Source organism: Erinaceus europaeus, chromosome 2 (genome assembly GCF_950295315.1).
Source record: "Erinaceus europaeus chromosome 2, mEriEur2.1, whole genome shotgun sequence".
NCBI classification, from domain to species: Eukaryota; Metazoa; Chordata; class Mammalia; order Eulipotyphla; family Erinaceidae; genus Erinaceus; species Erinaceus europaeus.
Genome location: NC_080163.1, coordinates 76,197,311 through 76,485,668, shown reverse-complemented (window position 1 = coordinate 76,485,668; position 288,358 = coordinate 76,197,311). Strand labels below are relative to the sequence as shown.

At 38.9% G+C, this 288,358-nt stretch overlaps 2 protein-coding genes, 1 long non-coding RNA gene and 1 pseudogene across 3 annotated transcripts; 3 read left to right on the top strand and 1 right to left on the bottom strand.

Moving 5' to 3' along the window:
* Window positions 1-63,599: 63,599 nt before the first annotated feature.
* On the top strand, window positions 63,600-238,888 carry TNKS (tankyrase). The gene is made up of 27 exons (XM_007519959.3): window positions 63,600-64,331; window positions 83,640-83,864; window positions 111,956-112,051; window positions 148,053-148,089; window positions 148,823-148,898; window positions 170,672-170,766; window positions 172,337-172,403; window positions 173,099-173,285; window positions 179,090-179,211; window positions 181,490-181,581; window positions 181,674-181,752; window positions 194,853-195,024; window positions 201,631-201,710; window positions 204,167-204,312; window positions 205,499-205,664; window positions 208,843-209,062; window positions 209,320-209,429; window positions 210,499-210,687; window positions 212,130-212,367; window positions 213,352-213,434; window positions 221,116-221,236; window positions 223,128-223,225; window positions 224,746-224,820; window positions 225,693-225,798; window positions 226,778-226,964; window positions 231,506-231,662; window positions 233,416-238,888. The coding sequence occupies exons 1-27, from the start codon at window positions 63,656-63,658 to the stop codon at window positions 233,500-233,502; spliced, it is 3,987 nt and encodes a 1,328-aa protein (XP_007520021.2). The 5' UTR covers window positions 63,600-63,655; the 3' UTR covers window positions 233,503-238,888.
* Window positions 238,889-243,215: 4,327 nt separating this feature from the next.
* DUSP4 (dual specificity phosphatase 4) lies at window positions 243,216-262,901 on the bottom strand. Its single transcript, XM_007519960.3, has 5 exons — window positions 261,938-262,901; window positions 249,440-249,585; window positions 247,636-247,855; window positions 243,966-247,414; window positions 243,216-243,881 (listed from the first exon to the last, which is right to left on the bottom strand). Exons 1-4 carry the CDS (start codon window positions 262,344-262,346, stop codon window positions 247,029-247,031), a joined length of 1,161 nt encoding a protein of 386 aa, XP_007520022.1. The 5' UTR covers window positions 262,347-262,901; the 3' UTR covers window positions 243,216-243,881; window positions 243,966-247,028.
* Window positions 262,902-264,722: 1,821 nt separating this feature from the next.
* Window positions 264,723-269,131, top strand: LOC132536945 (uncharacterized). Its single transcript, XR_009548472.1, has 3 exons — window positions 264,723-265,333; window positions 268,089-268,221; window positions 268,815-269,131. It is a non-coding gene; the product is annotated as an uncharacterized LOC132536945 (long non-coding RNA).
* Window positions 269,132-278,350: 9,219 nt separating this feature from the next.
* Window positions 278,351-278,424, top strand: LOC132537122 (small nucleolar RNA U3; annotated as a pseudogene).
* The last annotated feature ends 9,934 nt before the right edge of the window (window positions 278,425-288,358 follow it).

The following is a 288,358-nucleotide window of genomic DNA, read 5'->3' as shown; positions in this document are numbered from 1 at the left end:
TGATCATCATGTTAGGTTCACTTGCATTGCTTAACGCTGTGATCTATTTACATTATCATTGTTTTGTTTAAGACCCACAATGGTTTAATCCCCACTGGTTTTGCGCTCTTTTTCCACTCTGCCCCCTCTCCTAGTCACATCCTGTTTTCCACCATTTAATCCCCACTAGTTCAAGTGCTTTTTCCTTCTCCCCACCCCCTATCCTATGTATTTCCTCTTCCAACCTGACACTTCCGCCTCAGGAGATATAAAGGACAGTATTTTCTAATGAATAGAGATTGACTGATTGCACTGCATCCCCACTCATCAATAAAGATGAATTGCATTCCTGCTCAGCCATGAGTTCCTGGTCGTTATTCTCCCGCCCACAAAGCTAGCCCGGCAGAAGGTCTGGCTTCTGTAATTGCTTTCCCACTGAACATGGGCTTTGTCAGGTCAATCAATACTCCCAGCCTCTCTCTCTCTTTCCCTAGTGGGGAAGGGCTCTGGAGAAGCAGAGATCCAGGACACATTGATGGGGTTGTCTGTCCAGGGAAGTCTGCTTGGCATGGAACCTGGTGGTTGACAAAAGAGTTAACATACAAAGCCAAACAAATTGTTGACTGATCATGGACCTAAAGGCTGGAATAGTGCAGATGAAGAGTTGGGGGTCCTCCATTTTGTAGATAGCTAGTAAGCATATTTTAGTTAAATTCCAAAGGGGCTGTAGCTATACTAATTTTTTTTTCCTTTTTCTTTTGCCCCTAAGCCTGAAATCTGATATGCCAGTGGATCCAAGTTATCCTCTGGGGAGATAATGTCATGGCTGGAAAAAGGACCAGAAAGCTGGATCAGGAAAGAGAGTAGATCCCCAATATGGGAAAGTAGTATAAATATTGTTGACTGTAAACACTGTCAATTTGATGTGATCTGGGGCCCAGAATTAGCTTAGGTGCCTGTGTTACCTCTATATCCCTCTAGATCTGAGCTCACATTCTGTGGTCATGAGTAGGAACATTCCATGCTGCCCCAATATCGACCCATCTTCCTCAGGTGTAGCATAGAGTATGTTGTCCATCCTGCCTTCAGAGGATGGAACATTCTCTACCATTGTTGATCTAAGTTGAAGGCAAGGTCCTATGAGGGCCCACAAAGGGGTTTATTTTGCTATTCCTGATAGAAATGACTGGTAACAATGGAGAGAGGGATTTATTCAAGGTCTAGGCCCATGAAGTCTCTTTGGGAATCTCAGGACTCCTGGATTAGTGCCCCAGCTGGTGGAATGGCCTGATAGTGACTAAAGAGTCATCATTAAAGTATGCCAGTCTCTTGCCCTTATTCAACTTTTGCAGTCCTTGTTGTGGTAAGGTTAGCTTTGGAGTGAGTGAGAGAAATGTAGTAGGAAGTAGGTGAGGAGAGTATCTAAATCTCATTAGACACTATTTCATTATGAATGTGATACTGACTCACTACAGACTATTGTGTTTTTGTGTTCCCAGGTATATATTTTGCCCTAATTTATGGATACATGTGAACATATGCTCTATCTTACGGGACCTGGTCTATATCTTGGTTTTGGGACTTTGTTAGGAACTGAACCTCTTGAAATGAAATTAGAGAATCCTATGAAAGGAAAGGTCTCACCTGAGTAATGAGGGTGAAGGGATGGCATTCCATGCCTGACATCTCTGGACACAATCTGAAGTGAAGCATGCTGAGGTGGTACTCATTGCATTGATTAGTTTGGGATTGGTGGACGCAATATCATTTGGTATGAATTGATAGAACATGCAGGAAAGTGAGCCCCACCCTAGAGGTTCCAGGACTTGGGGAAATATAGGCTCTGTAGTGGAAGTGGGAGGGTCCTGCTGTCTTAGGGTTTAAGACAATAGCTAGTTATTGCTATGATCACATTGTTTGGCAATTAGGTTAAGTTTGAAATATCCCTTTGTTAGGATTTGCTGCATCATATATACCATCACCATATTTTATGTCCTTTGATATTATTTGTATATAGCTATACCACCGATTGCTTCTGTTCTCCCTGGACTAAGCTTTTAAGAAAGTCCACATATCAAAGACTCAGCCTATATATTAAAAAGACTCTGTGCTTTAAAAAGTTTGAGTCATTCAATCAGTTTCCCCCCTCTCATATTACTTAAATAGCTATTTATATTACTGCAAATTAATAGTAGTGTACATAAACACCAGTCTCACCACCAAAAGACTGTGTCCCACCCCATCCACCTCCCCCCACCCCCACCCCATGAAGCTGAACATCCACCCTCACTCTAAACCCAGGGTTTTTACTTTTGTGCCATACTATAAATTTAGTCAGATCCTGCTTTGAGTTTCCCTTTCTGTTATTCTTTTTCAACTTCTGTTTATGAGTGGGATCATCCCTTACTCCTCTTTATCTTTCTGATTTAGCTCACTTAACACATAATTCCTTCTAGCTCCATCCAAGATGGGTCAGAGAAAGTGGGTTAATTGTTCTTAATAGCTGTGTAGTATTCCATTGTGTATATATACCACAGCTTTCTCAGCCACTCATATGTTGTTGAGAGTGTGTCTCTTTTGTTGTGTACATGACCAGGTTTAGGTCAATGGTTCCACCGAACTGAGGAACACTTTGGTACTATGGTCTCTCTCTCTCTCTCTCTCACTCTGTCTCTTTCTCTTTCTCTATCTGAAAAGGTGAGCACAGAACAAGGAAACACTGATAATGAACTTCCCTGAAAGTCACTGCATTAAACCAGGGATCTCCAAAATTTTTCCATAAATGAATCAATGAACAAATATTTTAGGCTTTACAAATTTGATGTGTTCTCAACACTTGTTAAGCATGAAACTCTCCACAAACCATATATAGATTAATGAGCATGGTTGTGTTCCATAAAACTTTCCTTAAGCAAACTGAGGATTCACCAAGTAGAGTTCACAGGCCTCTTTTTATGTTATTATCTCTTCCTAAATTATGGCCATTTAAACTTGCTAACAACACAATCTAAATGTATTTTAAAGTATATTTATTTTAATTTCAAACATATATTATCTATTTATTATTAAAGTTTATTTATTTTTGAGGGAGGGAGAGAGAGAAGTGTACCAGAGTACTGCTTAGGTTTGGCATATGACAACATCAGGGATTGAACATGGGGCTTCTGGAATCTCAGGTATGCAAGTCTAATGATCTAACCCTGTGTTATTATTGCCCCAGTCCTGTGCTTTACTTCCAAGTTCAATGCTAAGGGGCATGTGTGTTGACTAGAACCTTCTACTAACACCCCATAACGCCAAGCATTTACTTTCCTACATGACTTGTGGTAGAGCCAATCCAGAACAGTTATTTTGTAGGCATTGAGAGGTCTTTGCAAAGGGGTAAACTAGAATGTTGGTGACTCAGTCAATGGTCTCTAATGAATTGGAGTTTAAACAGTATGGAATTGAAGTTGCTTGAGCCAACAGCAGGTCCCTTGCAAAGGGGCACTGGGGTTGTGGGGAGGGGGTACCTATAATAGTCCTGCTTTTCTTTTTCTCAGATATAACATGTGTCAGGCTAAAAATAAATAGCATGCTATTTCTGTCATACTGGCTTGTAACTATAATAATCACATTGCATTCAGACTTCTTCTACTTGAAGGATCTCATCCATTTCAGTTCATGACAAAACCTGAAAGCAAAGCCCCACTTCTACCACCACCCCACTCCACTCCCCCGCACCCAATCCTGCAGCAGGCTGTGAAAGCTCCCACTGTAGAGTTCATATAAACTACCGTAGGGCTATTCAGAATTTGAAGATTTGTTCCTTCCTCTCAACAGTTCTGCATGTGCATTTCTCTAGCCTAGCATTAGACTGCGGTTCTCCTGGGCCACATCCATTACCAACTTGCCTTCTTCTGCTGGCAGAATGGCGTGCTGCTCCCTGGTGTGCTACCCCTGAGATGCTGGAGATCACTTGTTGAAAAGCATCTTTGAAACCACATTCTTTTACTATTTTTTTTTATCTTTTAAACTATATTTCAGTTTCAGATCTACTTCACACTCTATTTTCTTTCTCACCCAAGAAATATTTGTTTAATTTCATCTGTAGCCCTCTACATATTTCATTTTCAGAAGTATATATAAATATTGGGGCTAGTTAAAAATGAGAATTCAAGGTAAAGGAGATAGCATAATAGTTAAGTAAAAGACCTTTATTCCTGAGACTTTGAGGGTCTGGGTTCAATCCCCAGCATCACCATAAGCCAGAGCTAAGAAGTGCCTCTCTCTCTTTCTCTGTGTATCTTTCATTAAAAATAAATACATTCAAAAAGATGAGATCTGCTGAAATATTTAGGGGAAAATGTGCTGATATTAATAACTTACTTTGAAATAAAATTCCAAATTAAGGTGGGTTGAGAGAAGAGTAATTGAGTATGTAGTAAAATGTTTTTTTAGGATTTTTGTTTGTTTGTTTTCATTTAATTACATTTTGAATGTGCCCATTGACTCAACTTTACTTAATTTTAAATATTTTTTATTATTTTTACTTATTTGTTGGACAGAGACAGCCAGGAATCAAGAGGTCAAGGAGAGGTAGAGAAGGAGAGAAACAGAGGCACACCTGCAGCACTGCTTCAAAACTTGCAAAGCTTTCCCACTGCATGTGGGGACTGGGGGTAGAAGTCAGGTCCTTGCACATTGTAACATATGTGCTTAACCAGGTGAGCCACCACCTAGTCCCTTGTAGTAAAATGCTAATGGTAGAATTTAAATGAATTCTCACTGTGAAATTCTATATTAATCTATTTTTTAATTTATATAATAAATTTTAAAATGTTCAGATGAAAAGGAATTTTGTAGACAATCACTTTGCTGCATTCACTCATTCTTTAGAGTAGATAATAGAAATAGATACAGATCTCTACAGATATAGATACAGGAACATATATATGTATGCTCCTTATATATCTGTGTAGTCTTTTAAAATATATGTCTTTTTGTTTTGAAGTTCATAAGAGTATAGTCATTTAGTCTTTTCCATTTTTAATAGTCTATTGCAGAGATTTATCAGCAGTCTTGCTAATTGCTACAGTTTTGCTTTTTAATTACCATTCTACCATAGGCATCTACCATTTATTTGGTCTCTTCAGTCATAGATTATTTGTTTGTTTGTTTGTTTGTTTGTTTGTTTGTTTACTGGAGCATGGTTCAACTCTGTCTTACAGTGGTGCCAAGATCAAACCTGGGACTTTCAAGCCTTAGCCTTGTAAATCTGTTGTGTAAACCACTATATTATTTCCTCAATATTTATGTACACATTTCTTCCAGGCTAGTGTGGGGATGCCTCTTCCTAGGCGCATACTCTCTGAGTTGGAGAGAACTCAACCAGAGCCAGCCTGGGCTGCTATTCACTCAGCACCGCGAGGGACATGACTCAGGAACCAAGCTCATGGCAGCGAGGCAATGCAATATCTTTATTAATCAGAGAGCCAAGGCTTTTAAAGGACAGACCTGGAAGTGGCAGTCGGAAATGGAAATGGCTAGGAAGGGGGCAGAGAAAGGCAAAAGGGGACTGGAAATGTAGAAACTTCCTTAGCAACTGTTGCGAGGGTTTTAACTGGTAGGATTAACACTACCCTGCAGGCAGGGAGGCTCTTGAGGGTAGAAAGAAGATAGATCAAAGGAATGGAATGGGTGGGTATCTTTCAGGCAAAATAATGATTATGTAGATAGGCCATAGTATCAGGAATGCAGAGTGGAGTAGGGGGAGCTGGCTTAATGTTTTAAGGAATACCAGGCTCCTGGAGGCAGAAAAATGCAGGGTGCTTTGTGAGGCTCCTCACAATTTCCCGATGCATTTCTGTACATATTCTGTACACATTCTCATCTATTTTTTTTTCCTCCAGGGTTATCACTGGGGCTTGGTGCCTGCACTGTGAATCCATTGCTCCTAAAGGTCATTTTTCCCATTTTTGTTGCCTTTGTTGTGGTTGTTATTCTTACTGTTGTGATAGCTGAGTTGTTGTTGGATAGGACAGATCAATTGAGAGAGGAGAGAAAGACAGAGAGGGAGAGAAAGACACCTGAAGATCTGCTTCACTGCTTGTGAAGCGACCACCCTGCAGGTGGGGAGCTGGGGGCTCTAATGGGGATCCTTACCCCAGCCCTTTCACTTTGCTCCACGTGTGCTTAACCTGCTGCACACCGCCCAGCCCCCCACATCCCCATCTTTATGAGAATTTATCTTGACTATATGCCTAAAAATGGAATTAACAGCATATGTATATTTCCTGGTGACAAGAAGAAAATAACAAGTGGATTTGTATTGTCTCTCCAAGGATGATGACTGGGGTTACATCTAGATACATATTTATGTTTTACTCATTCTACAACTGTTTCTTTATTTTTGGAATTGTACTGTGATTATTTTAAGTTCCTCTCCATCTTAGAAGTGGAAGTGTTTTAAGCTTTCATCCATTGACAAAATCAAAACCCTTCTCTACAACAATATTTTTCTTAAAATCAGAATGAGTTTCCTCCACAACCCAAGCAAGTAATTACTTGTCCTTTTCCCCACCTCCCTGTCAGTTTTCTTTTGTCCGGTGAGTATCCTTGTGATTGGAAGACAGGTATGCTTAATTAAGTAACTGTGTTATTCAGTGAAGATCTTCCTTGGCCCTCTGGGCCTGTGAATAAATGCTTCCTTAAAGAAGTAAATTGATGTGGTTCATTTTATAGCTAATTCAAACATGGTTAAAGTCAAAAACAGACTTATTCCAAGTCTGTCTAATATCTGGATGGTCAAGCCTGAAAATGGATGTTCCTGAGTGGCACAATTTAGAAACCTGTGATTCCCCACCACTAACATGTGCGTGCGCGCGCGCACACACACACACACACACACACACACACACACACACACATTAATTCATCCCCAAAAAGGAGAAATCTGCCTCTTCGATTGTAGGTGTGAGGGTTACCTCAGGATCTCTGACAGCCCAGTATTCAGTATGCTGCTCCTGCTTGCCAGTGAGCCTCCTTCACCAAGGCAGCCTTATCAGAAAGAGAGTTTCATTATGCCCTATCCACTGGGGACTCCACAAAAAGCAATAAATTCATTTCACTGTGCTAGTCTCTGGACCACTAAAGCATTTTAGTCTTGTTTCTCCTTTAACCTCCCATGAGCCAAATATACACTCTGACAAAATGCTATTCATTACAACATTAAGATGACTTTGACTTTGTTTCACTCCCACATAATACAATGGAGACACTTTCTCATGGATCTATCAACAGGCTGATGGTGTTATGTATAAAAACATGCCAAGGCAGGCTGAGGCTTCCCCCACCCCCACCCATGGGTTGAAATTTACTTCTAGCTAGCTGTATCTTGCTTAGATAAAAGAGTAGTTTTTTAAAAAGAGTTTTTCTGTTCATTTTAAATATCTTAACCAACATATATCATTTAGGGGTGGGTGACACAAAGGGCGGAGGTATCTCAAAGTCGGGAAAATGAACTATTATTTGAATATAAGAGGATAAAATCCTTTTGACTCTTCTTTTAGCCCCAGTTATTTTCCCCTGCCCATTTGAGGACTACCGAATCAATGGGTGCATTTGGTAGAGTTAGGAAACATTTTTAAGGCTAGAAACAAGCTAGAGTTTATTGATTGATTGATATTTGATTGAAGCAGGAATTCTAACTTGCTTTGATTTATCCTCTAGGTCAGCTTCAGACCCAAATCCTGACATAAAACCATCTGGTAAATTAATTAACTCTAGGGATCTCTTTCCCCATCTATCAAGTTGAGGAAATAATACCTCAATCATAGGGCTACTGTGAGTGCTAAATGGAATAGCATATGTGAATTTCCTAGCACAGCACTTAATAAACACTAAGAAAAAATGAATATGCTATTTCCAGTTCTTTGTCCTCCCTCTCTATGTATAGAGCTAGAAAAAGGCAGGCAAGAAGAACCAGAACACAGAGTTAGACTATTGTGAGTCACAGAGAGTCAACTTTAAAAACTGTGACCTCTCCAACAATGAATTGCATCAACAATGGCAATAATAATAACCACAACGAAGCTACAACAAGGGCAACAAAAGGTGGAAAAAAATGGCCTCCAGGAGCGGTGGATTCATGGTGCAGGCACCGAGCCCAGCAATAACCCTGGAGGAGGAAAAAAAAAAAAAAAACTGTGACCTCTCTTCTGCTTCCTTGAAGGAATTAAACCCAATAAATACAGAACATCTGAACTCTGTATTTGATGTAAGTATGAGGTTGCAGATACTCAAGATAAAAACCAAGAAGAATTCCTTTGTGACGAGAAGATGGGGGATAGCTATGGAGACCTGCTATGCTCTGGTCTTAAGCAGGACCAGATTTACTGCTCTGTTGATACATCCTCCTGCTTTTGGTATCTGCTTAAATCCTACTTTCATCTTAACTCTTCATTTTATTTTCTTTCTCTTTCACCCTTATTTTTCTTGGTTTCTTTTGCCTTTTCTACATTGTAGTAGACTATGTACCTCTGAAGCCACATTTTACCTTAGTCGAATTACTTGTTTGATTAATTAAAAATTGGCTTCCCATAGCTCTGCGTAAAACTTTTCCTTTGTGTGGCTGATGGGAATGCTGGAGGCTTGTCAGCAATCAAAACTAAAGTTCTGCCTCAGGGACAAAGAGAGACTCTGTTGCTATCACAGCTCTGGCCAACCCGATCACAAAATGAGAAGAGATGAGCATTAAACTTTCCCAAATAGTGGAAAATATCCCCTCTCTATCAAGAAGATTAGAGCCCGATCATTCATTCTCTCACTTGTCTGTCTAATTAGAGATGTTGTTTCTATAAATAATTAATTTTTTTTTCTAAAACTGTTCCCATCCACTTTCTTTCAAAGAGTAACTTTGCAATACCTGATATTTTCCACCCTGCAAAATTCACTGGCATGTATGTGTGGAATTAGTCATGATACTTAAAACTGCTTTTGAATGCCTCTTACACTCTAGAATTACTTTTTAAAATGTCATTAGATGCAATGACTAGGGACAAATAGTAAGTGAATAAGGACAAATAAGGATTTTTTTCCACTTAAAGTTGTATAGTTGTGCCTCAATATGTTCAAATAGCTCATCAATTATTAACTGACCAGGATAATTTCCAAGTATTGCATCAAAACATATAATACCAGAAGGCATTCATCAAAGCAGGTTCTATTTATTAGACATTGTTTACTTTATCTAAGCAGTTTTGTCTTTTAGATACTCTTTGGAAGTTTCCCTAGTGTACACAGTGTCAAGTGAGGAGATTTGTTTGGATTTTTTCACAGAAAAGATAGGCAGAAACCCAAAGGCAATAATGCTAACCTTGGATCCTTAGAGAAATAAAAGAAAGCAGTTTCTAAGCAAACCCACCCATGTGGAGTTCCTTCAGTTTGTTGAATCAGTTCAAGGCTATGATTTTAGTGGTAAGATCTAGACCTATCACATGCTATGATAAAACTTAGAACTTTGGAAATGTTGTGTGCCTATAGTTTGACAGTGGTACACCTGGTTGAGTGCACACATTACAATGTGCAAGGACTGGGGTTCAAGCCCTTTGTCCCTAGCTGCAGGGGGGAAGCATTATGAACAATGAAATATTGTTGCAGACTTGTCTCTCTCTCTACCTCCCCCTTCCCTCTTAATTTCTCTCTGTCTCTATCCAAAATAAATAATAAATGCATTTAAAAGTATTGTATGTATGAATAGGAATATGAGTAAGAAGAGAAGAAAATTCATAATATTTAAGATGGAAGTGTGTATTGTCCATTCTTGGAAGCACTAAAATTTTCTTCTTTGTCCTAACTTGGGTGGGTAGATCCATGGGTAAGGGAAGTTGAGATAGAAATTTTCTTCTGTATGCATGTTCATTTTTGATGCTATGCAAATATGAAGACCTGGCTTAATAGCATACACAACTGAATAGCCTTTTGAGTATAAAAGTGTGAATTTAGTAGGTCTATATATTGATTTTTTACAGAAGCTTATTTATTTATTTTTTATTTAAGAAAGGAGACATTAACAAAACCATAGAATAAGAGGGGTACAGTTCCACACAATTCCCACAACCCGATCTCCATATCCCATCCCCTCCCGATAGCCTTCCCATTCTCTATCTCTCTGGGAGTATGGACCCAGGGTTGTTGTGGGCTGCAGAAGGTGGAAGGTCTGGCTTCTGTAATTGCTTCCCCGCTGAACACGGGCATTGACTGGTCAATCCATACTCCCAGCCTGCCTCTCTCTTTCCCTAGTAGGGTGGGGCTCTGGGGAAGCAGAGCTCCAGTACACATTGATGGGGTTGTCTGTCCAGGGAAGTCTGGTCAGCATCTTGCTGGCATCCAGAACTTGGTGGCTGAAAAGAGAGTTAACATACAAAGCCAAACAAATTGTTGACCAGTCATGAACCTAAAGACTGGAATAGTGCAGATGAATTGTTGGGTGGTATTCCCTGAATGTTCTTGTGTACTTCTGCTTTCAGGTATATATTTTTCCCTAGTTTATGGGCACATGTGAACCTATGCTCTATCTCAGGGTTACCTGGACTATATCTAGGTTTGGGAACTTTATTGGAGAGTGGATCACCAGGAATGGAATTAGAGAATACTATGAAAGGAAAGGGTTTTTTTTAAAAAAAAAAAAAACTTTCTTTCAAGGAAATATAGAATGAGACTTTAGAATGCCACACACACACAAAAAAATTTTTTTTTAAATGAAACTCACTAAGATCTCATGGGCATGACCTTGAATCTACAGTAGAATCTCAGAGCTGGCCACACATCTTGGTGTTTTAAAGGTAACAGTGGGCAGCAGATATTCTAAAGAGTCACAGGGGCACATGTATGGGAAGTATCATCCCAGTGCAATGGGGACTATTTTAATGAAGGCTTCCACCAAATCATCTCAGCTATCCAGATTTCTGTGCTGTATCAGTCTGGAGGCACGTGAAAGCATGTAGAGGATCCAGTGTGCACAGAAAGAACAGCCTCCTTTTTCTGGGGGTATCCACCAACATTATTTTTTTTTACATACCCTCATCACCAGATCACCTCACAATCTGGAAGAATCCCTGTGCTGAATTCTGGCACTCAGATGTCATATGGCACAGGCAACACTACTGGCCAAGAAATCAGATGGTTCTTTCTACATTAACCCTCATTTTCTAGATAGATAAATGAAAGCCCAGAGAGGTGAAAAGACTTCCCTAAATTCACCTGAAGCAAAGCAGTGCCAGGAATTTACTAAAAATTTATGATTTACAGATTTAGGGTTGAGTACTCACAAAGGCCATCCCTATTCTTACAGGGATACTTTATAGTGTGTAATCCCATAGTGTAGGAGCAACAGAATTTGAACAATTGTTAATTCTTTTTTTAATATTTATTTATTTATTTATTTATTCCCTTTGTTGCCCTTGTTGCTTTATTGCTGTAGTTATTCTTGTTGTTATTGATGTCGTCGTTGTTGGATAGGAAGAGAGAAATGGAGAAAGGAGGGGAAGATAGAGAGGAGGAAAGAAAGATAGATACCTGAAGACCTGCTTCACCACTTGTGAAGTGATTCCCCTGCAGGTGGGGAGTGGGGACTTGAACCGGTATCCTTAGGCTGGTTCATGTGTTTTGAGCCACTAGCGCTTAACCGGCTGTGCTACCGCCCGACTCCTACAACTGTTATTTCAATCTAGAGAGGGCAATGTGGAAAACATTTCCGAAGCTTTTTTTTTTTTAATTTTTTTTTTTTTCCTCCAGGGTTATTGCTGGGCTCGGTGCCTGCACCATGAATCCACCGCTCCTGGAGGCCATTTTCCCCTTTTGTTGCCCTAGTTGTTGCAGCCTCGTTGCGGTTATTATTGCCATTGTTGACGTTGCTTTGTTGTTGGATAGGACAGAGAGAAATAGAGAGAGGAGGGGAAGACAGAGAGAGAGGGAAGAGAAAGACACCTGCAGACCTGCTTCACCGCCCGTGAAGCGACTCCCCTGCAGGTGGGGAGCCGGGGCCCAAACCGGGATCCTTACGCCGGTCCCTGAGCTTTGCGCCACGTGCGCTTAACCCACTGCGCCACCGCCCGACTCCCTCGAAGCTTTTTTTTTTTAAGGATAAAAAGCACATGAAAGAATCCTCAACTATTTATAAAAAAGAATACTTCACAGATCCAGAGGGTGATTATTGTTTTGCTATATGTCGTCATTCACATAACTATTGAACCCCAATATTACTTGAAAGAAGCACAGAGCCCTGGCTCAATCCAAATCACTGGAAGAATTAAAGCTTTCTCTAATTTGGTGACAATTCAAGAAGAACTCCTGCTATTTTGACTATGTCACCTGGAGATTTAAGTTCCGAAAATATGCAATAAATGTACTTCCTTATAGCAATCACATTCTATAATAACACTCAGATGCACTTGATCTTTGCTATCTGCAGTATACAAGGATGAAGTGGAATAAATATTTGTAATATAGCTGTCACCCTGTCCCACCTAGTGCTGATTATGTTAAAGTGGTGCTATTTCCTTCTAAATAGCAGGCCTATGAACAACTTATATTTTTCTTTTATACTTCCCTTGAGGAGCAAATTTCACACACACAAAAAAATAAATAAAGTGATGTCAACCAAAAGCAACTTGTGCACCTAAAGTATTCAGAAAACCACAGACTGCAGAACCATCATTAGCATTCGATTGCACACTTTGTTCCTCCCAAGCAATCCTTGGCTGTACAAATGGTAATAATTGTAGTTCTTCTTCACTCAGTCTAAATTAATTTGTCCTGGGGGGGGGTCCACAGGACTGCCATGTTAGCAACCCTAGAATCTAACCTCATAATTGTACAAAAATATACCTTTACAAGACTCCTTTAGCAATCACTTCTTTTCTTTTTTCCTTTTCTTTCTTTCTTTCTCTTTTTTAGACATCATGATTCTATCCAAATCAGAGGTTAGAAAATAGGCAGTGAGTTACCCAGCTGACCTAGACCTAGAGGTTGATTTCTAAATTGCACAGGTAAGGAGACAGAGCAATTTGCCTGGCTTTAGCAGATATTCACAAAGCACTACTAAATGATGTTTTGTTGGGCAATTTAAATTAATGAAAATACCCTTGAGTTCGTTTATCTTGGTTGATTTTAACCCACTGTCTCTTTTTTATTGTGCACTGACTTCAAGAATGTATTTAATGATGATAATGGCATGGTGCAACCTGAAGTGACCAAGTATAAAGTTACAGAGCCCCGGGATTTCAGTTTGAAGTAGCAGTTCTAAAATTAAGAATTGATTACCATTGTCAAGCTTCTGCTCTATTTCACGCTTTGTACTAATACTTTATGTGTACTACTATTTATTTGTTTAGTTATTTATGGTAAATATGCATAGCAACCAGTTGAAACAGATTTTACTTCTCTTATAGAGTAGAATTTGAGATCCTATATGTTCAAAGCTAACTGCCTCAGACCACAAAGTTCACAGGCTGTAGGACCAGATTTTAAACCCATAGCCAAGAACACATACTTTCCAATTCTTCATGCAACTGGCAATTGTCTGTTTTCCTTTCTGGTAAAACCAGACTGTCTTGGGAATATGAAGAGGGATCCAGTTGGTAAAACAGGAGTCCACATGCTAAGATCTAAATGTATGGATGTTGGGATCCATGTACTTAATTAAATTCTTAAAGCCTTGACCTAACTGGTTAATTTCAAGAAATTGCAAAGATAAGAGCTTCTTTCTGAGTCCTTGGTAAAACCAACACAGAGACCCAGGCACTGATACACCTGGTTAAGCATACAAGTTACCATGTGCAAAGAGGGAAACTTCACAAGTGGTAAGGCAATGCTGCATGTGTCTCTTTCTCTCACATCCTCTCTCCCTTCTCAACTTATCTCTTTCTTTAATACATATATATATATATACATATATATATATATATATATATATATATTTAGAGTCAACCCTGGGAGAAATATTCATGGTTATGAACAAAGTCCATTACAGAGTCAAGGAACAATGACAGGAATTGCAGACCATGTTGAACAGAAAAAATAGCCATCCTGGATTGGGCTGTGCTGAGAGGATACAGATGTGTACTCAGCAAAGCTGAGAGGAAGCTGAATGAGTCCAAAGTCAGAAACAAAGAGATCCAAGCTGTCAGAGCCAGCAGGTGGCTGCTGTGGTAAATGGCTGGAGCAGTCACATTATGAAGCTTCATACTCTGGCCTTACCTGACCTAGTTATGAAATGCATTTCACCCTAGTTATTTAAATAAGTGTGTGGGTCCTCTCGGAGATATGACCAGTGTGGACAACTCTATTAAAAGCTGTGCAGAGAAGTCTGAGTGACATTTGAGACACTGGTGTCTTCAGGGTCAAGTGCTATGCTGAGATCAGAGGAGAGATCAGTAAGTGTGTATGGAAGACAGGAAGGAAAAGGATTGAATAAGCCAGATTCAGTTACCATTCACAAGCCATTCCACATGTGCTTAGAGTTCAGTGTGATGTATCAGAAGGGACAGAAGAGGCTAGAGAATTCCCAGCTTTAGGAAGGAAAGCATCAGAAAAGAGATGATCATCACCTGACGCCCTAGTCAGGAAATCCTTGGATTCCCACACAGACATGATGGGCCTAGACCTCTAACATATCCCTCTCTCCACTGTCACTAATCATCTCCATCAAGAACAACATGCACCCCTTCGTGGGCCCCTATAAGACCTTGCCCTCAGTGTGGATTAATAATGGTAGGGACTGTTCCATTCTCCAAAGGGACATGGGGCAACATAATCTACCACTCAAGGAAAATGGGTCCTGAAATTAGTGCAGCCTGGAATGTTCCTAGCCATGACCACAGAATAAGAGCTCAGACCTACAGGGATGCAGAGGTTACATAGGCTCCTGTGCTGAATATAAGCCTGAGATCAAATCTATGGCTTTTTAAAAATATATATATAGTACATTAACACCATTCTCTCCATCAAAGGTCTGTGTCCCGCAACCCCACCCCATCCCCCAGTCAAGCTGAACATCTACCCTTACCCTCCACCAAGAGATTTTTACTTTGGTGCCCTACTCTAATCTCAACCAGATTCTGCTTTGAGTTTCCCTTTCTGTTCTTCTTCAAATCTATGGAATTTACAGTTAGCAATATTTATATACTTTTCCAATATTTGGGAGCTACTTTCTTTCCTGATCCAGATTTCTAGTCCATCTTCCAACTATGACACCATCTCCCCAGACAATACCTTGGGTTCACCTGCATGTTAACTGTCAGACTCAGGCAAAAACTAGTAAGGTCATGAGCCCCTTGGAATATAACTAAAATTGACCCATTAACTTTTTCCAAAATGGATCCCAAAATACCCCAAATCTTTACCTGCAATATTCCATCCTTTAGGTTCATGATTAGTCAACAATTTTTTCTATCTTAATTCTTTTTCAGCCACCAGGTTCCAGATGCTACCATGATGCCAACCTGACTTCCCTGGGTAGATGACCTCACCAATGTGTCCTGGAACCCCTTCTCCCCAGAGCCCTTCCCCACTAGGGAAAGAGAGAGACAGGCTGGGAGTATGGATCGACCTGTCAATGCCTATGTTCAGCAGGGAAGCAACTAAGAAGCCAGACCTCCCACTTTCTGCACCCCATAATGATCCTGGGCTCATACTCCCAGAGGGGCTAAGAATAAGAAAGCTTTCAAGGGAGGGGATTGGATACTGAGTTCTGGTGGTGGGAATTGTGTGGAATTGTACTCCTCTTATCCTATGATCTTGTCAATATTTCCATTTTATAAATAAAAATTTTTAAAAAGACAAGAGATAATGATAGAAGAACCAGTCACACAGAGATGTTGACTAAAGGACTCTGCAGTCACAGAGAATGACTAGAGTACAACATGAGATTTATGGCCATTGGAAAATGTAGGAAGAGGGGGCCTGGGCAGTAATACACCCGATTAAACACATAGTAATACTGTGCATAAGGACCCAGGTTCAAAACCCTGCTCTCCACATGTGAGCGACACTTGACAAGTGGTGAACCAGGTCTGCAGGTGTCTATCCTTCTCTTTCCCTCTCTGTCTCCCTCTCCCCTCTCAATTTCTCTCTGTCCTATTAAGTAAAATAGGAAAAAAATGGAAAAATGCCTACCAAGAATGATGAATTCAAAATGCTGGCATCGAGCCCCAGAAATAACACTGGTAGCAAAAAAAAAAAAAGTGGGAAAAGTAAGAAATTCTGCCTCTGAGGAACTGTAAAATGAATTAGAACCTTTATCACCACAACACAGGAAGAAGGGAAGACCAGAGTAGCAGGATACACAAGCTCCAAGGAGAACAGAACTACTCAACCAAACTCTGTCTAGGAGAACCCCGTTATGAGGGCTATTGCTAGTCCCTACAATAGAGAGTCCCTACCTTCAGAGAGGATCCATATTCTTCATGGAAATGCTCCAGGATATTTAAAAGAAAGAAAGAGAGAAAGAAAGAAAGAAAGAAAGAAAGAAAGAAAGAAAGAAAGAAAGGGCGGAAGGAATGGAGGAAGGAAGGAAGGGAGAAAAAGAAGTAAAGAAAAGAATATATCAGTCTATATCTAAGATTGTGGGAGAAATATAGAGGCTATCTATAGGGATTGGAATGAGAACACAGATCTTTGGTGGTGGGAGTGATGAGGAAAAAAAAAGACTGTATATAAACCAGTATAAAAAATAAAGCTCAGTAAAGCCCTAAAATAAATAAAATGAGGGGGCGATGTGTTCCAGAACCAGCAGTCCTAGAAATCTAAATGTCTTTTCATTAAATTTAAATGTATTTATTTTTTAAACTTGATTTATTTTATTTATTTGATATGACTGACAGAATTTGAGAGAGAAGGGGGATAGAAAAGAGGAGAGAAACAGAGATACCAGCAGCACAGTTTTATTGTTCTTGAAACTCTTCCCTTGCAGGTAGGAACCAAGGGCTTGAACCCAGATCTTGGAGCATGTCACACCACTGCCCAGGCCCTCTCCTGTTCTTCTTCTTCTTTTTTTTCTTCTTCTTCTTCTTCTTTTTTTTTTCTAGAGCACTGCTCAGCTCTGGCTTATGGTGGTAAGGGGGGTTGAATCTGGTACTTCAGAGCCTCAGGCATGAGAGTCTCTTTACATTCCTGTTCAATTTTCAAAAGGGAGGAAAAGTGGACATTGGAAAAGTAAAGACATGAATCAAATTATCCAGAAGCACAGTCCTTTCAGGAAAGTGTGAGAGATGGTATCAGGATGTCCACTAAATGGAAAAACATGAGCTTCCGCCACCACAAAACTCTACTCATTGGCTTCTGCTGTGTATTTTTGCTCCTGAAAGGGGTGTTATTTGTTTCTTCCCAGTATCCTCTGATGCTGTCATCTCAGCATGTCTTACACATTTTTTGACAATTTTCAGATTATTTTACTCTTATCTCTACAAACTATACATTTCTGTAAAACAAGTAGCATATGTATCTTTTTTATTGGGGGGAGGGGAAGTGTCTTTGTGTATATCCAGAATCCAGTCAGTGCTATAATGCTCAATAAATAAAAGTTGGATGAATTACTGAATTTCTAGAATTTGGCCCCAGAGGCTGGATGGTGGTGCACCCAGTGAAAGCACACATATTACCATGCTCAAGGACCTGGATTCAAGCTTCCGATCTCCATCTTAGGGAGCAAGCTTCCCAAGTGCTGAAGGGATGCTGCAGATGTCTTTCAGTCTCTCTTCCTGTCTGTCTTCTCTTCCTCCACTTAGTCTCATCAGTTAAAAATATTAAAAAAAAAAAAAAGATATTTAGGGCTGGAAAGAAAAAGAATTTGACTCCAATCTCAAGTACAAAGAAGAAAGAAAATTTTAGAAGCAAGAGATACAGGGGTAGTGTTCCTGCTTCTTCTTCTAGCGTTTGCCAGTGTTCCTGCTAAGTACTTCATTTAAAGGTGCTTAAGGGGCTACAGGATAACAGCATGTAATGTCGCAGCTCAGAGCATGGAACTGGAAGTTCAAAAATTATAAGAATGAATGACAAGAGGTGTGCCATAACTTACCAGTAATTTCTAGGTCAGTGGCAAATAATTACCATTAATAATTGCAAACTTTTATTGGCCTGTTCTATTTTCAGAGTGCTTTACAATCATTAATTTGTTATTTTTCACAACATAGCTATAAAGTAGATCATCATTATTATCGCATTACAGATGCACTAAGGATGTCAAGTTGGATTTAATTGACCCAGGAATGTAGCTATTCTTAGTTCATTTGCCTTTTGGCTTTCTGGTCTTGAAAATCTATTGATGTTGCCTAGAAGGAGATACAACTAAAGTGCAATTTAAACAAGAAACATTGCAACAACACAAGGAATCACAGGAGCAGAGTAGATACTAAATTTCTGAAAGGCAAGAGGTATTCTAGAAAAGTAGACATTAGCTTAGCCCATTTGCCCCACGAAAAATAATGCCACCTTGAAAATATGGATTTTGTTTAACATGCATATACAGACTTGAAAGCGTACAATTTGACCCCAAAATGCTGAGGTAGATTTCCCACTGGTGATATATCTCAATCCCAGGACCAACTTAGTTTATTCAAATGGGAGTTAGATGTGCTTTCATCTTACTCCAAATGAAGATCAGTGGAGGCGATTATGTGGTGGAGACAGCATTGTCCAGGATGGTTGAACACTCTGTGAAACAGCACATCAATGCTTCCTTATTCAAGGAAAATAATTTTTTGGTATATACATCAATTTTATTTGCTTTTAAGAGGGGGCACAGAGCACAGTGTAGTCTACTGTAGTTTTCAGCATGGGCATTTTTACTGTACAGAGTTTTAGTAATCAACCCAAGTTTTCATGCAGACAAGACCAAAACAGGAGTTTGTTTACCAGAATGATTATTTCAGAAGGTCAGAAAGAAATGAAAAGTAGTCATAAACATCCTAATGATTATCCATACTATCAAGCAGGAAAGAAGGCAATGCCACAGTTCATTCTTTTTTGTTTGTTTGGATATTCATGTAGACCAGGTCCATGAGTGACACAGCTAGGTAGACCAGCAGGGAAACCAGGACCAGCAGTAGGAAGGTGAGGGGCATGAACAGTTCCTCCTGCTCTTTTGAATGCTGTAAATCAGTACCATGCAGAAAGAGCACTAGCGTGATGACACAGTCAGCACATCATGCTGGCTCTGCACCAGGACACTAGTGCCCAGGATGGTATAGTTTCAGCCCCGGCCCAGGCCAACCTGGAAGAAACCAACTCATTATACATAACTCTCTATTCCACAGAGGAAAATAAATTTTGGCCCACACAGAAATAAAGCTTCAGTGAGTGAGAAAATGTCTCATAGAATGAATGGGTGTGGGAGCTGTCACTCAAGTTGTAGAATGTCCATGTCTGGCATCACACTCCTCAGTACTGTTTCATTTCTAGTTGGAGATGTTTGATGTAGGGGGAGATAAATTCCGTTGTGGGAGAGGGGTTTACTTTTCCATTTCAGCAAAATAATCTCTTCTCATGAGATTAGGAAGTCAGGTCTCAGCATACTTCCTTCACCAGAGACTCTTCAGTTTGTTCCCACAAATGCCACATTACCATTCACTCTGGTAACCTCCAGAGATTTTTAAAAAGGCTGAGATAGTTTTAGAAGTGTTGTGCCCATAGGGTTAGCAGATAGGTCTAATTCAGTCCTCTCCCGCCCAATAATAGAGAACTCAGTGGCACAGGGAGATAGATTATTTAGATTGGTGAGGTCATCTTCCCAGGGAAGTCAGGTTGGCATCATGGTAACAACAAAAATTTGGTGGCTTGAAAACTCCAGCCTGTCTCTTACTTTCCCTAGTGGGGCAAGGCTCTGGGGAAGTGGGACTCCAGGACACAATGATGAGGTCATCTGCCCAGGCAAGTCAGGTTAGTGTCATGGTAGCATCTGCAACTTAATGGTAGCTAGCAGAGTCACACGTGCTCAGTTCCCAGGAGAAGTAGACATGGCAGATGGATGCCTGGGGCACCTCCGCTGAAAGGCATCTGACCAGGAGAAGAAGCCACAGCCAAAGAGCCCCTCAAGGAAAATAATTTATCTGACTCTGTCTGGGGTATTTTCCATTCCATTATCTGAATTTACATCTGTGTCATCTTCAACACACATTGAGATTATCCTTCCTGTGGGCTCAATTGTGTCCCTCAAAAATATGTTGGTGTTCTAGTCCCCACTACCTTAGAATATGACACTGTTAAATTAGAAGTGGGATTTTTATATATGTAATCAAGTTAAAATGAGGATATTAAGATAGTCACTAGTTCATTATGACTGGTGTTCTTTCAAATAGAGGAAATGAGAATACAAAGACAGACATGCTATGGGGGAAGATAGCCATAGTGAACAGAAGAAGGGCAGATCTACAAGCCAAGGAACACAAGCTTGCTGGCAAATGCCCAGGTGCTAGGAAAAAGCAAGGGAAGATAATTTCCCTCTAGGTCTTAGTTAACTCACTCACCCTGGGACACACACAATAGTAGTAATTTGTGAAGCACCTTAATTATATATGAAGGAGACTCATTCATTAAAATTAATGCATCTGTCAGTGGACAAAGAGCCCATTGGAACTATAGTTTCAGAGAGGGTGCAGCCCTGGCAATGACTTGATTTCAGACTTGTAAATCCCAGCCCTGTGGAAAGAATACATTTCTGTTGGGTTGGCAAAGTGATGATATTTGGTTTTGCACCATCACTGAGAGGGAAGAGATTCTGGAGAACACCTGAAGAAGTCAAGTACTGTTTTGCTTATCTGAGATGGAAGAGGCAAAAGGAAGGACAGCTATTGGCTGATTTCACTCATAAGTGGAATATAGAGAATTGAAATACATTAACTTAAAAGGAAACACACATACATATTTAACTCATTAACTATGATCTTGGGAGAATTATTGTGGTTACTTTGGGGGGGTGATCAGGGAGGCACAGAGCTTTGGTCATGGGAGTGTTGTGAAATTATACCCCCAATATCTTATAGTCTTTTAAATTAGTATTAAATCATTAATTTAAAAAAAAGAGAGATAGCACAGCACTGTTCCACTGTCCATGGAGAATTCCTCAGTACATTAGTGTTCATTGTTTGACAGTCTGAGGCCTCATGAATAGTAAAGAAACTACCAGAAAAAATAATAAATTAAATCTATAATTTGAAATGCTCTCACTACATGTGAACTAGTTAATTCATCCATACTTAATTAAGGATGCAATACAACTAGCATTAACTCTACTTTCACTGGTTTTACAGTCCTAGAACAGAGTGATATCATATATAGAAAGGAGGACAAGATTTGATCCTCAGGCCTCAGACTTGCCCCCCAACACTCTACCATGGAGCTATCAACTGGGTCAAGCTCCTGTTTAACCTCCACCCTTACAATTCTCAGAGAGCACTGTGTCCCAATCACCCCTGCCCCTGCTGCCATCCCCAGTGAAGCTGAATATCTACTCTCACCCTCCACCCACAGTTATCAGAGGTCAGGCTCAGGAAAAATCTAGTATAGTCATGGGCCCTTTGGAATATAACTAAAATAGGTCTACTAGATATCTTCAAAATGGAGACCCACCCCCACCCCCCAGTTCTTCATCTGCAATATTCTAGCCCTTAGGTTCACAATTAGTCAACAATTTGTTTGGCTTTAAGCATTAACTCTTTTTTCAGCCACCAGGTTCCAGATGCTACCATGATATCAACCGGACTTCCCTGGGCAGACGATCTCACCAATGTGTTTTGGAGCACTGCTTCCCCAAAGCCCTGTCCCACTAGGGAAAGAGAGAGAGAGGCTGGGAGTATGGATCGACCTGCCAATGCCCATGTTCAGTGGGGAAGTAACTACAGAAGCCAGACCTTCCACTTTCTGCATCCCATAATGACCGTGTGTCTATACTCCCAGAGGGTTAAAGAATAAGAAAGCTATCAGGGGAGGGGGTGGGATATGGAGATCTGGTGGTGGGAATTATGTGGAGTTGTACTCCTCTTATCCTATGGTTTTGTCAATATTTCCATTTTATAAAGAAAATTTTTTTTCTGAAAGGGAAACTAAAAGCAGGACCTGATCAAATTGTAAGTAGGGCACCAAAGTAAAAACCCAGTGGTGAGGGGTAGGCATGTAGCTTCCTGGGCCAGTGGGGGGTGGAAGTGGGCGGGAGGGATGGGTCACAGTCCTTTGGTGGTGGGAATGGTGTTTATGTACACTCCTAGCAAAATGTAGACATATAAATCAGTAGTTAATTAATATGAGAGGGGGAAATCAATTGTATGTCTCAAAGTTTCTCAAAAGACAAACTGAACCTTTTAATATATAGGCTATGTATTTGATATGCGGACTCTCTCAAAAGCCTAGACCAAGTAGATTAGAAGCTTCCAATAGCACAGCTATATACAAGATACTGGGTACTGTCCAGGAAACCATAACAAAGGGACTTTTCAAAGTTAACCCAATTAACAAATAATGTGATGATAATATTAACTATCGATTGTCTTTTTGAACCCTAAGACAGCAGGAACCTCACATCTTCACTATAGAGCCCCTACTTCCCCCAGTCCTGGAACCCTTGGATAGGGCCCACTTTCCCGTATGCATCTCCCAATCCAAACCAAACAACATTGCATCTGCCGATCACAAACTAACCAAAGCAACGATTGCTACCTCAACATGCTTCACCCCAGAATGTATCCAGAGACTTCACGTGTGGAATGACAACCCTTCAGCTTCATTACTCGGGTGAGACCTTTCCTTTAATAGTACACTCTAATTTCATCTCAGGTAGTTCACTTTCCAACAAAGTCCCATAACCTAGATATACACCAGTTTCTGTGAGAGAGAGCTTATGTGCACACGTATCCATAAACTACTGCAAAATATATACCTGAAAGCAGGACTACACTAGAGTTTGCAGTGAGTACCTCCCTAACACTTCCTCTCCACTATTCCAAGCTTGGGATCCATGATTGCTCAACAAATTGTTTGGCTTCATATGTTAACTCTCTTTTCAATCACCAGGTTCCAGATGCCACCAGGATGCTGGCTAGGCTTCCCTGGATTGAAGACCCCACCAATGTGTCCTGGAGCTCAGCTTCCCCAGAGTCACACCCTACTAGGGAAAGAGAGAGGCAGACTGGGGGTATGGACCGACCAGTCAACGCCCATGTTCAGCGGGGAAGCAATTACAGAAGCCAGACCTTCTACCTTCTGCATCCCTCAACGACCCTGAGTCCATGCTCCCAGAGGGATAGAGAATGGGAAAGCTATCAGGGGAGGGGGTGGGTTATGGGGATTGGGTGTTGGGAATTGTGTGGAGTTGTACCCCTCCTACCTTATGCTTTTGTTCACTAATCCTTTCTTAAATAAAAAATTTAAAAAAAAAAAAAAAAAAACTGAGGGAAACAAAAAAAAAAAAAAAAAATTCTCAGAGAGATGAAAGAAAGTTGTATAGCTAGCTGGTGATTCTCCTCCTTGCCTTTCAACAAAGATGGAGAGAAAGCTGCATCTAAGTCCCTCTCAAGAAATGTGTCAGTAAACTTGATCACTCATAACACGCAAGTCCACACCCTGACTATACGTTGATGCTGGTAACTGACCAGCTTGATGTTATACCTTACAAAAAACACAAATAAGAACTATTGGAAGATATTTGCAACTGTCTCTAATGCATCTGGAATTTTACTGGGGAAAATAGTCTTTCACAATCACTCTCCACTCAACAGATTGTAGAAAGTGTAGTAATATTTCAGTGGAAGATATGGGAAGATGGGTGGGGGGAATAGAATAATGGTTATGTAAAACAGACTCTAATGCTTGAGGCTCCAAGGTCCCAGTTTCAATCCTCCACACCACCAGAGGCCGGAGCTGTGCAGTGTGTGGACAAATAAATAAATAAATAAAATATGAGAAACTTGCAATGTCTTTGGTCATTGTCTTTTACATTTACAGTTATATAGACAAATAGCAAGACTATGTTTTTCATCTATGACTCTCATAGACATGTCTGTAAACAGAGTCAAGAAGGTAGAGTAAGGAACTAGTGTCACATTGTGAAAAATATCACCTAGTTAAAGTGGTTGCAAATGACACACCCAACAACAGATAATAGATTCAAGCAATTGGTGTATCTCTGAAATGGAATAACTTAAAACCATTAAAATGGAATTTAGAATACCCTTATTTGCATAATGTAATTGACAATGCAAGTTTAAAAATAGGCATGCTATGATTATGATTTTGTTGTTTAAAAATTCACTGTATAATGAATATAAAATATATATGAGTAGAAAACATTTACAGTATTAGACATTTTCCTCTTATTCTGTAAGATTTGATCCTGGAATCTCAAGCTAGTCAAGCAAAATCTCTACAATGAAGGTAGTTCCCAGCCTTCCTCCCAAGGGCTTCTCCTCTTCTCTTGACATTCTCAGAGTGAAGAGGAAAAGCTTTGAAGGTGGTGCTTCCCTACATTACCCTTAGCCAGAATCTGAGAGAAAGTTGCATCTATACCTGTCAGGACATTGTGTCCATAATTGCTACACTCATTATGCTCCATTTAATACAGCGATTATACAATAATATAATAATATTCAATACATGGCATAACACTGTCAAGAAACTTTGAAAGATACTTCCAATGCAATTTAATTACTTCTTGAATTTTGTAATAATATACTCCTCCAAATGTACTCTCAAGAGAATAAACTATAGAAAGTGCTTGAAAGTTTTAACACCAAATAAGGGGCATGGGTGAGGGCAGATAGCATAATGGTTATGCAAAGAGACTCTTATGCCTGAGGATCCAAAGACCCAGGTTCAATCCCCCACATCACCACAAACCAGAGTTGAGCAGTGCTCTGGTCAAAGTAAATAAATAAATAAGGCTGTCACAGTGAATTTAGTCATTGTGTTCACAATAGACAGCTATATAGGAAAAAAAAAATCAAGAGCATTTTTCTCATCTACATCTTTCAAGAATCTGTTCTGTAAACTGAGTCAAGTAAGCATAGTTGTGAGCTGAGGGAATAATGCAATAATAATACCCTAATGTTGATTGCAATGTTGAGTGTTGGCACACCTGGTTAAGTGCACATATTACAGTGTACAAGGACCCCAGTTCAAGCCCCTGGTCCCCACCTGCAGGGGGAAAGCTTCACAAGTGGTGAAACATGACTGTAGGTGTCTCTCTGTCTCTTTCTCCCTCTTTCTCCCCTTCTCAATTTTCTGTCTCTATCCAATAAATAAAGATAATAAAATTTTTTAAAAAGTTGATTGCAACCTATTTGTCCAACAGCAGAGAACAGACTAAAGAACTGTGATGAAATAATTCACAACCCTTAAAATAGAATTTATAAGATCCTTTAATTACATAATTAAATTGACAATGTAGGTTTTAAAAAATATGTGCATTGTGACCATAACTTTGCTTTTTTTAAAATTTTTTATTTAAGAAAGGATTAGTGAACAAAAGCATAAGGTAGGAGGGGTACAACTCCACACAATTCCCAACACCCAATCCCCATAACCCACCCCCTCCCATGGTAGCTTTCCCATTCTCTATCCCTCTGGGAGCATGGACCCAGGGTCGTTGAGGGTTGCAGAAGGTAGAAGGTCTGGCTTCTGTAATTGCTTCCCCGCTGAACATGGGCGTTGACTGGTCGGTCCATATCCCCAGTCTGCCTCTCTCTTTCCCTAGTAGGGTGTGTCTCTGGGGAAGCTGAGCTCCAGGACACATTGGTGGGGTCTTCAATCCAGGGAAGCCTAGCCAGCATCCTGGTGGCATCTGGAACCTGGTGATTGAAAAGAGAGTTAACATATGAAGCCAAACAATTTGTTGAGCAATCATGGATCCCAAGCTTGGAATAGTGGAGAGGAAGTGTTAGAGAGGTACTCACTGCAAACTCTAGTGTAATCCTGCTTTCAGGTATATATTTTGCAGTAGTTTATGGATACGTGTGCACATAAGCTCTCTCTCACAGAAACTGGTGTATATCTAGGTTATGGGACTTTGTTAGAAAGTGAACTACCTGAGATGAAATTAGAGTGTACTATTAAAGGAAAGGTCTCACCCGAGTAATGAAGCTGAAGGGTTGTCATTCCACACGTGAAGTCTCTGGATACAGTCTGAGGTGAAGCATGTTGAGATGGCAATCGTTGCTTTGGTTAGGTTGTGATCGGCGGATGCAATATTATTTGGTTTGGATTGGGAGATGCATACGGGAAAGTGGGCCCTACCCAAGGGTGCCAGGACTGGGGGAAGTAGGGGCTCTATAGTGAAGATGTGAGGTTCTTGCTGTCTTAGGGTTCAAAAAGACAATCAATAGTTAATATTATCATCACATTATTTGTTAATTGGGTTAACTTTGAAAAGTCCCTTTGTTATGGTTTGCTGTACAGTACCCAGTATCTTGTATATAGCTGTGCTATTGGAAGCTTCTAATCTACTTGGTCTAGGCTTTTGAGAGAGTCCGCATATCAAATACACAGCCTATATATTAAAAAGATTCAGTTTGTCTTTTGAGAACCTTTGAGACATACAATTGATTTCCCCCTCTCATATTAATTAACTACTGATTTATATGTCTACATTTTGCTAGGAGTGTACATAAACACCATTCTCACCACCAAAGGACTGTGACCCATCCCTCCCGCCCACTCCCACCCCCCACTGGCCCAGGAAGCTACATGTCTACCCCTCACCACTGGGTTTTTACTTTGGTGCCCTACCATAACTTTGTTTTTAATATAGCTCATTTTTTTATAGCAGGTGGCTATCTAGAAAATGTCTTTCCTTCTTACAGTATACTGTTTGCAATCTCCAGTTAAAGTATACTAGTTGTGGTCCAAGTCCTCCTTTGCTTGTAGCTTTCATTTCTTCCACAACTACCTGCTAGATCATAATCTTGAGTTCTAAAATTTACTTAGTGTACTTTTTTAAAATTCATATTCTCTTACCAAAATGTTTTCTTTTGCTTATTTAAAAATTTCATTGATCTTTCGTATTCTTTTATAATATTAAAGTGTGCTACATTCTATGGTTATGTCTGTTGCATGTCTTCATTTGTCAGGCAGGGAGCACCTTGAAGCAAAAAAATATATATTTTTTTAATATTTATTTTATTAATTTATTCCCTTTGTTGCCCTTGTTGTTTTATTGTTGTCGTTGTTGTTGGATAGGACAGAGAGAAATGGAGAGAGGAGGGGGAAGACAGAGAGGTGGAGAGAAAGATAGACACCTGCAGACCTGCTTCACCACTTGTGAAGCGACTCCCCTGCTGGTGGGGAGCCAGGGCTCGAACAGGGATCCTTATGCCGGTCCTTGTGCTTAGCACTACCTGCACTAAACCTACTGCACTACAGCCCAACTCCCAAAACAAAAATATATTTATGTCCTCATAATTCTCACACTTGGTGACTTTCAATCCATAAACTAGAACTGAGCAATGTTATGCTATTAAAAATAATAATTAAAAATAAATCCTTGAAAAAAATCAAAGTGTGAGAAAGTAAAAAATTAAAACATATTTTCCTCACTAACATCCATGCCTGACTTTTATCTAGATCTGTTGTATAAACAAGCACTGGACTCTGAAAACCCTGATCATGCCTGGAGAGTTTCCACTGCTCTGTCTAAGAAGCATCTGCATTGAGAATGGTTTGCAGGAGAGGGGTTAGTCCCTGGAGAATGATTGTCAAACTGTTTTTTATTCTGACAAATACTAGGTGCTAGTTCTTGTCATGCTTCATAACTTAGGGCACATTCAAGCATGGAATTTTGTTTGAAGCTAAAATAAAAAGTTATGTTATCTGTGGGAAAAGAATCACAGGACAAAAACTGCAAACAGCATAGACACTCAAACTGCAAAGATGAATTAACATATTTGGGCGCTATTTCTTTTCTGTTTGTTTGTTTTTGGAGGTGGCTCATCAGTAGATAGGAGCAAAGGAGTCAAAGGCTAGGAAGATAAAATAATGGTTATGTAAAACGACTCCTTGCTTACATCAATAAACCGGTAAATGACAGATGTTGGAGAGGTTGTGGAGAAAAGGGAACTCTGCTTCATTGCTGGTGGGAATACAAATGGGTACAGCCCGTTTGGAAGACTGTATGGAGAGTCCTTAAACAAATAAAAAATGGAATTATCTTATGATCTAGCAATACCACTCTTGGGTATTTATCCAGTGGGTACTCAAACATTAATTAGAAGAGACATATGCACCCCTATGTTCACATCTGCGTTATTCACAATAGCCAAAGAGTGGACGCAGCCTAAAAGTCCACCAAGGGATTACTGGATAAAGAAGTTATGGGATATATATTCCATGGAATATTATTCTGTGATCAAAAAAGATATTGAGTTCTTTGGGACAAAATGGATGGAAGTGGAGGTGATTATGCTTAGCAAAATAAGAGATGAAAGACAACTACCAGATGGTTAACTCATATGTAGATTCTAGAGATCTAATTTATGTAAACTTGCCAAAAAAATAATAATAATTCCAAACAAAACAGAAGCAAGCAAACTGTAAGACTTGTGAGAACTTTGGTGGATGTCTTTGGGAAGTTGGGGTGTGGGATAGGGAAATTTGGTGCTGGGTGTGGTGTGGAACTATACATTGTAATCTTTTAATCTTGTGACAAACTATTAATAACAAAAAATATTTTAAAAAAGACTTTCATGTCTGAGGCTCCAAGGTCCCAAGTTCAATCTCCAGCCCCACTGTAAATCAGAGATGAGCTGTGTTCTAGTAAAATGAATAGTAAATTAGTGAATGAATAAATAAATAAATCAGTGAATAATCATAAATTAATGAATAAATTCATTCTACTGATCTGTGTGTCTATCTTTGTTCCAGTACTAGGCCGTTTTGATTATGATAGCCCTATAGAATAATTTCAGGTCAGGAAGTATGATGCCTCACTCTTGGTTTTTTGTTGTGTTGTTTCCTCAGGACTGATTTGGAAATTCTGGGTATTTTATGGTTTCAGATGAACTTCTGAAGCTTTTATTCTATATTTCCTTGAAGAAATTCAGTGGAACCTTGATAGGAATTGCATTAAGTCTCTCTCTCTCTCTCTCTCTCTCCCTCTCTCTCTCTCTCTCTCTCCCTCTCTCTCTCTCTGTATCTTTGGGTAGGATGGTCATTTAACAATGTTAACTCATTCTAATTCATCAGCACAGTATATCTTTTCCTATGCTTTTCTTTTTCTGGTGAGGATTTGTTTACAGTAAATACAGTTATTGATACATGGGCAAAATTTCTCAATTCTCTGCAAAACACTCTCACTCCTAACCTAAATCCTCCTCCACCATCATGCATCAGGACCTGAAAGCTTCCCCCCACCACCCACCCAAAGTCCTTTACTTTGGTGCAATACACCAAATCCAATCCAAATTCTACTTTGTGTTTCCCCTTTCTGTTCTTCTCAATTTCTGTCCAAGAGTGAGAACACCCCATATTCGTCCTTCTCTTTCTGGCTTATCTCACTTAACATGATTCCTTCAAGCTCCATACAAGATGAGGTGAAGAAGGTGAATTCATCATTTTTAATAGCAGAGTAATTTCTTCTTCTTCTAGCGTTTGCCCTTCTTCCGTAGCCAGTCAACAGGTCAGGTTGAAAGCTGTCAGGAGCTGCTTGTTGCTGGCTTTGAAAGTTACTGGGATCCATGTGGATTCAGTCGGCTAGGAAGGATCATCAGTTTCCCCAATGAATGGGTACTCACGGGATGCACCACGAGAAGGTCGATCCAATGCATCCCATTCAACTGTGTTTATATATTACAACTTTCTTAGCCACTCATCTGTTTCTGGACACCTAGGCTGCTTCCAAATTTTGGCTATTACAAATTTCAGCACAGTATATCTTTACATTTCTTTGTATCTTTTTTTAAATTTCTTTGTATAATGACTCATAATTGTTAGTATAAGTCTTTCACTGCCTTTGTTTATTCCTAGATGTCTGTTTTTTCTGTTATTATAAATGGGATTGATATTTGGATTTTTTTCTCTTTCTGGCTTAGTGTTTGCATAGAGGAATGCCAATGATTTTTATATATTGATTTTATAGCCTGATTTATATTTTATTTATTGTATAACCTTATTTATATTTTATTGTATTGTATAACCTTGCTATATTGCTTATAGTTTTTCATGAGTTTTATACTGAATTCTTTTTTTTTATTTTCTTTCTATTTTCCTTTTCCTTCTTCACCTTCTCCTCCTCCTCCTTCTTCCTCTTCTTTTTTTAAATTTTTTAAAATAATTTTTATTTGTAAAATGGAAACACTAACAAGACCATACGACAATCCAATCTTGCACACAGTTCCCATCACCAGAATTCTGTATTCCATCCCCTCCCCTGACAGCTTTCCTATTCTTAACCCCCTGGGAATATAGACCCAGGATCATTATGGGATGCAGAAGGTTGGAAAGTCTGACTTCTGTAATTGCTTCCCTGCTGAACATGGGCATTAGCAGGTCAATACATACTCCCATCCTGTCTCTCTCTTTCCCTAGTGAAGCAGGGCTCTGGGGAAGTGGGGCTCTAGGACACACTGATGAGGTCATCTGCCCAGGGAAGTTTGGTTGGTATCACATGGAAAGTAGTGGCTGAAAAAGAGTTAAGATATAATGCAGAATAAACTGTTGACTAACCATGAACCTAAAGGCTGGAATATTGCAGATGAAGAGTTGGGGTCCCCATTTTGGAAAAAGCTAGTAGGTCTAGTTTAGGTATGTTCCAAAGGGCCCATGACCTTACTAGTTATTTCCTGATCCTGATAGCTAACCCCTCAGGTTATTGCCAGTTCCCATGAGAGTTAACATGATATTCTCCGAGTGCCTTTCCCAACCAATCTTGTCCCGACTCGTCACTCCTGGTTTTAGCCATATAAAGCCCTCCTACTTCTGCCTCTCTCTCTCTTGCCCACTTTTCACCTCGGTGATAAGACGCAGGGAAGGGTGCTGCCTGAGGCGGCCATTTTTGCTAGCTCCACGTGTCCCAAACCACTGTGCTCTCACCCAACTCTGAGGTGCCCTTGCAAATAAAGATTTGTGTTCCCTCTTCACTCCGGATCTCCTCTATCCCTCCTCCATGGCACAGCCTGACAGAAACCCAGTACACAGTGGTAAGGGAGGACTTGGATGAATGGCAGGAATGTGTGCACTTACCACAGTGAAATGGGAGATTGTACCTATGTGCCAACAGCTGTGCTGTAAAACATTATTTTCCAAGTAAAATGATTTAGAAGAAAAGAATTTGTAAATCCTTAATAAATATTTATATCAAATAGATAAAAAAAAAATGCCAGGGAGATGGCATCATAATTATGTAAAAAGGCTTTCATGCCTGAGAAGATAAGGCCCCAGTTCAATCCTCAGTGCTGAGGTACAAAGCACACACATAAACACACACACAAACACACACACACACACACATAATAGAGCAGTGTCCTGGTCTTTCTCTCATAAAGACAAGAGGTAGGGAACTGGGCAGTGGAGGAGCGGGTTAAGTACGCATGGCGTGAAGCTCAGGGCCAGCTTAAAGATCCCGGTTCAAGGTCACGGCTCCCACCTGCAGGGGGTTCGCTTCACAAGTGGTGAAGCAGGTCTGCAGGTGTCTTTCTTTCACCTCTCTGTCTTCCCCTCCTCTCTCCATTTCTCTCTGTCCTATCCAACAACAATGACAGAAATAACAATAATAACTACTACAACGGTGATAAACAACAAGGGCAACAAAAGGGGGAAAAATTTAAAAATTTTTAAAAATAGGTAGATTAGAAATACTAACTCATGGGGATAGGGCGGTAGCAGAGTGGGTTAAGCGCACATGGCAAAGCACAAGGACAGGAGTAAGGATCCCAGTTCAAGCCCCCAGCTGCCCACCTGCAGGGGAGTCGCTTCACAGGCATTGAAGCAGGTCTGCAGGTGGCTGTCTTTCTTTCTCCCCCCCCCATCTTCTCCTCCTCTCTCCATTTCTCTCTGTCCTATCCAAATAAAAATGACATCAACAATAACAATAATAACCACAACAAGGCTACAGAAACAAGGGCAACAAAGGGAGATAAAATGGTCTCCAGGAGCAGTGGATTCATGATGCAGGCACTGAGCCCCAGCACTAACCCTGGAGGCAAAAAAAAAGAAAAGAAATACTAACTAGTAACTATATAATAATAAGGAAAAAAGCATAGGAAGTACTTTATCTTGTAGGTGGTTTTAGATGTAACAAGAATATTTCTCCAACTTTCTGGACAGAATAGAGCCCTTCCTGGTCTATAAACAAGGTATAGGTGCACAGGATTCAGAAAAGTGACAAGAAGGATCCTCCCTCCACTCCTTTTTTTTTTTTTTTCAAATCTTCCAGTGTCATTAAGCCTGGGGATGTGTTTGGTACATGAGATAACAGTATACACACAAAGCAGTTGAAACAGCAGATTTGAACTGCTATCCTTAGAAATGTCTGTTGAGGGGTTGGGTGTGGCACATCTGGTTGAGTGCACATGTTACAATGCACAGGGACCCTGGTTCTAGCCCTCAGTAACCACCTGGAGGGGGAAAACCTTGCGAGTGGTGAAGCAGTGCTGCAGGTGTCTCTTTGTCTCCCTCCCTCTCTGTCTCCCCATTCCTCTCAATTTCTGGCTATTTTATCCAATAAATAAATAAAAGATAGGGGGTCAGGCGATAGTGCAGGGGGTTAAAGCACATGACGCCAAGCAGAAGGACCTGTATAAGGATCCCAGTTGGAGTTCCCAGCTCCTCACCTGCAGGGGGTTGCTTCACATGCGGTAAAGCAGGTCTGCAGGTGTCTATCTTTCCCTCCCCGTCTCTGTCTCCCCCTCCTCTCTTTCTCTATCTCTCTCTCTATATATATATTTTTTTTCCCAATCCACTGCTCCTGGAGAATAATTTTCCCTTTTGTTGCCCTTGTTTTATTTTTGTTGTGGTTATTATTAATGTTGTTGTTGTTGGATAGGACAGAGAGAAATCGAGAGAGGAGGGGAAGACAGAGAGGGAGAGGGAAAGATAGACACCTGCAGACCTGCTTCAGTGTTTGTGAAGTGACCCCACACACACACACCGCAGGTGGGGAGCTGAGCCAGGAGCTCTAACTGGGATCCCTATACCCAGTCCTTGAGCTCTATGCCATGTGCACTTAACTCACTGCTCTACCACCCAACCCCCTCCCCTCCTCTCTCGATTTCTCTCTGTCCTATGCAACAACAACAGTAATGACAACAATAATAATAATGACAACACCAAGGACAACAAAATGGGAAAAATGGCCTCCAGGAGCAGTGCATTAGTAGTGCAGGCACCAAGCCCCAGAAATAACACTGGAGACTAAATAAATAAATATATATATGATAATAATTTTTTTAAAAAAGAAATTTTAAAAAAAGAAATGTCTGTTGAGAGATTGTCTCTTGGCTGGTCCATAGGGTTATAGGGTTTCATACCATTGACTAATTTAGGCTCAGTGTGACTAAGTGCTTACATAATAATATAGTTTATATTTTTTGAGTCAAAATTAGAGAAGTAAAACCAAAATCGTGGGGGTAGAATGAGAGAGATAAGAGGAGACAGGAGACAAGAGGCAGAAAGGGGAAAGATTTATTTTAAGGGATTGTTTCACAATTAAGGAAGCTGGCTAGCCCCAAATCTATAGAGTGACTCAACACAGTGGCCAGGATGTGCAACAATGAAGTTTAAGTCTAAAGGTCACCTGCTGGATTCCTTCTCACATGAAAAAAGTTAACCTTTTGTCTTAGTCTGGTCTTCATATAACTATATAAGATCTACTCACATTATGGAGAACAATGTGCTTCACTCAAAGTCTACCAGTTTAAAACAAATTCCATCCATGAACTCTCTCAAGCAGCATTTGACCAAATATCTAGCTCAGTCAAATTGATATAAAATTATCACAGTGCTAAACACTTGCTACTGGGAGTCTGAAAATATATGGTACATGCCAGACAGATGTCTCTGTGATTTACCCCCAATAAAAAACTTGAGCTGTAAGTGTCTAGTGAACTTCCCTGGCAGACAGTATTTTCACAAGTGTTGTCACAGCTCCCTGCTGAGGGAATTAAGCACATCCTGTGGAACACAGGGAGAAAGAAGACTCTTAGAAGCTTGCCTCTGGCTTCTCCCAGACACTTTTCTCCTTTGCTGATTGTGCTTTGCACAACCTTGCTATAATAAATTATGGTTTGATGATGAGTAGTGACCAAGTTCTATGGATCCTCTTAGTGATTCATCATTCTCAGAGTTGGCCTTAACCCCCCAACACAAGGTATTGCAATAGCTCATCTTACTGCCTACTTACATAAAAATACATTGAAAGGCCTAATACAATTAAATCATATATCAAAAGGTCATTATAATGAATGGCATGTGAATTGGTTGAGTTAGTAATTACATAGTATTTTCACAGTATGAAGTGCTACATAACTACTGTTATAATAATGCAAATTATACTTTTCCATGAATTCTAAAGTGCATTTCCACTAATTTTCACAGATAAAATTTAATGATGTATGTCCAGCAAGAACAGTTATAAGCATTTAAAGACCTAGAATATTTTTAATGATAAAGATAAGTTTAAAGATTCAGTAAGCAAAGGGAAAAAATATTTGGGGACTACTGAATAAAATTTTAAGCCTAAGAGGTTTTGAAATAAGTTTATCAGCATTATTAGGAAATATTTCATGTATAATGATCTTTGAATTTTTGCTTAATAGTCATAATAATTAACTTCTCAAATTCAATAAAAGTGTAGGACATTTACCTATGTTCCGTACTTGACATGATTTACTTGACGTAAATCATGGTGGGACTTCCAGAGGAGGGGCTATGGATCAGCAACAGCTGCTGTTTCTCTCCTCTCCTCTCCCAGGTCAACTAGGAATACCAAAGGAGATCACCTGGGATCAAAACTAAGCAAGACTAGAACAACTTCAGGAATCCACCAAACCACCAGTGAGTGTAAACACATGTGGCTCATAGACAAGGAGGAGCCTAAGGAGAGATTGCATGGTTGGTAACAGTCCAGCAGTTTACCAGTTGGGGCACCACCTCCAGTCTGTTACACCAACAAAAAGACAGCTGAAAGGAGAAGAGGACTCCCCTTACACACCAAATGCAATTGCGAGTCTCCAGTGCTCCTGCTCTCAAAGGCTGGAGCAGCAGAGGGAGGTCTTGTGCTGATATCTGGGAATGGAAAATTGACCAGGAAGCTCAGGAGAAGAGCTACACTTCAGTGACCTAGCACTGAGGCTGTATAGTGGGAGCTTTTCCACATTGTTCTCCTAATGAGAACATGGTGAATAATTGCCTCAGAACCTACTGGTTATAAACAAGACTTGTTTAGAAACTTACAAGGGTCAGCAGTGCAGCTCAGCTTGGCAGAGAAGGTAAATTGAGCCTGGATCTTGGATCCTTGGGGTGTGAGAGTCTCTTTGAATAGCCACTGTGCTATCACTCCCCCACCATACTTTATATCTTGGTCAGTAGTGAGTGCTTAAGCTAAGAAGCCTATTTATAGTTTAAGAGCTCTCAGGCTCCCATAGCCTACAGGGAAGAAAAACAACAAAAGAGGCTTTTAAGCCACTGAGCACCAACTCAGGCATTAAAATAATATTGAAAAAACTGTTCATTTCCACAACAGTGAACTCCTTAAGTACCTTACTTAGACACAAGTCAGTCCAATAAGAGTGATCAGTAATTTGAAAAGTATTGAGAAAGGGACCTCACAACATACTATATAGAATGGTTAAACCAACAAGAAGAAATATTGGAGAAATGAACCAGGAAAAGAATTCAGCTAAAAGCCCCCCAAAGGGTGAAGCACAAAATAATGAGGTCAACATCCAAACACTAGTTAAGGAAATAGTCACAAGAGTGAGTAAAGGGTTTGAAAGAAATGCAGAAACAACAAATGAGACTCTGGAAGAAAACACTAGTTATTACAAGGTTATTAGAGAGATGAAAGCTGAAATAGCTGCACTAAGAACACAACTCGCTGAACAAGCTAAAACAGTATCAGAACAGGGTAACAAAAGAGATGAACTCCAGAAAACAGTACAGGGAAGAGAGAATAGAGTAAATAAGACTAAAAACAGAAATAGCAAGATCAAGGACAAATTAGAGACAACTAAAAAAGAAGTAATAAATCTCAAAAAGAGACTAAGAGGTGCTGAAAAAAATAACAGACACATATGGGATTACTTCAAATGAAATAATATATACATTATTGACTTACCAGAGGAAGAAAGAAAGAGAGGGGAAGAAAACATTCTTCAGGACATAATAACTGAGAACTTCTCTAGTTTAGACAATGTCAAAGACATAAAGGTTCAAAAAGCCCAGAGGGTCCCAAACAGAATTAACTCATACTAAAAGACACCAAGACACATCATATTTAGAATGCAAAGGAATAAGGATAAAGAAAGGATCCTGAAGGCTGCAAGAGAAAAACAAAGAGTCACTTACAGAGGAAAACCCTACAGATTAGCAGCAGACTTCTCCACACAAACACTACAGGCCAGAAGAGAATGGCAAGGTATCTATCTAGTGCTCAATGAGAAAGGCTTTCATCGAGACTACTGTGTCCTGCTAGACTGTCATTCAGACTAGATGGAGGCATAAAAACCTTCTCAGATAAGCAACAGTTTAAAGAATCAACTATCACAAAGCCTGCCCTTAAAGAAGTTCTGAAACTTCTCCTAAAAACAGTCAGATCACCATAAATATGCCATATATCAGCACACTCTAAAAATCAACAATAATGGCTGTTGGGAACATGTGTGAGCCTGATAGAGCTTAGGGAGAACCACCCCCATCTTTGGATGGAGGTCTGAGAAGATAACCTCTTGGTAAGTCTCTCTCAACCGAGGTGAGCATAACGGGGGAAACTCAGACTTGGTTCTTTCCTTCTTGACTCTCAGGCCCACAGATACCCCAGTACTTCCCTCCATTAACTGCAGGCCACATGGCCGCAGATTCACTCATTCAAAGTCACCTTCTGATCACAGAAGAACACACCTTATCACACACTTCATCACACACCTCAGACCCCAGACAAGAGAAATTCCAAACTATATGGCCTTTTGATATCCATCTTCTCTCTGTCTCACCCTACGGGTTTAACCCCTATGCTTCTCTCACATACCTTTGGATAATTAAGTTGCTTGTGTTATGGAAAATAACTGTCTTGTATCTCATCAATTCCTGTCATACCAACCCCCTACTTTAGGGGCATGCTGACTGTTAAGAAACCTGTAATTTCTGTCATATTGCAACAATAATTACCTCCATTGCTTTTCTATTTAACTCATGTCAATTTTGCTAATAAACGGACTCTAGGATTCTGGGACTCAAGGACTCAGATTCTAGATTCACGCTAAGAGTCCCCTGGTGTCTTTTACTTCATGTCACCCCTGTCGTGAGCGAGAAAGAACCAGCCCATTACCTTTCCCCTGGAGGACACCCTACCAGAGAAGGAGAGAGACACCCTGAAAAATGGCATTTAAATATCTTCAGTCTATGGTATCAATAAATGTCAGTGGCCTGAATTCACCTATTAAGAGGCACAGAGAAAGAAGATGGATTAGACAACACAATCCAACAATATGCTGTCTCCTGAAAACCCACCTAATTCAAGAAGCCAAACACACACTCAAAGTGAAAGGATGCAAAATTATCATACAAGCCAATAGCCCACAAAAAGGGGCAGAAACAACTATTCTCATAACTGACATGATAGACTTTAAAATAAATAAAATTTTAAAAGATAGGGATGGATATTATTTAATGTTCAGAGGATCAGTCAATCAAGAGGACTTAACAATTATTAACATCTATGTACCCAGTGAGAATCCATCTAAATACATCAAACATCTACTGAAAGAGCTACAGCAATATATTAACAGAAACATAGTAATAGTAAAAGACTTCAACACCCCAGTCTTTCAACTTGACAGATCAACCAGTCAGAAAATCAATAAAAAAATGAAGGAGTTAAATGAGGAGATAGGTAAACTAGAACTATTGGACATTTTCAGAGTCATTCATCCCAAGAAACTGGAATACACATTCTACTCACATGACTCCACATGGGTCATTCTCAAGGATGACCATATGTTAGTCCACAAAGACAGCATCAGCAAATTGAAGAGCACTGAAGTCATCCCAAGCATCTTCTCAAATCACAGTAGAATTAAACTAACATTTAACAATCAACAAAAGATTAGTAATAGTCCAAAATGTGGAAGCTGAACAGTACACTACATAGCAACTACTGGGTCAAAGAGGAAATAAAGGAAGAAATCAAAATGTTCTGAGAGTTCAATGAAAATAAAGACACAAGCTATCAAAATATTTGGTACACAGCTAAGGCAGTTCTGAGAGGGAAATTCATAGCCATACAAGCACACATTAGGAAACAAGAAAAACCACAAATAAACAACCTGAAGAAGGAGAACAAAGGAACCCTAAAGCAACCAGAAGGACAGAAATCACTAATGTTGGGGCAGAAATAAATAACATTGAAAATAAGGAGACCATACAAAAGAACAATAAAAGTAAATGTCTGTTCTGCGAAACAGTGAACAAAATCAACAAGCCATTAGCCAGAGTCTCAAAACAAAAATGGGAGAAGATCCAAATAAATCAGATTGTAAATGAAAGAGGAGATATCACCACAGACACTCCAAAAATTCAATGTATCATGCTAGGCTTCTATGAACATCTATATGCCACAAAGCTAGAAAGCCTGAAAGAAATGGACAATTTCCTAGATACGTACAAACTTCCAAAATCAAATAAAGAGGAACAAAATAATATGAGCAGGCTCATCATAGCCAATGAAATTGAAACAGTTAACAAAAACCTTCCCAAGTATAAAAGTCCTGGACCAGATGGTTTTACAAATGAATTTTATAAAACCTTCAAGGAAGAGTTAATACCTCACTTTTAAAAGTCTTCCAGAAGATTGAATACACAGAGATACTCCATTCCAACTTGTATGAAACCAACATCACTCTGATACCAAAAGCAGACAGTGACACAACCAAAAAATAAAATTACAGACCAATGTCTCTGATGAACATAGATGCTAAAATATTGAACAAAATTCTAGCCAACTGGATACAGCAGTATATTAAAAAGATTGTTCATCATGACCAAGTGAGGTTTGTCCCAGGGATGCAAGGTTGGTTTAATATACGTAAATCAATCAACATGATCCCCCACATCAATAAAAGACCAAAAACTGCATGGTAATATCAATAGGTGCAGAGAAAACCCCTGACAAAATACAACATCCTTTTATGATCAAAATGCTACAAAAATGGGAATAAATAGAAAATTCCTGAAGATAGTGGAGTCCATATATAGCAAACACATAGCCAACATCAAACTCAATGATAAAAAACTAGAAGCCTTTCCCCTCTGATCAGGTACTAGACAGGGCTGCCCACTATCACTATTACTATTCAACATAGTGTTGGAAGTTCTTGCCATAACAATCAGGCAGGAGCAAGGAATTAAAGGCATACAGATTGGAAGAAGAGAAGTGAAACTCTCCCTATTTGCAGATGACATGATAGTATACATAGAAAAACCTAAGGAATCCAGCAATTATCTTTTGGAAATCATCAGGCAATACAGTAAGGTGTCAGGCTACAAAATTAACATTCAAAAGTCAGTGGCATTCCTCTATGCAAACACTAAATTAGAAGAAGTTAAAATCCAGAAGTCAATCCCTTTTACTATAGCAATAAAAATAATAAAATATCTAGGAATAAACCTAACCAAAGAAGTGAAAGATTTGTATACTGAAAATTATGAGTCACTATTCAAGGAAATAGAAAAAGACACAAAGAAGTGGAAAGATATTCCATGTTCATGGGTTGGAAGAATTGACATCATCAAAATGAATATACTACCCAGAGCCATATACAAATTTAATGCTATCCCCATCAAGATCTCAACCACATCTTTTAGGAGAATAGAACAAATGCTACAGATGTCTATCTGGAACCAGAAAAGACCTAGAATTGCCAAAACAATCCTGAGAAGAAAGAACAGAACTGGAGGCATCACACTCCCAGATCTCAAATTGTATTATAGGGCCATTGTCATCAAAACTGCTTAGTACTGGAACATGAATAGACACTGAGCAGTGGAATAGAACTGAGAGCCCAGGAGTAAGCCACCACATCTATAGGCATCTAATCTTTGACAAAGGTGCCCAGACTATTCAATGGGAAAGCAGAGTCTCTTCAACAAATGGTGTTGGAAAAAAATGGGTTGAAACATGATGAAGAATGAAACTGAACCACTCTATTTCACCAAACACAAAAGTAAATTCCAGGTGGATCAAGGACTTGGATGTTAGACCAGAAACTATCAGACACTTAGAGGAAAATATTGGCAGAACTCTTTTCCTCATACATTTTAAAGACATCTTCAATTAAATGAATCCAGTTACAGAGAAGATGAAGGCAATTGTAAACTTATGGGACTACATAAAGTTAAAAGCTTCTGCACAGCAAAAGAAATCACTATCCAAACCAAGAGACCCCTCACAGAATGGGAGAAGAACTTTACATGCCATATGTCAGACAAGAGTTTAATAACCAAAATTTATAAAGAGCTTGTCAAACTCAACAGCAAGAAAACAAATAACCCCATCCAAAAATGGGGGGAGGACATGGACAGAATATTCATCACAGAAGAGATCCAAAAGGCTGAGAAACACATGAAAAAATGCTCCAAGTCTCTGATTGTCAGAGAAATGCAAATAAAGACAACAATGAGATACCACTTCACTCCTGTGAGAATGTCATGCATCAGAATAGATAACAGCAGCACATGCTGGAGAGATTGTGGTGTCAAAGTGGTTGTGGTGTCCTTCATTGCTGGTTGGAATGTCAATTGGTCCAACCTCTGTGGAGAGCAGTCTGGAGAATTCTCAGAAGGTTAGAAATGGATCTACCCTATGATCCTGCAATTCCTCTGCTGGGGTTATATCCTAAGGAACCCAACACACCCATCCAAAAAGATTTATGTATACCTACATTGTTAGCAGCACAATTTGTAGTAGCCAAAACCTGGAAGCAACCCAGGTGTCCAACAACAGATGAGTGGCTGAGGTGTGGCTGAGCAAGTTGTGGTATATATACACAATGGAATACTACTTAGCTATTAAATAGGTGACTTCACTGTTTTCAGTCAATATTAGTTGGAGCTTGAAGAAATCATGTTAATTGAAATAAGTCAGAAACAGAAGTATGAATATGGGATGACCTCACTCTCAGGCAGAAATAGAAAAACAAGATCAGAAGAGAAAACACACGTAGAACTTGGACTGGAGTTGGTGTATTGCACCAAAGTAAAAGACTATGTGGGGGTGGAGAGGGAGTAAAGGTCCAAAAAGTATGAGAGAGGACCTAGTGAGGGTTGTATTGTTATGTGGAAAACTGATAAATGTTATGTACAAACTACTGTATTTTCTGTTGAATATAAAACATAATCCCCCAGTAACAAAATTTAAAAGAATAAATAAAGCATGGTAATTACATACTCACATGGCCAATGATAATCTTATCTTATTCTAATAAGCAAAAGTTCTTTACAATAATTATTCTCTTTTTAAAAATTGTATTTAAAATGACTCTTATTGGTTGGATGTTTGGATTCCATGGTGATTATAAACAAGAGTTTTCTAACTCTCTAATCAGTGTTAAGATTCTTTTAGCTTTAGTATGTTGTATCCCTGGGCACTATAACACATTCAGACACACTTTGTGGAGTGTGGGATACCACAGTATGGGATTTTTCAACTTCAGTTAAATTTTGTTTCATTGTCACTGCATGGAGAATAAGGTAATATATCAAAATTCCTTTAAAAAGCCACAAAAGAATAATAATAAGAGGCCTGATATCTAAGAAGTGATTACAACCACACATCAAGAAGATTTAATTCACTTTTTATATCACAAAGCCAGCATTCAATCATTTAGTGTGTGTGTATGTGTGTGTGTGTGTGTGTGTGTGTGTGTGTGTGTGTGTGTGTGTGTGTGTGTGTGTGTGATGTAGTGCAGTAACTCTCAAAGTGTAATTCTCAGATCATCATCACCTGGAAACTTGTTAAAAATGGAAACGATACAACAATAACTAGACATAAAGCAAAAATCTGGGAGAAAATAGTGGGTAAATCACAAAAATGGGTGAAGGGTACAATTGGACTGTCAGTGGTGAACTAATTATATATGTACACACATATTAATTTTCAAGGATGCACACCTGAAACTTATGTGCTGTTATAATGCAATATCAGCTCAATTTAAAAATGTCACTATAAAATGAGCAAAGGAAATAGATATTTCTATAGAAATATGTACAGCTAACAAGGACATAAAAAGACATTCAATATTACAGCTACAGTTTAAATGTCTGTCATTAATATTTCTGATTGTAATGCAAGTGCTCAGGCATTTATTTCAAAACGCAACAATGTCAAATAAACATGTTTCCAGCTATATGGCAGCTACCAGAAGCAGCAATCAGATAAGGTACTAAGCCATCTCAACCAATTAGTGCCCTGTTTTAGCAAGTTGCAGGTAACCTAGATAAGGGACCACTTAAGTGAACCCCCCTTTGCTTTTATTACCCCTTCCTGCTGCCTGTTTGTATACTTTAAATTCACCAACAAAGAACATGTGAATGGAATTCTAAACATTTTATTCTTGGAGTCTGTCTATTAAAGGCAGAACATTGGGTCTATGCTCTTTTTTTTTTTTTTTGCCTTCAGGGTTATTACTGCTGGGGCTTATTGCCTGAGCTATGATTCCACCATTCTTGGAGGCCATTTTTCCCATTGTGTTGCCCTTATTGTTGTTGTTATTGTTGCCATGGCTATTGTTGTAGGATAGGACAGAGAGAAATCCAGAGAGGATGAGGAACACAGAGAGAGGGGGAGAAAGACAGACACCTGCAGACCTGCTTCACCGCTTGTGAAGTGACCCCCCCCCCTGCAGGTGGGGACTCAGGGGCTCTAACTGGGATCCTTATGCTGGTCCTTGCACTCCACGCCATGTGTGCTTATCCCATTGTGCTACCATCAGCCCTTCTTTCTCTTTTCTTTACCAACAATCTCACAGAATGACCCAGGGGCTTGGATTTACTTTCTAAGAACTGCTACAGGTAGAATTGCTCCCTCAACATTACTTGATGGCTTTTACTGAGGTCATAATAAGTACCAAAAGAGCTGACCCACCCATAAATACAGGTCCCAGTGGGGGAAATGATATGAAATGTCCTACAAAGGAGGTTCTAGGGATGAGGGTGCGAGGTAAGCATCACTGATATTCTTAGCCTAGAATACATCTATCCACAGGTTTGCTAACCACTTAGCAACCAGTAGTCCTTAGAAATATTTAAATCCGGGGCCAGGCGGTGGCGTATCTGGTTAAGCACTAACACTACAGTGTGTAAGGACCAAGGTTCAATCCCCTGGTCCCCACCTGCAGGGGGAAAGCTTCACAAATGGTGAAGCAAGGTTGCAGGTGTCTATCTGTATCTCTCTATCTCTATCTCCTCCTCCTCCTCTTAATTTCTCTTCTGTCTTTTTCCAATAAAAATTAAATAAATAGAATTTTTTAAAGAAATATTTAAATCGAACCCACAATAATAAAGCTAGAGAGATAGCTTACCTGGATGGTGAGCCTGCTTTGTCTCTGACTTTAAAAATTTTTTTTAAATATTTATTTATTCCCTTTTGTTGTTTCATTGTTGTAGTTATTGTTGTTGATGTCATCGTTGTTGGACAGGACAAAGAGAAATGGAGAGAGGAGGAGAAGACAGATAGGGGGAGAGAAAGATAGACACCTGCAGACCAGCTTCACTGCCTGTGAATCGACTCCCCTGCATGTGGGGAGCCGGAGGCTTGACAGAAAACACACACACACACACACACACAGTGTTACATCATTAAAATAGAAATTATTTTATTTGCTTGTTTACTTACTCTTGTGTTTATGTGAAGTTTTGTTTAAGGATCCTCACAGGCGGTGAAGCAGGTCTGCAGGTGTTTATCTTTCTCTCCCCCTCTCTGTCTTCCCCTCCTCTCTCCATTTCTTTCTGTTTTATCCAACAACGATGACATCAATAACAACAATAATAACTACAACAACAATAAAAAAACAAAGGCAAAAAAAGGAAAAATAAATAAATAAAATTTTAAAAAGAAAGAAAGAAAAGCTAGGGCACCAAAGTAAAAACCCAGTGGTGAGGGGTAGACATGCAGCTTCCTGGGCCAGTGGGGGGTGGGAGTGGGCGGGAGGGATGGGTCACAGTCCTTTGGTGGTGGCAATGGTGTTTATGTACACTCCTAGCAAAATGTAGACATATAAATCAGTAGTTAATTAATATGAGAGGAGGGAAATCAATTGTATGTCTCAAAGTTTCTCAAAAGACAAACTGAATCTTTTTAATATATAGGCTATGTATTTGATATGTGGACTCTCTCAAAAGCCTAGACCAAGTAGATTAGAAGCATCCAATAGCACAGCTATATACAAGATACTGGATACTGTACAGCAAACCATAACAAAGGGACTTTTCAAAGTTAACCCAATTAACAAATAATGTGATGATAATATTAACTATCGATTGTCTTTTTGAACCCTAAGACAGAAGGAACCTCACATCTCCACTATAGAGCCCCTACTTCCCCCAGTCCTGGAACCCTTGGATAGGGCCCACTTTCCCGTATGCATCTCCCAATCCAAACCAAATAATATTGCATCTGCCGATCACAACCTAACCAACGCAACGATTGCCACCTCAACATGCTTCACCTCAGACTGTATCCAGAGACTTCACGTGTGGAATGACAAAAGAGAGGTGCTGCCCTTATATATTATCCAGACCAGCAATACCCCAAACCTCTCTTTACTGAACTTCCTGATAATTCCCCTCAGTACAAAGAACTTTATGCTGTTTTCCTTGCATTAAAAGCTGTACCAGAATCCTTCAACCTTTTTTCTGACAGTGTGTATACTGGTAACTTACTTCCATGGCTTGCTCGATCTTATGTAAGAATTGATGACAACCCACTTTCTCCTCTTTTAATTCAAATTGCCTCTATGTTCTGTTCTCGAACCCATCCACTGTATGTTCAGCACCTACGTTCCCACAGCCCTCTTTCCTGGTCCCCTGTCTGAAGGGAATGCTGCAGCCGACCACCTTGCCTCCACAGGAATTCTCCTAGCCTCTGTCTCTAATCCTGCTGACTTTCATTCCCTAACCCATGTTAATCTTAAAGGTCTTTGAGCTCGATTTCCTGATATTCCTCTGCCACAGTTAAAACGTATTCTTGCTACATGTTCCTCCTGTGCAGGTCTAATCAAAACACCTGCTATTCAGACTCTGGGGGTTAATCCTCGAGGTTTAAAAGCCAACGCTCTTTGGCAAATTGATGTTACCCACATACCTAACTTTGGCAAACAAAAATATGTGTTCGTCTCAATTGATACCTTCTCTAAGTTTATGTGGGCTACAGCTCAGACTGGAGAAAACTCAAAAAAGCCTATAAGCCATATGCTCTCCTGTTTTGTTGTAATGGGTACATCTTCAACTTAAAACGGATAATGGATCTGCTTTTACCAGCAAACACTTTAAAGATTTTTGTTCCCTCTGGAACATTACTCATACTACAGGCATTCCGTATAATCCACAGGGACAAGGCATTGTTGAGAGGGCCCATCAAACTCTTAAGGATCAATTAAATAAAGAAAAAGGGGAAATGTACCCCCCTAATATCCAGCTGGCAAAAGCCTTAACTACATTAAATCTCTTTAATATTTACAAAAACTCAGACCAACCTCCTATAATTCTTCATTGGCAAACACCACCCACCCTCCCAGCTATTAAAGTCAAATGGAAAGACCCACTTGATAAAATTTGGAAAGGACCTGACCCCCTGTTGACTATGGGGAGGGGTTTTGCATGTATTTTTCCACAAAATTACTCCAAGCCTGTTTGGGTTCCTGCCCGCCATGTCCGGCAATACCCACATGATGGCGCTGATATCCCTGAAGAACAAGAAACACTGAAAGAAGACTGGCTGCAAGAGGACTGGCTACAGGATGCACCCCAGGATCCATAATACAGCATGGCAGAATCAAAAAAAAAATCTGATTCACAGAACTCCCCCCCCCCCCCTGAATGAATGTCTTATGCTATGACTGGCCAGTTGTGTTTTGTGAGTGAGTGAGTGAAAAAAAAAATGAGTGAGTTGAGTGACCAAAATTTTTGTATGACCCATTGTGCTCAGAGTACTCTGAAAGTTAACTGACTTTATATAAAACGGCTGGACACAGCCTTGGTTTCTAGAGACGTCCAGAAACAGTCCAAAAATTGTTCATTCCCCCTTTTGATTTCTTTTTTAAGTCTTGATATCAATATGAAATGTTTAGTCTTAAACTGTGTGAGTAAAGATGGTTCAAATATGACAGTAGATCTAAATTCACATTTGAAATGATATGTCTTATTTACAAGTTTTTCTTCTCCTGTGTGTTATAAACTATATGTTTAATATGCGTGTTTCAAGTTTGGTAAACATTAACTTAACAGTTAAATTGTAACTTCGAAGCTACATTTTTACGAGAAGAGGTAAAATCAATTCATTTAAGTAACTGAGTGTTTAAGGTAAAACTCTAAATATTCAATGTGACAATTCATCATCTCCTAAGTTAAAATACAAATCCTCTATACAGGACATTTTTGGAGGGCCCCCAAAAATGTCCTGTAAGCTATCTTGTGGAAATTAATCCACAACAAATTTGGCATCAATCCGATATTGTAAATGTACCAAAAAAAAAAAAAAATTGTCACTAAAATGTGTTAACTCTAGTAACCTGAGTTTGCTTAAAAACCCAATGTAAAAATAGTTAAGAATCAATATATGTGACTTAAATTCGGTATGAAAATTTTGCTATATAGAGACTGCTACATGAGGTCACATAAGATGACCTTTACACGAAATTATAAAGATACCTAAACCAATTATAATCATTGAGTTATCAATTGTAGTAAACTTCTAATTTGTTACAAAGCTTTTTCATAAGTAATTGACTATAGCTATGACAAGCCTTTGCATAAAGAAGCATCTGCTCATATAGAATCCCCAGAAATCCATCTTGGACCCCTGACCTCTGACATCACCCACAATTACAGCCATCCCCCGAAACCCATGATGTGACCTGACACGATCTGGAGAACCTGATTCACAGACTCCAAAGGACAAGACTTTCCTACTGCCTTTCTCTCAACCATCGGTGTCTGCTCTTCCTGCTTCTGTTTTGCCCACCATGTTTTGGCGGTTCCAGGTCACTCTCTACAGAGAAGAAAAGTTCCAGTGGCTGTCCTCCTCCATCAAGATAGACGTGTGGCATTTATTTCCTGGCCGTTGACATTGGACTGATGCTTCTATAGAACTTGCTGGACACTCCTTTTATACTGCTGGACTTCTTGAAGAATGACTGTAGCAGTTCATAGAACTTTCCGCCAGCTGACTCGGGATTTTGCAATGCCAGATCACCCCTCTAGCCCCTCGGCTTATCAGGCCCCCACTCCTCCACCCATCACGCTCACTCTGTCTCTTGCTACTCTTACTTATCCCTCCCTGTCTTGTGCTAGTTCTTTTTGAAGACACTTACACACTATCATTCTGCTTTCTTCCCAACAGGTTTCTGTTCACCCCTACACTGCTATTCCCCTGACAGAGATGAAGCCTTTTACAGACATTGACCCAGTTATATATGGCCATTAAGTAAGAGGAAGATGTTGGGGAATTGTGAGGATATGGTTGAGCTTGGAAGGGCTTGAGCCTGAGGGGTGTGTCAATCCTTTTAGTCTCTCTCTCCACGGAGAGGTTGAGCAAGGAGGGACAGTAGAACCCCAAAAAAGGTGTGCCTCTTCTCAGTCTCCCTGCCTCACAAAGTGCCCCGCACTCCTAATACTATGGCAAATAGTTAAAAAGAAAGGGGGAGATGTTGGGTAGTATGCCACCTCCCCCTGGCTTCTGCTTAACCATATGCCTATATAGGGATTTACTGATCCCATTCAAAGCTTTGGTCTATTTACATAAATCACTTTTACATTTACATAAAGCACTCCCTCCAGGGCATTGGTGGTTCAGTGATAGGATTCTCGCCTGTTCCGCCCCCTCCTTGTCACACTCTGATTTTCACCAGTCACTTTTCTCTCCACCCTCTCTATATCACATCCTGTTTCCTCCCTACTTGGAGAGTATAAAAACAGCTGCTCTTCTGATTAAAGACACTTGGAAATTGCTTTCCGGCTCCGAGAGTTCCAGAGTGTATCTCCTGCGGAAGTTAGTGCGGCACGAGTTCCTGATCCCTCTCCCACGCAGCAGCCTAGATCGGCTCCAGTTGAGTTCTCTCCAAGCCAGAGAGCACTAGCTCGGGAAGAAGTACCCTCAGGCTATCCCGGCAACCAATGTGTCCTGGAGCTCAGCTTCCCCAGAGACACACCTTACTAGGGAAAGAGAGAGGCAGACTGGGAGTATGGACTGACCAGTCAACGCCCATGTTCAGCGGGGAAGCAATTACAGAAGCCAGACCTTCTACCTTCTGCAACCCTCAACGACCCTGGGTCCATGCTCCCAGAGGGCTAGAGAATGGGAAAGCTATCATGGGAGGGGGTGGGTTATGGGGATTGGGTGGTGGGAATTGTGTGGAGTTGTACCCCTCCTACCTTATGTTTTTGTTCATTAATCCTTTCTTAAATAAAAAATTTTAAAAAAAAGAAAGAAAGAAAAGCTAAAGTGGAAAATATCAGAATTGGTGAAGATTCTGAGGAATTGGAACTTTTGTGTTTTGCAGGTGGGAATGTACAGTGGGGTGACCAGTGTGAAAATGATGTGACAGTTCCTCAAAAAGTTAAGTAGAATTACCATATGATTCAGCAATTCCTCTTGTAGGTATAAATATATTTGGAAGTAGGAACTCAGACATTTGTTCACTGATATTCACAACAGAATTATTCACAATCTCCAAAAGTTTTTCCTCTTTTTGTCAGTGGCCCAAACATTCATCAACAGAGGAATGAAAAAATAAAACAATGTACCATCATTCAGCTTTAAAAAGAAATAAAGTTTCCATATATGCTACAGCACAAATGAACCATGAATACATTACATTAAATGGGAGAAAACAAATAATTTCACTTATACAAGCCATCCCAAAAGGGAAAATTCATAGGGACAGAAAGTTTAATGGAAGCTAGCAGGGGCTGGGGAGATGAAAAATGGGGAACTGTTGTGTAATGGGTACAGAGTTTCTAGTTGGAATGGTTACAAAAAAAAGAAGAAGAAGAAAACGTGGCAATTAGTAGCAGTCATGGCTGCATGATATTGTGAATGTGCCGAATGTAGCTAAGTGTGCAGACAAAATAGGTTCAATTGTTATTTTGTATTATATACTCTTATCATAATAAAGGATCAATAGTTTTTAGAAAGTTGCAAATTCTTGGGAGACCCCCAGATCAACTGGGTCAGAAACTATTGGGTCTAGCCCTGCTGAGTAGTATCTAGGTCTCTAAGCTGATTCTAACACAGTCTAGAGTTTGAAAACCACTGATTCAGAGATATCTGAGGTCTGTGTCAAAGTTAGAACAATTTAGAAGTTGAAATCTCTATCATGAAGTGCAGGCTACATGTATACCTGATGGCTAAGTGCTATTTGTGATTATAGAATACACAGACATGGTTGACATGGCATGTACTTGGGGGTGGGGGTGGTAGTAAAGAAAATCTCACCTTGGTAAATTTGGTAAAATTTTGCATCACGAACAACAACAGCAAGAATGTAGAAAATGGCATTATTGAAGTCTTTTCAAGGTGTACCTAGAAAAGATATTATGCTCCTTCCCCCCAGTAAGCTGTCTTTTTTAAATAATTCAAACAAACTCACATGTTTTAGCATTAAGAATCTCCTCTGTCTTTCTGGAAGAGGGCATTTAATGTAGGAAACGAAGTCCAAAAACTTTGGAAGAGCATAGAAAACAAGCAAGATATAGTAAAACACCCCAGAGTTCATTAGGAACATCAGGAAGTCATTTACCTCTCCTGGGTCTGGAGTTAACAAAAGGTTGATATTGTCAAATTCCCAAAGCCTGGGCTATCTCTAGGAAGGTATGCCCACTAGGATCTGATTCTATAAAGCTAGGAGCTGTCTGGTATCAGTTCCATGGAAGCACTGCTCAGAAATGCCACAGGAAGCTGAGGGAAGTGGGGTATTTTTCTAGCATCTTGGTCTTCCCTTCTCCTGTCCTCCATTAAAAGGATCTCCCATTCCCTGAGCCTACCAGGCAGTCATAGAAATAGAATCTGGGGACTGCCCTTTGTGATCCTGTACAGAGCAGAAGAATCAGCTGACCTGAGATAAGAGTAGATAGCGAGTGGGCAAGTACAGTACAGACAGGAAAGATGCACTTATTTCTGCTGTAAAGAATACCAGATGCAAAACCACAGCATTCAAATTTGGGGCCAGCTGTATGATCTATAATCTATGGGAACTTGAACAAGTCAGTTTGCCTTCACTAGCTTTAGTTTCTATTTTGCATATTAAAGGGTATGACCAACCTCTCAGGGTTGTCGTAATTATTAGATGGAAACTTGCCTGTGCACATGCTTGTCAACTGTAAGTCATCATATGAACACAGTGGCATTATTGTTCAAAGTAGAGCCAATTTTCTAAAGATATTCTCGTTCACTCTAAGAAAGTGGAATTATGGCACTACTGCTAAGCTTCCAAAGAACCAGAATGTTTATACACTCCAATTTGATTCCCTTCCACTTCAAAATTCCAAAATTTGGAAAGCTAGGGTGATGTAACAATGAAGTGATAATATAAAACATCCTTCAATTCTGGATGTGATAAATGGTGCTAGCTACTGATATCCTCATTACATTATTGCAGCTTATCTCTGGGGGAAAAATATTTCTTTCAGTAAGCTCTTAATGTATGCCTGATTTGGTTTCATATGATCAATAGGTATGTTGAGTATTCTTAATAACCATCAAGAGTCAATAGGCTTTCTTTTTTTTTTCTTTTTTAATTTTTTATTTAAGAAAGGATTAATGAATAAAACCATAAGGTAGGAGGGGTACAACTCCACACAATTCCCACCACCCAATCTCCTTAACCCACCCCCTCCCATGATAGCTTTCCCATTCTCTAGCCCTCTGGGAGCATGGACCCAGGGTCATTGAGGGTTGCAGAAGGTAGAATCTTAATGCATGACTATCATTTTATAGTATCTACTTCCTCTAATGAGGGCCACTCAGTAACTGCCCATCTTTACATCTCTGAGCCTGAATAGTGTTGATTATACATTCTCCAAATCACACACCCCCCCCAAAAAAAAAACAGTAAGTCATCCAAATCAATCAAAATTTGAACATTACTTTTTGTGATTGAGAAAGTCACAGTGCTGCTCTCAGTCTTTATAAAGCATTGAGTGAAGTCTAAAGATTTTATAGTAAGTGAAAATTTCCAATGACATTTATTTCTCACAGGATCTAAAGAGAAAAAAAAAAGATAGTAAAAAAAAAAAAACTGGAGTCTGGCGTTAGCGCAGGGGGTTAAGCGCACCAGGTGGAAGGATCTGGTTTGTCCGGGTTGAGCCCCTGACTCCCTCCCAAGCAATGAGGCAGGTCTGCAGCTGTCTATCTTTCTCTCCCCCTCCACTCTTCATTTCTCTCTGTCCTAGCCAACAACAATGACATCAATAATAATAACTACAACAATAAAAACAACAGGGGCAACAAAAGGAAATAAATAAATGCTTTGGAAAAAAAATAAAATAAAAAACAACTTGAGAGCACAGTATTGGAAAGAACAGCAAAGATAATTACCCCCATTAGTCACATTTTATTCATTGTCTTTCTCTAGAAAGGTCTTTTCTAAGAAAACAAAAAAAAACCTAGAAATGAGAATTCAATAAAAAAAGTTCTGTAATAATGGATCATATCCCTTTATGAAGTGTAAGTAAACCTGAGCTATAAATCCAGATGACAATGCCATAATTGCAGGATAATGTTCCAATATTCTGCTCAAATGAGGTGCTTAGATTACACTCAGACCACCAGTGTTTTTAAAACTCACCTTTGGGTGACCTTGGCTAGGCATGGAGCTCCCCAAAGAGAGTTTATTTATTTATTTATTTTTCTTCATGTCACAGCTTTGTTCTTTTTTTTTTAAATTAATTTATTTATTTAAGAAAGGAGACATTAACAAAATCATAGGATGGGGGGTACAACTCCACACAATTCCCGCCTCCCAATCTCCATATCCCCTCCACTCCCCAATCCAATCTCCATATCCCATCCCCTCCCTAATCCAAAGAGAGTTTATGGTAGGATGCTGGTAGCCTGTTTACAGAGTATACTCAATTATGCTGTAGTCTGTCTCTAGAAGCATAGGGTCTCTGGGTACCCTGTGGGCAGCTCCACCAATGTCTGTAATGTCATTACTACCACTTACCATTTACAATGAAATTTAGTTAAGTGATTATTATACTTCATGCATACACATTGCACCTAGCGTGGTGCTTAGGATTTTTTTTTTTTTTTTGCATTTGTGATATTCTCAGTGCTATACAAAATAATAGAACTTAGTATTGAAGGTGCGAATCTGTGAAACTTTCAACACAGAATTATATGTATTTGCAACCCTATATGTGAGAATACCCAAGCAGCAATGCTGCTGAAAATATTTAACAAGCTGTGAAGCTCCAATGCTAAAAAGTCAGATAAAAGTCAGTTAGCAACAATAAATGCAGCCTTACTTCTCCTTGACGGCTGAACATCAGCCCTGCCTGTCTTGTATTCTTTAGAATTCAGCAGCATTAGAAGGGCTCTGCTATAGACTGATTACCACCTTTAGGTCCATAATTGTTCAACAATTTGTTTGGCTTTGTATGTTAACTCTCTTGTCAACCACCAGATTCCAGATGCCAGCATGATGCCGACCAGGCTTCCCTGGACAGATGACCTCACCAATATGTCCTGGAGCTCCACTTCCCCAGAGCCCCACCCTACTAGGGAAAGAGTATGGATCCACCAGTTAATGCCTATGTTCAACAGGGAAGCAATTACAGAAGCCAGACCTCCCACCTTCTGCAACCCACAGTGACCTTGGGCCCATATTCCCAGAGGGATAAAGAATAGGAAAGCTATCGGGGGAGGGGATGGGATACGGATATCTGGTGAATGGAATTGTGTGGAGTTGTACCCCTCTTGTCCTATGGTTTTGTTAATGTCTCCTTTTTAAATAAATAAATAAATAAATATAAAGAAAGAAAGAAAATAAATTAAAAGACAAAATCATCTTGAAATGTTTGACCTTAAGAATAAAAAGAACATTGAGTGGTAGATGGAGAACAAACAAATAATGAATGGAAGAAAATTGTACAATAACTCATTTTCAAGATCTCTTATGGAATGCTGAATGTTTAAAAGGATAGAGTCTCTTCTCACGAAAGAGAAACTCAGTTGTAGCAACAGAAATTCTAGTCATATGTATCTTAACTTAGTGCATATTTTAGCAGAATGACTAGAAGGATAATATAAATTCTATTGCAAGAGAAAGAACTCATTGTTCATAATGCAGACTTTTAGGCCAGCATGCTAAGTTCCAGGAGACAGGAGGACAGAGCATACTGGTCTCACATGGGACTAGATTCTAATAGCATTTGCTTTATTCTTGTGCCCTGAAACAGATTCAGGGTCTCTGTTTCAGTAGGGAAGTAGGAAAAAGCCTATGGTTCTTTTCTGTGCTTTCTGTAACAAGATAGTGTCCACTTCTTTTGTGAGAGCCATTATTATATGTGTTCCAAGTCAGCTATGTGGTACACGAAAGCTATCATGAGCAGATAAGCAACTGGACTTTTATGACATCTGTCTTGGTCACAATCAGGACACCCCATCATCTGGGGCTCTCATCAGGAAATCCTTGGATTCTCACAAAGGCATAATGGCCTAAACCTGTAATGGATCCCTCTCTCTACCATCACTGGTCACTTCCATCAGGAACATCATCATAATCCCTCATGTGGGCCTCTACAGGACCTTTCCCTCAACATAGAACAACAATGGTAGGGGCTGCTCCACTCTGAGGGAGGTTGTTTCAACCTATTATTCCACTTGAGGAAGATTGGTCCTGAAATGAGTGCAGCCTAGAATGTCTAGAACATTTCTAGCTGTGACTGTGGACTGCAAGCTCAGACTGACAGGGATGCAGAGGTTACACAGGCTCTTGTGCTGAATATGAATAGACATGGACCCTAGGTTGAGATCTATGGGGTTTATACTTAATGGTATTTATATACTCTTCTCATAGTTGGGAGCTACTCTGTGCCCTACTTCAGCTTTCTAGTCCTATTCCAAATTCTGACACCATCTTTCCAGACAGTTACTTTTAGTCCACCTGCATTCTAGCTGTCAGATTCAGGCAAAAATTAGTTAAGTCATGGGCCCCTTGGAATATACCCAAAAATAGACTTCTTAGCTTCTTCCAACATGAAGACCTCAAATGTCATCTGCTATATTCTTATCTTTAGGTTTCTGGTTATTAAACAATTTGTTCTGCTTTACATCTTAATGCTTTTCAGCCACCAAGTTACAAATGCTAGCGTGATGCCAACCTGACATCCGTGGGCAGACAATCTCATCAATGTGTCCTAGAACCCCACCTTTCCTTAGCCCTACCCCACTAAGGAAAGATGGAAACAGTCTGGGGTTATGGACTGATCTGTCAACTCCCATGCCCAGTGGAGAAGTGTCGGGTAGTGTCGCGGGGGAAAGAGAAGAGACCAAGAATTTGTGGCAGAGCAGGAACACAAATCTTTATTCACGTGAGTGCCCCAGAATTGAGTGTGGGCACAGCAGTTTGGGCTAGTGGAGCAAGCAAAATGGCCGCCTCCCACTATGCCCAACAGCCCTTCTCTAGGCCAGGTCGCGGAAGAGAAAAAAGGGAGAGAAAACGCAAACAGCAGAGGCTTTTGTGGGAGAATTCTGGAAGTGGCAAGTCGGGACAGGATTGGCTAGAAAAGGGGGTGGAGAAAACAAGGCACTCTGGAAAGGTAAAAAGCTTCTGGGTTCTCACTCAGCAATGGGCGATACCCTGAGAGGGTAATATGGTGGCGGAGAAGTCACTTTAAAACAAGGCAGAAGATTGATATGTAAATAGTAATACTCGCATGGAAATATGGTAGTTTGTGGGTCCTGCCTAACTCAACCACATTTGCACAATATTCCAACAGAGAAGCAATTACAGAAGCCAAACCTCCCCCCTTCTGTACTCCACAAATATCTTTGGTTCGTCCATACTCCCAGAAGGATAAAGAATAGGGGAACTTCCAGTGGAGGGGATGAGATATGGAACTCTGGTGGTAGAATTTGTATGGAGTTGTACCCCTCTTATTCTACAATCTTGTTAGTCACTATTAAATCACTAATAAAAAGAACTCTTATCCCCCCCAAAAAAAGTGATTTAAAGGTGGGGAGAGGGAGTGAGAGGATTGTAGTAAGCATAGTTTCTGGGTAATGAACTCATTTTATAGCAATGAAATATGTCATAGGCCCATATTTATGGAATTCACTGGTCTTGCCATATTACCCATCATACAGAAAGAGTGACCATTTGAATTGACTCAGATATAGCTTCAGCTAGGTAGAAATACATTTCCGTTTTCTGAAGGGATGTTGGACCAAAATATTCTACAACTTGAGGAAGATGGGTCTGGAAATAGGTGCAGCCTATCATGTTCCTAGATATGACCACAGAATGTGAGCTCAGACCTGCAGGGATACAGAGGTTACAAATGCTCCTCCACTGAATATAGGCCCCAGATCAAATCGATGGGGTTTACAGTTAACAGTATCACATAATTTTTCTGTATTTGGGAGTTACTCTCTGCCCTGATCCAACTTTCTAGTCTTATATCGAACTCTGGCACCATCTCCCCAGACAAGACCTTTGGTATACCTGCATGTTAGCTGTTGGGCTTAGGCAAAAATTATGTAAATCATGAGCCCCTTGGAATATACCTAAAATAGACCTACTAGCTTTTCCCAAAATGGAGACTTCTAATCTCACCTGTTATATTCCTGCCTTTAGGTTTCTGATTATTAAATAATTTTCTCTTCTTTATATCTTAATGCTTTTTTCAGAAATCAAGTTGTAAATGCTACCATGATGCCAATCTGACTTCAATGGGCCGATGACCTCACCAATGTATCCTGAAACCCTACCTCTCCAGAGTCCTGCCCCACTAGGGAAAGACAGAAGCAGGCTGGGAGTATAAATTGACCTGCCAACATCCATGTCCAGTGGAGAAGAAATTACAGAAGCCAGACTTTCCATCTTCTGTACCCCATAATGATTCTGGGTCCATACTCCCAGAGAGATATAGAACAGGAACGCTTTCAAGGGAGGAAATGGGATACAGAATTCTGGTGGTGGGAATTGTGTGGGATTGTATCCCTCTTATCCTGTGGTCTTGTTAATATTTTTAAATTTTATTTATAAATTAAAAAAAACTTTCCAGGGCTGGGGCAATGTTTTCTCCATTGGTGTATATGCTTTTATTCAGTGTCCAGAATATGTTGCTTTTTCAAAGAAAGTAATGTTTCCACCAGGAAACATTGAATTGAACTGGAAGTCAAGAGTGCAGTCTGACCACTCTGGGTCCCCCATGACTTTAAATTAATAAATGAAGAGGTCAGTTACTATACTAGCTGGCATGATTGGTCCTGACTGTCAAAGGGAGATTAGGCTGCCACCAACAAAGTGGAGATAAGGAAGAGTATAGCTGGAATGCATGAGATCCCTTATGGAACTTATTTTTTTATTTAATAATGGTTGACAAGATTGTAGGGTAAGAGAGGTACAATTCCACAAAATTCCTACCATCAGAAATTCTGTATCCCATTCCCTCTATTGGAAGCTTCCCTATTCTTTAACCCTTTGGCAGTATGAACCCAGGATCATTATGGAGTACAGAAGATGGAAGTCTTTTAAGCATTAAGATGTAAAGCAGAACATTTTTTTTAATGATCAGGAACCTAAAGATAGGAATATAGCAGAAGCTCCACTTCCCCAGAGACCCACCCTACTACGGAAAGAGAGAGGGAGACTGGGAGTATGGATCGACCAGTCAAAGCCCATGTTCAGCGGGGAAGCAATTACGGAAGCCAGACCTTCCACCTTCTGCAACCCACAACGACCCTGGGTCCATGCTCCCAGAGGGATAGAGAATGGGAAAGCTATCAGGGGATGGGATGGGATATGGAGATCGGGTGGTGGGAATTGTGTGGAACTGTACCCCTCTTATCCTAAGGTTTTGTTAATGTCTCCTTTCTTAAATAAAAAAAAAGAATATAGCAGATGAGATTTGGGGTCTCCATTTTGGAAGAAGTTAGGAAGTTTATTTTAGGTATATTCCAAGGAGGCCAAATTTACTAATACTTGCCTGAGTCCTATAGCCAATATGCAGGTGGACTAAATGTATTGTCTGGAGAGATGGTGTCAGAGTTAGAAATAGGACTAGAAAGCTGGATCAAGGAAGAGAATAGCTCCCAAATAGTATATTAAGTATATATATAAGTATATATATATAAGTATATATATAAGTACTATTAACTGTAGACTCATCAATCTGATCTGATTTCTGTTTAAGGTACCAGTGATACACTAAAATTGTGCTAATGGGTACACAGCCCTTAAATAAAAACTATTGAAATATCCTCTTTAAACAATGAAGTTTATCTCATCACAGCTATTATACAAAAGATGTTGCAAGTATGAGAATAAGCATTTGAAACTGGATAATAAAAGTCACAATACAGTGGAATATATGAACATGTTTACAATAATATTTTTAATTTTTATTTAAAAAAAAGGAATCACTGACAAAACCATAGGATAAGAGGGGTACAACTCCACACAATTCCCACCACCAGAACTCCATATCCCATCCCCTCCCCTGAAAATTTTCCTATTCTTTATCTCTCTGGGAGTATGGACCCAGGGTCATTGTGGGGTGCGAAGGTGGAAGGTCTGGCTTCTGTAATTGCTTCCCCACTGAACATGGGCATTGGCAGGTCCATCCATACTCCCAGCCTGTCTCTCTCTTTCCCTAGTGGGGCAAGGCTTTGCAGAAGTGGTGCTCCAGGACAAACTGGTGGGGTTGGCTTCCCAGAGAGGTCTGGTTGGCATCATGGTAGCATCTGGAACCTGGTGGCTGAAAGAAGAGTTAACATATAAAGCCAAACAAATTGTTGACTAATCATGAGCTTAAAGGCTGGAATATTGCAGATGAAAAGTTGGGGGGGGTCTCTGTTTTGTAGGTAGTTAGTAGGCCTATTATAGTTATATTCCAAAGGGCCCATGACTATACTAGTTTTTCCCTGAGCCTGACCTCTGATATGCAGGTGGACCAAAGTTATTGTCTGGGGAGATGATGTCATGGCTGGAAAAGGGGCTAGAACTCTGGATCAGGGAAGACAGTAGCTCCCCAAAAGGGAAAGGTGGATAAGCCTATGTAACCTCTGCATCCCTGTAGGTCTGAGCTCACATTTTGTGGTCACGAGTAGGAATGTTCTAAGCTGCCCCAATTTCGTGGTAGATAGAGTATGTTATCCAGCCTCCTGTCAGAGAATGGAACATTCTCTACCATTGTTGATCCACATTGAGGGCAAGGTCCTATAGGGATCTATGTAGGGGTCTATTGTGTTGTTTCTGATGGAGATGACCAGTGGCAATGGAGAGAAAGATCTATTTGAAGTCTAGGCCCATCATATCTGTATGGGAATCTCAGAATTCCCTGAGTAGGGCTCCAGATGATGGGGTGGCCTGATAGTGACTAAAATGTAATCATTAAAGTATGCCAGTCTCTTGCCCTTATTCAATTATTGTAGTCCTTACTTTAATAAGGTTAGCTTTGGAGTGACTGAGGGAAGTATTCTAGGAAATAGGTGAGGAGGGTATCTAGGCTTAAGTAGAAACTATTTCATTAGGAACTTTATGGTGTCTTTTTAGGTCTTTCTACTTGCTTGCTTCATTTATTGACTCATTGCAGACTACTGTACACTTTTGCTTTCAGGTGAAACCACAGCACTGGTCAGCTCTGGCTTGTGGTGGTGCAGGGAATTGAACCTGGGAACCTGGGACTGTGGCACTTCAAGCATGAGAGTCTCTTTGTAGAACCATTATGCTATCTATCCCTACCCATATTATTCCATTAAAATAATTTAAGTTGTATTTGTTTAACAATAAAGACATGACAAAGCAGAGGCTGGAGATAGTCCACTCAGTGAAGCACACACTTTATTATGTGCAAGCACTCAGGTTTGAGCCCCTGACACTACACAGGAGCACTATCCATGACACCAAGCAGAGGCTCCATGAGTGGGATAACTGAGTGGTGGTGTTTCTCTTCTTCTCTGTCCCTTTCTATATTAAATTGGAATTAAAAAAAAAAAAGCCTTTCAGGAGCTGTAAAACCATGCATGAGTCATAGCAACATAGGAAACAAACAAACAAAAAAAGATACATCCAGAAAAATTACAGCCCTCATGATCTAACTCCTCCCTCTAGTTACGAATTTATTCCTCTCCTTCCCTTTGTATCAAAAGTTGCTTTTACAGCTCTCTGTATATTTTCTTCAATCCCTCTTTCCCACACTCTGTGGAACTCCCTCCATTCATTACCCTACCATTCCAATAAAACTGCTTATCAGAGTTATCAATAATGTCCATATAGTTAAATCTAATGATCAGTTTTCAGTCCTTGACATCACTTGTCCTATTAGTCACATATGATAGTTTAATACTTCCCTGTTATCAGTTAATCATTGCCACAACAGTGTTGTTCAACAGATCACTCCAAACACAGTAAATTATGCATTCTTACTCATTGATAGGGGTAGATAAATGGCAAATATATAGATATTAAAATTACATCATGTCTAATTGTAATATGGAGACCATGGAAGCTTATGACTTCTATAATTTATTGTGAGTGTCCATATAATGCCCATGGGTTAAAAAAACAAACATTATGGGGGGGGGAGGTAGGCAGTGGTGGCTTATATTCTCACATTACACAAAGACCCAGGTTCAAGCCTCTGTTCCCCACCTGCAGGGGGAAAGCTTCATAGGTGGTGAGGCAGGGCTGCAGTTGTCTCTCTGTCTCTTTCCCTCTCTCCTTCCTCTCAAATTCTCTGCCTCTATGCAATAAACAAATATTAAACAAAACAACCATCACAATACCCTTGACTTAGTAGCTCTTTGATGTCAATGAAATGGTTTAAGAGAGTGTGATATGTCCACATTTGATTCACAGAATGAATCAAATGACAACATTTTTGAGAATTAGATATTATACAATTATAATCCTCAGTAATAATTCTTGCAGTTAGTTGGCACCTGTATAGAACCCTAAAGCTTTAGGTAAGTTAACAAGCCTGATCATTCTTTGCTTAAGATTCCTGTCACATGGGAGTTGGGCCATAGTGCAGCGGGTTAAGCGCATGTGGCGCAAAGCGCAAAGACCTCTGCAAGGATCCCGGTTGGAGACCCTGGCTCCTCACCTGTAGGGGAGTCTCTTCACAGGCGGTGAAGCAGGTCTGCAGGTGTCTATCTTTCTCTCCCCCTTTGTCCTCCCCTCCTCTCTCCATTTCTCTTTGTCCTTCCCAACAACAATGACATCAATAACAACAACAATAATAACTACAACAATAAAACAAGGGCAACAAAAGTGGAAATAAGTAAATAAATACAAGGAAAAAATATTCCTGTCACATGGAAAATCGTGGAAATCTATTCTCAATGATTTTGCATAAAGAAAGTTATAAGTAGATAGCTATCCACAGTGGCTCTGAATTCCTGCTAATATGCCACTTAGGAGAATGGTCCTATCACTCGAGGGCTTACAAAATAACTATGCGCTTTATTTTTCACATTGTAACAATAAGCATTTTAGAGTGACACACCTGAAGCATATCTTCCAAAAATTAGTCATTTGGTTGTTGTTAGAGATGTGATTCAAACACTAACTACTACTAACTCCCAACTTGCTCCTTTTATAACAGCAATGTATGTCGGGCTGCGCCGCGGAGAAGAGCAACTGTCCGGCTGCGATGTGGAGAAGAGAGAGAGGAGATCTGGAGCGAAGAGGAAACACAAATCTTTATTTGCGCTGGCACCACAGAGTTGGGTGCGACCCACAAATGTACATCTCTCATGCAGTTGAAAGATTAGGTTACAAATAACTGCCCTTCCCTTTTGAGAGCTCATTAGTTCATATGAACCCAAACTTTATAAATATTTAATGTTATGTATTTTTTTGCCAATGTCCACTAGAAGGATTAAAAGCAATTTTTATTGATTGAATGCACTTTACGACATGGCTTACCAGTAAAGGCATTTTAGGTAAACTTGTAAAACTCTATCTAAAATATATAATCTCTATATAGAACTTTTCTTGTTTATCTTGTGTAGAATTACAAGGATTATCATTACTTATTCTCATGGACCTATGAGTACTGGCCATGAGGGGATTGGATACAATATCCTGTATGCTTTCTATTCAGTGAGAAAGCCACAGTCAGCGAGAGACAAGGTACATGGTGGACTTATAATGTGTCATGTTGATTCATCCCTACTCCTCAACGCTACCAGTATTGTGCATTAATTTAAGATTCAAATCCAGAAGAGTGTATGTTATGGGATGATTTTAGTTGCACTGGTGGAGGGAGTCTTTCTATCCTGTCTTATGCCTATCAAATGTCTACTGTGAACAATGACACACATTTATAAGTTGTTGTCATTGTGAGAGTTTGAATCTGTAACCCCAAGTGCTGGGGAAGTGGCTCAGCAAGAGTGTACATCTTACTTGCATTAGATTCTGGGTCTAATCCCAGAAACTGCATAAAATGGAGAAGTGGTATTCTGGTTAGTCTCTGAGAGAGAGATTAATAAAATAAAATAACATAAAATAGTAATCTCAGTTTAGATGACAACAAACTTCATGTTTCTGATCTTGTATTTAGATGGTAGTCTTAAGTGATCTATTTAATTTGATGGAAATACTGACAACATTCATCTTTAACTCTGGGCATGTGAAACAACATCCAGTTTTATATTTTATATTTCATAATACAAAATTTCCTGAGGCTCCTAGCATGCACAGTCTCACAGCTCTCAGTGATCTCTCTGTCTCTCTTAGAAAAAGAAAAAGTGAGGAAAAGTCACCATAGCTGTATTGCTCCTGAAACTTCCCCTGTGCAGGTTCTTCTATGTATGGCCAGGACACAGACCCAGGTCTCTGAACATAGTAAAGTGTGCACTTTGCTGGGTGAGCTACCTCTTAGTCCTATTTTTCTTCTTTTAATGCTTATTTTTCCTTAAGACATAATTTCCCTCTCTTTACAGTATTGAGATAATGCTGTTTGCCTAAAATTCCACAATGTCTACTTCACTACTGAACAGGAAATTGTCATTTCCTTTTCAGGCAGGAAATGGAGACCTTAACTAAATTATCTCATGCACTGATACTTTTAACATTCAATCCCCCGCCCAAAAGCTTATAAGCAGATGAAAAAATAGTTGCTAAAGAATGGCCTCAGAAAGTGAGTGATAATATATATACATGGAGAGATGGAGAGATGGAGAGAAAGGGGGCAGAATCTGAGAGGGGAAGGGCCAGGTAGTGAGGCAGAGACACAGATACCTGCAGCACTGCTTCACCACTAAGTGAAGATCCCCCCCCCCCCCCAGTGGGTGGTGCCCAGGGGAATGAACCAGGGTCCTCCTGCATGGCAACATGTGCACTCTACAAAGCAGCCCCTTAAACTTTTTATTTGATTTTTACACAGGAAAAACATAGAAATGGTTAAACAGCATGCCCAAATTTACACGGCTAGTAAAGGGAAGAAGTTGAATTCCAATCTTAGCAATCTGGACTACAACTTAAAAGTGCAGCCTTATTTAAGTACATAAAGCAAGAACACTTGTAGCGAAGATGCATAGAGACCAAGGGGAGGGGGACTTGCATTAAATAAATATTACAGTTTAATAACAGTCAGAGCGCTTTGTCTGTATTAGTTCATGTAATCTCTGCTTCGTGAGGGAGGGGTTATTCCATTTTTTAGAGGAGGGCAATTGCTAGAATAATGATTATTTTTTCTTCCTACTGTTACTATTCAGTTGCGGGCTCTGGAGCAGGAGGAGGAAGTCTGAAATAAACTTGGCAAAACCACTGCGCAGCGCAAGGTAAGCGAGCAGAAAGTTTCCCATCCAGGAAGATGCAGGTTGCAGCTTTCAAATCTCCCCAGCTCGCCCGCCAGGGCCTCGCAAGGCCCACCCCTCCGGCTCCACGCCACGCCCTCTTCCCTGCCAGTTCTCTGAGCTCCCAATACTTCCCTCTTCTCCTTGGACACGCCCACTCCGCGTAGCATCATTTCCTGTGCGCTGGATGCTCATTGGCCCAGAGGTCGGAAATGAGGGCGGGCGGTGGGGCCGTTGCCGCAGTGACAGAGCTGGGGGACTCCGAAGATGGCGGCGTCGCGTCGCTCTCAGCATCATCACCATCATCATCAGCAACAGCTCCAGTCCGCCCCGGGGGCTTCGGGGCCACCGCCGCCACCTCCCCCGCCACTCAGTCCCAGCTTGGCCCCGGGGACCACCCCCGCTTCCCCCACGGCGGGTGGTCTGGCCCCCTTCTCCTCCCCTCGGCACGGCCTAACGCTGCCAGAGGGGGATGGCAGTCGAGATCCGCTCGACAGGCCCCAATCCCCGGACTCAGCGGACAGTACCAGCTGTTGCAGCACCACCAGCACAACCTGTACGGTGGTCGCCGCCGCTCCCGTGGTCCCAGCGGCTTCTGCTTCATCTCCCGCGGGGGTCACTCCTAACTCTGCCGGCGGCGGTGGCTGTAACAATTCCCCGTCGTCCTCCTCCTCCTCGACTTCATCCTCGTCTTCCACCCCATCGTCCCCTGGATCGAGCTTGGCGGAGAGTCCCGAGGCGGCCGGAGTTAGCACCGCGACCCTGGGGCCTGGGGCCGCGGGACCTGGGCCAGGGGTCCCGGCAGTGAGCGGGGCCTTGAGGGAACTGCTGGAGGCTTGTCGCAATGGGGACGTGTCCCGGGTCAAGAGGCTAGTGGACGCGGCAAACGTGAATGCGAAGGACATGGCCGGCCGGAAGTCTTCTCCCCTGCACTTCGCTGCAGGTCAGAGACTTTTCTGAATTGTTGATGAAGTTTGTGATGTTGGGGTCCGAGTAGGGGAAAAAGAACTAGTTATGGTGGTTGAGCGTGGGGGCGTGGTTATAGCTCTCCGACACCTCACCGGAAGGACGGGAGCCTCCTTTCTTTAGATTGAGCCAAAGTGGTGGGGGGCGTGGCAGGATAATGCGCGAATCTGTGTTCTTTAAAAACTATTTAATGTGATAGGACAGAGAGAAGTTGAGAGGGAAGGGGGATAGAGAGGGAGAGAGAAACAGACACACCTGCAGCTGTGTTTCACAATTTGTGGAGCTCTCTTCCTGCAGGTGGGGAGCGGGGGCTTGAACCCGAGTCCTTGTGCACTTAACCAGATACGCCACCGCCTGGCCACGTTCTTTTTCATGGGTGCACCGTGATAAACTTAATACTTACCCCCACCCCCCTCCCGTGATAGTCTCTGAATACAAGTATACCAGCTTAACTTGTTCAGTTCTTATGAGTAGGAGTAAAGTTAAAATTGGACAGTATTAGACTACTCCAGTGTTACAGTCCTATCTTTACTAGTTTAGTTCTTTTTTGAAGTACACTCTCTGGGCTAAAAGAAGTTTAATGTAATTCAACAAGTGTTTTAATGATATTCTTAAAATTTTTTTTCAATTTATTTACTATTGGATAGAGACAGCAATTGAAAAGGAAGAGGGAGATAGAGAAGGAAAGAGGCAAAGAGACACCTGCAGCCCTGCTTCATCACTCGTGAAGTTTTCCCCCTGAAGGTGGAAATCAGAGGTTTGAACCTGGGTTCTTGCGCGCGCTGCCTTAAATGTGAGCACTTAACCAGGTGCGCCACCGCCTGGCCCCCAACAAGTGTTCTAAAAAGATCTCTGCTGGGGAGTCGGGCGGTAGCGGGTTAAACGCAGGTGGCGCAAAGCGCAAGGTCCAGAGTAAGGATCCCGGTTCGAGTCCCCGACTCCCCACCTGCAGGGGAGTCGCTTCACAAGTGGTGAAGCAGGTCTGCAGGTGTCTATCTTTCCCTCTGTGTCTTCCCCTCCTCTCTCCATTTCTCTCTGTCCTATCCAACAACGACATCAATAACTACAACAATAAAACAAGGGCAACAAAAGGGAATAAATAAACAAATACATATTTTTTTTTAAAAAAAAGATCTCTCCTAGTCGTAGCCAACCGGAGGCGTACATTCTTTTACTTTCTCAAGGAGTTTACAGTCCAGTTGCTAGCTCAAAATATGCCTGTATGGAACGAATGGAGAAAACAATCTGGCCGCACTACGTGACGGTAGATGAGAGGAATACTTGGAGTGTTAGACCCTGCAAGTTGTCTACTAGACTTATTTTAATTGCCATAATTTTCTTTTGGACAAAGAATTACATCCTAAGTTTGTGTGAGAATTTAGTGAGAGGCATCTGAAGTATTAAGTCCTCAAAAAAGAAATTGCGGGTCTTAAAGTCTGGCCCATCTGCTTTTGCCTTTGCTTTTTGTTTGCTTATTTGTTTTGTTAACAGTTGACTTTTTTCTAAACACGGTTTGTGTTTTTCTTTTTTTGATTGGACAAATTCGACATGTAACATTGAAAAAACACCTTATATTTTGTAAGATACAGAGCAGTTTAAAACAAAGGGCTGTAATTTCTCATTCCAGATAGCTACATTATATTAAAAAGTAAAGATAGTAATGTTATTTACATTAGAAATGCATATGGTATCTGTACATTATAAGATTCAAATAGGGATTTGCTTGCTGTATTACTTGTTTTGGCAAGAACTTGGAAGATGTTGTTATGCTCATTTTACAGATGGCAAAAGTTAGGCAGTTACTATTTAAATCAGTCCAAATGTGCACAGGCAGTATAGAGCGTGGATCTGAACTCTTTGATCCTAGAGCTTATGAAATCATGTTTAGCAAACTATTATAATCTAGATCTGACTTAAGACTGCTTATTATTTTTGTAATTGCAGTGTGATATTTCTACATTCAGTGTTTTTTTTTTTAAATAACTGACATATAACCCATTTCATAGCTCATACTTAACTGAATCAAAAGTTTCAGGAAACAGTACTTACTCGTACTGCATTTGTTGTACTCTGATATTTTATATAGTTCACTTTATTTTAATGACATTTAACATTTAATTAAATACTTCATGGGATTCATTAATGGGTCATGACCAGCAAAATGAGAAATTGGGAATCAGTAGATGACCATTCTTGACATGTAAATACTACTATTAGGAATGTGGTGAACAGATCCTTATACGTGCTTTCATCTCAATAAATATTTGTTCAAGACTTGCTTATTTTGGATGAAACAGTATTTTTTGTTTTCATTTTTTTGAATTAAAGGTCTATATTTGATATTTTCTATAGTTTATTTGACCATTTTACTGCATTGTTTCACAGATCTTTTCATTCCTCACCTTGCCACATTAAAGGATACATATATATGGTAGTCACATATAAGATAGTCACACATAAATTATATAGGATATATAATATATATGGGATAGTCACACATAAAATTGTACTTGTTTGTTTCAGTAACTAGCTTTAATTTTGTTTTAGAGTTTCGTGTGCACCCAGATAAACTAGAATGTCAACTATGTAACAGTCCTGTAATTATATTGTAGTTATGTGAATCTAACATTGCTCTTTTTAATATTTATTTTCCCTTTTGTTGCCCTTGTTTTATTGTTGTAGTTATTGATGTCATTGTAGTTGGATAGAACAGAGAGAAATGGAGAGAGGAGGGAAAGACAGGGGGAGAGAAAGATAGACATCTGCAGGGGAGTTGCTTCACAAGTTGAAAGAAAGACACTTGCAGGTGAGGAGTCAGGGCTCAAACCAGGATCCTTATGCTGGTCCTTGTGCTTTGCACCACTTGTGCTTAACCCGCTGTGCTACCACTGGACTCCCACATTGGTGTTTTTAAAGAACGTTTATGTTTGTTTGTTTTTGTTTTTTCCAGTTCAGTTGTGGAAAACAAAACTATCACAATAAAATTATACATGAGAGGGTTGGGTGGTGGTGCACCAGGTTAAGCACATAGTATGAAGTGCAAGGATCTCGGTTCCAGTCCCTGGCTCCCTATCTGCAGGGGGTTCGCTTCACAAGTAGTGAAGCAGGTCTGCAGTTGTCTTTGGCTCTCCCTCTCTATCTTCCTCTTCCCTCTCAAATTTCTCTCTGTCCTATCCAAAAAAAAAAAAAAAAAAAAAAAAAAAGGACCTCTAGGAGTTGTTTGTAGTTCAGCAAGCCTCAGCCATAACCCTGGAGGCCATAAATTCATTAAAAATGAATAGAATTATGTGTGATATGAAATCATGGCACCTGGTAGTCAGTTTTGCATACTTTCATGTTTGTAGGCATAACATTAAAATGTTAAATTTAGTGAATTCTTATTTGATTACTAGTTAATACAGTGGTCATTGAATTATCATAGAATAACTAATGATAGGAAACTGGTAGAGTCTCTTGCATGGGAGAGCTTAAACATTGTAACTTATTTGTTTCACAAGTATTTTATTACTAATTGTAGATCCTTTGCTAAATGTTGGCACTTTTGAAGTGACAATATATATTTTTTAATTTATTTTTTAGGGAATTAATGGTTTACACTCAACAGTAAAATAAAATACGATTATTTGTACATGTGTAACATTTCTCAGTTTTCCACATAATGAAGTGACAGTATTTACCCTCATGGAGCTTACAATCTAGTGGGAAAAACTAAACAAAATCAACAATACAAACCTACAACATATGGAACCTACAGTGATAGGAAAATTACATTGTTATTTCTGTTGAGGCAGGTTTTTGTTGTTTTAAAGTCTTAAGGTCTTTCTTTTTAAAAATATTTTTATGATCGGGAGTCGGGTGGTGGCACAGCGGGTTAAGTGCGTGGCGCAAAATGCAAGGACCGGAGTAAGGATCCGGGTTTGAGCCAGCCCTCGACTCCCCACATTGGGAGTTGCTTCACAAGTGGTGAAGCAGGTCTGAGGTGTCTGTCTTTCTCTCACTCTCTGTCTTCCCCTCCTCTCTCCATTTCTCTCTGTCCTGTCCAACAGCAACGACATCAATAACCACAACAATGTTAAACAACAAGGGCAACAAAGGGGAAAATAAATAAAATGAAAAAAATAATTATCTTTATTTACATATTGGCTAGAGACAGCTAGAAATTGAGAGGGAAGGGGGTAATAGGGAGAGAGACACCTGTAACACTGCTTAACTACTTGAAAAGCTTTCCCCCTGCATGTAGGGGACTGGGAGCTTGGACCTGGCTCCTTGCACATTATAATATGTGTGCTCAAACAGGTGTACCACCATCTGGCCCCTGTAAGGTCTTTCTGTCTGAAGAGATTTAAAAAATTAAAACTATTTATTTGATAGAGTAGAGAGAAATTGAGGGGGGAGGTAGAAAGAGGAAGGGAGACAGAAAGACACCTGCAGCCCTACTTGGGAAGTTCTCTCTAGGTGAGTGCTGGGGGCTTGAACCCAGATCCTTGTGTATGGTAATTTGTGCACTTAACCAGGTGTGTCACTACCCAGCTCTGTAAAGAGTTTTTTATTTTATTTTATTTTTTAGCATGGATTTAAAAGATGAATTCAAGTGGCTCAAGCAAATGTTGGAGGTCATGTTAATTTATATCTTAAAATGAGCTTCCAGGAGCCAGTTGGTGGTACACTTAGTTGAGCACACATGTTACAGTGTGTAATAACCCAATTTCAAGGCCCCATCCCCACCTTCAAGGGAGAAGCTTCCCAAATGTTGAAGCAGTGCTGCAATTGTTTTCTGTCTCTGTCTTTTTCTTCCTTCTCAACTTCTCTCTGTCTTTATCCAATAAGTTTAATAAAATGGGCTTACAGTTCTGTGGCGTGAAACAAAACCATTTTAAATACTTTAGAAATAGTATGAATTCATATTTAAATACTTAAAATTAAAAAAAATTTCCATAAGAGTAATCATAATTCTTTCCAGCAGCAGAATTAAGGATACTTCCTAGCTCATTTTGGGCTATGATATTTGTTTCAAATATGATTTAGAGATTATATTAACAGTGGAGTCACCAATCTAAAATTGGAAACATAATCTTCAATTTCCATTGTTGATGAAGGTTCTCAAAATTCTATTTCTTATGCCTTCCAAAGATAGCTGTATCAAAATGATCCAGTCTTTTATTGTTGACTAGAGTTTATATAAGGCTTTCTCTTCTACAGATAAGATCCTTGACCTTGGTTTTCTATTGTTTAAAGAACAACAGTCAAATAATAGTATTATTTATAAATAGTACTAATATAAAATGATATCATCTTAGCTCAGTTCCTAGTAGTGACATACTTTTGTTAAAAGACCAGTGCATGCTTTAAGAAAATATTTTATTTCCATGGGAGAGACATACAAAGAAAGAGCAGAGCACTGCTCAGCTCTGTTGTATGGTATTATAGGGTATTGAATTCGAGACCTATGGGACCTTGGCAAGGTCTAGTGCACTACCTTTGTGCTATCTCTTTGACCCAATGTCAGTGTTGTTCTAATGAGATTTTTTTTTTTGCCTCCAGGGTTATTGCTGGGGCTCAGTACCTGCACCATGAATCCACTGCTCCTGGAGGCAATTACCCCCCCCCCTTTTGTTGCCCTTGTTATAGCCTTGTCGTGGTTATTATTGTTGTTGATGATGTCATTCATTGTTAGGACAGAGAGAAATGGAGAGAGGAGGGGAAGACAGAGAGGGGGAAAGAAAGACACCTGCAGACCTGCTTCACTGCCTGTGAAGCGACTCCCCTGCAGGTGGGGAGCCAGGGGCTTGAACTGGTATCCTTACAGAGGTCTTTGTGCTTTGCGCCACGTGCGCTTAACCTGCTGCGCTATCGCCGACCCCCCAATGAGATTTTTTTAAAGAGTTGTTTAGATGAGTGTTCTCTGTCTTCTCTCTCTCTCTGACATTATTTAAGAAAGCATCAAATTCTGGGTCAGAGAGAGAGTTCATGAGACCTGGTAACACATGGCACCAGAGGTGTGGTATTTCTCCCTCTCTCTAGTTCTCTCTGGCAATTTTGTTGACTGAAAAAGCAGCCTGGAACAGTAAAATCATACATGTGTAAGGCCTTGGCTCCACCAAAATAAATTAAATAAGTAAATATAAATAAAAGTATATTCTGAAATTTCATAATATTTAAATTGATGAGAATGGAAGTAAGGTTTTTGATAATTAATATATGACTTGAATTAAGGTATGCATTATGAAATATTCCAGCACTAAAACAAAATATAAATGAAATTTATGTGCTTTTTATAAATTTTGCATGCTATCTACAGTAATACAAATTTAATCCACTTAGAGGTTGCCCAACTCATTCCTGTCTCTTAACTTTTCAGCATGACCATTCTTGTCTTTTCCTCCTTTCACCACTGTACAAACATTGTTCCTGTGAAAACACTGTATACAATAAACTGTTGCCCACCAGTTGGCAAGAAAATGAATCAGAACACTTCTGTGTTGGAGTGGGAATCTTTTTGTGCTAATCATTCTCTGACAAACAAAAGTGCAGCCTCAGGGTTTAAGAATGTTAATATAACAGAAGAGAAGTATTTTCATATATATTTTCCTAGACTTCAAATTGTTGACTACAGACTAGATTATTATTTACCTATTGTCTTCTGAAAAGCTGTTTGCTTAAGACACATTTTTATTTTATTAAAATATATTTTAAGTCTATTTGTTTATTGGATAGAGACAACCAGAAATAGAGAGGGAAGAAGGAAGCCAGAAAGGGAGAGAGACAGAGAGACATCTGCAGTCCTGCTTCACCACATGTGAAGCTTTCCCCCTGCAAGTGGAGACCAGGGGCTCAAACCCAGGTTCTTGCACATTGTAACATGTGCACTCAACCAAGTGTGCCACCACCTAGCCCCCAAGATACATATTTTTAAAAGTACACATAGAAGTTTTAATTGCTTCACTGTTCTTGAAGCTTCCCTTTTGCGTGGAGGCTCAGGGCTTCTTGAATATGGTAAAGTGTGTGTTCTACCTGATGAGCTAGCACTCAAATCCTGGATTGCTTTTTTTTTTTTAAAGATGTAATTGTAATTATTTAGAAATAATAATTATTTCCTGAGTTTTAGATATTTGCTCTTTTTTCATATTTTATACCGTTTTCATGTCTTTTGGCTAGTGTTGGAGTAGCAGATTATAATTGCCTTTTTGTGTGCAGTTTCTTTTTGGATGCATTGTCTATAAGGATGTCATTTTGCTTAAATTCAAAGATTTTGCATGGGATTTGACCTCTTTTTTTCCATTGCTCATTTTACAGAAATTAATTGCTAACTAATTTCAAGGATAAAAATAGAGATGCAAGATGTTAAGGATAACTCCTCTTATCCTTTCTTTTGCTGGACATGCACTTCTGACCTAGGATAGAAGTCTTTCAGTGATAGTAACAGGCAGGGTTATGAATCGACCTGTCAATGCCCATGTCCAGCGGAGAAGCAATTACAGACGTCAGACCTCCCACCTTCTGCACCTTATAGAGATCTCTGGTACATACTCCCAGAGGGTAGCTTCCAATGCAAGGGATGGGATATGGAACTCTGGTGGTGAGAATTGTATGGAATTGTACCCCTCTTATACCACAATCTTGTCAATCATTATTAAATCAGTAGTAACAAAATTATTTAAAAAAAAACCTTTCAGTAAGTTTGTGGTATCATCTCTTACAGTAGTAGTATCCAAATTATGAATAGCACCATTTGAAATGTTATATAGCTTATGTTAACACTTTTTAAAATAAAAATTAAAAAATATTACTTTATTTATTGAATAGAGACAGAAATCAAGAGGAAGGGAGAGATAGAGACAGATATGAAGCTTTCTTCTTGAAGGTCCTTGTGCATTGTAACAAGCACTTAACTGGCTGCTCCATCTGGCCCCTTATATTATTAACACTTTCTAGGAATCCTTACCCAGAGACTTTCTGCTAGGATTATTTTATGAATAAGGTCTCATTCCCATAGTGTATTTACATAGGAGATTTTTTCAGAAAAGTTTAGTCTAGTTACTTGGCTTTGTTTCTTCTCCTGGGGGTGCATCCCTTTCCTTCCTAAGGAACTGAATGATCACAGGCCAGGTGTTCTTTTCCTCCAGGCGTAAAGTGATTCTTTAGTTAGATAAGAGACTAAAGAAATATATCTAAGAGGACTGAGGACATATTACCAACAATGGCCCAGTTGTGAACACCATACTTAAAAACAAATAAGCCCCTACAATCTTATTTTAAGAGCTCAGAAGAAGAAAAGTAATCAAAGAATACAAATGAAGCTAAGAAAATGTATTTTATTGTAGTGCTAGGTTTTGGAAAGGAATAAACATCATTAATCTTGTGATGAAAAACAGGTTAATACACTAGGTGACAAGGTTTTTTTTTTTTTTTTTTTTTTTTTAGTGTCTGTGCTTTCTCTCTTTATTATTTTTTATTTTATTAGTGACTTAATACTGATTTATAGAAATAACAGGTACAATTCCACACCATTCCTCCCACCAGAGTTCTGTGTCCCCATTCCCTCCTTTGGAAATTGTTGTAGTTCTTTTAAGGTCACAGACTATGGGTTGACTATTATTTCTGTAACTATCTATATGTACATATATTTGCCCATTTTTTCTGTGGTCCTGCTTTCTAAGTCACACCTACACCCATTGTTACTTCCAAATGTCCTTTTTTCCTCTTCTTTCTCCAGGTCCTGATGGAGTTAGAGCTCAGAGCCCTCTGATTGTCTTTCCCTAACATTTCTCCCCCTCTGGTAGTATGAACTAAAAGTCTTTTTGAGGTTGCAGAAGGTAGAAGGTCTGGCTCCTGTAATTGATTCTCTGCTAGACATGGATGTTATCAGGTCAATCCATACCTCTAGCCTATTTCTATCTTTCCCTAGTGAGGTAGGGCTCTGGAGAAATGAGGCTCTGGGACACATTGGTGAGGTCATCAGCCCAGGGAAGTCAGGATGAAATCATAGTAGCATCTGTAACTTGGCTGAAAGGTGGTAAGATATGTAAGGCAGGACAAAATGTTTACCAAAAAGGAACCAAAAAGTAGGAATAGAGCAGATGAGGCTATGGATCTTGGTGTGGAAAAAAAATCTAGGAAGTCTATTTTAGGTATGCTCCTAGGGACCCATGACTTTAATAGTTTTTGCTTGAGTTTGATAGCTAACATGCAGGTGGACTAAAAATATTGTCTGGGAGGATGGTGTCAAAATTGAGAATAGGGCTAGAAAGTTGGATTAGGGCAGAGAGCAGCTTCCAGCCTTGAAGAAAATCTTAATAAAATTAACTGTTTACCCATCAACCCAAGCCAGGTTTCATATATTTTCATATTTAATACAGGAGCCTGTGTAATCTCTGCATCCTTGTCAGTCTGTGCTTGTAGTTTATGGCCATAACTGGGAACATTCTAGGTGCTCTCATTTCAGGACCTGTGTTCCTCCAGTGGCAGAGTAGGATGACCCAGCCTTCATTTGGAGAATGGGGCAGTCCCTACCATTGCTGCTTAATAGTGAGGGCAAGATCCTGGAGAGGCCCTCAAGAGGGCTTCTGATGATGATGTTCCTAATGGAAGTGACCAGTGATGGTGGAGAGAGGGATCTATTAGAGGTCTAGGCCATCATATCTGTCTGGGAATCCAAGAATTCACTGACTAGGGGCCTCAGATGATGGGGTGACCTGGTATGGTGGTTAGCTCTTAAATATACTTAATAGTCTTTTGCTTCATGGACAAATCTTTTGGGTATTTGACTGTAAAATATGCAGCAGATTCAATTGAAAAAGACAAGTGCTCTTATTATTGTTTTTCTTTATGTTATGCTTCTTGAAGTTATTTTTTATTTATTTTCCCTTTTGTTCCCCTTTTTTTTTTTTATTGTTGTAGTTGCTGTTATTGATGTCGTCGTTGTTAGACAGGACAGAGAGAGGAAGGGAAGACAGAGAAGGGGAGAGAAAGACACCTGCAGACCTGCTTCACCACCTGTGAAGCAACTCCCCTGAAGGTGGGGAGCTGGGGGCTCGAATCAGGATCCTTACGCTGGTCCTTGTGCTTTGCAAAGTCATGTGTACTTTAACCCACTGCACTACTGCCCGACTCCCCCTTGAAGTTATTTTAACCTAACACAGTTTCCTTGTCATTGGAGACACTGGGTTTTCAAGAGTCACATGGAACTAGGAGAATGATAGTAATGAAGGATTTGTTCAAATATGTAGATTATTAAGAATTAGATTTCATCAGTATAATTTTGCATAGTGGCTGGGCTGTGGCACACTCCATAGAGTGCACACATTACCACACAGACCCAGGTTCAAGTCACTGCTCTTCATCTGTAGAGGGTGGAAGCACAAGAGGTGAAGCAGTGCTTTCCCTGTCTGCCCTCGATTTCTCTCTCTCAAATTTTTTATTATATTATATTATATTTATTTATTTATTTATTTATTTATTTATTTGATAGACAGCCAGAAACCAAGAGGGAATGCGGGTGATAGAGAGGAAGGGAGAAAGAGAGAGAGAGAGACCGAGAGAGAGAGAGAGAGAGAGAGAGACCAACCTGCAGTTCTACTCCACCACTCGCAAAGCTTTCTCTTTGCAAGTTGGCACTAGGGGCTTGAACCCAACCAAGTCCTTGAGCATGTAACATGCACTTAACCAGATGCACCACTGCTCACTCTCAATTTCTTTTTATAAAATATATAATATATATACATACAGTTTTGTGTTCAGTTCTGTGGTTTGACTATTAATAGAAAAAGTAAAATTTATAAAATATATACTTCTACATTAATATGTAGAAAAATATAAATATATAGACAGTCCACATACTTGAAATTAAGTTTCATGCTCACAAATTTTAATCTTCCTACTTTTTTCAATATATAAAAATGCATTTTTATTTTGATGAAAATAAGAAAAATCAAGATTATGATGGATAACAATGATCTGCAGGGATGCAGAGGTCACATAGGCTCCTAAGCTGAATATGGGCCCCAGATCAGATCAAATCGATGGGGTTTACCCAAGATAACTTGGGTCAGCCTGGGGCCCATGACTTTGCTAGTTGTTGCCTGAGCCTGGCATCTAATATGCAGGTGGACCCAGGTTATTGTCTGGGGAGATGGTGTCATAGTTGGAAGAAGGGCCAGAAGGCTAGATAGGGAAGAGAGTAGCTCCCAAATATGGGAAAGGTGTATAAATGTTGTTGACTGTAAACCCCATCAATCTATTTGATCCACCCTGAACACGCCTGATCTTGTCTGATCTCAGAAAATAAACAATTTTAAGGAGAAAAATAAGTTACTTTACCCTATCTTTGTTATTCTGATAGAAACACTCAGGAAGGTAGAACATAGCCCTGCTTTTGGGTGACCTAATACCATATATCATTAACATGGGCTCATAATGCAAATTGAATAGCGTAGGGTAGGTACTAAAGCCTAGATATTCAAGATAACGTTGAGGGCTATTTTCTAAATGTCATTTTGCTTTCAAGTAAATGAGGGAAGTTGAGTGTCTTCTGTGTGCTCACTGGGTTTTCATTTAAGACTTTACAGATAGCCAAGATTGTTTTTCCACTACAGTGAATTGCTGTGTTTTCTTTGTCAAGTGGAAACTTGCTTTGCCTGTTTGTTTAGCTACCTGTTCATAGAATTAAAGCAATATGAGCCTTTTTTGAGGCTATGTTTTGTAGTGTGTCAGCTCTCAAATGAATTCTTAAACTGTAGTAAAAGGGGCTCATTTTATTAGTGAGTCATCCTCTCCCTTTTGCCTGAGTGCCTCTGTCCCCATCCCTCCTTTCCTTCTCCCTCTCTCTCCTCCCCTCCCTCTTCCTCCCTCCGATCTCCCTCTCTCCCTCTCCCTGGCATAGCATAAGCTAAATGGCAGCTCTGCTTTTGTTTGGAGTTATGTGCTTTATATAATTTCAGTTAATTTTTTCTTTAAATTTTATTTTATTTTTAATTTATAGAAAGAAAACATTGACTAAACCATAGGATAAGAGGGTTACACTTTGCAAAATTCCCACCACCAGAATTCTGTATCCCATCCCCCCCCCCCCATAGCTTTCCTATTCTTTATCCCTTTGGGAGTATGGACCCAAGGTCATTGTGGGATGCAGAAGGTTGAAGGTCTGGCTTCTGTAATTGCTTCCCCACTGAATATGGGCATTGACTGGTCGATCCATACTCCCATCCTGTCTCTCTTTCCCTAGTGTGGAAGGGCTCCGGGGAAGCGGAGATCCAGGACACATTGGTGGGGTTGTCTGTCCAGGGAAGTCTGGTCAGCATCATGTTAGCATCTGGAACCTGGTGGTTGACAAGAAAGTTAACATACAAAGCCAAACAAATTTTTCACCAATCATGGACCTAAGATCTAGAATAGTGCAGATGAAGAGATGGGGGGGGGGGGTCTCCTCCATTTTATAGCTAGTAGGCATATTTTAGTTAAATTCCAAAGGGCCTGTGGCTATACTAGTATTTTTTTCTTTTCTTCCCTTTTTTCTTTTGCCCCTGAGCTTGAAATCTGATATGCTGGTGGATCCAAGTTATTGTCTAGGGAGATGATGTCATGACTGGAAAAAGGACCAGAAAATTGGATCAGGGAAGAGAGTAGCTCCCTAATATGGGAAAGGGGTATAAATATTGTTGACTGTAAACCCCATCAATTTGATGTCATCTGGGGCCCATAATTAGCTTAGAAGCCTATGTGACCTCTGCATCCCTCTAGATCTGAGCTTACATTCTGTGGTCATGAGTAGGGACATTCCATGCTGCTCCAATATCGACCCATCTTCCTCAGGTGTAGCATAGAGTATGTTGTCCATCCTGCCTTTGGAGGATGGAACATTCTCTACTATTGTTGATCCAAGTTGAGGGCAAGGTCCTATGTGGTCCCACAAAGGGGTCTATTGTTTTGTTCCTGATAGAAATGACCAGTAACAATGGAGAGAGGGATTTATTCGAGGTCTAGGCCCATCATGTCTGTTTGGGAATCTCAGGACTCCCTGAATAGGGCCCCAGCTGGTGGAATGGCCTGATAGTGACTAAAGAGTCATCATTAAAGTATGCCAGTCTCTTGCACTTATTCAGCATTTGCAGTCCTTGCTTTGATAAGGTCAGCTTTGGAGTGAGTGAGAGAACTGTATTAGGAAGTAGGTGAGGAGCGTATCTAAGTCTAAGTAGAAACGATTTCATTATGAACTTTATACTGACTCACTGCAGACTAATGTGTACTTTGCTTTCAGGTATATATTTTGCCCTAATTTATGGATACATGTGAACATATGCTCTATCTTACGGGACCTGGTCTATATCTTGGTTTTTGGACTTTGCTAGGAAGTGAACCTCCTGGAATAATTTCGGTTAATTTTTAAAGCAATCTTAGGTGATCTGTGTTAGCGTTTCAGAGTTGAACCAGTGACGGCAATTTTAATGTCTTCCTTTTTTTTTTTTTTTTTTTAATTGCTGCTGGGTTATTGCTGTGGCTAAACTCCTATATAACAAATCCACAGTCCTGCTGTCTTATTTACTTATTTATTTTTAGACAAATTAAGTGGTAATGGAGACTGAAGAAAGAGAAACATGTAGCACTACTTGCTTTACCACTTGTGAAGCTTCTTCCCCCCTGTAGGTCACTGGGGCCTTGAACCCAGGTACTTGCGCATGGTAACTTGTAGTCTCTTACAGTGAGTTACCACCTATCCAATAGAGGCATATGTGGCCCACTAAATTGAAATAAAAAATTTATAGTAATGAAAAATAAAATCTTTTAAGTGATTTTATAATAATTTGACATCTACTGCTTTCTCCTGTGAAAACAAAAATAATTTGCAAAATTTGTATAGTTAAAATTAGCTTATCATCTAATGCAATCATTTTTAGCATATTTTACCTTAGTTCATTTTCTAGGCATATAAAATAGCAATGTTTCACATAAATGCTCTCTTAAAACACTGTGACTAGGATTTGATTGAGACTAACCATGTTTTTGTTAAGCAGGTTGTTAGAACACTTGCACTTGAATCTGGTTATTTGATTTACTGCTTTATAAACAAAAAGTGTTGTTAGAAGTATCTTTGGCCCCCCTTCCCTCTTGATTTCTGGCTGTCTCTATCCAATAAATAAAGATAATTTTTAAAAAGTTTTAAAAAATAATAATAATAATAAAGTAATCTTTGGAAGAGCCTCATGGAAGGTGGATATTTAGCAACTCCTTTCCAAGGGTAATTAAAATTGTTAAGAGAATATTTAAGATAGGCTGCTGTATATTTTGATTGATGGATGCAGTCAAGAAAATATACTATGTTAAACAGTAAATAAAGCACGGGAACTGCAATAGTTTGAAAATACCTAATTCCTTTGAAACATAAACTTAGAACTTGTTACAGTGGTAACTTTTATGTTAAGAGATATTTTAGCTTAGTTAAAAATATCTAAATGTGGGGGTCGGGCGGTAGCACAGCGGGTTAAGCAGCGCACATGGCATGAAGCACAAAGACCTGCATAAGGATCCTGGTTTGAGCTCTGGGCTCCCCACCTGTAGGGGGTCGCTTCACAACCAGTGAAGGAAGTCTGCAGGTGTCTATCTTTCCCTCCCACTCTCTGTCTTCTGCTCCTCTCTGTCCTATCCAGTAACAATGATAAAACAAGGGCAACAAAAGGGAAAAAAATAGCCTCCAGAAGCAGTGGATTTGTGGTGCAGGCACCGAGTCCCAGTGATAACCCTGGAGGCAAAATAAATAAATAAATATTAAAACTATATTTAAATGTGAGTATCTGTCTATATGAATGGGTATTTTGGTCACAATTGTCTTAAAACTTCTTGATGTAATTTTTATAATGGAAAGTAGCGTATTCAATAGAGTGAGTCTTAGCAATACATTAAGGAGACCCTTTTCATCTCTTTTTTTTTTAACATTTCTAAACATATCTCATTCTTTGACACTGTGAAACTCAAGGAAGTGCTTATAGAAATTCAGAAGAGCTTCGTGTATCTTGCTTACTTAACAGTCATTTGGAGTATTTCATACTGTATTTTCCTTCATTGGTTTGTTTTTTTCTAGGAATGACATGAGCACTAAGATTATATATTAGTTTAGTAACAATTCAATACATTTTAAATGCCATAGAGAGAAAAGAGAAGGGAATGACATTTCTTTCCCTGAGGCATTTATAGTCAGAGTATGGTAGTTCAGATTTTTTTGGTTTCAGACTCTACACTTTTAAAATCAACTGAGTGTTTGCTTATGTGGATTATATCTATGGAAATTTAAAAATAATAATAAACTATCATGTGTTAGAGTAAATCATTCTTAATGAAATGTAATTATTCCTCAGAATAAAAATGACTGAGAAGAGAGCCATTATTTTACACTTTGCAAGCGACTTTACTGTTTGAGTTAATAAAAGATGGTTTGGTTTTCATTTGCTTCTGCATGCTATTTATTGTATATGTTAGTTTCATTGAAGTATATGAAGAAAATCATGCTTTAATGAGACATGTAGTTGGAAAAAGAATACTTTAATAGCTTTTCAGATAATCTAATTTTTTGTTGTTGTTGTTCTTTGATGCTATAGCCTAAGTTGAAAAACTGCAGTTTCCCTTAGAACTCAGTTGATTAATGCAGAATCTGAGGCTATACCAGGTTAAATATCATATATTTTTAAATACTGTGCTATGTTAAAAATATCCTGATTTATTTTACACAAGTGAACTTTATACCTACCTGAATGTTTTTGATCATTTGAAAAATAAGTTCGGGCCAGCAAAATTGCTCACTTGAACAACATACAGCTTTGTCATGTATATGATTTAGGCTCAAATGCAGCCTGCACTGAAGGAAACATCATCTGCTGTGGTCTTCTCCCCTCTCCCTTTTTTGTTTCTTATCTGCCTTTTTGAAAATTTCAGCCAGGAATGGTGACGTTTTGGAGATGACAGGAAAAAAGAAGGGGAAAAAAAAAAGCTCATTGGGTTATGCAGCTCTTCTGAACATTGACACATTTCTCTTTATAGTAAACAGTAATCACCAAACTCATCAGAACATTATTTAAATATTGGAAAAGATGTTAAGCTAACGGTGGCTGGCACAAGTTTTAGGAAATTCTCAGCTTTTCTTGAAAGCTTGACTTATTATTGGAAACAGATGCTGTCTGTGATCTTTAAAATAATAGGTTTAGTTTATTTGGGAGGAAATGTCTGTCAGATATACAGATCACACTGAACAGTTGGATACATGTTGTTTTTCAGGATAATAGCACTTTGGTGTACACACCAAGGAAGTGCTTAATGTTTATTTCTTAGTCACAGGAATATTAAAACTCAGAAATTTAGAGGTTAGGAAAAGTAATAATGTTTATATTCATATTTATGGAGGACATTCTTAAGTGAAGCTGGCAGCTCCTCCTTCCCTTCCTCCCCTCCCCTCCCCTCCCCTCCTCCCTCCCTCCCTCCCTCCCTCCTTCCCTCCTTCCTGCCTGCCTGCCTGCCTGCCTGCCTGCCTGCCTGCCTGCCTGCCTGCCTGCCTGCCTTCCTTCCTTCCTTCCTTCCTTCCTTCCTTCCTTCCTTCCTTCCTTCCTTTCTCTCTTCCTTAGTATGAGAGATTCCCTTGTTGAGGGAGGGATATAATGTAGTTAAAGATATAGTGTAGTTAGATTTCACTGTCTTGGTACATGCCAGAGTTATATTGCTTTTATGTCATCAAAAGCACTCTGGGTACATTTTTCAAATGACCAATTCATGGCATTACAAAGTCATACATGGTTATTGTCTCAACATTGAAAATAGCAAAGTTACATTAGTATCATTTTGTAAATGATTTTGACTTCTTATACTCCCCTGAAAGGTCTCAGGGACCACTATGATCGTCAAAACACTTTTTGAAAACTGCTGTGTTAATAAAGTGATTTTTAGTTATGTTAGTATTTTTTTTTTTAATCTGATGAAAGGCATAGGTTATATATCAGATACAGTATGATTTTTCAGAGGATTACTAATTTCTAGAAGCTTTATAGCTGTAATTCTCAAACAGCATCAGATTACCTGGATGGTTTGTGAAACAGGTTGTTCAACCAAGTCCCCATATTTCTGTTCCGATGGTATCCAGTAGATCACAGTATGAGATTCCACACACCCCTCCCCCAATATGGTACTTGGAATCCAACTAATCTTTGCACATAAGTGCTTTGCCACTATATCCAAGTAAAATATTTTATACTTACATGTAAAAGATAGAGGGTGGAAGTTTGGGGAGAAGTAGTTTCATTCTTTTTTTTTTTTTTTTTTAAAAAAAAACAGAGCACTGCTCAGTTCTGGTTTTAGTGGTGTGGGGGATTGAAATTTGGAGCCTCAGGCATGAGAGTCTCTTTATATAACCATTATACTATCTACCATTGCTCATTTCTTTATTTTATTTTATTAGTGGTTTAATAATGATCAACAAGATTGTGAGATAAGAGAGTATAATTCCCACCACCAGAATTCCATATCCCATTCCCTCCATTGGAAGTTTCCCTATTCTTTTTCCTTCTATGATTATGAACCAAAGATCTTTGTGGGGTGCAGAAGGTGGGAGGTAATTGCTTCTTCACTGGACATGGGTGTTGGCAGGCCAGTCCATACCCCCAGCGTATTTCTATCTTTCCTTAGTGCAGTAGGGCTCTGGGGAGGTAGAGCTCCAGGACACATTGGTGAGGTAGTCTGCCCAGGGAAGTCAGGTTGGCGTCATGGTAGCACTTGTAACTTGGTGACTGAAAAGTATTAATATAAGAAGCAGAAGAAATTGTTTAATAATCAGGAACCAAAAGGTATGAATATAGCATATGAGATTTGGGGGTCTTCATGTTGGAAGAAGCTGGGAAGTCTATTTTGGGTATATTCCAAGGGGCCCATGACTTAACTCATTTTTGCCTGAGTTTGACAGCTACCATGCAGGTGGACTCAGAGTATTGTCTGGGAAGATGGTATCAGAGTTGGGAATAGTACTAGAAAGCTGGATCAGGGCAGAGAGTAGCTCCCAAATATGGGAAAGTATATAAGTACCATTAACTATAACCCCCATCAATCAGACCTTGGACCTATGTGCATATTCGGCACGGGAGTCTGTGTAACCACTGCATCCCTGTCGGTCTGAGCAATTAGGTGTAGTTTTTTAAAAATGCTTTTATTTAGCAATGAGGCTTTTCATTTCATTTCTACACTACAATATTTTACAATCGTCGATGACAGCTTTTTTCCCTTTCTCCATTAATTTTTGCTATATTCTTATCATGCTGGACTTTATATAATATTCTCTATGGATTTCCATAAAGCTGTATAATGCTGATTTTTCTTTTCTAGGCGTTTGCTTAGTCCTTACAAATTTTATTCCATTCTGTCTTACTTTAAAAAAAAATAGTTTATTTTTTTATTTGGGTAGAAACAGAGAAATCAAGAGGAAAATGAAGAGATAGAGAGAGAGAGAGAGAGAGAGAGAGACCTGCAGCCCTGCTTTACCACTGGTGAAACTTTCCTCCTGATGGTAGGGTCTGAGAGTTTGAACCTGGGTCCTTGTGCATTGTAGCACGTGCACTCACTGAGATGCGCCACTACCTAGCCCTTTTCTTATCTTTTATAACCAAACTGTTGCCATATATTTCTGGTATATATACGTTCTTAATGGATTTCCCTAGTGTAATATTGGGTCTTTTTTTTTTTCTTTTTAAGATTCCCTTGTCAGTAGTAAGTAGCCTTTACGTCTTGAAATAGAGATGGATTTTATACCCATAAGTTTGTTTTATGAAAGATGAAGATGAATAACTGAGAAATCTTAGCTTCCTCATTTTGTATACCTAGCAAAGTTGCCCATCACAGATTGTTACTGTTTTTTTAATTATTTATTTATTTATTGGATAGAGACAGCCAGAAATCTAGAGGTTAGAGAGGGAGAGAGATACACCTGCAGCCCTGCTTCACCACTTGCAAAGCTCTCCCCCTGCAGGTGGGAACGGGGAGCTCAAACTTTCTTGCACATCTTAACATGTGCACTCAACCAGGTGCACTACCACTGGCCCCGCAGATTGTTACCATTTAAAATGAACTAACTACCCAAATTCTAAAGGCAGAATTCTTGGTTTAGATGTGAGATCTGAAAACACTTTGAATGGCAACTAGTAAAAAAACATATTTTTTCTCACTATAAAATACAGTACTTTGATTCATAATAATATCGTTAAAACAATTCTCTTGGTTCTTCCTGCAAACCTGATGGTAATGTATGCCATTTTGCTTTTCTTTTTAGGTTTTGGAAGGAAGGATGTTGTAGAACACTTGCTACAGATGGGTGCTAATGTCCATGCTCGTGACGATGGAGGTCTTATCCCACTTCACAATGCCTGTTCTTTTGGCCATGCAGAGGTTGTGAGTCTGTTACTATGTCAAGGAGCTGATCCAAATGCCAGAGATAACTGGAATTATACCCCTTTGCATGAAGCTGCTATTAAAGGGAAAATCGATGTATGTATTGGTAAGTAGTATTCAATACTTAATGATGCATACAAGACTAACTTGGCAATATAAAATTTGAAATACAGATAGATTATTCCCTTTGGGTTTCTTTTCTTTTCTTTTCTTTTCTTTTCTTTTCTTTTCTTTTCTTTTCTTTTCTTTTCTTTTCTTTTCTTTTCTTTTTTTTCCCTCCTGTGAAATATAAGTAGAGAAGGCTTTGTTGCACTTTATCCTTGAATTATTTTCTATCAGAAGAAAAGTAGATATTAATCTAAAGCTGGCCACAGCATTCATTTTCCAGTGTACTTTAACAACTTGAATGGAGATGTACTTTGATGGATCATTATGATCAAATCTACTTATTTTACAGTTTTTTAAAGTGCTACACATTTTCTATACTAGCAGCAATGAAAGTTGTTATAAAGTACAAGTTATTATAGAATTGGATGACATGTTTAGATGCTTTAGGTTGATTAAAGGAAATTTCTCAGGTAAAGACTTTTCTTTGGTTGAGTGCACATAATACAGTGCTTAAGGACCCAGGAACCCCCAGTCCCCACCTGGAGGGAGAAAGCTTTGTGAATGGTGAAGCAGGGCCACTGGTGTCTCTCTTTCTCTCTCCTCTATCTCCCCCCTTACCTCTTGATTGCTGACTGTCTCTATTAAATAAAGATTAAAAATAAATTTTAAAAAAGACTTTTTCTTTATCTTCCTTAAAATTGAATCCTTTCTTTTGGGTTGTTGGAAAAGTCATGATGTATTTTTTTCTCTGTTCTTCTATACAGAAATGTGGGTCTGATGACCCAATGTTTTATTGAGTACTAGAAAGCTTTGAGTGAATGGTTCATATACAATAGTTTAAAGTTTAGAAGTTTCAGTACAGACCACACTATAGAGTAAAAGCAGTTTCAAATAATGCTATACCTTCTAACCATTTCAAATATTGAGATTACATGAAGTTGTATTTAAATAGCATTATTTCATGTATTGCGTTGTCAGAAAAGTCATGACACATTTTTGCATAGAAACACATTGAAGCGGGGATCAGGTGGTAGGTAGTACAGCAGATTAAGCGCACATCGTGCGAAGCACATACCCTCAGCCTGTTTCTATCTTTCCTTAGTGCAGTAGGGCTCTGGGGAGGTAGAGCTCCAGGACACATTGGTGAGGTAGTCTGCCCAGGGAAGTCAGGTTGGCGTCATGGTAGCACTTGCAACTTGGTGACTGAAAAGTATTAATATAAGAAGCAGAAGAAATTGTTTAATAATCAGGAACCAAAAGGTATGAATATAGCATATGAGATTTGGGGGTCTTCATGTTGGAAGAAGCTGGGAAGTCTATTTTGGGTATATTCCAAGGGGCCCATGACTTAACTCATTTTTGCCTGAGTTTGACAGCTACCATGCAGGTGGACTCAGAGTATTGTCTGGGAAGATGGTATCAGAGTTGGGAATAGTACTAGAAAGCTGGATCAGGGCAGAGAGTAGCTCCCAAATATGGGAAAGTATATAAGTACCATTAACTATAACCCCCATCAATCAGACCTTGGACCTATGTGCATATTCGGCACGGGAGTCTGTGTAACCACTGCATCCCTGTCGGTCTGAGCAATTAGGTGTAGTTTTTTAAAAATGCTTTTATTTAACAATGAGGCTTTTCATTTCTATGCTACAGTATTTTACAATCGTCGATGACAGCTTTTTTCCCTTTCTCCATTAATTTTTGCTATATTCTTGTCATACTGGACTTTATATAATATTCTTTTTGGCCCTTATTGACATTTTAAAAACACCAATTTCAAAGTCTAAACCTATCTTTTATAGATGCTATTTAACTGCCATTAAAAAGAGAAAAAGTTTGAGGTTACAAATATATAGTGCATGAACTTTAAGTGCTTGTTAATAAAGCCAGCTATTTAGAATAAAGGTCATAGAGTTTATTAGAAAAATGTTTGTGACTTTGTTTTTAAATCTAACCTTATAAGTCAATGCTTTTTCCACTTTTAGAACTTATTTCTCCCTACTTCCAGTTTTCCAAAAAACATTAACATAATTGATATCTTCTTTACTGAGTATGTGTCATACATTATTTTGAGGCTGACAAAAAAAATCAGTGTTAAGTGCTTTGCAATTCTATTTGAAAGTAGATTATAAACATACCTTTTACTATTGACTCATATTTCTGATAGTCATACTGATTTGTAATTTGTACAAATTACATTTGTAATTTTTTCCCCTTTTTTTGACCATTTTTTATATAACTTACTTTCTGATTTTAGAGTTTTAAAACTATTGCAGTAGAAAATAAGAAAAAAAAATTAAAGTGATTGGTAGTCAGTATTAAGAGAAATATAAAAGTAGGTAGAGTCAGACCTTCCTTCTTTTTACCCTTTGATGGTTATGGATAGTCTCAGTTAAGTCAACCAGATATTGCCATCTGTAATATGGAATATTGAGTGGAAAGTCTTACAGATACTGAGGACTCCTTCATACAAGCAGTGTCTTGTTGTAGTAGTGGTAGTAGCCCTGCTATACTATTCCTACTGAAAGGCAAATGTACTACTAATACTTTACTACATTGTTTTGTATTTGCTTTCTGAGATTGCCTCATATCCTCTTATTAATTTCAGTTTAAGACACATCTGACTTTTTAAAAATTTCCAAATGAATATAACTGAAGATCTTAAAATTGTGACAGTCCTAATATGGGATCTTTAAACTAATGAAGAAGTCTCTTGAATTCTTACATAATAGTCTCCACTGACATCACACTATTTGCATGCATGTCATTCCCACCTTTTCCCATACACTGCTGTTCTGAAAGGAAAAGGGAATGTTGGCCTCCAGGGCATATGATTCTAGATCTAAAGGAGGTGTCTGGACTTGTGAGTCCTTTGGAATGCCCATTTATTTTGTAGTACTCCAGCATTTAGACCTGAAATCCATATGAAATGAAAATTTAATAACTTTTCCCAGCAAACATAGAAGATTGAACAGACTATCAGATTATGATCCAGAACTGCTAAAGTGATTGATAAACACATGAATGAAGAATAGATATTCCAGGGAAATAAAAACATTGTGGAAGAAACTACCTAGGACCAAAAATTTTAATTGTTTTTTTTAATTGTTTTATATTTATTTATTTATTTTCCCTTTTGTTGCCCTTGTTGTTTAACATTGTTGTGGTTATTGATGTCGTTGTGAGACAGAGAGAAATGGAGAGAGGAGGGGAAGACAGAGGGGGAGAGAAAGATAGACACCTGCAGACCTGAAATATGATTGGGAGCAAATTATATTTCAGAAGACTTTGAACCAGAGATGTTGATCATATTTTACTTTGAAATAACCTTGGTTGTTTGGTACATTTTAACACAGCCACTTTTTCCTTAATCTGAACCTGTGAGGAAGGGTACTTGTCCCTTTTTGAATTTGTAATGTAAACAAGGAGTGAATTTATTTTTGTTAAACCTATGAGATTATGGAGCACTTTGTTAATGCAATGTAACAGACTACTCTGACTGATGACACCTGATTAATGAACTTGAATTTTAATAAAAAAAAACAACAAAGAGATGATTAAGAAGAATGACTTGTCTGGCTGCCTTACATAGAGCAGTATCTTAGAGCTGATCCTCAAGTGAACCAGGGTTATAAAACACAGTTTAAATACCTGCTTAATTAATAATTACCATATACAATTGATACTTGCATAGTGATGAATTAAATTTAAATTGCTGTAATCAAAATAGATTTACTTTCTAATGCAGCTGTAGGACCAGGTTATATCTCTTAAACTGAATCTAGTAACGTGTTGATCTTGAGCATACTCCAGATCAGTTAGTATCTTATTCTATCAATATATTCCTCTATTATTCTGCCTAGATCCTACTGACTCTTCTTGCTGATAGTGATTGTTCTCTGTGCCACAGAGCTAATAATCTTTATTTTTTATTATTACCAGGGTTATCACTGGGGTTTGGTGTCGGCACTACGTATCCGTTGCTCCTGGAGGCCTCCCTCCCCCTTTTTTATTTGACAGGATAGAGAGAAATTGAAAGGGAAAGGGAGATAGTGAGGAAAAGAGAAAGGCTCATGAAGATCAAAGTGAATAATTGCTAGGGACTTTGTGAAGCATTCCCCTGCAGATGGGGAATGGGGCCTTGAATCCAGGCCCTTGTGTACAATGATATGTTAACCTAGTGTGCCACCGTCTAGCCCCCTTAATCATCTTTTTATTAGACAGTGTTTTAAAATTTCTTTTAAATTAGTATGTTATTTACCTTCATACCTATAAGCAAATATAAAACACATTTTATAGTCAATTTTAAATTTTTTTAGATGATCTTCCTTTGTCAAATTCTGTCCCCCTCCTTCATGTCCTTAGATTTTCTGTAGTGACCATGACTAGTCCAAGTTTCACTGTGTTTTGCTTTTCCCTTTTTGTTTATGCTTTACTTATATTCTGGAGGGATGATATCTATGTAACAGCAATTGTCTTTTAAATTATTCCCTTAGTAAAACAATTTATAAGTGGGGAAAAAGAAAAATATATTAGAGGTGCTTAAATTTGGGAGTATAAAGTCAAAAAACAAGAACAACAACAACAGAACATATAATTCTAAAGTGATGCAAGACGTTGCTCATTGTTAAGGCTATCTATTAAAATAATTATTTACATTTGCATTTAATTCTAGCTAATCGTGATAGTTCACAGCAGTTACAGTGAGATGCCTAGCTTTGTCTGGGGTTGTAGGATCATGTTACCATTCAGTTCTCACTTTACCTGGTTATCATGTCACCTGATACTCATACACATTAAAATGGCTTCTTTGAACAGTTCTGTGTTAACAGGGATTTCTGAGGCAGATCTGGACTGTAGATAAAGATTTATGAAGTCCTTATCACTCATTCTTAACTGACAAACTCAGAAGTTGGTAATTATAATTATTATAGTTTCAGGCTTTAAGAATGTCAGATCCTCTTATTTTAGCTCATGAATTATTTAAATCTGTTAATTCTGTGTTTTTTTTTAAATGGGATGCATGTTAAGCTTTTCATCTGTAAACAAACTAGAATTAAGAGTGTAAACCTTACTATGAGTTGTTTAATATCCTACCCTCAGTTGGTATAAAAAAGATATTAAGAAATCTTACTGTATTCAAATGTTTATTTTATATAAGCCTGAAAATGCCAAGTTTGCTGTGATACTAATAAGCGTGTGCTAGAGATAGAAGCTATGTATTTTATTTTGCTTGTTTGAGGTGCACTATTGAATGTTAGTTTCTTGAAAGAATGCTTTAGTGTGAGTGTTTTGGGAACAAGAATAGAAATTATGGGGTTGGAGGAGGTAGCATGGTCATACAAAAAACCGTTCTTCCCTGAGGCTCCTAAGTCCCAGGTTTAATTCCCAGCTCCACCATAAGCCAGAGCTGAGCAGTATTATTATCTCTTTGTATCTGTCTTTATATCTCTGTATCTCTTTCTTATTAAAATGAAACAAATAGTAAGATATATATATATAACAGGAATAATTCTTGTGGGCCACCTAAAATGGGATCCTCACTGTCATCATGTTATTTCAGAGTTTGGTTTTATGCTTTCATGTAGGGAGACATTTTGATGGGCTTACGAAGAGATGTTGGTCATGGGAATAGTAAATAAGATTTGTAGATTTATGTATGGATATGCCTTTCAGAATTTACACACTGAAGACTTATCTTGTAGTATTGGGACGACCCTTGGGACTCAAGATGAGGAAGACCTAGAGACACGCTACCCCAATCACCATCTCCCAGGCCTGCCTGCAGGGTACCATTCCCACCACTGCTGCAATAAACCCCTCCTTCCATTTAATGTTTTGTCTCCTTTTATAGACAAAAATTACTTGTCCATAAGTGTATGGGGCTTTCAATTTTATTCCACTGGTCTGTGTGTCTGTTTTGGTCCCAGTACCAGGCAGTTTTGATTATAGTAGTTCAGTAGTATAGTTTGAGGTCAGGGCCTGTGATACCTCCACTCTTTTTTTTTTTTTTTTTTTCCTTAAGACTGGTTTGACAATAGTAGGGATTTTTTTTTTTTTCTTTCTTTTTGGCTCCGGATAAAATTTTGTAGCTTTTAATCTATCCCTTCAAAGAAATTGGGTGGTATCTTGATGGGTTAGCATTAAACCTGTTTATGGCTCTGGGTAGAATGGTCTTTTTTGTTTGTTTGTTTTCCTTTTAAAAAAGTTTTATTAGTGATTTAATATTGATTTACAAAATACATGTCACCAGGTGTGTAATTCTACACTGATCCCACCACCAAGAGTTCTGAATCCCCAGTCCCTCCATTGCAAGCTACAGCAGTTCTCCTAAGGTTGCATACATGGGTTAACTATCATCTCTATAACTATCTGTCTATATATGTACATAATTGCCCCCTTTTCCTTCCAGGTCCAGTCCTCTCTTCCTGTTCCAGTCACCCAATTACTACATCCAAATGTCCTCTTTTTCCTCCTTTCTCTCCGGATCCTGATGGAGCTGGAGTTAAGAGCCCTCTTGTAGGATGACAGTTCTTACAATGTTAATTCTTCCCAGTCAGAAGCATGAGATATCTTTGCATTAAAAAAATTTTTTTTTTATTTTCCTTTTTGTTTCCCTTGTTTTTTATTGTTGTAGTTATTATTGTTGTTGTTATGGATGTCATCGTTGTTAGATAGGACAGAGAGAAATGGGGAGAGGAGGGGAAGAGAAAGATAGACACCTGCCGACCTGCTTCACCACCTGTGAAGCAACTCCCCAGCAACTGGGGAGCTGGGGATTGGAACTGGGATCCTTATGTCGGTCCTTTGCTTCAAACTATGTGTGCTTAACACGTTGCGCTACTGCCTGACTCCCATCTTTGCATCGTTTTTTATGTCTCTAGTTCCTTGAAGAATGACCTAGTTTTCAGTATACAGATCTTTCACTTCATTTGTTTAGTCTCTAAATATTTAATTATTTTTGCTGCTATAGTAAAAGGAAGTGATTTATGTATGTATTCTCCTAGTTTAGTGTTTGCATAGAAGAATGCCACTAACATTTGTATATTGGTTTTGTAGCCTACCACTGTATTATATTGTTCAGTACTTTTCCAGGAGTTTTCTCCTATATTCTATAGGAATCTATATCTATATCTTTATATCTATATCACCTGCAAGTAAGAGCAGAAGGGAAAGCACAAAGCAGAATTTGGACTGGATTTGGTGTATTGCACCAAAGTAAAAGTAAAAAGACTGGGGTAGGGAGGGAGTGTTCAGGTCCTGGAACATGATAGCAGAGGAGGACCTAGAGGGGGTTAGATTGTTATGTGAAAAACTGAGAAATGTTACACATGTACAGACTACTGTATTTTACTGTTGACTAAACCATTAATTCCCCCAATTAAAAATAAAAGCACAAAAATGAAGAAAGGAGAATCTCTTCAACAAGTGGTACTAGGAAAATTGGATTGAAACATGCAAACAAATGAAATTGGAGCACCAAGAACCTCCATGCACAAAAGTCAACTGCAAGTAGATTAAAGACATGGACATTAGACCAGAAATTATCAAACACATAGCACAGAAGAAAACTGGCAGAATACTAACAAAATAACCTACTCCTCAACAGACATATGAAAAGGTGCTCAGAGTTACTGATCATCAGAGAAATGCAAATAAAGACAATAATGAGATACCACTTAACATCTGTGAAAATACCATACATTAGAAAGGACAGTAACAACAAATGTTGGAGAGGATATAGGTATAGCACTGCTCATAAGAATGTAAACCCTTGTGGAAAACAATCTGGAGATTTCTCAGAATTAGAAATGGATAACCTACTCTATGACCCAGCAATTTCTCTCTTAGGTATTTACTCAAAGTAAACAAAACTACCTATCAGAAAAGATCTGTGTAAGTTCATAGCAGCACAGTTTATAATTGTCAAAGCATGGAAGCAACCCAGATGTCCTAAGGCAGATGAGTGACTGAAAACATTGTAGTATATTTACACAATTAAATACTACTTGCTTGTTAGAAATGATGAAGTCATCTCCTTTGCATCATCTTGGATGGAATTTGAAGATACCATGTTAAGTTAAAAAGTTAAGCTAAAAAGAGGGGAAGGAATGCCAAATGATCTCACTTATAAGTAGGACTTAGCAAATAGGGATAGGAGGGATAACACAAATAAAATGTTCACTGGCATGGTATATTGCATCACAGCAAAGCAATGCAGAAGAAGGAGAGGAAGGGGTGGAAGAAAACTTAAAGGCCCTGATACATAATGAAATTGTACCTATATGTCAGTGGTCAGTGACTACACAGTAAAGCATTAACTACCTCAGTAAAAAAGATAAAAAAGAAGTTATAAAAATTACAGTTGACAAAGTAGATTCACATATATAAGGTATTCTGTACATTGTACATGTTTGCCAAAGTTCAAGCAGATTCCAAGTTCTAATTTAAAATTAGGTACAATGAATAATTCAGATAGTTTCACTAGCTACATTTCAAGGACTCAGTACACATATATAACTAGTGACTGTATTGGATACTTTTTGTTCATTAGAAAATCACCGATCATCTTATTGTGTGGTTAATTAGACCAAGCAATTATCATGCAATCATTACCTCAAAACTTCTCCAGCTCTCTCTGTTCCTTATCCAGAATACCCTTTTTCTAAGTATTCATTTTTGAAAAACTTAATGAATGCCTCACATTGTTATGCATATATTAATGAGTTTTCTTGAAGGTTTCTCTGAAGGAGGTTAATTGAGATGAAAGAAGCCTACCTCACTCAATAGATGTCACAGCTGATTGAGAGAAAAGACTGCTGAGTGTCTAAAGAAATTTTAGCATATGTTATGAAAGAAACTTATTTGCATGAGTATGCTGAGAGAGAACAGAATTGATTACTCTTTTTTGCGTTCCAAATCTAATTTGTTATACTGAATGAATGTTTATTTTTTTTTGAAGGTTGGAATTTAGAGATGTTATTTGTTCATTTTTAATTTATGCAGTGTCAGGAAATGAACTCAGGACTTGCTGAATATGTAATGCTACTGAGTAGCTTCCCAAGCCCAATTTTCTGTTTAGTTTTTTTTTTTTAATTTAAGAAAGTATTAATTAACAAAACCATAGGGTAGGAGGGGTACAATTCCACACAATTCCCACCACCCATTCTCCATATCCCACCTCCTCCCCTGATAGCTTTCCCATTCTCTATCCCTCTGGGAGCATGGACCCAGGGTCATTGTGGGTTGCAGAAGGTAGAAGGTCTGGCTTCTGTAATTGCTTCCCCGCTGAACATGGGTGTTGACTGGTCGGTCCATACTCCCAGTCTGCCTCTCTCTTTCCCTAGTAGGGTGGGTCTCTGGGGAAGCGGAGCTCCAGGACACATTGGTGGGGTCTTCAGTCCAGGGAAGCCTGGCTGGCATCCTGATGACATCTGGAACCTGGTGACTGAAAAGAGAGTTAACATACGAAGCCAAACAAGTTGTTGAGCAATCATGGACCCAAAGCTTGGAATAGTGGAGAAGAAGTGTTAGGGGGATACTCACTGCAAACTCTAGTGTACTTCTGCTTTCAGGTATATATTTTGCAGTAGTTTACGGATGCATGTGAACATAAGCTCTCTCTCACAGAAACTGGTTTTGGTACTTTGTTAGAAAGTGAACCACCTGAGATGGAATTAGAGTATATGATGAAAGGAAAGGTCTCACCCGAGTAATGAAGCTGAAGGCTTGTCATTCCACACGTGAAGTCTCTGGACACAGTCTGAAGTGAAGCATGTTGAGGTGGCAATCGTTGTGTTGTGTTGGGTAGTATGCCAGCTCCCCCTGGCTTCTGCTTAACCATATGCCTATATAGGGATTGATTTGTTCCCATTCAAAGCTTTGGTCTATTTACATAAATCACTTTTACATTTACATAAAGCACCACACTCCCTCCAGGGCATTGGTGGTTTAGTGGTAGAATTCTCACCTGCTCCACCCCCTCTCCTTGTCACAGCCTGATCCTCTCCTTGTCACACCCTGATCTTCCACCAGTCACTTTTCGCTCCATCCTCTCTATGTCACATCCTGTTTCCACCCTACTTGGAGAGTATAAAAACAGCTGCTCTTCTGGTTAAAGACACTTGGAAATTGCTTTCTGGCTCCAAGAGTTCCAGAGTTCCACTAACTCCTGCGAAGTTAGTGCTGCACGAGTTCCTGATCCCTCTCCCACGCAGCAGCCTAGATCAGCTCCAGTTGAGTTCTCTCCAACCCAGAGAGCACTAGCTTGGGAAGAAGCACCCTCAGGCTATCCTGGCAGTGTTGGTTAGGTTGTGATCGGCAGATGCAATATTATTTGATATGCATTGGGAGAGGCATACGGCAAAGTGGGCCCTATCCAATGGTTCCAGGACTGGGGGAAGTAGAGGCTCTATAGTGGAGATATGAAGTTCCTGCTGTCTTAGGGTTCAAAAAGACACTCGATAGTTAATGTTATCACATTATTTGGTAATTGGGTTAACTTTGAAAAGTCCCTTTGTTAGGGTTTGCTGTACAGTACCCAGTATCTTGTATATATCTGTGCTATTGGATGCTTCTGATCTACTTGGTCTAGGCTTTTGAGAGAGTCCGCATATCAAATACACAGCCTATATATTAAAAAGATTCAGTTTGTGTCTTGAAAAACTTCGAGACATACAATCAATTTTCCCCCTCTCGTATTAACTAGTGATTTATATGACTACATTTTACTAGGAGTGCACATAAACACCATTCCCACCACCAAAAGACTGTGACCCAATCTCCCAACCACTCCCACCCCCCACTGACCCACGAAGCTGCATGTCCACCCCTCGCCACAGGGTTTTTACTTTGGTGCCCTACTTACAATTTGGTCAGGTCCTGCTTTTAGTTTCCCTTTCAGATCTTCTTAGTCAACTTCTGTTGATGAGTGGGATCATCCCATACTCATCTTTATCTTTCTGACTTAGCTCACTTAACATAATTCCTTCTAGCTCTGTCCAAGATGGGTCAGAGAAGGTGGGTTCATTGTTCTTGATAGCTGCATAGTATTCCATTGTGTATATATACCACAGCTTTCTCAGCCACTCATCTGTTGTTGCGCACCTGGGTTGCTTCCAGGTTTTAGCTCTTATGAATTGTGCTGCTATGAACATAGGAGTACACACCTCTTTTTGGTTGGGTGTTATGGAGTCCTTGGGGTATAACCCCGGGAGAGGAATTACTGGATCATATGGAAGGTCCATGTCTAGCCTTCTGAGAGTTTTCCAGACTGCTCTCCACAGAGGCTGTACCAATTTACATTCCCACCAGCAATGTAAAAGGGTTCCTCTGTCCCCATAACCTCTCCAGCATTTGTTGCTGCTGTCCTTTTTGATGTATGCCATTCTTACAGGAGTGAGGTGGTATCTTAGTGTTGTCTTAATTTGCATTTCTCTGACAATCAGTGACCTGGAGCAGTTTTTCATATGTTTGTTAGCCTTTTGGATCTCCTCTGAGGTGAATGTTCTGCTCATATCCTCTGCCCATTTTTGGATGGGGTCATTTGCTTTTTTGGTGCTAAGTTTGCTGAGCTCTTTATATATTTTGGTGATGAGTTTCTTGTCTGATGTATGGCATGTGAAGATCTTCTCCCATTCTGTGAGGGGTCTCTTTGTTTGTTTAATAGTTTCTTTGGATGTGCAGAAGCTTTTCAATTTGATGTAGTCCCATTGGTTTGTTTCTGCTTTAGTCTTCCTTGCAATTGGGTTTGATTCATCAAAGATGTCCTTGAGGTGTATGTGAGAAAGTGTTTTACCAATGTTTTCCTCTAAGTATTTGATTGTTTCTGGTCTGACATCTAGGTCTTTGATCCATTTGGAGTTGATTTTTGTTTCTGGTGAGATAAAGTGGTTCAGTTTCATTCTTCTGCATGTTACAACCCAGTTTTCCCAGCACCATTTATTGAAGACAGCCTCCTTCTTCCATTTAATCCTTTGGGCCCCCTTATCAAAGATTAGATGTCCGTAGGTGTGGGGATTTATTTCTGGGCTTTCAATTCTGTTCCACTGGTCTGTATGCCTATTTTTGTTCCAGTACCATGCTGTTTTGTTTAGTTTTTAAAAGATGGGATCTAGGGGAGGAGAGATGGACTGAGAGAGAGAAGTCAGGAGAACACTAGCATCTCTTCACCACCGCAGAGCTCCTTTGGTACCACCACACACGGTGCTCTCATGTGGCACTTGAGTCCTGGGCCTTGCACATGGGAATGTGTGAACTCTACTCAGCCTACTGTCTCTTGGTTCCTAGAATTTGAAGCATTTAGAGTTATAGTTTATTTTGAAGTGTCAGATCTCTCGTGACAAAGATTGACTTTAATAGTTGACTTTTAAAAAGAAATTGCAAAATTTTGCAAACGAAAGTATCAGCTTCTCTAATATCAGATGAGATTGGTCGATTGCTTCTCTAATATCATTAAGCATTTTTCAGATAGGGGCCAGGTGCACGTGTTACAATGCACATGGACTTGAGTTCAAACTTCTAGTTCCCTACTTGCAGGGGGAAAGCTTTGTGAACATTTTTAAAATTCATTCTGTCTCTATTCAATAAATAATAAAATATTTAAACAACAAAAATACATAATTCAAAACACATTTTAAGATATCGCACAATTTAATTTATATTAACAAAATTAATTTTATTCCACAAATAGGAATACGGTCTTTTTCAGTTACTAAACAGTTGGTATTTGCAGATATGCGCCCAAAACTGTGATTAAATGATAGCTTAATTTTTATTACATGAGGGATAATTTCATATATGAGCACAAATTGTCTAATAGCTTATTTTCCTTAATATTATTATTATTTGCCTCTAGGGTTATCGCTGGGGCTCGGGGCCTGCACCATGAATCCATTGCCCCTGGAGACCATTTTTTCCACTTTGATGCCCTTGTTATTGTTGCTGTTAATACTGTTGTTGCATAGGACAGAAAGAGGAGGGGAAGACAGAGGAGGAGAGAAAGATAGACACCTGTCGACCTGCCTCACAGCTTCTGAAGCAACTCTCCAGCAGATGGGGAGCCGGGGATTTGAACCGATATCCTTCCTCCTGTTCTTGTACTTAACTCTCTGTGCTATCGCCCTGCCCCCCAACTTTCTTTTGACATGCCAATTATTTTAGTTCATTTGTGTAAATTAATTTTAAGTCATTCAGTTTGACCTGTCTTACTTTGTGTCATATAGACTAGTATCTTATAATTTTAGTAAAAAGTCTGTCATTATATCTTTAAATACGTATTTTCATTTTTGTTTACAACTGACTACAACATAGTTCATTGTTTATAATTATCTCTTCAGCTTTTTTGGAAAATATTGCGTATTTTCCTGTTAAATAATTTTCTCTTACTGTCTTTCTACGATGTAGTTACATGTACCTATTGAGCTTTTCAACAAATCAACTTTAAACTCTTTTATTGTGCTCTTAAAAGTCAACTTTATTGAATTATATCGACATGTATTTAACAATAAAATAAAATATGGTCATTCTAAGTTTACTTATTGATGAGTGTGGGGAAATGTATGCTCGTGCAATAACCACCACCATAATCAAGATAATAGAACCTTTCCATTATTCTAAACAGTTTTTTGATGCCCGTTTGTAGTCAGTTTTGTTTTCCTTTTCACCATCTCCAGCCAAAAATTCATCTGTTTTCTGTCACTAGTTTAGTTTTCTGTTCTGCAAATGTACTCTTTGCAATCTGACTTCTGCTCAAAGTAAATTTTGGAAATTTAATTTCTTTTGTATGAGTCATTTCTTTTATTAATAGACCATATACGTTATTGCTGAGTACTAGTCTACTCTGTAGATATACCACAATTAGTTTACCTTTCATCTGCTGATGAATGTTGACATTGTTTCCACTTTTTGCTATTTTACAACAAGCATTTAAGTGCTCATATAAGTCTTTTGTTTGTTTGTTTAAAGGAATTTTTTAGCATTTTTTTTACTGTTATTTATAGGATAGATAAAGCCAGAAATGGAGGGGGAGAGGGAGACAGAGAGATACCTACATCCCTGTTTCACCACTCACAAAGCTTTCCCCCTGCAGGTGGGGACCAGGGACTTGAACCTGTGTCCCTGCACATTGTAGTATGTGTGCTCAACCAGGTGTGCCACCACCCGGCCCCTACAGGTCCTTTGTGTGAACAGTTTTTCTTCCTTTTGAATAAATACCCAGGAGTAGAATTTGTAGGGTTTATTTGCATATACTTATTATATTTATATCTATAAGAAATTGCCAGACTGCTGTCCAGATTGGTTACATTATTTTATATGCACACCAGCAGTATGCCAGAGTTCCAGTTTAGTAAATCCATATAAACACTTACTACTTAAATTTGCCTTTCTAAGTTGACTTGTGATATTGAGTGTCTTTTGATGTATTAGTAATTTGTATATTGTTAGTGAAATGTTAAAGTCTTTTTGTCTATCAAATCAGGTTGTTTTATAATTGATTTGTAGAAGTTCATTATGTAATCTGGATTGGACTTATTTATCATAAATATTTCTTTTTTTTTAAATTTATTTCTTTATTGGGGAATTAATGTTTTACATTCAACAGTAAATACAATAGTTTGTACATGCATAACATTCCCCAGTTTCCCATTTAACAATACAACCCCCACTATGTCATTTATCATCCTTCATGGACCTGTATTCTCTTCAGCCACCCACCCACCCCAGAGTCTTTTACTTTGGTGCAATACGCCATCATAAATATTTCTTTGACTGTTTTGGTTTAATCTATGACTTGCCTTTTCATGTTCTTAATGATATCTTTTGAATAGTAGAAAGTCTTAATTTCTCATTACTTTTAAGAATTAGACTCATATTTAAGAAATTTTTCCTATCTCACACCATAAGTATTTTCTTTTTTATTTTGATGTTTGTATTAAAACTTTGCTTATTTTATGGTGTTAGAGAATGGAGTAAGAGAGTCCAGAACTCCTTTTGACATATGCTGTGTTGAGCATTAGATCCAGGGCTTCACATATGCAAGTCCTATGCTGTACACCTTGGGATATCTCCCTAGCTGTGGTTTTATTGTTTTTTAACTTTTATATTTAAGTTTATGATTCAAGTATGACTGTTTAGGTAGTCAGATGTAAGAGTCAAGCTTTATGTCTGTCTTTTCTAAGTAGATAAGCAGTGTTCCAGTATGATTGATTAAAACTGTATTGTTCACCATTGAATTCTGCTACCTCATTTAATCTAGATAAAAATCTTATGTAGTGTGAGTCTCTCACTATTGAGATCTAGCATCTTCAGTTGGTTCTCAGAGTATCTTAGTATACTTGTTCAGTTAGGGCCATAATTTTCATTATTTACTTGAATTAATTTATAGTAGTTAAAGTTCATCATGAGGACTTTCTGGGAAATAGTCTCTTGATTATTCTCTTTTTTGACTATCGTTCTTGGCTGTGGATCACATTTTCCTTTTGTGGTATATGTTTCTAACTCAGTAGTAAATATTGAAGAATCTTTGCAATATTCTTTTTTATTTCTCTTTCCCTAGAATTTTGTTATTTTTGAAAAAAAAAAAACTAGTATAGCCACAGGCCCTCTGGAATATAACTAAAATATGCCTACTAGCTATCTACAAAATAGAAGTCCCCTCCCCCCTTCATCTGCACTATTCCAGCCTTTAGGTTCATGATTACTCAATAATTTGTTTGGCTTTGTATGTTAACTCTCTTTTCAGCCACCAGGTTCCAGATGCTACCATGATGCCAACCACACTTCCCTGGATAGACAACCCCATCAACATGTCCTGGAATTCTGATTCCCCAGAACTCCACCCCACTAGGGAAAGAGAGAGGTAGGCTGGGAGTATGGATCGACCTGTCAATGCCCACGTTCAGTGGGGAAGCATTTACAGAAGTCAGACCTTCCACCTTCTGCACCCCGTAATGACCTTGGGTCCATTCTCCCAGAGGCTTAAAGAATAGGGAAGTTAATCAGGGGAGGGGATGGGATATGGGGTTCTGGTGGTGTGAATTGTGTGGAGTGGTACCTCTTTTCCTCTTCTCTCTCTGGGTCCTGTTGGAGTTGGAGTTCAAGGCTCTCTGGCTATCTTCCCCCTATCATTTCTCCCCTTCTGTGAGTATGGATCAAAAAATTTTGGGGTGTGCAGAAGGTGGAAGATATGACTTCTATAATTGCTTCTATGTTGGGCATGGGTGTTGGCAGGTCAATCTATATCCCCAGTCTAATGCAAATATCTCTACTATTTGACATAAAGTCATCTACGTCTTCATATTTACCTCTGTGTGCAATCTCTTCTGAAATATTCTTTGGATTACAATACATGAAGGACAGGTAAATTTCTTGTTTGAAGAGGGAAATTTATTTAGTAACCTTTTCAAGTAATTAAGGATATTTTTAAAAATATTTATTTTGGATAGAAATGGAAATTGAGAGGAGGGGGAAAGAGAGAGGCAGACAGACAGACAGATAGATAGGGACTTTCCTGCATCACTGTTCATGAAACTTTCCCCTTGTAGTCAGGGACAAGATTTTTGAACTCTGGTCCTTGCACACTGCATTATGTATGCTGTACCAGGTGCACCACCACCAGCCCCTATTCTTGGAAAGCAGCCCACATTGCTAGAACTGAAGGATGAAGTCACTGACTCAAGCAAGGTAGTTTTCATTCCTAATGTAAGTTACCAACAATTAAGAACTCTTGCCCAAATTACTTCCTTTAAGATGGACAAATTATTTCAGTTTTTGTATTGCAAGACTACTTTATAAGACCCTCTGTGCAGTAGTGTGACAGCTTATACAACAGACTATCATGCTTGAAGTGCTGAGGTTCCAGGATCAATCCCTAGTACCATCATAAGCCAAAGTTGAGTAGCGCGTGCTCTGGTTCAGAAATAATAAAAGGCTCTCTTCATGATTGTTGGGGTATTCTTAACTGGTAGTTTATCCAGACTTGACAAGTGGTACTATCTTAATGGCTAATTACATTGTGAAAACTGAAGCTATAATAGAAAACTTTCTGTACTCTATAAAACCATAACTCAATTTTTTTTTACAAAGTTCCTTTTGAAAGGATCTTGTATTCACGCATAATTTTGTTTTCATTGATCACTTTAAAAATATTAACTCACTGGGGAGTCGGGCTGTAGCGCAGCGGGTTAAGCGCAGGTGGCGCAAAGCACAAGGACTGGCATAAGGATCCCGGTTGGAACCCCGGCTCCCCACCTGCAGGGGAGTCGCTTCACAGGTGGTGAAGCAGGTCTGCAGGTATCTATCTTTCTCTCCTCCTCTCTGTCTTCCCCTCCTCTCTCCATTTCTCTCTGTCCTATCCCACAGTGACAACAACAATAATCACTACAACAATAAAACAACAAGGGCAACAAAAGGGAATAAATAAATAAAATAAATATTTAAAAAAATATTAACTCACTGATTTATGTATCTATTGTAAAATAGTTACATTTTAGTATGATATATTAGAATATTATGCTTATTATAATTAGTATCCATGTCAGCAGAAAAGTCAGTTCATGCTCACATAAGCAAATGAAAATTATAAAAAATATGTTTCCTATTGAAAACTCCAAATATCCAAGTTTATTTATTTTTTATTTATAAAAAGGAGACATTGACAAAACCATAGGATAAGAGGGGTACAACTCCACATAATTGCCACCATCAGAACTCCATATCCTATCCCCTTCCCTGATAGCTTTCCTATTCTTTATTTTTCTGGGAGTATGGACCCAGAGTCATTATGGGGTGCAGAAGGTGGAAGATCTGGCTTCTGTAATTGCTTCCCCACTGAACATGGGAGTTGACAGTTTGATCCATACTCCCAGCCTCTCTCTTTCTTTTCCTAATGAGGCGGGGCTCTGGGGAATTGGAGCTCCAGGACACATTGGTGGGTTCATCTTCCCAGGGAAGTCCAGTTGTGATCATGGTAGCATCTGGAACCTGGTGGCCTCTCCAAAGAATCCCAGGTTGTAAGCTGTTTTTTGTTTTTTTTTTTTTTTTTTTTTAGGAGCTCACGCCAGGTGTTGTTTCCAAGTTGCCATCTTGGCTCCCCCTCCCCCAATATCCAAGTTTAAATAGCTATAGTGCCTGTCATTTTCTTTTAATTAATGATTTGTGACAAGAAGTGTCTAATTCACCCTGCAACTTCAGTAGTTATACACCTTCTCTCTTAACAGTAACTGTATGGCAGAAGATCTTTTAAATTTTTTTTTTATTTAAGTCTTTAAAAAATATTTGTGTTTATTATTGAGTAGAGAAACTGAGAGGGGAGGAGAAGGAGAGGGAAAGAGATAGTCACCTGCAGCCCTGCTTTACCACTCTCTATGCTCTCAATCTTCACCTGAAGCCTCCAACAGTCATATCTTTATACTTACATATCTCAGCCAAAATTAACCCATGTGCCTGGTTATCGTGGCTGTGTGCTTGACATTTTCCCTATGTATAGGAATAAGTCTTTGGCATTTGATTACAATACGCTCTCCTGAGAGGATGAGCATATCTGTCTGCCAGATGCCCTGGCACTACTGCCAGTCAGAAACCACCATAAATCCTTTTTTAAAATTCAGTTAATTAATTTTGAAATTTTTATTGGTTATTTAATAATGATTGGCAAGATTGTGGGATAAGAGGGTACAATTCCATATTATTTCCACCACCAGAGTACCATATTCCACCCCCTCCATTGGAAGCCTCCCTGTTCTTTATCCCTCTGGGAGTGTGAACCAAAGATCTCTATGGGGTGCAGAAGGTGAGAGTTCTGGCTTCTGTAATTGCTCCTCTGCAGGACATGGATGTTGGCAAGTCCAACTCCCCACCTGGGGTTGTGGGGTTCCAGGACACATTGGAACCACCATAAATCTAATTCAAGGCTTCCAATAGATTATACAAGGTTTCCAAACAGACCTATGATTCTGTGTTAGGACTAGTTCACATCTACTTTTTTCTTCATCTTGGGAGTATAGCCCTTTTTAAGGGATGGATGGGGAGGAATAATCTTTACTTTGGGGTGGGGGGGCTGCTTATTGATTTCTGTTCCCTTTTTCTCTTGACACTGAAAGTACAGTTTATATTTTTCCAGGTCAATAACTGCTTTCAGAACAAAGATAGTTTCCATAGATATTTACCCACCAGATTCATTTTTGTGCCTCAGTTTTTGGGGAAGGTAATTTTGTTAATTCTGATGAACTTTTTTATGATTAAAAAAATTTTTTTTGTCTTAAATATTGCTGGTCTAGAGAAGTTAGTCTGCCTATATTAAAAACAGGAAATTACATCATTTAAATTCTAGGGTGTTTTTATTATTTGTTGGGCAGTATGCCAGCTTCCTCCTGTTTAACTCTGCGGTCTGTTTACATAATCAGAGAACCACCCTGCCTGCAGGGCATTGGTTTACTGTCTTTTTGCACAGCCCCCTCTCCCAGTCACACCCTGATTCCAACACTGTTTTCACTCCACCCTCTCTACATCACATCCTGTTTCCACGCTACTTGGTGAGTATATATACAGTTGCTCTTCTGATTGAATACACTTGGAATTGCCTTCCAGCTCCGAGAGTCCCAGAGTCTCTCTCCTGTGATGCTAGCCCGGCAAGAGTTCCTGATCCCTCTCCCACGCAGCAGCCTAGGTTGGCTCCAGTCGAGTTCTCTCCAACCCAAAGTGCTCAGGAAGAAGCACCCTCAGGCTATCCCAGCAATTATTATCTATATCTATTTATTGAATAGAGGCAGCTAGAAATTGAGAAAGAAGGGGGAGATAGAGAGACACCTGCAGCACTGCTTTAGCATTCGTGAAGCTTTCCCCCTGCAGGTGGGGACTGGGGCTCAAGAACCCAGGTCCTTGCACACTGTAATACAATACATGTGCTTAACTAGGTGCACTACCACCTGGCCCCTTTAAGTTCTAGTTTTAATTCAAGAAGCCTTACTGGAATGTAAAATAGCATTGATTACTTGAATTTTAATATGTACTGCTAATAAGTTAATTCTTGATGGTGTTTTTAAAAGTAAACTCTAACATTTAGATACTTTCATCCTGTAGTATGTAGTAAATAAAGTATGTCTTGAATAAAAAAAATAAATGGCTTTTCAAAATATGTATGGGCCTGGGGAGTTCGGTTGAACACATTACTTGTATGAATGAGACCCTGGGTTTGGTTATACCATAAAATGGTACAATAGAGACTGGAAGTTAGTGTAGTGGTTATGGAAAAGACTTCCATGCCAGAGACTCTGAGGTCCGATGTTCATTTCCTTGAACTACCATAATCTGAAACTAAGCAGTGATCTATTGGGTGAAAAAAATGGGGTGGGGGGACAGTGCTCTAGCCACTCTCTCTTTGTCTCCCCCCTCCTCAGCTATATATATATCTATATGTATATATAAATGTCCCCATTGCCTTAAAAATATTCATTATATAAATACGGAGGATAGATAACATAGTAGTTACTCAAAGAGACTCTCATGCCTGAGACTCCAAAGTCCCAAGTTCAGTCACCTGCACCACCATAAGTCAGAGCTGGTTAGTGCACTGGTAAAAAAAATAATACAAAACAATAAAAACCCAATAGAAATTATAAATATGTAAATACAGATGGAATTATAATGATCCAATACTATATATTATGCCATTATAATCTCTTTGTAGAAGTAGCAGTCTGGATGTTAACTGTGGGCTCTAACATATATTTTACTTTAAAAGCATATTAACAATTATAAAAGAAATATATTTAAAAATTTTTCATGTAGCTTGGGAGGTGGCACACTGGATAACACATTGGGTTCTCAAGTTTGAATGACTGATTTTGATCTCTTGCATTGCATGTGACAGAGTGATGCTCTTACTCCTGTTCTTGCTCACTTCTCCCTTTCTCTCTCATTAATAGATTAAGTAAAAAATTGTTTCGGTACGGTCACTCCCATAAGACAACCTGGCATCACCCCAGCTTTGCCTTTTAAGTGACCCAGACTCTTAACCCCTTAGCTTCAAGGCACTGGGGGAAGAAGCTTCAGTGTTATGGTGTCTTTCTCTGTCTCTTTCGGTCTGAAGAAGTTATGCCAGAGCAGTAAAACCCTAGCAACAACAACAACAACAACAAAAAACAGAAAATTTTGATTCCATGGTTATTTTGCTTTAAAATTTTTATTTTCTTAAATAAATCTAATGTATTTGGTCCTTTGTATGATCCAATTTTTAAAAATCAGCCAAATAAAAAAATCTCTATATTCTTGAAGAGTAAGGATATTAAATACTTGAAAGAAATTACTAGTGATAGTAGTATTAGTATTGCTACCAGGATTATCATTTGGGGCTCTGGGCCTACACATTAACTTCATCTTTCTCTGCAATGTGTCCCCCCTCCCCTCCCCCTTTCCTTTTCCTTTTTTTTTTTTTTAAGTTTTTTTATCATCTTTATTTATTGATTGCATAGAGACAGAAATAGAGAGGGACGGGGTTGTTAGACATGGAAAGACACCTACAGCACTGCTTCACCACTCATGAAGCTTCCCCCCTGCAGGTGGGGACCAGGGGCTTGAACCCTGGGTCTTTGTACATTATAACACTTGCGCTTAAGCAGATGCACCATGGCCTGGCCCCTTTTTCTTTAGATAGAGGGTGAGAGAGAAATAGCAACTACAACACTCTACTGTTCACTGCTCAAAAAATCATTAGCTTCCCACCCCACCCCACCCTGCCCCTGCATATGGGGACCAGAGGCTTGAACCTATGTCCTTGCACATAGGAATGTGTGCAACACTGCCCAGCTCCTTTGATAAACATTTTAACATAATCATAACATTTTAAAATTGAGTTTTCATTGTGAGGGATAGTTCTAAAATTAATGTTGCCTTGAGACATATGTAAGTAATTTTCAGTATTTTAATGAACAGATTTTTGCCATTTAGAGTGAAGAATATATAAAACACTTCGACAGTTAACTTTGCTGCTACATTTTTAGGTTTTGAAATTTACATTTTCTTCTTCTTTTTAATCTTTATTTGATAGACAGCCAGAAATCAAGAGGGAAGGGAGTGATAGGGAGAGAGAGATAGACACCTGCAACACTGCTTCACCACTTGCAAAGCTTTCCCCCTGCAGGTGGGGACCAGGGGCTCGAACCTGGGTCCTTAAGCACTGTAATCTGCGTGCTCAACCAGGTGTGCCACCACCACCCCTTTTTTTTTTTTAACCATAGAACTGTTCAGCTCTGAATTATGGTGGTGCAGGGGATTGAACCTGGGGCTTTGGAGCTTCAGGCATGAGAGTCTCTTTGCTTAACCATTATGCTATCTATCTTCCACCCTGTTTTTCTTTTTTTCTAGTCATCACTGGGACTTCAGCAAAACAGAGAGAAAGACCACAGCACTAAAGCACTTTATATTTTCTAGGAAATAAATAACACGAGGCTTTGTATATATGTAGAAATATTTATTTGGAAGAATTAGAGTAATGCCAATATTGTAATTTCAGAGTTTTAAGGAATTAAAACAGTTTTATCTGTTGTACTGGTCACTGGCGTGCTTTCTGTGACTGGTTCACTGTAGCTGAATGTTTGTACTAGAAATAGAATGACATTTTAAATATTGTAACCCTGTAGTTTTAACTATTATTATGCCAGCTGGTTTATTTTTGGTGTCCTTTATACTTCAAAAGAAGAAAAATGGATTTGAGATACATAAATCACTGGATATAACCAAACCTTTTGGGATTTGATATTTTACCCTTAGTGGTTAAAGATATCATAAGGAGAATTTTGTTGTGGACAATAGTCATGAATATTACTGAAATTTTAGTTTCCTTGTTTTTCTTTTAAGCTTTACCTTGTATATTGCTCATGAATTTTGGGGAGACTTTGCTTACAACATTGGTGATTTTGAAGAATAATATTCTCTATTAGTGTGCTGTCAATATATATTGATTTTTATATAGTGAATTCCTAGTTGTATTATTTATTCATGGTCACATTTTCTTAATCACTTTGGAAGCTCAGAAATTTAAAAATAAAATTTTTGAAGCATGCAGAATTGAGAGTTGTATATGTCATTGCAAGGTGTGTAGACTGTCCTTGAAAACGTATATTGTTTGCCTAATGCTTGTGCTATGCTGGTATTAGAAAATAATACTGTAAACAAATTCAATTTGAGGAGTTGTCTGGGGTGTTTTAACATATAATTTATAATTGCATTGTGGTTTAAAGTTTTTTGTTTCTGTTAGGTGAAGTGTCAGGATAAACAAAGTTTTTTATTGAATTTGTTTTATTAGTGATTTAATAATGAGTGATAAGATTGTGGGATACAGTTCCCACCACCAGAGTCCTGTACCCCATCCCCTCAGTTGGAAGCTTCCCTATTCTTTATCCCTCTGGGATACAGTATGGACCAAAGGTCTTTATGGGATACAGAAGGTGGGAGATCTGGCCTCTGTAATTGCTTCTCTGCTGTACATGGCTTTGACAGGTCAGTCCATACCCCTAGCCTGTTTCTATCTTTCTCTAGTGGGGTGGGGCACTGGGGAGTTGGGGTTCCATTTTTACTCTTTACATCCCCTGTCATTAGAGTTCGGGACGCTAGTAGGCCGGGCTAGCTTCGTGGTGGTAGACAGAGACTCGCGGACACACGGCTGAGCAGAGAAGCTGTATTTCTTTATTCAGGAGCAACGATTCAAACACTAGTCTAATCTAATCACCACACCATGTCCTCCTCCATCTTTCTCCTCCCCCGGCAGAGGCAGGAACTCCAGAAGTACCTAGGATAGAGGGCTGGGAGAAGGGGAAGCGGGAAACTAGCAGGGGCTAAACCACAACCTCCCAGAGGCGGGGGGGGGTGTGTGTGTGTGTGTGACCAATGTGAAGCATACAACAATTCCCCCTTTTTAACTAATTGAGCATAGTTATCAGGAGTGTGGGGTGAACAGAAACCTATATTGTACAGGCATTTTGTAAAAAAGAAACTGGCACAAACATGGAGGAACATGTAAGCGAGCAACAAGAACCAGTGTGCTGCCAAGGGAAGGCCTGAGGGGGCCATTTTTTGTCTCTGTGGGCAAAGTTTTATCAGCTAAAGGACCTTTGTTGCCTCTGTGGACTTTTGCCTTGACGGGCATTTTTTTTTCTCTGTAGGCATTACCTAGCATGGGGGAGTGTGGCCTAGAGTCTCAAGGCAGCTGGCTGCAGTCAGTCTTTGAGAAACCCAGCAGCATAAAGGGGGGCGGGGAAGGGGAAGCGCGAAACTAGCAGGGGCTAAACCACAATCTCCCAGAGGCGGGGGGCGGGGGAGGTGAGACCAAACCAATGTGAAGCATACAACAGTCCCCCTTTCTTCATTTTGATTTTGAAGATGGGAAATAAAAAAGTTTCTACTTGTTTTTTTTTTTCCTCAAATATTTCGATCTTAGTGTTTCAGGTCTTTGATTATAGCTCTGAAATTGTAGCCAGGCATTTGGGGCCTATCTTAGATATCTAGCAGATAATTTATTTAGTTTAGCTCCTTTTGAGACCTATGGACAAAACCCAAAGAATGTTCCATGTGCTCTTGCTTATTTCTTCTAAAATTTCTTGATAGTTATTCAGATTTTTATCCTCCATTATATGTAATAGGCCAATAATTTTGCATATTATAGTAAAAATGAAGTACAAAAATAACTTTTTATTAAATATGTTTTTAAAAGATTTTATTTATTTATGAGAAAGATAGGAGGAGAGAGAAAAAACCAGACATCACTCTGGCACATGTGCTGCCGAGGATAGAACTAGGGACCTCATGCTTGAGAGTCCAAAGCTTTACCACTGCGCCACCTCCTGGACCACTACAAAAGTAATTTTAAAATAACACACATCTCTGAATTCTTTTTTCTGTTTTCTTTGCTGATTTTGTTGTGGATGTAGTAGAGTTTTGAGACTAGAATGGTCCATAGATTTTTTTTTTTCTTCTTAGAGAAAGAGAAGGTGGAGAAAGAAAGAATAAGAATGAATAGCACTGAAGCTTCCTTCAACTTGTAGTGCTATAGGGTGCCAGGCTTGACCCTGAGTCATGCACATGGCAGAGCACCATCATAGACCATTCTGTGCAAGAGCAGGCTAGGTAAAGTGAATTATTGGCCAAGCCTAGCTTGTCTCTTGTGTGTTTTTTTTTTTTTTTTTTTTTTTGGTATGTCCTACAAGCTAAGAGTTGCTTTTACATTTTTAAATGATTTGAAATAATGAGATTAGAGCTATGATTGGTAGTTAAAATGGATGCCATATGGTTCAGTACGTCTATAATATTCCCCTTCTGGACTGCTACAGGAAAAAAAAAAATTAAGATCTGAAGGTAAAGCTTTAGGATACAACATTGAATTTGTGGTTATAGACTTGAAAGTACAAACAGATTTATGTTTTAAAATCTTTTACAAATATTATCATTAAGTAATATGTACTATTGTGCTTTATGGCTCTTAGTACTTTTTTTTTTTAAGATTTTATTTATTTATTCATGAGAAATGATAGGAGGAGAGAGAAAAAAAAACATCATTCTGGTACATGTGCTGCCAGGGATTGACTTGCGACCACACGCTTGAGAGTCCAATGCTTTATCCGCTGCACCACTACCTCGACCACTCTTAGTACTTTTTTTTTTACATACTTTTTATTTCTCATTTAATCCTCTCCATGCTGCCATTTTATGAAAGTTAATTAAATTTAGATCCCTTCTGGTTTAGTTATAGATACTGTTGCTGTTCTGAGGCTATTACATAATCCACAGTGCTGTCTCCTTGACCTCTGAGTTTTGTTTTTTCTTTTCACACTCACACGCGCTGAGCTAAAAAATGGTTAAATGTTATCTAGTGTGGGTTTTGTTATTAATAACAAAACATTTGGAATATTTGGTTTGGAAGATTCTGCTTCCTCTTTTGCATTTTACTTTGTTTCAGTGGATGTACATCTAGATACAATGAAAGAGATGACTCAAACATGTATAGAAAGCAAATACTTTTAGTAAATTGTTGCTCACTTAAATAATCTAAAGCAAACACCTGCAGCTAAGTAGTGCACTTTTGTTGCAAAATAGAAAACAGAACAACAGAGATTGAACAGGTGTAGCAAGTTACAAAAAAATATAGTAGGGTCTTGAGTGTTTGGATAGTCCACATTTTCCTGTCACTCATTAATCTGCAGAAAGATAGTTCTTATATTATTTTCAAGCCCTGTTAAAATAATACAGGTATTTCTTTGCTGAGTGCTTAAAGCAAGTTCTAAAGTCTTCAAATATAGGATACAAATTCTACTTTAAAATTTTTTATTATCATTTATTTATTTATTGCGTAGAGACAGCCAGAAATTGAGAGGCAAGGGGGAAATAGAGAGGAAGAGAGACACCTATAACACTGCTTCACCACTTGCAAAGCTTTCCCCCTACAGGAAGGGACTGGGGGCTCAAACTCAGGTCGTTGTGCATTATAACATGTATGTTCAACCAGTTATGTCACTACCTGCCCCCCAAATTCTGGTTTTCATGGTAGCTGTTTATTCTTTGTTTTCCCTATCTTTTGCTTAGGACAGTCGGCAGTTAAATAAAGATAGCAATAAACATTTGATATACGAGTCTGTTTCATGATAAAAACCCTCTACTAATCAAATCTTCATACTAGAATTTTTCCTGGAATGAAAAAAAAAGGTTTCTTGAAAGTTTATTATTAGGAAAGAGTCGTTATGTTTTGATTTTGTGGTATGTACTGTTTTATTCTACTTTTAAGTGAGTTTATAGACATCTGAGAAAGAATTCTGTTGTTGTTTACATTCAAGAATAAAATAATATAGAAAGTCTTGGCAAAATCTCACCGTATCTTCTTAAACCATGAGTAGTTTTTATTATCTTACATTGGAAAGTAGCCAATATTTAATGCAAAAGATCCTGATATACTGTCCTAGTTGCATGTCCTAACTCTTTCTTGGTAATACTATTTCTTTGTACATTATAACTAAGTCAGTGACTTGATGGCTTATGCATTAAAGGATGCCTCATAAACACCAGGATTTATTAGTAGTATATAAGGATTCCCTCTCAAATACTTCTTAAGATTGTTAGTGGAAAATGGCAACAAGATCTGTTCTCTCTATGAATATACACATTTTTAGCTATTTGATCTGTTAGAATAACTTGCATTGAACTCTGCTTTTGACAATATTTAAAAAGTAATGCATGTTAAGCATTGGTGACTAGCATTACAGTAACACTCTCTCCTCATACACACACATATTACATGCTGTTGAGAAATATTTTTGATGAATAAATTGTTACATGTATAGATTTTACTTTAGTGGTGGTTCTCACTATTTGTATAACTGGCCATATCTATGAGTTCTCTATAGCTACTTTCCAATATAGCACCTGCAGCATTCATTTATAAGGTATATTACAGTGATTGAGCTTCTATTCCAATTTTATTTTATTTTATTTTATTTTATTTTATTTTATGGAAAGCATTATTGTAGAAGGCTCTCATTTTTTTGCAGCTCGACTGCAGGGGACTAGGCTTATATGCATTGCTATGTATGTTAAACTTCTTGGAAGTAAGCCAATATGTTATGATGAGGTCCCTATGTAAGCGGTAAGCCACTAAAAGACATGCACAGTATTACAACTGTTTTGAAGAGAGGAAACACTAGGAAATTCAGCACTAAAACAGCAGCAGCAACAAGCAGCCACAGTGATAGTAAAGATAGGGTAGTTCACAGCATTTTCACAGTGTGAGGCTGTGAGTGCAGTTTCCTGTCCTGCTGCCTGAAAGAGGCAAAGGAAAACTGTCAGTTGCAATATTTCTCTAGTTTCATGTTTAGGATGTTAAGTCATGTGATAATACTGTACCATAAGTTGCCAACTTCACTTTACTCTAGAGAAGATCCTTTGCTGCAGTGCTGTGTCCCCCTTTTCTGTTTCTTTCCCCTTTTTCTTTTCTTAAAAGAGCAAATTGTGCAATGTATATTTATGCCTACACCATGCCGAGGCGACACTTACCAGTAAATAATCTTTGTATCCCCGAGGTAAGATACTGTTTCTGCTTTCCCTGCACAGTGCTGCTGCAGCACGGAGCTGATCCAAACATTCGGAACACTGATGGCAAATCAGCCCTGGACCTGGCAGATCCTTCGGCAAAAGCTGTCCTTACAGGTAAGGAAACAGAGCTACCAAGTTATTTCATTGATAGAACTGCTGGTTTGATTGCATACAATTGTTACGTATTGTATTTCTTTTTTTTTTCTGTTGGTTAAGCTCAACAAATATATCTACCATTATCTTTATTATTGATGTAATATGTTAGCTATCTCATTAACTGCCATGCTGTCCTAAACATATAAGCAGTCATATTGCTGTACTTAAATTTTCTGAAATTTATCACATTAAATAATAATATACTCACTCATTTTAGACCTACTTTTATGGTTTGGATTATAATTTTACTGTATTTTACCCCTCAGTTGATTCTTTGAAGACCTTCACTATTGAGCAAGCAAGGACATAGTGTATTACTTTATAAAAGTAGTTTTGCTGGGAGGCAACCTGCTGCCTTATTAAGTTAATAGTTACACAGACAAAAAAGATGTATACTGCCTCTCCTCTCTTACTGTACTTATATTTTTATCATACCCTCTCACTTTTATATAATAGCCAAGTACTTCTTAAATAGAGGCAATGTCCTTTTCAGGTCAGATAATGAAAGAAAATGTCTTAAGTATTAGTTTTACTAAGGTAAATGTCAGGAACCAGCAAAGAGGAAATGCTAGAATAAAGACGTTTTCTCTTAAGATAGAAGTAATAGTGTATATGATGTGATATTAAGCAGCTGTTTTCATTGATCTTCATTGTCAAAATGCTGCATTGGGTCTATTTTTGTTTTGCTTCTTAGCATCTGAATTTTGCCTTTGCCTTCTTTTACTTAGCTGACCTTTGTAATTTGGATCCTCTTTGTCACTGCAGTGCAACAGTATTATTTTAGGCTGTGTGAAAATAAATCACTTTTAACATCCTTTTAAATTTGCCCGTGTTAGAAGAAAATGAATCTTTTTTTTTCCTTTTAAGTTTAGGATTCATACTCTATATCACTAAGAAAAATTCAGAGGAGAATGGAAATATTTATATACAGAAAGTTTTGGAAATACGTAGAATTTTGCTTAATTACTCTAAAGACAACTTTTAATCATGTTAAAATTAGTATAATTTATGCTATATCAGAGTAATATGACATTTCTCTTGTTGAAAGGTTAGATGATTCTGCTGATGAATCAAGATACCAATCATCAAATGAATAAAGCTATTTTTTAAACTAGTGCAGATAATAACTGAATAAAATTATAAAATTTTAAATAATAAAACTGAAATCGATAGCTTCAGACTGACTTAGATTCTGTAGCCTTTCAGTGTCTGCATTTAGCAAAGCCTTGGGCAACAATAGCAGCCTTTGCACAGTCTCTGGCCAAAGGAGAAATATCACTTATAGTATTAGAGATATATTACAAATGCTGACCAGTACTACCTCTGTGTCTTCCCTCTGACCTTTTCTTCTCTTAAACTTTCAGTGTTAAGCATTTAATATAGATACTGCTTTTAGATTCACTTGCACCTTTTTAAAAGACAAAGTTTAAGTATAAATCATTAACAAAAAGATTGCAATATTCTAATTTGAATTTAATTTTAGGGGAGACTACATTACCTATTGGTATTTTTAAGAAAGAAATTTGGTGTAATAACTCATGAAAATTTAGGTTTTGAAGGACAGATAGCAGAGGTCAAGTTAGTCTTTATAATTACTCTCTAACAATTTTCTTTAAAGCGTTTAAGTAGTAGTCAAAGCAACTGGGTTTCTTAGCTATTAAACTGTTATATTGCTGTTTTTATTTTATTTATTTATTTTAAAAAGGAGACATTAACAAAACCATAGGATAGGAGGGGTACAACTCCACACAATTCCCACTACTAGATCTCTATATCCCATCCCCTCCCCTGATAGCTTTCCTATTCTTTATCCCTCTGGGAGTATGGACCCAAGGTCATTGTGGGTTGCAGAAGGTGAAAGGTCTGGCTTCTGTAATTGCTTCCCTGCTGAACATGGGCGTTGACTGGTCGATCCATACTCCCAGTGTGCCTCTCTCTTTCCCTAGTAGGGTGGGTATCTGGGGAAGCGGAGCTCCAGGACACATTGGTGGGGTCCTCTGTCCAGGGAAGTCTGGTCGGCATCATGCTGGCATCTGGAACCTGGTGGTTGACAAGAGAGTTAACATACAAAGCCAAACAAATTGTTGAACAATTATGGACCTAAAGGCTGGAATAGTGCAGATAAAGTGTTGAGGGGTACTCACTTCAGACTATTGTGTACTTTTGCTTTCAGATATATATTTTGTCCCAATTTATGGATACATGTGAATGTATGCTCTATCTCCTGGAACCTGGTCTATATCTAGGTTTTGGGACTTTGTTAGGAAGTGAACCTCCTGGAATGGAATTAGAGAATACTATGAAAGGAAAGATCTCACCCGAATAATGAACCTGAAGGGTTGTCATTCCACACCTGAAGTCTCTGGACACAGTCTGAAGTGAAGCATGCTGAGGTGGCACTCATTGTGTTGATTAGGTTGTGATCGGTGGATGCAATATTATTTGATATGAAATGAGAGATGTATGCCGGAAAGTGTGCCCCACCCTATGGTTCCAGGACTGGGAGAAATATAGGCTCTATAGTGGAAATGTGAGGTTCCTGCTGTCTTAAGGTTTAAGAAGATAGTGGATAGTTATTGTTATCACATTATTTAGTAATTGGGTTAACTTTGAAAAGTCCCTTTGTTAGGATTTGCTGTATAATGTATTGCTGTTTTATACAGCTTTGTAAAAGCCCTGTTTAACTTGATTGGGCAACATTCTAGAATAATATTTTGCTTAAATGGAAAGATACTAAAGTCTTCTTGTTCATAAACTGAGTTCCTTAATTGCTTTTTTGAGGATACTTACTCTTTTGGAAACAACATTCAAATTTTCAGATGTAGTTTAAAAGAAAACCATTCTAGTAATGATCGATTTATGGAAAATATAGGCAAGTGATAATTCTAGCAATAATCGATTTATGAAAAATATAGACAAGTATTTAACACATTCATATTATATAATGGAGTGAAATAACACTTAGGTGGAATAGTTTCTAAAATATTTTTGTGTTCTTGTAAGTTCTTTTCTAAGCAATTCTTTTTCAAGAAATGTCTTAATTTAGAGCTATTAGACATTATTTTGCGTGATGTATTTTTTTTTCTTCTTTATAACAGATACAGTGGTAGTACCACTTTTTTTCTTAAGAATTACATTTCTGGGTTAAGCGAATGTGGTGCAAAGCACAAGGACCAGTGTAAGGATCCTGGTGCAAGCTCCCAGCTCCCCACCTGCAGGGGAGTTGCTTCACAAGCAGTGAAACAGGTCTGCAGATGTCTATCTTTTTCTCCCCCTCTGTCTTCTCCTCTCTCAATTTCTCTCTGTCCTATCCAACTACAATGACATCAGTAATAACTACAACAATAAAACAAGGGCAACAAAAGGGAAAATAAATATTTAAAAAATTTTAAAAGAAGAATTACATTTCTATTCTTTATTTTTATCCTCTTCAGAGAATTAACCACTAAAGATGATTTTCTGGTATCTTCTATAGATACTACTTTTGTGCATTAGCCAAGACTGTGTATGCTCCTTAAAGTAATTCAACAAAAATGAAAATCTTCTTTTTGCAGAATATTTTAAAACATGTATATGAGTAACATCCTTTTCTGCACAAAGAATACATAAATTTTTATAAAGTAACATACGTTTGCTTATACTATATAACCATTTGCTTTGGATAATACTTAACTCTCTTAAAGACAATAGTTAATTGAAAAGACTAATTTAAACTCTGATGAATTATTATATTGAGAAATTTGCCTAGAAGAAATCTAGAAGGTTTATTTATTTTTGATGTTGCATTTGGGAGGTAGCTTAGCAAGTAGAATGTTTGTCTTTGCTTGTGCGAAGACATAAGTTTTAACCCTGGCACCATATGATAGATAGCACAGCAGATAATCATCGTATCCCCCTTCTCTTTCTCCCTCTCTCTCTGTCTTTATCTCATCTCTCTGTCTCTATTTCTGTCTCTCTTGTCTGCCTCAACCCGTAATAAAGAGTGAAAAATTTGGTAGGGATGATGGTATCTTTCATGTGCAAAGAAAGTTTGGGCTGGGAAAATAGCTTACTTGGTTAATGTGCTTTTTTTGGCATGTGTTTGACATTGTCTCGTAACCCCTACCCATCTCTGTCTAAAATAATAGTATTAAAATGTTTTTTAAAATTGTTAATGTCTGGTAACTTAGAAAATTGATTTGAGGGTTTTCTCTTTTCTAATATATATATTTATTGCTATACCTTTATTGATAAATACTACTTTAACTGCACCCCACAGTCCTTCTATGCTTCCATCTTTCCTTCCTTCTCTCCTCCCTCCCTCCCTTCCTTCCTCAGAATACAGCTCAGTTTTGGCTTTTGGAGGTGTCAGGGAGAGAACCTGTGACCTCTGATGTGCAAGTCCTGTGCACTACTACTGAGTTATCTCCATGAACCGCCCTCTGTTTTTATTTCCACTCCATTCATTTTAATCTTCCCAGAGACTTCCCCTTTAATCCATAAATTACTGAATAGAAGACTGCTATTTGAATTCTAAATGCCTTGCAATTTTCATTTGCCTTTTGATTATTGCTTTATAGTTTGGTTTTGTTGTGGCTGGACATAATTATTTTTGATTCTTTTCATTTTTCAGTATTTGTTTTATGACCCACAGGCTACTTTATGTTCCATGGGAAAAGAATGTTCTTGACTGTTACTTGTGGCATAGTCTATAAATGTCTTTTTCTTAATTTCTTTCCTTTATCACTTTATTGGGGGATTAATGGTTTTCAGTAAAGTTGTTGACACATGGGGACAATTTCTCATCTTCCTGTGATAGATGTCTGCAAAACATTCTCACCCCAACTTAAGTCCTTTTCTACCATAATGCACCATGCCCCTAACATCCTCTCCACTTTCTTCCTCCCCTTCTTTCTGAGGAGTCCCTTGCTTTGTTGCAATACACTATACTTTGTCTGAGTTTTACTGTGTGTTTTCCTTTCTGTCCTGTTCTTCTTTCTATGAGTGCAATCATCTGATATTCTTCCTCTTTTTTGACTTATCTCACTTAACATGATTCCTTCAAGTTCCTTTCAAAATGAAGCATAGGAGATGACTTCATTAGTTCCTATTGGTTTTTCTATATCTTTACTGATTTTTCCCCCATCTGGCTTTCCCTGATATTGAGGAAAGAGGGCATGGGAGGAAAAAATGGAGAATGAACTTATTAAGGTCTGCATTGAAACTGAAATTAAGTCATGTCCATTGGTATTGGACAATAAGTAAGATCTTCGTTCATTACTACAGTTTTATTTTATAATAAGCTAGTGGTTGGACCATCGTTGTTTTGAGGATTTTTTTTTTGGTTTGGTTTTAATGATATTTGACTAGAAAAGACCAGTGTTTATTTAAAAGGTTTCTGTTTTGCAATATTATTCCCGGCCTTTTGACTAGAGAGAACAGGGTTTTGTTTGTTTATTATGTGCTCATTTATTATGTTCCTGGCCTACCAGCTTCTTCAGTTCTTAGATTTGAATACTTGGGTCCAATAGGTAGGTATAGGAAAGTTTTTCATATGATGTTTTGGGTTACCTGAGGTCCCTTACCTGTCTACTTCTGTCTACCCTGGAGAGTCTTTTTTATGAGAGAAGAGGGGGTTTGGCAGGGAGAAAAAGAGAAAGGAAAGAAAGAGAGAGTTAGTTGTAGGGGAGAATAGAAAAAGGTGTACCTACTTTGTTTTTCTAGAAGTAAAAATCTTAAAAAATATTTTACTTTTCACTACTATGTGGAATCTCTTACTAATCACATGGACATTCTGAGAATTTATGCATTGAGTGAAACTAGATGTGCACTAGAATTTTTAGTAACAAACCTATTTTTCAAAATCTACTTGAGAAATTTAAGTAACTGTGAATTGAACCCTCAGTACTATTCACATAATAGCATAGAAAACAGCTATTTAATGCTTCAGCTTGTAAAACTGAATAAAACGTGAAATTATGATCTCCATTTTTTAAAAAGAATTCTTTTAAAAATTTATTTATTTATTCCTTTTTGTTGCTCATGTTGTTTTATTGTTGTAGTTATTGATGTCATTGTTGTTGGATAGGACAGAGAGAAATGGAGAGAGTAGGGGAAGACAGGGGCGAGGGGAAGAAAGACACCTGCAGGCCTGCTTCACCTCCTGTGAAGCGACTCTGCTGCAAGTGGGGAACCGGGCACTGAAACCAGGATCCTTCCGCTGGTCCCTTGCACTTTGTGTCATGGTGATCTCCATTTTTATAATTGAAATATTTGTAACTAAAAGTAAACACCATTAACTGTCCACTGCTTCATCAGTTGGTAACTGGTCAAGAAGCTCATAATCACTTCTGTTCATGATTTTCTTTCTTTACTTTTTTTTTCTTTTTTTATACAGCTTTGTAAGCTTTCTAAGCCCATTTGCTTAGGATTGTAATAGCCCAACAAGAATAATTTTGCTAGCTTATTGAATTTATATATTATTGTTCTGAAACATTGAAACAGTCATTTGAATATATGGTACAAGATTTCTTTTTTTTAATTCTTGATTTATGATAGTAGGTTATAAGATTTTAAGGTTATTATAGTTCACCATCCCACCCCACCCCACCCCACCCTTCTACCCCCCAATGACAGCCACCCAAGTTCTCATAAAAAGTCTGAGAAGCAGTTTGTTTGCTTCTGGTCTCTCTCCCCCCCCCCCGGCCTTTTTCTTTTTGCAAGTTCATGTGTTCAATTCTCTAGATTTCACATGAGTGAAACCACCTGGTAGTTGTCTTTCACCTTTTTACTTATTTCATTAAGTATAATCACCTCCAATTATTAAATTCATTTTGTCCCAAAGGACACAATATCAACTTTTTGATTGCATAATGGCATAAGGGTTTTATTAATCATGTGATGTATCAGGTTTTTGGAATGTTTTTCTTTTTTAAAATCCAAAATGGAAATTTTAGTATATGAATGTACTTTCATGATTTATTAGAATATTTATTATAGTTTTGAAATGCTTTTTAACAGTAAGTACTGTTGAAATTAATGAGATTAGGAAGAATATCTATTTGCCTTGTAGAATTCTTTGACTTTACTTCAAGCTAAATGATAATAATTTCTTATTTTGTCCTGGTGGGTATAGGAGTAATTCCCTATTAAGAATCACAGATGTTGTAGGTGGATAATTAAAATGTTGACTGTTAAAGATATATTCCATTCATTAAAAAAGAGATTTTAATGGTTACATGTTTGGTTGAATGCTACCAGACCCTTGTTTACCAGAACTATACAGTTAGCAGTCTTTCAAAATTAATTGTCAATACTTATATTGAACCTAATATTAAAAATAATGGATCTCTCTTGGATTTTCCTAACTCCAACATAACCTCTATTTCCAACACTGATAGCTATGAGGCAGCTTCTCCAATTACATAATGCAATAGTACATAGAAACATTTTCCACCTCTTCAGCCACGATTAACTATCTGGATAGCATTTGAAATGAAGTGAGAAGGATTCCCTTTTGTTTTGAAGGTTGTTTTCTTTAAAGCTTTTGAAAGGTAACCACAAAGAAGAATGAAAGATAGCAAAATGAGTTTTTCAGAAATGTATACATCACAGAATACCATGTTTACATGAGTCTAATCCAGAATAAAGCAAACAGCAGCAACAAAGACCCAAATTAGCTTTTTCTCCTGTTCTGTTTTCATTCCATACTTTTGACTGCTTAATATTTAGAAGTTCAAAATACTTGTAAGCTTTGACTTGTGTCATTCTTGTGGGAAATACCAGTGTCAGTTACACCACAATGTGCTGCTACCTACTGTTAAGCATTATTTTTGTAGAACAGGAGGAGCAGAGACAGATACATGAAAGATCATCTAAACTACCTTTTTTAGTTGTTTGATTGTTTACTGTGCTGTGAAGTTCTGTGAATTGGCATAAATATCCCATTATCCAAGAACTAGGGATTAAAGCTTGTATGGTCATGGGCTGGTTTATGTGTTATTGATGTGGGCATTTTGAATTATGGACTGGAAATAATCGGAGATGACAGAAGAGTTCTTGATCTAAAAGTAGAAGATTAGAATTGAAATAGACACTTTAAAGAAGTGGAAAAAAAATCTTTGATCAGATCCCTGCTCGTCTTTGATTGTTAGTGGTGCTAGGGCTTAAACCCGGGCCACTTAAATATGAAAGTCCCATATGCTGATACTGCGAAATTACCCTGAGCCAGAACTTTTGAAATATGGCCTAAGAATAGATTTTGTTGTAGGCCAAGATATATGAAACTTTGCACTTGTGATATGAGGTGTATTATCTTATGACCTGGGATATATTCTTATAATTTTACCATAAATCTCAGAATCCTTCTCTATGCTTGAAATTATTTCTAATAAAAGTTTTTAAAATTAGATTACTCTTAGGGGAAGGGTGAAGCATCCAGATGCTCATTTTGGGGACATGTGAAATTGTACTACTGTGACAGCCTTGTAAATCAACATTTTCTCAATAAAGTGATTTCTAAAAGTTTTCAAATGAAAGAGTAGCAGTTTGGTTAATAAGTTATATTGTCATACTTTTTTCTACTTTTCAACCTCAGATGTTCTTATGTTTTAAATTACTAATGTTTCTCAAAATAAATACTTGTTTCATGTCTATGAATAAAGGCCCAAGTTCCCTATCTTTGATTTTGATCAAATACCACATCAGGGGCATTGTTATATTGTCAAATTTCCTTGTTTTCTATCTTGTTCCGAAAAAAACTCATATTGGATTTGTTGAGATGTTTTGGAATACATGATATCTGTACCCTTTTGGCTTTTCATTTCCTCAAGAACACAATCGGCTCATGTTCTTTTTGGATGAGACTATATTCTCTTCATGCTTTAAAGATATGTTTTCTTAGTGAGTACTGTGTGGATACTAACTAGTTCCTAGGACTTTTTTTTTTTTTTTAACCAAATTATACTTTTTAGCTTTGCACATATGATTACATTAGTTAGGTGGATAGTACTTTTTCTCTTTAAGGGAAAAGATCAAGCTAAGTTATTTAGACTGTAAGTATTTTAGAATATCTTAAAATTTTGTGTTTATCAGCCTCTCTGACAGTTATAGGGTTGCTAGGCTTTTTAATACATTTACATTGAAAGTCATCCGAATTGAGAGTCTTAGTAGAGTATGAAGAATGAATTATTTGCTCAAGTCTTTTTGAATCAAAGTGAAAAATAGGTAATTATCAGAAATGACTATGACTTTAATTATGATTTTTATATGGAAGTGTTCTTTGAAAAAAGTAGATTTTAGGAGATTAATTAGCCAGGAAATCAATCCTGGATTGAGAAATGATTTGCAAATAGACTGATCTATGGATGATGAGAACTTCAGCATCTCCATTTTGCATTCTATTTCTTTTCTTTCTGCAGAAGAGTATTAGCCCATCAGATTTCTTTTAGTGTTCTTTCTTGTGGGTTTTTTTTTCTTTCTTTGTAGGGAAAATGTCATGATTCTTTATATTATTCTAGTTATATAATCTGGTGTCAGTATTTGGAAATAGGCCTCAGGTGATTGAAACAGATTATATTTTTCTCTATTGATGCTCTGGTCTTTCCAGAAGCTGTTATTATAGTATTCTATTACCCTCCATTGCCCTGGGAGTGAATTATATATTGCTTATGACAGGACACAGAAATGATTCTTGTTTTTAAGAAGTTATAAGACATAAGAAAGTCTTCAGAAAAGCAACAAATGATGTGAGTTTACAGGATAAGTCTTCTTTCACTTTTAAAATCTAATAGGGAAAAAAAAACTGCCTTTATTCTTTGTGTGTTACTGTGGTAAAACAAAACCACATATGTCACAATATGATAAATAAATATGATAATTTATGAAAGAGAATAGTAACCAAGAATACTGAAGATAAAGAAACTCAAAGAATGCAAGTAAAGTACTGAGCAGTGGCTCATCTCGAATAGTATGTGAAGACTGGTTCGAGCTCCTGGTCCCTGCTTACTGGAGGGAAGCTTCACAAGTGTTGGAGCACTACTGCAAGTGTCTTTTCCTTCTTTCCTTCCTTCTTCCTTCTTGCTTCTTTCTTCCCTCCCTCCCTCTACACCCTAGCCCCTTATCTTCTCTGCCTCTTCTCGTCTATCAAAAAGAAAAAATGGCCACTGATAGACCAGTGCAAATGTGCTCTACCAATAACCCTGGAGGCAAAATAAACAACAAACAAAACAAAAAGGTTGTAAGAAAAATTTGAAGTGTTTAATGCTTAGTATTATCCTACTAAGAGTTAACAATTGTATTCATTCTTTCTATTAAGAATACATTTTTATATATCCCTTTTAATTAATTATTTTAATGAAACATTTGACAATTTAAACAACTAGCATTTCATAGAAAGTTGTTGGGAGCCTTTCTGATTTACCTTAATCACAGCTCATGTCAGTGTTACTTACTTTATTATTTAAAGTCACAGATGCCATGATTAATGTTGCTGGTGATAATTTGAGAAAAAAATATTTCTTTATGAGAGAGAGAGAGAGAGAGAAGGAAAGAACGAACAACAGAGCATCATTTTGGTATATATGATACCAGGAGTCAAACTGGGGACTTCAGAATTCAGTGCTAGAGAAGAAAATAAACCAGTATTATGCAGCTTTTTATTCTCCCCCCCCATACACACACACACACACACACACACACACACACACACACTCTTTATATTTTCATTTTTCAGAACAAAGGAGATACTGCTTTTCAACGATAGTTTGTATATTTTGTAAAAGAAAAGATAACTGGAAAAGAGTCACAAATGGTTTTAACTTTAGATCCCTGTGTGATACTTTTTATGTTATTTTATTTTACTTATAAAAAGGAAACACTGACAAAACCATAGGATAAGAGGGGTACATCTCCACACAATTTCCCCCCCCACCAGAACTCTATAGAGAACAAAATAGTTTAAAAGAAAATTGACGTCATGTTTTTAAGCATGGTTTGACCAAAGAATGAAATAAATATAGTTTCTCTTAAGAATTCTCTCAGGAGACCAGGTGGTGGTGCACCTGAGTGCATTCATTACCACCATCACAGACCCATATTTGAGCCTCCCCAACCCCCGGCATCCCACCTATGGGGAGGTGCTTCAAAAGCAGTTAATTTGGTCCACAGGTGTCTGTCTATTCTTCTCTCTCCTCCATTTTCTTTTCCACACTCAATTTCTCTCTACCTATCAAATAAAAATAGGGGAAGAATTGTTAAGTAGAAAAAATTTAGAAAATTGTTAAATAGAAAAAATTGTTAAGTAGAAAAAATTTAAATGTGTTAAAAACTATAAAAGCAGAAAGATTGGTCCAGTATGTGGGCTGAAAGAAAAAAAAGGTCCATTTTGCAGAAAAAAGGCCTCTGCAAAATTGGTACTCAGATCCCAACTTACAAAATGTTTGCAAAGATTATTTTTTTTAATTTTATTTATTTTCCCTTTTGTTGCCCTTGTTGTTGTTTTATTGTTGTTGTTATTGATGTCGTCGTTGGATAGGACAGAGAGAAATGGAGAGACGAGGGGAAGACAGAGAGGGGGAGAGTAAGACAGACACCTGCAGACCTGCTTCACAGCCTGTGAAGCGACTCCCCTGCAGGTGGGGAGCCGGGGGCTCAAACCGGGATCTTTCTGCCGGTCCTTGAGCTTTGCACCACGTGTGCTTAACCCACTGCGCTACCGCCCGACTCCCGCAAAGATTTTTATAAACTTATTACAAAGAGATGGGAATGGAATGGGCTCGTCCTGAAAATGTTACTCATAGAGAATGAAGTGAATAAAATCCTTAGGATATAAATGAATATATCCATATATATAAAATTTATTTAAATTTACAAAATAGTACCTCACAATAGTTTTCCTTTAATAGAAATTGTTGTCTTATTTTCCTTCTCCTCCTCCTTTTTTTCTTTTTTTGCCTCCAAGGTTCTCGCTGGGGCTTAGTGCCAGCACTACAAATCCACTGCTTTTTTTTTTTTTTTAATTTTATTGGATAGGTCAGACAGAAATTGACGGAGAGGAAGATAGAGAAAGACACCTGCAAACCTGCTTCGCCACCTGTGAAATGACACCCACCCCCTTCTCCTGCAGGTGGGGAGCTGGGAGCTTGAACCAGGATCCTTGCATGGGTTCTTGTGTGTCGTACTACATACGCTTAACCCAGTATGCTACTAGCCAGCCCCCCTCTTTTCTGTTATTACATTAACTTATAAACCTGAACTGAAATATATAATATTTACATATGCATCTATATAATTGCTGGGCATTTATCATAATATTTTGCCAATAGGTTCACCATTGCCCAGCAATAGTGTTATATAAATAACTGTACATGTTGTCACATTGAAAGCAAACCAAAGTGTATTTTATAGATTCTTTTTTGTTAAGATTCTGGAACACTAGTTTATTTCATTTTTCATGGTCCACCTTTAATTGATTAAACCAATTAAACTTTCAACCCATATTTACAAACTAAATTATTTAATCATGAGGAAAGAAACTAAACAGTTTTTTATTAGTAAAATATAAGAATAATTTTTGTTTGGTTTTAAACATTTATTTCTCTGGGTTAAAAAAAAGAGAAAGTTCTAGGACTAGGTGGTGGTGAATCTGGTTGAGTGCACATGTTACAGTGTGCAAGCCCCAGGTCCCCACCTGCAGGGGAAAAACTTTGCAAGTGATGAAGCAGTGTTATAAGTATTTCTCTGTCTCCCTCTCTATCACCCCCCTCCTTCTTGATTTCTGGCTGTCTCTATTCAATAAATAAATAAAGATAATATAAAACTAAAAAGATAGAAAGTTTTTAATTTAAGTGATGAAGAATAATGATCATTTTACAAATATATGACTTTGCTAAACCCCCACCCACGCTTACACGTACTATATCATCTTCTTTGTCAAGTCCATTATTTGCTTGACTACGTGGATTTTTAAGGGTCTTTTTCTATGAAAGATTGCATCTTTTCATTATGTAGGGAACTGACATACATTTACAATGAATTATGTAGTTGAATAGTTTTTGTACTTATCTCTGAGTTAGTCACATTTATTTTATTACCTGAGATTATTCCTTAGGAACTTTGATGAGTGCAGGAGAGATAGTTCAGTGGCTAGGTCATCTGCATTGACATGTGAGTGGCCCATTTTTAATCTCTGGCACTAGATGGGAGGTGCTGTGACACTAGAGCAGGCTTTTGTCCTATGGAGTATCTCCCTCCCCCCCCCTCCCTCTCACCTCACCTATCTGTCTGAATGAAAAAGCAACCTAGAGTGTTGAAATCAGACATGGGAAAGGGCCAGGTTCCACAAAAAGAAAGAAAAAATAAAAAACCAACAAGAAAAGATTTTAGTGTGTAGGGTCATAGGAGATTTTTGTTTATATTACAAGTTTCACCGTGAGAGGTTGAATTAAAGACTGTTGAGTAGCAGAGAGACTTGGTGTTTCTGTCCTTAGATTCTTTCACTCACTTTCCGTTAAGGATGTATCTTCCAGTAAATTATGTGTAGCTTGATGCCCCTAAACACAACCAGGAAAGTTCAAGAGCAATGGGATTTATACTTGTATTTACTCAGAAACAGCAATCTCAGAAAAGCATCTTGAACTTTTGTCACTCTGCTATTTATTTGTTTGAGAATTGCTTATCAAAATGTGTTCCCTAAACTGCCCTAGACATATTTAGTTAGATTGTATTTTGGGGAAATAAATCACTATCTCCCTGGATTCATTATACTGAAGAATCTGTCTTTACTTATATGAGGAAAAATTATTGAGAATTAAAATTGGCAGAGTAAGTGTTCTAAAAACAGCTCCATTCTTTTTTAATTTATAGGGTTGTGCTCAATTAATCAGACATTTTTTCATTATCAATTATTTCTTTTGAAAAAGAAAATAGCACCTTATGTGAGGGAAATATGCTCACAACAGAGGTAGACTACAGATAAAAACAAAGTTATTGTGAACTCACAACATATCAAATTCTCTCACCTGGCTTATATGAGTGACTTATTACTATTTAATCTTTTATTGAATTACCCGTTTTTTTGTTTGTTTTAGCCTCCAATTAGAGCATACCTCTGTTTCTCTTTTGACCTTTCCCCAAATCTCCCAAGCAAGACTCTTAACACTTCCTTGCAGAGATTTCCAATTGTTCTTCTCACTGTGTTCTCTATCACCATAACGAGTAAGAAAACCTACTTACTCAACTATGGGTATGCTCCTGGTGATCCTTGACTACATGACACTAACACTTCCCTTAAAAATGTTTCTACATATGCCAGGGGACAGCTCAATATGGAGAATGTATGCCTTATCATGCTCAAAGTTAGAGATAGAGATTTTTTAATTAACTAATTGATTAATTTATTTCACCACCAGGTTACTGCCAGGACACAGTACCTACATGACAACTCCTCCACTTCTAGAAGTCTTTTATATTAATTTAATTAAATTATTATGATTATTTTTTACTTCCTTTTTTCTGACAGAGACAGAGAAAAATGGAGTGGGAATGAAAAAGGGAAAGAAGAGAGACACCCACAGCACTGCTCCACCATTTGTGAAGCTTCCCCACTGTAGTGGGGGGACCTGGTGGCTTGAACCTTGGTTCCCACCTAGGATAGCCCCTCTTAATTTTTTTTTTTAAGAAGGAAAAGTTAGTTGCTTAAAATTTATTTTTGTGCAAAGCACAGGATTATGGTTACTTTTGCCTAGTACTTTGATAAGGACTAAATTTTGAAATTTATTGCTAAGACTTACAAAATACTCTCCTATGAATTAATTAGGGTGTGTCAGTACAAGTGGATATGCTTGTGTTGGGAAAAAAAAAAAGTCTGCAGTGATTGAGAGGCTAATTGATTTTCACAGAATCACTTAATGACCCATTATCTTGATATAACATGTGCCTTTTCTAAACTTTAGGAATTATGGCTAGTTTCCATATCTGCCCCAGGCTTTATCTGTCTCCACAATTCATTTCTCTAAGAAGTGAACATTTTTACAGTTTTCTCTGTGTTGTGAAAATTATAGATCTTTATTTCCTACAAGCAGAGAATAAATCTGAAAGTACTTCTTAGTATTACTTTTCAGCAAATAACCTCTCCATTCTGAGGCAAGTCACTGGACTCTGGGAATCTGAATTTTTTTCCTTTTTCCTTTTTTTTTTTTTTTTTTTTTAACCTTTCCCACCACCCAGATTCCCTCCAAACTTGATATAGAACTATTTAACTTATACCTTTTAGGGATATTAAAATGAGAAAAGTTGGTTGAAGTTGTCAAAAAAAAGCTCCCTGAAATTTTTCACTCATTCACTCTAAGGTAATCTTCCCCTCCCCTCCCCACTCCAAAGCTGTCTTCCTCTTCCTTCTCTTCTCCCTCCTCCACCTCCTTTTCTTCCTTCTTTTATAGGAGAGAGAAAAGATAGACCTGCAGCACTGCTTCACAGCTCATTAAACTTTCCTTCTGCAGGTGTGGACCCGGGGCTTGAATCCAGGTCCTTAAACATGGTAATATGTGTGCTCTATTTAGTATGCCACCACCAGACCCTTAAGGTAATATTTCTAACCAAAAAACTTATTTGCAAAATACATTGTACAAATGATTGATTCAATTAAAATGCATTTACTCAAAATGAATACATGAACAGAATATTCATTACAGAAGAGATACAGAAGGCCAACAGACATATGAAAAATTGTTCCATCTCATTGATTGTCAGAGAAATGCAAATAAAGACAACAGTGAGATACCACCTCACCCCTGTGAGAATGTCATACATCAAAAACGACAGCAGCAGCAAATGCTGGAGAGGTTGTGGGGACAAAGAAAACCTTCTGCACTGCTGGTGGGAATGTCAATTGGCCCAACCCCTGTGGAGAGCAGTCTGGAGAATTCTCACAAAGCTAGAAATGGCCCTTCCTTATGACACAGTAATTCCTCTTCTAGGAATATATCCTAAGGAGCCAGTCACACCCATCCAAAAGGATAGTTGTGCACCTATGTTCATAGCAGCAAAATTCATAATAACTAACACTTTTTTTTTTTTTTTTTTTAAGATTTTATTTATTAATGAGAAAGGAGGAGAGAGAAAGAATCAGACATCACTCTGGCACATGTGCTGCCAGGGATGGAACTCAGGACCTCATGCTTGAGAGTCCAAAGCTTTAACACTGCGCCACCTCCTGGACCACAACACTTGTTTTCTTTTTCTTTATATAAATATATACTATTTATTTGTACTTTCTATTTTAGAGAGAGGGAAGGAGAGATGAAAAATGAGGGAGAGAGAGAGAGCGATACTACAGCATCATTTTTCTATACATGAAGCTTCCCTGTCTGTTTTTCATGGTGCCCTGACATGGTGCTGGAGCTCAAGCCCAGTGCACATACATATACTCTATCAGGTGAGCTGTTTCCTGGCTCCTTGTTCTTTAATTTTTTTTTCTTTTTTATTTAAGAAAGGATTAATTAACAAAACCATAGGGTAGGAGGGGTACAACTCCACACAATTCCCACCACCCAATTTCCATATCCCATCCCCTACCCTGATAGCTTTCCCATTCTCTATCCCTCTGGGAGCATGGACCCAGGGTCATTGTGGGTTGCAGAAGGTGGAAGGTCTGGCTTCTGTAATTGCTTCCCCGCTGAACATGGGCGTTGACTGGTCGGTCCATACTCCCAGTCTGCTTCTCTCTTCCCTAGTAGGGTGGTTCTCTGTGGAAGTGGAGCTCCAGGACACATTGGTGGGGTCTTCAGTCCAGGGAAGCCTAGCCGGCATCCTGATGACATCTGGAACCTGATGACTGAAAAGAGAGTTAACATACGAAGCCAAACAAACTGTTGAATAGTGGAGAGGAAGTGTTAGGGGGGTACTCACTGCAAACTCTAGTGTACTTCTGCTTTCAGGTATATATTTTGCAGTAGTTTACGGATACGTGTGAACATATGCTCTCTCTCACAGAAACTGGTGTATATCTAGGTTTTGGGACTTTGTTAGAAAGTGAACCATCTGAGATGGAATTAGAGTATACGATGAAAGGAAAGGTCTCACCTGAGTAATGAAGCTGAAGGGTTGTCATTCCACACGTGAAGTCTCTGGACACAGTCTGAAGTGAAGCATGTTGAGGTGGCAGTCGTTGAGATGGTAACACTTGTTTTTTTTTTTTTTTTTTACTTTTTAAAAAATATTTATTCCCTTCTGTTTTTGTTGCCCTTGTTGTTTTATTGTTGTAGTTATTTTTGTTGTTGTTATTGATGTCGTTGTGTTGGATAGGACAGAGAGAAATGGAGAGAGAGGAGGGGAAGACAGAGAGGGGGAGAGAAAGATAGACACCTGCAGACTTGCTTCACCACCTGTGAAGTGACTCCCCTGAAGGTGGGGAGCCGGGGGCTAGAACCGGGATCTTTACGCCGGTCCTTGCGCTTTGCGCCACGTGCGCTTAACCCACTGCGCTACCTCCCGACTCCTAACACTTGTTTTTCTTACCAGAACACTGCTCTGCTCTGGCTTATGATGGTACAAGGAACTGAACCTGAGATTTTGGAGCCTCAGGCCTGAGAGTCTCTTTGCATAGCATTATACTGTCTACCCATACCCCCATCATTTTTTAATTTTTTTAATTGCCTATATTTATTTATTGGATAGAGACAGTCAGAAAATAAGCAGGAGGGGGTGGTAGAGAGGGAGAGAGACAAACACCTGAAGCCCTGCTTCACCATTCGTGAAGCTTTCCCCTTGTAGGTGGGGACCCAGAGCTCAAACCCGGGTCCTTACCACTGCAATGTGTGCACTCAACCATCTTTTTTTTTTTTTAATACTAATGAGAAATCATGTGAAGAAAGAATCATACAGTATTTAGTTGTACTTAACTATGGCATTCTCTAAAAGGTTTAAATATTACATAATCACATATTTTAAATACCAGTATATTTGGAACAGTTATTTACTTTGTCACAAAAATTTCCACCTAGTTTAAATTTTGTTTATAAGTATTATTGGGAACAAATGATTTGTTATGCTAGCAAATCCATTGTGCGGACCAAAACAGCATTATAAATAAGACTAGTCATGAACTACCCAGTTTTAACTTGTCTGAACATATGTGGAAAAGAAGTTTGTTGTGTATTATAAATGGCTATGTATTTTATTAGTTTCTTGATAATAAAATCTTTTCCTTTCAATAATTCAATTAACTCTTTCCTCAAAGTTATTTGTCATATTTGCAGGAGGAAGATATATATTCCAAAAAGCTAACAAGTTGTATCAGGTTGTTGGAAATGTCATGATGTATTTTTCTGTGCAAAAAAATGTGTTATGACTTTTCTAACAACCCAGTAGTTAGTCAGACTTTGTGCTGGAAAGCTTATTTCTGTATATATGCCTATAATAATTTTCTTCTATTAAATTTAAAAGCACGTTTTCATCTAGCAATTTCAGACTGCCCCATCAAATACTACATTCATCTACTGTTTTTATCTTCAATGCTGTTTTCTAAATCTATATTTATTGTAATTCTGTCCTGTTGGCTCTTACGAATTTCCTATGTAACCTTGTGATGTTTTCATTCTTAGTTCTAAGTCTACAATAGACTGTGATGCTGTCATGTAACTTCCCCTAGATAAAACATTATTTTTTTTATAAATTATTTATTTATTACTGGATAGAGACAGAGAAACTGAGAGGGGAGGGAGACAGAGAGACACCTGCAGCCCTGCTCCACCGCTCGTGAAGCTTCCCTGCTAAGACATTATTTTTAAGAAACGTGCACACTAGGGAAAGATAGAAACAGGCTGGTATGGATCAACCTACCAACACTCATGTCCAGTGGAAAAGCAATTAAAGAAGCCAGACTTTTTACCTTCAGCACCCTATAAAGAATTTTGGTTCATACTCCCAGAGGGAGAGAAATGTTAGAGGAAGATGACCAGAACATTTTAAATTCCAATTCTGTTAGGACTCAGAGAGAGAAGAGGGGAAAAGTAAAAAGGATGGACACTCAGAAGTGATTTAGAAAGGAAGAAAAGGGGGTCAGGCGGTGGCGCAATGGATTAAGCGCATGTGGCGCAAAGCGCAGGGACCGGAAGAAGGATCCCGGTTTGAGCCCCCGGCTCCCCACCTGCAGGGGAGTCGCTTCACAGGAAGTGAAGCAGGTCTGCAGGTGTCTTTCTCTCCCACTCTCTGCCTTCCCCTCCTCTCTCCATTTCTCTCTGTCCTATCCAACAACGAACAACATCAGCAATGGCAATAATAATAACCACAACGAGGCTACAACAAGGGCAACAAAAAGGGGGGGGGGGAATGGCCTCCAGGAGCGGTGGATTCATGGCACCGAGCCCAGCAATAACCCTGGAGGGGAAGAAAAGGCAGGAACATAGAAAAAATGAGCAAAAATAGATAGATAGTTATAGAAATAATAGCCCATTATGTGATCTTGAGATAACTACTGTAATTTCCAGTGGAGGGAATGGGGACACAAAACTCGTGCTGGGAAAGATGTTGAACTATACCTGTTATCTTACGGTTTTGTAAATCAATATTAGACCATTAATAAAAAAATTAAAAAAGAAACATTACTCCTCAGGGGTAAGGAAATATGAGATTAGGGTATTCACAGTTTTTAAAATTTGTTAATGAATTGCTGTAAACATTCATATATATAAGAATGAGTTTCATGAGGCTCAGCTTAGACAATGAAGACAGACCACCAAATGATTTTTCATACAGTACAGAAAGTGTTAATGGTGTACAAGGGGGATAAACATTTGATTCTCTGCAGAAATGAGTGCAGCCAAGAGCTTACTATTTATTGCACCTGGACTATTCTCTACTCACTTTCAAGACTTTATGTTCGTGTGCATTTTAAAATATTTTGTCTTTCCATCATTTTGTTCAACAATGTGAAGAAAATATAGCCTAGACTAAAACCAAGTGATCTTGCTAAATTTCACTCTCTAGTTACTTCTGTGTCACTGAGAAACTTGGCACAAAATGAATGTAGTAAACAAACTAAGCCAAAGGAGAAAAATCTAGTTCTTCTCTGGCTTGTTCTCAGCAAGAGTCATAGCATTCTGCTAAGCAGAAACCAATTTCTTCTGTGCCCTCCAGGCATCAAGTGATCAGAATCATTATGCAAAATGTGAACAAAGGAAACTGCTGTATAAATGCGGGTAAATGTGTGCTTGCTTGTGTGCACACTCTGGTTTGTTAAGTTTTTTTGTTTTTTAAAGTTACAGCTTACATACCCTAAAGTGCCTCTTTAAAAGTAATGTATTTCCTTTATTTCTGTCTCCCTCTCTTCCTTTTTATTTCTTTAATTAATTTGTGTCTTGCTATTAAAGAAGCAAGAAGAAAAGTGAAGTGGAGATCTCCACTCTGCTAATTATATATTTCTGTCCTTTATGTTGTGCTTCTTCTACCTGACATTCTACTGCTCTTTAGGAAAATAAGAGTAGCTCTGAAGGATTCATCATCACTTGTATAGCTGCCCTATGACCTTACAGAGAGGCAGTTTTGTTTGGCCATGTGCCTGTTTAAAACAGTTGTTGTTGATGCATGGACTTAACACTTTTATCAACATTGGGTGTCATACTAAACCCAGAATTGTTTCACTTTTTAAGTTACCTCAACCCCATGCTTTAAAACACGGACTACTAGTGTGTGCATTAACCATCAGTCAAGTTTCATAAGGGCTGTTGTACTGCAGGGTTGGAAAATTTCTGTGATAGAGAGGTTAAAAAAAAAATCCAAAGTAGATAGATATTTCATGAAATCATATATAAACTGAAAGAAACCTAAAGTTTAGAATTAAAAAAATCTATGAAATAGTAAAAATTCCTATTTTTCATTGTTTTTTCACTGTTGACATGTAAATATACTGAAAAGTTCTAGAAGTTAGTAGGTTATCACCCAGGATACTGAGAAATACCAAATATCTGTATGATGGAAACTTAATTCCAATAAGGTCATCTTTCTTAAGATAAGTTTTTCTTTACGGAAGTTGGGCGGTAGCGCAGTGGGTTAAGCGCACATGGTGCGAAGCGCAAGGACTGGCCTGAAGATATGGGTTCAAGTCCCCTGCTCAGGTGAGTCACTTCACAAGTGGTGAAGCAGGTCTGCAGGTGTCTATCTTTCTCTCCTCCACTCTGTCTTCCCTGTCTCTCTCCATTTCTCTCTGTCCTATCTAACAAAGGTGACATCAATAACAACAATAACTACAACAACAATAAAAAAGGGGGCAACAAAAAGGAAAATAAATAAATATAAAAGAAAATTTTAAAAAAGCTTTTCTTTATAATGAAGAAATGAAGATTTGTTCCTTGTAGGTTTGGCAAAATATTTTTCTCTGAATAACTTTTGTTGTTTTCGCTGGGCTGGCTTCACGGTCGGGAGACAGATGACCAGGGACTCATGGTTGAGCTGTACGCAGTATCTCTTTATTCATGCAGGATGCAGCGCAATCTATACCAAGCTAGACTAAACTAACAACTAATTAAAACGAACAATGTTGTCTTTATATATACTTCCCAAGTAGGGTGTGAACAGGATGTGACGCAGAGAGGGTGGAGAGAAAAGTGACTGGTGAAAATCAGGGTGTGACAAGGAGAGGATCAGGGTGTGACAAGGAGAGGGGGTGGAGCAGGTGAGAATTCTACCACTAAACCACCAATGCTCTGGAGGGAAGGTGGTGCTTTATGTAAATGTAAAAGTAATTTATGTAAATAGATGGCAGTGGTTATGTAAATAGAATACAGTGGTTATGTAAATATAATGCAGTGTTAAGCAGGGGGGATTTAAACCAAATGAAACAGAAGGGGTTTTTAAAAGCAGAATTAGAAGATACCAACAAACTTTCACTTTTTTCTTTTTTTAAATGGATCTAAACTCTTTATTTTCCCACCATTTTACTAATGTGATGTATCAATTTCTTTGATTTTTTTTTTTTCTCATATTGTGATTACAACTTTATATGAACCTAGCAAAACTTTTAGGACAGTGAAATAGAATCTCCCTTTTCCTTAAAATTTCATTTAAATAAGTCACTTATTATAAATCTAGTGGGATATCAAGAAATCTGTTTTCTCAGACTCCATTAGTTTCTTTGTAGTCAAAATGTCGTCACTGATGTCCATGAGGAAGAGAGATCCTATCTTCTTGGTGATTTACAGGTAGAAACAATATTCAAGAGGGACTGGGTGATAGCATATCTTACGAAGTGCAAGGACTCAGGTTCTAACACAATCCCCACCTACAGTGTGTGTGTGGGGGAGCTTCACAAGTGGTAAAGCAGTGCTGCAGATGTTGCTCTATCTCTTCCTTCCCTCTCAATTTCTCTCTCTATCCAAAATAAATGCATAAATAAATTAATTAAAATCAAAAGAAACAGCAATTGATAGCAAATCAAATACTTTAAAATTTAAAAATATAAGTCTGAGGAATCGCTCACCTAGTAGACACACATTTTAACACGTGTGAGCACCTGGGTTCAAGTCCCCAGAACCACATGGGTGCAACCAGGCAAAGAGGAAACTTCATGAGCAATGGAGTAGTTCTGTGGGGTCCCTCACTTTCTGTCTCTTCCTCTTTACCTCTCACCCTCTATGTGGAAAATAAATATATAAACAATCAAAATAATTACATCTTAAAAAATTTAAAAATGTAATCACTGTTGTCATTGTCTTGTGTTGGAGGCTACATTGTATCAAACATTGTTGGCTATTTTATTTATATTATTCCTGACCCTCAAAGCAGTTCTTTCTTTCTTTTTTTTATTATTTTTTATCATCTTTATTTATTGGATAGAGACAGTCAGAAATCAAGAGGGTAGGGGGTGGGAGAGATGGAGGGAGACAGAGAGACATATGCAGCCCTGCTTCACCACTCACAAAGTTTTCCCCCTGCAGGTAGAGACTGAGGGTTTGAACCTGTGTCCTTGCACATTATAACATGTGTGCTCAACCAGGTGTGCCACCACCCAGCCCCTCTCCAAGCAGTTCTTTTGGTAGTAAAACATGAAGGGAGATTAAATGATTCGTTCAAATCCACATTTTTGGATTAAATAGTAGTTGCAAAGTCAACATTTTATGCTTGAGTCAAAGAAATGTGTAAAACAGTGTTGAATAAGGTAACTAATACTTAACTGACAGTTTTTTGATCGTAAAGAGGAAGGTAGGTAGGTTTGACCCTGGGACTTAAGCTGTCTATAAATCAGAAACTGGCATATCCCTGTTCCTCTAACTCACCCACACCTTTCTCCTCAACTCTGAGCATTCATTTCTCTGCTCTCTTGTTTTTTTTCCCCTTGCTCCTCTTCCTACCTACTCCATTTATTCTCCCCTCAGTCTTCTTTGTTACTTTTGTTAGTTTTCCCACTGCCCATTGCCTGTCTTCATTTTTGTTTACTTAGGCTCTTTATGAGTTGAGGAACATGACTATAGGAAGCTGCAGGGGATGCAATCTTTTCAAATTGTGTTTTGAAAAGTCTTAAAGAAGAACTTTGAGCTCCTTGTGTCCTGTATCTAGATCAGTAGCTTAAGATTCCCTGGCAATAGGATGGTTATACTCAGAATTTCACCATAATTTTAAGAAGAACTTTGAGCTCCTTGTGTCCTGTATCTAGATCAGTAGCTTAAGATTCCCTGGCAATAGGATGGTTATACTCAGAATTTCACCATAATTTTCCTTCACTTTTAGTATATCTAAACAATTTGTATTGATAATGTTTTTTTACAGTAAATTTAACCAAAACCTAGAGTAATTATTTTTCTTTATATATATAACATATAAAGAAAAATATTGATAATGTTTTTTTACAGTAAATTTAACCAAAACCTAGAGTATATAAACACATCTTTTAAATTTTTTTCAGTCTTTATTTATTTATTTATTGGATAGAGACAGCCAGAAATCAAGGTGGAAGGGGGAAATAGGGACGGAGTGAGAGAGGGAAACATCAGCAGCCCTACTTCACTACTTGCAAACCTTTCCCCCTGTAGGTAGGGACCAGGGCTTGAACCTGGGTTCTTGCACATTGTAACATGTGCACTCAGCCAGGAGCTCCTCCACCTAGCCCCTTCACGATATATTTTTCAAACAATTTATTCCACAATAAAAGTTTCATGTTAGGTAGAGTTGTTTGTTGCTTTATAAGCTTTAGAGTAGGTGTTACATTTTATGTGTTCTACTGAAGAAAATTCTTGTACTGCTAGCTGTTTCTACAAAATACTTACAGGAAATGTAAATCACAGTCCATTTATATAGGAGCAGTATTTGAAGAATAGCATTCATTGTGGATAAAAGCCTCCTGTTTACCAGCACAATAATGTGATCAGCACAATAATGGCCCCCAAAGATGGCTCATAGATTTATTTCCAGAATTTGTATCATCTCTCTGGACCAAAGGAACTTTAAAAGTGTGATTAAGGTCATGTGACAACTATCTTGGAAATCATTATTTACCTAGTAAAGAGATTTTTAAGAGATGTGATTACATCGAGGAGATACAGGCTATTATAATCATAAAAATACTTAGAAGAAGGAAAAAGGAAGATCATTAGTGAATATGTGAGGATTGGAGCACAGATCATAAGCCAAAGAATGTGGGTATTCTTTAGAAGCTAGAAAAAATAAGAAAATGAGTTCTCTTCTAGACATTTGATCTCCAGAGCTATAAGAAAATACATGTCTTTTAAACTCTTTAAGTCTATGGTAATTTGATATAAAAATAAAAGATAAGATGTATATGATTGTTGGAAAAGTCATGATATGTTTTCCTATGCAAAGATGTGTCATGACTTTTCCAACAATCCAAAATACTAACTTTATAAATTATCACACATATATTCATGTAAACAAACACTTGTTAGAATTTTTTTTTTTTAGAATTATATACTAGAAAATACTAAATTTGTCCTGGGAGGTTGCACAATGAGTAGGATGCTGAACTTGGGAACACAAGGTCCTGAGTTTGATCTAGCATCTCATGTAACAATTTTTACAAGTAAATTTTGTATGTACCTTATATTTTAATATTCCCATCGGATGGATGGAGGTGCACACACCACACCACATAAATATGTTGGAATTGGAACCTTATGCATCGGTGATTTCACTGCTCTGAGTCACTTTAGATAGAGAGGCAGGAGAGTTACCACCAATAAGTTAGCACTGGAACTTATTCTGCTGTCATAATACCTCCCTGTGGTGCCAGGCCTTGAATCTGGGGCATGTGCATGGCAAGGCATGTGCTGTGAGATATCTCTTTGGCCCAACATTTTTTTAGACACATTAAAGTAAAAAAAAAGAAATACTTAAGATTTGTTAACATTATGGAAAGGGAAAATATGGATTGCAAAATATTAAACTGTATCACTTTCTGTATAAATATAATTTATGTATTCATTTTGGATAAGTATATTTAGCCATCCCTACATATATTTTATTGTGCAATTTAATGAAGGCTCATCCTAACTGGACCTGAATTGTCACACACAAAAAAAAGGCTCATTAGATTTGGAATAATCTGATCACATAGAAGTATCTGTGGTTTAGTTCAGGGAGAAATTCATTCAAGAGCAGAGAAATAAAATGCTGAATTAGTAGTATATTGAAAACTTGATTATCTGGAATGATTTAGTTCTTGAGTGCCCTAGAAAGTTAATTTTTATAGTAGCAAGTTTTTAGGAAAAAGTGATATATTTTTTTTAATTTTTAAAATTATCTTTATTTATTGGATAGAGACAGCCAGAAATTGAGAGAGAAGGGGGTGATAGAGAGGGAAAGAGATAAGAGACACCTGCAGCCCTGCTTCACCACTTGTGAAGCTTTTGCCCTGCAGGTGGGTACTGGGGGCTCGAACCCAGGTCATTATGTATTGTAACGTGCATTCAACCAGGTAGCCGACCCTGAAAGATCGACACCTGCAGACCTGCTTCACAACCTGTAAAGTCAACCGCCTGCAGGTGGGGAGCCAGGGGCTCAAACTAGGATTTTTGCTCTCCTTACCATGTGCACTTAACCCACTGCGTCATTACAACCCCCCCCCCCAATCAATCAGTTACAAAAAAAAAGGGGAGTCGGGCGGTAGCAAAGCTGGTTAAGCGCACGCGTTGCGAAGCGCAAGGACGGGCGTAATGATCCCCGTTTGAGACCCGGGCTCCCCACCTACAGGGGAGTCACTCCACAGGCGGTGAAGCAGGTCTGCAGGTGTCTTGTCTTATTCTTCCCCTCTCTGTCTTCCCCTCCTCTCTCCACCTCTCACTGTCCCTTTTGTTGCCCTTTTTAAATTGTTGTTGTAGTTGTTGTTATTGATGTTGATGTCATCGTTGTTGGCCAGGACGGATAGAGGAGGGGAAGACAGAGAGGGGGAGAGACAGACAGACACCTCTAGAGAGACCTGCTTCACTGCCTGCGAAGCGACTCCCCTGCAGGTGGGGAGCCGGGGGCTTGAACCGGGATCCTTACGCAGGTCCCTGCGCTTTGCGCCACTTGCGCTTAACCCGCTGCGCTACAGCCCGACTCCCGGGAAAATAAAATTTTTAAAAAGTTAAAGTGATAATTTTTTATGAGAAAATAATTTTTATGAGGATAGTAAGTAAATTCATGGAAAGAAAAATCCATCAAAGTATAGAAATATCAAAATATCCTTTTTATAAATAAAAAAAGGAAAAAAAATAAAATATTACAAGAAAAGAACTAAAACAAATTAAAGAAGCAAAGAAGAAGGAAGGAATAAAAATCATGATATCAATTAAAAAAAGAAATATCAAAATAATAAACAACATTTTTTCCCCTGTGAATTTTTTTTTTTAATTTTTGTTAAATTATTGAATAGAGATCACCAGAATTCCAGAAGGAAAGGGGTGATAGAGAGGGAGAGAGACAGAGAGACACCTACAACACTACTTCACCACTTGCAAAGTTTTCCCTCTGCAGGTGGGGATTGGGGCTTGAACCTGGGTTCTTGCACAGTGTAACATGCATTCAACTAGGTGCACCACTCCCCGGCCCCTGAAATTTTTCTTAATATTTGATATGAGATGTTTATTTTAAAATCATTAATCACAAAACAGTTTATTTTTTCAAATATTAATTATTTTTAATTTCATAAGAGAGAAATTTAGAAGGAAAGAGAAATCAAGAGGAAGAGAGAAAGAGGTAACTGTAGTACTGTTTCACCACTTGTAAGTGGGGACTAGGGGCTTGATCCTGGGGCCTTGATCATAGTAATGTGTGCACTCTACCAGGCCTGTAATTCCTGTTTTTTTTAGGGCCAGAGTACAGGGCTGAAATATAACTTACCCAATGGAGCATACACTTGACCATGTGTGAAACTCTAGCTATCACATGGGAGCACTATGCAAAGAGCAAGCTTCAAGTGCAGTGGAATGGTGCTGTGGTATTTCTCCATGGCTTTTTCTCTCTATTTGGGGTTGGAGGGTAAACAAAGAGTCAGCCAGCAGTGGTGGAATTGCACAAACATAAAGCCCTGAAGGCAAAAAAAGATAAAGACTAATATTCATATTTGATCTCTTCAATAATTTTTTTATTACTACCAGCATTATCACTGGGGTTTGGGGACAGCACTATGAATCCACTGCTCCAGTTGACTTTTTTTTTTCTTCTGTTTTTTAATTTGATAGAGGAAAAAATGAGAGGGGAATAGAAGACAGAGAGGGAGACTTAGAAAGACATATGTAGACCTGCTTCTCTACTCATGAAGCATCCTCCCTGTAGGTAGGGAGCAGGGGCTTGAACCCAGATCCTTGTGCATGGTAAGGTGTCCGCTCAACCAAGTGCCACCACCTAGCCTCCTTTGATAACTTTTTACAATATATTACATGCAATCTCTGTGTTTTGGCACCTATATTTAAAACATAGTAGTAAACATTTAGAGGCAGATTCTACAAATGAGTTATGGAGAAAGCAAAAAACCAGAGCCTAGTCTTGGAAAATTGATCTCTGAACATTATGTCAAGACTGTATATGTGAGGTGCTGTGTATCACAGCTTAATCTAAACCATTGTCTATAAAAATAAGGATTAGGAATTATCTTCTGAATAATAATGAAGAGATGATATTTAGCAATGAAACTTCCATGAATTTAATTTCTGCCCCTCTTAAGAAGTAGTAGCTGGGTGGACAAATTTATATCAGCACTCTCAAAAGACAAGGAGTAGAGATTAAAATTTAATTTTTATTAATATAAGATTATTTTATACATATTTCAGATAGAAATGTTGCTACCCTGTCGTACTACATATGTAAGATAAGAAGGAACTAGGCATGAAGTCAAATTATTCCAGATAAGGGAATTAAAATGTATGGATGCCATGTTACTTCACTCTTTCTCTATGAAGAATAATGTATTCCAGTCAAAAGATTATCTGAAATTGAATGTCTCATATTTCTCTTTGCCTTGTTTGCCTTTTAAAATAAAAATGTTCCTCTGCCATACTTTTTATAACATGTTTATGTATATATATATATATATATATATATATATATATAGAGAGAGAGAGAGAGAGAGAGAGAGAGGGAGAGAGAGAGAGAAAACAAACAGATCACTGCTCAGCTCTTGATACATGTGCCTGGGATCAAACTTGGGACTTCTGTGCCTTAACACTGAGCTTTCTCCCTGGCCTATTCCCAACTTAGATTTAGATAGACTTGAAAAAAAATTTCCTAAAACAAAATACAAAGTAACTTTTCAATAAAAAGCAAATATGTTATTTTATTTTGAAAAAAATTTTAAATTATCTCTACTTATTGGATAGAAGATTCACCCCTTACGCCGGTCCCTGCGCTAATAACCCTGGAGGAGGAAAAAAAAAAAAAAAGAAGATTCACCCCTCGAAAAGATTTCACCTTGCAGGTAGGGACCAGGGGCTCAACCTGCACTCAACCAGGTGCGCTACCACCTGGCCCTGAAAAATGTTATCTTAATCTCTTCAACTCTCAACTCCCCCCCCCCCGATTTCTCTGATATAATGGCAAGAATCCTCATATATCTACTTTGCAACTGGAAAAATAAGCAATGATAAAATAGCAGAAAAAAGGTGAAAGCCAATAGTAGCCACAATATTATAGTAGCCTATTGTACTCACTTTATAAGAATTTATATTGGATTTTTGGAAGCTAATATACTCATAAAAGTAGCAATCTGACTTTCCAGAGATTGTATCTCTAAAGTTCTTTTCTTTTTTAAAAATATTTATTCCCTTTTGTTACCCTTGTTTGTTTGTTTTTTGTTGTTGTTGTAGTATTATTGTTATTGATGTCATCGTCGTTGTTGGATAGGACAGAGAGAAATGGAGAAAAGAGGGGAAGACAGAGAGGAAGAGAGAAAGATAGACACCTGCAGACCTGCTACACAACCTGTGAAGTGACTCCCCTGCAGGGGGGGGGGGGGGGGGGGCTCGATCTGGGATCCTTATGCTGGTCCTTGTGCTTTGTGCCACCTGCGCTTAACCTGCTGTGCTATTGCCCGATTCCCTAAAGTTCTTTTCAATACAGTATTTTCCAGAGCTATTTCTCTGAGAGAACAGTTTCTTTGAACTATGTCTGAAACATCTAACTGACCTGTTAATCTTCAGTGTCTGTTTTGAAGTTAGCTATCCAAGAATCAGACTGTTTAATTTTTTTTAAATAATATCATTGGTGGCTTAGTGGTTAACAGTACAGTTCTTGATACATGGGTGCAATTTCTCATCTTCCCATGATAGTTGTCTGCAAAATACTTTTACACCCAACTTAGAAGTCCATTTCCAACCATCATGTACATCCAACACCATCTCCACTTTCTCCCTTCCCTTTCCTCCCCATAGTCATTAAATACTCCTCTGCTAACAAAAAGAAAATGAAAGAAAGAAAAATGTGACCCTCCGTTCCTAGGCTTTACAAGATACTTTTCAGTGTAATCAAATTTGCCAAGATTTTTGAAAAGTCTTGATGCATTTTTGGATAGGAAAACATGAAAAAAATACATCATGACTGCAGTATTTTCTTCCTAGAAAGATCTAAAACTGCTTCATTAGCTTATGAATAGATCCAGTTAGCTGTCATTTTCATCATCTGAATCTTTTGCATACTGCCATATACTGTCTTTTTTTCTTTACATATCTCAGTAGGAAATATCTAAAAGCCACTAATAGTATAGAACTTAGCTATGCTTTCTCCTTTGAGAGTTTTGTCACACTCTTTTCCTTAACCTGCCAAATAATGTTTACATGGATGATATACTTCCATCAATAGCTGTTGTGCACTGATTGAAGAATAAGATATTTTCTGAGGTTGGTGATGTTCCTGTCATGTTAACTCAAATTCCACCATTTTTTTCTTTAACTGATTCAAAATTCAATACATGGTACAGTAATAATAGCTGTATTATTTTTGTCATGTTACAGGTAGTGAAAATGTATTTGTTAAATGAATAAATATTATTCAAGGGGTAATAAATCAGTGGCATTTTAAACAAAAGGTATGAGGGTCTGAATAAGAGATTATTCCTGGTATAATGTTGTTAATCAGACTTCACCAAAGTTAATTAATTCTAGCCCGGAATAAGAGACTTAATTATACTTTGGGGGAAGTGTAAGAAAAAAAAATAAGTTAAATATCTGAATCAGAAAAAAAAAAAAGCTACAATTGGTTCTTTTTGGGAAAACTATAATTGCAAAGTTATCACACCTTTCAGAAATATTAAACCTAGGACATGACATAAAGAGTGTAAAGAGTAAAATATAATTGTACATAATCACATTGAGGACAAATCAGTTTTTACATCATTCAAAAGTAGTCACGTGTAGTTCTAGATAAGCCATCATTTTGTAGTTCCTTATGCTCTTTGTAGGAACCAGAAGTCTAACAGTCCCCATATAGGGGTCTCATATTACTTGCGACCCTTGAAAGTCTAGTGAACCCCTGAGCTAGGCATCGTGATAAGAGCAAGGACTGCAGAGAAGTAATTTTCTTTGCACAGATAACAAGTATGTTTTTTATAAATCAAAATATGCTTTGTCCATACATTTCTGTAGCTCAGATTATAGATACTCAGTACAGAATAGTTTCTTGAGTAAAGGTGTCAAGTCTGCCTATTCTTCTTGTTTATTAAAAAAAAAAATGCGATAGAACAGGTAAGAAAGAGAGAAATAAAGGATGTGCAAATTTGTTTAGGGTGAAGTGCCCTCAAGAGGCACTAACCATACATGCCTGATTGAACACTGTAATTTCTTCCCAATCTTGAAAATATTTATGAAAAATAGAGGAAAAATAATTTTAAGAGTTTGTGGGGTCATTCTTGATATATAGCCAAATAATCATTCTGTCTATAAATTGTTTTGTCTTGTTTCTTTGGTGTACAATGTAGCTTTAACTTCTTGAGATTAGCATATTTCCTAATAAGTATAGCATAGTTCTTTCTACAACTGCATAATTTGCTCTGAGTTTTAAAATCCATTCATATAAACACAATGGAATATATCACCTAAATTAAAATTGTAGTGCTCATGTAGTTGTTGCAGAGATTAATGTGTTCCATATATTTGTTAGTATCTTGCTGTAAATATCTTTGTAGGAATTGTTAGTTTGTGGTAGTACTTAAAACTCAATGTAAGTGTCTGCAAACTTCACAATTAATATTACTGATTAAAATATTTATATAGCTTTTCCTTTAAGATTAAGAAAGGAAGTAAATCTTGCTATGTTTAATGCAAAAATGTCTTGATCATTTGAATATACCTAATGTGAATTTCTTAATTTGTGGCCCCTTAATCCAAAATATAAACTCTACAAACTTTTTTTTTTGTATGTGCTCATGTTTACAAGCTCATCTGAAAATTCAGGTGCTTTAAATAGTTGTGGTGAGAATATTGGATTAATGCTGTATATGTATTTGACCTATTTAAAGATAGCTAGCTATTGTCATTGTTTTAAAGGTTGTTTTGTTTTTACACTTATTTACATGGCTTCTCTCAAAACTCAGATTTGATTAGTCTAGTTTTGGGCTTGATGAGTGGTGAATAATACTCAGTGAAATCTTATACAATTTATTTAACTACCTTGTTATCCATCAGTTTTGTTAACTATAAATGAATATATTTCTGATTATCCCTCAGGAAAGTGATTGTAAGACTGAAGGTGAAGCAATAGGAGTAAGGTGACTTTCAAATTGCACCTCCTCTCATTACATATGGCAATAGGTATGCTAACCAGCATGTTAATTAATGCATTGTTTCAAAGTAAAGGAAAGAAAGTTCACAATTATTTTTAGACCCTTGTTATTTTAATGACTTGTGATCTGTATAGTTCCATTTCAACAAAATTAAATGATTTAGTATTATTTTTTAAGTAAGACTTCATTTTATCACTTTTTGAAGAAAGGGCCAAAAGTCCTTTAAAATGTTTTTTTTAAAAAATTGAGCAGCTCAAGAGGTAGTACAGTGGTAGAGCTTTGTGCTTGCTATCATAAGATCCTGAGATCAGTCTCAAGCATCAGGCTGCTCTAGCATCTCTCTCTCTCTCTCTCCCCCCCTAGATTATGAAACAGATAAGGTAAATCATCTTAAAATGTTGGAATTGAAATGTCGGTATCATAGCTTCTGCTTATTGACGCAACTTTTCATTATTCAGATAATAATTTTTCCTTTAAGTGAAAGTTATCAGAGAAATAAATACAAATGGAACTTTTCTTTCCAATAGTAGAGCTCTTTAACACATTAACTATTTTCTATTTTTCTCTGTACATGTATGCTATTATTAGTTTACTAATAAATTTCAGACTTGAGAAAATAAACTTTGTGACTTGCATATTTTTTAAATCTGCTTATTATATTCTAATAAAATGAAAATATTTTAAGCCACCTATTTCTCCATTCTTGACTGCTATTATTTTGACTGTAACTGCCTAGTTTCCTTTTTGGCCAATATATTGCTTGCCTTTTTCTGGGTATTAAAGAATATAAATGCTCCAAGGAGCACCATAGTGTTAGCCAGAATAGTTTTTAGATTTTTAGCTAAAATGAAACAGAATTAGTGGTTTCACTGTTAAGTGACTGAGATTTGTTGTCATAATGTGTGAGGAACTCTTAAATTCATTGTCAGTTCCTGTGATGTAGCATTTGAAAAACAGCTTTGACTGTGGATTGTGGTCCTTGGGCACCAGATAGTGGATGTTAGAATGTACTGCAGAGAAGCTGTTTAAAGTATTGGATGCTAACAGCAAGAGTGGAAAGTCATTTGTAATAACTGTGTCTGACTCTGTTGGATGCACTTTTGGTGTTGTGTTTGAAAGGTATGGTTTATTCTCACTTTCTGCAAGAGGAAGTAACATTTTTGCAAAAATGCCTTTTGAGAAAATAAGGTATAATTGACTTTTTCATGGACTGATTTTAAATTTAAAAGATTCTAAATACTTTGCAATTTGATTATGTGGATTATTAGAAGCATGCATCACTGTGACTTAGATTTCAGTAGTAACTATTACCTGTTCTCAGTTTTAATGTTTTTTAACTGTATAATGGAGAATTTATATTTATTCTAAAATATGAACTGTGTAAGAGTTTATTAATCCCCTTCCCTCTTGACCACGTAATTCCCCAACAAAACTTCACAGGAGTATGGCAATATTTGATATACACAGAACTTACAGATGTCTAAATGTACTTTGCATTCCCTCTTAAAATTTTCAGCATTTCCTCAAAATGCTTCATTTTAAGAGTCATTCATGATATATTCTTCTGTGCTTCACTTTTACTGGACCCTACAAGTGTCCTTTGCAGAGATTTGCAGAGCTAGCATTTCTCTTCATATTCCTTTTCCTGTGGTTACTGCCTTTTCTATACTTCTTCACATGAGAATTGCTTGTACTTCCTCCAGATCTCTATACAAGTTTCTTCTCTTCTGGAAATTTTCCTTGAACCACAGTTACCCTTAATCCCATTTAGACTACTCTTTAACTTGTTCATAGCATTTCACAAGATTGTTTTCATGCTCTACTTTAATCATATGTGTACTTGTCTGTCTTACTATCTATTAAGTCTATAGATGATAGTATCTTTTGGGTTTTGAATCTGGCAGCAGATTTCAAATAAATGTTTGGTGACAGAATTATAGATATATCCATAATTTGACTTACTTTGATCTTTAAGGTATTGGAGGATTTAGATTTTGTCATTTTTCCCTAGAAGGAATTCTTCTTAATTTTTCCTCTAAGTCTCATGAAGAGAGATCAGAGCACCACTTTGTGATTTACTAGGTATTGAACCAGGGTCTCACACATGCAAGGCAATCCTTTCACTACTGAAGCCCCACAAGGAACTTTTTACATTGACTTTCACATTATCACCTAAAATGTTTGATGAAGATAAGTCTTTGGATCTGTAAGACAGAAATCTTACTGGCTATGATACATAAAAAATGTAAATCTTAAACTGGTACTCAATTAAAGAATCTATAGTACAATGTATGGGAAATGAAAAGGCAAGTTCTTATGATCCATTTACACATTCTAGTTTATGCTTGCTTTTTAATATGTTTATTACTTATTTTATTTTGATGATAGAGAGATATAGAGGGAATAGTACAAGCACAATGAGAGACCAGAGCACTGCTCAGCACTGCTTTATAGTAGTACCAGGAATTGGACCTCAGAGCATCAGCCTTGAAAGTCTTTTTGAATAATTATTATGCTGTCTCCCCAGTCGTTGATGCATGTTGTTGAACCTGTGACTTTAAAGTGTGCCATTGCTCTGAAGTGCCTTTATACTATTTTTATCAACATTCTAAATCTTGTAGCAAAACAAGTGAAATGTACAGAAGTCCATTTACAAATGAAACAGAGTAAGAAATAAACATATTAATTGAATTATACCTTTTCCACCTACCCTTAAGTGATTTATTACATGTGTGTTTAATATTTGTTTTTACATAATTGGTTTAATCATTTATTTAGTCACTTCTCTAGTGATGTAGCAGAATCTAGTATAGCTGAATCATAGTCCTGATTATTCTTTTAATTTATTGAATAGGAAGGGTTGTATTATGGAAATTCTTTGTCTCTCTGTTAAGCTTGAAATGGAAATTTACTTGTGAATACCAAGACATCTGGATTAAAAGTTTTAAAGTATATATCTTTTTAGTTTGTGATATACGTAAAAAATAGAATGAAGAAAAATTATCCTTATCTCAGTAGTTGCATAACTGCTCATTCTCTGACTTCTGCCTCCTTAAATTTTTTAAGGCTTATATTTTTAGAAAACTTGGTGTTAGGTTTATATAAATACCACAGTATGTTAAACTATTATTGTTATTTAGTATTGTAGTCACTGTTTTGGTTTTGGGAGCACTGCTTCTAAAAGGTCTAGCATTTGGTACGTAGTTCACGTATTTCTAGTCTACAAGCCTACCCTATTGAGGCAAAGGCTTCATGCTTCTGATATTTTTTTCTGCTGCTAGTAAACTCAGCAATGGTAATTAGTGGTTGTTTTTTTTTTTTTTTCAAACTTTGCATGTCATTACAAATAAAATTTGAGTTTTTGGAAGACCAGTAATTTGTACCTTTAAAGAGCTACACATTATTTTGCTTTTGTCTCAGACCGTATTATGCTTCACAAGTATACTGTGACAGACTGAATAGAAAAGGGGGGAGGGGACATTGTCTTCAGCTGGCATGCTGTTATCAGAGGGAATGTGTTTCTGGACACGAGATTTAGCATTCATTGGTTGTCTGAAGAAAGCTATTTCATCTGAGGATTGGACAAGAAGCTGCGTCAATTTGCTGCCCGTCTCCAAGGCACTGGTGATACTGCCTTCACAAGCTGGCTAACGTCACGGCTCCATCACCCAGCGGGGTGTGGACTCTCTTTTTCTGTTTCTCTATTTAATTCTGTTTGCTGCCTACTGCATTTCTTAATCTGTCTTCTGCCAAATGCTAACAGCATGATATTTTGCAATCATCTAGGTGAATACAAGAAAGACGAACTCCTAGAAGCTGCTAGGTAAGTGATTCCATTCATTTTAAGTGAGTATAATGCATTTAAGGGAGAAAAGGGGAGGGCAGGTAGATAACTATAAAATTATAGCATGTTATTGTCTTGGTTGGATTTTATGCAGTAACGTGTATGATGCCTCATGCTAAATCTTTGTATGCTTTATTTTTACAGCATTAGTGTATTAAGTAACGTAGTCTTTTAATATGGTGATGGTAATAGTTCATTTTATTGGGAACATTAGTTAAGGTACCTGCACACCGTAGTTGCTTAGCTTTTCGAATGATCATCTAGAGTATTTAAATATTTTCATTTTTTTTGAAAATTTTTCCAGCAAAGCTTGACCAAGGGTGTAAAGTTAATGTTCAAATTTTCACCTCTTTTGTTCCTGATCATTTATAATTTAATTGATAAGCATTTCCTTGGATTTTGTTTGTATTATAACTCATTTTAGATCAGTTATCACAATAAAGTTTGTTTTTCATTAAGAAGGTGAATATATGCACATAAATAAAGTAAATACAAATATAGAAAGAGACACCAAAGATGTGCCCCTATATGATGGTTAACTGGAATTAATTAGGACTACATTAATTGACTATAACAAAAGAGATTCATTGTGAATCTTACAAAAGAAATCATAGCAAGCCTGTTATTTCTACTCTCGTGTGAAAAGTATCCATAAATATTGGTAACAAACACTATATAATCATATAGGAATTGACTTACTGCCTTTTTGTAGGAGTGGTAATGAAGAAAAACTAATGGCTTTACTGACTCCTCTAAATGTGAATTGCCATGCAAGTGATGGACGAAAGGTAAGTTATCTAAAACATAATCTGCCCTTCAATCACTCTGTGCTTTACAGTTAAGATTTTTCAAGTTGGCAACATATGTGTACATATATATATACCACACCCGCATGCATATATGGCTGTATATTTTACTGGCATCTTTTTCGCTAACGTGAAATGCTGCTCTATCTGTTATTGGCAGTTGTGACATGTTCACAGAGCTGGTGAAGCATGGATCTTAAGCCTTTTCCTTAAATGTCAGACACTGAAAGTTGTGTGTTGGATGAATAGCAGCTTTATTGGCAACTATAATTATAGCAACAAATAGTATTCTTCTGTTTATGATAATGGATATCAGAAGTATTTATGTCTTATTTACACACCCTTTGTTAGGATATTTTTATTTTTCATTTTTAATTTGGTGGAAGATCTGTTTGCTAGACACCAGCACGTTTTTCAGTTAAAGCTAAAAAAAAAAGGTTGCTAATGATTTTTTTTTTTTTTAGATGCATATTACAGCTCTGCTGTCTACAATTGTCTTATTTGCTAAATTTTATTGTGGCATACTGAAGGAAAGTAGATTAAAGACGAACTAATTTTCTATATTAGTATATAGTGTTATAAGTATACGGTCATATTTACATCATATAATAGTTTTCTTATCTGCTTCATATTTTTGCGGATTACGTACAAACTAAAATATAGTCCTAAAGTTTTGCAGTAATTCATCTAATAGGTATTGAAAAAGAAAGCGCTTGTTACTGCAAAGTTTTTTGTTTTGTTTTGTTTTTTTACACCAGAATACTGCTCAGTTCTAGCTTATGGTGTAATGGGGGACTGAACCTGGGACTGTGGCTTGTGCCCTTTTTAAGTCCAAATTCTACTGAAATTATATATGGTGAAAATATTCTATGGAAAACATTAAGTGGGATGATGCCCGGTAATTTTTCTAGATGAAAATTACTCAGCTTTCTTTTTCTGATGCCTTTTGTTTTAATAAAATACCTGTAGTAATGGCAAGGAAATAAATTTCTCAGAATATACATTAGTCATTATAAATAACTGTTATGTTATTTCAGATATGACCCAAGTATTCAGTTTATCAGAATTATTTGGGAAGAGACATCTACTTTAATGAAATATTATAAATAGCAAATTATCGACTAACAAAAGTTTACTCAGTACTATGATTGGCTCTGGGGATATTTTTTAAATGATTAATGCTTCCTCACCCCTTTAATTTTGAAATTATTTAAACTACTAAATTTATGTGAGAATACTATAGTATGAATAATTTCCATCCAAGCCTCATTCTACTACATGTACCCTTTTACATTGGCAATCTCATTTCTACTTCTGTGAATCAGAACAATTAATATCATGACTACTGATAACTTAAAGAATTACCTTTTCTTCTTTCCTCATCCCCCTATACATATAGATAGAACTTTTACTTTCCTCACTCCCCCAGAAGGGTATGCTTCCCTCATTCCTGTAGTGGGATACTATGTATTCCTCATTCAGAATTCCTTTTCTGTTCTATTCTGTGGCATTTACCACAGAGTTTTTGAATTGTGGTTATTCATATAAGTCTTATGACTTCTTGTCCTTCTTTTTCTTCTGCTTACCTATTAGCTCTCTTCTATATTTTGCATGGAATCAAGCCCAGTGTTTGGATTTAGCCAAAGCTAATATGCTCCACAATAAGCAGAACTGCACTATCTGGCTAGGAAAGTCATCTAAATTTTTTTGTCACTTAAAAAATTGACTTAGAAGTATGGGGGTGGCCATGATTTTATTGTATATCACTTTGTTAGGTTTCTTTTTTTTGAGTCATTGTACATGAAAGAAAGTTATATATTTTAATGTGTAAATACTTTTAAAAATACACCTCAAATAATGCCATTATGCTGAAGAATTCATTATATACATGCAATGCAGTAATTTTCCAAAATAGCCTCCTGTGTGCTATTTTAAGTGATCAGTTTTATTTTCAAATTAGCAAAAATATGCTAGACTTAATTATTAGAATTTGATTCTAACCATTAACAAAAGTCATTAACAATTGTCCATTAGCTTGAAAAATGCCCATAAATTAAAAAAAAATTATATTTATTTCCCTTTTGTTGCCCTTGTTGTTTTTTTATTGTTGCTGTAGTTATTATTGTTGTTGTTATTGAAGTCGTCGTTGTTAGATAGGACAGAGAAAAATGGAGAGAGGAGGGGAAGACAGAGAGGGAGAGAAAGATAGACACCTGCAGACCTGCTTCACTGCCTGTGAAGCGACTTCCCTGCAGGACCTGGGGTCTCAAACCGGAATCATTATGCTGGCCCTTGCGCTTTGTACCACGTGCGCTTAACCCATAAAATTTCTTAATTAAAATGGAATAATGATCTTATTTAGACTTTACCCTTGTGTATGGCAAAAAGTAATTCTTAGATGTACCAGTTGCAGGAAAGCTGTGAAGCATTTAATTTTTGAGATGTTATTGGAAATTGGGATAAGATTCCTTAATTATGGGCGTTATCTTTTATTTTCTTGCTGTCTATCTCAAGAAAACATGTAAGCAAATTAAAGTGCTTAAAACATATGGCTGTCTTATATATTCAATTTTTTTCCAGCTCACAGGAATGTTTAATAAGAATAAAGGTGTTTTACATAAATAATAATCCAGCCAAGTAGTGATTTTAGGTAAGAAACAATGATTTTACATTGACTAGTAGGTAGAGAATTTGCCTAACTATATTTAGAAATTTTAGGCATTACTTTTTAAAAATTTTTTATTTATTTTTTGGAAAGAAATTGGAGGAAAGACAGAGAGGGAAAGAGAAAGAGAAACACCTACAGTTCTGCTTCAGTACTTATGAAGACCCTAGGGTCTGGGAGATTGAACCTGAGTCCTAGTGCTTGGCAATTTAAGAGCTCTCTACTGGGTGCACCACCACCTAAACCCTAGGCATTTCTTTTTTGGCCTCCAGGGTTATTGCTGGGGCTTTGTGCCTGCACCACGAGAATCTACTGCACCCGGAGGCTATTTTTTTTCCCCTTTTGTTGTCCCCCCCTTTTGGGTTTTTTTCCCCCCTTTTGTTGCCCTTGTTGTTTTTCATTGTTATAGTTATTATTGTTGTTATTGATGTCTTCGCTGTTGGATAGGACAGAGAGAAATGGAGAGAGGAGGGGAAGACAGAGAGGGCGAGAGAAAGAGAGACACCTACAGACATGCTTCACCGCCTGTTAAGCAACTCCCCTGCAGATGAGGAGCAGGGGGCTCGAACAGAGATCTTTAGGCCAGTCCTTGTGCTTTGCGCAATGTGCAACTAACCCGCTGTGCTGTTGCCCTTGTTTTATAGTTGTTGTGGATATTATTGTTGTTATTGCTGTCGTTGCTGTTAAGATAGGACAGAGAGAAATCGAGATGAGGATGGGAAGACAGAGAGGGGGTGATAGATAACTGCAGACCTGCTTTGCCACAGTGAAACGACTCCCTCCCCCCTCCCCCCCGTAGGTGGGGAGCCTGGGACTCAAACCCAGATCTTACGCAGGTCCTTGCTCTTCACGCCCCGTGTGCTTAACCAGCAGCACTACTGCCCAACCCCTGTCATTCCATTTTAATGCTATACAATGGTAGTGTGACTTTTAGATAATTCCTTAATGATTATCTAACTATGTAATATATGAGCAATAATTAATATTTTTATTTTTCACAGACTTTATTTTTCTAGTCTGTAGAATTCAGAAAGGCACCCATATGACTTAAAATAATTTATATTGTTGTTCTAAGCTTTTATTTTATATGAATGTCAAAGCTGGAACTTATCTACTCTAGACATTTGCATTCATTGTTGTTTTCTTTTAATTCTGATGAACAAAGGCAAGAATGAAAGTTTTTGCTCTAAATTACTACTTTCACACAGTTAAGTATAATTTCGAATGGTTATTATTTCTAATGATTATTCTAGTGCACAGATAACATTTTTTAAATTTCTGTCTTCTATTACAATTAAACATAATATTTCACAGGTCAGGTGCAAGCTAATTCTTTATTGAGGGATTAATGTTTTACAAACGACAATAAATACAATAGTGTGTACATGCACAACACTTCTCATTTATACAAGCTAATTCTTAAAACATATTCCTGGGTTGGGGAGATAGCAGACAAACTCTCTCGAGGCTCTAAGAGGTCCCAGGCTCAGTCCCTCTTATACCATAAGCCAGAGTTGAGCAGTGCTCTGTTAATTTAAAAAAAAAAAAAAGTATGTGTGTGTATAGCACTTTGATCTCCTATATATGCATTTCACTACTCTTGGGCCAATTTCTTGTTCTAAAATTTTTTAATTATTTATTTATTGGATAGAGGTAGCTGGAAGTGGAGAGGAAGGGGGAGACAGAGAGGGAAAGAAACAGAGACACGTGCAGCAGTGCTTCACCACTTGCACAGCTTTCCCCCTGCAGGTGGGGGCCGGAGGCTCAAACCCAGGCCCTTGAGCATTGCAACATGTGCTCTCAACCAGGTGTGCCACCACCTGGCCCTCCAATTTTTCATTTTATATAAGGAAGAAGTTACAGAGAGAGAAAGGGAGAGGCACCATGGCCCTGAAGCTTCTCCTGGTGCCATGGTAACTCCAGTGTGGATGATGGGCCTTAACCTGGCCCTACTTCTTTGGTGTAATTTGGAAGCTTTAAAACTTATTTAGAATGGACACATGAATATTTTTGAGTATTGCAACAATACTCAAAAATATCTAATAAAATATTCTCTGCTTTTCTATACTAAATTTCCTGAGAATCTCATCTTATAATTAAGGAAAGTAAATATTTGAATGTACCCAAACTATCCCTACACAGCTCTCTTCAGTATTCTTTTCCCCACCTCTGTATTTTCTTTTCATATCCACTTTATCAAACTTTTATAATAAATATCCTATACTTACCACCTCATAGCAAATAATAGGTTGGAACTGGGCAATACTATTCCCATGTAGTGGTCATGTGTGATTCTGCAAGCATATACTATGTCTACTATTTCTTTTTTTTTTTTTTTTTTTTTTAAATATATATATATATTGGATAGAGAAATTGAGAAGGGTGGGAAGAGATAGAGAAAGACACTTCTTCATTGTTTGTGAAGCTTCCCTCCACAGATGAAGGCAGGGCTTGCACCTAGGTCCTTCACATTGTCCCATATGCATTTTACTAAGCGTACCACCACTCAGCCCCCTATTTCTGCAGTCAAATGCTCTACCTCTGAGCTATACCCCCTTTACCCCCTATTTCTATAACTTTATGTCAGTTAGTATTGACATTGACTAAGATTTGGCTGTTGTTTTACATAATATTAAGTGCAGTTTTGTTTATTTCATACATTTAACCAATATTTTTTATGTATAGGTCACTATTCTAAGTGTTCAACAAAATTTTTAAAAATGCTTAGTTATATTGGCTTGTACAAGACTCGGGAATTAATAGAATGATCATACAGGTGTTGCCCAGAAGAAAACCTTGGTGGCAAAGTACATAATTTTTTTAACTAAAAGAACTAGAGTGATTTAGACAGTATCCAAATATATTGAAGCTAATATTGTTAAGTGGTGTATAGTCACTTTTCCTGTGATTTAATTACGTAGTTTAAACTTAATGTGAGATTTCTTGTTTCCTGGTGATTTTGTTTTTTGTTGGTTTTTTTTTTTTTTTTTTTTTTTTGCTTCCAGGGTTATTGCTGGGGCTCAGTTCCTGCATGGTGAATCCACTATTCCTGGAGGCAATTTTCCCTTTTGTTACCTTTGTTGTTGTAGCCTTGTTGTGATTATTATTGTTGTTGATGCCGTTAGTTGTTGGATAGGACAGAGAGAAATGGAGAGAGGAGGGGAAGACAGAGAAGGGGAGAAAAACATAGACACCTGCAGACCTGCCTCACCGCTTGTGAAATGACTCCCCTGCAGGTGGGGAGCTGGGGCTCAAACCAGGATCCTTCCGCAGGTCCTTGCACCACGTGAGCTTAACCCGCTGACTGCCCCCCCCCAGCCCCCCCCCCCCCCGTGATTTTGTTTTTAAAAGCATTAGTGTTTAGGCAAGTATACACTTTTGAATAAACCACAAATTTAATTGAGCAAATAACTGGAGGAGCATGAACTATAAATTCAGAAAGATTAAAGGGTTTAAGTGTCAGATTACTACTGTCTAAATGCTTGCTTCCATAAAATAGTTAACTATGAATAAAACTCTGGAAAAATAAAAGTGTTTAAAATTTATTTTTTTATATATTTCAATCAAAAATAAGGTAGAATTTAGTTCTATTGAATTAAAGAACTGGGTGAGGTAGTTGCAAGAACAGAAGCACTCTTGGGCTAGGCAGATTGGGTTCTTTTCTGTGCTTTTCTATTAAGTGCGTTCTCAGGGCTCTGTCATTTTTAATGAATTTATTCATAAAGGAAGATAGTCTTAGCCTTTGCTAAAGGCATTTGAGAGAATTAAGTGACATAATGATTAATGTATACAACTTGTAACACATAGTAGAATTTCAGTGAGTACAATTCCTACTAACTTTTGGTATGATTTGTGAAGTTTTGGGAGTTACTTAGAATGGACCCATGGATATTTTTAAGTAATTTAACATTTTCTACCTCCCCACTTAAATTGCCCTTATCGTTCAAGTTCAATGCCAGGTGACATTTGGATAAAATCTAGAGTGCTAGTAATCAACGATGAATGTAATCAAATTTGATTTTAGATCTGCGCCTTTGCCTTTCACCACCCAGCATCACATTTACTAAATTTGTTTAAATTAGAAGCTTACAAATTCAGAAATGTATTTTTGAACTATATATACCCATTTTAAAGAACATCTTAATTAAACATTAATACTTGCTTAATATACCATCACATTTGTTTAAATTCTACCAAGTATATCTTTGAATCACAAAAAAATATATATGAGTAGATTAATGCAGTGTTTATTTGTATTTACAATAAAGGTTTACATACACTTGACATATTCACATATAAAATTTCTTAGTACTTTTGATTAACAGAATTTGTATTGTTGTATGATGTTTTTAATATAAGCACAATCCTTCAATATAAGTCTTCTGTAAATATCATGTTTGGCCAGGATGTCAACAATCTTTATATCAATGAACTGTGCCTTTTGTTATTTCTGTCTTTGTCTAGTCGTCCCATCTCCCCTCCCCCATCTGAGCTAATCTAGGCCTGCTTTGATGAATAAAGTTATATGGAAGTGATACTATAATGCCAGATCCTGGACTAAAACCTACATTGATCTAACAACAACCACTTTCTTGTTTTTAAAATTGAACCCAGTTGTCATTAAACAATAATAGTCCAAGGAGCCATGTAGAGATGAACTGAGGCCTTTACACTCGAGATTAACTGGGTTCAGTTAGGTCTCTTAATTACTCTGACCATCTAGGCATTGCATCCTGCTTTATACTATACTGAGTAGAAGAACATAATCTGTTTTTAGGGTGGTTTGTTAGATAGTAATAGATAAATGAAATACTACCACTATAAAAAAATAAAATGCTTATTATCTATTGATGAATGTTTTTTAAAATTATTTCTGAATGAGAGAGAAAAGAGAGGACGGGGGGTGGGGAGAAGAGCGAGTGGAGAGAGGAGGGATGGGAGGGGGAAGGGAAGGTGGAGGAGGGGAGGTATCCAGAACATCACCCTGGCATATGTAGTGCCAGGGCAGGAACTTAGGACTTCATGCTTCCCGGTTACTGCACCATCCCTGGGTCTCCTTAGATAGGTTTTTTTTTTTTTTTTCATTGACTAGTCATGACGACTTTTAATTATACAAATATAGGCTGGGTGGTGGCTCACCTGCTTGAATACATATATTACAGTGCGTAAGGACTTGGGTTTGAGCCCCACTCCCCACCTGCGGGGGAAATGTTTTGGGAGTGGTGAAGCAGGGCTGCAGGTGTCTCTGCCTCTTTCTCTCTCTCTTAAATATTTTTATTATCTTTATTTATTAGATAGAAAGTCAGAAATCAAGAGGGGAAGAGGGTGGTAGAGAGGGAGAGAGACAGAGTAACACCTGCAGCCCTGCTTCACCACTCACTCAAAGCTTTCCCCCTGCAGGTAGGGACCGGGGGCTCAAACCCAGGTTCTTGCACACTGTAACATGTGCATTCAACCAGGTGTGCCACCACCTGGCCTCCCTCTTTTCTTCTCTGTCTCCTTCCTTCCCTTTTAATTTCTTTCTGTCTCTACCCAATACTAGATAAAAATAATAAAAATTTAAACAAATAAAAATAAATTTTAAATTATTTTTTTACATAGGTTCAGTTTATGTCTAAGGCCATAGCACCCTGAACATGTCTGATCTCATCTAGTCTCGGAAGCTAGATATGTTCAGTTTTTTTTAAATTTAAGGTTTATTTTAAAGCTCAGAATGTAATCATTGATCTTATGTAATATATTTTTTGAGTTCATGGTATTAGGGGGAGAAAGACAGGAATTTGAAACTAGAAAACAAGAGTTTTAAATTAAAATTATTATTTGATAGGTGAGCATAGCAAATCACACAAGAAAAAAATCACTCCTGGCATTTAGAATAAAGTTTATTTGGAGTCTTCTTTTCCTTTAAGAAAGTGTGAGCATTACTTGACAGGCCATGCCTGGCTCCCTAGGCCATTAGTGGCCTTTTTCACTTTCCTCTGTTCTGCCATATCTTGCTATATAAAGGTCATACCAATTTTTAACTTTCAACTTTTATGGATTGTAGTTCATATGTTCCTTGGGATTGCAAGAAGGTCAAAATGTAAGTCTGCATTAGGGATCACTTCAGATACTATAAGTTTAATCATTACCCAAATCAAATCACTTTAAAGTACATCTTGCTGAACAACACATGTCTAACTGTAATGCAGAAATCCCGTCCAGCAAGTTTCCTTGACTCCTTATGTAAGAATGTGTGTAAAATCTTTATGTATATCCATTTTGGAACAATAAGAGACCGAGAATATCTTTAATTTTTCATCAGGGAATTGCTTCTAGTAAAACAGTTTCTGTTTTGTCAAGCATAACATTTCTACTCACAAGGGTAATTAGTAACTGTGCAAACAATGTTGTTTCTGTCTTTGAGAAAAGTAATTTTAATAAAAAGAGACTGCAGTTTTTAAAAGGTGACAAAATTTAGGACTTCACTTTAACTCTGCTAGGCCACTTTCCTCTTAACTTTGGTTTCTCCTTCATTTATATCCAAAAAGCACATTTCCTGTAGTTTACAGCATTAAACTAGTGAAGATAGAGCCAGCAAAATTATTCATGTGGGGTGTGCCTGCTTTACCATGCCTACAGCCCAGGTTCAAACTTGACCTCCCTTATCCCCCCCCACCACCACCACCACCACACTGGAGTTCAGTTCTGTGGGAGCTTTCACTGCTTCTGCCTTTCTCATTTTGTCTGAAAGAAAATGTCAGGTAAGTGGTTTGCAAAGAATTTGATGGAGCAGTGAACTCTGCCACAGAGAGAGATAATACAGAGATTACACAGAATGGTACTAAGATAGAGGGAGAGAGAGAGAGAGAGATTGAAAGGTAGGTACTAAAGAGAAGTATATACTAAATTATTTTGTAAGGCATATGATTTACTATCATTTGCCTTAGAGGGTCTGGAGATAACTCAGGAATTAAACCATACACCTTACCTCATTTGAGTCCCTGAGTCCCTGAATTCTTATCTAGCAGCACATGGGGGAGTCAAGTACTGCATGAGAGGAGAAGAACCTGTATAGATAATACTTAGAAGTCTTTCTCTTCTATTTGTGTGTGTCTCTTTCTTTCGAAAATACATATATTACAATTTCATACCAGAAGAAGCTCAGTGGTATTGTGGATACACAAGACCCTGGGTTTATTCCCTAGAACTGTCCATTAAAAGTGGACTTAGCCACCTAGGAGGTGGAACAGACTATTGCATACTAGACTTGCGTGAGCTCCCAGGTTCAATCCCTGAGTGATGTTCTTATTCTCTCTCCCTTTCATAAATTAAGAAAAAAAAAATTTGACGTGTGAACAAAATCATAAAATTGATATTGTAGTACTTTTTTAATAAGTAATAATCTTAAGTTTCAATCTCCTCTTTTTCCTTTATAAGCAAACCAAACTATAAATCATAAAAATGATATTGTAGTACTTTTTTTATGTGATAAGAATCTTAAGTTTCAAGCTCTTTTTTTTCCCTTTATAAGCAAACCAAACTGTCAACTATGATAGATTACAACTACAGTCATAACTTTAGAAATATCCATCTAGCATAATGGCAAATAAAAGGAGAGGGAAAAAGCACTAAGTGATTACAACAGGATTGCTAGTTCTTCACTTGAGTGGGATGTACATGTTTTTATCTATTAACTGTTACAGAAGAAAGGTACTCCGGTTTCTCTTTCAGTAAGTAGGTAGGTTGGTCAGTTGATTTTTCTGTTTTTGTTTTTTGTTTTTGTTTTTGAGAAAGGCAGTTTTAAAATGTTTATTTTTATGGTATTTTTGGTATGGTATTATGCATGCCTAAATCTAGGCCCTGGCTTCATTCACCAGTACTCCATTAAAATCAACTGAAGAAAATTTTCTTTCTCTCATTTTTCACATTAATGAGTTATAGAAGAATCATTTCCTTCTATATAGTTTTAAAATGCTGATCAGTATAATTTCTTTCCTGTATGAGGAATAAGTCATCTGTTTGTTCAGGGTTACAGTCTTTTTTTTTCTTTTTTTTTTTTGGACAGAGAGAAATTGAGAGGTGGAGAGAGAAAGACAAGCGCCTGCAGACCTGCTTCACTTGTGAAGGGACCCCCCTGCAGGTGGGCAGTGGGAGCTTGAACTGGGATCCTTGCATTGGTCCTTGCACTTAGCGCCAGGTCCGCTTAACCCGCTGCACTACCACCTGACCCTTGGTTACAGTCTTTAATACATAGTTTTTAAAAACCAGGATTATATAGAATGGGTGGTAGTACAGCTGGTAGAGCACAAACATTACCGTGAGCAAGGATCTAGGTTCAAACTCCTGCTGCCCACCTGTGTTAAGGGGGTGGGTAGCATGGTATATGCTTCAGGATCCATGAAGAAGGGATGCAGGTGTCTGTATCTTCCCCATGCCTCTCAAAATCTTTATGTCCTATCAAATAGAAGTAAGTAAATAAAAATTCAAAAAGTGATAAAAATACTTTAGAAAATGGGATTATAGTTATTAGTTATTAAAAGGAATACATGTGAAATTTGGTATAGTGCAGAAACTTTTCTCAAAACTATAAAACATCAGTTTACTATCAGACCAAGAAATCTGGTTACTGCAAAGTGTGCCACCACAATGCAAAATTAATGTGAGTGCTGTTTTCTTTCTCTCGGTTTTATACAAATCCTATGAGAGGAAGCTAGAAGCTCATTTTTATGCATACATTTCAGTTCTGTTAAGTCTGAGTCTCTCTGTCTCTGTCTCTCTCTTCTGGCTGTGGAAGAATTCCCTTGGAGTTTTCACAATGATAATGTTAAGCAAATTGAGTCAAGTTGGCATTCAGAATTTGATTGTCACAAAGACTGCCCCATGGATTCCCTATTCTTTCTTTTCTGTTCACTTCTCCCCTCTTTTCTCTTCTCAATTCGTATATTTAACATATAACCCTTTATATTCTCACTTTACTCTTTAAGACAAAGAGCCTAGTTTTATAAGTCATGAATTTTCCAAATTTTTGGGTGCCTTCCCAAAAGAGAGGAGAACAACTTTTGGGAGAACAACTTATTTGGGAGAATAACTTTTCTAAGGCTGTAAAATGTCAATCATAGTCTTATATCTGTTCATCTTACTTGCCAGAGACCTCAAATGGATAATTCATCCTCCTAGTGTTGGAGTCTTCACTTTCATAATTCTGGCAGGTTTTCTGGTTCTTCTTGAATGTTTTAAAAAGAAAGTACTTAACTCTTTCAGATCAGACAGTACCTTTATTTGAGTTCAAATTTACAATTTCACACTTTAAGAAGGAGTATTGACCAACCACAGGGTGACCAGAAAGATAACAAAGTATCCTACTAGACACAGTTGAAGCACCTTGAGGGATATAGTTCAGGTGAAGACCATGTGGCTGTCTACTAAGGGTATGTATAAAACGCACAGACCCTGCACTAAGAAGGCAAAATCAAGTATCTTCTTCAAAATACTTTCTCCCCTTTCTTTCCTTCTTCCTCTTCCCTCTTCCTCCTCTTTCTCTTCTTACTCTTTCTTTTTTTTTTCTTTTATTTTCTTTTATTTCTTTATTGGGGAATTAATGTTTTACATTCAGTAGTAAATACAATAATTTGTACATGCATAACATTCCCCAACTCTTCTTACTCTTTCTCTTCCTTTTTTTTTTTTCTTGTGACACAGATAGGCAGGGAGAGAGTGAAAGAAATGAAATCATAGCCTCAAAACTGCCTTCAATGCACTAGGGGCCAGTTTTGAACCTCGAGTGTAGTGTGCACATAACAAAGCAGCACATTATCCAAGTGAACTATTTTTTGGCATGTGCTTTTATTTCTTATAGTATTTTTTATTTTAGATAACTTCTATTATTAAGAAGCCCAGGGTGGAGGAGATAACATAATAGTTATACAAAGAGACTGTCATGCTTAAGGCTCCAAAGTCCTAGGTTCAATGCCCCACACCACCATAAACCAGAGCTCAGCAGTGCTCTGGTAGAAAAAAAAATTTTTAAAAAAGAAGTGCAAGGTCCAAAGTAAAAGACTCTGGGGTGGGGGTAGGGGGGAGAATACAGGTCCAAGAAGGATGACAGGACCTAGTGGGGGTGGTATTGTTATATGGAAAACTGAGAAATGTTATACATGTACAAACTATTGTATTTACTATTGAATGTAAAACATTAATTCCCCAATAAAGAAATTTTAAAAAGAAGAAGAAGAAAGTGACAGCCATTCTGGTGGAACTAGGAGCATGTACTATTTGTTCATTTAAAGTTTAGAAGACAGACTAAATTTCTAGTAGAGTTGGATTGACTTGAACACCACCAGAAAGTTGTCTTTTTCCATTTGTTCTGTTCTGCTTTCTTTTGTGTTGATATCAAGAAACAAAGTTTCTTGATTAAAAAAAAAAAGTGCAGGGGCCATGCAGTAGTGCAAATAGTTGAATGCACACATTATCCTGCTCATGGACCCACCTAAGTTTGAGCCCTTACTCCCCACCTGCAGGGAAGATGCTTCACAAGCAGTGAAGCATATCTGCAGGTGATTTATATTTCTCTGTCTCTCCTTCCACTCTCAATTTCTCTCCGTCATATAAAATAAAATAGAAAGAAAAACAAAAAAGGAAATAATGGCCTCAACAAATGGTGGATTCATCATGCTGACATCAAGCCCCAGTGATAACCCTGGTGGCAATAAAAATAATAAAGAAATAAAGAAATAAAATCCTATATTTCTGGAATGCTCATACCCCAGGAGTGAACCTATTAGTGAGTGAGTTAGTGGTTGGTATGATACATTTACTATTGAGAGGGTCACATATGTGGTACCTTATGGGTCCCAGTGTGAGATAGTTGGAAACTCAGTTGTAACAGTCCATTTTCAAACATCCAGTCTAGGTCAGGATTGCCCAGAAAAGGCAAAAGCTGAATGAAAGTTCTAAAGTAAGACTGCCTGATAACATCCTTTACTCAGCTGCTAATTTAATATACTAGTTACCCTGTTCTCGGTTTGCTCATTTGTTATATCACATTAATAATAATTATTTCTGGCTTGGGGCTCTATGTAAATAAGTTAACACCTATGGTATAGTTAGAACAGTGTTTGGTACAAAGGAAGTGTTTAGTCAGTTTTGACTATTATTTTTGATGAAGTACTATATATTTCAAAATATTTTCATATCCTTTGTTTTAACCCAAAAATAACGAGGAAGTTACTATTGTCACCCATCTTCCCCATTACAGACATTGTGACTTAAAAATATGTAAATATGTTAAACACTCTCAGGATAGGAGTGTTACCTACCATATCTCTAGTGAAATGTAATAGTCCTGGTATGAGCTCTGTGGTAAGACTATATCTGTGGCTGGGTGTATTTAGCTGTACACACAGTGATTTAGAGAATCAAAGGAAAAGACTCTTGATGGGAAAGGAAACAATTAAAGGGGATCTAGGATTGTGGTATGTGTGCTTAATTCACTGCCTGGCCCCAGGAACTAGTAATGTGAAATCTGTGGAACAGTCATGTTAAGTAGATGGTTTTTGATGGAGGTATACATTAAATAGCTTTTTAAATTCTACTACTGCTTTTGTTCATCAATTTTTTCTTTTTTGCCACCAGAGTTACCAGTCCTGGCAGCCATCCCTCCCACCCCCCATATTTTTTTTCCTTCTAAGCTTTATTAGACAGGGCAGAGAAATTGAGAGAGAGCAGGGAGATAGGGGAAGACAAAGACAGACAAACCTGCAGGCCTGCATTATGGCTTGTGAAGTGGGCCCCCTGCAGATGGGGAACAGGAGCTCAACACACCTCCTTGCACTTGGTAATATGTGCACTTAACAAAGTGCACCACCACCTGGCCCCTCAAATTTTATTTTCTATGTGATTTCTCTTAAATTCTTGTCATTGGTCCAAAAATTGAGAAACTTTTAAGTAGATTTACTAGGAAATCATTATATTCTTACTTAAAGTATTCCTTTAAACACCAGGCATTAGTGAAAAGATAAACTTGTTTCCATGCATTCAAGCCAATATTGATTCTCCCATTTTTAATTTGTTTAAATTTTGATTTCAGTATCACTATTCCAAAATATCTGATTTGTATAGTTCTTATATTTTCCTGGGAATTTTTGTATTAATAGCTGATGGGATACTTTATTTGTAGGAGGAAAGTACTGATCTCTCTTAACCAAATGATGCTTGAATGAGATGTGTTTTAATAAGATAGCCAGCACAGAAATGTAGCAAACCAAACACTCATTGATAGTTTATAGGTCAGTAATCACAATATAGCCACACAGTAGAAATAACTATACAGAGGGTAAAATAAAATAGATTCATATTTTAGGATGAAAAAAAGTATAAAAGAATATAATATCCATTTATGTAACAAAAGCTACAACAAGAAAAACTCAGAGAACCAGCATGTTCATATATATGAAAAAATCATAGTAATAATTTCTTTGCTCAGTAGAAAAAATATAGAAATTAAATTTTGTTTGTTTATTTTGCTATCAGGGCTTCACTAGGACTGCATGCTTGCATAATTCTTCTTATTCCTCTGCTCCTGGTGGACTCGTTTCTTTTTTCAAGATAGCAGTAGAGGGAGTCGAGCAGTAATGCAGCGGGTTAAGTGCGCGTGGCATTTCTCTGTCCTATTACAACACAACAATAACTACAACAATAAAAAACAAGAGCAGCAAAAGGGGATAAATAAATATTTAAAAAAAAAATTTTTTTAGAGATAGCCGTAGAAAGACAGAGGAAAAGACACCACAGCACTGCTTTACCACTCATGAAGCTTCCTTTGTGCCCAGTGCTCCCATGTGATGGCCAGGAGCTCAAATGTAAGTCTTCAGACATGGTAGAGTGTGCTCCTTATCAGGAGAGCCATCTCTAGGCCCCCAGATAAATTATTTATTTATTTATTTCCTTTGGTTGCCCTTGTTTTTTTGTTATTGTTGTTGTTGATGTTGTTGGATAGGTCAGAGAGAAATGGAGAAAGGAGGGGAAGACAGAGAGGAGGAGAGAAAGATAGACACCTGCAGACCTGCTTCACTGCCTATGAAGCAATTCCCCTGCAGGTGGGGAGCCAACGGCTCGAACCAGGATTCTTACACTGGTCCTTGCGCTTTGCACCACATGTGCTTAACCCGCTGCACCACCCAACTCCCCAGAAATTAAATTTTGATGTTCTAGGGACATGATGATATGTAAGTCTCAAAAGCTGATAACTATGTTTCACATCTATAAAATCTTTCTTATTTTCATATTTAACCCTCAGTAATCTTTTTTTCTGCCACTGATGGTTGGAATTATACAAGTCATGTATGAAGTTAGATTAAATAGGAGAATATTTTGTTACTCCAAGACTTTTTATTTCTTGCAGAAAGTATTTCACTTATTAAAACCAGATTCCCAGTACTTCTAGGTGATTAGTAATTATGTAGTTGAACTATGCAGAGTAAACCAAGGAGAATAGATTTAAGAGATGAGGCCTGAAAGTTAGAGGGAATTAATAGGAGAGATCATTCAGGACTTTCTAGATCATTATTTAGACTTTTTCAAACAAAAATTTATTTTAACAAATCTGAGGTGTACAAACTGGCAGTGACTGTTGTCCTGTATATGATAATGTCTTAAATGTGTTAACATTCCATAAATTTAGTTTTATGTCACATGATTTTTTTTCTTTATTGGGGGATTAATGTTTTATAGTCGACAGTAAAATACAGTAGTTTTTACATGTGCATTATTTCCAGTTTTCCACATAACAGTCCAATCCCCTTTAGGTCCTCCTCTACCATCATGTTCCAAGACCTGAATACTTGCTCCTTCCACCCCAGAGCTTACTTTGATGCATGTCACATGAATTTTAAGTGTGTGTGTGTGTGTGTGCATGTGTGTGCATGTGTGTTATTATTACTAGGGCTTGGTGCCTACAGGATGAATCTACCACTCCCGTCGATCCTCTCTCCCCTCCCCTCTCCTCTCCACTCCCCTCCCCTCCCCTCCCCTCTCCTTCTTCCCTTCTCCTCCCCTCCCCCCATCTCCCCATCACCTCTGTTCTCTTCACTTTTCCTTTTCTTGACAGATAGAAATTGAGAGGGAAGAAGGGAAGAGCACTGTTTCACTGCTCTTCAGGCAGGAAGAGCAGGGGCTTGAACTAGCATCTTTGAGGATGGTAGCATGTTCACTCTACCAGGTGTGCCACTGCCCTGCCTCTTGTCACATGATTTTAATGGCTTTGCATCATAAGACAGTATTTGATATATAATGTCATTTGATTTTATTATTTATTTAATTTACTTACCATAGCACTGCTCAACTCTGGCTTATTGTGGTGCTGGGATTGAACCTGGGACCTTTGGTTACCACAGGCATGAAAGTCTTTTGGCATAACCATTATGCTATCTCCTTGGCCCAATTTATAATGTGATTTCCCCCCACCCCCCAGGAGCAGGGTAACATTGGGCTTTTAATAGTATAAGTTTAAGACATACTTTGGCCTCAATTTGTTCATTTGCTTTCTGCCATTTCCTCAGATTCATTGCATGCGCTTTACAGATTTTTATGTGCCTTCAAGCAATAATATTTAGTGCATAATTACAATGACTACTTGGAAAGTCTCATCTAGCTAGGTCTGTGCTCACTTTCCCTGTGAATTCATACACCCCATAGCTCAGTTGCCTTTGTTACTTAGATTCTGCTACCATTTTGCCTACCAACACTATCATTATCTCTCCTGGATTAGTCCTGAAGTCTTCTGTTCAGCTGTCCAGCATTCAGGGTTGCCCTCCCTCTCTAATTTATTCTCTGTAGAATAACTAGAATGATCCTGCCAAAACTCCAGTCTTAAGTAATTTTCAGCTTAAAGTCTTTCAGAGTGTCTTACTGTTTAAGGAGTATTATACTATACTTAGACACTTTTTTTTTTTGCCTCTTTGCCTTAACTATACTGTATTCATTAGGTATTAATATATGCTATTCATATTTCCTGGAATGAGGTTTCTCACCATTTTGCCTTTATGATTCTCATATCTTAAGAATCTTCCTTGACCCCCAGTTGTGTTCTGCTAATCTCTAGAATGGCTTAGATTTATGTTCTTTGGCTTTTTACAAACTCCCCTTGAAATTCAGTCAACCCTAACCTAATTTCCCTTTGGCATGTTCTCTTTATTCTTCTTTTACCTTTTCTTTCTTCCTCCCTTTCATCTTTCTTCCTTGCTTCTCTTTTTCTTTTATCTGTCACTGGCATTTCCAAATTGGAAAAATTTCCAGATTTCCTTTTAAAACCTGTCTCTGTCCTGCTTCATGGTAGTTTCGAATTAACCCCTCAATTCATTTGTTCATAGCTATTTAATTTTAGGCTTTCTCTTTCTTTGTTGTCGGAATATTCAAATTTATTTGTGTCATACAAATTTCATCAGTTAAAAAATGGAATGTGGAGGGCCAGGCGGTAGCACAGCGGGCTAAGCACAAGGTGCGAGGCACAAGGACCAGCATAAGCATCCTGGTTCAAGTCCCTGGCTCTCCACCTGCAGGGGAGTCGCTTCACAAGCGGTGAAGTAGGTCTTCAGGTGTCTCTGCCTTTCTCTTCCTCCATCTGACTTCCTGTCCTATCCAGCAACAACAACAGCAAGGGCAACAACAACAAAAAAAAAATGGGGAAAATGGCCTCCAGGAGCAGTGGATTTATAGTGCAGGCACCGAACCCCAGCGATAACACTAGAGGCAAAAAAAAATTTTTTGAATATATTACCCTTTTCAAATACTAAAGTCATTTATATTCTCAAAATTATTCTTAAAAATCTGGAAACTAGTTATTTCTCTTGTATTTTGTCTTTCTAAAGAAGCAATATATATACATGCACATACATACATACGTATAGGTATCTTGTTTCTTTCTAAGAATAAGAAAAACTTAACTGAATCAGGCATATACAGTGAATATTTTGTTGAGATACTTAGTATGAGAAAGGGAGTCTTGTGTCAGTGATGAAGATGTTACCTTTTCTATTTACTATTGAATGTCAACTATAAATCTATAAGAACTTCCTGACTCACTGACCATTCGTCCATAGAAATCACTTTTTCAGGAACACATAGCTTTTAGTCATTAAAGTGGACTGAGGTAGAATGACAAGGACTGGATTTACCATCCTTCATGAAACCATTAAAAAGTTCACTAGACAAAATATGTGTATTTAGTTATTTTACATCAGACACTGCTGACAGGGATCCTTAAGGTAAGATGTGTGATTGTTCCATTTTAGTATCTTAGTAGAAGGGGTTTTCAGGCTTTAGTTCAGGGAGAAAAAGTCTCAGAAGAACCCCAATAATCTGATATGAAAGTAGGGATTAGAAAGTTTAGGAGATTGGGGTGGCAAGAGTTAACAGAGAGGAGAGCTGCAGGGAGCAAAGGTCCAGAAACCTGCAAAGGGTCACTTTCTTGTGTTCATCTGAGTACTGACTAGCATAAATATAAGGGAAAATACCTGAACAAAGTAAAGACCTATTCAAAACAATTAGCAGTAACAATTCTATCATTCATACAGTCTGTCATTGGTTCTGTTGCCATAAGCCAGAATAGAAAGCCTCATAATTCAGTAGATATGTAAGAGTACTCATAAAGGTATTGTCTTAGTAGAAGGGGAAAATTTGATCTAGATTAAAAGGATGCAGTGGTGATCCAATTAACAAGACTTAAAAAAGCAAGGGGAGAAAAATATTTGTAGTAGAATAACTAAAACTTTTTCTGGACTTTCTGAAAACTATAAACAGCCTCAAAAAACTTAGCAAACCCCAAGCATGAGAGAGACAAAGAAGCATCTAGAGGAAGAATGACTTGTAGAAAAATAAAGATAAAATAATGGGCAAATGTCTAGTCTGAAATACTGAAAGGTGGAGGATAATGAAGCCACCATTGTCTTTGTGGTATTAAAGTGTATGTACGGGGGCAGAGGGTCCTCAGAATAAGAATCACTCCCTGGGAGTAACATTTGACTGTTAACTTGTTGTTTTTTTTCTTTAAACTGGAATACTGGTTAGCTCTGGTTTATGGTGGTACAGGGAGGGGATTGAACCTGGGATTTTGGAGCCTCAGGCTAAGTGTCTCTGCATAACCATTATGCTATCTATCCCTCTCCTGTTTGAATTTATCTTCAAAGAGAAACTTGGATGAGCTTATTGTTCAATGATACAAAAAATTTTAATCATCTGTATTTATGTGACTTTATATTCTGAAAATATTTATTAGTGGGACAGAATGGCATTTCCACATTCCTGAGTAGCTAAAATGAATGATTTTTCCCATTTTATATATGAGGAAGCTGAGATATACAGGTACTAAAAATTGCATAGGAGTTCATACGATCCAAAAATGTAATCAGGTTTTCTTCTATTCACAATTCTTCTGTTCTACATGGGTTCCTCATTACTGACCTTTACTACTCAAAAATATTTCTTAAACTTAGAAACTGACAGGATATATTAAAATGTACAGAGTACCATAGAAGCAGTAAGATAATACAACATTTATCAATAGTAATTATTTTATCACTTGACATTTGGAGTATGTGAAGAAAATCAATTGAAAATTTTATTAAATCCCAAGTTCTAAATAGAAGACAGGGAAAATGGGAGTACACTAAAGGATATTAGACTCTGTGTGAAAAGCTGTTATAGTATTTAAACTTAGAGTAAATGAGCAGGGAGTTGGGTGGTAGCACAGCAGGTTAAGCACACGTGGTGCAAAGTGCAAGGACTGGCTTATGGGTCCCAGTTTGAGCCCCGGCTCCCCACCTGCAGGGGAGTCGCTTCACAAGCGGTGAAGCAGGTCTGCAGGTGTCTATCTTTCTCTCCCCCTCTCTGTCTTCCCCTTCTTTCTTCATTTCTCTCTGTCCTATCCAACAACAACAACAACATCAATAACAATAATAACTACAACAATTAAAAAACAACAGGGGCCACAAAAGGGAATAAATGAATAAATAAATATTTTTAAAAAGAATAAATGAATAAAGGTGGGGAAATTGTTGTGGTTGGAAAGAAGTTTTTAATTAATGTTATTTCTGATTTTAAGAAGGGAAAAGTTTGATTCTTATAATTACTATGTTAAACTTGAGCAGAGGACCTTTTAATAACATGGTTCAAATTAAAATGTGGCAGAAAGTAGTTGAGAAGGAATTATATTTTCCCCTTATTTATACTGTGACACATAAAACAGAAGGATTAAATGCTATCTTGGCACATTACACTGCATCCTGTGTAGGAAATCAACTTTGACCCTCTTCTAGTAGCTGTACGGAATAAATCCAGTCTATTGTCCTTTTTGTCCCCAATAAATTTTCTCGAGCCATTTCTATTAAAGGGAATGCTTTTAGCCTTTCCTATTGAGACAAAATTGAAATCTAGTTCTTTAAGCTTTATGGTAGAATTGGGTTTTGAAAGTTAGGACTTGAGGGGCCAGCTGTGGCACACCTGGTTCAGCACACATGTTACAGATGTGCAAGGACCAGGGTTTGAGCCCCTGGTCCCAACCTGCAGGGGGAAAGCTTTGTGAGTGGAGAAGCAGTATTGCAGGTGTCTCTCTTTCTCCCTTGCTATCTTCCTTTACCCACCCACCCCAACTTCTGACTGTCTCTATCCAATAAATAAAGATTAAAAAAAAGAAGAAGAAGAAGAGAAAATAAGAGAAAGTTAGGACTTGAAATGTGGCTAGGACTTAAGTAGAATGAGGAAGAATGGTTTTAATTTTGAGTAGTATGAGTATTAATGTGTGTGCTGTGAGTAATGGCATGTCTTATCAGAACAGTAAGAACAGTTCACGTTGGGAAGAAATAATGTAAAGTAGATAAGCTATGATTTTATTTCTGACAGCCTTCAAAACAAGGAGCAATAGGTGGATGTCACAGAAGTTATTCCCATAAGTCTATGTATTGTCTCTTACTCAGTTATGAAATGTGAACTTCTCCATCTTAGTATTTTTGTCTGTGTATGTAAATATTTATTATGCTTAAGTAAATGTGTATTGAATGTCAAAGCAATAATTATGTAATAAAGGGATTACCTTTCCCCCCCTTTTTTTTTATTCTAGTCTACTCCATTACATCTAGCAGCGGGCTACAACAGGGTTCGAATAGTTCAGCTTCTTCTTCAGCATGGTGCTGATGTTCATGCAAAAGACAAAGGGTGGGTGTATCAGTCTATTTCATCTGTGGTTTTAGTCATGTACTATGCTTTGCTTTCAGTATCTCATATACTATAGTTTTTGAGCTCTGGACAAAGTCATATAATCCATTTCTTAACATCTTGTGGAATATTATAAGACTATTCTTAACTTTGATTTTACCTTATTTTCTATTAAAGATACTTTTCAATATAATTTCCTAAATTAGTTTAATTGACTAAAAATAAAATTTATTGCAATTCTAATTACTTTTCAACTTTTAAATTTTGTTTCAGAAAGATAAATCAAGTTGTGCATTCTGATAGCCTAGCAGCATAGCTATCACATTCATTTGGTATGAGAGGATCATTTTATACTAAGAAATAGAGATCAAAAGTATATTTGCTCCTGGTGAACTCTCAGATAATAAACTAAGAAAACCAAAACATCTTAAAAGATTGATGTTGGATGTGGCTGAGTGGGAATCAAGAACAGTTATGTATATTTAATAATAATATATATAAGTAGATGAAATGATTGAACCATTGTGTTATCTAGTCTCCAGGGGTGTGTAAATTAGGTCTGTTATCCTATGTAATCGAACAACAGTTTATTTTTATTCTGTCTTAATATCTGAAAAATAATCGAGTCTATTATCAAGGTCAATTAGATTGATACGCTCTTATAACTGGCACGTAAGGGAAGAGAAACCCTATAAAAGAGTTTCTTTGATTTTGTCCCTCTCCATGTCAGGAAATGTAGAATTGAAGAACCCAGTGCTTGAGACAGTTATCTACCTATCAGTCATTCTTTTCAAATCTACTCTTTTAAAAAACAGTGTTCTGTTGTTCTTTCTTGCCTGTGGCAAGTTTTGTGCCATATGTGCATGATGTCCTAGTAGTACAGGGGCAAAGTACTTGATGCTCTTGTACATCTGTTTCCTCGTGCATGTCAGAAAACAGATGGATATATAATAGGTGAGTCATCAAGAGGAGTACATTAAAAAGGGGGTCTTTGACTCTTTTATAAATACTACTTTATGTGATAGTACAAAAAATAGTTAGGCTGGAAATTACTATGAAGGCAAAATAAAATGGTGAGAGCATTTCAGCTCACTATTGGTTAACATTTCTTTTCTTTATTTATTTGATAGGACAGCGAAATTGAGTGGGGAGGGAGGGAGAGAGAGAGAGAAAGAAAGTAAGAACAAATACAAACAGGTTCAAGACTAGTTAAGCTTCACCCTGCAGGTGGGGGCTAGGCCCTCAAACCATGGACTTTGTGCATGGTAATGTGTATGCCTAACCAAGTGTGCCACTGGTAGAGTTTAACATTTACTTCCTATAAGTATTTAATATAGGAAAAAATGCATTATTTCTTTGAGCAATATTTTCCAGTTGCTTTTTCATCATTAAGGATTCTATACACAGTAGTGAGATAAATATAAAAGGTTAAATATAAGTGATACTTTTTATTCTTTTATATCCTAAAATATTTTTGATAGAATGTATTAGACATTTGTTCTTAGAGTTCTTGGACAGATGGCTAAGTTATTTGAAATTTAAGTGTTTTAATTTGATTTCTTCTTTTTAGTGGACTTGTACCTCTTCATAATGCATGCTCTTATGGACATTATGAAGTCACAGAACTTTTATTAAAGGTAAGAAATATAAAAGGTACTAAATATCATTTGATTTATTTTTAAATTATCAAAGTTTTTCATATTATTTTACCTTTTATTGGTATATATGTTTTTAATTAATTTATTGCTATTTTTTTAATTTGATAGGACAGAAATTGAGAGGGAAGGGGAGATAGAGGAGGAGAGAGACAGAGACACTTGAAGCAATGCATCACCAGTTGTGAAGCTTCCCCCTAGCAGATGGGAACTGGGATGTTCAACCCTTATCCTTGTAGATGGTAACATATGCACTCAACCAGATGCCCCACCACCTAGCCCCACCAGTAATATTTTTAAGAAAATGAAGTGGTTGTAAATGCTGTTACTATTTCCTTAGTTAAAAATACATATGGTGTCCTGGGAGGGGGCATAGTAGATAAGGCAATGGACTCTCAACCATGAGGTCCTGAATTCAGCCAGCAGCACATGTACCAGAGTGATATCTGGTTCTTTGTCTCTCCTCTCCTTTCTTTTTGATTAATAAATAGATAAAATCTTTTTTTAAATACATATGTATTGGACTTACTTTAAGCTGTTTTAAAAGCTGAATTGAAATGCTTTAAAACATTGATATTTCAAAGGATCATGACAAATTCACTGAAAGAAATGTCTTCTGAGTTCTTTTGACCCAGAAAAATGATTACTGCCCTAAAATGTTTTTTCTTTCAATTCAGCATGGAGCTTGTGTTAATGCTATGGATCTCTGGCAGTTTACTCCACTCCATGAAGCTGCTTCCAAGAATCGTGTAGAAGTCTGTTCTTTATTACTTAGCCATGGTGCTGATCCTACGTTAGTCAATTGCCATGGTAAAAGTGCTGTGGATATGGCTCCCACTCCTGAACTCCGGGAGAGACTGACATGTATGTATTTTTATCCTACTTTCAATATTACCTGTTGTAAACAAAGATGTCTTTTTTTGTTTAGTATTAAGCTTGGTAGTTTGTCCAGTTTAGTTGCTATTCTTGTAGGCTTTCACACAAACTAGGTATTAATCCTCCTTTCTAATAATGGTTTTTATAAATTCTGTAGGAATCACACTTGATGTTTTTATTTTTTTCTTCTAGTATAATTATAATGTATCTGTTTTGTTAAGACTTTAAATTTATTTATTTATTTATTTATTTATTTATTTATTTATTGTGTAGAGCCAGAAATTGAGGGGTATGGGGAAGATGGAGAGATAGGAGAGACACTTGCAGCACTCTTTTACTGGTTTTGAATCTTCTTCACTGCAGGTGGGAGCTTGAACCCAGGCCCTTGCACATTATATAATATGTGTGCTTTACCAGTTGCACCACTTCCTGGCCCTGACTTTTTTTTTTTTTTTTAAATTACTGATGAGGATTAGTCAGTCAGTAACCATTCATTAAATGTTTTATGTGTACTAGGCACTGGAAACAAAGCAGTCCTAAAGTCCTAAAGCAATCTCTGAACTCAAAGTTTGTATTCTTATGTTACTGATAATAGATGGTATCTAGCATTAAGTACTCACTACTTTCCAAGCCCTGCATAATCATGTCTGCCTGCCTGCCTGCCTCCCTTCCTCCCTTCCTCCCTTCCTCCCTTCCTCCCTTCCTCCCTTCCTCCTCTTCTTCTTCTTCTTCTTCCTCTTCTTCCTCTTCCTGTTCTTCTTCCTATTCTTCTTCCTCTTCCTCTTCTACCTCTTCCTCCTCCTCCTCCTCCTCTCTGTCACCAGGGTTATCAAATGGGTTTTGGTGTCTGCATGATGAATCAACCAGTTCTGGGGAACATTTTTCCCTCCCCCCCTTTTTTTTATTTGCTAGAGATTAAGAGGAGAGAGGAGGTAAAGAGGGGGAGAGAAAGAGACACCTGCATGGAAGCCCCACACACACACCCCTAGCCATCCACAGGTGGGGACCAAGGTCTTGAAGCTAGGTCCTTGTGCATGATAATGTGCCCGTTAAACCAGATGTGCCCCTGCTGAGACCCCACATTTTTATTTCTTATGTGTACTCATAACCTAACTGCAGTCTTTCCCAAATTCAAATACAAGTTTTTCATTATTTTTCTGGAAATGATCTTCTCAGATACTGATATTACCTATTTAGTCTTATATTTGTTTTAAAATGATTTTTTGTTTTATATGTATAGAATAGTTATGAAGATAATATAAAGAGTTCTCATATACTGCATCCAATTTATCCTAATGTTAGCCCTATTAATATCATACATTGATATGAAACGTATCAGAATTGATTAATCATAAATGATACTGATTATTAAACTACTTGTTACTCACCTAATTTTTAACTAATTCTGTTGCTAGTATTCTCTCTTATGTCTAGGGTTCTAAGAATCAGATTAACTGAATTTTAATATCTGAGAATAAATCTTAATACTAATTTAAGAAAAAGGTATAAGCCAGTGGATGCTAGCATCATTTAGGTTAAACTAATTTCAAGCTAGTTTTTTTTTTTGTTCAGTTTATGCAATGAGCCATTTCTTTCTCTTTTTTTTAATTAATTTATTTAGAAAATGGAAACACTGACAATATCATAGGATAAGAGGGGTACAATTCCCACCACCAGCTCTCCATATCCCATCCTCTCCCCTGATAGCTTTCCTATTCTTTAATCCCGTGGGAGTATGGACCCAGGGTCACCTTGAGGTGCAGAAGGTGGAAGGTCTGGCTTCTGTAATTGCTTCCCCGCTGAATATGGGCATTGACAGGTCGATCCATACTCCCAGGCTATCTCTCTCTTTCTCTAGTGGGGCAGGGCTCTGAGGAAGCAGAGCTCCAGGACACATTGGTGGTGTCATCTGCCCAGGGAACTCCAGTTGGCATCATGGTAGCCTCTGGAACCTGGTGGCTGAAAAAGAGTTAACATATAAACCCATACAAATTGTTGACTAGTCATCAACCTAAAGGCTGGAATATTGCAAATGAAGATTTGGGGTCTCCGTTTTGGAAATAGCTAGTAAGTCTATTTTAGGTATATTCCAAAGGGCCCATGACTTTATTAGTTTTTGCCTGAGCCTGACATCTGATATGCAGGTTATCCAGGTTATTGTCTGGGGAGATGGCTGGGAAAAGGGATAGAAATCTCGATCAGGGAAGAGAGTAGCTCCCAAATATGGGAAAACTATATAAATATGTTTACTGTAATGTCGTTTTCGACGGGTTAGGTTGTTTTCTCCGGGCTGGCTTCACGGGCGGGTAACAGACGACCAGGGACTCATAGTTGAGCTGTAGGCAGTATCTCTTTATTCATGCAGGACTCAGCACAATCTAAGTCGAGCTAAGCTAAACTCAAGGTAAAGTACTCTAAAACTCACAATGCTGTCTTTATATATACTTGCCAAGTAGGGTGGAAACAGGGTGTGACATAGAGAGGGTGGAGAGAAAAGTGACTGGTGACAATCAGAGTGTGACAAGGAGAGGATCAGGGTGTGACAAGGAGGGGGGGTGGAGCAAAAACATATCATGAAACAGTGGGGATTGAACCAATGCCCTGGAGGGAGGTGCTTGTTAACAGCGGTTATATAAATAGAATGAAGTGGTTATGTAAATAGAATAGTGTTAAGCAGGGGGGATTTAAACCAAATGAAACAGAAGGGGTCTCATGCATACCAACACTGTAAACTCCATCGATTTGATCTGAGGACCATATTCAGCATAGAAGCCTATGTAACCTCTACATCTCTATAGGTCCAGACTTGGATTCTGTGGTCATCAGTAGGAACATTCCGAGTTGCACCAATTTCAGGACCCATCTTCTTCAGGTGGTAGATAGAGTATGTTATGAAGCCCCCCTTCAGAAGATGGAACATTGTCTAGCATTGTTGATCCACAAGGGCAAGGTCCTGTGGGGACCCCCAATGGGGTCCATTATGTTCCTGATAGAGATGACCAGTGATAATGGGGGGAGGGACCTATTCAAGGTCTAGAGCCATTTATTTCTAACAAGAATAAACAACCAGACTTCACTCCAACTCAATAATCTATTTAATAGATACCTATTGAGTAACTTAGCAGAAAAACTCTTTTTAAGACTCTAAGAAATGAGATCTTACTAAGAAATGTTAAATAATACAGAATTTTATGTAAAAGATATTAGCCACTGTCAGAAACATTCAGTGTTTTAACTTAAACTCCATACAAAAGACTTTAACCCTGAATTCAGTGTATAATAAAAGTTTAAGATGCTGCCTATCATGTGTTCAGGCATTATGCATTGTGAAGTTCTAGAGTGTATTAATAGTACTATTCAAAATCAAATTAAAGTGTTTGAAATGTCTGTTCCCACCACATTTGAAATTTGAAGAGGTTAAACATACCTTGTTATCAAAATTATGTATAAACCACCAAAGTATTCTACTTTCTGGACTTAGTGAATCTTCTGAGTTGTTATTTTTTTAATGAAACTTAAAATTTATAATTTGAGCAACTATTTAAACATCAACCATCCAAATACTTTTCCTATGTTTTGTTAATACTTTTTCCTTTTTAAGTCAATACCAGACAGAATCACCAGACTGCTGAGGTAAATAAAGATAAATCAGTTTCTTCCCCTTTTAGTCATAGCAGTTGACCTTATTTAATATATTCCCCACAAATTAGATATAGCTAAGATTCTTATAAAAATTAGTAAACTACTTGTAGACATTTTCTCATATTAAAATTAAATTCATTTAATTAAATTTATCTATACATAATTTCTCTTATTATTTATGAGTATTAAAACACAGTAACTTGCCAGTATTCTTAAAATTTTAAGTTAGCTCATTTTTCAATTCTAATTAAGGACAATGGAAAGAAGAGTTCCTAGTAATTTTCATCTTATTAAAGAAGATATTTAAACTTAATTTTCAACTATACCATATAACATTTGCTAGATTATCGACCAGCACAAAACAGGCTATATAACTGGACAGTTACCTTAATTTATCCTTGTTAGAAATACATTTATTCTTTCTCCCACTCATGTGACTCTTGCCATATGGTTATACTAAATACCAAACTGGAGGCTATATGAAAGTTTTTCCCTGAACCTATGGTAACATAGTTTAAAAATACTAGTCATTAATGAAACAAATACTTACTGAAACCTACTAAATGCAAAGTGCCATCGTAGATTATGGGGCTGTCGTGGCAATGGAATGATACGTACTGTGCCCTGTGATGTAAAACTAACTACAAATGCATTGAGCTTCATGAGGAGGAATTCTAATTCAGAAAGGTAGCATGACAAAGGCTTATCTCAAAACTGAGACTTAGAACCATGAGTAGTAATTAGTAAATCATTTTTATATGTACATGTTACGTATGGTTCTCTCACTAGTCTTTTGAGATAGTTTGGGGAGTGAGACTGGCAGGAGAGGGGGTAGAGAAGAGAATTGAAAGGAAAAGAGAAAGAATTCACTAATAAACAGATATAACAGCTTGAGCATGAGAAGGGCTGACTTGTTACATAATTTGTTAGGCAACACATCATAGCATCTTTTTGGAATAGTTTTTAGGTTCTTGTTAGTAATTAGTCATATCAAAATACAAACTAAATATGTAAAATAAAGTATTATACTACATTATTTCAAAAGTAGTTCAGATTTTATGTATGCAAATAATTTAGAAATTCCTTCTTTAAACAATCTTACAAAAATTTAATATTAAAATATTAATTCATTTGTAAAATTTTCAAACTCTGTACCCCCCTCATTCAATAATTCCTGCTTCCTTTGTACCAAGATATAGTCACTGTTTTGGATGATTATTTTTTTTTAATCTACTAATATAATAGTCGTGATGGTAATAATAGTAGCAGATAGAGTAACAATTCAAAAAATTATTTAATTGTATGTTTCCTCTTTTTCCACTTGAATTTTCTTTTAATAATATGTACATTCATGTTAGTATCTATAGATCTAGATTATTTGTTTGATTGTTTAAGACCTATAAAGTATTCCAGTATACAAGTATTTACAAGTTATTTAAAAGGTTTCCTTTTGGTGGACATTTAGATTTCTTGCTTTCAAATTTGCTATATTTTTTTAACATTTAATTTACTTCAACTGACATAGATTTGAGAGAGAGGAGAGGGAAAGAGAGGAGCCAGACTGCCACTCATGAATCTATGGTAATTGAATTGAGCTGGGATTCACAGGCATTGCAGGCCCTGCAATTCACCAACTGAACCATCTCTGGAACTACTATGTGCAGTGTGCGTGCTTGCGTGTTCACCACCACCATTATCACTGGAGCTTGATGGTTGAATGACTGTTGTTCCCAGTGGCCTCTTTCTTTTTTCTTTTAGACAGATGGTGAGACACAGAGAAATACAGTGGAGAGATAGGAGAGACACCACAGCACTGCTTCACCAACTCTGAAATTTTCCCACTATAGGCATTCCAGTATAGCCTGGAGCTCAAACTCCTAAATGTGCTGAGCCACCTGCTGGCTTCTGCTTTTTTCTTTTTTGTCTTCCCTTTTTGTACTGGTGGTTTTGTGAACTCCTAAGACTATGAATCAGAGCATGCTTATTACAAAATATTTTGGTAACCTGTATCCTTCTCTATACTATTACCATGTCATGTTTTTGTATTGCTAAGATAGAGGAAAGTGCTAAATTAATGTTTATTTTATAGTACTGCTAATGACTTATGGCTTTAAAATCTTTTATTTCAACAATTTTCTTTTCATTAACAGATGAATTTAAAGGTCATTCTTTACTACAAGCAGCCAGAGAAGCAGACCTAGCCAAAGTTAAAAAAACTCTTGCTTTGGAAATCATTAATTTTAAACAACCACAGTCTCATGAAACTGCACTGGTAAGATTTTATAGTTAATCCATTTCCCGAGTCTGGAATAACAGTATAAACACATTATATCATTTTCATTTTAAAAACCCTAAAGTAATTTTCATACCTGAAGTGCCAGGAATTTACATTTTAATATTAGTTGCATTGATTTTTAAATTTAGTTCTGGAATTATTGCTTTCATGGATGAGAGAAAAAAACATTTGCTCAGCCAGTCTTCTTTTGTGGATAATGTTTTCATAAAATACAAGAAATGGTTTTCAATATAGAATATTTTTCATGTTACTGCTAGATAAATACTGTATAAGCTTTTTTTTTTTTAGAAGATTGAAGTATTTCCAAAGATAGCTTGCATCATCCTTTTTAGCAATTGTATCCAAAGAATTATTATATTCATTGTAAAAAAATGGTAAAATTATGATTTTTTTTTCAGTTTGTACAAGTTGTTTTTAACTGTATATTGTTTCTTCTTCTTTTTTTTAATTATTTTATTTTATTTATTCCCTTTTGTTGCCCTTATTGTTTTATTGTTGTTGTCTTTGTTGGATAGGACAGAGAGAAATGGAGAGAGGAGGGGAAGACAGAGAGGAGGAGAGAAAGATAGACACCTGCAGACCTGCTTCACCGCCTGTGAAGCGACTCCCCTGCAGGTGGGGAGCCGGGGTTCGAACCGGGATCGTTATGCCGATCCTTGTGCTTTGCGCCACCTGCGCTACAGCCCGACTCCCTATTGTTTCTTCTAATGTACTTTCAGAGAGACCAGTTTATTGTCCTTTTCATTGACCACATTAAACCTCAGATAGAGGGCTTGTTAAAATTCTTGTGAGTTAGAATTTAAACATAGGAGATTTCTCTATCACAAACCTGTGTATCTGCTTCAGTTAACATTCTCATTTAATTTTGGCACAAAAAGACAAAATTCAAGTTAATACCTGCTGAGAACAGCATTGAAAGGGTAATCTGGCCAGGGGGAGATAGCATAATTGTTATGCAAAAAGATTTTCAAGCCTGAGATTACAGAGTCCCAGGTTCAATCACCCAGCACTACCATAAACCAGAGTTTAACAGTGCTCTGATCTCTCCTTCTATATCTTTCTATCCGGAGTCAGGCGGTAGCACAGCTGGTTAAGCACACATGGCATGTGGCACCAAGCACAAGGACTGGCATAAGGATCCAGGTTTGAGCCCCACTCCCCACCTGCAGGGGAGTCACTTCACAGGTGGTGAAGCAGGTCTGCAGGTATCTGTTTTTCTCTCCCCATCTCTGTCTTCCCCTCCTCTCTCCATTTCTCTCTGTCCTATCCAACAATGATGACATCAACAATAATAACTACAACAACAATAAAAACAACGAGCAACAAAAAGGAAATAAATATTTAAAAAAAGAATCATTGTATAATTAAAATAAATCAAATGAAATACATTTTAAAACTAAGTAAATGAAAGTCACCAAACTGAAATGGGCCAGTTCTATGTACATTTAAATATATGGCTTTCGAACTGGACTTCAGATACACTCAGACTGTTCATCTTTGTACCAGGAGGTATTTAGGGCTCTAGAATAAAGCTAATCCGTTTGTTTGGAGTGTTTATTTTATTTCATTTATTGGTAAGTAGTTGTCTATTTTCAAGTTTTAATGCAACGATGTATTTAGACTGAAGTTGAATATATAATTTTATTAATACTAGGGTAAAACATACAATTTGTGAGAGTGGTTCTCCCTTGGAGCTCCTTTACATATTATGGCTTTCTTGCCTATTAACTAAATATATGGAACATTCACCTTAAGTGGAAAGAATACTTGTGTGGAAGATAGCTTAATGAAGGACTGAGTAACTTACCAGTACCTATAGCTTTGGATACTTTGAAATAAACATACGCTCTATAAGTATTTATTGGCAAAAGGAAAAGAAATTAAGTCTCTCTTAACATTTAAAAGCATAATTTCATCTTGGCTTAAGGGTTTATTTATGCTTTATATGTCTGGCTTATTTAGAAGGAATCTTCATCTCCAAAATATAAAACATATTGATAGGCAAGGGAGATAGCATAATGGTTATGCAAAAAACGTTTTGCCTGCCGCTCTGAGGTTCCAAGTTCAATTCCTCAGACTACTATCAGCCAGAGGTGAGCAGTGCTCTTATAAAAAATAATAAATAAAGTGAACAACATATTGGTATCTTCTCTTTTTTTTGAGATAAGTATACTAGCTAACACATCTATTTAATTTAGAAATCTGCTTTTAAATAGAAATCTACTTTTCTAACTTAGTTTTGCTTACTTTACAGCACTGTGCTGTGGCCTCCTTGCATCCCAAAAGAAAACAAGTGACAGAATTATTACTTAGAAAAGGAGCAAATGTTAATGAAAAAAATAAAGAGTAAGTGTAATTACAGAAAGAGTTGCTCAGTGCTTAAAAGAGAATTACAGTGAAACTTAGGAAATTACCTTTTCCTTTTCTCCTCTCTGTAGTTTCATGACTCCTCTACATGTAGCAGCAGAAAGAGCTCACAATGATGTCATGGAAGTTCTGCATAAACATGGAGCAAAGGTAAGACTCACACCTGAAATAAAGTGACAGTCTTAGCATTCTGTAGTCTGCTTCCAGTATTCCTTGAAGGATTTAATTTTATAAAAGGTTGTTAGCATGCATTTGAATTGATGTCTTTTAATAATTTAGCATGCATTTGAATTGATCTCTTTTAATAATGACCTAGATCTTGTTAAAAATTAAAAGTTATCTGTGTCATGGCACTATACTGTCATTTTCTGTGAATCAGTAAAAATCTAGCAAGTCTTACTGCTTGAAATATATCTCAACTTTATATTACTACTAGAATTTATCATGTTGCTTACAATAGACATCAGTGATGATTTGTCAGAAAGTAATTCATGCAAATCATAGTTGAAATAATGCTTATTTTATAGAAGATATGTAGTCTCCCAAACTGGTAATGATACTAATGACACTAAGGAAGTGGGAAATTTTTGACAATTGTTTTCACTAGCATTATTTGAAATTCTATAAATTGTTTGTGGCAGAAAGAAAACAAACTTTTTCACAGGTGATTTGAAATTACAGATTTTTAAATCCTCAAAATTTAAAGCAGTATTACCTAAAGCAAGGAGCAATCTATGGAGCATACAAGTGAAGTCATTTGGTGCAAGGAAAAAGTTAATATTTAATTTATTAAGATAGTACTTTGTGTCAGAATGAAGAAATCAAAGTCTAGAATATAGACCTTAAAAAATGGATGTTGATACCTTTATTATTATACTGTGTATCAGCCAATCTGAGTCATACTGTGGTTCTTTATTTTTATTTATTTATTTATTTATTTATTTATTTTCCCACCGCCCAATCTCCATATCCCACCCCCTCCCCCGACAGCTTTCCCATTCTCTATCCCTCTGGGAGCATGGACACAGGGTCATTGAGGGTTGCAGAAGGTAGAAGGTCTGGCTTCTGTAATTGCTTCCTCGCTGAACATGGGCGTTGACTGGTCGGTCCATACTCCCAGTCTGCCTCTCTCTTTCCCTAGTAGGATGGGTCTCTGGGGAAGCTGAGCTCCAGGACACATTGGTGGTGTCTTCAATCCAGGGAAGTCTGGCCGGCATCCTGATGACACCTGGAACCTGGTGACTGAAAAGAGAGTTAACATACAAAGCCAAACAAATTGTTGAGCAATCATGGACCCAAAGCTTGGAAAAGTGGAAAGGTAGTATTAGGGAGGTACTTACTGTGGTTCTTTAAAAGAAAATAAGCATAATCAAATCCTTGGCTATAAAAGTTGCAGTTCTTTAATGAATAAGAACATAGCTGTATTTGGTTTTTATTTTTCTTATTATCTTTGCTTATTTATTGAATAGAGACAGCCAGAAATCAGGAGGGAAGGAGATAATAGAGAGGGAGAGAGATAGACATCTGCAGCACTGCTTCACCACTCACAAAGCTTTCTCCCTGAAGATGGGGACCAGGAGCTAGAACCCAGGTCCTTGCACATTGTAATGTGCACTCAACCGGGTGTGCCACCACCCGGCCCCCATAGCTGCATGCTTTAAAGAACTTTTAGAAAGTGTATAATACCTCTGGGAATAAATTTTTGGAAACTGTTCACTGTTTTGTGATTTTATTTATTTAATTTTTTGCTGAAAAGTGATACATATAACTGAGTTGTCATATCTACATTATCTTAGAACTTGAAAACAGAATTTTTTTAATCTGTTAAGAGTCATTCTTGATTTGTATTTAAATGCTTATTAAATCTATTAAAAGCATTTTAATATAATACTTTCATAGATGCAAGAACATCAGGAAAGAAGCAACTTCACTAGCAAAATTATAATTAAAATAAAATAATTCTTAAATTACATTAAAAATAAGCATTATACAGGTCCAGAAAGGATGACAGAGGGCCTAGGGGTTACATTGTTATATGGAAAATTGGGAAATGTTATGCATGTACAAACTATTGTATTTACTGTCAAATATAAAACATTAATTTCCCAATAAAGAAAAAAGCATTATAATTTAATAGACATTTTTGTTATTGCCAAAAATTCACTACTTCAAGCTTTTTCACATAGAGATAGACTGAAAGAAGGAAAGATACCACAGTACAAAAACTTACGCCAGTGTGGGTTGTGGCTGGGCTTGAACTTGAGTCATAAACACAATACACCAGACCCACTATCAAGTGAGCTCTCTTGACAGTATACTTCTTCTCTCTTAACAGTACACTTTTCTTGATTGGCTCTGCATTTCTCTGTGAAATATTGTTGGCTAATATATCAACTGGAGCCAGCAATTAGAAACAAACTTAAAATCAAACACTCAATTACTATATCCTATTTTTTTATATTTAAACACAATTTTAATTGAGCCAAGTGATATTAAAATACTAGTTATTTTTAATACATAGTTACATGATTTAAAATTTTAGATAACCTTTCTATAAAAGGACAACTTTTTTTCTTAAGTAAATCATATATATCCCCACTAGAGCACTACTCAGCTCTGGCTTATGGTGGTGCTAGGAATTGAACCTGGGAACTCAGACTCAGAGCCTGAACGTCTTTTCTATGACCATTATCCTATCTCCCCAACCTAGCTGGTGCTAAAAGAAAGTAATAATAATAATAATTCAAATGTGCTAGGAAACGATGGATTCGAGTAGTGTAGATTTATTACGTATTTTGTAGTAAGTACTACTGCATTGTTATATAAATAATGTCTTGTTGCACTGTCAGACAAGAAGTATGAAGCTAAGTAGGCTTTCTGTCTACTACACTTAAGGGTACTTTTTTTTTTATCATTTGCCTACTTTTGAAAATACGACATTTACAGTGCTCTTAAATTATGAATAATACTATTCAATTTGTTGTCTCCCACAAAACATTTTATTTCATAAAGCCTAATGGCAGATGGCATTATTTTATAACCTAACACAGTCAGCATAACTCTAGACCTGTGGTCCTCAAGGGTTTTTATTTATTTTTTTAATTCATGTCCATAATACATTCTCATCAATAACATCTCATTAAATACCTTGCCAATGATGTAAATTACTTCTTGACTAATATGTCCTCTATAGATTTTACACTGCCATACAACTAAATAGACAGGTACTCAACCAGACACTTTAAAGAGGGAAAATCATATTGAATTAGATTTATAAGCCAATAGCAATTTCCTTTCTTCTCATTCACTTATTCCCTGATTCCAGGGCAAATTGTTAACCTTACTGTTGTTTTATTAAAAAACAATTTAATTAATGTTGGGCTCCAGAGTTTACTTGGTGTTGTCTTTCTGTAGAATTAATGGTTTCCATTTAATGACAAAACCACTTTGTAAATACATAGTGCCACCCTTAATTTAGAGTCAAACCTTCTTAACATTAATTCCACCATACTGCCTTTCTTTCCTCGTCATTAGTGTTTCTCACACTAAGACAATTCATCAGAAAAGAAATTGAGAAATCTAATGCCACAAACTTTTTTCTGTTACTTAATATTTACTGTCCTGTTTATTTAAATTCAAACATTATTGGGTGGAGGAGATAGCACAATGGTTATGCAAAGGCTCTGGGATCTCAGGCTCAATCCCCATGCACTACCATAAGCCAAAGCTGAGCAGTGCTCTGGTAAGAAAAAGAAATATATATATAATAAAATAAAATAGAAACATTGTCTTACTGAAAGCTTGATGATATATACAAAGTTTAGATGCATTATGCATGTTAAAGTAAACATTTTGTATATACAGCATGAGTGGGCATACTTTTAGTTGAGAATACTCACTCTTCAGTATTGTCACCTTGAATTTAATGTCTAAAAACTCCAATGTTATCAATGATTTGTTGATATAATGCCTCCTCTGCATGGCTTTATTTTTTAATTTAGGTGTGTGTGTGTGTGTGTGTGTGTGTGTGTGTGTAGAGTGTATACGTGTGTCTGGAACATAAACAGTGCTTTGTTTGCTAATGAGAATGATCATTATATTTTTTCAAGTACACGAATAGCTTAAGTTTACATTTTTTAATTAAGAGAAGCCAGAGATCAGTTCTGGCATATAATGATGTTAGGGTAGAAGCTGGGTGCTATGCACTACCTATGTAGTACCTCTGTGCTATCATCCCAATTAGTAAGGATATCTATTAACTCAGGGGCCAGACAATGGCACATACAGTTTAACACACTTGTTACCATGCCCAAGGTCCTGGATTTGAACTCCCTCACCCACATGCAGGGGGAAGCTACATGAGTGGTGAATCAGGTGTATAGGTGTCTCTCTTTCTCCCTTTCTATTTCCCTCTTCTCTCAGTTTCTGTCTGTCCTATCTAATATAAAAGGAAGAAGGATGGGGAAGGAAAGAATGGCCTCCAGGAGCAATGAATTCATCTTGCAGACACTAAACCCCTGCAATAACCTAGGTGGCAACAAAAAGAATAATTTTGAAAGTATAATTGTTTTCAAGCTTATAGACTATACTTCTAGTTATCTGAATGTTTATATGATATATATCTAATCACTTTATAATTTGTTTTCCCCTACTAACTTAACCATTGCTATGTATAATATGAATAAGATTTCTAGATACTATAGAAAATACTAGTTTGGAAGTTAATATAGTTACCAAATTTGAAGCTAATTTTGGAATTAAATAATCTTCAGGTTCATTTTTGCTGAAAAGTAATAAAGATATATAACCCAGTTATTTATCTATATAATTTAAAACTCTGAAAGAAGAAATTTGCTAATCTGTGATAAACCTTTCTTAATTTGCATGTAGGTGTTTGTTGAAGAAGGGAGAGAAAGATGAAACCAATTTATACGGGAATAATTTTATTACTTGGAAATGAATTGGGTGTTAGAATAAACTTGGAGTAGCTGGGTGGTAGTGCAGCGGGTTAAGTGTACAGAGCGTAAAGTGCAAGGATTGGCACAAGGATCTTGGTTCTAGCCCCCAGCCCCTACCTGCAGGGGAGGGCCTCTTCACAAGCGTTGAAGCAGGTGTCTATCTTTCTCTCCCCTTTCTGTTTTACCCTCCTCTCTCAGTTTCTCTCTGTCCTATCCAACAACAATGACAGCAAAAACAATAATAATAACGACAACAATAAAACAAGGGCAACAAAAGGGGAAAAAAATAGACTTGGAAATGGTGCTACAAACAGAAAGTAAGAAGTAGGGAGAAATACTGGTTTCATGTGCCTTGATAATTGACTTTGTGTTTGGAGTGGATATGATAAAGGGAGATTTAGGATATACCAGCTGGAAATATATAATTAGGAATATGAGATTTTTAGGTTAGAAACTCTTTTGGTGAACTTTATAGATATACAGATTGTTCGTTTGTGAAACTGAATAGGGTTCCTGGCAAAGAAAGTATAGAGAAATAGTTAAGAAGGGTTGAGTGCTGATGCACCCAGTAGAGTTCACACACTACCATGTGCAAGGACTCAGGTTCAAGCTCCAGGCCTGCACCTGCAGTGGGGGAAACTTCATGAGTAGTGAAGCTGTGTTGTTGCAAGTACTTTCTTTCTTTCTTTCTCCTCTATCTCTCCCTCCTCTCTCAATTTATCTTTGTCCTATGAAATAGAAAGGAAAGGAGGGGTGGAAGAAGTAATGGCCACCTGTTGTTAAAGTTCGGAGGCCTCCAGCAGGCCAGGCTAGCGTCGTGGCGGTAGACAGAGACAGAGACTCGGGGACACACGGCTGGGCTGAGAAGCTGCAGTTTAATCTTTATTCACGAATGGACAAATCACCACACCATGTGCTTCTCCATCATTCTTTTTCTGCGGCTGCTGCTGGGACTCTGGATGTCCTTAGCATAGGGGGCGGGGAGAAAAAGGGGCGCGAAACTAGCAAGGGCCAAACCAATTCTCTCAGAGTTGGGGGGAAGGGGAACAAACCAATATGAAACATAGCAACAGCCACCATGTGCTGTTGATTCATTGTAGAGCCATTGAGGCCCTGGTGACAACTTAAAAAAAAAAATAGTTAAAGAAAGAGGTTTTTTTTTTTTTTTTTTTTTTTTTTTTAGTACTTCTGTTTATAGTGTAGTAATGGTAAGAGGAGATAGACACATACCACAATATCTACTGAATGCAAGAGGAGTGTAGAAGAACAGATAATCAGTTATCTAATCAGCTACCAAGAGATGTCAAGGTAGACAAGACCACTTAATTTGTCAGCTCAAGGACTGGTTGCAGAGGGGCATTGAAGGTAAACAATCATATTAGGGTTTTGACAGCAAGTAGTACTTTTAAATTGGGCAGTCTAAGGAAAGTTTAGTAAAGGAATTATATACAAAAAGTAGGCAGAAGTTAAGGACATCAAAGGGGGGTAATGCTAGCAGAAAATGCAGAGATATTATATAAGACCTGGGCCTAAAGAGACAGAGAGGTCAGTAGTACCCAAGAGTATGGTTATTTGGAAAAGGTCACATACCAGCACCTTTGAGAGAGGACCCAACAATCTTTGATTTTATATAGGGACTATATCTAACCTGTATTTCTCATCCTTCAATTTACTGGACTCCTTGTCATTGTCTTATAATTAACCAAATTCATTAAAAACTTGGATTTGGAAACTCATTGCTATGATTCATACAAATGGTAAGACACAGTGCAGGCATTGAAAGTGACTATGGACCAAACCGGCAAACAAAATAATATTCAGCAAAAGGCTGTAAAGCAAATTGGTAGTACAGAAGAAGAATGATAAGAAAATGGAAGTATAACCAAGTTATTTAAGAAATCCACTTTTACTAGGAGTAAACTTTTATATCCTAAAAAAACGTAATACTAAGTGTACTGATCTCCACCCCCCCCCTTGTCTTTTTTTGCTTTTTTGTTTTGATTTATTTTGTTGCCTCTAGGGTTAGTCCTGGGGCACAGTGCCTGCATGATGAATCCACCACTGCTAGTAGCATCCCCCCTTCCTTTTTTATAGAGACAAATTAAGGGAGAATGGGGGGAGAAAGAACAAGAGATACCTGCAGCACTGCTTTACTGTTCTCTCTGGGGCCTGGGGACTTGACCCAGGTCCTTGTACATGGTGATTATGTTTGCCCTACTGGACATGCCTTAGCCCATGTCTCCCCCTGACCCCTGTTCTGTAAGAGAACTATAAAGTTAGAAGAAGCATGAAGATTTATCCTCCATGAAGCAATTTTTCTGATTGTTAGTTTGCCCTAGCGTTTTGTGTTCTATTACTATCTGCCATTATTAAATAGAACTTAAGCCCCAATATCATGTGGTAATAGTAATATCTGAAAACAAGAAGTGCTTGCGTCAGAAGTGCTTTTTTTCTTAAATAGAAGCGCTGCTATTTTTTCATTAGTGAACATCTGTTGAATGTGAGGAACATGAAATTTCTTTTGATTGCTCATATGTCTTAATTTGACAGATTTATTTATATTTTATGTAAGAAGAAATTGTGTCAATAGTAATTGGCATTCAATGTGCTTGTTTCTCACATTGAGAAGTGTTCAAAAGCCTTTGCTCATTTGGAAAACTGTGTTGGCTTATTATAAAGATTTTATTGCTATTCTTAAGGTAGATTGATAAGCAGATTCTCTGAGCCCACAGATGTTAAATTGCTTTTAAAAGTAGAGATTCCAGAGTTTGATTTGCAGTTCAGATAACATCTGAAGTTTTTGGACAATGTCTCAGAAACATTGTAGTTACCACTAACACATCACCTGAATCTGAATTAAATATAAGACAAAATCTATTTTATATAAGCATATGCTTAATACTTTCATATGATGATCATATAGTGATTCCATAGAAATAATCTGTAGGGATAGTAACTGAGATATACAAAAAACTAGGACAAGGAATTTAGAAACTATTAGGTTCTTTGGCTGTCATTCTTCATCTCTTTTTGTGATCTTTGTTCATCCTCTTTATTCTTTTTTTAGGGACTATATTTTGTGTTTGATTAGTCTGTGGTATTAATATGTTCATTGTAGCCCTTTTCTTCTACATCACTGAAATTCCTATGTCATTTTGATTAAAAAATATGCCACCTGAAGCTACCTTAAGTTCATCCCAAGTCTCATAAATAAGAGGAGAATATAAGTGAAATTTCAGTTATTTTCTACACAACTACTGAATTAGCACCCTGTATCAGCTATGCTCAGAGAATTATTTCTTAGATGTTTAGGGTATATGAAAAAGTATGTACCCTTTTAATAAGACAAAATAATTATATTTCTGTATATATATATATTCAGAGAAATTGCTTAAAATTCTGCATGAATTGTCAGAGTTTACAAATACATTGTTTATCAAGTTTACAAATACATTCAGGCTTATCTGATAAATAATAAATTTCATATGTCAGTTCAAGTTTAATTTCTTGGTCAAGTCCATGTTCTATCTGGGTTCACAGTACAGTAGAGTATTAAGATCTATTTAAAGTAAAATGTGATTACTATGTATCAAATTCTAGATAAAAATTAAATTGTGACCATATTATTTTATACCTCACAGAAGATCTTTCAACTATATACAGTGTTGGTATGCTTCTAAGACCCCTTCTGTTTCATTGGTTTAATCCCCCCTGCTTAACACTGTATTCTATTTACATAACCACTGTTAACTAAACACTGCCCTGCCTGCAGGGCATTGGTTTAATCCCCACTGGTTCATAATGTCTTTTTGCCCCGCCCCCTCTCATAGTATACCCTGATTTGCAACAGTCACTTTTCGCTCCACCCTCTCTATGTCACATCCTGTTTCCCCCTACTTGGTGAGTGTATATATAAAGGACAGGATTGTGATTAGGGATAACTTAGCTTAGATTGTGCTGCATTCCACATGAATAAAGAGATACTGCATACAGCTCAGCCATGAGTCCCTGGTTGTCTGTCTCCCACCCACAAAGCTAGAATGGCAATACAGCCCACCATAGAAAATAGTAATATATAAATAAAATCTTAAGCATCAAGCTAAATTATTCCTTTATTATAATGAATTCAATTATGGTTTAGTATTAAAAATTCTATAAATCTTGGGATTTATGAGTTTCTAAGGAAACAAGACTCATACTTTATGACCAGATGAGAATAGTTTTTATCTTTTGTTGTTATTGATAGTTTGTTACAAGCTTGTAAAATTACAATGTATAGTTTCACACCACACCCACCACCAAAGTTCTGTATCCTTACCCTCCCACCTTCCAAAGATAACCACCATAGTTCTTATAAGCCTTATAAAAACATTTTGCTTCCATCCATTTTGTTTGGATTTTGTTGTTGTTGTTTTTGTTTTTGGCAAATTCATGCAAATCATATTTCTAGATTCCACATATGAGTGAAATCATCTGGTTGGTAGATGTCTTAGAGAATAGTTTTAACAGACCTTGGTGATTATTTATTTGTTTGTTTGTTTTTCTGGTATATACAATAGAGAAAAAAACAGAGCAGCACTCCAGCATATATCATGCTAGGAAATGAGCTGGGTACCTCATAGTTGGGACTTTTTTAAGTTTATTTATTTATTGTAGTTTCTTTATTGGGGAATTATGTTTACATTCCACATAGTTGGGACTTCAAAGCTGCACCACCTTGAGACCATTTTTTAAATTGACATCAAGGTAATTGCTGGGCACTATTTTTTTTTAATATTTATTCCCTTTTGTTGCCCTTTTTTTATTGTTGTAGTTATTATTGTTGTTTTTGATGTCATCGCTGTTGGGTAGGACAGAGAGAAATGGAGAGAGAAGGGGAAGACAGGGGGAGAAAAAGATAGACACCTGCAGACCTGCTTCACCACTTGTGATGCAACTCCCCTGCATGTGGGGAGCCAGGGGCTCGGACCAGGATCCTTCTGCTGTCCCTTGCTCTTTGTGCGGCCTGTGCGTAACCCGCTGCACTACCACCTGACTCCCTTCTTTTCTAATTTTATTAGATAAAACTGATAGAAATTGCGAGGTGGGAGATAGGGAGAGAGAAAGAGAGACCTGCTTTACCACTCATGAAGCTTCCCCTCTGCAGGTGGAAAGCAGGGGCTTGAGCCCAGATGCTTGAACATGGTAATGTGTGAGCTTTAACCAGGTGTGCCACAGCCCAGTTCCCTGAATCCTTTTTTGAAGTCAAGAAAGAATAGAAATGTAAGTAAAGTTCATTCATAATCCTGTCCCCCTTCGTGATACTTGTTCTTCATGATGAACTTCATACATGAGCAAACACTTTAAAACCAGGAAACGTAGTAAGGAAGTACCTTAGCAATAGGACAAACCAGAATTTTCAAATTTGTTGCTTTTGTGAGCCATTCACGTACTGACCATTCTGAACACTCATTTCTTCCTTCCTTCCTTTCTTCTTCTTCTTCTTCTTCTTCTTCTTCTTCTTCTTCTTCTTCTTCTTCTTCTTCTTCTTCTTCTTCTCCTTCTTCTTCTCCTCCTCCTCCTCCTCCTCCTCCTCCTCCTCCTCCTCCTTCTCCCTTCTCTTTCCTCCTCCCTCCTCCTCCTCCTCCTTCTTCTTTTTTTTTTTGCCTCCAGGGTTATTGCTGGGGCTCCGTGCCTACAATACAAATCCACTGCTCCTGGAGGCTGTTTTTTCCTGTTGTTGCCCTTATTGTTTATCATGTTGTTATTATTGTCATTGTTGGATATGACAGAGAAATCAAGGGGGAGAAACAAAAAGAAGGAGAGAAAGATAGACACCTGCAGACCTGCTTCATCACTTGTGAAACAATCCCCATGCAGGTGGAGAGCGGGGGCTCTAACCAGGATTCTTGTGCTTGTCCTTGTACTTTGCGCCATGTGTACTTAACGCCATGTGCACTGCCGCCCAGTCCCCTTGAACACTTATTTCTACAGGATTGTACCTTCCTGGTTAGATTTTTGAGACTAGTCTATTCACGTTGGTTAATGTAGTGGAAGAACACCCTTGATCATTTCCTTATAGTGTGCTTGCAAGTTTTGCCATTTGTGAATCATTTATACTCAATACATTTCAGTCCAAATGCCATTTTTAGTTAACTTTTACCTAGTCATCCTCTTTAGGAAAACCACTATTACTACTCAGATATAGATAATGATGCATATTGTTTTTAATTTTTAGAGATATGCTCAGTGTATTTCTATCTGGTATCCAGCTGACCTATCCTGACACTAGGTATAAAATTGGTTCATGTTGGATTCACTAAGGAACTGTTCATCTGTCTCTACCATTGCATTGCAAGGATATTGTCAATGCTAATTTTTTCCAGGGCTAAATTTCCTTTTTTTTTTGCAATAGCTAAAGAACTACAAATAAGGCTCTGATGTAATTTAATAAAGCCTAGCAGGCCTGCCAATGAGATTAAAAAATATGATAGAAAGGTAGGTGGTATAGGAGTAAATTACAGATGATCTTAAATGGCTCTGTGGGATTCCGCTTTATATGAAAGCAATGAAGAGTTATTAAGTTTGAATTGAAGAGGAACTTGGTAAAAATCTGTATTTTGCAGCAGTAATTCTAAGACCACACTCCTCAGATTTAACCGATAAGAATGAAATTTCCATCATTATTTGTATAATTGGATATTATAATGGGCTTTATAGATAATCCCTCCCCCCCAAATATTACTGATAGTTCTCAGTTTTTAAATTTTTCTCATTTGGTAAAAAAATAACAAAGAATTATTTACAGAAAAAGACAAGTTTGGTATTTTGTGGTTCCCAGCAATATATACAAATGACTGCTTTCACATGTAAGTAGCCATGATCTGCTGATAAATATGTAGAATGAAAATGTGTCATATTTTGTGAGAAAACAATAAATTAAATGGATTCTTGCTTGGACAAATATTAACATCCTGGCTAATAACATGGCAAGATTGGTAACAAGACCAGTCATATTAAATCTTTTCTTAGTTTTGTTTTTGGTAGGTGTGTGCAAATATTTTGAATAAGTAAACAATAGGTGTGTTCACTTAACAGTTGATTTTTAGAATACCCAGCAAGTCTATATATAATAATAATGACTTAGTTAACCTGGTAAGCAAAATATACACCAGTTTTATAATTTTGTAAGATAATGCTAAAGTAAAAATAGAAGTATAGAAAGGAAGTATTCATTACTCTGAATTTTATAATTCAAGAAGCTGAGGCAACATATATAGTGAGTATGAACCTTTTTTTATACTATAAAAGAGTATCTTTATTAGTGATTTAGCATTGGTTTACAAAATTACAAGATCACAAGGGAACAATTCCACAACATTCCGACCTAAGATAGACTGCCTAACTTCTTACCATCCTAAAAAATCCCTATTCTCACCTACTCTATTCCCATTTTCTGGTTGTTGCTTATTGAAGCTAGTAAGACTATTTTAGGTATGTTCCTAGGGGTCTATGACTTTAGTAATTTTTGCTTGAGCTTGCTAGTTAACATGGAGGTGGACTAAGAAGATTGTCTGGGAAGATGTAGTTAGAATTGAAATAGAACTAAAAAGCTAGATTAGGACCGAAAGTAGCTCCCAACCTTGAAGAGAATATATAAATGAATATGAACTGTTATCTGACTAAAGTAAGGGGTATTACAGGAACATCCTGGAAAACAGGTTAGATACAGTTAGTTTTGATCAACTTATAAACATGGTCCCAAAGTTTAACATTGTCTTAAACCTAGCTAAATTAATATCCTATTGTAATTCTTCAATTTTTTTTACAACTGAACATTTGTTTCCATTTGATGTACTTCAATTAGAATTTCTATTATAATTATACATTAAAACTAGAAATGTTATTAACTGTCTTTGTTTGCATATTCTGCTCTCTTTTTATATACTGGGGACAAGTTTTGTAAATCCCACTCATCCTAAAATGTTTGTTTAATTTTCATCTTCTATGTGGAAGGCAGTGAACATCACATAGTAGTCTTGATCCAAAGAGACCTTAGTTCTAGTTTATAACAGAAGTGATAGGAAGAAGTGGGTAGGCAGTCATCGAGGGGAGTAGGGAAAGGAGTATGTGGTGATTTTAAGTAAAGTGGTCAATAAAGGTAAGAAAATAATATTCAGATAAATACTTTAATACATCTTTCAAAATGCTTTAACAATTGATATTTCTCATGAGGATTTATTTTCTAGGGTATAAAACAACAAAAGTAGATGTTCAATTCCATATGCCCACCCAACTTTTTTTTTTTTCCAGATGAATGCACTGGACACCCTTGGTCAAACTGCTTTGCACAGAGCTGCCCTTGCAGGTCACCTGCAAACCTGCCGCCTCCTGCTGAGTTTTGGTTCTGATCCCTCTATCATTTCCTTACAAGGCTTTACAGCAGCACAAATGGGAAATGAAGCAGTGCAACAGATTCTGAGTGGTAAGTTGAATTTTGGGTTGTTAGAAAAGTCATGAAGAATTTTTACATAGAAAAAAATACTCCTTGATTTTTCCAACAACTCAGTAATGATAAGAATTACATTTTGTGCTTCCTATTCCATGTCCTTTGATATATCGACAAACTTTGTACCACTTGCTTGATTGGCTTGCAGTGCTCTAGAATTTCAGTGGTATAACTTTACATCTCTATATGTATATATAACTCACTGTACTCACCACCACCGAAGTTCCAGTGCCATTTTGCCCCAAAAAAAAAAAAAATCCTCCTGGTAGTGCATTAAGCACACATTACTATGCACGAGGACCCAGGTTCAAACCCCCAGTTCCCACCTGCAGGGGGAAAGCTTCAGAAATGGTGAAGCAGTACTGCAGATGTCTGTCTCTCTTCTTCTCTGTCTCCCTTTCTCTTTCAATTTCTAACTATCTCTCTTCCAGTAAATAAAGATAATTAAAAAATAAAACAAAAATCCAAGCTCCTCTTTTACCCATTCCTGTCATTCCATCCCTTCTACTTCCTTTCTGGTAACCACCATAGTTCTAGAGTCTAGGAGTTAATTTTATTGGGTTTTGCCTTAGTTGTTCATAATCCAGATATGAATGAAAACTTCATTTCCTTACTTCACCTAGCACAATCACTGTAAATTTCATCTATTTTGTCCCAAAAGAGACTGTTCTTTTTTTAATGGCAGAATATGTCATTGAGTATATATGCCATAGATTCTTTTATCTAGTCATCTGCCAATGGACATTTGTGCTGAGTTCATGTTTTGATCATTGTAAATAATACTTAAATGTACTGGATTTTTTTTTTAACCTCAGGTTTTTTCCTGCTTCTGTTACTTACTAGTCTATCATTTTCTATAAACATTTGAGGAGGAAGGAAATATTTTATGTATATATATTAAATTTTTTAAATCTTTTTATTTATTATTGGATAGAGGCAGAAATTGTGAGGGGTAGGGGAGGTAGAGAGGGAGAGAGATAGAGACATACTTGTAGCTTTGCTTCACCACTCATGAACTTTCCCCCTGCAGCTGGGGACAAGAGGCTTGAACACAGGCCATCATGCACTGTAATGTGAGTGCTTAACTAGGTGCTACACCACCTGGCCCTCTTAATATATATGTTTTAGTTTTGTTGGTCAGTAAATGTCATGATCAAGGTTGACTTAGGAGTCCATACAAACAATATGAAATTACAATGTTTACTGTAGAATCTATCAAATAGATAAAACTATAAACATTTGATAAAGATCTTTAATTGTTGGGACTAGGTGATGGCGCACCTGGTTGAGCATACGTGTCAGATTGCACAAAGACCCACGTTCAAGCCTCCAGTCCCTACCTACAGGGAGGGGAAGCTTTACATGTGGTAAAGCACTGCTGCAGGTATTACTCTGTTTCTCTCCCTCTCATCCTTCCCCTTCCTTCTTGATTTCTGACTGTCTCTACCCAATAAATAAATAAAGATAATTTAAAAAATTACTGACCATAAAGGTTGTATTTCTTCAAAAAATATATTTGATTGTTCTTACTTGTGTTTTATTCTGACGTTATTTGTAATTCTTCATTGCATTCTTATGAAACTATCTTATCTGTTTCTAGCTTAAACATAATTAAGAAGTCTTAATTAATGATATTACCAACCTAACACAGTATTTGATACTTTTTAAATATTTATTTATTTATTCCTTATTCTTGCCCTTTTGTTATAGTTATTGTTGTCGTCATTGTTGGATAGGACAGAGAGAAATGGAGAAATAGGGGAAGACAGAGACGGGGGAGAGAAAGATAGACACCTGCTTCAGACCTGCTTCACTGCTTGTGAAGCGACACCCCTGCAGGTGGGGAGCCGGGAGCTTGAACCAGGATCCTTACGCTGGTCTTTGTGCTTTGCGCCACGAGCACTTAACCTGCTGTACTACTGCCCAACTCCCAGTATTTGATATTTTAAATACTTAGTTAATTGAGGAAGAGCAAACATAAAACTGATATGAAAATGGATAACAATTCCCTAAGTCCTGGCAGCCAGGTGGTGGTGACACACATGGTTGGGTACATGTGTTTCAATGCTAGAGAAGCCAGGTCCAAACCACCGTTCCCACCTGCAAAGAGGAAGCTATAAAAGCAGGAAAGCTACAAGTATCTTGCTTTCTCTCTCCTTCACTATCTACCCTTTCTATCTTTGTCTTAGTTTCTGTCTGCCTCTATCCAATAAATAAATAAATAAATAAATAATATTTTTAAAACTTCCAAAATTCCCAAAATAAGAGGAAGTGAAACAGTCGACTGACTAAAAAAAACAATGGGCCAGACAAAAATTAATTTAAATAATTTACGAGCTTTTTTCTTCTTTAAATCAAATTTTGTTTACTACTGGTATATAATACTACAAAAGTATTTACTCATCCCTTTATTTTATTTTTTATATATTTTTTAAAGTTTTTTAAAATTTATTCCCTTTTGTTGCCCTTATTGCTTTATTGTTGTAATTATTATTGCTGTCATCGTTGTTTGATAGGACAGAGAGAAATGGAGAGAGGAGGGGAAGACAGAGAGGAGGAGAGAAAGACACCTGCAGACCTACATCACTGTTTGTGAAGCAACTCCCCTGCAGGTGGGGCCTCGAACCGGGATCCTTCCGCCAGTCCTTGTGCTTTGTGTCACGTGCGCTTAAGCCGCTGCACTACCGCCTGACCCCCTTTTATTTTATTTACTTATAAAATGGAAAGACTGACAAGACCATAGCGTAACAGGGGTACAATTTCTACCACCAGAGCGCCATATCCCATCCCCTCCCCTGATAGCTTTCCTATTCTTTATCCCTCTGGGAGTATGGACCCAGGACCATCCCTTTATTTTTGTCTGTGAATTATAGGCACTACAAACTAGAAGAGTAAGCTATAAAATGCCAGAAATCAGAAATCTTAGTTACTTTTCCTACTTAGAATTCCATTGCTTATTTGTTTGTTTGTCTAGTCATTGCAGGGCTTCATTGCTATGGGCAAACTTGTCTCAGAAAAAAAGACAGTGGGAGAAATGGAAAGATACACAGCACCAAAGCTTGCTCCAGTGCAGTGGGGGCTGGCCTAGAACCTGGGTCACACACATGACAAAGCAGGAGCACTATCCAAGTAAGCTAGCTTGCTGGCCAGTTCAGTAGTCTTAATTCTATCTGGGCATGTCCCTTTTTGACAATGAAGATTTATTTAACATCCCCATTCCTAACCACTAGATCACCAGGTAAGGTAACATCCCCATTCCTGTCTAAAAGAGAAATCATAGATAATTTGACCTTACTATACAGATTCTTTTTCAATGCATTATATTAAATGTCCAGTACTACAATACAGTAGAATACAAAAATTAACACTACGAAGGACTCCCCCTGCCAACACACACACACACATTTCCCTGCTGGTACTTTGAAATAGGGAGCGTTTCCAAACATAGGGGATTATCCATCTTATTAGCGCTGAATTAGAGCTAATCATCCTTAAAAGAGTAACTATGGCACATTGTAAACATTATTTACAGTTAGTTACTCATTCTAGTTCATTTTTGAAGTGGCAGCAAAGCTATTTCAATCTTAGGTAGTTATCCTTAGACAATGTATAATGCCTTCCTGTATCATTCTCACTATCAAGATAAATTAAGATATGAATGAAATTTCCTGTTATAAGACTTCAAGCTCCAACTGTTAAAAACATGGCTTCATTTAATTTCCTGTTTCTACAAATAGAATATTTGCTTAAACAAGTTCAATCTTTAACTAAGAAATACTTCTGCCTTCTGAGTTAAGTACAAATCATTTCTAAAAGATGTGTTTTTTGTTTAGAAAACATTCTACATTTCCTGTTATGTTTTTATAGTCATTTAGTACTGAATTTTAAGTTAGTTTCCATGACTTGTAACCATAAATCACACATATAGTTTCTACATCAAAATTTCTAAAAATGCACATATTTTAGCCATAACTGGCAAAAATGGGAAGAAAATATTGAATAAATTAAACAAATTAGCTATGTGTAGTGCTTTTAAAATATCTTTTATATAATGCAGTTAGCATATGTGACTTCTGCTAAAAAACAAAGTGCTGAATCACATGAAATGTTTTTCATTATTTTGATTTTTCTTAAAGCAGTAAGATAAAATGTAGCTAGTTCATTTTTATTTTTTAAGTACTTTTATTTATTAATGGATAGAGACAGAGAAATTGAGAAGAGAGGAGGGGAATAGGCACAGTGGGAAAGAGAGAAACCTACAACACTGTTTCATTACTTAAGCTTTTCCCCTGCATTTGGGGACCAGGGTCATGAACCTACATCCTTGAGCACCGTAATGTATGTGCTCAACCAGGTGCACTACCACCTGGCTCCAAAATGTAGGTGATTCAATGCTTGATAGTACTGTCAATTTTTCTTTTTTGGGGATGTGGGGGGCTGCAAGTCTTAATAATGGGGCTTGGTGCTGCATAATGACTGCACCCCTCCTGGATGCCATTTATTACTAGTTTTTCTTTCTTTTTATGATAAGATAGAGGGAAAGAGGGTGATACCTGTAGCACTGCTCCACATCTCTTGAATTCCCCCTCATACAGGTGGAGATGAAAAGCTTCAACCTGAATCTTTGCACGTGGTAATATGTGTGTTCTACCACAGGATGCACCACCACCTGGTCCATATGCCAAAGTGTTTAATTCTTCATATTCTTTATTGATCTGGAAAGATAATAAAAATAATATGGATAAATAGTAAAAATCGTTCCATTAGAAAGGTGTTTAAAATGGGAATCGTTTCTTGTTTTGTGGATACAGTCAGTTTTTATGCTGATCTTTATGTAATTTATTTGTCTATAGTCTATACATAAACAATTGTCCTTTTACTTTGCTGAAATGATCAACTAAAACAGTGCCTATAGATTTCCTGAGAGTGTTGCAGTGAGTTTTGCTAACTGCACAAAGAACTGCCACAGAGATAAATAGGCATGTGCAGCCTTTCTCACCTATAATGCAGTAATATCATTCAGTTAGAATGCAAGGAAATGAGACATGAAATAGCTGCCAAAGAAATAACTATCCTTTGGTGATATACATATTGATCCCAATATAAAAAATGTGTGGAAGTAAATTCAGCAAATGCTTTTTCTGAATGTCCTATAACTGAAAACTACAAAGATGAGCTGCAAAACCTTAACTCCTCCTCAGCAGTTCCACAAACAAATGTAATAAACTACCTTTTGAAGAAAAATATATTCTTAATATATTTTTTAAATGTACTTCTTTATACATTTTAGCCTTCTTAGGGTTTTACCTGCCAAATATTACTATAACCAAACAAATAAGCTCGTATTGAAGAGTTCTCATAGCATTCATTAAAAGCCACTCCTTAGTAGAACACAGTGATTTTTTGCTTGTTTGTTTTTCCACATTATTGAGGGGTTAATGGTTTAAAATACCATCGTTGACCCATATGTCCAACCTCTAATCTCCCCATAATGGGTGTTGCAGGTCCTGCTCTCCCTTAGCATAGGTCCTTTTCTACCATTATATATAATAAGACCAGATCCCCACAGGCAGGAGACAAGCTTCATGAAGGGAGAAGCAGGTCTGCAAGTGTCTCTCTGTCTCTCCCTCTCCTGTTTCAACTTCTACCTGTCATATCTAATTAAAAAAAAAAACCAAAATGTAGAGAGTTGTATGGTAATGCAGCGAGCTAAGCGCACATGACGTGAAGCATAAGGATCCTGGTTTGAGCCCCCGGCTCCCCACCTGCAGGGGAGTCACTTCACAAGCTGTGAAGCAGGTCTGCAGGTATCTTTCTCTCCCCCTCTTTGTCTTCCTCATCTCTGTACATTTCTCTGTTCTATCCAACAACAATGACATCAATAACAACAACAATAATATCTACAACAATAAAACAACAAGGGCAACAAAAGGAAATAAATAAATAAATATGTTTTAAAATGTTGGTGTGGGGAAAATGGCCACTGGGAGAAGTGAGTTCATAGTGTAGCACTGAGCCCCAGCAATAACCTTGGTGGCAATAAAAAATAACAAGGAAAAAAAGGGCTGGCAAAGAAAATTTGTTTCTTACAATTTACTTCATTTTAACTTAGAATGAGCTGAATGTAAACAGAAGAAACAACTTGCTTTAATTTTTTTTTAAATCTTCTGTTTTTCAAATTTTTTTTAATTATCTTTATTTATTTATTTGGATAGAGACAGCCAGAAATCGAGAGGGAAGGGGGTGATAGAGAGAGAGAGAGACAGAGACACCTGCAGCCATGCTTCACCACCTGTGAAGCTTTCCCCTTGCAGGTGGGGGCCAAGGGCTTGAACCTATGTCCTTGCACACTGTAACATGTGCACTCAACGAGGTGTGCCACCACCCAGCCCCCCACTTGCTTTACTATCAGAAAAAGATTGAGAAAAAAACTCAGAATCTCAAGGGGGGGGGGGGGGGCGGCGGAATAGATTTCAGAAATTCCTAGCCTCTTAATTTTCCCTTTCCATTAACTAAATGATTTTCTCTAACAACTCTGTCATTTCTCAAAACCATAGCTAATATTTCCTTTCTTTCACATAGAAAGTACACCTATACGTACTTCTGATGTTGACTATAGACTCTTAGAGGCATCTAAAGCTGGAGACTTGGAAACTGTGAAGGTAGGCAGTGCTTTTATTGTTTTGGGTATCACTGTTTAATCTTGAAATTCATCTTTTTTAATTTTTATTTATAAAATGGTAATATTGATAAGATATAGGATAAGAGCGGTACGATTCCACACAGTTCCCACCCCCAGAACTCCGTATCCAATTCCCTCCATTGATAGCTTCCCTATTCTTTATCCCTCTAGGGATAAAATATGGCTCCAGGATCATTAAGGGGTTCAGAAGGTGGAAGGTCTGGCTTCTGTAATTGCTTCCCTGCTGAACATGGGCATTGACAGGTCGATCCATACTCACAGCCTGTCTCTCTCTTTCCCTAGTGGGGTAAGGATCTGGGGAGGTGGGGCTCCAGGACACATGGTGGGGCCATCCGCCCAGGGAAGTCAGGTTGGCATCATGTAGCATCTGGAACCTGGTGGCTGAAAAAAAACCATTAAGATATAAAGCAAAACAAATTGTCGACTAATCATGAACCTGAAGGAAGAATATTGCAGATGAAGATTTGGGGTCTCCATTTTGGGAAAAGCTAGTAGGTCTATTTTAGGTATATTCCAAGGGGAACATGCCTTTATTAGTTTTTGCCTGAGCCTGACAGCTAATATGCACAGGTTATTATCTGGGGAGATGGTGTCATTGTTGGAAAATGAAATTAATCTTTGTCAGTAAAACTCAACTTTAAACGTTAAAAGGGATGAGCAGAGTGTAGTGATAAAGATGAAAGGTCTGTAACTGTGAAGCATTTCCCAGTCTGTGCCTTATATCCATCAAGTTGCTGTTTAGTCACTTTTGCTCTAGGTATGTAAAGGTTCTTTCATTTACACTGACATTAATTACAGTGTTTGTTTGTTTTGGTTTTTTTGCCATAATCATAAGTGGGTTAGTCCGGGTAATAGTAAGATAAATAAAAACATTTTACCTGGCCTGATGACACCAGTAGCTGTTCAGTTTTTATATCTGGTGCTTTTCCTTCTTCTTGTAAAACTATGCCATCTGAAAAGTCCTCTGTTTTCACCCTGCCAATGTGGAAGTCCCTATTCAATATATTAGAAATATGCATCATCCTGGTTCTGGATTTTTATGTAATAGCTCATCACAGTCACTGGAGTAGCAGTGAGATTGTCAGATGCCTTTCTCCTATCTTGTAGGAAAATGCCACTGTTTTCCCAGTTTTATTTTAGTCTTTTCTTGTTTTCATTATCTTCTCTTAGTCACTTCCTTTAATGTGACTAAGTAAAAAGTAATGTTGTAGCAAAAAAGATCAAGATTAAAAATCAATATCCATTACCAATTTTATGAAAAAAGAAAACCTAAGTTTTCTGAGCCTCGTTTATTTATTTGCAAAATGAAGATAATGCTTTGCTCGCCTTCAGAGATAATCTCTCATAGAAAGAAAGAAAATTCTTTGTAAGGTAATTATTCAAGGTTGTGGATATATTATCCAAACACAATTGCAATTCACCTGTGATACAACTTGCCTGTCTTTACTTTGCTTCCAACTGCTTGGATTTTGTTTTTTAACCAGAGAACTGCTTAGCTCTGCTACTCCCTTAGTCTCAAAAAAGAAAACCCTTTTCTTTCTTTTTCTTTCTCTCTCTCTCTCTCTCTCTTTTTTACCAGAGCACTGCTTAGCTCTGGCTTAGATAGTTCTGGAGACTGAACCTGTAATTTTGGAAGCTTGGGCATGAAAGTCTTTTGTATAATCATTATGCTCTCTCTCCCTGCCTACTGTTTGGATATCAAGCAGAATGGAGCTTGTGCTTAAATGCTGGTGTTCAAAGAGGGGAAGGGAGACAAAGAAGAGATTTGCAACATGGAACTGAAGAAGTTAGAAGTAAAGGCCCAAACAAGAATATGATCAGACTGATTTCTAGAATTCTCTCCTACCCACAGTCCCCAACTAGAGAAAGCACTGTTGGCTGCATGACTATGCTGTATAGGATGAAAGAGTCAATTGGGTGGCCCAGGTAGACTAAAAGTAATAAATTTCCCAGAATATTTTTTATATAAACCAGAACCTTGGATATTCTGTAATCACCCAAGGTTTGTCTTATTTGAACAAATACCCAAAAGCCTGCAAATACAAACATACTGAGAAAAACAATTTAGGGTGTCAGAGAGACAGAAATGAAAATAGAAAGTATCTTAATAGAAGGGTATCATTTACCTTGGAAATGCTTTATTATGGAGTTTTGTGGTTTTTTTAATTAGAATGTGAACCAGAAAAATGTTGAAAAGATTAAACTGCTCTATAAATAGCCTAGGCTATTTATAGATATCTTAAAGCCATGCAGATTGCTGGTTCTTAAATAACACTTGTATTTTCTAGTCTTTGGGAATAAGTATTCATTAGGAAATTATTATCTATCCAAGATGCCTGTAGTCTTTTGTAGAAAAACTCCGTAAATATTAATATTTTTCTTTTGTGCTTTATCCCTGTCTGTGTACCATAAAAGCAACTTTGCAGCCCTCAAAATGTGAATTGCAGAGACTTAGAGGGTCGCCATTCTACACCCTTGCACTTTGCAGCGGGCTATAATCGAGTGTCTGTTGTGGAGTACCTGCTACACCATGGTGCCGATGTCCATGCCAAAGACAAAGGGTGCGTGTTTGAACTTAGTTGTTGGGACTCATTGTCTTCGTGCTGTTTTTCTTTTTTTTCCCTATATTTGGAAGTTTTAGATTGTGTCCCTACTAAACAAAGAGAACTTTTGTTTAAGCATGAAAAGTATGGCATTAGGAAACAACCAATATAAGTTTCCAATGCCTATTTTACCATTTAGCATGTTTGGTCTCAAAACCTTTAAAATTAAATCACAAATCTCTAAATAAAAAGATACCACCTTTTTAAAAATTGTTTTAAAGATTTTATTATTTATTAATGAAAGACAGGAGAAGAGAGAGAGAGGTAGCCAGACATCACTCTAGTGCATGTGCTACCAGGGATCAAGCTTAGGACCTCATACTTGAGTGTCAAACATTTTATGCACTGTACCACCTCCAAGTCCACTTTTTGTCATATCTTAAGTATAAATTTTTCATGTATCCTATTTTATGTACACAGTGTTTTGTCTGATTGGAATGTCAGCTGCCTTCTAAATGAGGACTTATATCATCTCAAAATAGTTTGTTCGTATGTTGAGGCAACTACACTTTATCGTCTGGCTAGGGTTTATGGTAGACGTCATTAGTTGCTTTAGTCAATACTAGAATTTGTCGCTTGGGTTTTGAATGTCTGTTGCTTGACATCTCAACATTTAAATCTCTTTACAGAAATGTACTACTAAATTAGTAGGGATTAAAAATGTTAATAAAATGTAGAACATGACTCAGTAAATTAAATTACATTATATACTTGATAAGTAACCATACAATTTTCATTAGGAAAACTGTAATGAAGAAATTTAGGAAAATAATAATTCCATATTATTCCTTGAATATTCCTGAGATCAGTTTGTAGTATTGCTTTTTATATTGGCAGGATGAAACATGATTTAATGTATTGTGATGGAACTTTTTCCTGTGTTCTATTTATATGTATTTTTAAGGATAAGGATTATTGTGTTTATATCCATTACCAAAAAACCTGGGAAAGTGCTTATATTGAAAAGGATGTATTTGAAGTAATTAAAGTTCATTTAAAAATAACTATTATCTTCCAAAACAGTGGATTAATTTGAGTGTTTACTATCATAAGTGTGATGTTATTGTATTGATTTTCTGGTAAAAAAAAAAAACACGATACTTCAAAGACTTAACATTTATAAAAATTTGCTTTTGTTTGTTAGTGGCTTAGTGCCCCTTCATAATGCCTGTTCATATGGACATTATGAAGTAGCTGAACTTCTAGTTAGACATGGAGCTTCTGTTAATGTTGCGGACTTGTGGAAATTTACACCTCTTCACGAAGCAGCAGCTAAAGGAAAATACGAAATCTGCAAGCTCCTTTTGAAAGTAGGTAATTCTCAAGATTATAACATAATCACATTGATTTGGGCATTAATGTATAATGTTGTACAATAAATGCTTCAGAAACTACTTCCAATTTCTGTTTAAAGGTGACATCATAATACTCACATATCTTAGTCAGAGTTCTTGCCTAAAGTGCCTTTCTGAACTGAATTAAGTCTAGTTCATAATAACTCATCCAAGTAGATTTTCAAAAGTTGAATTAATTTTCATTGCTTATCTAATTCAGTTTTAATATCAGAAAAATTTAGTGCAAGGAGAAACAATTTTTTCTAGCAAATTTAAATTTTTGTCATTGTCTATTTTATGAACTTATTTTCATTATTAAACACTATTTGAGCTTCCATGGACTGACTAGGGCATATGCCTTGCCTTGACTAGGGCATATGCCTTGCCAGGAGCAGCTCAATTCAAAACCTGGCACCGGTTCAAGCCCCCAGCCCCCCACCTGCAAGGGGATCATTTCACAAGCGTTGAAGCAGGTCTGCAGGTGTCTGTCTTTCTCTCCCCCCTCTGTCTTCCCCTTCTCTCTCCATTTCTCTCTGTCCTGTCCAACAATGACAACAGCATTCTTCTTCTTCTTCTAGCGTTTGCCCTTCTTCCATAGCCAGTCAACAGCGTCAGGTTAACAACAATAAACAACAAGGTCAACAAAAGGGAAAAAACAGCCTCCAGGAGTGTTGGGCAATAAGCCAGCTCGCCAGCTCCCCCCTGCTTAATGCTGTGGTCTATTTACATAATCACGGTTTACCTGAGAACCGACCTGCCTGCAGGGCACTGGTTTAATTTCACTGGTTCGCATTCTCTTTTAGCTACGCCCCCTCTCCTAGTCATACCCTGTTTTCCACCACTAGTTTGTACTCTCTTTTCGCTCCACCCTCTCTACGTCACATCTTGTTTCCACCCTACTATTTCCTTCTTGGCAAGTATAAATACAGCTGCTATTCTGATTAAACACACATCAGATTGCCTTCTGGCTCCGAGAGTCCCAGAGTCTCTCTCCTGGGATGCTAGCCCAGCACGAGTTCCTGATCCCTCTCTTACGCAGCAGCCTAGGTTGGCTCCAGTCAAGTTCTCTCCAACCCAGAGAGCACTTGCTGGGAAAGAAGCACCCTCAGGCTATCCCGGCACAGGAGCAGTGGATTCATAGTGCAGGCATCAAGCCCCAGCAATAACCCTAGAGGCAAAAAAAACCAACCTGGCACCACATGGCAGTGCCAGAGAAATACCAGAAGTTCCCATAATGGTTCCTCTCTCACTCTCTGTAGCAGAAAATACCTACCTGGGACCAGTGAAACTGCTTATGTGGGAGACTCTGACTCTGGGAGAAAATAAAAAGCTTATATGTATTCTAAGACCTTTATTCTAATATATTTTATTAAAATATAAAGTAATTTCTAAACAACTTACTTAACAATTTGTATTCTTTTTAAATCAAAGGATGGGGAAAAATCTCTAGACATATATATATATATATATATATATATATATATATATATATATATATATATATATATATACTTTTTAAAACTAAAGGTTAGGGGCCAGGAAATAGCTCACCCAATACAGCACGCACAGTAAAGGCCCTAGGGGGGTTTGAGCCCCACCAGCAAGCACCTCGTGGGTCCACCATAGAAAGCACTATGGTTGATGGTGACTGGAAACTCTACTGCCTCTCACTTTCTCCTCTCTCCCTGTCTCTCTTTCTCTCCCTTTTTTTCTAACTTTAAAATGAAAGAATGAAAATGTTGGCCCAAGGGAGACCCATTAGATAGTGCTATCATGCAAGCTCAAAGCTCTGTTTTCATTTCCAGGAAGAAGGGAAGGCAGGTAGGTAGGTAGGAAAGAAGGAAGGGTTGACGGTCGGACAGACATCAAACTGTTTCCAAACTTTTTTCTTAATGATTTCATTTAGAATTAAGTATCCTTCCTTCTCACTAGTATATACTCTTCTTCTTTCTGATATTTTATAATAGCCACTGAATATCTCTCTAGTTGAAATCTGGTTAAAATGAACTGCTAGACCCATTATTGAAATGAAAAGAGATTACCAGAGACATCTTAGAGTCTGAGAAAATATAAGTTATGAACAGTAAAAGGCACTCAACATATCCCCCTCTTCACTGTCACCCTTGTTACTTTTCCACCAAAAAGGCTTGGGACTCTGCTTGAAAATACTTAGAACAGATCTATTTTGAGTGAGGGATTTGCAGACTAAACTGGATATTACATCTGGTTTTCAAAATGCATATAGTATAGGCAGTCTTTACATAGATGAGTAAAGGTGACATTTAAAGCAATACTGGTGGTAGCATACCGGATTAAGCACACACATTACAGTGTGCAAGGATCCAGGTTCAAGCCTCTGGTCCTCACCTGTTGGTATGCTTCTAATTCTGCTTTTAAAAACCCCTTCTGTTTCATTTGGTTTAATCCCCCCCTGCATTCTATTTACATAACACTGTATTCTATTTACATAACCTCTGTTAACAAGCACTACCCTCCCTCCAGGGCATTGGTGGTTCAGTGGTAGAATTCTTGCCTGCTCCGCTCCCTCTCCTTGTCATACCCTGATTTTCACCAGTCACTTTTCTCTCCACCCTCTGCGTTGCATCCTGTTCCCACCCTACTGGGCTAGTATATTTATAAGGACAAGATTGTTTGTAGTTTTTAGTTTAGCTTAGCTTGGTATAGATTGCGCTGCATCCTGCATGAATAAAGAGATACTGCGTACGACCCAGCCATGAGTCCCGGGTCGTCTGTTACCCACCCGTGAAGCCAGCCCAGTGAAAACAACACTCACCTATAGGGAGAAAGCTTCACAAGTGGTGAAGCAAGGCTGTAGGTGTCTCTCTTTCTTTCTCTACCTCTTCCTCCCCTCTCAATTTCTCTCTGTCTCTATCCTATATAAATAGGTAATATAATTTAAAAATAATAAAAGTGATACCAATTATTTTTGTTGTTTGTTTTTTAATAAGCCTTAAGAAAGATTTAGTGTGCAGGGGAGGTAGCTTACCCAGTAGAATGCAGAACTTGCATGCATAAGGGTCTGAGTTTGTTGCCCTACACTGCCTGTGCTAGAGATGAGTGGTACTCTGATCTCTCTCTGTCTCTGTCTCATATCAAATAATTGTATGTTCCTTTTTGGTTTTCTCTTTCGTAGCATGGAGCAGATCCAACTAAAAAGAATAGAGATGGAAATACGCCTTTAGATTTGGTAAAAGAAGGAGACACAGACATTCAGGATTTACTGAGAGGAGATGCTGCTTTGCTAGATGCTGCCAAGAAAGGCTGCCTGGCAAGAGTACAGAAGCTCTGTACCCCAGAGAATATCAACTGCAGAGACACCCAGGGCAGAAACTCAACACCTCTGCACCTGGCAGGTAAGCATTACCAGTATAGTAGTCTCATTGTCTTCTCTTGGAAACTCAATACAGTATACTAAAAGACAAAGTTGGGTGTGAAGCTTCTTAATTATTTCATAATAGCATTGACTTTTAAAGGAGAAGCATTAAAACTATAATTTTTCCTTGTGATTTGTGTATATGTGTGTGTGTGTGTATATATATGCATATGTATTTCCTTTTATCTTACATTTTATATACTTTGCCCCCCCCCCCTTTTTTTTTGACTCTAATAGCAGGCTACAATAACCTGGAAGTAGCTGAATATCTTCTAGAGCATGGAGCAGATGTTAATGCCCAAGACAAAGGGGGTTTAATTCCTCTTCATAATGCAGCATCCTATGGGGTAAGCATGCTATAGTTCAGGTCTGGAAAACTTCATTTACTACTTTATTAAATGTACACTGTGCATGAAGTAAGAAGAAATAACCTAATTAAACACAACTTTATGCAAAGTGTTTCTAACTATTTAAGGTTTTCTATTAAGGAACACATTTTTTTTTTAATTTCTTCATATTATCTGATAGCTGTTCTTTATCCCTCTGGGAGTGTGGATCAAAGATCTTTATGGTGTGTAGAAGGTGGGAGATCTGGCTTCTGTAATTGCTTCTCTGCTGGACATACATCTCTTTGGCATATGCTCTGAATAAAGGAAAGAACTATATGGTCTTGTTTTAGTATAAGTTACCCTTCTCCCTTAAAGACTGGCAAAAGAACACTGAAAATCGAGATTGGTAATTCAATAAATAGATCACATTGCAATGGATTAGAAATAATATAGGGGAGATAAGAGAAGCAGTATATGTAAAATATTTAGTTGGAAAGTTTGGCAGATAGATGATAGAAATGTCTGTCCTTTAGAAGACTACTAGACTTTATAAAGAAGCTATGAAGAACTATAGGGTAAAGGAGAAAAATGTAGAATTAAAATTTTAGACGTGACAAGAAAAGATGGTATGCAAAATATAGTTGGAAGAATGAAATACTTATTTTTTTATGGAAGAAATATTTGTTAAGTATGAGACTACACGAGAGCCTGGCAGGGTAAGCACAGGTGATGCAAAGTGCAAGGACTGGCATAAGGATCACGGTTCGAGCCCCCAGCTCCCCACCTGCAGGAGAGTCACTTCACAAGCACTGAAGCAGGTCTCCAGGTGTCTGTCTTTCTCTCCCCGCTCTCTGTCTTCCCCTCCTCTCTTCATTTCTCTCTGTCCTATCCAACAACAATAACAACAATAATGACTACAACAATAAAACAACAAGGGCAACAAAAGGGAATAAATTTTAAAAATTAATTTTTAAAAAGTATGAGATTGTAGATAAAGTGGGGAAGAAATTTTAAATCAGGTGGATCTGATAAAACTTTGCCAAATGACCACATGCTTAACTTTTTGTATTCTTTTGTTTTTCTTCAGCACGTGGACATAGCAGCATTACTAATAAAATACAACACTTGCGTAAATGCAACAGATAAGTGGGCATTTACTCCTCTTCATGAAGCAGCCCAGAAAGGAAGAACACAGTTATGTGCTCTGCTTCTGGCACATGGTGCAGATCCAACTATGAAGAACCAAGAAGGTCAGACACCTTTAGATCTGGCAACAGTAAGTCCTTATTTCAAAAGTATTCACTATTGCTTTTTTAAAAATTTATTGGTGATTTAATAGTGATTTATAAAATTCTAAGATTACAGGGCATAATTCTACACCATACCCACCATCAGAATTCTTTTTTCTCCTCCCCTAATGATAACCACATAGTTCTCATGAAGACTTAGAGACAATTTGGTTTTTTTTTTTTTTTTGAAAATTTATGTGTTTTAGTTATCTAAAAGTGTGACATGCATATGCAAGGAAGAAGGGCTTGATAGCTATCTAACTTTAGAGGAGGGCTGTCACTTACTGTGACAGCATTTAGCCTATTACATCTATAAAATTCATGGATAATCTGTCCACATGAAGTGTTTTTCTCCCCCCTCCCCACCTTATTGTGGGGTTTATAGTTTACAATACAGCTGTGACACATAGGTACAACCTCTCATCTCTCCATGATAGATGTCTGCAAGGCACACTCTCCAAACTAGGTCCTTTCTAGCCATTATTCACCAGGATCCCAAAGCCCCTCAATCCCATGCCTTCTCCTTCCCAGAGTCCTTTGCTTTAGTGCAGTGCAACACATCCAGTGCAACTTTATTTTTTCCCTTAATGTTATTCCTTCTTAAATACTTTCCCTTTTATACCTCTTCAGATGCACATTTTTATTGTATTATTAATATACATTAAGTATATGAGCAAAAACTGTAATAAATTATAAACAAAACAGTGTTTTTGAGAACTCCTAAAGAGACTGAAGATCAGCACTCTGAAACCTGTTCTTTAATGGAAATTGATATAGTTTATTAACTTTGTTTAAATCTTTGTTAACATATATCCATTAAATAAATATATAATCAGATATTTTCATACGTAGCACTATTTTGTGTGTTTGTATAGCAAAATCATTTTAGATCTGCTCTCAGCAAACTTCAGGTACATAATAGTTGCTCTCATACAGTACACTGATTTTCCAAAGATCAAATAGATTTTTAAAAATAGTTTCTCTGGGAACCAGGTGGTAGTGCAGTGGGTTAAGCGCACATGATGCAAAGCACAGACTGGCATAGGATCCCAGTTTGAGCCCCCCGGCTCCCCACCTTACAGACAGTGAAGCAGGTCTTCAGGTGTCTATTTTTCTCTCCCTCTCTGTCTTCCCCTCCTCTGTCAATTTCTCTCTGTCCTATCCAAAAACAACAATAATAATAACAATGGCGATAAACAGCAAGGGCAACAAAAGGGGGAAAATATTTTTTAAAAAATATTTTCTCCTATTCTATTAATGGAAGCTACTAGGACTTTTTTTCAGCTATGGGAAATGATAGGACTTATGGGGGACTTGTTAGGAATTCAGAAAACATTTAGTTCTAAGGAAAATTTAACATTTTAAAATATAGTATGGTAGTGTATATGTGTGTGTGTGTGTGTGTTAATTCTTTTTTTTTCTTTTTTAGGCTGATGATATCAGAGCTTTGCTGATAGATGCCATGCCCCCCGAGGCCTTACCTACTTGCTTTAAACCTCAGGCTACTGTAGTGAGTGCCTCTCTGATCTCACCAGCATCCACCCCTTCCTGCCTGTCTGCAGCTAGCAGCATAGACAACCTCACAGGCCCTTTAGCAGAGTTGGCAGTAGGTGGAGCATCCAACACAGGAGATGGTGCAGCAGGTGCAGAAAGGAAGGAAGGAGAAGGCAAGTACACTCTTCAGATATGTATTTAGTTTTATTTATTTATTTATTTTTAATAAATAGATTTGCTTTTTTCTTTCATTTATTTATTTTGGATAGAGACTCAGAAATTAAAAGGAGGGAATAGCAAAGAAGAGAAAAAAGAGACACATGCAGCACTGCTTAACCACTCATGAAGCTTTACCATCCCCTGCAGATGGGGACCAGGGATTTGAATGGGATCTTTACATGTTGTAACGTCTGATTTACCGAATGTGCCACTGCCTGGCACTGATTTGCTTTTTGTTGTTGTTGGTAGATATTGAACACATCACTTACAGACATTCCCTTAGAGGGTCCTTATAAACACTAGCTTATATATAAGAAGTACATTCTTATAAAATGAGTTACTTTGTCTTTAAATTTTTCTTTTTTTTTAATTACCTTTATTTATTTATTGGATAGAGACTGCCAGAAATTGAGAGGGAAGGGGGTGATAGAAAGGGATCAAGACAGAGAGACATCTGTAGCACTGTTTTACCACTTGCAAAGCTTTCCCTCTACAGGTGGGGACTGGGGGCTCAAACCTGGGTCCTTGTGCACTGTAACATGTGTGCTCAACGAGGTCTGCCACCACCCGGCCCCCTTTAAGTTTTTCTTACTGTTACATGTACATACATTCCAGGCATAGAACTGAATTGCATCATTTATTTCTGAAATCACATCAGGGGAAAAGACAGAAATTAAGGAATAAAACTAAAAAATAAATAAAACTGAACCACACCTACAAAATGTGTTTGTTTAGACCAAGTTGATTTCACTATAGGTATAAGTCTCTATACTATAATTGCTGCTTTAAAAAATCCCCTGGTTTTTATTTGTCAAGCAAATTCAGAGATAACATGAAGTATCCAAATGAAATTTATATATATTTGTTATGTAAAGTCATCTGCATAGCCCTTGTTTCTTAAATAATACTCTAGATTGATAATATTCTATCTGTTTTAGTTGCGGGATTGGACATGAATATCAGTCAATTTCTAAAAAGCCTTGGTCTTGAACACCTTCGGGACATCTTTGAAACAGAACAGGTAAGTTCTTAGTAGTTGAGTCTCTTAATTAAATATTAATGCCACTCATTTCTTTACTTTTTTTTTCTCCCTCCTGATAAGCACTATTTTATAACCCACAGCAAATTAGTAAAGTTAGTACCCCAGTTTTTTACATTTGTCCCCCAAATTGTCTAACAGATTATGAGAGTTTTTATTATTTTATTCTGTCTTTATAAGCAATATGGCCTCATGCACTATATCACATTTCAAGAGTTAGGCCATGCAGCTAGGCAGGCAGGTGGCCTAGCAGGCTGAACACAGCATCATGAGGTGCTCTGGATTGATTCAGTCCCTAGCACTGCATATGCTAGAGCTGCACTCTGGTCTGCTCCTCGCTTTCTTCCTCTCACTTTCTCTCTCTCTCTCTATCTCTCTCTCTATCTCTCTATCTCTATCTCTATCTCTCCCCCACACATACATCTCTCATAAAGTAAATAAAACTTTAGACTCTGAAAACATCTTATGGGAATTCTTGCATAATTTTTTATCATTTTCTGAAAAGTACAGGTATTTATTCATCTCATGACATTAGTAATATAACTATAGTCTGCGTTAAAACCAACAAAAACATTTTTATGGTTCCAGGACCTGATGAATGCTTGACTGATTCACCACTGACTTTTTCAAAGATTATCTAATTACTTGCTTATTTTGAGAGTGAAAAAGGCATAAGGTGGTTCCAGGATTGAACCTGTGACCTCTGGTACCTCTGGCATGCAAGCTGATGTACTAGCAAGCTTAGCTATCTCCCTGGTCTACCTTTTCCTCACTCTTTTTACTTTAGATGGGAGTGAGGGGGCTGGGGATGGCGGTGACAGAAAGGAAAAGGCATCATGCATCAATCCACCATCCATGGAATTTCCTCTGGGGCTCAAACCCAGGACATCATTTATGCTAAGACAAACACTGTACCTGTTGAGCTATCTCCTGGTCCTCAGTGAAAAAATGTTCATATTAACTAGAAAACTTTTGATTAAATTTAAAAAAAAAAAAAAAAAAACCTACAAAAGCTAGGGAGATAACTCCCCAGGTAGGGGGCTTCTCTAGCCATGTATGTGATGGAGTTGCTATGGTACCAAAGACATCTCTGTTGTGAATTCTATTTATTTATTTTTACCAGAGCACTGCTCAGTTCTGACTTATGGTGGTGTGGGAGACTGAACCTGGGACTTGAGAGCCTTAGGCATGAAAATCTCTTTGCATAACCATTATGCTATACCCCTACCCTTTCCCTCTCTTTATGTATGTCTCTCAACCTGAATGAAAAAGATTCCCAGAACAGTGAAAACCATGCAAGTACAAAGCCGTAACTCCACAAAGGGAAAGAGCAAAAGGAAAAGGATAGGTTTGGGTTTCTGTTTGGTGGTGAAGAACTGCTATATAGACAACCTAGGTCCTTTCCCACTGTCTTACATCTGGATCCCAACATTTCCCACTTCCTAGCCCTCTCCCTCCCCTTCTTTCCCCTCTCCTCCCCAGAGTCCTTTGCTTTGGTTCAGTACACATCAAAAGTTGGAGAGGTTGGGGTGGTAGGGTGGTAAAGGAACCCTCCTGCACTGCTGGTGGGAATATAAATTGGTCCTACCCTTGTGGAGAGCAGTCTGAAGAACCCTCACAAGGCTAGAAATGGACCTACCCTATGACTGCAATTCCTCTCCTGGGGATATATCCTAAGGAACCACACATACCCATCCAAAGAGATGAGTGTATACCTATGTTAATAGCAGCACAATTTTCAGTTGCCAAAACTTGGAAGCAACTGATTGATTGATTGATTGATTGATTTTTATTGAGGAGTTAATGGTTTAAAATAGTCTTTTTTATTTTTCTCAACACTCCCCACCCCCATCCCGTAGATAGCCACTATAGTTCTCCTACAGTCTTAGATAGGGGTTGACTTTTTTTTTTTTTTTACATTCAGATGTTCAATTCTCTGTATTCCACATATGAGTGAAACCATTCTGTAATTGTCCTTTACCTCCTTACTTGCTTCATTAAGCATAATCTTCTCCAGTTCAATCCACTTTATCCTGAAGGAAACAGTATTATCTTTTTTTATTACTGAGCAGTACTCCATTAAGTATATGTCTCAGAGCTTTTTTACCTAGCCATCTGTTGAAGGGAATCTTGGGGAATATTTTTGCTACTATGAATAAAGACGCTATGAACATGGAAGTGCATATAGCCATTCGAATCAGTGTTAGTATATCTTTGGGGTATTTGCCTAATAGTGGAATTGCTGGATCATAAGGTATTTCCATTTGTATTTGGTTAAGGATTCTCCGTACTGTTCTCCTTAATGGCTGCACCAATTTGCACTCCCACGAGCATTATAGTAGAGTTCCTCTCTCTCCATATCTTCTCCAACACTTACCTTCTCTTAATTTATTGATGGAGCACATTCTTACATGTGTGACGTAGAATCTCAATGTGGCTTTCATATTTTCATATCTCTGGTAATGAGTGACTTTCCGCATTTCCACATATGTCTGTAGGCCATGTGTATCTCCTTTCGGAGAACCATCTTTTTAATTGGGTTCTTTTGTTGTTGTTGAGCTGTATGAGTTCTTTACAGATGTTTGATATAGATGACTTGTCAGAAGTACAGTGTGCAGGTATAATTTCCCATTTGATAGGTTTTTTTAAAAACTTTTATTAGTGATTTAATATTGATTTTAAAAAATTACATGTCAGTGAGAGTATAATTCCGCACTGTTCCCACCACCAGAGTTCTGAATCTTCAATACCTCTATTGCAAGCCACAGCAATTCTCCTAAGGTTGCAGTGTGGGTTAACTATCATCTCTTCAGCTTTCTGTCTACATTTGTACATAATCGTCCCCTTTTTCTTCCAGGTCCAGTCCCTTCCAAGCCACACACAACCCTATTACTATATCCAAATGTCCCTCCCTTTTTCCTCCTCTTTCCAGGGTCCTGATGGAGCTGGAGTTCAGATTCCTTTTATCCTCTTCTTCCTGTCACTTCTCTCCCACTGGGAGTATGGATAAAAAATAGTTTTGGCGGTGCAAAAGGTAGGAATTCTGGCTTCTGTAATTGCCAGAATTCTGCTGGACATGGGCCTTGGCAGGTTGATCCATATTCTGAGCTTATTTTTGTTTGTTTGTTTGTTTTTGTTTTCAGGGTTATCGCTGGTACTCTGTGCCTGCACCGTGAATCTACTGCTTCTGTAGGCCATTTTTCCCATTTTGTTATTTTTGGTGTTACCCTTGTTGTTGTTGTTATTGTTGTCATTGCTATTATTGTTGTTGGATAGGACAGAGAGAAATTGAGAGAGGAGAGGGGAAGACAGAGGGATGGATGAAAGATAGACACCTACAGACCTGCTTCACCACCCTTGAAGTGGACCCACCTTCCCACCCCACCCCTGCTTGATCCTTATGCCTGTGCACTTAACCCGCTGCTCTACCACCACCACCCCTCCCCGCCCACCTGCTTGTTTCTGTTTTTCCCTAGTTGGGTAGAGCCCTGAAGAGGTGAGGTTCCAGGACACATTGGTGAAGTCATCTTCCCAGAGAAGTCAGGATGGAATCGTGATAGTGTCTGCAACTTTGTGTCTGGAAGGTGACAGGGTACAAAGTGAGACAAAATGGTTAATGAACAGGAACTAAAAAGTAGGAACAGAGCAGATGAGATTAAGGATCTCAGGGTGGAAGAAAGCTAGGAAGTCCATTTTAGACATGTTTCTAAGGGCCCACAACTATGGTAGTTTTTGCTTCAATTTGATAACTAATATGAAGTTGAATAAAAATATTGTCTGAGAAAATAGTGCCAGAGTAGAGAACAGGGCTAGAAAATTCAATTTGGGCAAAGAGTAGCTCCCTTTCTTGAAAAAAATCTAAGGATAAGATTAACTGTTTACCTCCACCTCAACCCAAGGCCCATATATATAAATATGTTTAGCACCAGAGCCTGTGTAACCTCTAAGTACCTGTTGTTCTGAGCTTGCAACTCATGGTCACAGCTGGGAACATTGCAGGCTGCACTCATGTTGAGACCAGTCTTCCGCAAGTGTCAGGGCAGGATACCCTAGCTTCCCTTTGGAGACTGGATCAGTCTTATCATCGCTGCTTTGCGGTGAGGGCAGGGTCCTGGGAAGACCCACAAGAGGTCTTATGATGATATTCCTGATGGAAATGACAAGTGGTGGTGGAGAGAGGGATCCATTAGAGTTCTAGGCCCATCATATTTGTGTGGGAATCCAAGGGTTACCTGACTGGGACCCCAGATGATGAGGTGGTATGATATTGGCCATTGACTGAAAGTGAGCCAGTCTCTTGCCTTTATCTAACTTTCATAGTCCTCTCTTTATCTTACGACCTTAGACTTTCTCCCAGTTCTTTCTGATAGTTGAAGTGTCATTTGTTAACCCAACCAGAGTTGGGTTTTTTTGGATCTGTCTTCTTTGGGCCTTTCTACTAGATTGCTAAGCTAATTTGGTCTAAGTTTAATCAATTATAGAATTTATGGTGCCCTTTTTAAGCACTTCTGCTAGGATTCCATCTTTATTAAGTCTTATGTCTGTCTAATCACCAAGGACTATTGAGCATTTTACTTTGAGTTATGTAAGTGTCCCTTGCTTATGTATACCTATAGTCCTGTATCCAGTACTCTAAACCCTAGCCTATATCTAATATCTGTTACTTAGTTAAATGCTGTGTCATCTAATGTGAATGTAGATAGTCCCATATGTTAGGAAAGATCTCACCAGTTTTGAAGAGTTGGGAGGTTCACATCTCAGGCTCGGTATCACTGGCTAAAGTCTATAGTAAGAATTCAGTAACAGCATAATGTGGGATGGCAGCACCAGTAGCAATTTGGTTGAGGTAATTTTTATTGATTTTAGGAGTTTATTGAGTCAGTCCTTCTGACAGTTTAAGGAGATTTCATCTACTTCATTTGTATTCATTGCTTTTCACTAAAGTTGTTTTGAGTGAATGGTTCCATTGAATCTCTTTTCCTAAATATCTCATTTTAATGGGAAAGATACAGAGAGCAAGAAAGAGAGAAGAGGAAAGGAAAGGAAAGAGAAGAGAAGAGAAAAGAGAAAAGAAAAAAAAGAACAGACAGGCACCCCAGAATATCTCCTAAATATCTCATTTTAATGGGAAAGATACAGAGAGGAAGAAAGAGAGAAGAGGAAAGGAAAGGAAAGGAAAGGAAAGGAAAGGAAAGGAAAGGAAAGGAAAGGAAAGGAAAGGAAAGGAAAGGAAAGGAAAGGAAAGGAAAGGAAAGGAAAGGAAAGGAAAAAAAAAAAGAAAAGAAAAGACAGGCACCCCAGAGCGCTGCTCAGCTCTGGCTTATGGTGGTACTGGGGATTGAACCTGGGACCTTAGTGCCTCAGGCATGAGAATCTTTTGAATAACCATAAGCTTTTTCCTCACTTTAACTCTCTCTTTTGCCTAAATAATTTCTATGACCTTTTTTTAGTCACTGTAGCTATTACTTTGCACAGTTCCTTTCCTCCAAGCAAATGATACTGCCTTTCTTTGAACTGTGCTATGTTTGTTTGTCTTCTGTCCTAATTGCCAAGCAGTTTTGATTACATTGTTACTTGACTGGCATTCAGATATAGAGTAATAAATTCTATAACCATTCCTATTATTTATTCATCGAATTTTCCCTTGTTCATTCTATATCAGAGCAGTAATATGTGATGGTCAAGAGGGTTTTGTATTGAGAGAAATGACAGTGCATGCTTTGTACCATTTAATCTGTTTCATTTAAGCCAGAGCCAGTCTGTTTCCTGAGGTTCTTCAATACAGCTTCACTTAAAATGAAGTTTAATGCATTTAGAAAAGAAAAAAAATCAATAATACAGTAAACTGTACATGATTTCCAAGCTGTACTAAAATTGCATCTAGTTAAAAAAAAAATGCCATGATGATTTCTATAATTCTGTCACAAAGACATATATTTCAGAACTGCTGTTTTTTTTTAAATGTTACTGAAAGTTCCTTTGGGTGATGGGAAGTAAATTGCCCATTTTATACAATGGAGCAATTATTTCTTAAATGTCCACTTAGAAGTGATGCCATAAATTATTTCAGAAGAATGGGTGACCTATGGGTTTTACTGAGAACCTTGGGCTCATTATATAAAATTTTATTCTGGCAATAAAAATCAGCAACACTTCAGGCCTAACTTGTAACTTCCTTTATGTGAAAGTGTAGAGAAAACTACTTGTAAATAATTACTTCCATAACAAAATAATTATAATGAGGAAGAGGAGGAGAAGATATAACAAGAAAATGGTCACAACTAATTTACCTGAACTCTCATCAAGGAGTTATCATAACATACATCCTGAGTGAAAACAAAGGTTTAACATTCTCAGTTGAAGAGCAAAAAATTAAGGTTGTTTTATAAAAATCAACTCTCCCAAACTTGTAGATGAACACAAATATCAGAATATTAAGGTGCTATATTTATAGTCTCTTCCTCTCTCATTTAAGCTTGTATGTTTAAAGGGATTTTTATTTTTCAGAGGAAAGAGAATTGGAGGCTAATTGGTAAGGAGGTGCTATGGATGGTTAACAGAGCCAGCATCTTCTGATCTAGAGAATTTCGGTTTATACTCTCAAGAAATGTTTCTTTCCAAGATTTCATCCTGTATGCTCAGAAAACTGCCACTGGGTGGGGGTAGAGTTACAGTTATTTTTAGTCAACAAAAAAATTGTGACTTTTTTTTCAGTCATGCTATTAGCTAACAAATCACCTTCTTCCACATTAAAGTATGACTGAACATTTTAAATCCACCATTTTGTACACAAATAGATTGTATTTTAGTATGTCAAAGATTATTAAATGTTAACTTCTCCAAATTAAAATTCTTTATATAGCTTCTATATAAAATAGTCTACATCTAAGTACTTGTGATAAAAATGTCACAGTTTTCAAACCTCTCTCATGCTTGACTAATTTTAGCACTGGGAAATTCTTCCTTATATGTATTTAAATCCTGCTTATCTAAGACTGCTTCTCTTGCCACATTTTGTTTCATTATGCTGAACTCCTTTCCCTTGGGCCTGCAAGGTTCTAGATACTTGGACCCTGCCAGATACTAGGATCTGTTATTTCCCTATTTTCAGATTACTGCTTTTCTGTCTTCTAGTTTTGTTTCTCCCATTTTTAATTCATCATTGACCAAAAGAAAATTAAGGAGTATTTCAAGACTGCAAAAATATGATAGTCTTATTAAGACAACTTTAAAAAGATTGTCAGTGTGTGCTTATAATGGCATTTCTTAATTTGAGTGGGAAGTATATCATTAAAGACAAATGGAATAGTCAAAGATGGCATAATAGCTTGTGAATCAGACTTTCATACCCAAGCTTTAAATTAGGTCCCTGTTTAAATCCTCAATACTGTAAGCTAACACTGAGTAGTACTGTGGTTGAAACTGAAAAGAAAAGGGAAAAAGAAGACAAAAGGAAGAGTTTTCATCATCTAACCAATAATTAAAGATGTAGCAATCAGCCCGTGAAAATAGTATAGTGATTATGCAAAAAGACTTTCTTTAGCCTTTAAAGACACAGGTTCAATCCCTGACAACACTGTAAGCCAGAGCAGAGTAGTACTCTGGTAGGTAGGCAGGCAGGCAGGAAAGAAGGAAGATGTAACAATTAGTTTTTGTTTTTCAGATTACACTGGATGTGCTGGCTGATATGGGTCATGAGGAGTTGAAAGAAATAGGCATTAATGCATACGGACACCGCCACAAATTAATCAAAGGAGTAGAAAGACTCTTAGGTGGACAACAAGGTAAGCATCAGAGAATAAAAATTAATTTCAGAGATTGGTTATACAAGATAAGTGTCAGGCTCAGCATTAGAACTCAGGCCATCTGACTCCAGAGCTTAACTGGTGTCTCCTGCTTTCTCCATTCATTTATTGGTATCATATCTGGTTGCTCTGCCTTAGAAATCTGAGTCATTGGAGCTGGTGGGTAGCCCGGCTCAGCCTATAGAGTGAGCATGCTATCATGCACCAGGACCCACACTGAAGCCCTGAGCCACCACAGAGGAGAGCCTACAGGAAGGATGTTTCCTGAGCAGTGGAGCAGTGCTGTGGTGTCTCTCCTTCTCTCTGTCTCTCACCCTTTATCTAGAAGAAAGGGGAAAAATGGCTTCTAGGAACAATGCAATTGTATAGGCATGGAACTCTAGAAATAATAATAAGATGACAAAGAAAGAAAAAAGGAAGAAAATAAAGCTAAGCTATCCATCCCATATTCCACATACTTTATGTTCTAAATATTTTTAGAATCCATGCTTTCCTTTCCCTGTCATCTATCTAATCCAAGTTACCATCGTCTCGCCTACAGTTTCAAAACCACCTTCCAGCTCATTGCTGACCTTCACCTTTGGCTCTCCAGTGATCCTATTATTTTGTTGTTTCAAACCCTTTGGTAGAATCCTGTTGCATTTAGGATGAAATCAGGAATCCCTAATATGCCTTTTCTCTCCTAGCATATCTTGAGCCATTCGCCCACCATCACTACTGTCATCTGTTTCCATTGTTCCTTGTGAGAAGTCTCTTTTCTTTCTCTTTTGTGTGCCTTAGTGTTTATTCTTACTCTTGTTAGAACTGCTTTCATTCTAGGGAAGAATAGAAGCAACTTGAATTAATCAGTTTGTAGAGCCAATACAATTCCAAGAGTGACATGGAACTAAATATTAGGAGATTTGGGACTTGATTCTTGCTTATTTATTTGTGTTGAATTAAATGGTATAATGAAATTAGTGAGAATAGTATATTTAATACTTATAAGTAATCATTTCAGGCCATCTCACAGAGGTTTTTGTTTTTTTATTTTTTTCCATTTTATTGGATAGGACAGAAATTAAGAGGGGAAGAGAGATAGAGACCTGCAGACCTGCTTCACCACTTGTGAAGCACCCACACATACACACACACACACACACACACACACACTGCAGGTGGGAAGCCAGGGCTCAAAGCAGATCCTTACGCTGGTCCTTGTGCTTTGTACTATGTGTGCTTAAGCTGGTGCACCACTGACCAACCCCCACTCATGGAGCTTTTAAATAGATAATATTCCATTTTAGACCTGACTGTATGAAATCACAGTGTGTATTTCTCTTTTTGACCTAGTTTCATAATTGAATTCAGTCAACAAATACTTGATAAGCCTTTCTGTGTATACAAGGAACTCTTAAGAACAGATCAAACAACTTTCTAACTATGTCTCTATTTCTTCTATTAATTTCAGGTGTATTTTGTTTATTAAAGCACTATATACAAGGTTTGGATTACAAAGACTTTAGTTTATGCCAAGTTACCTATTTTTTATGGTTTTTTTTTTAAATTATATTTGTTTATTCCCTTTTGTTGCCCTGTTTTTTTTATTCTTATTGTAGTTGTTGCTGTTGTTGTTGGATAGGACAGAGAGAAATGGAGAGAGGAGGGGGAGACAGAGAGAGGGGGAGAGAAAGACAGACACCTGCGGACCTGCTTCACTGCCTGTGGAACTGGGAGCTCAAATCGGGATGCTTACACTGGTCCTTGAGCTTTGCACCACTTGCGCTTAATCCGCTGAGCTACCACCTGACTCCCTTAAGTTACCTATCTTTATCACGATTTAAGATCTGTATGGATCTTAATTATTATATACTTTTTTTTTTCCCAACAGGCACAAATCCTTACTTGACTTTTCACTGTGTTAATCAGGGAACTATTTTGTTGGATCTTGCTCTAGAAGATAAGGAGTATCAGTCAGTAGAAGAAGAGGTAATGTGTATAAAAAAAATTTAGGTTATTTTTTTCCTGAAGTCTGGGGGTAAGCCTATTTTCCAGAAGGGATAAACTTATCTCACATGGACTTATGGTCACTTGCCTATCTGTTGTTCTTTTATCATTGTGTTTTAATATTACCAAAATTAAAATAAGACAATAGATTATTAGCGCGATCCCACATTGCTTTCTCATAAACCTAGCGTTTCTGCTGGATGGCCAAATCTGCTTTTTTTTTTATTCTGGAGATTTTGATGCAAGTAATGACCCTGTCAGAACATTGTATTATTATAATGTGGGCTAGAAAACTGATATGAAATGAGAATCTTACTTCATGGATAGCAGTTTTCTTCTTGGTTTTATTCTTATGCAAAGTTACAAAATGTGATTATAAAACAATATACCTACTAATATACCTTTCATCTGTACTTATGAAATTTGCCTCATAACTAGAGTTAACCTTTTATTATCACAACTACTGAAAAGCAACATAGTAAGACTTCCTGGTAGACAGGTGCATAAAAATTCCTTCTCAACTAAGGATTTATGCCTCACTTCCTTAGCAAAATTAGCTACTGACTGGCATCATCCTAATAAATAAGCTACATATTACTTGGCAACATACAGAGGCAGAGAAAGGCATGTCTAGATTTTTATTTGTTTCCTGATTTTTAATTAGTGCTCATATTATTCCCATTCTAGGAACTCAGGACCATTACCTCAGGGTAGTTTTTCAGCTCATGCCAATTTATCAGGAAAGCATCATGTCTTCTAGTATATTATTGCCTAATCATTCTCCTAGTAGTTAGTAAATCCTGATTATAATGTCCAAAATGTCGTGAATAACTTCACAAATGGAGCGGAGAGTCAATTATGTAAAAACTTAGGTGTTTAAAACATTTTACTTTTTCTTTTTCGTGATAATTTAAATTTGGAGAGTGGATGAATGAGTAATGTTTAAAAAGAAGTTATTCCCCTTAGCTATATGTTTTATTCATCTTCCCTGTGGTGTGTATAGATGCACTCACTGTAAGGCCCTAGATTAATGAGACTTTATGAAATATTTCACCTAGGGAGCTGAAAAGCCTATTGAATTTTTTTTAATTTCTTTGTATTTACCTTTAGTATTTGTCCAGTGGGGTATTAATTAAATGCGAGGAATTTGTTTACCTTGACTACAACATTGTTTCTTATCCTCAAAATGTACAATAGTAATGTAAATGGTTTAATGTCATGTTTTATGTGTTTCTCCACTGCTTATACAGAGGAGCCTTTAAAAACTTAAAGAGGTGGAAAAGGATGTTTAACTCTTATGTTTCTCACCATTTCCCATGAGAATTATTTAACTACTGACCTTGTTGATGAATTTATCCTGAAATTCTATTTACTAATGTTGATTCTTAGAATCATTGGTGAAACAGTACTATAAAAATTGAGATTTTAAAAGCAGTGGAAGGAATGTCTTTAAAATCCAACACTGGCATGTTTTCACAAATTAGCTATTTTGTTTTCTGTAGATGCAGAGTACAATTCGGGAACACAGAGATGGTGGTAATGCTGGCGGCATCTTCAACAGATACAATGTCATTCGAGTAAGTTTTTAAAAACTGAAGAGTGAAAAAAGAATTGTAAGGCTTGACTAAAAATCAGTTATAGACAATGAAAAAAAAAAAGTCATTCATATTATCAAAGATGACCAGTTCATCTGTTGACCTGAAGTCAGGTGTCATATTCCTTACTACACCATAATCTCTTAACTCCTAAGGAACATTCTTCACTAAAAGAAGAGCCACTTAGAAAAAATACCAAAGCTATAGAAAATCAAATCAGCAGGTACTGGTGAGGCAAATACAGTGACAATTCTCCCAAGTTACCCATCATTCAGACCATAACTGACAGTAATTATTCTTATCATTTCAAAGTAGCATTAAAGAGCTAGATTTTAAATCTCATTGAAATAGTAATTGTATCAGAGTATATGCACATTTGTCTTGGTCTCAGCATCTTAATTAATATTTTGTGCTAGGTAGCTGCTTTTTTCAAAATTTTTTTATAAATGCTAGTAAAATCTGTTGAGAATCAGCTTACTTCCTTGAATTAACAGACCCAGAGAAATAACAGTCACATCAGCATGACCCACAGGAACTTTTTGAAAAAGATGATGTACAGAGAGCCCTGTATCCTAAGATTCAGTAATCTAAAGATGAGTCTGGGAATAAGGTGATTTTGTAGTATAGGAGTAGTCAGGTTTGATGCCAAATGACCCAAAAAAAAAAAAATTGTGCCACAAAAAGCAAGAGTTCTAATTGAACGATACTGATCCTGAAACTTCACCACTTAAAGACAGTGTTTTAAAAAAAACCAAAAATTCATCCTTTTTATAGTAAAATGCATTTTTCATTTAAATTCACAAACTTCTAGCTATCATACATTTTGCTAATTCACATCTTCCTCACCTTTAAAGATTCAAAAAGTTGTCAACAAGAAGTTGAGAGAACGGTTCTGTCACAGACAAAAGGAAGTGTCTGAGGAAAATCATAACCATCACAATGAGCGTATGCTATTTCATGGTGAGTGTCATAACAGTAACTATAGTCACCTCTGAACTAACTGTCAATTCCAATAAAGTGAAAAACCTGTATTCTTGACTATGTTAAAAACAAATGGTTTGTTTTGATTTTTTTAAGTGCATATGTATTGATATCAACTTCCTAATGCATATTACATGTTAGTATGGGCTTTCCAAGGCATGTATAATAAAGACTATCTTGAATTTTTTTTAGAAATTATAAAAAGTTGCATGAGCCATTTAAATAGTAAAACATTCTTATAGTATTTTAGCATAGTTATTTAAGTTTACCAAATGGTCTGTGCTTATTTAAGTAAGATTGGGTATTTTCAAAACTCACATTGTATTTTGCTACATAAGAACCTAATACCGGGCCAGGTGGTGGCACACCTGGATAAGTGCACACATTACAATGCACAAGGACCCAGGTTCAAGCTTCCAGTCCCCACCTGCAGGAGGAAAGCTTCACAAGTGGTGAAGCAGGGCTACAGGTGTCTTTTTCTCTCTTCTCTCTCTTCCTTCTCTCTCAATTTCTGGCTGTCTCTATCCAATAAATAAAGATAATTTAAAAATAAAAAAGAAGGGAGTCGGGCAGTAGCACAGCGGATTAAGCACACGTGGCGCAAAGCACAAGGGCCGGTATAAGGATCCCAGTTCAAGCCCCCGGATCCCCACCTGCAGGGGAGTCGTTTCACAAGCGGTGAAGCAGGTCTGCAAGTGTCTATCTTTCTCTCCCCCCCTCTGTCTTCCCCTCCTCTCTCCATTTCTCTTTGTCCTATCCAACAACAATAAAACAACAAAGGCAACAAAAGGAAATAAATTAATTAATTTTTTAAAAAACATAAGAAAAAAGAACCTAATGCCATCTGCAAAATCGAATGTAACATCCATACTTAGCAAATAAGTGCAAATAGTTTGCAGCTGATTGCAATTCTAGAAAAATGCTCAAAAGCCAGTTTTTTTTACCTTTTTATTTCTAGGTTCTCCTTTTATTAATGCTATTATTCATAAAGGATTTGATGAGCGGCATGCATACATAGGAGGAATGTTTGGTGCTGGGATCTATTTTGCTGAAAACTCTTCCAAGAGCAACCAATATGTTTACGGAATTGGAGGGGGAACAGGCTGCCCCACGCACAAAGATAGGTCATGTTACATATGTCACAGGTGAGCATCCTGCCTTTTGTTGCTGTTCTCAGGCCATGAACCATATAATTTCTCAGACTCTATAGAAGTCACAGGTTGTGGGAGTCAGGCGGTAGCGCAGCGGGTTAAGCGCACATGGTGCAAAGCACAAGGGCCGGTGTAAGGATCCCAGTTCGAGCCCCTGGCTCCCCACCTGCAGGGGAGTCGCTTCACAGGCGGTGAAGCAGGTCTGCAAGTGTCTGTCTTTCTCTCCCCCTCTCTGTCTTCCCCTCCTCTCTTCTATCTGTTCTGTCCAACAACAACAACATCAATAACAACAATAATAACTACAACAATAAAACAACAAGGGCAACAAAAAGGAATAAATAAATAAAATTTTTTTTAAAGTTTAGAAGTCACAGGTTGTCTGCACTTTTACTCTTAAGGAGTCAGCAACTTAGGGCTTTGAGTAGAAAGAGCTGAACAGCCTCTTTCCTATAGGAGTAATGACAATGGAACTGGTAGGAATGGTGGCAAAAACCAGATATACATCAGCCAGTCAACGGTTACTGTGAAATTTCCTCTATCTTGACTTTCCCCCTGGGTTTTACTTTCCTTGCTTCAGAATCAGAACAAGAAAAGGCTGAGAATTATTTCTGTCAAAGAACTTCTAGTCACATTTGATTAAGACACACAAATTTGTGAAAAGGGAAGATAGTATAATGTTGATAGAAAAAGACTCTCATGCCTGAAATTCTGAGGCCCCAGGTTCAGTCCTTCACACTATGATAAACCAGAGCTGAGCAGTGCTCTGGTGAAAAAATAATAATAATAATAATAATAATAATAAATACAGACACACAAACTTGTTTAAACAAGTAGGGTGTTTTCATTTGTTTCTGATATTGCTTAGTAATGTGTTAAGTTAGGATATATAGTTGAAAAGTCCAAATTCAGATACTAACATTGGAACTAATAATAAACATGAATACTAACTTTAAATAGGACTTAAAATTCAGAAATGTGAGGGAATAATTGTGTACTTTCTCTGAAGTAAATGGGCAAAAAATGCTGTTCCCTTACTGCCAGTGGAAAAAAATATTCAAAAGAATTGTACTTTGTGGGTGCCAAGCAGTGGCACAATTGGTTGAGCACACACATCACATGCACAAGGACCTTAGTTCAGGTCCCCACTTCCTACCTGCAGGAGTGAAGCTTCACAACTGGTGAATTGGTTTTCAGGTGTCTCTCTTTCTCTCCTCAAATCCCCTCACCTCTCAAGTTCTCTTTGCCCTTGAAAGGGAGAGAGGGAGGGAGTGAGGGATTCATTGTGCAGGTGCCAAGCTCCAGCAATAACCTTTATGGCAAGAACAGTTTTGTGTTTTTTTTGTTTTTTTTTTTTTGCTTGTGTTTTTTTACTTTACAAATACTGTGTTTCATTGCATTTCTTTTTTATTATTATTTATTATTGGATAAAGACAGAGAAGTTGAGAGGGAGACATGGAGAGGGAGAGAGACAGATACCTGCAGCCTGCTTCACCACTCATGAAGCTTTCCCCCTGCAGATGGGGACCAGGGCTTGAACCTGGATCCTTGTGCACTGTAGTGTGTGTGCTTAACCAGGTGCACCACCGCCTGGCCCTGCATTTCTATTTAGTGTCTTGCTTTTGAAAAATTAAACTATCAAACTGCCTTGCAATTCAGTTGAAATATCAGAAGGATCCATGTAGCTCTGAAATTCATTATAGAAGTTTTTCTTGAAATTTACCTCTCAGTTAAATTATGAAAAAAGTATCACTGTCAGCAGTTCTGGAATGGTTGTCATTATGTCCAGAATAAAACTTTTTATGCTGTGCTTAAAAATACACACAAATTGGGAGTCAGGCAGTAGCACAGTGGGTTAAGCGTATGTGGCGCAAAGAACAAGGACCAGCATAAGAATCCCGGTTCGAGCCTCTGGCTCCCCACCTGCAGAGGAGTTGCTTCACAAATGGTGAAGCAGGTCTGCAGGTGTCTATCTTTTTCTCCCCCTCTGTCTTCCCCATCTCTCTCCATTTCTCACTGTCCTATCTGACAACAGTGACATCAATAACAACAATAATAATAACTACAACAACAATAAACAAGGGCAGCAAAAGGGAAAATAAATGAATATAAAAATACACACAAATTTACAAAGAATATATGACATGCAAAGAGTTATGTTTTCGTTCAAACTTAATTCCTAAATGAGCAATAAAAATGAATTTTGTGGGGGCTAAGTGGTGGTGCACTCAGTAGAGCCACCTACACTGGGAAAGCTTCACAAGTGGTGGAGCAGTGTTTTGGTGACTCTCTCATTCTCCCCCCCCCTCTAGTTCTTTCATCTCTATAGGGAAAAAGAAAGGGTAGAGGGAGAGGAGAGTATGGGGACCAGGAAATAAAACACAGAACTTTGATTCATGAGACCCCCTGCCTGACCCACAGCACCACACATGCTAAAGTGATGTTCTGGTTGCCCTCTCTATTTCTCTTTCTCATAAAATTATACCCTTAATGACACTAAACCTCAGTGAAAATAACACTCATTAAAGTTAGACACCCAAGTTTATGTCTTAGCCAGGTTTTCTTAGAAAACAGAGCCTGAAGCAAAACCTTATGTACTAGCACTTTCTTGGCGAGTATAATCCCAAGAAATAGGAGTGAGGGCACATAAATAAGGAAACTGAGCAAAGACAGTGCACCAGTGACCTAGAAACTGGCCATCATTTCAAGTTGCTCAGTCCATGAGATAACTTCAGAGAGGTGACACAAGCAACTAAATCTCAGAACAGTATATCATAAGAAAGAGAGGAGAGATGAGTTTATCTACTGGCTCCTGTCCTGATTGGCACTGGTATCCCCACGTTTTGAGCTTTTGCATCAAAAGTACAAGGCAAGCCAGAGAGCAAGTTTCAGCCAGTACTCTCTGCTTGTCCAAATACAGCAGGCTGGACTGGCCCTGCTTCCGCAACAAGGGAACCCTGGGGCAGAAAGCATAAGGTAGGAGGTGAGGTCAAGTAGTAGGTGACATACAATACGGACTGGGAGTAGCCATGGCAGTGGGCCCAGCCAGCTGCACAGGCAGAGTCCAGTGACACTGTAGTACTGCCAGTCTTGGACATGGAACTCTAAAAACCTCCCTATAATGCGGATCAAAACCCTCCCCTCTGGGAATCTCAGAATACAGTCTCTGCCAAACCACAATCCAAAAGGGTCATCAATAGCATAGCACTTCAGGCAGCACAGGCAGATCTGTGTAACTGGCACAACTTTTGTCTCAAAATAATATCACTGATTAGTCATAATGCAAAGATCATAGTCCATTATAGGAAACAATTTGACTGACTCCTAACTGTTTTATGTTAAGCAATGTGACCAATCTTGCTAATTAACTAAAATGTCTTATTCTGTTAAGTGTTTGCAAGCTTTTAAAGGACCACAGAATAAACATTTTAGGTTTTGAAGTTGGTCCCTGTCTAAGTCATGTGGCTCTGCCTTTGCCATGCAAAAGTAAGAACAGGTGGTAGGTAAATGAACGTGTGACTGTGTTCCAACAAAATTTTATTTACAAAACCATATCACTGACTAGATCTGGCCTATAAGTTATAGTTTGCTGGTCCATATTTCATTTAATACACTTTTTCCCCCCAATCAAACTTTTCCTCTTTATTTAGAATCTGGCCCAGGCATTTTTCTCCCAAATAGCATAATTTTCAACTACATTTAATTTTTTTTTTTTTTTTGCCTCCAGGGTTATCACTGGGGCTTGGTGTCAGTACCACAAATCTGCTCCTGGAGGCCTTTTTTCCCATTTTCTTGCCCTTGTTGTTGCACTTGTTGTAGTTGTTATTATTACTGTTGTCATAACTGTTGTTGTTGGATAAGACAGAAATGGAGAGAGGAGGGGAAGACGGGGGGGAGGGGGAGAAAAAGATAGACACCTGAAGACCTGCTTCACCACTTGCAAAGCAACCCCCTGCAGGAGAGGAGCTGGGGGCTCGAACCCGGATCCTTACACCGGCCCTTGCACTTTGCACCATGTACACTTAACCCACTGCTTACCACCCAGCTCCCTAAACTAAATATATTATATGATCTTTTCTCACCTGTTTTTATACTTCACAATGGGTAAAGTCAATTCCAGATGCTACTGTCATCTATTTCCTTTGTTTTTCTCCTATCCACCCATATAAAAACTTATGTTTCTGTAATTCCTGTTTTCATACTTAAAACTTATAAGTGTTTTCTATAGTTGACTCCTAAATCACTCTAAAACACTAAGCATAACTATCAAGCCTGCTGTTTACAGTAGATCTCTCCTCATTTCTACTCATAAATTCAAAAGTGACATTTAATTTAGCTAGCCTGGTGTTAATTTATTTCAGTTTTAATCATTTTAGTAAAGAGTTGATAATTTATAGCATAATTGTTGCTATATGAGTACAGCTTCTCATCTCCACATAATGGATGTCTGCAGAACACTGTCACCCCTTTCCTACCATTGTGCATGAGGACCCCAAGACCCTATTTAAAAAAATTGCTTTCTTTTTTTTTCTTCTTAGACAAATGCTTTTCTGCAGAGTGACCCTTGGCAAATCCTTTTTGCAATTCAGCACCATGAAAATGGCTCATGCCCCACCAGGACATCACTCAGTTATTGGGAGACCAAGTGTAAATGGACTAGCATATGCTGAATATGTCATCTACAGAGGGGAACAGGTATGTTGCCAATCAAGTAGTCATAGCCAAGGTATTAAACATGTTAGTACAAAGTATGGAGACCTTGTAAGAAAGCATCAAAAAAAAAATCAATAAAATATCCATTCCATAGTCTGATAATATTAGTTCTGGTAATATGACACAGTCAAGTTTCTTTGCACAGAGGTTACTATCAGTTACCTGCCAGTCAGGTAACACAGTGTGGACAAGTAGGCAACTGAGACGTTAAAACATGGGATCTTAATCTCTTCGTGAGGCCTGCTGTTCTGGGCTTGATTTCTCTCATGCCCCAATACGGCAGAGGGAAACTAAGGATAACTGCCTCTGAAAGGATACTTTTCCTGACTGTTCTTGTCGTAGCTCGTCATGAGTTGAGTCTGTGTACTTCTGATCTCACGACTTAAATCTAGAAAGATAACTTTCTGCATTGTATGGTACAATATATTAAATCTCACCAGCTACTTATAGCTTCAGAATAAAATCATGAACAAGCAGGAATACTGTCATTTTCAACCTAGTCATTATTTTCACAATTTTGCTAAATGTCTACCAGTCTATGTAAAAACAAAACTCAGTTTGTCTGAACTTAATTGAATTTCAGTGCTGACTCTGGCTGATATGTAGTAAAGAAGGTAATTGTTTGGGGAGCATTCAATTCTATCTAGTTACATTGGAGAACCTTAAAATTTTTCATTTGTATATTTTATTTTTTGACTTAATTTTCTCAGTGCTGTTGACCATCTTCTTTATCTTACTCCGTGTGTGTGTGTGTGTGTGTGTGTGTGGTGTGTGTGTGTGTGTGTGTGTGTGTGTGTGATCCCAGCATGCCATCACCACCACCACCACCCCAATAAAAAAGTGGTCTCCCATTCCAGACACTGAACATTTGGTTTTTATACTATACAAAAGAAGAGAAAGAGAATTAATCAACGGGGAAAAAAAGGGTGTTCTGAATCTGAGCCCTAATCTTTGATGTCAGAGTTGCCTTTAGTTAGCCAACATTTGTTTCACTTTTGTTTATTTAGACCCTGAAGTATTTGCATGACTGGTTTGTTCACAGGTGTCCAGATTATAGTCAATTTATAAAATGTATCTTCACACTGTTGCTTCTATGTTATTGGTGACTCACTATACCTCATCCTTTCTAGCTCAAGGGATTACAGCCTCATATCTGATTAATTTGAAAATGCTCAGAAGTATTACTCTTTTATTAAAAAAAAAAAAAAGCCTCTCATTGAGCCTGGGCTACATGCTATATCACAGCACTTTGCTAAGTGAGGTAAAAAAAGAAATATTAGTGCTACCTCCTGTGTAGTTTTCAGGCTTATAGCATGTGGCTTGCTAAAAAGGGGTGACTAGTATAACTAATTCTCAGTGTTAAGAGGGACAGCATAATAGTTATATCTAGCTTTTATGCCTTAGCCTTGCACATCCTAGGTTTAATCTCCCACATCAACATAAGTCAGAACTGAGCAGTGCTTAAGTGTGTGTATGGGGGGATAATTCTCAGTATTGAAAGTAGAAATAACATCTTAGCAATTTTCCATAATACAGGATCTATACTTGTTCATATACAAATAAGTAATAGATTTATCAATTATTCAGCTATCTCTTAATTGACTAGTCTTCACAGATTCTTGGGTAAATGTAGAATATTAGTTAGGATCAGGCCTCTAAGGTTTCCATGTTAAGTAAGGCTTTACATTATATCTACCAAAGCCATGATTTTTTTTTTTCTTCTTGTCCTTTCCAGGCATACCCAGAATATCTCATCACATACCAGATTATGAAGCCAGAAGCTCCTTCACAAACTGCAACAGCCGCAGAACAGAAGACCTAGTAAATACCTACTTATAAAGGTTAAACCTGGGACTGGATTACAGTGGATTGTTGTCAACAAAATCAATACTCGATAAATCCTTGACAGCCTAGAAATAAGCTGTTTGTGTTTTATAAAGCATTGCTATAGTGATGGATATAGTATGAGTAACTGATTCATACTCAACTACTACACTGTTCCCTTTGAGGAAATGTTTACAGGGACGGCCTTTTAACATATCTCAGGCTCATTTTCATTACAATTATCCATTTGTAAAGCAAGATTGCTTTTGATCTAAACTTGGAGATGGGGGTGGGGGGGGGAAGTTTCCCAAGTATTCAGAATTCACATACTACATTTGCTTTGTTATATATGGAACATGTATATGACAGACATATATGACAGGCTTAATTTTAATTTCTTCCAAATTTTCATCATTGGTGTCTCTCTCTCTCTCTCTCTCTCTCTCTCTCTCCCTTTGAAAATGAGCCAAAGCCTTTTTTGAAGATTTTTTGCACAAAGTCACACTGACTAATATCTTTAGCAATGCAACCCAAGCTTCTGGCTGAGCAAGATCTAGTTTCTGCTTTCTTTTTTCCTTGGTTTATTTTGTGTCTGTACTTCTCATCAACATAAATTGAAATAGACTGGGAAAGAGTCAAGTTTTGATTTCCTTCTATTTACTGGCCAGTCTTCTAAGGAAAAGGCACAAACACCAACCTGAGTTAGAAGCTCCCAAGTTTAGAGAAGTCAGAGCTGATGAGGGCCACACGCTCTCTTACAAACCTGCTGCAGGGGGTACAGGGTAGTGCTAGGAACCCAAGAAGAACACAGCCAGGGAAAGGTTTCAGTGATGCTAATGTGACATGCAGTAGAGAAGCAACTGGGACAAGGGGGCAGTGTGAAGGTTGTAATGGGGAAGCAGCAGTGCAGCTTTGAGAAGCATGTGGTTCAGTCATTTGCAGCAGGAAATAATCCCTCGAAGAAAAAAATCCTTGCCTTCACCTAATCTGCACCATCTGAATTGTTGCCCTACCCAGACCCGTGAATTGACTGCCTTATTTCCAAATTCAGTGGAGTTACCGTAGTAGAGTCCCCAAAACAGTGCTTTATTAACTCTCTAGAGAGGTTAGTTTAGAAAGTAAAATTTAAATCCTGTTTAACTGATAGGTATACATAATTGCAAGAACTTTTTGTTTACTCCAGAGTCAGGCTTATTTTGAGTGAGGTGCTTCAAATAGCTTATATGGTTCCATATACTATATTCTCAAACCATTTTTTTTTCAAACTTCTTAGACGAGAATAGAAACTAAAGCCAAAGTTCTTTCAGTTACTTTTTTAAAGGAAGGTGAAGAAATACTATACTGTTTTTGTCATGAAACCACTACTTTACTTGCTTATTGTAATCAGAATTTCCCAAGTATATATTGACATTTGTAAGAGATTATCCATTATAGTTCTTTATGTTTGCCCTTTTAACCTTAACTGAACATCGGGTTGAGTGCATTAATTACTTACATTGGTATGTTGTACATCTACTCAGCTTTGAGGCTAAAGTAATAGAAATGAGGTTTTAAAAAAAAATGAAAAACAGTGTGACATAAACCTGCTGTTTCAACTTTTTAGTCCTGAAACTATTTTTTCTAGTGTAGGCTAATTAGGCTTTCATCTCATTTAATCTTCTAAAATAATAATAATAATAAGATGGTTACATGCAAAAATTCTAGACGAGGCTTTTAAAATACACACCTTGTTTCCCTTTGGCTTGAGTTCAGTGCTAAAGCTAGGCATCAGGAACTAGTTTGAAGTTTATTGCTGAGTCTTGCATGGGTCTTCAAAATTAAATCAAGAATTAGCCTCAGTTGTTGCTTCTCTTGAAGTTTTAGTGACCCAAGAGGGGTGTTTCTGTCTTGCCTACTTTTTTAAATAGCACTAGAATTCCATATGAAGCTTTGAAGTTTGATAATCATTAAGAGAGCTCTTTTCTTCCCTTTTTTGCTGTGTATAACAGTGAGTTGAAGGAAATGCTGTATGTGTAGTTTTAAGAAGCTGCAAACACATGTATTAAATACCCCCCCCCCCTTAGAGTTTAAAATGATCAACACAGCTGTGATTTTTAAGTAAAGTGTTATTACGGTATAGATAACTGAAAGCTTCATTAAAAAAGATAAGCCTCTACCCAACTGTGGTTATGTCATTTCCATCATACTAGCTAGATTAATGGACATGTCAGTTTTAAACTTCAGCCTTACACTTGAGAAGTTAAACTGTGGTTCAGTATTTAAACTGCCAATGTTATGTATCTGATGTTCTGTATGCTGAGTAAAGGTACCATTTAAGAAAGAATTTTCCAATGCTTCTTGTATATAGTGGCTCTTGAAAGAATGTATATATACTGTTCATCTGCTAAAGAAAATAGGCTGGTTGATTTCTCACAGGAGCCAAATACATTTTCTCAAAACTTGAAACCAAAGGTCATCCTGAGTGCACTCAAGTGAGCAAAAGTTGGTTACCTTTGGAATTTCCATAGGCAGTGCAAAGTGCTCTTTGGAATACAAAATTAGGTTGAAATCCATTTAATTTCTTAAATATTGCTATGTAATAGAAACACTACTAAGTCCACTCTTATTAAATCAAAGGGCTTCTAGACCTGATGGTTCCAATTCACTAAGTTTTGGTCAGCTGGGTACTTGACTCGAAATTAAGTACTCTGAACTTTACACTGGCCCCTGGACTTGGCTTCTTTCTCTTTTCCTCAGTTTAGAATTATAATTAGCTCCAACAGTTCTTTGACCCAATTCATTTTCTCCCTTTCCTCATCTTGACTCTTGCAAAAAGGAGACTGCACCTCTCTGTTTCCATGTCACAGCCAGAAATGGTTCTAGTCTTCTTGGGCTCTACTAAGACAGTTCTGCCACTTTATTAACAAATGATAACATGGAACCCCTAGTTCTAATTCTATGCAAAATAGCAGGAGTACAACCAGATGCTTGCTTACCTTTTCCTTCTTGGAGTAAAGATCTTTTCTAGTAACACAAGTGAAATAAATAATCTTAGGATGTTGTCTTGAAATAGCATCATTGTTCTTACTTGAACTTTGATGTTAATGACTAGAATAATTTCCCTTTGCTCTTAGAATAGCAAAGTGAACTGAAATAATCAGAGAAATGCCTGAATATGGCTAATAAGATTATATAGATTAATATTCTCTATTACTATAGTCTTTATACAAAAAATAAAATTTTGGTAAATGCTGGAAGAGCAGCATTAGTATGCAATAAATTGTCTGGGTTTTTCTCTATTTCAGTACATCTCCCAATTGCACAAAGGCTTATTGAACACCATGCTCTCTCTGGATTCCAGTAAACAGCCTGTAAATCAAAAATAGTGTGAATTTTACACACCTGTCTCTAATATATCCAGATCCTATTGGCATGATAATCTGCGATCAACAGCTTTCTTACTGTGCTTTCTTTTGGACTAATTATCTTGCATAGAGCTATGGATATTAGACATCAGGGCACACTCAAAACTAGCATTAAAAATGGGATTTCCTTTATCAGAACTTTATATATAAAGACTAAGTTAAACTCATTTGATCTCAAATCAGTGACAGAGATGAAAGGAAAATGGTTGTAAAAATATTTTAATTTTGGTTGGATGAATTGAGGATATAAAAAGTAAATACACATATTTTTAAGTGAGGTTTCTACAGACACCTTGTGCATTCTGAAATAGACAATTAATTGCTTCTTCTTAAAGCCTTAATTATGGCAGCAGTTTTTAACCTTTTATATCCTAGTAGTTAAAGCATTGTAATTCCATTTCCTAGTGTCTGAAAGGTGTCAGGGGTGTCTCCATGTACTTCGTACCTGCTCAACTAAATTAATAGGGTATATTTCATAAGTAATGCTCCCTTGCATGCAGAGGAGCTGATACCTACCATCAATCCATAGTTTCTCTATGTCTGATACTCTGACTATTAGAGCTTCTGGTTTCAGAAAATAATAGGAAGATCTCAGAACCTATTATGTTTTGCATATGTGGAGATACAGCAGCGACTTATAAAGTGACACCTTGTGGAATTTTAATGTCACACAAACTTTTTTATTCATTTTAAAATATAATCATGGTGATAAGTGAAAGACAGTAGGAAGCTAAAGATTTTATACATTTATAAAACCAAATATGCTTGTGTGGTGTGGCCAGTTTTAGATGTCTGCCAAAGGGTCCTGCCTCCTTTGACATGGATTCACACTCTAGAGATGATTGCTTACATTTGACTCTCCATCCTTTCATATGTTCTTTTCTGCCTTACACTTTTTCACACCTTATTCAAAGAGATGTCTTATGCTCCAGAGTTCAGACTGTCATTTTTTTCATCAGTTTACTCATTTCTGTAGGCAGCCCTGAAAGCCCTTTGTTGATGTGTTTGCAGAAAAAGAAAAACCCTTGTAGTGGGATATCTTTCACATACTCTCTGCCCCTCTAAGGTTCAATATAAGCTAGAAAATACAAGAGAAAAATTAGAAAGGAGCCAAAATCTTTGAGGGCAATAGCCTAGACCTAGGAGTTGACCTTGACTATATAACTTTTGTATTCATTACACAAAGTGTTTAAACTCTTCCTGTGCATTTAATATCTGCTTCTGCTTCCATTGTTTCAGGTTCATCCTGTCTTTGTTGTAGTAGTATTTGTCTGATTCCTATAAACTAAAAGGGTACTTTATCAACCTGGTATCTCAAAATCATTTGAAATACCAGCTTTGAGGAAATCTACAAATGTTTCCTGGAGCAACATTTGGAATAACAATTGTGTTTTCTCATTGTGATGTTGGTCTGTGTAGTAACCAGTGTAGTGATACTTTGATTTGTTATTGGTGTTGTTTTTATTTTTAGTGTCTGTGTAACCCACCAGTGGCAGAGGGTTTCAGACCCCTCCTCTTACTTTATAAAATGTTTGTATGATTGTCAGATCAAATATAAGATGCCCATTTAAATTTGAATTGTAGAAACATTTTAGCTTAAATATGTTTCATGCAATATTTGGCATCTATTTACAGTTGAAAAATTATCATTTATCTGAAATTCTTATGTAACTTATCATCCTGAATTTTTGCTTCATTTTGTTTTACTGAATCTGGCAACCCTGTCAATTTGGTCATGGAAAATCACAGCATGTTAATTCTTACAGTCTTTAATATCTTTCATGTGGAATGAAAGATATTTTTTTCCCTCACCCTCTACTTTCTAGAAGAGGGCTTCAAGAAACTTAACCTGCCTGCATGGTGGGTTTCTATTTAAGACATCTTTATGATTGTATTTAACCTGTAATTGTGCTTTGGCTAAGTGTCTAACTTACAGTTACTTGTAATTGTTTAATATTCAATAAAAGCATTTTTACAGTATACTGTGTATGTATAAGTTAGGTCTGAAGTGTTTTCATTTTTCCCTGTGTGTTCATTTCAACCTGACCAGCCTTAACATTACTGACCTGAAACTGTCAGAATCTGAAACTTTCCGTTTCATCTTCCTAGAGGATCTGTGTGCTAGAACTGCCTTAACTCCACATCTAGAAATACATGGGAGTGAGTGCCATACAGCTGGAATAGCAGGAGAATCCCAGCTTCCTTTTAGAAATATTTGAAACCAGCAGGAATAGATTTAGGAAGCAGACCTTACACAGTTCCAGGCATCTCAAGAGACTCTGCGCAGGAACCTCTCTTACTCTTGGAGTCACTCCCTCTTCTCATAGGGGGGTGGGATGTATGAATACCTATCTGCCTTACACACTCTGGTAAACATTAAAGGCCTAACACCCAGCGTAGCACGTCATCAGAATTTTTTCCCCCTTTCCTTAAATCTTGCCATGTCTCCAGACTCATTCAATAGAAATTTGGAGCCTAGAATTTCACCTGCAGCTTCTTTGTGTGTGTGTGTGTGGGGGGGGGGGGGGGAGGCAGCTGTCACAAGCAGATGTAATTAAGTATTGAGAAACATACTGACAAAATTTCAAATTAACTAGGGTTCTCTATGAGCCCATCAAGCACTTTATATGCATTGTCATAAAAAAAATTTTAAAAGACTTGGTGGCACACCTGGTTAATCACATACATTACAATGTGAAAGGACCCAGGTCCCCACCTGCAGGGGGAAAACTTCTTGAGTAGTGAAGCAGGGTTGTAGGTGTCTCTCTTAACCTCTCTGTCTCCTCCCCTCTCAATTTCTGTCTCTATCCAGTAGTAAATAAAATATTTTTTGAAGTTCCTTTTTTTAATTTTCATATTTTTATTTACTTATTGGATAGAGGCAGCCACAAACTGAAATTGGAGGGGGAAATAGAGGAGAGAGACAGAGACATCTGCAAATCTGCTTCACCACTCTCAAAGCTTTCCTCCTGCAGGTGGGGACCAGGAACTCAAACACTGGTCCTTATGCATTGTGATGTGTGCGCTCAAACAGGTGCACCTCCACCAGCCCCATAAATAAAATATTTTTTAAAATCAAAAAACCTAGGAGTTGGGTGGTAGTGCAGTGGGTTAAGCGCAGGTGGCGCCAAGCACAAGGACCAGTGTAAGGATCCGGGTTCGAGCCCCCAGAACCCCACCTGCAGGGAGTTGCTTCACAGGCGGTGAAGCAGGTCTGCAGGTGTCTGTCTTTCTCTCCCCCTCTGTCTTCCCCTCCTCTCTCCATTTCTCTGTCTTATCCAACAACAATGACATCAATAAATACAATAAAAAAACAAGGGCAACAAAAGGAAATAAATTTTTTTTAAAAGTCAAAAATCCTGGAGTCTGGTGGTGGCTCAGAGGGTTAAGCGCACATGGCACAAAGCACAAGGACCGGTGTAAAGGTTTCTGTCTTTCCCCCTCTCTGTCTTCCCCTCTTCTCTCCATTTTTCTCTGTCCTATCCAACAACAATGACATCAATAATAACAACGTTAAACAACAAAAGGGAAAATAAATATTAAAAAAATAAAAACCTTGCAAATAGATTTTTTTGCCATTTTACAGGTGAAGAAACTTATAGTAAAATACAATAACCAAAAGAAAAAGTAAAACCATCTTTGGCTTATGCTGGGGGGTTATCAAACGAGGTTTTATTACAACATGACAGTTTTATTACATCTCAGGTTTATTTAAGTACATAAAAACCATGGTACCAAAATAAACAAGTGGGGGCAAGACCTGCTAGCTGTGTGGCATGGATCCATGAGTCTTTTTAACTTAGTTTGCTGGCATACGGCTACATGGCGTGCAAGTCCCAGGGGAAGCATGGCATGGCAGGTCTGGGAAGAAGGCAGAGGTGAGCAGAGCAGCAGGAAAAGAGCAGAGGGCAACTTCCGCCAGACACTCATAAGTTACTTCCTATACCCACGATGTTTTTTTGAGTGTGTGTAAGGCTGTCATATGCTCTTGACAGCTCTGTGCTAATTATGTTTTTTATTTTATGGGTCTATCTACTGTGCCAGTGAGGTACCTGAAGTAATTTTTTTGATATCCCAGAATACTACCTACTACTACTGCTGTATCAATAGACATGCAGCAAAGCCTGAGTAGACATGGAATTTCACTGTTTATAGGCAAGAATGAAAACGCTGAGGGAGATGTTCCTTATGGTTTTATAGCATCAGTGTTTCATGAGATGATGCTTTTAGATTAAGACACTCCCCCCCTCTTTGGTTATTGCTGTTGGAAAATAAAAATTGGGAGCCCAGAGATGGCACACTCCATTGAGCACACATATCGCCATGTGCAAGGACACAGGTTCAAGCCCCTAGTCCCCACCTGCAGGGAGGAAGCTTCACAAGCACTGAAGCAGTGTGGCAGATGTCTCTTTTCCCCTGTGCCCACTCCCCCTTTACAACTTTTCTGTTTTTTGAAATTCCACATCCACTTGGGCTTTACTTCACATCTGCTGTGCAAATTGACATAGTCATGATGGCAATATGAATAGTTGTGGTCTGTGAATTATTAGATGGGAAGGAAATGAAAAAGATCCAATTTGTGTCAAGGGAATCCTTAACTGGGCTGTACGTCAGAATCACGCAAGTTCTCTAGTCTGAAACTCAGTTAAGTCTTTTGGATTGTTTACTAAAGCACAGCTCTGGATTATAGCAGAGCAGGAAATTGAACCTGGGACCTGAAGCCTCTGGCATGAGTTTTTTTCATAAATATTATCCTATCTCCCCTGCCCAAACTCCATTAAGAATCTCAATTTTTTATTTATTCCCTTTTGTTGCCCTTGTAGTTATTTTTGTTGTCATTGTTGGATAGGACAGAAAGACATGGAGAGAGGAAGGAAAGACAGAGGGGGAGGGAAAGACACCTGCAGACCTGCTTCACTGCCTTGAAGTGACTCCCCTGCAGGTGGGGAGCCAGGGGCTCGAACCAGGATCCTTACACCAGTCCTTGTGCTTTGCACCACGTGTACTTAACCCTCTGTGCTACCGCCCAACTCCCAAGAATCTCAAATATTTAAAAAGATGATCTCTTGAGGGCGGGGGGGTGGGGGGGACAGATAGCATAATAGTTATGGCAAAAAGACTCTCATGCCTGAGGCTCCAAAGCCCAAAATTCAATCCCCACATACTGCCATAAGCCAGAGCTGAGCAGAACTCTGGTAAAAATAAATATAATCTCCTGATGGACTTGAGAGAGCTCACTGGGTAGGCGCATACCTTGCCATTTCACAGTCCAGTTTTGAATCCTAGGACCGCATGGGAGTGTCATGGCACTGGAGGAAGCTCTGATGCTGTATTGTCTCATTTTTATCTGTCTCTCTGTATCTGAATGAAACAGATGTCCAAGGTGGTAAAAATCACCCATGCATGAAACCCTAGCACAAAGAAATTGTTAAACTGGGCCAGAGTTCAGTCCTCAGCACCAATTTATGCTAAAGCTAAGCGGTGCCCTGTCCCCTTCTTCATAGTAAACATTTTTTTAAATACATTATCAAAAAACAGAGTTCTAATTATTTTTGTCTCGTAGATACACCATACAAAGGATATAAACCCTACTTCCATGCCTTGTGATTTTTTCCCCATTTTTCTGCCCTTTTTGAAAATTTTTTTTTCTCCAGGTAAAATCAGGTTCATTCTGCCAAAAATTCACCAAATGTTGCTAGTGTTTTTGTTGAGATTATATTAAGTGTATAGTTTTATTTATGAGGCAAGAGTAAATTTTCAGTGTTGAATCTTCCAAGCACACACTAGGTCCTGCTTTCCTAGATGTTCTTACATGCCTTTCCGTAGACTTTCACTTGACCATTGATCTTGCCAACCTCTAGTAATGTCCATCCTTCCTGACAACTGTACTATAAACCCTTATAAACCCCCACCCATACCCCCACCCTCAGCAAAGCAATTTGAAAGGGGGAAAAGGTGCAATCATAAATGGAATCTTCTACTTCTATGCTCAGGGTCTTTTTAGTTTGACCTCTCCGAGGAGCCATCCTCATCTCCCGTCCTATATGGCACTTAGTAGATTCTCAGAGGAAAGACAGTCCTGTTCAATCCTTTAGTTCTTGATGGAGTTGTGTGTAGTGATTCTGCGTGGAAAAGTCAGGCTCTTAAGAAATTAGTATCTGCCTTTCCCTGTTACTGTCCTTGTTTGTGTAGGCTCACCTACTTGACACCATCTTCACTGTGTATATGTTGCAAAATGCACAAATGTTCTAGAACTATCAAGTTACCTTAGCAGCATTTGCAAGGGAAAGATAAACTAAGCCATAGGTGGTTGAAAATGTATTTATTTCTTCTTCAAATGTTCTCTTCCAAGCAATAAATAAAAACATGTTGACTTTTCTAAAAAAAAAATAAAATAACAATCCCCTAAACTATATACATCCTACAGAAATACAAGCATATCAAATGTAGAAATGGCATTACTCTAAAGATGGGGCTATGTACAGAAGTTACAAGTATTGCATTGCTCTATCTTGATGAGGCCTCTTCCTCATATAACTCATACACTCTAAGGAAGAATGGGGTGCTGTGAGGGGGGGGAAGAGTATACATCTTAGCAGGTGACACTCTCCCTCTTTTCTTGACAAGGAAAGAAAGACATTTACATCCAGACATTGCCCCCCCCCCTTTTTTTTAGAACAATGCTCCACATGACAGCTGACTCTCAAGGAGTAGGAAAGGATGCCATCTAGGTCACATGCTCCCTGAACTTCCAAGAGCTGAGCTCTGGCAGAGACTAGGCAGAGCCTGTGACAAACACCCAGCTGTTTTTTATTATTATTATTAAATTGGATAGAAATTGAGGGGAGGGGGATAGACATCTGCAGCACTACTTCACCACTCATGAAGCTTCCCCACTGCAGGTAGGGACCAGGAAGTTGAAACTGGGTCCTTGTGCACTGCAATATGTGCATTTGTGCACCACCATCTGTCTCTACACACACACACACACACACACACACACACACACGCACTGCAATATGTGCATTTGTGCACCACCATCTGTCTCTATACACACACACACACACACACACACACACCTCCCCAGCTGGGGATTTTATGAGAAAATCTAGTTTGGTGGTGTCAAGCCCTACCCTTCAACTTCACCCCACTATCTAGAGAACAAGGTAGTCTCCTAAATCTTGGTTGCACATGGAAATCATCTATATAACTTAAAAATACACTGATGCCTGATTTCACCCTCCAGAAACCCTGGTTTAATAAGGTTTGGGTTCACCTGAAGTCAGGCTTTTAACAGCTCCCCAGATGGTGCAAAAGGGCAGACAAGGTGAACCGTCAATTGAATACGTATGGGTTTGGTGGCCAATTCTCACTCCTAACAGCTCCTTCTCCCCCTCACATTTTAACCAGGCTCCTACTTCCCTAAAGATTAAAAAAAAAAATTTTTTTTTCATGGCTTCCCAACTTTGTTGAAAACCTTCTGCCCTCCAGCAGGAAACAACAGCTGAGCACAACAGCCACCTGTCATCTGTTGCTTATGACAGTTTAGGTCAACATAGCTGGGGTCCTCAGTGCTCCAAACAGCACAAATCACAAAGCCTCTGCCCCTCTGGAAGACCCAGTAAGCCAACTGCCTTGTAGCCAACACAGCTGATAACCAGTGTCATGGCAATGCCTTCTGGCTGTTTCTGTACTTGAACAACAGTGGGAGGGATCCTATGGGAACTCATTGGCCACCATGATAGCTTCACTCCAGTTCTTCCAAATCATTAGAGGCTTCTGGATGCTGACCAAAAAACCCCTTTTCCCAGATATGTCAATTTCCTATTTGACTTCTAAGAGCTTGGGAATTTTTATGGTTAAGGAATATACACTGGGGGGAAAAAAAAAAAAAGCTTTAATAAGTAGCTGTTTGACACAGAGATAGAAGACTTAAGTTGGAAAGCAGGGGGAAGACATGTTTGGAGTTGGTCCTGAGCCCCAACTGTCCATGTGATCTGAGGAAGCAGGATACATAAGTCTTGGCAAATGTACACTCAGTCTATAGAAAGCAAATCTAGTCCCGGCTACCCCCCCTCCTCCCCATGACCAGTCCCTCTTCCCGTGCTGATCTATCATTGGAACCCATAGCTTTTTTAGTTACAGAACCCACTTGACCTCATTCATCATCAAACATGAAGCAAATTCCAGGAATCAAAAAGCAAGTGGAGATGTCCAACCGTGCTGGCTCTCAACAAGTCCATTGTAGGAACCTCATCTCTCCAGGCCTCACCCAGAGCTACCCAGCCAAGCAGCTCAGGGGAAAAAAAGCAGACTTTCTAAAGAAACAGGAAGCAAGAACTCTTGGCCTCGCCCAAAGGCAGAGCTTGACAAAGGCAAGACAAATGGTGTCCAGCACACTCCTGTCTGTGGAAGGAAATGTAGAGAACCTGGTGCTCATTGTCTGGCTGCCAGAATGAAAAAGAGCATCCCAACGCTATTGCTATTCTGACATTGAGGCTGGAAGTTATAGGTGAGCAGCAAAAATGCTCATTTAGAGCTAGACTCACAAGGGACAAAAAAAAAAAAAAATTTTTTTTTTTAGACAAGTTCACAATTCCCTCTAATCTGGAACTCCATAACACCATTCCACAACACCACAAATGAAATAACATGTAATCTGTTCCCTCCTACCTTCCCACCCCCAAGCCCAGTCAGTGGAAAAAAATCTTTCTCCCTCCAAAAGCCATCTCTCCATTTGGAAAGTTCCTCTAAAATGACATTTTCCCCACAAATGACCCTTTACATTTGCATGTTTGGCACTAGAGTACGGGCAAACCCCAACATGGGAGTTGAGCAGCCAGTCCCCAGCAAAGAATCAGTCCAACAACTCACTCCTGCTAGACTTCAACAAGACCTGGAATGTGAGGAGCCCCTCCTTTCTACTCCAGAGAATCTTTGGAAATGTCCACCTAAACCAGGAATGTCAAAAATGCAAGACTTTGTTGGTGTCGTTCATTTCAAGAAGACTGCTCCAGATGGACAACTCTGCCTTGCACAAATGAGTCATGGTGGTGCCTCCACTTACACACGGATTCATTTGAAGTCTCTCTCCAGTGAGCTGGTCTCCCTGATCATCTTGCCAAGTGATTGGCTGCAGGGAAATCAGAATTGCACCCAATTTTTCAGGAGCACCTTACATGTTATGGCATTGATCAGAGATGATCTACAAGTTCACATCCAGGTCCTTGAGAAAAATATTCCCGCCACACTGCATGACCCTTCATCAGAGAGAAAAGGTGTTGTTGTGGTTTAAAGTCGCTTCAGTGATCAGAGTGCCAGGAACCAGCTTTCAAAGTAATTAAAAAGTAGTCCTTTCTGTTTGCCTCCCCCCACCCAACCTGCCTGCTTTCTCAGTGGCAACAAAAGCAGGGTGGTCAACATGCTAATTGTCCACATCTACCTGACACCATTCACTTCCTAAACACTTTGACATTTGCATGCTGCTGTGCTCCCCTGTCCACATTAACATAAATATATTCTAAACTCACTGCCACTAGACTCCTGCTACTTACATACTCTGAGGAAATACTCAATAAATACCTTTATTTATTATTAAGCATAATTATTCACCTGTTGGTGACTTAGAAAAAAAAAGTCCTAAAAGTTGTTTTTTTTTTTGGGGGGCGGGGGTTTCTCCCTGTAACTACAACAAAAGGAACAAGCACACAGAACCAGGCACTTCTGGTTTCTTCTCTTCCCTCCACCTTCTTTCCCCTCTTAAAACTGGGTGGGCACATTTGCCAGGATCTGTGGTTTCCTAACGTCAAGCCTTACTGCTTAAAAAAAAATGAGGTAAGAAATTCCTATCTGAAAAGTGAGACGAACACGCAAACCAAACCAAGGTCTTCTCTGCCTGCTAAGGCAGCTGTTATTGCTCTAAGTTGGAGTGTTTTGTTGTGTTTGCTTTGAGTGTGTGTTCAGAGTCCTTATTGCCATTCTAGCTGGCCCACTGCTGGCCAAGGAGAGATGGACGGGTAAGGAGCTTGGTTGCCTGGTAGCGTCCAGACTTGCTGCCCACACACAGCCTCGGTGGACTGTGCTAAGAGCCGCTCCGCATTGTGGGGGTTTGAGAGCAGCTCTAGCAGCTGGGGGAGGTGGTGATGGGGCTGTGCAAATAGGGCAGGCTGCTGGGGGTGGCGTGCACACCCACGGAGACGGGGAAGCTGAAGACAAACTGCGAGGTGGGCGTAGGGGTAGTCTTGCCCCGCTCCCGCAGGGGCCCTGACGGGCTGGCTGCCTCCACTGCGCATGAGGTGGCCAGCACCTGCGACTCAAACTGCAGCAGCTGCCCCATGAAGCTGAAGTTGGGCGAGATGATGCTCCGCCGCTGCTTGACGAACTCGAAGGCCTCCTCCAGCCGCACCCGCTTCTTCATCATCAGGTAGGCCAGGCATATGGTGGCCGAACGTGAGATGCCCGCCTGGCAGTGCACCAGCACGCGACCACGGCATTCCTTCACCGCATCTGGGACAGAGAGCACAGACCGTGAGCGCCTGGCAGACCCCAGCTCCCCAAAAGGCAAGTGCTGTGGCTCCAAAGCAGCATGCCAGGGGTAAACCTCTGTTAGTAGGGAGGAAGGAAGGACAGAAATGGTGGCTCCCTGGATATGGCGCTGTCCCAAGTCCCTCCAACACAGAGGTTTTGAGTGAATCCCTCCTATCTCCCCACACCCAGGCCTAGCGTACCGATATACTCAATGGCTTCCATGAACCAGGAGCTGATGTCGGCCTTGTGGTTATCTTCCACTGGGATGCACTTGTACTGGTAGTGTCCTTCAAAGTGGTTTGGGCAATCCGAGGAGACATTCAACAAGGCCGTGATCCCCAAGGTGTCCAGCATGTCTCTCCGGGCAGCATGATAGGCACTGCCGAGGTACAGGAAGGGAAGAATCTCCACAGGACCTCCCTGCATCGGAAGAAAGGGAAAACACAGAGGTCCCTAAACATGAGTATAAGGCAGCAGGGAAAAGGACTAGGCAGTGTGGGGCAAGGAGAAGGAAGCTCGTCCTTGGCCATCAGGAGAGTTCCAAGTGGACACAGCCCTTCCAGGATCCCTCCTCATTCTCTGGGGCCTCCTGGAGGGAATGGCGTGCTCTGTGAGGCTGCTACGGCCTTTGTGCTCTGCTCTGCTGTGGGGAGAGCTTTGAGGCCACTTGAGGTCCAGGCAGCCCACTTTCCTGTTGTTGGTCTGCTTCTAAATTCTGATTCTAAGACCCCTTCTGTGGCATTGCTTGACTCTGGTCTATTTACATAATCATTGTTTTCACTGGTTTAATCCCCACTGGTTCAAGCGCCTTTTCCTTCTCCCCACCCCCTATCCTACATACAGCCTCTTCTGACCTGACACTTCCGCCTCAGGAGATATACAGGACAAGATTGTGACAGCTAGATCGAACTACATTCCCGCTGGGTAAGGACTGAGCTGCATTCCCAGCTCAGCCATGAGTCTCTCCCTGGTCATCTCTCTCCCGCCCACGAAGCTGGCCTAGCATCCCGTGACCAATGGAATGGCAGGCAGGGTGTGGTCTTGCTGTACTCTTGGTGCTAGGACCTTCTAAACATTAAGTGGCTTGTTGAGTGATTTAGAGGCTAACTTGGAGGGCATGAAATCAATGACAATGTTTTTTGGGTCAGAACAAGTGACCTGGAGCTTGGGAAGCAAAGTTGCTAGACCTTCATATTTCAACTTCTCCATCTAAATAAAAGGACTGGAAAGGGTGGGCTTGTAAGAAGTGTAGTGATTCTTCTGCTTTTCTTAGTTGGAGGGAGCACCGGCTGACCAGTTATATCCACCCAATGTTTACAACTGGCCTGTGCATGGAGAACAGCCCGACTATGGTCCTGCTTGCCTTGACTATGTGCATTTAACTCTAGAGATGAAGTCAAGAAGTGTTGTATTCATATTGTTTTCTTGGGTGAGGGCTGGGGAGACAGCATAATAGTTATGGAAAAAACTTCCATGCCTGAGGCTTTGAGGCCCCAGCTTCAAGCTTGGGTACCACCATAAACCAGAACTAAACAGTACTCTGGTATCTCTTTCTCATTGAAATAAAGCAAAATAAAATACTAAGGCATGGATTGATAGATAACATAATGGTTATGCAAAGAGACTGTCATGCCTAAATTCTGAAGTCCCACCTTCAATTTCAATCCCCTACATTACCATAAGCCAGAGCTCTGGCAAGAAAAAAAAACAAAAAACGTGTGTGTGTGTGTGTGTGTGTGTGTGTGTGTGTGTGTGTGTGTGTGTGTGTGTTTATATTTGGCAGACCAATGTGGCAGGAGAAGCAGCCTAGCAGGAAAAGTTGTTTCACAAAAGCATGAGGATGAGGCTTAACCACACACACACCCCCAGCACTACCTATGGAATCTCCCCCTCTCATTAAATAAAGAAAAACAAAAACATTAAAAATAAATAAAATAAAAGATAGAACTCTGAAAAGCAGCCCTTTCTGTGCACCCCAACATTGCCACTTGCCCCTGAGCCTACCTGGTCATGCAGTGGGGTCCCACAGGAGCTGCAACCCAGATCCAGGGGCTCTGTAGTACTGGGAGGCATGACAGCAGGGATGGCTGCCAGGGCCTTGGTTTTGGAACAGAATTCTGGGTACTCAGAGGAAAACCTCTCATAGCCACCTGTAAAGAAGAAAGATGTTCAGGTTAAAATAAAGAAGTCACCCAGCCTCACAGGAAGCCCAAAATAATTTGAATTCCACTCTGACAAAGGAGAGCTGTTGGCAAAGTAGGGATCTGTTGGGCTACATTTACCACTGGGTGGCACTGTGGGTCCAGAGATAAAGTCCACAGAGAATTTGCTGGATATGCAAAGCCTACATTTGGCCTGGACTGAATGAATCCTCAGGGCTGGAAAAAGACCTAGTTAGAAATGTACAAGCGCGGAAGTCGGGCTGTAGCGCAGCGGGTTAAGTGCAGGTGGCGCTAAGCGCAAGGACCCGCATAAGGATCCTGGTTCAAGCCCTGGCTCCCCACCTGCAGGGGAGTCGCTTCACAAGTGGTCAAACAGGTCTACAGGTGTCTATCTTTCTCTCCCTCTCTCTGTCTTCCCCCTCCCCTCTCCATTTCTCTCTGTCCTATCCAACAACAATGACAGCAATAATAACTACAACAATAAAACAACAAGGGCAAAAAAAGGGAATAAATAAATAAAAATAAATATTAAAAAAAAAAAAAAGAAATGTACAAGCGCAAAGGAAGATAGTGGGAGGGTGGAAGGTGAGATACATCCGGAATGGACTCTTTCTACAGGAGCTCCTTAGGATGATGGCAAAGCAGGGAAGAGCGAAAGGCCACTGTGGGGCTCCAGGAGCACCAAGGCTTCCGTGACATCCATTGTCCCCCAGACTCTGGCCCTGGCCTTTGGAAAGCTTCTCCATTGTGGGCAAGAAGCAGCAAAATCACCCTGGCACCAGCCATTCTGTATCTCAAAAGCAGAACGGATGCCAGTCACCTGGCCTTGGCATCCTTAACAGCTGTTCCAACAAAGGGCTTAAATAAAAATGAAAATGGGCTTAAATCAAAATGAACCCCTCTTGCTTACATATAGGTTTAGGGCAAGGGAGGATTTCCTGACCTGAGAGTTGCTAAGACCTGGAATGGTGATCTGTGGGATCATCTTCCAGGGAAAGGCAACTTTTAATTTAAGGGTGAGTGGGGGATAAATAGCCAACTTATCTGGAACAGTGTTACTGTTAAGCAGGACAATGCCAGCTTGGGGGGGGATGACAAAGGGGGCAAGTGGGCAGAAATATGGAGAAAGGCTATTGAGGAGATACTCAGAAGCACTCCACCTGTACCTCCAATTTTTTTATTAGAGACAGAGAACTTAAGAGAGAAGAAGGGGGTCTATAGAGAGGTGGATAGCTTCAGCACTGCTTTGTCGCTTAGGAAGCTCCCCTCACTGTAGGTGGGGACCTGGTGCTTGAACCCAGATTCTTTCATTTTGTAATACGTGCACCCTACCAGGTTCACCATTGTCTGGCCCCTGTATCTTCAATTGTCTTATTGTCTTGTGATCTCCAGGAGATTGCTTTGTGATAACTTCCCATCTACTCTCAGTGTGAGACCCTGCTTGTGTTTGTATTTTGCCATTTCTACAGAATCAAAAATGAAGTGAAAATTGATACCCCCTCTCCTGAATCCGTTAAACAGACTGTCACTTATGAAGCCTGTTCACTTCATTCTTGAAGACAGAACCATAAGACGTCATACAACCCTTCACAGTAACTGTCCATGTGATGCTTAGTGAATGACTTGCCCAGAAACGCCTGCTTCTGAGAGAAAGGCAAATCTTTCTTTGCTATATGACAAGGCTTACAGATACAGGGCATACATTTTTTCCCTCTCTGGCCAGAGGCTTCTTTCACTCCCTGCCATCCTCAGGATATAAAAGGACATCTCTCTGGTCATGGGCCCTGGCACCTGCTGAGTCACAGTGACCAGCCAACCTGCTCCATGGAAAATCTTGAGGGGCCATTACCGCCCACTTCAGATCAGCTCATCATGGGGACATCTCCCTCCTCTTGTCATCCACTCTGTCCCCTCACCTACTAGGGCTGCAAACACTGCCCTCCTCAAATGCAAACAATGTGGGGAGGGGAAGCAGGACCCAGACTAAATGTCTTTAGCTTGTTCCTTTAATGGGAGTCTCTGTCAATGTTGCCCTTTGAACAAGTCTAAAGGAAAATGAATCAGGCAGCAAGCCATTACTGAGTAGCTATATGGAAGAGCCAGCACTGTATATTTCAAAATCTTCTGTGTTTTATTAATGAGTTACTACATCTTTTTTTTAAAGAAATACAATCAGTGCCCTTCAAAGGTTTATCACCCAGTTAACAGCTGTTTGGTCAGGGGAGTGGGGGGGGGGGGAGTCTCCAGAGTACCAGGGCAAGAAGTTATACATAATATGAAGCACAAGAACCCATGTAAGGATCCGGTTTGAGCCCTCACTCCCCACCTGCAGGAAGGACACTGAGTGGCTGGCGAAGCAAGTCTGCAGGAGTCTCTCGCTCTCTCTCTCTCTCTCTCTCTCCCTTCCTCCCCTCTCAATTTCTCTGTCCTATCCAAGAAAATGGGGGGAAATGCCCACCAGGAGCAGTGGATTAGTAGTGGCAGCATGGCGCCCAGTGATAACCTGGAGGCCACAAAAAAAAAAGAGAGAGAGAGAATGTTCTTCCCTTCACTGAGAAGGTACAGGACAGGCCTCCAGACTGACTTTCTGGTAAGAGTGAAAAGAGACACAGATTCTATAATCAAATTCAGGGACCTGGGCTGAATCCCAACCACATGAATCATCTGCTGTGCAGTTGGGGCCTGGCCTGTTCAACCTCTCTGAGCTACCCTCCTCCTCTTCCTCCTCCTCCCTCCTTCCCCCTCCCCCTTCTCCTCCTACTCTGAAACACTCCTTCCCTGAGGACAGACAGGAGTAGCCAGTGCTCCAGGTTTGGCCTCAGGAGAGCTTACAGGAAAGGTTTTTCTTTTTGCATCTGAAAAGTAGCTTCAGTATTATTGACAACTTATTGACTTTGAAAAGCATTCTCTTCCAGGGTTCTACTCATTGCTTCCTATTTTAAGATCTGGTAGTTAGAAAAAAGAAGGGCAGGGGCAGCACATTCTGAGCCCCCACCCCCCCTGGGGTGGGGTGGAGAGAGGGGATATTCACTACTCTGGGTGGGGATGGGGTTAATCCTCTATCAGCTCAATCCAGTCTCAAATGGAGCCCAAAGAGGGGTGCTGAGTCAGAGGCTTACCTCTGGGGTATGGGGGGAAGGGGGAAGTGGTAGGACAAGGTGGCCCTAAGGGTATGAAAGACCTGGAAGGTGGAAGGGGGGAAGACTTGTCATTTCCCCAAGCGGCCTGTAGCAAGTCAGAAAAACAGCACAAAGAAAAGCCACCCTTCAATATATACTCCATGGAACTAGAGATGATTATGATTATTTTAATGAAACAAGTAGAGATGAAAGATAACTACCAAATGGTTTCACTCATATGTGTATGTGGAATCTAGAGAACTGACACAAAAAAAAAAAGAAGAAAAGAAAGAGCATAAAACACATCCCAGAAGGAAACAAACTTGTCTCTAAGACTCTGAGAACTATGGGGCTTATGGCTGAGAGGGTGGGGGCACAGGACTTTGGTTGTGGGTGCAGTATATACTGTAATGTTACAATCTTGTAAACCACTATTAGTCACAAATTTGAAAAATGGCATAAAAAATAAACATAAAATACATTTACAATAAGAAAAATGCAAAAAGGGGGAGTCAGGCAGTGGTGCACTGGGTTAAGCTCACATAGTACAAAGCACAAGGATCTCAGCTTCCTACCTGCAGAGGGTCACTTCACAAGAAGTGAATCAGGTCTGCAGATGTCTTATATTTCTCTCTCCCTCTCTACCTCCCCCTTGTCTCTCAATTTCTCTGTCCTATCCAATAAAAAGAAAGGAAGAAAGAGAGAGAAAGAAAAAAAGAAAAGACACCCATATGAGGAAACAGGAGAAATGATTACTGAAAAGTCACTTCTTCATGGAAGCTCTTGGAAAAGCAAGCAGACTAAGAGACTAAGTGAAGCAGACCAGTTCCCCGGACCAGGGCACTGGGAGGGAATCAGACCTTGGGCAGTGGTAGCTACAAGAAGTCTTTTCCTTCCTGAGTTGTCACTAGCTTTTGAAAGTCTGTGACTGGTTGTTACAAGGACCAATATGAGATATATATATATATATATATGAAACAGTGACAAAACTATAGGATAAGAGGGGTACAAGTCCACACAATTCCCACCACCAGAACTCCATATCCCATCCCCTTCCCTGATAGCCTTCCTATTCTTTAACCCTCTGGGAGTATGGACCCAAGGTCATTGTGGGATGCAGACTCCTGGGGTCAGCTGGAGCTGACCAGAACCTTGGGTGGCTAGAACACATGAGGATGGGGTCAGGGGTATGAGACAGAAGACACTGATGGATGTGTGTTGGGAACTACTCATATCCACAGAGTCTACAAGGCCACACCACAGAAAGTCATCTCTGGTTGTCAGATCCATGCTAACACAAATACAGCTACTGTTGAGAAGAAATGTTCACTGCGAACCAGGTTCTGCCAACATGTGTCCAACAGGCAGCCCTGGAGAAAGCTGTGACTAGCCTTAACTTTACAGGAGAGGAAATGGGGTATAGGACAGACCTAGGGAAGGGTGGGGTCACTATTCAGTCCAGGGTTGTTTTTTTTTTTTTATCAAAACCAAATTTTCAGCCTGGCTATTAGGAGTCCATCTCTGCCCTCCTAGTGATCTTTGAGGGACCCAGCTGTTGGGCCCATCCCATGAAGATACAAGTTTTTTCATGTAAGCAAAGATCTGATCAGGGCATTGCTGACATCTCCAAGGGTTTCTAACTTCAGGTTGTCATTAAGGAGTTGTGATCAGGGGGCAGTCAGTGGCCCACCTATTAAGAGTGCACTCAACTCACTACCAGGCAGGTTCAAGGCCTTGGTCTCCACCTGCAGTCAGCAATTTCATGAATGGTGAAGTAGTGCTTCTGGCCTTTCTCTCCCCTTCTCTGCCTCCTTTCCTTTTTCATCTATCTCTCTCTGTCTCTCACTCTGTCTCAGTCTCTCTCTGTGTCTCTCACTCTGTCTCTCTACACACACACACACACACACACACACCACCACCACCACCACCACCACCACCACCACCACCACCACCACCACCACCACCACCACCAGGGAGTGGTGGATTTGTCATTCAGGTACTAAACCCCAGAATAAGACAGCTGAAAAAGAGTCATGACCAGCACATTTTTTTTTAATTTAAAGGAACTGTAATAGAACGGAAATAAGGACAAGGAATTACACTTAAAAAGGTTTTGACTTCATGAAACTTTCATTTCAGCTGTGTTTGTATTCTTATACTGGGTCATGGTGGTAGTGAGTGACAAATGAATTTCCCACCATGGCTAAGGACTCAAAAAGACAACTCCAAGACTTTCTCCTGAGTATTCCTCCTTCCCAGAATCAAATCATTCAAGTACGATAGCCAGAGCCCTTTTAGAGCACGGTTAAGATGACACAGTTTTATCCAGGACTCACAGGAAGGAAAGCATATACTTGCCATGAACAGGGATTGTACCACCCTTCTTACAGATGTGCAAAGACAAACAGGGAAACAGATATCAGTGCTACATCTCTCCTCCAGCTGTGGGAGCTTGAGCAATCACACTACTTCTGAAGCCCAGTTCTATCCTCAAAATTTAAGGACTCCAGACCATATATATGATCCTAATGCCCAGGATCTATTTAATACAAACTCCTGGAATATGATGGTAGAGGACCTAGTAGGGGTTGAATTGTTATGTAGAAAACTGGGAAATGTTATGCATGTACAAACTATTTTAATGTTGACTGTAAACCAGTAATCCCCCCAATAAAGAAATAAATAAATAAAACTTTACAAACTGACTGACAGCAGATGCCTAAGATATAGATTTCTGTTTTCTGGTGTGAGGATCTCGGTTCAAGCCCCCCGGCTCCCCACCTACAGGGGAGTCGATTTACAGGCGGTGAAGCGGGTCTGCAGGTGTCTTTCTCTCCCCCTCCCTCTCCATTTCTCTCTGCCCTATCCAACAATGACAACATCAACAACAATAATAACTACAACAACAATAAAAAAAAACAAGGGCAACAAAAAGGGAAAAATAAATATTAAAAAAAAAACAGATTTCTGTCTTCTGGGGAAAATTCTAGGGGAGCCAGGCAGTGGCAAACCAGATTAAGCGCACATAGTAGGAAGTGCAAGGACCCACACAAGGATCCTGTTTCCAGCCTCCGGCTTCCCTGTAGGTGGGTTGCTTCACAGTGAAGGAGGTCTGCAGGGGTCTTTCTCTCCTCTCTACAATTTCTCTGTCCTATCCAATAAAAAAAAAAAGAAAGAAAGAATAGAAAAAAATGGCCTCCAAGAACTGTGGATTTGTAGTGCAGGCACTGAGCCCCAGCAATAATACTGGAGGCAGAAGGAGGAGGAGGAAGAGAAGAAGGGGAAGAAAGAGGGAGAGAAGAGAGGAAGGGGAAGAAGAAAATTCCATAACATTCCACAACAGATATATGAAGTTTGAGACTTTTTAAAGCATTGTATTGAATCTGACTCTGTAATAGATATTCCGACTAATTTTCATCTGTTTCTGTCATAGCCTTACTTTGGAATGGCCTTTCCATCCCCTTTTTTGCCACCAAAATTATCACTGAGATTCGGTGTCTGCTAGGCTCCATTTCTGGTGCCCCCCCCCCCCTTTTTTTCTATTTTCATGAAAGCTTTTTCCTTGCTGGTGGGAACCAGATAGTTGAACCCAGATCCCCAAGCATGGTAATATGTGCACTCTATCAGGTAGGTGAGCTACCACCTGACCCCTGTCCTTTTAATCTTTTTTTTTCTAACCAGAGCACTACTTACTTAGCTCTGGCTTATGGGACTATGAAGTCTCAGGCTTAAGAGCATTTTTGCAAAACTGTTATGCTATCTCCCCTGCCTCATACTTATAGCTTTCATTTTTCCTCTTGAAATTGAAAATTGAGAGTCTAGGAGGGAAAAGGAAATACTGTTTCAACAGACTTTCTGGAGGAATAACTGTGTCTATAGTTGAGCTCCCTGCTGTCTGTTCTTTCCCACACAATCACCTACTAGCAAGATAATTCTCAAGGATGATAGAAAATGATGACCCACTGGTCACAAGCCCTGCCACGAGGTGGACATGTTTGCGTGAAAGTGCTGTCAGATGGACAGCCTGGGGTAGTACTAGTTGCATCTCACTAAGAGAATTCATAAAGGCATATATCCTGTGAATGTTTGTCTTCCAGTGGTGGCTCTCCTCATGGGCTTATGTGACTGCTACCCCCCCCCCTTACTTGCTCAACCCTCATTCTCGGGCAGGGCTACTGCCCTTACTCTCCTAGGACATCTCAGTACAAGGCAAGGGCTAACCAGCAAGAAAGTCTGAGTCATCTTAAGGTCATTTGACTATGTGAACTTATTTAACATGAGTGGCAATTTAGTAAGCACCCATGCAACAATTAAAATGTACCTGCGGGAGCTACTCCGAGTATAGGCCTTCATGCAGGGGGTGGGCCAGCTGGCTGCCACTGGGAGCAATTCCGCAGCTGGATCTGATTTGCAGTCCCTCCAGCTCCTTCTATCCTATTGCTAGTGCTCAGCAAGCTAGCTTCCAAACAGGCTTCCGAGCTGGCTTCCTTTTGAGAGTGAACTTTTCCTCCTGTCAAGCTTCCTCTTTGTTAGGCGGGAACTGCCTTCCAGCAAGGAAACTGGCTATCTGGTTTCAGATAGTCTAATTGTTCTCAGGAAATATCTTGGCTCTTTCAAGGGCCTCCCTTGGTGCTCCGTGTGGTCAGTCCATCATGGCAGGTACAGTCCACCCTCCCTAAGAGCATGGAGGTGAAGCCTAAGGGAGCTGGGATGGGCTCAGTGACAACTGGGGTTTCACTCTCCATTTATACCTCCACCTGAGAATACCTTGGTTACTTTTGCTGGCTGCAAACACCCAGTACAAATGAGAAAGAAAAAAAAAGTGCTTTGTTTCATTCGTTGTAATTCTTCAATAACTTATCACAGGCAACAGGAATGAGATAGAGACCTGTCTTTTTTATTTGTTGCAGTTCTAATACTCCCAGTCACTAGTTGTCATCAGCATTTTATATCATATTTTCAAGGAGTAATGCTACACTATTCCCATTGGGTGGCAGAGGTGGGCAACCTCCCCTTAGGCTGTGCTGTCTAGTGCCATTGACAATCTGAGGACAAGGACCGGTGAATGGGGTTCCATTAAGCACATACAGTCTTCTTCCCATTAAATTTTGCCCAGTGGCTGTTTTCCACAGAAAGTGTGATTTCAAGAGTCTGCATAGTCTAGGCCTGAGGACATGAGGCAGAGGACTCAAGGAGGTCCCACTGGAGTAAGAAACTAGAATATTCAGTAGAGACTCCTAATTTCTCAACAATTCTAGGCAGCTTTTAAATCAGGACTTGAATAAGAACAAAGGTCATGAGCTGAGGTGAAGTTTAGACAGGAGAAAAAAAAATGTTTTGATGCCTAGTATCTTCTGTGTTAATAGAGGACTTGTCATTTGGTAAATAAGGGCAGTAAACATGCTTAGGGAAGTGGTTCAGCGGTATAGTTGTACATGCCCTGCACCCATGCAGTGGAGGGTGGGGGTGGGGAGGTATAAGTAAAGGCTTTGACAGACTGCTGGTATAACTCCATGAATGGAATGGTTTAATGTGTTTCTCTTCTTCCTCTTTTTATCCCTATCAATGTAGGAGATAATAAACTAAAAATTGGAAGCACAAGGACGTAAGGATCCCGGTTTGAGCCCCCAGCTCCCCACCTACAGGGGAGTCACTTCACAGGCGGTGAAGCAGACCTGCAGGTGTCTATCTTTCTCTCCCCGTCTTCCCTTCCTCTCTCCATTTCTCTGTCCTATCCAAAAACGACAACAAATAACTACAACAATAAAACAACAAGGGCAACAAAAGGGAATAAATAAATATTTTTAAATAAATAAATAAATAAAAATTGGGCTAAGGAAGTGACTCAGTGTCACAGCCCATGCAAGCAGCCTTGGGTTCAAGCCCTGGCACCTCACAGAGAGATACCTATTAGGGTAAGAAAAATGCTTTTTGTTTTTCAGCAATGACCAACGGAGTCTTAAGTCATACCCATGGAATTGTGAAGGAGATAGTTGCTATAATAAAATTTGAAAAGCTATAATTTCTAAAGTACCCCTAAAATGCCTTTCAGATCAATATTCACTAGGAAAAAAAAAATATATATATATATATATTGGGCAGGTAGAAAAAAAAGCCTTTCAGAATTTAAACAAAGTAAGTTAAAAGAGGGATGGGGTTTACTCTCATGAGAAAAATATTATAGCAAATAGGTCAGAAAATGTAGGGATTTGGGGATGTTACATTTAAGAAGCCAGTTAATATTGAGAGCTGTACAGCTGAAGCAGTCTTTATTTGACTTGAAATAAAGCCCACTTTATAATTTTATATTTAATATAGTGTTTTCTTTTGTTGTATTGGATATTAACTACCTTCAACTGAAAGACAGTTACTCTTCAAGGTGGGAATTCTTCAATGGGTGAACAGAAAAAAATCCAAACATTCTAATGCACTAGGCAGAAGTCAATAGCTTGTGACTAGGAAGAATAATATGAGTGCCCTGCTGTGTTTGCTGTGTTTACTCTCCCAGCAAAAAGCAGGCACTGGGAATGGAGTCCTCCAGGGGCTCCTCAACCTGGCCACTGCTTCCATTCCACACTCACCACCAGAAGTAAAATGAATCAACAGAAAAATCCATCAGCTGCAAAACGGAAGAACAACTCCAGTATCAGTTATCCAACCCCTGATCAAGTCAAACATTTACTGAAGATCATTTAAGGGGCTTTTCTTCCCCCTTTAGCCCAAAGCTTCAGTTTTCTCTCATCAGAGATCTCTTCCCTCCCTCACTGTAGCTCTGAATTCCTTTCTGCCTTTACCAGGTTGTGCCTTTTCATTAAAAGGTAAAAAGAGGTGCTGGAGAAATAACATAATGGTTATGCAAAGAGACTTCCATGCCTTTGAGGTCCCAAGTTCAATCCCCAGCACAACTGAGCAGTCCTCTGGTAAAAGGAAAGCCCCCACCTCTGCAAATTTCAGGCAGCCACTTGTCCCCAAAGACAGGCCCTCTTTGCTTGCAAAATCTCAGCTTAACAAACAGCCCCCTGGACTGATCCTGAGAGTAAGATTCAATCCAGGACTTTGATTTTGAGATGCAGTGGGTTGTGCCCCCAGACAGCAGGAGGCAGAGAAGGCCTCTGGAGGAAACAGCCTTTCAAACATTCATTTTCAGTAGGCCCAGCATCTAGTCAACCGCCCAGGAACTGTCATTTCACGGCTCTGTCCTCTCTCATTTTAAAACTATTCCCTGCTCCAGCGGCTCGACCCAGCAGGCTTTCAAAATTCGTCCATCTCAAGGGGCTCTTCTGAAGGATTCCCGGGGACCAGGGGGATTCCCTCGAGTCAGCCCAGGAAACCTAGCAAAAGCCCTCCCAGCCCGGGAACCCGCTGGGCTTAAGTGCCTGCGCACTGCCCCAAGGTACCGCTCCAGGGCGGTCCCCTCAGGATTTTTTCCAGGAAGAAAAACAAAACAAATCCAGCTTGCACGTTGGTCTGCCTAACCTTAACAAGGGTCCTAGGTTGAAAGGCTAGCAGAGGAATGCTTGTGCTCAAGCTCTAAATTCGGGGGTACTCGAAGGCTGAGTGGCACCTGGCCCAGCCCCCCTACACTACCGGTAGGCTCTTCAGTACCAGAGAAGTTGTTAGGATCTTCCCCATCTGCGCCAAGAGCAAGTATGGGAGGGAGTGCAGGTGTACTTAACAGACTAGTACACGGGGACACACACACACTGAACAGACCAGACGTGCACTTTGGGCAAGTGAAGCCGACCAGTCCCCAGCGCCCCGCTGGCTCTGCTTGGTAGCTAGTCCCCCAGTGCAAACCCCTTCCTGTCACGCTCCTAAAGCGCTCTGGGGCAAAGGGGGCATAGCTAGATTGGGCTCGAATAGAGAAGTGCAAAAGGCAGTCCTGGGAGAGATTGAAATATCAGCAAGATCGCATTCGTAGTTCAGGTAAAGGTCAACAGCAGCATTTCTCCAGCTGCCTTCAGGTCAAATGGCCAGGAAACAACTGCGAAGACAAAGCCTCCCGCAGTTCACAGGGGGCAAACTCAGTCCTTCTACACACATCAGTTTCGCTGTGCTTTGGGGAAAGGCAGTGGGGAGAGGCTTCCGCCCTGCCTCCTCTTTTCCGAGCTGATCCAGAGTAAAAGTAAAGGGGGGTGGGGGGGCAAAGGAGGCTCCTGCCGTGAAAAAAAGGACCTTTCTTTGAAGGCCCAGGTCTGAAAAGCCCCTAGGGTTCTGAGGCTAGGACCCAACTACCAGGAAAGAACGCCGGGAATGCAGCGGCGGGAGGAGGGGCGCTCCTACCACCGAGCCGGGGCTCCCCCAGCGCCCCGTCACCCAAGGGCTTCAGTGTCTGCGGTCTGCCAGGCAGGTGCACAGGCACAGGGTCCCTCCAGGGATGCAGCTAGCAGTAGGTCCTTTCCGGTATGGAGGATCTTCGATTTGACAAGCCCTGCCAGACCCTAAACATTTTTCGTTCCCTATTGGCTTAAATGCATGAAGCACTCGCCGCCAGCAGAAAGTCGAGAATCTGCGTGAACAAAAGGTCGTACTTTTTCCGCTGCTAGAATCAGGGGCACAACCCCTCCTCTGGCGCCCGGAGCCCAGGTCTCGTCTGCGGCAGTGGCGGCGGCAGCAGCTGGCCACGTACCTTATCGGCGGAGCTCAAAGTTGGGCAGCAGGAGGTGAGATACATATTGCTCCACACTTACATCCGCAACCCAACCTTCCTTTTGGAAGGGTTTCCCCGGAGCTGGTTTCCGACCCCACCTGTGCACTAAGCCTCCTACACCCCATTGACCACATCTAGGGTTCTCGGGATTGTATTTAGGACAAGGCCCTGGGCCCGCCGAGCCAACAGGCCTCTCTCCTGACCCCACCTGCACTGTGATAACTCGGAAGGGAGCCCTTCCCTGGACTTGGGGGTGGGCAACGCAGATGAGCCGCTTTTCCCAGGGGAGAGGGACAGATCGTTAGTGAGTGTAAACAAAAGCCGAGTGGAAGGGTGCAGAAAGGCAGGTGACGGGAGAAAAAGCGCCCTCGGGAACCCCAAGGACTTTAGGGGGCTCGGACTTAGTACACATATGAGCACAAGTCTTAGCCAACCTGTGCACCTCAGCGCGCACAAAGGGAGCGTGAGGATCCCCAAAGAGATGAGTCGCTCGCTCGGGGCACTTGATCCCACGAAAGCACCCGGCTTTGCAAGCACCGCTCCAGAGCCACCTCCCCCCTTTGGCGTTTACCTTTGAGCAGGCAGATGTCGGTGCGCTCGGCATTGCGGCGCAGCGCTTGCACCACCAGCGACACGGTGCTGTCCTCGCGGAGGCTGTCGGCTCGCAGACTGCGCTCGTCATAGACGATGACGGCCGAGTAGAGGCCGGAGCGCAGGCGGGCGCGCACCTCCTCCTCGGCCGGCAGGATCTGCTCCAGACTCACCGAGCCCTTGGCCCGCCGCCGCACGATGGTGTTGCAGCGCACGTTGACCGAGCCTCGGATGGAGCCGGCGCTGTGCGCCAGGAAAGGTCTGCAGTCCAGCAGCAGGCACTTGCCTCCGCTCAGCAGCCCCAGGGAGCCACCGCCGCTCTCGTCCCGGTTCAGCAGCCTTTTCAGCACGCTGCAGTCCATCTCCCGCAGCTCCTCCACCGTCACCATGATCGCCAAGGAACTCGGACTTCTGCGCACGCGACGAGGCGAAGGACACCCGGGCCAACAGGGCTCCAGGAAAAACTGGACGAGGACTGAGAGTAGGGGATGGGCTGGGGGGAGGGAGTGGAGAGCGAAGCGAGCGCACAAGTGACCGCAAACTTGCCCCCTAGGGGATCCCACTGGCGAACCTTCTTCTCCCCCAGGCCCCTGCCTCGCTCGGTCTCGCGGTTACATAGCAATCCGAGCGGCTTCGAGAACCTGGCAGAACCGCGCGCGGAGCTGAGCTGGAGGCGATGGCAGAAGGGATGCGTTTACGGGAGAGGAGTACCACCGGGTCCCCAGTCTCCCTCTAGGCTGTTGGCTTCTATTATATTTTGCTCTTGCTGTGGCTCCAGCCGCCGCAGCCGCCGCAGCCAACTCCGGAGCTGCTGCTCAGGACGCTTTTGCCCACCCGCAGCCAGAGCTCGGCGCACTGCTGCAGCTCGAGTTTGCTCCCGGGCTTCTAGACTGATTGAGGCGGTTCTGCTCGCCTCGCGGGCGGGGGTAGAGTCATTACTACCTCTCGCGAGGCTCCGCCTTTCGCCATTCGAGGCCTCGCGCCCCGCCCCGCCCACTCTCGCTCCCGCCCCTCTCGCGGGCGCGTGAATGGAGTGCCGGCTGCCCGCGCCGGGTCACGAGGACGCTACGTCACAAAGAGCGGAGTAAACAGGGCGCTCGGCGCTAGGCCCATTCATAAAACCCAGACCGAGAGAGGAAAGAGGGAGGCGGCCTCCGACCAGCTTGCGAAGTCGCGGGTCCGGACTTTGTGAATGGAGCGCCGCCCTGGGCGCTCCTCCCTGTTGGTCCGCCGACGCCGGGCTTGTGCCGCGCGCTTTCCGCCACGGCGTCGCCACTTTGCAGCTCCGCGGCGTTTTGTCTTTTAATCTAATAGCCAGCGGTGAAGCCCTGCCTGAGCAAACTCGACCCATCCGGCCAAGTTTTTGTTTGTTTGTTTTGTTAACGCGAATTCCTCAGAAGTCAAGCTTATGCACTAGCGTGATCGATTTTGATCTTATGCCATTAAACCACTTTTATAGTTTCCCGAGGAACGAAGGCACCCCTCCTAACTGGAAAGATGAAAGAGAAAGCCCCTCCCGCCCCAAGTCCAGTAATAAGCAGAGAGAGGTGTGGAGTTTGTTGCTTTACGACCCCGAGGGAGGCATTTATTGCAGGAATGTTGTTCCTGTGGAGGAAGGCAGGGGTGTTGCTCCCGTCCACGCTTCTTCCTAAAGCTGTTTATTTCACCCCAGTGGGAGAAAAAGCGCCGTTTTTGGCTTTGGGGAGGAGGTAGTCCTCACCTCATCTTGCGCACGTGTGAATTGTTTTCTCAGGAAATGACAAGTGGCGCTCACAATTTGGTGCCAAGCTTGACCCCGAGAAATTCACGCAGAAAAAAAAAAAAAGTCTAATAAGCTCTGGGGGCTGGCTCAGGATTTTTGGCATCCCTCTTTCCAGATCAGGTAGCAAACCCCCACCACCACCACCTCGGGAGGCGGTTTTACTTGTGCACTTAATTTCCCGGGGGCCTCATTTGGCTGGGGGAGGCTGGGGGTTGTTCTGTGGTGGGCACTCGATAGAGGCCAAATTTATTTGCCCGACATATTGCCAAATCTTGTTAGTGAGTATTAACCACCCAACGTGGGGGGTGGAGGGGGGTCACAGGTCTCGCTGGTCGCCCGCGGGAGCTGCGGTGGGGCCAGTCTCCCGGGTTGCGCGCGGACGCGGAGCCTGCGGGGCGCCTTCCGCCCCAGTTCCGCCCGGTACTCCATCCTCCTTTGTTCCCGACTGAGCAATTCCCCTGAGCTCCTACCTCCAACCCCCAGGGCCACCACTCTACTTCCTGTCCCGGCAGGGGCCACCACTTCCGTGGCCTTCGGCCCTCGATCAACTTCCTCAGCGCCCTGAAATCCCCAGGACCTCTATAGAGGCCGGGTGGGCTGCCAGGGGGCGCGGCTGACGCCAAAAGATCTTTTTCCCTAAGACTCCAAAAACGGCTTAGTGTGACACTGTCTATAATTGGGGTTTAGTATTTCGTTCTGCATGGAATATGTATATATACCACTCCTTCAAATTATTTGGAGGGCTGGAGATATGCAAATACATTTCTTCCTTGAGGCTCCAAGATCCCAGGTTCAAAAGGGCATGCAGTTCTTGAGTTAGGTTCCGGGCATCACTTGTACCAGTGATGCTCTGGTTCTCTCATGCCAGAGCTGCGCGCCAGTCTGGTAAAATAATAATAATGGTAATAATAATAAAATAATGTAACCGTAACAATTTTGGAAAAGTATTGCATTGCTATATTTGTTTTGTTTTATTGCCACCAGGGTTGGGGCTTAATGGAATGCACCGCGGCCATTTTTTTTTTTTTTTTTTTTTTTTTTGGATAGGACAGATAGAACTTGAGAAGGGAGGTGAGAGGGGAGAGAAAGAGACACTTGCAGACCTGAGTCACCATTCATGAATCGTGTACCCACCCCCCCGCAGGCAGGGGGCAGAGGGTCCAACCCGAGTCCTTGCACTTGGTAATAATGTGCAACTGTGTGCGCCACGGCCCGGCCCCCAAGATATTATTTTGACTACTGACTTTCCGGCTCTCCCTCTTAAGTATTGCAGCGGAGGCGTATACTAAGAGGGACCACAACTGCCCATCAGATGGCAGGACCTCCGGGATGGCAGGTCAACGGTCATGGTGTCACCAGCGCGAGGTCTCTGTCCCCTCCGTGTTGCGGAGGTGGCCCCGAGGCTATGCAGACGCTCATTCTTGCTGACACACCCGGGGCGCACGAGCTTTCCAAGGAACATGCCGACACCCCACCCCCCACCCCCGCAATCGGGCGCCTCCCTTAACTCAGTAAACAGGGTTCCCCCGTCGGGCCCTCCCGCCCGAACTCCTCTGGATCCAGGCAAACGCTGTGACTGAAGGCTTTTTGGAAGCTCCTCTCAGCTGGGGGCAGGTACGATTTCCCGCGAGTCACGGGAGCTGGGAGACGCGCCAGGGGCGCACCGGTCGCCCCCAGTGAAGCCTTTGTCTCCGCGGCGCCTGGGCCGCCTCCGGGTCCGGGGCACCCGCGCCCGGCGCTCACGTGGCCAGTAAATAACAGCCAAAGGGGGTGGGGGCTGTCCACAGAACAAAGGCTTTGCTTTCTACACCTGACTGTCTCCGCGGTGGTGAGGCCCGTAAACCCCGCGGGCGATTCACACCCGGCGGGGTGTGGGCGGGCGCCTGGGAGTGTGGCCACGTGTTAGAGTCTGCGTCTCCGCGCCCCTTGCTTGGCGGGGGAGGGGCGAGGGGAGGCAGTTGCTTTTGATGTATTTGAGTCAGGGGCCGTTTTAAATGCGAACACGAATGCCTGATTTTTGTTTGTTTAACTCGAGCACTGCTCAGCTCTGGGGGATTGAACCTGGGACTCAGGAGCCTCAGGAATTAGAATCTCTTTGCATAACCATTATGCTGTCTCCCCACTGCGGGATTCCTTCCTTCCTTCCTTCCTCCCTTCCTTCCTCCCTTCCTCTCTTCCATTCGTTCCACATATTCCTTCCTTCTTTCCTTCCTTCTTCCGCGGCTTCCCCACCTCCTCGTAAAAAATGTCTTCTTGATTTTCAAAAATTAGCCTGCAGGTGTGTGAATATCCGGACAGGAGATTTAAAGTTGTTCTTGTTTTCCTACTGCCAGATAAGAACCCTGGGCTCTTAATTTCATTTCTTGATATTGTGCCTGGACCATTTTGGTACACAGATGAATACAACGTAAGGGTTCCCTAATGTGGGTGGAGAGATAATAAACCTCTCCATTAGAATGCAGGCTGGGGTGGGGGTAGGGAAGCAACTCATTTACACAGAAGCCTGGAGAAACAGTTGCCAAGAAGTGGGTCTTGGAGCAAAACAAAGGCATGTGAAAGAAAAATACTGTTTGAATGGTATTTGAAAGTTATAATGTTATTAACGAAGCATATCTGTAGGAGCTGCAGTGGGTCCAGAGAGAAATAGTTTATCTATACTCATCTGTAAACCTCGGGGTGAAAATTCTTTCAGAATTCACGGTGACACATAGGTCCAACTTCTTTTTCATCAGCAAAACCTTACTTAGAACGACCTTATTAGTCACTGGCAGGCCTGGCAAAACCCTTGATCTTGTTTAAGAACATTTCTTTCCAATTAGGAAGTTGTGTGATCTGGGGATTTGAAGCCCAGAGCAGGATCCCCAGAGAAGGCTAAGGCTTCTATTCTGGTTTTCATGCCAATGGCTGACTCACTACCTGTCCCAAAGTGCCTGCATAAAACTTATCTGAAAAATCATTAAGGAATTAATCAAGGTGCTGATGGAAAGAGAGGTCCTGTAGCTTTCTCTTCCCTGCAGGGATCTATTGGCTAGACTTATTCCAGCAGCAGATTGAGAGACTTTCCCACCTTGAATGCAAATAATTAAAAGAAATGGGAGATCATTTCATACACCTAAAAGCTGAAAAGAGGGGCTGGAAAGGTTAAAAGTGCACATAGTAAAAGCTGAAAAATCTGTTTCTACATGTGTGGTTGGGCAACGTTCACACATGGAATAGAGAAATAGCTGTTCTCCACTGCACAGCCTTGTCCATCAAGTCAAGACTCAATGGCAATGGACAATCTTTTTTTATTTTCTGTTAGTTTTTTATTTATTTTGTTTCCAGAGTTATTGCTGGGGCTCGGTGCCTGCACTATGAATCCACTGCTCCTAGAAGCCATTCCCCACCCCCATTTTTGTTGCCCTTGTTAGATAAGACAGAGAAATGGAGAGAGGAGGGGAAGACCTAGAAGAGGAAAGAAAGATAGACAGCTGCAGACCTGCTTCACGGCTTGTGAAGTGACCTCTCTGCAGGTGGAGAGCCAGGGGCTTGAAATGGAATCCTTATGCTGGTCCTTGTGCACTTAACCCACTGTGCTACTGCCTGGCCCCCAGCAGTGTTTATATTGCACATCATCACCAGAAATATAACCTGAAGACTTCTCTAGCCTGACTCCCGTGTCTCTGCTTACTTTTTCTGGAACACTTGCTAATGATGTAAAATGTACATTTCTTTATATGTACATACATATATGTTTAATTTTATGTATTTATTATTGGATAGAGAAAGAGAAATTGAGAGGCGAGAGGAAGGTAGATAGGGAGAGAGACTGAGAGATACCTGTAGCTCTACTTCACCACTCCTGAAGATCCCCCCCCACGTGTGGGGACCAAGGGCTTTGAACCTGGATTCCTGAGCATTGTAGTGTGTGCGCTTTACCAGGTTTGCCAGGTGTGCCACCATCTGGCCCCCAATGCTACATTTCTTACCCACGCTTTCTGCAGAACAACTTTAATATCTTGCTTCATGCTCTACTTGATTTGAAAATTACTCAATTTTGATTCTGAGCCACTATCTCACTTAGTGATCATGAATGACATCAGTCTCTCTGGATCTGTTTCTTCATCTCCAAATGAGGGGATAGTATCTCAGGTCTAGAAACTTTTGTGATTCTGAGTGAAAGCATGTTCTTTCGGGCCCAACTGTAAACTGAAACAGCTATTTCAGCTCCCTCCCTAAAGGTAGGCACAGGAAAATGATGCAGTGCAGAGAACAGTCTCTGACCCATCCTGATTAGAATTTGCTCTTGGAGAGGAAAGTTCATAATATTTCTTTGTATGTTTAGTTAAATGCTAATATCCCAGTCATCTTCATAATACTCCTCTTCCAGATTTTCAGAATCAAATTTTGGAAACAAATACTGCTCCAAATGGAAAATGAAAGTAAGCTCAACTTTTGTTGTTGTTCCACTCAAGTGATGAAATATTTCCTTACTCATTTATTCAACAAACGAGATACATTTGGTAGGAGAAACAAATTTGTTGGAACTGATTATGCCTTTAAAGCATTTTGTGGTCCTAGTTAGTGAGTAATTGTGATTGTTACTCTAGGATTTAATAAATGTCAGTAGGGAAAAACAAACAGAATGCCATGGGGATTTAAAGCAAGGGAAGGATTGAATTGTGTTGTGGGATTAGGGAAATGAAAGGAAAAGGCTATGGTGAATAAAATACACTTCACCTACTTAAATATTATCTTTAACTTTGCAAAAAGACCCCTTTTTGACTTCCATCCCACCTCTGACATTCATTCTGTCCTTGTGCCCTGTATCTTCGCCTTTCATTTGTTAACAGCTGGCTTTCTTTCCCAGTGGGTTTGTCTGCTAAAAATAGATGAGCGATTGGTCTGAAACTACATGGGAGCTAGGGTGATGCAAAGGCTTGTAGAAAATCTGTGCCAGGGACACTGAGCCGACCTAGATGGGAGGTGATCTGGGTGTGGGGACTCTAACCTTTATTACCATCCTAAACCAGTTTGTTGTCCTGTACCTCCACTTTGTTTGTATAGTAGGGAAAATAATATCATAATTACTCTCTTTTTTTGTTTTGTTTTTTAGGGTAACAAAAATGTCTAAATTACCTTTCTCAGGATCCAGAAAGTGAACATAACATCCAGACTGCATAGTGGCATTGTAGTACACACTCAGAAAAGAGTTTTGGATTTGTAAGATGATTTATATTTTAAAAGTATCACCAAGAAGCAATCAAATCACATTTGTGTGTTTTCTAAATCTTCTTTAGCTTGTTGTCATCAGATTCACTGCTCTGGACTGACTGGACTTTTTCAGATGGGGGGAGGAAGAGGGAAAGACAGCACAACACTGAAATCTCCAATGGGGTGTTGGTCAGACTCACACCTGGGTCAAGTGCATAACAAAACAGACACACTATGCAGGTGAGTTATCTTGTAGACCTTCTACTTGTCTATATATTGAAAGTAGTTTTTTTTTAAAAAAGTTAAAAATGTCACAAAAAATCTGGGACATTGGAGCATTGTTTCTTTTTTAATATTTTTATTTATTATTAGATAGTGACAGAGAGAAATAGAGAGGGAGAGAGACCAAGAGACGCCTGTAGCCCTGCTTTACCACTCATGAAACTTTCCCCCTGCAGATAGGGACCAGGGGCTTGAACCTTTGTCTTTGTGCACTGTAATGTGTGTGATTAACCAAGCATGCCACTGCCTGGCCCTGAACATTGTTTCTTTATTGGCGATAGAAAAAATAATGTCCCAGAAGATCCCTTTTATGATACCTATTAGGTCCCACAGCCCTGGGTCATTCCTAATGTCCCCACATTTACTCTGGACTGGATTCTAAATATAAACCTATAAAACCATATGTAGTGGACCCAAAATCTGTCACCCTCTTCCCAACAATGTCTCTGACTGAAGATTGAACACTAGAGAAGGGGTCCTGGAGTCAGAATAGAGATTGCCTTTGAAAGAAAAATCCGCCCTAGAGAGGAGTATGTAAAGAGGGTGGGTTATACACTTACCTGATCCTACTGTACCTTTAAAAAATATATATATATATATATAGAGAGAGAGAGAGAGAGAGAGAACTGCTCAACTGTAGTTTATGATGGTGTGGGAGATTGAACCTGGGACTTCAAAGCCTCAGGCATGAGAGTCTGTTTGCATTACCATTATGCTATGTTCTATCTCTCCCCCCCCACACACACACCATTTCTTGGTAACTTTTCTTATTAACTAAACCTCCCCTTCTTCCTGGTGAAGGTGGAATTTGCATCCTTTCTTAACTGATATATCTTTTCTTCTTCCCTAAGTCCTCTGAGTTGGAAAGCTTTCAGATGAATGTCTGAATATGAGATGAATTGCTCAGAATCCTTGGGTCTCTCCCATGTGTTCAGGAGGCACACATTTTATCAATAACTTTCTCTCTCTCTCTCTCTCACTAACTGTCATTCAGCTTGTTGGACTGTTTCTCCAAACTTGAAGAACCCAGAAGATGGTTTCTTTCCAGTCCCTCAGTCCCCCTTGCATAGTAAGTGGGGGAAAGGTATGTCCTACCTCTGAGATGTTTGGGCTATTCTTTACCAACAACATCAAAAAAGATGTTTTGTATGTTTCACAAGAAAGAAAAACGGAAAGAACCACAGAATCACTGTGGCACATGAAATGCAGAGGATAAAACTCTAGACCTCATATTTACAAGTCCAGAGCTCTACTACCTCTCAGGCTACTGAGTAACCTATTCTTCTGTTCCATTTCATGTTTTTTGTTTGTTTGTTTGTTTGTTTTGCTTTGTTTTGTTTTGTTTTTAGTGTGTATATAATGGCTGGTTAATTTTCATCATAACTGTAGGGGAGGAAATTTTTTACCTGGAACCTGCAAATTAAACTGACAAAATAACAGGTCAGCAGAATAAAAAGTAGATAATTTTCATTTATGATGATATCATTTATATGAAAAGGAGACTTTATAGCAAATAAAATGAACCCCCCCCCCCCCCCGGAGAAAAAAAGGTTAGAAACAGGGGATTAACCAATTTATTTTAAAAGATCAATAGGTTGTAGAGAAGTGACTAATCGAAGGAAAATGAAATTAGGCTTTGAGGGTTAATAAAGTAAATGAGAAAGTAACTAGGAATATATGGGATTGTGTCGATGCAGATTAAGGTTATGAAGTAAGGTTTGTTTATGCACACTCACAATGGTCCATTTAGTCTTTTTAAAAAATATTTATTCCCTTTTGTTGTCCTTGTTGTTTTATTGGTGTAGTTATTATTGTTGTTATTGATGTCGTCGTTGTTGGATAGGACAGAGAGAAATAGAGAGAGGAGGGAAAGACAGAGAGGGGAAGAGAAAGATAGACACCTGCAGACCTGCTTCACCACTTGTGAAGTGACTCCCCTGCAGGTGGGGAGCCAGGGGCTCAAACCGGGATCCTTACTCTGGTCTTTGCGCTTTGTGCCATGTGCGCTTAACCCACTGCACTAACACCCGACTCCCCCATTTTAGTCTTTTTTTAAAAATATTTTTTATTTATTATTTATTCCCTTTTGTTGCCCTCGTTTTATTGTTGTAGTTATGATTGATGTCGTTGTTGTTGGACAGGACAGAGAGAAATTGAGAGAGGAGGGGAAGACAGGGAGGAGGAGAGAAAGACACCTGCAGACCTGCTTCACCGCTTGTGAAGCGATTCCCCTGCAGGTGGGAAGCCGGGGGCTCGAACCGGGATCCTTCAGGCGGTCCTTGTGCTTTGCCACCTGCGCCCAACCCACTGCGCTACCGCGGACTCCCCCGTTTTAGTCTTAATGATAAAGATTGCTTTCATTTTTTTGGTATTGGGAGACAGTACCCCAGGGACATTTATACAAATAACTTTAGGCAAATAGGAAGGAAGCAGAGATTTCTACCTTTGGAGAGTCTACCTTAGGGAGTCTGTTTTAACTGTCCTAAGATCACAATAATCTTTATTCCAAGCTGGCACATTTGGGCTGGCATTTTCTGACTCACTCATAACCATACTGTAACCACATGTACTGAGCAGTATAAAGAAAGGTATCAGAGACTGACCTTGAACTTTGGTTGAGCAGGTCTTATTCAGTTGACCAGAGGTTTCAAAAACCCTGTAGTCCACTGTATACCTACAGCACCTACATTTTTTTTTAAATTTATTTATTTAGGGTTGACAAATTAGCTCACTTGGATAGTGTGCTGCTTTGCCATAAACACAACTCAGGTTTGAGCCTGGTCGCCACCACATTGAAAGGAGCTCTGGTGCTGTGATCTCTTTCACTTTCCCTATTCCTCTGACTCTAAATTTTTATTTATTTATCTATGTATGTATGATATAGAGAAGGTTTTTCCTTTAGGCTTCTCAGTGGGCTGTCTGCCATCTTCAGTTCTGGCAGACTCTTTTTCCTTTCATAATCAGATAGAGGGGGAGGGAGGAGGGAAAGAGAAAGAGATAAGAAATAGAGAGGAGGTTAAGCATGCATAGTGCATGCACAAGGATTGGCATAAAGATCCCGGTTTGAGCTGCCCAGCTTCCCACCAGAAGGGGGTTGCTTTGCAAGCAGTGAAGCAGGTCTGCAGGTGTCTGTCTTTCTCTTCCCCTCTCTGTCTTCCCCTCCTCTCTCCATTTCTCTCTGTACTATCCAACAACAACGACAGCAGTAGCAACAATAATAATGATCACAAGGGCAACAAAAGGGAAAAAATAGCCTCCAGGAGCAATGGATTCGTAGTGCAGGCACTGAGCCCCAACAATAACCCTGGAGGAAGAAGGAGAAGGAAAAGAAGAGGGAGAAGAAGGAGAAGGAGAAATAAAGAATGAGAGACACTGCTCCCTGATTATGAAGTTTCTTCTGTGTGTGGTGCTGTGAGCTCAAGTCTGAGTCCTTAGGCATGGGTGAGCCATCTCCTGGCCTTCAGATTGTGTTTTAAAAAATGATATTTTTGATACACAGAATCAACATGCAAAAGAAATGCAGTAAGATGGAGCTGGAATGTCACATCCAGTAAAGCACAGACATTATCATTCATGAGAATCAACCCCTCCTCCACACCCCCACCTGCAGGGGAGTTGGGGAAGCTTCACAAGCAGCTGCAAGTCTGTCTCTGTCTCTGTCTCTCTCTCGCTGTTAACTTCCCTCTATAAAAGAAGAAGAAAAGGAGGAGGAGAAATGGCAACTGGAAACAGTCAAGCAGGTAATAACCTTAATGGCAAAAAGAACGAAGAGGGGACCTGGTGGTGGTGTACTTGGTTGACTGCACATGTTACAGTGCTCAGGGACCTAGGTTCGAGTCCCTCATCCCCACCTGCAGGAGGAAAGCTTTGCAAATGGTGAAGCTGTGCTGCAGGTGTCTCTCTGTCTCTCTCCCTCTCTACCTCCCCCTACCTCTCAATTTCTGGCTGTGTCTATCCAATAAATAAAGCTAATAAAAATTTTTTAAAAAGAAAGAAGAGAGGGAAAAAAGAAAGGAAAGAATATAGTTAAATGTGCCCTATTACTGGGTTTCTGAAATTTCATGACATTTTTGTATAGAAAAAATATGCCATGACTTTTTTTTTCTTTGAGATGTCATATTTTCTTTCTCTTTCTTCCTTTCTTTCTTTCTTTCTTTCTTTCTTTCTTTCTTTCTTTCTTTCTTTCTTTCTTTCTTTAAAAAAGGAGACATTAACAAAACCGTAGGATAGGAGGGGTACAACTCCACACAATTCCCACCACCCAATCTCCATATCCTATTCCCTCCCCTGATAGCTTTCCCATTCTTTACCCTCTGGGAGCATGGACCCAGGGTCATTGTGTGTTGCAGAAGGTGAAAGGTCTGGCTTCTGTAATTGCTTCCCCACTGAACATGGGCGTTGACTGGTCGGTCCATGCTTCCAGTATGCCTCTCTCTTTCCCTAGTAGGGTGGATCTCTGGGGAAACGGAGCTCCAGGACACATTGGTGGGGTCGTCTGTCCAAGGAAGTCTGGTTGGCATCATGCTGGCATTTGGAACCTGGTGGCTGAAAAGAGAGTTAACATACAAAGCCAAACAAATTGTTGAACAATTATGGACCTAAAGGCTGGAATAGTGCAGATGAAGTGTTGAGGGGTATTCACTGCAGACTATTGTGTACTTTTGCTTTCAGGTATATATTTTGCCCTAGTTTATGGATACCTGTGAACATATGCTCTATCTCACGGGACCTGGTCTATATCTAGGTTTTGGGACTTTGTTAGGAAGTGAACCACCTGGAATGGGATTAGAGAATACTATGAAAGGAAAGGTCTCACCCTAGTAATGAAACTGAAGAGTTGTCATTCCACACCTGAAGTCTCTGGACACAGTCTGAAGTGAAACATGCTGAGGTGGCACTCATGTAGATTATGTGATCGGCAGATCCAATATTATTTGATATGAATTGAGAGAATCATGCAGGAAAGTGCACCCCAACCTAAGGTTCCAGGAGCCATGACTTTTTTGACAACCTAATATTTTCTAGAAAAGAATTATCTCTCTACCTTTTCAGCTAGAATCAGTTTAAAAATCCACTCACTGAGGGAAATACCTAAGGAAATACTGAAACAGTACTTAATCACACCCCACACCCTGATTTTTATCCTACTTATTAGAAGTCAATTAATAGGCACCAGTCAACTCCATGTTTATTATTTTTATTAGTGATCTACTTTGCTTTATAAAATTATAAGAAACAAGGGTATGATTTCACACTCTTCCCACCACCAGAGCCTGTGTTCGCATTCCCTCCATTGGAAACTGCAGTAGTTCTCCCAAGTTCACAGGTATGAGTTGACTACTATATATATATCATTTTTTTCGATGTTCCTGACTTTCTAAGTCATACCCATTATTCTGTGTGTCCTTTTTTTCTTTATTTTTTATTTTATTTTTTCCTCTTATCAGGGCACTATGAAATTGATGTTCAGAGTCCTCTAGTCATCTTCCTTTAACATTCTTCCCCTTCTGGGAGTATGGATCAAAATTCTTTTAGGGGTTCAGAAGGTTGGAGTTCTGTCATCTGTAATTCCTTCTCTGCTGGACATGGACATTGGCAGGTCAATTTATACCCCCAGCCCATTTCTGTCTTTCCTTAATGGGGATGTTACAGGACGTATTGGTGAGGTCATCTGCCTAGGGAGTTCTGGATGGAACCATAGCAACACCTGCAATTTGGTGTCTGAAAGGCAGTAAGATATGAGGAAGGACAAAATGTCTAATAAATAGGAACCAGAGATAAACAGAAATAGTGCAGATGAGAATAAGGATTTTAGAGTGGAAAGAAGCTAGGAAGTCTATTTTAGGGATGCTCTTAGGGACCCATGACTTTAGTAATTTTTTTAAATCTCTTTATTGGGGGATTTTACTGTTTTACATTCGACAGTAAATACAATAGTTTGTACATACATAGCACTTCTCTGTTTTCCACATAACAATACAAACCACACTAGGTCCTCTGTCATCCTTATTGGACCTGTACTCTCCCTCCCACCAACCCCAGAGTCTTTTACTTTGGTGCAATACACCAACTTAGTAATTTTTGTTTCAACTTGATAGCTAACATGGAAATGGACCAAAAATATTGTCTGAGAAGATGGTGTCAGAGTTGAAATAGGGCTAGAAAGCTGGACTAGGACAGAAAGTAGCTCCCAAACTTGAAAAAATATATATATATATATATACAACTAAGTGTTTACCACATCACTTTGACTGAGGGCCCATGTATATTCATAATTAGCACAGGAGCCTGTGTAACCTCCAACTCCCTGTAATTCTGAGCTATCAGTGCAAGGTCACAGCTGGGAATAGTCTAGGCTGCACTCATTTCAGTACTAGTCTGCTTACAGTGGCCGAATAGGATGGCCCAGACTCCATTCAAAAAGTGGAGCAGTCCCTACCATTGCTACTTTATAGTAATGGCTAGGTCCTGAAGAGACCCTCACAAGGGTTGATGATGATTGATGTTCAGCTCTATGTTTAATTGATTTCTCTATCTTTTCTCCTAGACTGTCAGTGGCCTTTGTCCTCTACGTCACTTCCTTGAACCTTTCCAGCAAGTAACTCAACAGTCAGAGCTATTTTGTCTTCTGAAAGGCAAAGGCTCTCATCTTGTGTTTGAGCTGAATTCTCTCCATACCTGAATTTCTTGTGTGCACTGAAAAACGACACTTTGGAACTAGATAAATGTGGGTTTTGATGCTAGCTCAGCCATTTAGCTGCTGGGGAACTTGGGCAAGTTTTGACTTTCACTTGTCACTAATATCTAGACCAATCATTGAGAATATTATTCAATAAATATTCCCTTTCACTTAGAGGATTTGTTTCAAGAGAGAAGGGTATCAATGGGTAAGCTCTGACTTACATGCTATTCTTTTAATGGAGGTGCTATTGGCAGAATTCCAAGTGAACTGGAAAAATACAGGTTGTTTTTCGTATCAACAGGTCAGACTCCTCAGCGGGCCCAGCTGTCAGCCCAGGTGTTTGCCCAGCAGTCAGTGTTACTTGAAATCTCCTGGGTCCTCTCTACTGCTGCCCACTGTTCTGACTGCTGCATTCCTCCCAATCTCATTGGCACATCTCAATGCCACCTCTCATTCACCCCAGCACAGGAGATATCTCACTGGTAATCACTCATCAGGAAAGATGATTCTTCTCTTTTCTAGTTTACTCCAGTCTTTACAGTCTTTTGCTCAGCTGTTCCTTACTATTTCCTGCATAGTGCTTGTCTCTCCCCCAGTATTATGTGAAAATTAATTTTTTTTATTATCTATTTACTTATTGGATAGAGACAGCCAGAAATTGAGAGGGAATTGGGGTGATAGAGAGGGAGAGAGGCAGAGAGACACCTGCAGCACTGCTTCACCACTTGTGAAGCTTTCCCTCTTGTGCTCTGTAAGGTGAGCACTTAACCAGGTGTGCCACTGCCTGGCCCCTGTATTTAACTTTCTGAGGGACATCCTATTTCATCCTTCTAAAATATTCAGTCTATTTTTCTTTTTCTTTTATTTATTTATTTGAGAAAGGAGACATTAACAAAACCATAGGGTAGGAGGGGTGCAACTCCACACAATTCCCACCACCCGATCTGCGTATCCTATCCCCTCCCCTGAAAGCTTTCCCATTCTCTATCCCTCTGGGTGTATGAACCCAGGGTCGTTGTGGGTTGCAGAAGGTAGAAGGTCTGGCTTCTGTAATTGTTTCCTTGCTGAACATGGGCATTGTCTGGTCGATCCATACTCCCAATCTGCCTCTCTCTTTCCCTAGTAGGGTGGGTCTCTGGAGAAGCGGGGCTCCAGTACACATTGGTGGGGTCATCAGTCCAAGGAAGAGAGTCTATTTTTCTATAGCTAATATGTTTCACAAGTTGTTTATAATATGTTTTGATACTACTATAATAGTATCAAAAACTATAAACAATAAGTATTTACTTATCACAGATCCAGAAACTGGCAAGTCTGTGATCAAGGTGCTAAAAGACTGGTTACCTGGTGTTAGTTTACCTCCTGTCATCTTCTCACCATAAACTTCCATGGCAGAAAGACTGCTGTTTGGAAATCTCTTTTAAGGGGACCAATTAATTCATGAACCCTCCACTCTCAAAACTAATTACCTCCTAGAGTCCTGCCTCTTAATACTATCACACTGGAGAATTAGTTTTCAACAGACAAATTTTGAGGTGATACAAACCTTCAAACCATAGCAAGTTAATACTTCCAATTAGTTGTTCTTATTTGTTGTAGCAGAGTGAAGTAACTGGACATTACTGCAAATTAACATCACAAATCCTTTGCACATCATCTGCCACACAACACTGTCAGATCTGTTGTTTTGTTTTGTTTTGTGTTAGAGCACTGCTCAGTTCTTCCTTATGGTGGTGCAGGGGATTGTACCTCGGACCTCAGAGTCTCAGGGATGAAAGTCTTTTGAATAACCACAGTGCTATCTGTACAGCCCAAGTTCTTGAAACTTGAACTTCTGCAATCCTCAGACCAGAACTGCACTGACTTGAAAGGAGATCTGTTAACTTATAAATTACTGGGACATGCTTGGAAAAGATGCCAAGAGCCATATAGTGTCTCCCTCCTCTGCACCCACCAGTCTGTCTATTCCACTTGTGTTCCTTACATTCTTTTTTTTTTTTCAGATTATACAAATGTAATTTAAAATCTTTTTTTATTTATAAAAAGGAACATTGACAAAACCATAGGGTAAGAGGGGTACAACTTCACATAATTCCCACCACCAGAACTCCATATCCCACCCCCTCCTCTGATAATTTTTCTATTCTTTAACCCTCTGGGAGTATGGACCCAAGATCATTGTGGGATGCAGAAGGTTGAAGGTCTGGCTTCTGTAATTGCTTCCCCGCTGAACATGGGCGTTGACAGGTCGATCCATAATCCCAGCCTGTCTCTCTCTTTCCCTAGTGGGGGCAGGGCTCTGGGTAAGCAGAGCTCCAAGGCACATTGGTGGGGTTGTCTGTCCAGGAAAGTCTGGTTGGCATCCTGCTAGCATCTGGAACCTGGTGGCTGAAAAGAGAGTTAACATACAAAGTCAAACAAACTGTTGAACAATCATGGGCCTAAAGGCTGTAATAGTGCAGATGAAGTGTTGGGGGGGTATACTTTCAGGGATCATTTCTGTAGTATGTTCCTTATATTCTTTCAAACATCTTGAGAAATCACCTGCTTCCCCACATCATTGCTATTGCTGACTCCTCTGACTACCATTTCCTGTTTGTTTTCTGTGGTTCTGATGTTTGCTGCCACAGCCCTAAGGGCCACAACTCTTTCTGGAGAGACTTATTCAAAATCCTCTGCCTCTGACAGCCCACATTGGCCATCTGCTTTTGGGCTTCCTCAGAATTATCATCAAGAGCTCTCGGCACTTTCTAGCCAGCCCTAAACAAGCTGATTTAAACCTCTCATGTGCTTTGTGAGAACCTCTGACAACAGTAGCTGTTTCTGCTCACAAAGGCAGTCACTAAAATGTGCATATGTGTATAGATGGCTGTTCAGAGCAGAACCCAAGCTAAAGAGTGTACTTCCTGGCCTGAGGCATAAACAATATATATATATGTATGTTTTCCTTTCAAGGAGGGATATTTTTCATGTTTGTAATGAAGTGTTGGTCAGCTCGTATTCTCTTCTAGAGTATTAGATCAGACAGAGACTATTTCTGCTACTTTATATGAATGTGAATAAAAAGGAAGTTAGCAAAGCATGCCATTCATTATTTTACACATTTTAGTAGATATGGTTGTAAAGCAGATTTGGGGGGGGAGGCAATTTGCTCTAGGTCTAAGGGGAAAGATGAATTTAGACTATGTATTTTTTGCAGTATCTTCATAGCCTTTTGCTTGGGAAAACACAGAAGTAGTTTCTAAAAGTGGTCACCATTTCAATTTGGAATTTATCAAGTTTGAAGACTATTCAGCTGCAGAATGCTAAAAATAGAGATCTTATTTATGAGGACTCCTGTTCCCGTGCTTTATAACTGACAAAAAAATCAAGAAAACTGCTGGAGATGGGCTTTCATCTTCCTTATTGGGCATCTCTGGGAAGACATTTTCCTGTATGAAATTCCTTATGACTGTACAGTCCAGACGGTTGTGTGTGTCTGACACACACATTTATACTTTCTATTTTTTTTTCTTCAAAACACTGATTTTTTTCACCTCTTTCTCTGTACCTGGCCTCATTTTGGTAAAACACCCTTCTCCGGCACCCCTAGCAATTCAAAGGGGCTTTCTTCTCCCCTCTTCCTGTGAGTACTGACTCATATTCACTCATGACAGGATGTTCTTAAATTAAATGCATGCAAATTCAGAGGTTGATTTTCTTACCCCTCCAGCCTGGGGTTTCTCACTTGTTGATACATCTTCACTTACTTCTCACTTTGGAAGACCATTAACTCCCTGAGAAATAAATTGATAAGAGGATGGTGGGAGGATCACAGGGCAGTCAGAGGGAGGCATCTTGTACTTCGCTGTGATGATTCTGGAGAGGAAAGTTAATTGCCTGCGTTAAGTTGTGTGTGAGGTGAAGTACCTGCCATCCCCTTGCAGTCAGTGCACTCAGGAGGAGAGTTGTTATTTGTCTACTTAACTCCTACCTGCTGTCTTGGTTGCTATTTTGAGAGGAGGAAGAGGTAGCTATTTTAAGGTAAAAGAAAGAAAGATAGTTCACAGAGACATATGCCACACATAGCTGAAATATACCACTGGTTTGGGGGAGGGAGGATTACAAACAGCTACAGATCCCTGGCCTCCCTGGGCACCTGTTGGATAGGACCTGTTTCTGAAGATAACTCAAGGTAGAACAAACATCCTGTAAGTGGTCTAGAAAACAGTGGCCACCCAGTAACTGAGGAATTGTCTTGACTTTCCAGGGCTGCCACAGTGAAGAACTGTAGACTGATTGCCCTCAATAGCAGAAATATATTACCTCACAGCTCTGGAATCCAGTAGGAATGGTTTCTTCTGAGGCTTCTTTTCTTGGCCTATCGATGGTCACCAGTCTTCTGTATCCTCACATGGCCTTCCTCCTGTGTGTCTGTCTCCTAATTTCCCTGTTTTATAAATAAATCAGCCATACTGGATAAGAGCCCACTCTAGTAACCTCATTGTAACTTTATTGCCTCTTCAAAAGACCCTCTCTCCAAATATATCACATCCTGAGGCACTGGTGTGAGTACATCAACATAAAAATTTTTGTGACAGCACAAAACTGTCTGAGACCCACTATATTTTCATCTTATACTCTTTTCTCAGGAAGTAGCTGTTTCTGGATAGAGCTTCTGCTCTGGAGCCAACCAAAGCTGGGATTTGGACCCCAGCTTGGCCCTCAGTAGCCTTGTGACTTTAGTCTGCTACCTCTGAGCTCTGTTGTCCTCTACTGGGAAACGGGGACAAATACACACAGGGCAGGAAAGCCGAGAACTCAATGTGATGAGTCAGACTGGTATAGTACCTAGCTCCCTATCTGTCTCCCCTACCTGGCCTTCTGACTCATTCATTCGTGTCTCTGAGGTCCCCAAGGACAAGCCTATCTGATCTCAGACAGATGTGTTTATTTCTGATTAGAAGAGCAACTAACTGCCTCTTAGTTCAATCAGTCATACCCCTCTCAGGACCTCCAGGGAAGGTTCTTGGTCTCCTGGGGGTCTTCCCCACTTCCTGGTTCCCACACCAACAAAGATCCTGCCACGTGGTCCCTTTTGCCCCTCCTGGGCTTTCATTCAGGGAACTCCTTTCCCCACTGGCTTTGGGAGGGCAGAAGAGGGAGCATGGACTCCCAAGGGCACTTATCCCCAGATAAACAGTGCAGGGGCATCAATCTCTTGCCTGGAGGACATGTCAGACTGAAATAGGAATGCCCCTGCTCGGGATTGAGGCCAAGGCAAAAGTCACAGGAGTTGTCAGATTCCACTGATTAGCAGTTTCCCAGGCTGGGCAAGGTGACCTAGCTGCTTGTCAGGTGAGTCAGAGACAATTGCTAACAGCAGCCGAGGAGGGTCAAGGAGACATGAGAGAGCCATAGTTGCTGCAGGGTCTGCCTCCACCAGTATGGGAAGTAGCCACAGCACAGAGAGGACATCCCTGAGGATAGAGTGGGAGTGAACTCAATCAGCAGAGCTGCCAAGGGTCTTCTGAGGCTGGGTCTTTGAGTGGCAACACTCCTGGCAGAGGCACCTGAGGGAGAAGAGGTCAGCTGCCTGATACTTTATATTGGAGTAGGTTGGGGTGGTGGGTGATCATGTTCTCTTCTGTCTCTCCTTTGCCTTTTTCTGTTCCCTCACAGCTAGGTCTCATCTCCAGAAAATGTGGAAAAAGGATGAGGGGGCAAAGGAGTAATTGTATTTTGGTTGGCAGGGATGGTTGTGCTAGGGTTGTTTGGTATTGTTTAGTCAGAAGCACCCCCTTTCTCCTACTACCACAGAAATTAGGCAAAGATTGAATAAACATGGGCTGAACCATAGGCTGAAAGCTTTGCTGGGATCTAAGGAGGAAGCATTGGCTAGGAAGAGGATTTCCCAGCCTCCCCCAGGGCATTGCTTAAGAAACTGTTATCTCTCTCTCTCTCTTTTGCCTCCAGGGTTATTGTTGGGTCTCGGTGCCTGCACCATGAATCCACTACTCCTGGAGGCCACCTTTTCCCTTTTGTTGCCCTTGTTGTCTGTTGTTATTGTTAATATTATTGTTGTTGTTGTTGGATAGGACAGAAAGAAATTGAGAGAGGAGGGGAAGACAGAAAGGGAGAGAGAAAGATAGACACCTGCAGACCGGCTTCATCGTCTGTGAAGTGATTTCCCTGCAGGTGGGGAGCCGGAGGCTCGAACCAGGTTCTTGCACTTTGCACCACGTGTGCTTAAACCGCTGCACTACCGCCTGCCCCAAAACAGTTATCTCTTCACCCTGCTGTCCCACAGCCAACTCTTTTCTTATCAACTGGTAGACCATGAGATTGGTTGATTGCCTTACATAGGGTGGCCTGGGGCTTGAGCCTGGCCTTTCCTTGTGATCCTCATTTCTATTTGAACACACTCTTCTAGGCCTGGACTCTTGCTGCTTGAGTCTTGTCTGGTGCTGGTGGCCAGGCTTTCCCCTGGAGGGTCTGGGTCTGACCATTGAGTCCTTCCCCCTTTGCATGTTAGCACTAACCAAAGGATGCTGCTGGCCACACTGTCCACTGGCCACTGGGATTTGCCTGTACTGCTCAATTTAGTGACCAGATAAGCCAAATGCGATTAATCCCCACCACCACCACCACACACACACACCACCACCACCAGCATGCCACTATGGAATCAAGCTTGCCTCCTGAACACAAAGACCTGAAGGCCTAGGAAGCTGTTGACATGGAGATATGTACATGTTTGTGGGCCCTAGAGGGACAGTGGCTTCTCCCAGAGTCATGTGACCTTGACTTCTTTCACTTATTTGCCCACACTTCTGGCAGCTTGCTGACTGCCCCTGTGTGTTTTGGCCTTTTCTGCCTTTCACTTGGGATATTGCACAACCTCCTAGTTTGTCCTCCAGTTTCTCATCCCCCCAGTGAATCCTATATGCTGCTTCTGGATGAAGCTTCTCAAGCACAGATCTGACCATACTTTCAGATTATATTTTTCTTTTTTATTTTATTTTTTTTTTATTTATTTATTCCCTTTTGTTGCCCTTGCTGTTTTATTGTTGTAGTCACCAGTGATGTCATTGTTGTTGGATAGGACAGAGAGAAATGGAGAGAGGAGGGAAGACAGAGAGGGGGAGAGAAAGACAGACACCTGCAGACCTGCTTCCCCGCCTGTGAAGCTACTCCCCTGCAGGTGGGGTCAGATTATATTTTTCTATTAGTTAATTTACTGGATAGAGACAGAGAAATTGAGTGGGAACTGGGAGTAGGAAGAGAGACATCTACAGCATGGCTTTATTGCTCATAAAGCTTCCTCCTTACAGATGGGAACCAGGAGCTTGAACCCAGGTCCTTGCACACTGTAATGCATGTGCTCTAATTGGTGTGCCACCACCCAGCTCCATATACTGCCCAATTATAAATGGCTTCTGAACTCTCTGTTGCCAATCACATTCAAGAAATCTAGGGGTGGGTCAGTGAAGTAGCTCACTTGAACAGTATGCTGCTTTGCTGTATATGTGAACCAAGACTGAGCCTAGTCCCCACCACATTGAAGGAAGCTTCAGTGCTGTGGTTCTTCTCCCTCCCCTGTCCCACTTCTCTGTCTCTGGGGGTGGGGGGAAGAAAGACAGGGAGGAAGGAAGGAAGAAAAGGAAGGGACTGAGGGAGGAAGGAAGGAAGGAAGGAAGGGAGGAAAGAAGGATGGGGGGGAAGAAAGACAAATCATAGGGATAAGAGAGATGCGCAGTGGTAGCGTTCCTGCCTTGCTTATATGAGACCTGAGTTCAATTCCTGACACCACTGAGGAACAATAAAGACAGAACAAAGTGGAAGTTCATGGATGATAGAGCAGTGCTTTTGTCTCTCTCTCTATCTCTCTGTCTCTCTCTCTGTCTCTCTCTTTCCTTCCCTCAACCCCCTCCTTACTTCCTCTTAAAAATAATAGAATACAGATTTAGGGTGAAGAAGTTGCTCAGTCATAGAGTACATGTGTGAGACCCTCGGCTCCATCTCCTGTGCCACATTACAAATAAGTAAATAAACCTACAATACAGCCTCCTCTCTCATCATATCCAGCCCTTCCTCTGGAATCACCCTTTGCTCTGGATACATACTCTATTTTATTTCTGGAGTGTTTTTAGCTCATCCTGTTCTCTCAACCCTAAATTCCCTATCTCTTTAGTCTCTTGGATAAATTCAGGAAAGATCTTGCCAGCTTAGGACACACACATACAAGTTTGCCCTCCATGTGACTCCTGGTTCACTCTCACTAAGGCTTTATACAGCCTGGCCTGGGTCTGTTTGAGGATTGCCCCACATTCCCGGCGTGTGCAGACTCCAAGAAGAAGTCACCTCAGAGAGATTGCACACTTTACATTTTAATCAGTTGGAAATTTGGACAAAACTTCTTTTCTGGAGGGTATCTATGCCACTTTCACTTTCAGTTCACAGAGACTCACTGGTCTTTTAAAAAGCTATGACAATTCTTGCCTGGCAAGACATTATTTTGTGCCCATTTATTTAAGCTATAGATAGTGTCTCTGTTCCACAGCATGACCAAGCTCTTTGTTTTCTTTATTTTCCAGCCAAAAACAATCTTCTTTTTTTTCTTTTGCACTTTATAAAAATGTTATTTATAAAAAGGAAACATTGACAAAACTAAAGGATAAGAGGGGTACAACTTCATGCAGTTCTCACCACCAGAACTCCATATCCCATCCCCTCCCCTGATAGCTTTCCTGTTCTTTAACCCCCTGGGAATATGGACCCAAGGTCATTATGGGATGCAGAAGGTGGAAGTTCTGGCTTCTGTAACTGCTTCCCTGCTAAACATGGGCGTTGACTGATTGGTTAATCCATACTCCCAGCCTGCCTCTCTCTTTCCCTAGTAGGGTAGGGCTCTGGGGAAGCAGAGCTCCAGGATACATTGGTGGGGTTGTCTGTCCAGGGAAGTCTGGTCGGCATTATGCTAGCATCTGGAACCTGGTAGATGAAAAAAGAGTTAACATATAAGGCCAAACAAATTGTTGACTAATCATGAACCTAAAGTCTGGAATAGTGCAGATGAAGAGTTGGGGGGGTGTCTCTATTTTGTAGCTAGCTAGTAGGCATATCTTAGTTATATTCCAAACGAGCCTGCTGTTTTTGTTTGTTTGTTTTTTGTTTTTTGTTTTTTTTTTCCCTGAGCCTGAAATCTGAAATGCAGGTGTATCCAAGTTATTGTCTGGGGAGATGATGTCATCTCTGGAAAAAGGACCAGAAAGCTGGATCAGGGAAGAGAGTAGCTCCCAAATATGGGAAAGGTATATAGATATTGGTGACTGTAAACCCCATCAATTTGATCTGACATGGGACCCATATTCAGCTTAGGAACCTATGTGACCTCTTCATCCCTGTAGATTCGAGCTCACATTCTGTGGTCAGGAGTAGAAACATTCCAAGCTGCCCCAATATCAGGACCCATCTTCCTCAGGTGTAGCATAGAGTATGTTGTCCAGCCTCCGTTTGGAGGATGGAACATTCTCTACCGTTGTTGATCCAAGCTGAGGGCAAGGTCCTATGGGGGCCCACAAAGGGGCCTATTTTGTTGTTTCTGATAGAGATGACTGGTAACAATGGATAGAGGGATTTATTCCAGGTCTAGGCCCCTCATGTCTGTTTGGGAATCTCAGGATTCCCTGAATAGTGCCCCAGCAAAAGCAATCTTCTACCAGACTTTTTTGGCAGCTTGTTCTCTTGAAGCACTCACTTACCATCTTTTAATAACTCAATAAATATCTAAATATTGTTATTATGCCAAAGACTGTTGTTTGCAGTGAGTAAAACAAAGACATCCCCTCCCCATGGATATACATCATTTACAGGTAGAGACAGATAATAAAGAACATAAAAGGCAAATATATAATAGGTTAGAGGTTAATAGGCTATGGAGAAAAAGATAAAACAGAGCTAGGGAGCATGAAAAATGGTAAAAATTTAAAATTGGAGTGCTGTGTAAACTAAACCTATTCTTTGGCTCCTTCTCGCAGATGGTTCTAACTACTAAGAAGTTTGGGGTGAGTGAGAATTAATACTCCCCTGTAATGTTACCATCTCAAATTAAATTCTGCTGGTACTAGGTGGTGGCACACCTGGTTGAGTGCACATGTTATAGTATGCAAAGACCCAGGTTTAAGCCCCTGGTCCCCACCTGCAGGGGCAAAGCTTCACAAGTGGAGAATCAGTGCTGCAGGTGTCTCTCTGTTTCTCTCCCATTCTGTTTCCCCCTGCCTCTCAATTTCTGCCTGTCTCTATCCAATAAGAATTATAGATAATGCAAAAGTTTTTTTTTAATGAGTATTTTAAATGAATCAAGTCACTCAGAAAAGGATAATAAAAAAATCAAATTCTGCTTATGACACTCATTAATCAGACAATAGCAAAACAGAATCAAATTTTTTTGTAGGACCTATTCTGAATTTCCACTTATCTTTTTATGTTTCTGAGGTTTTATGCTTTCTCTAAGGGACTGAATGCCGTTAAGTCCTTCCAAACCAGCTTCTGAACATCAGACAAGTCTCTCCTGATTAGTATAGGTTGCAAACCTTAGTAGATTCTTATACTCAATTTCCATAAAAGAAAGGAGTGTCTATAAGTATTGAAATGATTGTAGCCAATTATTTGAACCAATTTACAAAAATGATTTAAATTTTTCCTGAGAGTCAGTTCTTTACTTTCACTGTGATATTTAACATGTTTCAAGTTTCAGCAATGAAAAACTTTTTTTTTTTCTAGTGCACTGATTAACAAAATGTTGGTTAGTGCCTGAGATGCAGATAATGGAAATCTTTGGAGCAGCAGCATTGGAGAGTGGCATTTTCTGGTAGACTAATTATCTCTAGAATTAAAACCTGAATCTACTGACACATAATGCAAACACAAATAATATAACTGGTATTGAGGAAAGACATCTCTGGGCAAGTGAGTATAAAAAGACTTGATATAGTGGTGGAGTGAGCCATGAATCTTTCTAGGTATGCTACCAGCTGAAAGGAGAGTAAGCGCAAACACCCTGAGGCAGAAATGTACCTGATGTTCTTGAGGAATAGTAAGGCCAGTATGGCTGAAGCTGAGTCATGGAGAGAAGGAGCAAGCTATTGAAGAGGATATTAGAAAGGCGTGGAACAAACCACAGGGAGCTTTACAGGTTACTGTAAATGAGATTTTTTCTTTTCTACAAGGAGGAGTGATATAACTCAGAATAGGTTCTCACACATTGAGAACAAACAGTGACAAAGGTAAAAGTCAGAACACCAGGTAGGGAGTGGCTTGAGTTGTAAGAAGTAGCCAGATTCTGCATAGATGCTAAAGGCAGAGTAGCTCAAGTTGGTGGTGGCCTGGACATGGGATATGGGAGAAAAAAGAACTCAAAATGAATTCAAGATGTTTGGACTGGGTGACCAGAATGGTGAGTTGTAATTCACTGAGATGAAGAAGTCTGCAAGAGAAAAAGACATTTGGGCCTACAAAGGTCAGGATAGCAGTATAGTTAAGTTTAAGAAGTAGAATTGTGTGAATATAGGAGACTCATATTCAAAAAAGAAAGCAGGAGATATAAATTTGGGAGTAACCAATACAGAAATACTTCACATAAGAAGAGACAAGAGTGATACAGAGAGGAGTTAGAAAACAGGTCACAGAATCGAGCTCAGGGTCTCTTTAAGAAAACATTGAGAGGGCTGATGAAATAGCTCACTTGGATAGTGTGCTGCTTTGCCATGAGCTCAGCCTCCCACCACATTGAAGGAAGTTTTGTTACTGTGGTATCTCTCTCTCTCAGATAAATAAATAAAATATTAAAGAAAAAGAAAGAAAAGAACACTTTCAGTTGAAATTCAAAGGTCTAGAGATGAGACAAATCTGAGAAGTCACTAAAGAGATGAAAGAGACCCCAGAAGAGTATGCATCCTAGAAACTGGGAAAAGACTGGGATCAAGGAAGAGAAGCCATCAACCATGGACGATGAGAAGAAAGAACTAGTTCCTGGGCTCAACAACAGAGGGGTCATTGGTTTCCTTGTCTGGAAGTAGGGCAGACAAGTGGTTGATTGGCATGGATTGAACCGATAATGGGGAGTGGAAGTAGAGGGAGTGAGTATAAGTATCTTTTTAAATCATTATTGCCAATAGAACAAAGAAGAAAGTGGGAAGGACACAATGGTGTTGAGGATGCTGTTTATAGTAGGTCAGTACTGTGTTTCTTGATCATCTAAACAATGCTTGGCATGAGGAGGGCTGGGCAGTAGCACAACAGATTAAGTGCACATGGCACAAAGTGCAAGGGCCAGTTTAAGGATCCTGGGTCAAGTCCCTGGCTCTCCACCTTCAGAGGAGTTGCTTCACAGGTGGTGAAGCAGGTCTGAAGGTGTCTATCTTTCTCTCCCCCTCTTTGTCTTCCCCTCCTGTCTCGATTTCTCTCTGTCATATCCAACAACAATAATTGCAATAACAATA

What these genes read in the sequence shown, in the direction of transcription:
- DUSP4 (XM_007519960.3), bottom strand. Translation starts at nt 262,346, where the DNA reads ATGGTGACGGTGGAGGAGCTGCGGGAGATGGACTGCAGCGTGCTGAAA. An exon ending in CGACATCTGCCTGCTCAAAG is followed by an intron (nt 249,586 to 261,937) that starts GTAAACGCCAAA and finishes TCTTCTTTACAG; the next exon opens with GTGGCTATGAGAGGTTTTCC. An exon ending in GGAAGCCATTGAGTATATCG is followed by an intron (nt 247,415 to 247,635) that starts GTACGCTAGGCC and finishes TCTCTGTCCCAG; the next exon opens with ATGCGGTGAAGGAATGCCGT.
- TNKS (XM_007519959.3), top strand. Translation starts at nt 63,656, where the DNA reads ATGGCGGCGTCGCGTCGCTCTCAGCATCATCACCATCATCATCAGCAA. An exon ending in TGAGCGTATGCTATTTCATG is followed by an intron (nt 225,799 to 226,777) that starts GTGAGTGTCATA and finishes TTTTATTTCTAG; the next exon opens with GTTCTCCTTTTATTAATGCT. An exon ending in TCATCTACAGAGGGGAACAG is followed by an intron (nt 231,663 to 233,415) that starts GTATGTTGCCAA and finishes TGTCCTTTCCAG; the next exon opens with GCATACCCAGAATATCTCAT.